The 288,358-nt window shown below is 42.0% G+C and overlaps 1 protein-coding gene across 2 annotated transcripts; it reads left to right on the top strand.

The window, feature by feature from the left end:
• The first annotated feature begins 97,497 nt into the window (after positions 1 to 97,497).
• EPHA4 (EPH receptor A4) lies at positions 97,498 to 259,878 on the top strand. Of its 2 annotated transcripts, none has more exons than XM_081861522.1 (18): positions 97,498 to 97,652; positions 101,148 to 101,215; positions 107,042 to 107,705; positions 165,211 to 165,366; positions 188,305 to 188,643; positions 218,183 to 218,307; positions 219,483 to 219,642; positions 223,438 to 223,549; positions 230,004 to 230,062; positions 231,095 to 231,208; positions 232,097 to 232,282; positions 239,259 to 239,320; positions 240,815 to 241,024; positions 245,206 to 245,355; positions 248,987 to 249,180; positions 253,842 to 253,997; positions 254,317 to 255,201; positions 259,376 to 259,878. In XM_081861522.1, the coding sequence occupies exons 1-17, from the start codon at positions 97,559 to 97,561 to the stop codon at positions 254,429 to 254,431; spliced, it is 2,964 nt and encodes a 987-aa protein (XP_081717648.1). In that variant the 5' UTR covers positions 97,498 to 97,558; the 3' UTR covers positions 254,432 to 255,201; positions 259,376 to 259,878. The 2 variants fall into 2 exon arrangements, with proteins under 2 accessions (XP_081717648.1, XP_081717649.1); XM_081861523.1 differs by having other exon boundaries at positions 253,842 to 254,028.
• Positions 259,879 to 288,358: the final 28,480 nt, after the last annotated feature.

Below are 288,358 nucleotides of genomic sequence, written 5' to 3'. Positions count from 1 at the left end.
CACAAGTTCAGGTAAGTCACTTTTGCAATTAGACCCAAGGTTCTGATAGCACAGTTGATAAAGGTCAGCACGACAAAGAAAACAAAAACTGGCTGCTGCTGACTGAGGTGATCATAAGAGCAGTCCCTGTGTGGATTTCCCTGTGTCTCATCTTGTCCCACAAAACTGACAAACCGTGACCTCTTCTTCCATCTGTGAGCCAAGCCAGGAGTGCAAGAGCAAATATAGAATCTTTCTGTGTTAAGCTCTGCCACAACGACTATGGAATTTTCCCCACCAGCATCCCAGGAAACCTCAGCCGTAGCATCTTATAAAAAGGTTTCAAGACCTTTCTAGTTGGGTTGGCTTTGAGGTGTTTGGGGCTAAGCCAAGAGGTGGAGTATGTGTTTTTCTATTATACTCTAAAGGAAAGGGTTACAGCTCAGTGGCAAAGCGTCTGCTTTTGATGCAGAAGGTCTCAGGTTCAATCCTTGGCATCAGGAAGGAAGGACCACACCTAAGAACTTTTAACTGGATAAGCCATGAATTCAATATAGAATCTTCTGCCTGCACAGCATCTGCAGTACTACTGAATGATGGTCTTTTTCATGCTGAGGAGCTGAAGTTGACACACAGATTGTGTAGGACCTATGTAAAGGTAAAGGTAAAGGGACCCCTGACCATTAGGTCCAGTCGTGACCGACTCTGGGGTTGCGGCACTCATCTCACTTTATTGGCCAAGGGAGCAGGCATACAGCTTCCGGGTCATGTGGCCAGCATGACTAAGCCACTTCTGGCAAACCAGAGCAGTGCATGGAAACGCCGTTTACCTTCCCGCTGGAGCAGTCCCTATTTATCTACTTGCACTTTGATGTGCTTTTGAACTGCTAGGTTGGCAGGTGCAGGATCATCCAAAAGATATACCTCCTCTGGGATTTTGATCCAGATCTTCCACATCCACGTATAAAACTCTAAGCACCAGACCCTCGTGGCTCATGACATACATAATATTGGACACTAGAAAGCCAGCATATTAAATGGATGATGTTACCTCACTGCTGAGATGTCCACAGGAATCCTGGAGAGGTTTTGCAACCATATGTCCAATTCCTACAAGTTTAGCAATATCCACTAAACTCACACCTCACCACAGCACAATGGTTGCTTGAATCACAGCTAAGCAGAATCATAACAGTCCTTTTGTCACTCTTATCCATGTTTTAAGGTAACATTATTCTCATGCCAATTTAAATTAGCCCCCAATGTATATACTGTTATGATGCATGATGTGTTAAAGCAATAATAGACTAGTAAGAAAGAATAATAATTATAAAACAATTTTAATAACTGCAAAATACACTTCATGGCAAGAATTGCTGGCTAAAAATGCAGTTGAACAAAATTTAAGAAGAGATACCAGGAGGGGAAAATATCAGCTGCCATTAAGAAACCAGAAATTAGCATACTGCATATTGTAAAATCTTGGGTGAGCACTGTTTAAAAGGCTTAGTTTCTGAGTGCGCACATAATCTTCATGAGGATTGCCTAATAACAGTAACCAAGATTGTGATCTTAATTACACCTGTATTTATCCATTGTAACACCATTACCTGCAGTGGATTCATTTTCTAATTAGCATATTCATATCATAATCCATTTTACTGAAGAAGTTAATTATATCTCATAGAGGGGCAAAAAGTAATATTCTAGAACTTATCCATCGCAGTAAGAATGGTGGAAGGGCTGGATTAACCAAAAGTCAAAAGTGAGTCAGTGTAAACTATGGATAAGCTTGGATTCCCTAGTATCGTATAATTAGAGGAGCTGCTAGCCTACCTTGTTCCCCATGCGAAAATTGTTTAAATGTCCAGGTAGGTGCTTTATCATAACAAAGAGGACAGGTTGGCCATATTCCAAGGAATGGGGAAATTTAAAATTCTGGAGGTTTGCACAGTTTAAGTAACAAAGATACCCATGCACACTACATCCTTTAAGGGTTTATGGGATGCCTGCCTGCGTTATACAGGTGACTTTTTGTGAACAAATGAGTAAAGGAAAGAGAGTGAGAATGGAAGCTGAGTCTGCAAAGTGCGGAACAGAACACAACTCTGCATAAGACTATCTAATAAAGCTTCAAAAAATGCCAGGTATTTTTTGTGTGTTTCTTTTTAAAGAATGAGAAGTAGGCTTCCTTAAGGAGCCACCAGACAGTTGCTGGTCAATGTCTAAACTTCTCCCTGATACCTGTATAACTAACAGCAATGCAATCCTTATGATGGTTAGCAGGACTAGAGACTGGATCTTCCATAAACTTGTTACCTATTTTCCACAACTTTCCCTGATTCTATAGACTTCTCCCATGGGAACTTATAAAAAACATGTTCTGACCTCACACATTCTTTCTCCTCATGCCTTTACATTGGACACTTCCAAGTGACCTTTCTGTCATATATTTTGTGAATGATCTGAGATGTTATGGACAATGTTGATATAGGCAGATTCTGCAATGCTGTATGTTAACGCTTACGCTCCAGGCACCAGAGCATGGCAAGAAGATTAAATGTTTCAGAAGCCCTGCCACAGAAGTGTTTCCAATCCATCAATATGGGGTTCAAAAGGGGGGAAAGAAGATATTAGTCAAAACGTTCTCTGTTTGTTTGTCTCAGATATCTCTAAATCTTATATTGCCTCAGGCTGAGCCTCTGGGAGCAATTCATTTTTATTTTTGCCTGCTTTCTCACTGGGTGCTGAGATTTTGTTTCCATTAATATCAGTCTTGCAGAGACAAAGTTCATAGTAGATTGTAGTCCAGATTATATTTTTATATATGAGAGGTAACAGATATGGTGTGTATGTCTTCATAATATATTTTACCCAAGCATAATCTTACTATGTGATATTTTCCACCCCCTCCTATGATATTCTTTAGAAAGAGACCATTGCTCACCACCAGTATCTCAATATATTTTGCATTTGCCCCTAGACCACAGATAGTCTCCTCTACTATACCTGCAAACAGTGCTTTTTTCTGGGGACAAATAGGGGTACTCATACCCCTAAACATTTCGTGAATCTTTGTACTTTTGTCCATTTACTGTATTTATTTTTCCCAATTTGAACTATAAAAAGGTTATTTTCTTGAGTCAAAATGAGAGTACCCCTAAAATTTTTTTAGGAAAAAAAGCACTGCCTGCAAATATCATCCACTTCTTTTAAAAGGAAAAAAGATATAATCCTTTTTTAAAACAAATCCAATAATGAGTGGAGAGGAAATGAAGCCTTGTTTTTTTCTGAAGCAGACTTAGCCTCTGAAGTGCTTTGGAGTGAGGCAGGCTGTTTCTAGCAAAACTGGGGGTCTGAACTGAATCTTGTAGTCAATGCACACTCCTAGTTATTAAGGCTGCAGTGTTGACCAAACTGATACAGTAAAACTGTTTTTGATTGACAGAAAAGGTGCCTCTGTAGCTAGTTTTAACACAAGTACTTGTAAAACTACTGTGTACAAGATATTTATCCAAGATATTTATCCTCTCACTATCCAGTATTAAAGAACCTATTGCTTTTGCTTCTGAACTATTGTTTTTGCACACATTAAAATTTATGCAAATTAAATCACCACATTTTTTGCTCTATAGGACACACTTTTTACCCTTCAAAAATGAAGGGGAAAATGTGTGTGCGTCCTATGGAGCGAATGCAGGCTTTCGCTGAAGCCTGGAGAGCGAGAGGGGTCAGTTCGCACCGACCCCTCTTGCTCTCCAGGCTTCAGGAAGCTATCCGCAAGCCTTCGGAGCCCGGCAGGAGTTCCCCCACCCCCAGCCCGGCAAGCTCCGGGAGCAATGGTGAGGTTGAACGCAACCTCGCCGTCACTCCCGGACCCATTCTGGGGTCTGGGGTCTGGGGAAGCTCGGGCTTCTGCCAAAGCCGTGCACAGCCTCTGGGGGCTGGGGGGGAATAATTTTTTTTCTTTATTTCCCCACAAAAAAAACTTGGTGCGCCCTATGGTCCGGTGCCCCCTATAGAGCGAAAAATACGGTAATTATTCACAGCCCGAATAATTTCGGAAATCAAGCCCATATCAGGAGAAACTGGCAACTCTCCCAGGCACCCGGCTCAATCTCCTGTTGACCTCCCTGGCTGCATTCCCCAGGAAGATCCAGGCTAGGTCGCAATTGGCGATCCTTCTCAGCGTGAGAAGAACACCCCCCTTCTTTCCTGCCCCCCCTGGCAGGGGAAAGAGATAGACAGAAACGTATTTACATGCCTTTATTTCTGTCTTTGCAGCATTACAAAAAAACATGACTGCTCTCTTCAAGCTCCAGCAGTCTAGAGACAAACACTTCCTGCACTTCCTGGACAGGAACAAACGGAAAAGCTCATATTACACTCTGAGCTAATTCCGGTGCTTCGCACTGTGAATTGACTGTCCCTCTGTTTCCCACGGACAGTCCCAACATTCCCATCATGTTTTGCTTTCAAGCTAGCAGTTTGCAGCTGCATTGCTTCTATATCGTAACGGGGGGGGGGGGGATAATTTTTTTTCTTTATTTCCCCACAAAAAAACTTGGTGTGCCCTATGGTCCGGTGCCCCCTATAGAGCAAAAAATACGGTAATTATTCACAGCCCAAATAATTTTTATTTCCTAAAGCTGAATGTTTTCATTTTTAAAGTTTCTTTTACTTATTTAACATGCTTTTTGTCATGACGCAACAAACTCAAGACAGCTGACAACAAGTCAGTCATTATTATGATTTTTAGCAAGTGCCCAGACACCTCCCATTCCAAGATATATTTTCTCAAAAAAGTAAGTTTTGGATATTGTGTCAAAGGTTTGCTCAACAAAATTGGAAAAGTCACAAAAATCTATACATCTACGAAGAGGTGAAATAAGTAATGCTGGCTGAACTTTGAAATTTAAGTGGTCTCTGTCAATGCTGTACTTTCAAAGTGTGCTTTTTGAAGTTCTTGCCCATGAAAAATAAAGTTCTAGGGCTTCATCACGGTGAAATGATCCATTTGTAAAGTTCACCTATGTTGCCTATTTCTTTGAATTCTATACATGCCCATCAAAGAAACAATTGTGAGAAAGGTCATATGAGCATTAAAAGAGAAATCAGAACACAATATACAAGACTTTGTCAACCAATTATCGTTTGCCTTTGTTCTTTATGAGACAGGAACTGCAAGTGTAACTATTAGAAAATTTCATTTTGTCTTGGTACAAATGAGGAATATTACTTTCTGTTCAGCTTCAGCACCAGACAGATGGTAGGTAGAATAACTGAAGAATTTGATATTAACAAATGACAATACAAACTAAGTTAAGCAATGACTTTCACATTTCCCAAATATTATGATACTATTTTCATTTCAAAAACGTATCAATGTGCATTTTAAAAAGCACATCTGAGAGAAAATGCAGTTATAAATGCATATATTGAAAGAATATAGTTAGAAATGAGTATATTGGGAGAAAACAGTTTAAAAATATGCTTTTAAAATCCAAATTTATTGAAACTTCTTCATTTTTTAAATGCAGATTAATGCAGAAACTGGAGTAGAACAGACTTGTGAATGGACACATAAGAAAGCAAAATGGGCTAGACATAGATTGATTCACTCATCTCTGTTCCAGGAGAATTTCCATTCATTTCAGTGGAAATAGCACAAGAGAACCTCATAGATCTGAGGATCGTAAACTGGTAGAAATGTGGACTGCCAGTGAAAGCTTTTGGATGGAGAGATAAATAACATGTTGCTCCTTACCTGATGAGCAGTGTTTTCATTCAAACCTGCAGTTCCCCAAAATGATTCTGATTTTTCATTAAGAGCCTAATATACCGTAGCTTATATAGATGTGATTTGGCAAGTGTTGCAAAATTCATTAGCCAATTAAAAAAAAAAAGCAATGAAGCATAAGGGATATTAGATAGCATAATAATGAGCAAACTGCTACCTTTTCACACCGTAATTAAGCATTTGTTGTTATTACTGCCTGTTTCCAAAAATGGGTGTTTTGCTCTTGAAACCTAATGAGCACCAGCTGGGGCAGCGCTGCCGCATGCATAAATAAATGTATGTTTAACCTTTGTGCTGTGGTGGTTGCCCAGATTATTTTGCCTTGGGGGCATTCTGCTGAATGGCAGAATCCTGCCAAGTGTGTGGTGCTATGTTATCGTCAAGTCCCTTGCCATTCATTTAATTCTGCCCCATTTGTCATTGTAGTACAAGGATGTCTCAGCAAACAACATCTGGAAAGTGACTCGAGAAGTTCCTTGTTAATCATTTATTGGTTCTAGCAGAAGAGCTTTTAGTAAACAGGGCCTTATGTCAAATGTCTGGCAATATTTTGGGTGCACCAAGAAGATCTAAGGGATATTTTCAGCACTGAATCCTTTCATAGACTTCAGTCTAGAAAATGATTAACTTTAGAAGCAGAGAGGCAAGTCCAGCTTTTTGGATTGGCAAAAGCTCATGGCAGCCTCTTCACAACAAGTGTTTGCATGTTTTATCTTGGGAATCAATAATATAATAGGTAAAGTGTTTGACCAGACTCCCTGAGAGCAATCATTTCAATCAACTACCTCTGTCTTGGTAGGGAGGTGCATTTGTGCGTTTGCATTCAAGTGTTAAAGGACACATGGGAATGGATTGGGAAATCTGAATCACATTTAACCAAAGCACTTATTTAGTGCTGAAAATTTTCAGCTTTCCTTCTCTCCACTTGTAATTTTATCTGCCCCCCCCAAAAAAAATATTGGTGTTGGTTAGCATCTTCAGTCTGTCCAAACCTGACTATATTGAATCACAGTGATTTTGATAAGAGTTTGCTTAACTTTTTGCCTTCTTGGGTTTGATTGGGTTGCACCCCACATTTTCAATTCTCTCGTAAAATGCTGCATTAATACTGTTTTCCACTCCTTATTTCATATATCTGTGTAATACTCCATGAAAAAGGAAAGGGAATTCGCATTCCTATTTACCAGTGGAGATGAAGGCTATGAGACAAGTGCAGATGTTCACACATGCAGATGTTAGATTACAGGTTGAAAACCATGTTAACTCACTCAAAAGGTCATATCTGAACCACTTGAGGTAAACTGATGGTGCCTTGAGTGATCACCCAAGGGCCCATTCACACCTTTCCCATCTTTGTATACTGACCACTGTTCACCCTTGGTGAAATAAGGTGAAAATTGGGTGTACAGTCATAGCTGGTGTTGTGTTTGCTTCACGTTGCCTCCTTTTAGGTTACAAGTGCAGCAAACCCAGAAATGTTTACTTCTGGGTTTGCTGCATGCGCACGCGCAGAAAAGATCTGCGCACTTCACGCATGTGCAGTAGCGGTGCTCTACTTATGCAGTTTTCAGGGTGCGAACAGCACCCCGAAACGGATCACGTTTGTAAGTAGAGGTACCACTGTACATGCATATCTCAATGCACAATCATCTGAAATACCTAATTTCCCTCCATTTCTATTTCTAGGTAAAAAGAAGAAGAAGAAGAAGAGTTTGGATTTGATATCCCGCCTTTCACTCCCTTTAAGGAGTCTCAAAGCGGCTAACATTCTCCTTTCCCTTCCTCCCCCACAACAAACACTCTGTGGGGTGAGTGGGGCTGAGAGACTTGAGATAAGCGTGACTGGCCCAAGGTCACCCAGCAGCTGCATGGGGAGGAGCGGAGACTCGAACCCGGTTCCCCAGATTACGAGTCCACTGCTCTTAACCACTACACCACACTGGCTCTCCGGCAGGAGATCACACCTAGGAATTTACATGCACCAAATGTACATGTTATGACATTTGTGCAGTGCCCTGGTAGTGATATGGAACATGTGATCTCCTACCTTAGGTATTACGCACCTTCATCAAAGGCAGATCTAGGATAGTTTGAGAGGTACGGGGGCACTGTAGCAGGCACTGCAATTATGACATCCAGTGAAAGGTGAGAGGCAGGGGCACTGGATTTTGACACTGCACAGGGCACAGCTGCAATTTGAGACACCAAGGCCCACCACTGCCTGTGTGAATAGATGTGAATCAGTCACGTCTGTGGTGAGATTTTCTTTTAAAAATGCCATTTATTTTTGTTTTTATAAACAATAAAAACAACAAAAATTCCAAAATATAGGAGGATGCATATTACTAATAGATAAATTTATATATATATGAAAAAGACAGACCAATGACATGGAGGTGGCATGGCATGAGATTCGTTTTCAGGATAAGGAACAAAACCATACAATTTCACCTGAAAAGTATCCGCTTTAGCCAATCCCCAAGAGAACCACATTTGGATTTTACATTGGTGGATGCCGGGTCTGAAACACCAAGTGTATATTTGACAGTTTTCATTGCTTCACAGGTGCTAGACGTACAGCTCTGCCCAAAGAGATGATTAAATCTTGGTGTAGTAAATATTATAGAAAATCCAGAAAGATAGGATGAAAACATGCTATATTAGATCAAGGAGCAACTGGTTGGCTGATCATGTTCTGTTCTGAAGAAAGCAAGATTCTAAATACACCAAAGCAACAGAAGCTTCACATATGAGTACAGTGGTACCTCAGGTTAAGAACTTAATTTGTTCTGGAGGTCCGTTCTTAACCTGAAACTGTTCTTAACCTGAGGTACCACTTTAGCTAATGGGGCCTCCCGCTGCCACCATACCACTGCTGCGCAATTTCTGTTCTTATCCTGAAGCAAAGTTCTTAACTCGAGGTACTATTTCTGGGTTAGCGGAGTCTGTAACCTGAAGCGTAGGTAACCCGAGGTACCACTGTATCACTACTTCCTCAAAAAAAAGAGGCATGTCTTAGTTGGTATAAGATGCTATGGCACAGACAGCGTTATAAAAGTAAACTTCTTTGATCTTTCCTGAAACTGTTCTCAGTTTATGTTTATTCCATATTGCAGACCAGTGAACTTTTAGTTCCTCCATGCTATTGTTGGGACGCAACACCTTGAGATTTATAGGAACTGGAGAGTGTTGAAGATTCAAATTTTCTTATGTGGCTGCATAAGATTTTTTGACAAGGATTTTTTTAAAAGCTGTGTATAACACAAATGGTTGATTAGTTCACTTTTTTCCTTCTGTACTATTCTAACTGATTGAGGTCATGGGTGTATTTTAGTTGAGCTGAGATGGAGACCACCTCAGTTTCTCCATTAAATATTCCCACCAGCCATGAGATTGGCCTTGCATTTTCCCACAATGACAGCAGAACTCTTAGGCCAATTGTGTAATTTTGCAAAAGCAAAAACTATGGGGTGACTTGGTGAACAAGAGTTCGCTGCAGGATCTTGCCCTGCATATACACTACTTGAAAGCACCCATTCCTGTTTTTGCACCATGCTCCTACACTTTTAATTGTGAAGGAACCTTAATACTCACCATAAACACAGTAATGTTGAAGCTGAACTTTTGAACTCACCATGTTTAAAACTGCCTTGCTAATAGGCAGAGTGAGATTTCATATTCTATCCAACTGCTTTTCACTCACTGTATGAAGCAGTCGGAGTGTTAGAATTCAGCTCCTAAAAGACAAATGACTACATTTTTTTAAAAAAAACCAAACAAACAAAATACCCAGCTGGAAATGAAATGAAAAAGAAATCATAGAAGCCTGTGGCAGGTCAATATGCCTTTATGGAAAATCTGTGCCTCTCTAGACCCTAAACTAGTAGTGTTTCGGCAGAACCTGACTGTGTCGAGATTATATTGTAGAATATATTCATTTATTCAAAAGCCTGCTTAATGTGGATCCTGACATCTTGGATGGTAGCTTGAATCACTGTTTCTTGCTAGAATAAGCTGTAAGATAATATGGAATTCATCTCTCTCACCTTTTTCAGAAGCAGAAAGCACAAATGATAGTTTAGGGCTTATTAGTTGGATGACTTTGATGCTACAGCATTAACACACCTGGGAATCATTTCATTATGTAGGTAGCTGTGTGAATACAAGACTCCATATACATTTGGCAGTAATTAGCTGGGCAACTTTGATGCTACACTACCACCCTATATAGGAATCACTAAATATAACATTGAACAGTAATTGCAGTCTTGCAGTTCAAAGCAGTCCTACAGTTGCAATACTCCCCAGAGATTGCGGTGTTCTGCTGTGTATTTTGGTATAAGGCAGCGACCAGTTTTCCTGGGGAGATCCTAAGGCAGCGAATCCCTCTTCACTGCCACATTTGCTCTGCAAAGTGGCAAAATAGGCAGTATGATTTAATCTGTAGGTGGACTGTACCACTTCTTTTTCCAGATGGGGAATCAAATGCTTGGATGGTTCTCCTACTTGAAAAAAAATGCATATAAATTTAGCATAGTAGAAGGACCTAGTCTACCCTTCTGATTGACTTACTTGTTTTGAATATGAAGAGAGGTTTGTTTTTAATATGAAGGGGAACAGACAAACAATGCCCACCCTGCAGTCTGAAGTGGGACAGTCCAGCAAGGTAGCTGAACAAATCTGGACTAGAAATAAGGGATGAGGATAGGGAAGAGATACTATTTTTTTCTTTTTTCCAGTCTCCCATTTAACTGCACCATATCTGCAGAGAACATGCAGAGAAACTGTGGCAGCTTTCCCAGCCTATTGGAGATTGTTGTGGAATTTCAGGATTTCGTTTCCTCCAGTGACCTTTCTGTTGAACATATATCCTGATTTGCTTGCACAGAGGTCACTTCCACTCCATGTATTTAAAGGACATGGTTTCCCCCAAAGAATCCTGGGAATTGTATTTTAAGGGTGCTGAGAATTGTTGCTCTGTGGGCTTTGGGGGAAGCTAGGATTCTTTGGGTAAAGCCATGACTGTTGAAGTGGCATAAATACTGGGGGTGAATTTAACATCTAAGAATGTGAATCTGTTTAAAGATAATTATGAGAAATGCTGGGCTGAAGTGAAGAAAGATTTCGATATATGGTCAAGATTGAGACTTTCCTTGTTAGGCCGAATTGCTGTAATTAAGATGAATGTATTGCCGAGATTGTTGTTTTTGTTCCAGACATTGCAAATTTTAGATAAGATGGACTGTTTCAAGAAGTGGCAGAAAGATATATCTAAATTTGTCTGGCAGGGCAAAAAACCCAGAATTAAATTTAAGATTTTGACTGATGCAAAGGATAGAGGGGGCTTTGCCCTGCCGGACTTAAAACTTTATTATGAAGCAGCAGCTTTTTGCTGGCTGAAACCATGGCTACTTCTTGAGAATACAGACATTCTGGACCTGGAAGGTTATGATAATAGTTTTGGTTGGCATGCATATTTATGGTATGACAAGGTAAAGGTACATAGAAATTTTAAAAATCATATTATTAGGAAGGCATTGTATAATGTATGGAATAGATATAAAGATTTGTTTGAAAGTAAAACCCCCAGGTGGCTGTCACCAATGGAAGCTAAGGCGGTAAAAAGATTGAACATGGATACAGACTGGCCAAAATATTGTGAAATTATAGAATATGATGGTGAAAAGCTGAAACTACAGAGTTTTGAGAAATTGAAACCTAAAGTCCGAGATTGGTTACATTACTACCAGATTAATGAAACTTTTAAGCAGGACAGAAAACTAGGATTTCAGAAGGAGAGGTCAAAGTTAGAAACAGAATTGCTAGAACCCAATACTAAGAATTTGTCTAGAATGTATAATCTGCTGCTAAAATGGAACACACAAGATGAAACGGTTAAATCAGCCATGATTAAGTGGGCACAAGATATTGGACATGATATTATGTTTGCTGACTGGGAGCAGTTATGGACCACAGGTATCAAATTTACGGCATGTAGTGCCCTGAAAGAGAACATAATGAAAATGATCTATAGGTGGTACATGACCCCAGTCAAGCTTGCAAAGATATATCATTTGCCCAATAACAATTGCTGGAAGTGTAATGAATGTGAAGGAACTTTTTATCACCTTTGGTGGACCTGCCCAAAGATTAAGGCCTACTGGGAAATGATCTATAATGAAATTAAGAAAATCCTTAAGTGGACATTTGTAAAGAAACCGGAGGCTTTTCTCTTGGGCATGGTCGGCCAATTGGTACCAAAGAAAGATAGGACCTTTTTTATGTACGCAACAACAGCAGCAAGAATCCTTTTGGCGAAGTATTGGAAGACTAAAGAACTACCTACTCTGGAAGAATGGCAGACCAAGGTGACTGAATTTATGGGACTGGCAGAGATGACCGGCAGAATCCGTGACCAGAGGAAAGAGACAGTGGAGGAGGACTGGAAAAAATTTAAAATCTATCTTAAAAATTGTTGTAAAATTTCGGAATGTTAAGATGTCAGGGGATTGGACACTAAGAATTACAGCTATAAATCGAAATTTATAAAGCAGAAACTCTTTTTAAAGAGAATTAAATATAAAAATGGGATGAAGAATTGCTAAAAATTTTGAAATTTGGATGCAGTGAAGGGGAGGTTTGGGGAAGTCGCATTATGTTTGTTCTGTTTTTTGTTTATGTTGTAAAATCAATAAAAATTATTATTAAAATAAAAAAAAAAAAAAAATGAAGTGGCATAAATATACAGTTGTACCTTGGTTGTTGAACTTAATCCATTCCAGGAGTCCATTCGACTCCCGAAATGGTTCAGAAGCCAAGGTACGGTTTCTGATTGACTGCAGGAGCTTCCTGCACTCAATCACAAGCCGCGGAAGCTGCGTTGGACATTCAGCTTCCGAAAAAACATTCGCAAACCAGAACAACTCACTTCTGGGTTTGCGGCGTTCGGGAGCCAAAACGTCCGAGTACCAAGGCGTTCAACAACCAAGGTACGACTGTAATTTAAATGTGGATGTGACCAAAGCTTATGTGGAGGTTAGTTTACATCTATATGGAGCATTCATCTTGATATGCTTGTGGGGCATTAGCATGTCTTCCCATTAATCATTCATTCATTCCTCACTTTTCAAAGCATTTTATCATCACTTCTGAAACCAGGAATAGTTTGCTTCTTTTTTAAAGTGGATTTGTTGCCCTAGTGGATTTGTTGCCTATACGGACCTTTGTTGGCAAGGTGATGTCTCTACTTTTTAAGATGCTGTCTAGGTTTGCCATCGCCTTTCTTCCAAGAAGCAGGCGTCTTTTAATTTCGTGGCTGCTGTCACCATCTGCACTGATCATGGAGCCCAAGAAAGTAAAATCTCTCACTGCCTCCATTTCTTCACCTTCTATTTGCCAGGAGGTGATGGGACCAGTGGCCATGATCTTCATTTTTTTGATGTTGAGCTTCAAACCATATTTTGCGCTCTCCTCTTTCACCCTCAATAAAAGGTTCTTTAATTCCTCCTCACTTTCTGCCATCAAGGTTGTGTCATCTGCATATCTGAGGTTGTTGATATTTCTTCCGGCAAGCTTAATTCCGGCTTGGGATTCATCCAGCCCAGCCTTTCGCATGATGAATTCTGCATATAAGTTAAATAAGCAGGGAGACAATATACAGCCTTGTCATACTCCTTTCCCAATTTTGAACCAATCAGTTGTTCCATATCCAGTTCTAACTGTAGCTTCTTGTCCCACATAAATATTTCTCAGGAAACAGATGAGGTGATAAGGTACTCCCATTTCTTTAAGAACTTGCCATAGTTTGTTGCGGTCAACACAGTCAAAAGCTTTTGCATAGTCAATGAAGCAGAAGTAGATGTCTTTCTGGAACTCTCTAGCTTTCTCCATAATCCAGCACATGTTTGCAATTTGGTCTCTGGTTCCTCTGCCTCTTCTAAATCCAGCTTGCACTTCTGGGAGTTCTCGGTCCACATACTGCTTGAGCCTTCCTTGTAGAATTTTAAGCATAACCTTGCTAGTGTGTGAAATGAGTGCAATTGTGTGGTAGTTGGATCATTCTTTGGCGCTGCCCTTCTTTTGGCTTGGGATGTAGACTGATCTTCTCCAATCCTCTGGCCACTGCTGAGTTTTCCAAACTTGCTGGCATATTGAGTGTAGCACCTTAACAGCATCATCTTTTTAAATTTTAAATAGTTCAGCTGGAATACCATCACTTCCACTGGCCTTGTTATTTGCAGTGCTATCTAAGGCCTATTTGACTTCACTCTCCAGGATGTCTGGCTCAAGGTCAGCAACCACACTACCTGGGGTGTAGGAGCCATCCATATCTTTCTGGTATAATTCCTCTGTGCATTCTTGCCACCTCTTCTTGATGTCTTCTGCTTCTGTTAGGTCCTTACCACTTTTGTCCTTTATTATGGTAATCTTTGTATGAAATGTTCCTTTCATATCTCCAATTTTCTTGAACAGATCTCTGGTTCTTCCCATTCTGTTATTTTCCTCTATTTCTCTGCATTGCTCATTTAAGAAGGCCTTCTTGTCTCTCCTTGCTATTTTTTGGAAATCTGCATTCAATTTCCTGTATCTTTCCCTATCTCCCTCGCATTTTGCTTGCCTTCTCTTCCCCGCTGTTTGTAAGGCCTCGTTGGACAGCCACTTTGCTTTCTTGCATTTCCTTTTCAGTGGGATGGTTTTCGTTGCTGCCTCCTGTATAATGTTGCGAGCCTCCACCCATAGTTCTTCAGGCACTCTGTCCACCAAATCTAAATCCTTAAACCTGTCCCTCACTGTTGTATTTGCAGGCTTTTCTACACAGCGGAAGGATGAGCAGTACGTGCCACATACTTTACTTTACTTTATTTACACTTCAATGCTGAGAGATTACAAACATGCATCTTGCCTCTGTGAGAGCAGAGAGGCAACCCCTCTCTCCTCGGAAACACCAAGAGAACTGTGAAAAACAGGAAACCAGTGTACGTCACATCCAGTCTCCCATTCCCGTGGGAAACCCAACAGCTACTCTGACTGTGGAATGTAAACAATGCCTTGTGACTAGCATTTCGCTGCACAGTGAAGAAAGCAGAAACCAACATCCTCCCCCTTTCTGTGAACATCACTGGGCAGCGTGTTCGTACAATATCAGTACAAACCCAACTTCTGCACATAGGTACAGTGTTGATCCCTTGATACAATCTTGGACAATACATCAGCAGGAATTTCATTACCTGGCATATAGGACACCGTTACGAGTCCCTTCTGAATACATTCCCTAGCATGTTGCAACTTCAATTGCAAGTGCTTCGTGCTTTGCTTACAACCTTCAGAATTCAGCAAAGCCAAACATGCTTTGTTGTCCTGGTAAACCTGGATTGGACATTTGACAGGAATTTTCATGTCTTTGCACAATTGTAACAACCATTCACAATCCTTAAGTGAATAAGACAGTGCATTCAGTTCAGCTTCACAAGTACTTAAGCTAACTGTTGTTTGCTTCTTGCATGACCAATCAAATAGACCCTGATTGTACATGTAGCAAACTCCAGACGTACTTTTCCTGTCTGTAGTGTCACTTCCAAAACTTGCATCTGCGAATATCTCAAGACCACCAGACTTCTGATTATTAAATCTCAGTCTGTAATGCATAGTGCCTTTCAAATACCGTGCTATGCGTTTCAGAGCTTTCCAATCCTTAACACTCACTTCCACTGTGTATTCATAAGGGATTTGGTTTATTGTATCTTACCGGCCCAGTGGTTTTTCCTACTTTCTTCAGTTTAAGCTTGAATTTTGCTATAAGAAGCTGATGATCTGAGCCACAGTCAGCTCCAGGTCTTGTTTTTGCTGACTGTATAGAGCTTCTCCATCTTTGGCTGCAGAGAATATAATCAATCTGATTTCGATGCTGCCCATCTGGTGATGTCCATGTGTAGAGTCATCTCTTGTGTTGTTGGAAAAACATGTTTGTGATGACCAGCTTGTTCAGCTTGTTTTCAAGTTTATCTAATGCAGAAACATGTTATATGGACTATATCCAATTGCTACTCATGGAATGGAGCATGTGATTTTTGCTGACCCCTACCTCTTTCCCTCAGAAGACTCCTGCACTCCCCAAAGCTATTCTGTAGATTTGGGAGAATCCTTTGAGAGGTGCCATAGAGTCCAGCAGGTGAAAGGCAGATTTTGCAAAAACGATCCCCTTCCATTTTGGAAAGCCTCCTCCAATTCTCCAATTTCCTCTCATTTCTCCTTGTTACCCAGCCACTCTCTCCAAGACATCTCCATGAGTCACTGGAAGTCCACTCGATATGTAAACCAATATATTTGAGAATTCAGAATAAAAGACTGGCAATTACAGTGAATGCAGACGTTCAGAATGTAGTTTATTTGTATTTTAGTCAAACGTATAATACATGGTGCTAAAGAGTTTGGTAGTCAATATCATAACTGAAGAGGGGAAAGAGAGAAGGGAGAGAATGAGACTGAATCTCCCTTCCACAGGCAAGTGCTGTCTTCCCTTGGGGGTTTGACTAGGCTCTTCGGAAACTGCACTTTGGTGCCTAATATTCTGATGATGATTTCCACTAATAAGACAGAGGGGAAAGAGCACTGTAAGTGCTGATTCAGAACTGTTTGAGCCCCATTTCCCTCTAATACACAATTAGTGCAATTAGGGATCTATTCTGCCTGCACTTACGTTTTACTCATCTCAAATTTTCACGTAATTAGAAAGAAAAATAGAGCTGTGGGACTGTCTCTCACCTACATTATGCAAAGTCATTTTCTTCTCCTTTTAGTAATTAAGTGCACAATTTAAAGACAATGCCAAGTGTTCAGAGCAAGTTCCATTTGAATGAACTGAAATTCCTGGAAAGACTTGGGTGCAGAGATTCAATAACCATAAACTAAAACCAAGTAGCTCAAAAATAATAGCATGAATAACTTATATATTTGAATAATGCTTGCCCTTGTCAAAAAGAAAAGCTGAATAAGACATGCCTGGCATCTTTGTTTCATCAGATTTTTCTATAAGATGGAGGCAGATGGGTGCAAACACTTGCTCCAGAGCCAAGCCTACTGCATAGGAGTGTCCAATTCCATTTGTCCAAGCTTGGAATTGGCCCTGGCTGGGAGAGGGGTGTCTGCTAATTTTCTGAGAAAGTCCCACACTAACAGCAAGGGTTGATTATTGCCAATTCTGGTTCTCTAAGTATCTCGTTTTTCCCCAATCTTAAATTCATTTCTTAACACTTGCACAGTGATTTTCAATTTTCAAATTCTCATGAAAATTCATCAGCATTTTGATGTGAATTTTTCCTAATGAATACTTTTTGGTATGCAGTTTTGACTAATTCCTGCAAGCAATTTTCCCTAATTTAATGTGTTTTTACTAAAACAAAATTTTTGATGTACATCTCCCCTAAATATATGAATTTTGTACATATTGTGTGGTTAGAAAACTGTACTGCAAAACTCAGAGAAGTGTGAATTTCAAAGGATGACTGTGCTTCATTTAACATATGGATTGGATAAGTGTAGTTTCTTATTTAAATGCAAAAAAAGGGAATTTCTCCTCCATCCCTACACCCCTTGCTTGTGCAATTAGTCCATTTAAATACTACCCCAGTTGTGTAGGAGCTGCTTTCAGAAAGGTGGCTCCCACATGCCTAGGGTTATGTTTTAAGGTCCCCATTTGAACAAGATAAATACATTATTTAATCCCTAGAATGCTTTAATACTAGCCTTCATTTCCAAATTCAAACTCCCCCCACTTTAGAAGTGCTTCTGATAATCACATCAAGCTGTGAAAGAGACTATATTCCCATTTCTCTGACAAAATGCAGGGTTGAGACACAGAGATTTCCACCCCACTTCCAAGGCCATCAACTGAGACCAAGGTGGAATTATGCTTTTAACAAAAGGCTTCCTATGCTAATCCAACCAGTTGGTCACTCCTCTGATGCTGTTGAGCCATTTTATGTATATTTGTAATTTTATTTAATCCTTAAGAATGTATCTAAAGCAGAGTGGGGTGTAGCTTTGATTCATTTATGAAGATATTAGACTTGAAGTGTTTGGCATGTTTTTATTATTATTCACTAGTTAATAGGTTTCTTGCTTTCTCTTACTCTTGCATTAGTTGTTTTCTGTTCACTGGACATCAGAAGGAAAATGAGTTGTTGTTTAGTCGTTTAGTCATGTCTGACTCTTCGTGACCCCATGGACCAGAGCACACCAGGCACTCCTGTCTTCCACTGCCTCCTGCAGTTTAGTCAAACTCATGTTTGTATCTTCGAGAACACTGTCCAACCATCTCGTCCTCTGTTGTCCCCTTCTCTTTGCATCAGGGTCTTTTCCAGGGAGTCTTCTCATGAGGTGGCCAAAGTATTGGAGCCTCAGCTTCAGGATCAGTCCTTCCAGTGAGCACTCAGGGCTGATTTCCTTCAGAATGGATTGGTTTGATCTTCTTGCAGTCCATGGGACTCTCAAGAGTCTCCTCCAGCACCATAATTCAAAAGCATCAAAGACAACAGGAAATGATGCATTGTTTCAATTACTGGCCTAGTTTACACCTGTAGCTAATTAGTCTGGTGATAAACCTGCAGGGAAGAACAGCTTGATGAGAGATGCTGCTACAAAGCTTTGCGGTTAGATGAGCTTCAGTCTCTGGTTTTGCAGGCACCATGGTACACTTCAAAACAAATAAAATACATTGTCCCGGTGATCCAGGCTACTTTACCCTAGATCTTTAGAACACAAGAGACATTAGCCACTCACATCTGTGAGAATTGTGGAAGAGGAAACTGAGCCACTTGTATATGGGACGAGCTTCACTTGTCAACTAGGCCATTATCAGATGTTCATATACCTTGGAGAACCAGCAGATGGAAATCATCACACCTCACATCTCTAGAGCAGCAGTGCACAGTACAAATCACTGAAAAGCCACTTTTATGATTTAACTAAATTAAGAGGCCATACTGTGGGGGGGGGACCTCCTTTTTCGGCTACAATTTTAACTGGGTAGTGTTTAACTCAGTCTCTGCCCTTTCCACCCCTCCTTTTGTGTTTCCACCTCATAGAAATATCTCCTTTCTCTGCATCTCTCTGAGCGCTTGACGCACCACAGGTCTGTACCCTCATCAGCCCATTTCTACCAGTGATCTCTATGCACCTTGTAGCACTCTCCTTTTGAAACATCAGCGTTCTGCCTTGGCTCTTTTTCTGCTAGTACATTTTTCTTCATTTCTCCCATGCCTCCCTCTCAAATACGCTCTGTACACACACACAGCTCCAGAGCCAACACAGTAGGGTAGCTCACCAGCAACTGCTCACCCATCCTACTTCTCATCTTCTGCTTATATGTCATTTACAGCAAGGAGTTTTCACTGCCTTCTACTTGGAAGTCCTGGAGTGTGCATTCGTAAGGACGGTTCAGTTTGTAATGCAAAGGTTAATTCTGTCAATGTCAAAGTCCAGAAGGAGCCCAAAGGAGAATGGGTGTGCCCATGAAGCAGGGTGAGGCAACCACCTCGGGTGGTGGGTCAGGACCCCCTGGGAGGGGAACCAGATCCACCTGCTGCTGCCTCTGCTCTTGCCTCCCCCTCCACTACCATCTCCTCCTCCTCCTCCTCTCATTCTAATGCTGATCTTCACTTTCCCCTTTCATTCTGAAGCTGATATTCACTCTCCCCTTAAATTCCAGTTCTGATCTTCATTAACCCCCCCCTTTAATTCTGATCCTTTGTCTCTCCCCCCCCTTCTCATCTGGCAGGGAGGATTCCATTCTATGGTTCACTTCAGGTGCCAAAATGTCTTGGGCTGACCCTGGCAGAGTGATCCTCAGTGAGGTAGCACATGCTGTGATTGGCTGTGTACAGTAGTTCTACTTTTAGTTGCATGTTTTAGTTGGCTGTCTCTGTTATGTACAAGGTCTCAGCTAAGAAAAACAAAATCCATCTGCTCCATTCTCCTCAAATTGTGCACCACGCTGAAATTGATTGATTGACTGATTGATTGATTGCATCCATATACTTCCTTTCTGCCAAGGCACTCAGGTCTGTTCACAATTTCAAAATACTAATACAAATAAATGATATAAAATAATCAAGGCTGAGCACAGAGTTCTCTCCGCACCTTGTTAATTCCTGGGGGTGGGGAACCTTAGATAACATCTCTGTGTGTGCTTCTAAACAATTAGCTTTCCATTTTAAGAGGTTGTCAGTGTGACTTCATCAAACAGAGTGTGTGTAGCAGTGGTGGGACCAGCAATGTCTATTGACTGGTATGTCCTTCATAACATTTTCAAGATGGTAGTCCAGTTTAAAGCTGTTTCAGAGAGCCTTTGACAACATTTCTTGGATGTTTATGAAGAAAAATTTGGAAGGGATGGGAGTCGGGCGGGGGTTTGAAAATGGAATAGAAGCAATTTACTCAGAGCAAAAAGCTAAATTGATTGTTAACAATGTGGTGACAGAGGAGTTCAAAATAGAAAAAGGGACACGACAGGGGTGCCCCCTATCCCCCCTATTGTTTATTTCAGTCCTGGAGGTGCTATTGAACATGATTAGAAAGGACCGGTCTGTACAAGGAATTGAGGTCGGAGTGAAACAATATAAACTGAAAGCTTTTGCAGATGACTTGGTATTAACATTACAGGAGCCAGTCTCTAGCACTAAAAGAGTGTTAGAATTAATTTCTGATTTTGGTCGGGTGGCGGGATTTAAGCTGAACAAGCAAAAAACTAAGGTTCTAGCAAAAAATTTGACAACTACAGAAACAGATGAGTTCCTGAAAGAAACAGAATTAAATGTGGTTAAAAAAGTAAAATACCTAGGGGTGTATCTGACCTCCAAAAATTTGAATTTGTTTAAAGATAATTATGAGAAATGTTGGTCAGAAATCAAAAGAGATTTGGAAATATGGTCAAGATTGAAACTTTCCTTGTTGGGCCGAATAGCAGCTATAAAGATGAATGTATTGCTGAAAATGCTATTTCTGTTCCAGGCCCTACAGATCGTGGACAAAGTGGAATGTTTTGGAAAGTGGCAGAAGGATATTTCCAAGTTTGTTTGGCAGGGCAAAAAGCCCCGAATAAAGTTTAAAATACTAAATGATGCGAAAGAAAGGGGGGGATTTGCCCTGCCAGACTTGAGGTTATATTATGAATCTGCAGCCTTCTGCTGGTTGAAAGATTGGATTTTATTAGAAAACACTGATGTCCTAGATCTGGAGGGGTTTGATAATGCTTTTGGGTGGCATGCATATTTGTGGTATGACAAGGTTAAAGTTCACAAATTGTTTAAAAACCATATTGTCAGAAGAGCAATTTTGATGGTCTGGACAAAATATAAGGACTTATTGGAGAGTAAGACTCCGAGGTGGCTCTCACCGGTGGAGGCCAAGGCACGTAAGAGACTTAACATGGAAGCCTACTGGCCTAAATATTGGGAAATAATTGAAAAAATTGGAGACAATTGGAGGCTGCTGAGCTTGGAAAAATTGAAAAACAAGGTGCGAGATTGGTTGCATTATGCTCAAATTCAAGAGGTTTTTAAAGTGGATAAAAAGGTTGGATTCCAGGTGGAAAAATCGAAACTAGAGACAGAACTGTTAGAGCCAAAAAATAAAGTACTTTCGAGAATGTATAATTTGCTGCTTAAATGGAATACACAGGACGAGACAGTCAAATCCGCCATGATAAAATGGGCACAGGACTTGGGGCACAACATTATGTTTGAAGACTGGGAAAGGTTATGGAACACCGGAATGAAATTTACGGCATGTAGTGCCTTGAAGGAAAATATTATGAAAATGATATACCGGTGGTACATGACCCCAGTTAAACTTGCTAAGATATATCACCTGTCTGATAACAAATGTTGGAAATGTAAAGAGGCGGAAGGGACATTCTTTCACCTCTGGTGGACTTGCCCGAAAGTGAAGGCCTTTTGGGAGATGATTCATAATGAACTAAAAAAGGTACTTAGATTTACCTTACCTAAGAAACCGGAGGCCTTTCTTCTGGGCATTGTGGACCAGAGAGTACTTAAGAAAGATAGAACTTTTTTTATGTATGCTACCACAGCAGCAAGGATCCTGATTGCTAAGCATTGGAAGACACAAGATTTACCCACGCTGGAGGAATGGCAGACGCAGTTGATGGACTATATGGAACTGGCTGAAATGACTGGCAGAATCCGAGACTTGGGAGAAGAAACAATCGAGGAGGACTGGGAAAAATTTAAAGACTATTTGAAAAAACATTACAAGTTGTATGAATGTTAAAAAATGCACTTTTTAGAAATTCTTGCTTCAGCATCGGTAAATTAATGAAATGGAAATTAAGGTACAAGAAGTCAAAGGTGGAATAATGAAATAACTTTATTATGTTTAAGTTAAAACATATAAGATTTGGGTTACAATAGTTTTGAAATTAGGCAACATGATAAAATGAAAGATACAATAAGCTTGGAAATAAGTTAACAAATTGCTGATATTTTGTATTACAGAGAATGCAGGGTTTGGAGGATGTGGGGAAGTCCAATAGATGTGTTGGAAAAAAGGATTATGGAAATTTGTAATTTCTCTACTGTATTTTTCTATCTATGTCTTTATTTCTTTTTTCTGTATTTCATAAACTTAATAAAAATATTATTAAAAAAAATAAATAAAGCTGTTTCAGAGAAAATCCCATTTAATTCAATGAGATTTATTTGAGAGTATATATTCATAGGATTGGGCTGAATGTCAGCTTCTGCTGCGGTCTTTTGAGCATAACATTACCAAAATCAAATGTAAGAGTTTTGTTCCTCATACTGAATCGCTCCCTACTACCCTGATTTCTCTTAGATTTCTCTTGTTTGAACTGATTGAAAGGGGCCAGTGCTTGCATTGATGGTGCTGGATCAGGCTGTCACTAGAGTTGTACACTGGCTCACCAGCCCTCCTCCTGAAAACCATCTGAAACTAATCAGATTCCATTAGCCTGCAGGAGTGAATCATTTAAGTCTGCAGTCAGAGACTCTGGTCATTTTGAAGGGACTAGGGAACAGAACAAGGTTGCAATCTAAGGTAGGATTTGGTTTGGTTCTGCAGCTGAGAGAAACGTGTCCTGACTTTGCAAAGCAGATGATGGCTCTGTGAATGTGAACTTGCTTAAAATTGGCTAAGTAGTGAAATACTTCTCAAATTGTAAATTGGGTCGGAGAGGAAAATCCTGCCCACCTTGTGGGTTTTTGGTGTTGTTGGGTTTTTTTTAAAAAAGATGCTTGTTCATAACAGTTTTGACAAGAATTGAGAATTAACAAACAATTGCAACTGTGAAATGTTCAATTGTCTCACACAACCAATCACTGTTGTCTAATGAATATCAAATTAACGTCAACTGTGGTAAATCACAAAGGTGTTCTGTGACCTATTCACATGCATTTCAAAGCTACACTGACTTCCATCCACCAAAGCCAGTCTAAGGTCCAAATAGAGACTTCCATCCTCCTCTTTTTCAGCTGGTTGAACCCAAGTGGTGATCATATCTCAATATCCCCAGCAACTGGTATTAAGAGGCACACTGCCTCCGATACTAGAGGTAATAAAACTGCAAGCTTGCTGCAGTCCATTTTTCATTCTTATCACCCTGAACAATTTGGTGTCATCAGTGGCCACCTGTCTGTTCACCTCTAACTTTAGAGGTGGTCTCCAATGAAGTACTTCCACCAGTTCAAAGATTTCTGCTTGCACAGTGGATCTTTCCCCTCCCTTTCCTCACCTTGTGTGTGCTTTGCACCTTCCCGAAATCTGCTCTGAAAGGGTTGTGGGATGCCCCAGTACAGATTTAGGCATACAGTGGTACCTCGGGTTACATACGCTTCAGGTTACATACGCTTCAAGTTACAGACTCCGCTAACCCAGAACTATTACCTCGGGTTAAGAACTTTGCTTCAGGATGAGAACAGAAATTGTGCAGCGGCGGTGCAGCAGCAGCTAGAGGCCCCATTAGCTAAAGTGGTGCTTCAGGTTAAGAACAGTTTCAGGTTAAGAACAGATCTGCAGAATGAATTAAGTTCTTAACCCGAGATACCACTGTACTCAGGGAGTGAAGAAAGAAGGGAAATTATGTTGCACAGCCAGATTATGTTGCACAGCGCTAGGAGAACTACTTTGCTGAATACTTCCTCAGATCATTTATGAACCAGCTGAATAAAGTAAATATGTAAATATCCCCCTATTGTGGCATTTATTCAGTTGCACAGTTCATGATGCACAGCATTCCTAACTTCCGATCTGCAGAAAACAGCTTTTGAAAAACACGAATCTGAGCTTGTGTGCCCAACACAGTTCCAAGCAATCCAGCATTCACAGCAACCAAAACAAGGAGAAACTATGCAATGTAATATATGCACAAGGCCTTTAAGAAGTCAAATGGCATGGCTTTTGCCCTCTTTGCTGTAGCCTTATAGCCTAAGCTAGTCTGAAGGAGGTGACAGCTTGTAAGTTGATTTCTCTATTACTTCCTGGCAAGTGCTCCAGGTGCAATAGTAGTGGAGTTCTGAGAAGAAATCACCAGCAATGTGCCACTGCCAGCATCAGCCACATGTCAGAGCAAATGCAAGATCATCATCTGACTTGTGCTTTAACCAGTGTAGGCAGGTAGTAAAGGTGTGAAATTGAAAAAAGGCATGGACGTCTCCTACCTTATTCCTCCCAGACAGGTTTCATGTTCTTACTTAGAGCTTAGGCCCCCACAAGGGAGTGTTCTAACCTTTATTACTTTCTCTATAATGAGATTTCTTACATGTGTGGCAAAGTCACATTCCGTATCTCAGAGGGAGGCCTCTTCTGCAACAATCAGCGGGGCAAGCAGGCGGGGGGAGCTGTAGTGCTTACTGTTTTGTATCTCGCAGCATCCTTTAACATACTTCAAATTCCCTGTGCAAAAACTGGGTTTTCCAAATGCCATGAAGCCAAATTGCTCCCTAGCAGCATTCTCTGATGCGCAGCTTTGGTCATGGGTGAGAAACCTGTGGCCCTCCAAATGTTGCTGATCAGAAATAAAGGTAAACTCAGAATTCTGGTCCATGATCATGGGAGCTGTTGTCTAACTGTTTCCGGGCTACAGCTTCCCCATATCATGTCATGTGGAGGAACAGGGAAATTAAGATTCTTTCTGTATCTGTATAGAGTGGTACCTCTGGAAGTGAATGGGATCTGTTCTGGAGCCCCGTTCATATCCAGAAGCGAACGCAACCCACGTCTGCGTGTCTGTGCGTGCGCGGGTTGCGATTTGCGATTCGCCGCTTCTGTGCATGCATGTGACGTCATTTTGACCGTCTGCGCATGTGTGAGCAGCGAAACCCGGAAGTAACGCGCTCCGTTACTTCCAGGTCGCTGCAGCGCGCAACCCAAAAATACTTAACCCGAAGCTACTTCAACCTGAGGTATGGCTGTACAATGATTCATCATTATATTCTATTGCAATTATTTGCAATAACCTCAGGATTTATTAGATATATATTTTTTGCATGTGGTACAAGTCTTTTGGATTGTTTGCCATTTTTAATTTTTTTAAAAAAATATTTGTGTGCCACTTAAATCCCGTTCGAGAAAATATCTAAAGGGTTGTCACATGGAGGCTGGAGCAAGCTTGTTTTCTCCTGCTCCAGAGGGTAGGACTCGAACCAATGGCTTCAAGTTACAAGAAAGGAGATTCCGGCTAATCACTGGGAATAAATATCTGATGGTAAAGCATGTTCTCACTAAAAGGAGAGCACGTGTTGCGGATGGGGCCAGGCAAAGCACCCTGTAGTTGCCAGGCAGGATAGATTGAAGGGGCCTGGCTTGGATTGGTGGTTGGTGTTGCTGGGGTAAATTTGATGCTGCCAATTTGGGGGTGGGAACAGAGGTTATTTAAACAAGGTTCACAGCAAGCTGCTTTCTCTTTCGCTGTGGGCACCGGATCACCCGCCCTCCCTCCCTTGTTTGGGCTTGTGCTTTGACCTTGCTATGCCTGTCATGGGGTCGTCTGCCTTGGTGCGGGGGCCTGGTAGGAATTTTTCCATTTGGCTGATTAGTGTGTGCAATTTGGTTTTTGCCTACTGCGTAGCAAATCGTCACAACTTGTAAGGTTGGCGGTTAGGCATTGGTTTAAATTGGTTGGTGGAGGGGTATGGATTGGCTGGGCCTGCCCCTCCAATGGTGCTGCTGCACAGGAATTCCGTTAAAGGAATTCAGGGGCTTACCATCCTTTCGTCCAAACCCCTGGAATCGGGTTTGGGCCGCGTAAGCCTCTGGGAGCATGCAGGGAGAAGCTGAGGGTCTGTGCCGCAGCTCCAGTTATCCCTGATCTTGTTCCTCCACACTGGCTTTCGCTGGAATCCGGGAGTCAGTGCTATCCCCCAAGGCGGGGGGGGGGGGAACAGATAGTCATAACCAATGCCTAAGCAACCACTCACAATTTGTATGTTTAATAAAGTTGTGGCCAAAATTATGCCAAAAACCTTAAACAAAAATTTATGAGTGATGTGTGAGTTATTGGGGTAGGGGTGTTTTGGGGGACCTCAGCACGCAAAAGCTGTTCGACAGCGGAACGATCTCCCTTGGGAGTTTTAAAGCAGAGGTTGGTTGCCCATCTGTCATGTATGATCTAGTTGAGATTCCCACATAACAGGGGCTGGAGTAGATGACCCTCAGGGTCCCTTCCAGCTGTAAAACTCTATGATTCTATGATTTTATGTATATATCAGTATTGCTAAGACCAACATCAAGAGCAGATTCAAGAAATAAAAAATAGAATTCTAATAACATAATGATATTCCAGCCCACATCCATCACACACACTCTCTCTGTCACAACTTGCAGACCTAGGAAACAACCTAAAAACACACTAAGAGGGCCTCTAATTGATATCTCAGTGTGCAGACAAGATGGCAAGGCTGTAGTTAGAGCCCAAATCTTTGGGGTTTTAAAGGCTTAAACCAGCACTTTAAATTGGCTCCAGAAACACTGCAGATTATTTTAACACAGTACCGACAGCTTTGCATACCCACATTTCTGTAGACATTTGGAGGTGAATATCTCCCATATACCATAGATTTAAAGTAAAGGTAAAGGGACCCCTTTAGGTCCAGTTGTGGCCGACTCTGGGGTTGCGGCGTTCATCTTGCTTTATTGGCCGACGGAGCCGGAGTACAGCTTCTGGGTCATGTGGCCAGCATGACTAAGCCGCTTCTGGCAAACCAGAGCAGCGAACGGAAATGCCGTTTACTTTCCCGCCGGAGCGGTACCTATTTATCTACTTGCACTTTGACGTGCTTTCGAAATGCTAGGTTGGCAGGAGCAGGGACCGAGCAACGGGAGCTCACCCCGTCATGGGGATTCGAACTGCTGACCTTCTGATCGGCAAGTCCTAGGCTCTGTGGTTTAACCCACAGCGCCACCCGCGTCCCTACCATAGATTTACTTGGAGGCAAATATAGACACATATCCCCACCGGCATGCCTTGGAAAGAACCTGCTTAGCACCTTCAGTTAATGGCACTGAATATTGCTGGTAATACACCCATCACAAAAACAGTTTGGAGATGCATTTGTGTATCTCTTTTAACAATAAAAGATCCTTCATGGTTTGTTAAAAATGTATTCTTTACTTGAAAGAGAGCACCAGTTGTCTCCCCCTCCCCCTGTTTTTTGTGAGCAGATACTGAATAAAGAGCCATTCGAGTGATTGTATTTTCTGGAACTCGCCTGCAATAGAAGATGATTGTAGATAGTTGTGGGGCGGCTGGGGGGGGGTGTTGTTTGGTTTTATGTTTGGTTTAAAATATGAACTACCAACAACTGTCACTCTGAAGAATTAGACCCGCTAGAGTATTTTGTTACATTTCAAGGAAAAAGAAGAGAGAGCGAGAGAGAGCGAGAGAGAGCGCAAAGCTGTTATACTATTAAGCAAGATCAGTGGGGCTGCTGTTCCTATACTCATTATTCAAACCTCTCTTTAGTTCAATTATACACCTCTACAGCTAAGGAAGATAGATGAAGGTCATTTGGGAGTCGTAAACCACAAAGCATTGAATGCAGAGCTATGTTCTTAAACTGATTTACACCTTGTTTTACAGCATGGAGCTTCGATTGAAATGCAGGGGCAGTGATTGAAAAGCTCTCCTCCCGTTCTTGGTCTGGGAGCCTCTCACTATAATTATTACCTCAATGAAATGCAGAAGGACAGTGAACACTTCTTTCATCATTGGGGTGGTGATAAAATAAAATCCTCCAAATGCAAGCTAACCACTTCCCTTCCCAACCCTCCTTCCCCTCCCCCTCCCCCCCTCCATGAAGGTATCTTTATAACTTGGCCAGGAAACTGCTGTGGAGGCCCAACAGGATTATATAGTTGAAATATGCTTTTCGTGCAAGTGTTATTATGCCAGTCTGGGAGAAAACATATCACCGAAAGAAGCAATTTGCTTTTACCAGGAGAGACAAAGAACCACCATTTTGTACTCATTTGCCTCCCATATATCTCACAGTGTGAGGAAGGCAATGCATATTGAGAAAACGTTAATTAACAGAGGAAATGCACATTAAAATAAAATTCTCCCCGGCCATTGTCAGATGATTGCTGGCTCTATTCAAATGAAACATTGGAAAAAATCATTTCTTCAGTACTCCCTGTTTTAACAGCTGTAGCTACAGACAATCCAGTGCATTAATTTCATCACGTTCAAAAAGGCTGTAGCATTCAAACACCTGAATATCAGCATATATCTGCCTTCCACAATTGTTAAGCTTCAGAGATTTCTATTTTCCTCCATTCAAACTTTTATTCACTACTGAGCCCCTAACCCGAAGGACACCATATACAGTTGTACCTCAGGTTACAGACACTTCAGGTTACAGACTCCGCTAACCCAGAAATAGTACCTCGGGTTAAGAACTTTGCTTTAGGATGAGAACAGAAATCGTGCTCCAGCGGTACAGTGGCAGTGGGAGGCCCCATTAGCTAAAGTGGTACCTCAGGTTAAGAACAGTTTCAGGTTCAGAACGGGCCTCCAGAACAAACACTGTACAGTGTTACGTTGGGTTTTTTTACATAATCTGTTCTGGAAGACTGCTTAAGTTCTGAAATGTTTGAAAACCAAGGCGCAAAGGGTGGTCTACAAATTTAATTGAGAAAATTGAGAAACACTCAGCGGAAGCCGTTCAACTTCTGAGGCATGTTTGAAAACGGAAGCATTTACTTCTGTGTTTTCGGCGTTCGAAAACCGAAACGTTTGTCAACGGAGACGTTCGAAAACCGAAGTACCACTGTATATATATATATAGGAAACAATGTGTGGGGAATGGGAGTGTTAAGACAGTGCTGTCTCCTTACAATGTATTACCAGTGGTCCAGTTCTATGAACTGAGAGAGCACCTCAGATCATGTTCCTGCTCCATTGCGAAAGGACAAGTCATGTTCACTGACATGAGAACCCTTCTAGCTTAGCAACTACTCTCAGGCCAATGGTAGGACAGCAATCTCTCTTCCCTCCCCCATTATATATAACTATTCCTTCTATTTGGATTATATTTGTGCAGCCTATTTATCATTATATCCTATTTATCATTACTTACAATAAAACAACAGATATAATTAGAACTTTAACATATTAAAATACCTGAGCAAGCAACAACTTTCTTTTGCAAGATGGCAGTGTAGGCGCCAGGTGAGACTTTAGGGAGAGCTGTCTATATAAGGTAAACATGTGTCATAGTTTGCAGGCATTTATTTGAGGGGTGGCGCTGTGGGTTAAACCACAGAGCCTAGGACTTGCCGATCAGAAGGTCGGCGGTTTGAATCCCCATGACGGGGTGAGCTCCAGTTGCTCGGTCCCTGCTCCTGCCAACCTAGCAGTTCGAAAGCACGTCAAAGTGCAAGTAGATAAATAGGTACCACTCCGGCAGGAAGGTAAATGGTGTTTCCGAGTGCTGCTCTGGTTCGCCAGAAGCAGCTTAGTCATGCTGGCCACATGACCCGGAAGCTGTACACCGGCTCCCTCGGCCAATAAAGCGAGATGAGCGCCGCAACCCCAGAGTTGGTCATGACTGGACCTAATGGTCAGGGGTCCCTTTACCTTTTTACAGATGACAGTCCTCTGTTGGAAGGCATTGTCGGAAGAGCTGTCTGGCCTGGTTTAATACTATAAAGCCCTAAGGAGGGATTGTAGGAACTAGAACTGAGGTAGCAGACAGCAGGTCACCTGGTCACGGTCTTCCCACGATGCTGAGATGCATTGAATTGCTATTGAAACCATAGTGACTATTCCTAAATCTGCACATGTGCCTGTCAATCACCACATGCAAATTTGGTGCAAAACTGTGTCCGTACCAGGTGTCCTGTGGCAGGTGAAGAAATACCTGTCTGTCAAAAACAGGGATGGCATGGTGATCAGCTGATTGGCAGTGCCTGCAAAGCCCTGTGCCTTCAGTTGATAAGCAGGTCACCTGATGTCACTGTGACATCACGTGATTGATTGATTGATTGATTGATTGGTGGGTGGCCTGTCAGAGTGGAAAATACAGATGGACCAATAGTTAGTAAAAGGCAGCTTCACAGTTGGGGAAACGTCTGATTAGATGGCAGACATCAGGCAGTGCACAGAACAGGAAGTCGGCACCAAAAAACCCACATACAAATCAAGAACCTTATTGTTGCTTGGGCAACATTTCAGTCTTATAGCCCTTCCTATATAGGTTATCCCAATGACTAACACAGGTAGTTATGGCCAATCCAGAGACTTGGAATATTTGGCTGCTTGAGAAGATGCATCAATTTACAATTCTATGACTTACCACACAAAGCAGGTGCAGATGTAACTGAAGGCTCCTACCGTAGTTGTAGTCATGACTGCTCCTGACATCTTCACCCTTTTCTACTAGCGGCGAAACTAGGCTTTCTTTCACCCAGGTAAAAGTTCGGCACTTCCCCATGTGTGCTTGCACACACACACACTTCGACACATTTGTTCTTAAAGGGCATGGAAAGTAGGCAATATGCTATTTGAATACAACTTTTTTAAAAAATAATATTTTTAGGGTAGGATATGGAGCGCTGGAGACAAGTTTATGGAAGCAAGGGGGCAGTGGCCTGGAAAGAAAAGGGGAACCTGTTGTTAGAATTCCTGATCTATGATTGCAGTCATGGGATTTCTGTCTTTCATATGATGGTATATGTTTTGACTCCACAGAGTGGGAAGTGACAAAGACAGGATGTTTGTGTTACTGTGTTCCGTGAAGTGGGACTGTTGTCCTTTGTTCTTTTTCTCTTTGGTGTCTGATGCTAGAGAGAGAGAGAGCCATTTTGCAGTGCTCCGTGTGTGTTTATATGTAAATAAAGTAGATTAGCCAAAATGCTGAGTTGCTGAGGTCTGTTACGCAACTGTGCAAACTCTGCGGATCCCTAAGTGTGCCGGTGTCGGTTGGCATCGGTCGCTGTGATTTTCGGGGCATAGCTGTCAACGTTTCCCTTTTTTAAAGGGAAATTCCCTTATTCCGAATAGGATTCCTCGTAAGAAAAGGGAAAAGTTGACAGCTATAGTTCAGGGTGAAGAAAATTTATGAAGCTCCTAATGAAAGACCAGGAGGGGGAGAACATGCCAGTCAGGCATGTGTCTCTACTAGGGTCCTACTCGTGTGTAGGCTGAACTCCTGACACCCCTGGCTTAGGGCAGCAGCAGAAAGGAAAGAGGCATCTCTCTCACACACAGCTTGACTGCCCATATCCCACTTCCAAAGCCCATTGATTCCTTTGCCGCAAGACAATGGAGTCTGGAGTGATCCCCAATGTAAGCAGGGTAGAGAGGGCCCTCACGCAGATTGGAGATTGAGACACCAATGTTGCAAGGAGCAGAATGCATTGAGAAACCTCTCGGCAGGGTCACCAGCTTGTGCATCTCATTGGGGGTGGGGTGGGCAGGAGCACCCAAACTGGGATGCTCTGAGCGCCTTAGGACTACAGCAGTGCTGCTTGGTCTTTGTTTCAAAGGGTGAAAGATGAACTGAACAAGATTCCAAGAGAGGAAGGGAATGGGGAGTGGGAGTGGGACACACACACACACACACACAGTGACACACACACACACACACACACACACACACACAGTGTCCTCCACACCAACCTGCAAGTCCGAAAGCTGCTGTGTATTGCTTTGCTCTATCCAAAGGGTTGAGATGGTGTTTCCCTACTGGAGTTGAGTGAGCTCCCTGTTTTGGCTTTGGGGGTGAAGGAGAGTCCCAGGGCAGCAGGGGAGGGTGCTTGCCTGGGAAAGAGAGGAGGGAGTGGGTGAAAAGCCTAGACCAGTGGTGGCCAAACTTGGCCCTCCAGCTGTTTTGGGACTACAACTCCCATCATTCCTGGCTAACAGGACCAGTGGTCAGGGATGATGAGAATTGTAGTCCCCAAACAGCTGGAGTGCCAAGTTTGGCCATCACTGGCCTAGACAGTAAAATGGCTGGTGGGCTGAGAGTGTTAGTGGCACCCTCTGCAGACTTTACCCCAGGCAAAATTCCCAGCTAAATGTCCTTCATTTCGTCACTGAAGCTGGGTGTAGCAAGCAGGCGAGTTGAACAGGGGAGGACACAGTATTTTGCTGTGTCTTCTTAGGATGTTCCACATTATCTTTTGAGAACATTGGCATTATTCTTTTATAAAGTACTCTTAATGTGCAAGTCTTTTACAGTCTTCGGCTTCCTAAGCTTCACAACAGCCTTGTGAGACAGATGCTTGGTAAAGAATAAAATTAAGCAAAAAACATAGGCATAAAAATGAACTGTTTTTAATTCCCTTCAGAGATGCTGCTTAGTAGAATCCTGTGCCTGCTTCTGCCTGATGTTATTTTGAAATATGTTCCAAGGGCACCCATGACATTCTCTTCCCAAAGGAACAGAGAAATTTGGTTTGTGCTAGTTGGCAATTTACATTTAAGAGGGAAATAATAAAAAAAGATCCACTTGAATTATAAACCAAAAGCTATATTCCTGGCTTGCTTCTCTGCTCCTTTTAAATCATTGTCTTAGAACATCCCCTGCCAGAAGTACAGTTTTTATTATATAATACTTTAGAATGTGTTTAACGCCAAAGCCTTTCTGGTAATGTCTTCTTTCTTCAAATACAAGGCTAGTAATTTTATTTTTATTATTTTATTTTTTTAAAAAAATATCCAGACTGTGAAAATATTTTATTTAAAGATGCATAAAATCAGCATGTTGGAAATAAGCTCTTTTTTAATAAAATGTGTGCATTTTTCACTTTGCTAACGTGAGAGGAAGAGAAGAGAAGCCATGATTGTCAAAAAAAATCCATTCAGATGGGTTAAATCTACCTGTGGAACACAGAGAGACTTGGTTCAGATTCTTATTGGGCAGCAGCTGAATTCCATGGACCAATCCTTCTCCGCCACAAGCCTAAGGTGTAATACCTGATGCAGCTGCCCAGCAAGGAGGCAGAGGACCAATTCAGACCATTCTTCCTGATTACGTGAACCGCCTGCATATAAAAAGAGGCCTGCCCATTGGATTCCCGTGTCACAAGTATGTGACATGAATGAATCTGTCAATTTTGCTTTCTTTTACTTTCTCAGTTTTGCATTCCGAAGGGCTGTTCTGCACATTTCTGCACCTATTCAAGGTTGTTGTTTTTTGAACCCGCAAGCATTTTGTGCAGGGGTGTCTCCACAAAGATGAGGGAATTTTCACCAGGCAATCACAAGCATCCTGAGGGCAACGCTTATCATGGGGACAGTAAAAACAGTCCACTCTTTCAGCAGTGCCAACACCTGTGTGGAATGGTTTCATGCAGCTTCCATAAGATGCCCAAAACACATCAAAAAGCACATCAAAAACACATCAAAAAGTTTTGTCGATTCTTCAATGAAGAATACATTGCTACTGAGGTACAATGTCAACCCTGCTAAGATTGGAATAAAAGAAGCCCTTCTGCAAAGGTGGCTTTCTGGCTGTTGCAAATTTCCCCCTGGCTTATTCTCTAACCCCCCAAATTATTATTATTTTTTCATTTGTGGCTGTCAATCTGTGATCTACTCCCCCTCTGACAGCTCTGTCACCACCTTCCTGTGTCTTTGATTCTTTCCCCATCAAATTCTGGGTAAGTCATTTACATTTCTCATAAAGAGTTTTCTCTGAAGGCTGGATAATTGACATCTTTTGTATTTCATTTGCAATAGGCTTTTTATAGGTGATGATTAACATAACCTAAAAATGATTTTATATATATATGTGTGTGTGTGTGTGTGTGTGTGTGAATAAAACAGGTTCAAAACTGGTTCAACAGTTCTCTCTGATCAGTATTTGATTGCCTTTTTGGGGGGATGCTGTGGGGGAGCAATGATATGTATCATTTAAAAAAGTTTTCATGGACTAAGATTTACTGCCATTAATATCACATTCAGTTTTGCTGAATTTTAGCCTGAAAGGCTTACAGAGCTACCAGTAACATAAAACTATTATGAGCACTAGTGAATCTTGTCACAAACACCTCCTTGGAAACAGGGACTTAATTTTAACAGGAGATGGAATGGCAGCTTCTGGCAAAAACAGTGAAATACTTCTCTCCCCCCCCCCCTCCTGCTGCCCCTTTTCTCACAGCACAATACATTTCATGGCACACAACACAGCTTTCAGGTACATTGTTAATTTTTGTTTCCCATCTCATAGAAAAGAAAACAGAGTTATGGCCTAAAAAGTGTTATTGTTCTGGCCACTGCAGCCGTCAAGACTGTGCTAATCTTTGAGAAGACTAGGCATGGATAATACCTACACAATGAGTTGACCTGAGTCCTTCCTAACTTGGAAGGGATTAGCTCCCGGCAATCAAAAAGTGGTAAAAGTATCTATCAGGCCATAACAGAGGAAGGGCTTGTCCACACTGGAGTTTACATGTGTTTGCCAGTGTTTGTGTTCCATTTAATTTGCTTTCATCCCCATGACGTTACCCACAAACAACAGCTTTCTCCCTGTAAATTTCATAAAAGCCTTTAAAAAAATATATCTCACAAGCAGCTTCCAATCTTTCAGTCTGAGATGCAAAGGTAGCTTTGAGCACCACATTCATATATCCTGATTTCAGAATGCTGTCTGAGAAGCCTGCTCCTGTCTCCACATATTACAGTATAAAGACAAGCACCTCATGCCTATTTAACCCTCATCAACAGAAACTGAAAAACCAACATGGGCAATTTGAGATGACAAGGACAAAGGCACCATTTTCTTGACAAGGTATTGCTTTGATTTTTCTTTATCGTGATCGAACACACCAACACACTATTATCCCTTCCTGGAGCCTACTTGTAATCAATAGGATTGAAAAAACCATTTTTGATATTTTTGTTTATAAGGATTAGTGGCTTGATCTTCATCTTTGAACTCCAAGGAGCTTGAGTATCCACCCTAGTATCCTTGGCTCTTCTGTGGTAGCTATTTGTTGAAGAAGAAGCAACCATAGAAGCTGACTTCTGTATGTCCTAGACAAAGTCCAGAAAAATCATTGGCTCCTGCTTCTGAGGCAACACAAATTGGGGTGAGTGGACCATTCTAGTGAGGGATTTACAACTCTTTCTTTTCCCAAAGACTTGATGGAGGTTTTCCAGGCCATTCTGAAGTAGTAAATTTCCACAGAGCATCATCTGGCCACTATAACCTATTTAAAAGATGGGCAAGGCCTGAACCTGAGGAGCTGGTGTCCCATTCTAGGAACTCTGATGGCTCCAGGAGCAGATGCCCTTGACTGCTGCTGTTACTAATGAGTCAGTCAGTGCTATTCCCTATTCATGGAGGTCCCATTGTTATTGTTGTTATTATATTTATTGATATCTCACCTTTCCCCCCTGACAGGGACTTAAGTTAGCTTACAGGTAAGCAGGTAAAAATATTGGGGTGGGGTGGGGTGGAATCATTAAAAAACAAATAAACATTAATATAATTCACACACACACCCCTAATAAAAATACAGATAATTACAGTGAAAACAGCACAGTTCCAATTTTAATGACATGGAGAAAAAAAGATGCAGAAATTATTGGCACTGTCAGATGTCCTTGAGAAGCTTGGTTTGGCTGGAACTCTGCATATGGCCTGTAACTGAGAGTCTATTGTGCCATTGCTCTGGGCAGTAAGTGTGGTGATATTGTGAAGGAAAGCAACAGTGGTTTACGCTAAATACCCTCCCATCAAGTGAAGCCATAGTGGTTCCCACAGCAGCAGCCTTAGTATTGTCCACCACATAAGTGGAAACTTATTGGTCTCCAGAACCTCTGTTGTATGTACCGTATTTTTCGCCCTATAGGACGCACTTTTTCCCCTCCAAAAATGAAGGGGAAATGTGTGTGTGTCCTATGGGGTGAATGCAGGCTTTTGCTGAAGCCTGGAGAGCGAGGGGGGTTGGTGCTCACCGACCCCTCTCGCTCTCCAGGTTCAGGAAGCTAGCCGCTAGCCGTGGGAGACGCAGCTCTCCCACGGCTAGCGGAGAGCTTGCCGGCACCCAGAAGCTTGGGGAGCGCTGAGCTCAGCACGCCCCAAGCTTCGGGCTTCGTGCAGCGCTCCGCTAGCCGTGGGAGAGCCGTGCGGCTCTCCCACGGCTAGCGGATAGCAGCCTGTTCTGGGGGCTGGGGTCGGGGGAAGCTCGGGCTTCCCCCAGTCCTGCACCTGGGGGGGAATAATTTTTTTTTCTTTATTCTCCCCCCCCCCAAAAAAAACCTAAGTGCATCCTATGGGCCAGTGAGTCCTATGGGGCGAAAAATACGGTAATACAATAATATATTTCACTTCAGCTCTTAATAAGCACTGGGGAAGAAATAAAGAGCACCCCCTCCAGTAAGCATCTTCCACTTGTAATTGGATTTAGTCTAAGGGCTTGTCCATACTTCTGCTTGCACTGCTGCTTTCCCCTGAGAAAACCCACTGTTTACTGTTGAATCGGAGCAAATAGCAATCGGGTTTTCTCCAGTTTAGCACTGGAGTGGGTTTTCCAGGGGGAAAGCTGTGAGGCAAAGGCAAGTCCACTCAGACCCATGCCAAGAAAGCATGGGATAAGCAGAAAACCTCTCAGTCTCCTTTCTAGGCATTCAATAAGCAAAAGTGTGGACATACCCTAAATTTACATTTCATGGGAGATGTCTCACCTTTCCCCACAAAGAACAAGTCAATCACCTGGCTGTGAATTCTGATTGGCTAGAGATCCCTTTGATTCCTTGACTACTATGCAGTGGAAAACTTGTATTAATATGACTAGCAATGAGTCAGTACTTGCATTAATTAAAATTCAATGTCCTGTCTGTCTGTCTGTATTATCATCAAAACAACCATCCTTTTGTGTTTGAGCTATGATACTAAACCTCTGATGCCTTGAGGGATATCTCCAGGAGGAGGAAAGGCTAAGGAGTAAACCCTAAAGCACCTTGTATGCCTCCTTTGGGCAACTCCTGCAGCCAAGCTGGTGCTAAAGCTATTATCCTGCTTTCCTGTGGACCATATCAGCAAGGCTGAGAGATAGGGTCTTGTCATCTGGGCAGCCCAGGACTTCCATACACACTGCCCAGGCATGTGCCCTGGGGATGTCACTTCGGTGCTGCTAACACAGTGGTTTGACTCCACCCCGTGATGTACACTCCATTGTCTCTCAACAGACAGACAGACACCAACACCAACAACGTTCCCCAAAAAGCTAACTTCTTTTAACTGAAGGTCTCTCAGTCCCCAGTTCCCTCCCTCCTGTTAGTATTGTGCTAGCTGGACTACCCCATATCACTCTCTGGAACCCTGTGAGATAGTATCCTAGTATCCGAGCAAATTTAGAGCTTTCTGGCAATTTGAAGCTGGGTTCCTCAATAGACTATGCTATCTTTCACCCTGCTAGTTCTTTGTTAACTCTTCCCTTAATTTTCTTCAGCATGCAAGGAGAACTTGAGGTCCTCAACTTTGGTGTAGCCTTGCTACAGGGTACATTTCACCTCCTTTGAATTGTATAAGTAAAGGAATGCTGAAGTGAAGCTGCATTTGTCTTTCAGCCTAATGTAATCTTAAGCAAAGAGAGAGAGAAACAGCCCCCTCTGTCTCAAGTGGAGTTGCTATATTTAACAGTAGCTCTCAGCTTTGCTTATCAGGAACCCTCCAGAGGTTTTTGATCAGAGCTGAAGGATGGATTAGCCATTGTTGACTCCTACCCTAAGGACTGTGGCATTCAGCAAAGTGTTTGCATTGCTTGCTGTGGACCAAAGTGAAGTGATCCTTGTTCAGCAGTGCAGGAGACGCTGCAATTAACAAAGAACAAAACTCTTAGCCTCCTTTATGTAACTGTTGTGGAGCTGCCAGCAATAGTTGCTCTCAGTATCAGAGTCAGTCCAGGCTGATATTGGTAGGGCATACTAAGCAGGATAGAAAGATTTCAACACCAGTTGCTAATAAAGCAAGGGCTGATTGCTTTGACAGTCGCAAAACTACATTTTGAGTTTCTGCAATCATGAAAGTTTTTAGAGCAGAGATCCATGAGTGGAGATCCATGTCACAGATCCATGTCAGAGTGGCAGGAGGTCATGCCAAGAGTCAGCAAAGACCATCATTGGTCGAGCAAAGTCTTCTTGAGCAGAATCACTTTACTAGCCTTTCCTAGTAAGGACAGCCAAAGTCCAGCATGGACAAATGGATGGAATCACCCCAGTACTGGGACCCCTTCTCTGTCAACACTTGTGCTCAACACATCGGACAGTTGTGTATGGATGAGAGCCATATGCCCTTGTGTCTAGCTCCAGCAGCTCTTGATGCTTGGGTATTGTTCTGCTCTTCTGAGTAACCTTGCAATGTAACATGCTTATTAAAAAATAAAACAACTACACTGCAAGGGAGGAGTAGTCAATGTTGTTAGAGTCTAGCTTTCATCAGCCACAGTCAGCATGGCCAGCCATCAGTGATGATCCTGGGAGCTGTAGTTTGGCAACTTATGGAGAGCTCTGTGTTGGCAGCTTCTGCTGTAGGGCATGCCAGCTCACTCAATGGGCTTTCTTAACCTGGAAAAGGCAGGGAAAGCAAACAGGATTTTCTCATGCTACACCCCAATTCCTTGGGCATCTCATGAGACTTGTGAGACTGTTGATCCCCTTGCCTGCTGGGACCCTGGCAAATATCAGAACTTCCCACTCTGATCCAGCCCTGGAGAAGATTTTGTACGGTCAGCTTTCTTTCTATCACCAGATATGAAGCAGACAGATTGGGAATAAGCCGCAGGAAACAATATTTATTTGGCACAATTTGTAAAGCAATTGAGAATGAAGGGTGTATCTTAATGTAATGTATGACTGTTCATTCTTAGCTTTACTACATCAGTGCCTGTCTGTGAATCCCAAACTTTTTATAAACTCCTTGCGGCCCCTCCTTTCTTTTACCTTAAATTATTCATCTCCCCTCTTCCAAACATAGTTTCAGCAATACATCAGTTTCACTGCAAGTAAGCGATGCTGTGCCAAGTTCTAACTCCCCCTCCTAGGTTTGTTTATTTATTCACATTCTAAAATATGTCCATGTCATTTTTGCAAATGAATAAAGTGGCCTAAATCAAGCCCTATCAGACAATCAATAATTCTTTTTATTTGAATAAAAATCTCTGTCATAAACAACCACCCATCCAAATACCATGTTGTATTTTCTTTAATGCATGGGTGGAAAATCTCAGATCCGGGACCCAAATGCAGCCCTCCAGGCATCTCTAGCTGGCCCTCAAAACTGTCCCCAGGACACACACCCTCTTCCCAGGCAATGCCCCTCAAAGACTCTTTGCACATTGCTGGGTGGAATGTGTCCCAGAACTCTGACTGTGCCTTTTGCTTGCATGGATGAAGGACAGAGGGGTGTGTGTGTGTGTGTGTGTGTGTGTGTGTGTGTGTGTGGAAACTAGCCTAGTGTGCAAGGGTAAAGTTGACATTCATTTCTCTGTGTATTTTTGCCACTGGCTCTGCCTACCATTGACATGCGGCCCTCAGAAGATTGCCTGGAAGGGAATACAGCTCTTGGGTTACAAAAAGGCTATGCACTCTGCTCTAATCCAAGATTAGGTTGCATTTCAATTCATATACTGCTCTCCTGGTCCTCTGGAAAACAAGTGGTCAAGTCTACAAAAAAGGGAAATATGCCCTAGATATGTGTATCCAGTTCTTATTCTGATGCCTCAGTGTTTATTAGAGTTCCCACATGGGAAGCAAGCCAGCAAAAAGCTGACTTGCAAACAAGACTGCTGAACAATTGAGTGAAACTAAAGGCACCGTTTTGGTCGTCCAACAAGATTCCCTTCACAAATTCCCTTCCATGTGTTCATGAACATGTGGAGGGATAAAGGGGCCCCGCGCCTAATGTCATAATCCAGGTAGGTTCCAGGTCCAGAATTCCATATGTTTAGTGGAACCTAAGTACTCAGCTGAACATGCAGAGGTTGGGGAATGAAACCCACGTGGATGATGATGGGGATTGGACAAGCGGTTGTATCCTTGCTTCCCCTTTCATGTATTTGTCACTGTGCTGAGGGGAGTTTGTAAATGGTATTAAGAGCATGTATTTTGTTGTGGCAACAAACCACAGCACTTGGCTTAGTGTTCCATTTGAATTTGGGATTGTGATTTGTTTTGCTCCAGACAAACCACAAAGGTTTATTCCCGGCTTACCAATTGTGTTTTGCTTGAGTGAAATAAACCATGACCTCTGGTTTAGACATAATGCTAATTTTAGGATTGGGGCTTGTTGTTACCACTCACTAATGGGGAGAATCAAAGTGGGAACAATTTGTGCATTCAGGGTAGACTGCTAGTTCCTATCAGCCAAGAGGGGCAAAGGTCCAGGGCACAAGGGGTCGCTCTGACCAATCCAAGCACCTTGTCCACATCATCTAGCCTTACCAACAGAAGCTAATCCAACACAACAGGACTAGGCAGTGCTCTAGACACCCCTTGAGATTCATCTGCTATATTGAGTCCTTGGGTGAACCAGCTTTCAATTTCCTTACATCGACAACAGTTTTTTTTAATTGAGAAGCTGGATAGGTGAAGAAGCTGCTTTGACATCTTCAGTAAAGTTTCTCTTAATGTTCATTTGATACATTTTGTTTCTGTGTAGGTTTTTTTGTTTTTTTGTTCTGCATTGGCATTTGTCACCAACAGTAGTTTTCAGCTGAGCATATGGTTTCTCTCCTTTGGTTGATACATATAACCTTTATCTTTGTCAGGCTGACTGTCATCATGTGCCGCTTTGTTGACTTTGAAGGCCTCTCTGTAATTATTTTATGTTCTCCTGTGTATTTAGTATCAGGATGAAGTCATCAGCACACAGCAGATCATAAACAATTGGCTGGCAGACTTCTGTGGAGGTTTTCAGATTAGACTGTTTCCCAGAGGGCCAAAAAGAAAAAGAAAAAGATGCTTTGCTGTATCAACATCCTTTTTTTTTCAAAAAACAACAAGAAAACCCATAAAGGCCTGCAGCAGAAAAACAAAAAAAGCACAGTACACATTTGTACCTGCTATGTGGTCCCACTCATCCCATTAGAGGTGGGATATTAGTGGTAGGAGGCGACTGTCTATACCGAAACAGCTATTCATTCCATCACAAAATAATTGCAGAATGCTACCAAGTGTCTTTGAACAGCTTTTGCCATGTGCAGCAGTTGGCAGATATCAGGTCCACAAAGACTATAAAACGTTTTTGTCTGGTAGATAAAGAAAAGATAAAAGAACTAGTTCCATGCTCTGTGTCTTCCTTTCATTTGGTCCCAAATCAAAGAGTTTAGCCCTTTATACTCTACCACTAGTAGGAAGATGTAGAACTTCAGAGACATTATCTTCCTCCAGTTTCTCCATACACACCAAGGCACAATTTGACTTATTAATTAAGTGGGACAGCACAAAGCAGCTGTCTAGTGTTGAAATATTCCTTTTTAAAACCAGGAGGTTTACTCTTCTGCTGTCAAACTTCAGGCCTTCATGCAATGTGATATACTTTCCCAAATCATGCGCAGATAGATTCCATTCATCAGAATTGCTGGATGTTTATGTTCCTTGATACTGAGGTCCAGCCAACAGGGAATATTATTGTATAACTAAACAAAGAAACAATCTAGCAAAGGGATTGCCAATTCATTAAGAAAAACAAATGTCTGAAACTAGTCCTCGGTTATTTATTCTAATCCAACTCAGGTTTCAATTTGATTTCTTTGGAGAGAGATTAGATGCTGTGGACTATTAATGGGCAATCATTCTGACTTGTTGTGGGGAGACTAGACAATGCTGCATCAGGCATTATTCCACACTTCCCAGTGTGTTCTCCTGTTGCCTTCCTTATCACAAAAAATCTGATCTTTTGGGGAGTTGGTTTTGTTTTGCAAGAGCTCCAAATCAGCTTTAATTGAGTAGCCTGAATTTGCCAGGATGTGATTAAATCTCAGCTGACAATAGTGACAGTCTGGAAGCTAGTGATGGGTAAATGTCTCTTTGCTCACCTTGGCTGTCCTTCAGCTTTTGTGATCTTTTCTTGAAATCCCTCAACACCTTTCTTATAGGTTAGTCAGTTCTGATAGTCATCCCAAAAGTGGAAATGCATTATCAATAAAGAAGTATTATTGGTTTTGCATTTTGGTTAAAGAAAAAATATAGTTACATTAAAAGGAAAATTTCCTGGATGCTTATCTTCAGGTTTGGGGCAAGTATTCTTTGATGAGAGGACCCCTGCAGAGATTTAAAATCATAAATAGTGCAGCAAAGTAAAACATTGTAAGAAAGCCTTTTAAATGTTAGGCCTTTAAAATACCTACTTCTAAGTTTCTTCCACGTTCCTCTCTTCCCGTAGCATAGAAAGAGATCACATGTTTAGTAAGTTAAAATAATTTACTTACAAACTAATCAATGATCAGATTAATGTGCTTTTCCATACAGCAGTAAGAAAACACAGGCAATAAAACTTAGGTTGGTGGTGAATGTTTCTAAATTATTTTATAGAAACATAAAGATGACTTGCTTAAGCCACACCGTGTGAGCTGGGAGCATCCAGCTTAGACCTCCTTAGTGGTAGGGTTCACATAGTGGAATGGGGAGAACAAAGCATTGATAACCCTTCCTCCCAAGGTAAGCAGGAGTGACCTAGCTAAGCCTGGCAGGACAGCTTACTCTATGTTCTTAACCCCTTCATGTATTAATTAGACTTAAGCTTGTTGTTTATACAAGGCTGGTTATCCCTCAGAGTGTAGCTTGAATAGTATTTGAATAGCTATATGATGTGTCATGAGTACTACATTTCATGTTCTTAAAGCTGGAAATTAAGTATGGATTCAATATATTTCAATCCCACCCTCCACCCTTATATCTGTTGTTTCCTTTTACAAAAATTCCCTTACGGTTTTCAAATTTCTGAAAACATTAGATCTTTATTCACAACTGAATCTGTGAATTATTTAAGTGGGGATAATACTGTGTCTGCAATCCCATGCATATCTGCTCAGAAGTCAGTTCTACAAAGTTCATTGGCACTTACTCTCAGGGAAATGGGTATACAATTGCAGCCTGAAGTACTGTGGTTGAGCCATAAGCTTCCGTTAAAACCCAGCAGTGTCCGTCGGGCCGCAGGATGGACCTCTGCTCACACAATAGGACTTTCCATTCCTTTCCTCCCTCTTTTCACCTTCAAAGTCTGTTATGAAAGGTTGGAAGATTTGAGGATGGCTTGAGGGGAAGATGCGGGCATGTCTTGTTGCACACTTGAAACTCTGCTCACACAAAGCAGAATGTCGCTGTATGTCTGCTATATTTGATTTGGTTTGGAGATTTTACACATGTACATTAATGAATAACTGCAAAAATCGAGTATATATGAATACTTCCATCACCTGTCCTTGCATAAATATGCACATATAAATTTACTTCCAGCCTGATTACAAGGGAAGAAATAGTGGATCAGAGGAGCTGAGAATACACATATATTATATTGCATATTAGAACCTTTTTACTGTTGTACTTTAGGCACTGGTTCAGTACTTGAAAAGACTGTGAGCAGTTAACAAGGAAAAAAACTATTTCCAAGTGAGAATTTTCTATGCAGTAGCCATAAACAGGGCATTTCATATGTGACATATACATGACGGTTTGACTTAAGCCTTAAACCCAAACTGAGTTTGAACTGTGCAGCTATTGGGAGGCTGTCTGAAGTTATGAAAGGTAATGAAATGAAATGGCTACGCCTTTAAAAAGAGGGGTGGGGAGGTTAGCCCAGGCTGCTGCAGATGCTTAAGAAATTGTCATACTTTATGTACACTGTTAAAAGGGTAAATAAAGATATAGCAAATGTTGTGAAAGTTATCAGCTTGCTGGCAAAAAGCTGGAAGTTGGTGGAATAATGTTAGGTTATGTATTTCTTTCTTACATAATGGTATAGCCACACATTTTGATTCAAGTCTAGTCTGCATAAGATTAAAATCATTTAGGTTAATACAAGACGGCCAGCCTCTTATATTTTCATCCCAGAGCCAATAAGAGAGAGAGAGTACTTACTTGAATCTCCAATAATTTGGAGCTTGAGTGTGATTTAGTCTGACAGTAAAAACAGATAAAACGTATCATTTAGTGTTTTCATGATTTGTTACATAGTCTGGAAGATAAATGACTAATTTCGAAAGAAGATGAAAATGTACTGGTTCATTTACTATTATGTGCCCTTTTACTTTAAAAACTCAAATAATCACACATAAATATCCATTGGTTTCAAGTGGCTGTGTACTGCAAACAGAATTTAAGGAGTCAGAATATGTTTATGCTTTAATGGGACAATCCTAACATAAACCAAAGAGAAACCAAGGCAAAATGTAGCAAGACTTTACATGGAACTGTGGCTGGGCGGGGGGGAGGAGAGAGAAAAAGGATGGTAGATCTAAATGATCAAGCAGCAAAAGCTTAGAATTAGGTCTGTGGGCAGACCACTGATATTTTCTGAAACGATATACCAATTTGCACTTCCCCAAAATTTGCATTGCAGTTCTCCAGCTAAGTAATAAACACAGGTGCATCTACTAGGGTAAAATGTGCGTTTAAATGCATAAATTGCTGGAAATGATGTACAAAAATGCATTATACTTGGGAAACTGTACTGTAAAACCATGCATATTTGGCAAACACAATACAGAAATGTGATTATTGGGAGAAAATGCTGATTAATTTTCATGAGGACTTTTTAAAACAACCACCACCACTACAAACTGATGTGGAAATGTGAGGAACTGGATTTATGTTAGTAGATACTTGTTGGAATCCTGTTATTTTAATTTTTTGATAGCCCCTTTTGGGGGGAGGAACCGCAGAAGTTTACCGGAACTGCGTCCAAGCGTCAAGCAATTGTTGATCTATGAGAGGATTCTTTGCATGTGGAGGTCCCCAAGCCACCCCAAATAACTCACACATCACACTGAAATTTTGTTTAAGGTTTTTGGCATAATTTTGGCCACAACTTTGTTAAAATACAAAAGATGTGAGTGGTTGCTTAGGCATTGGTTGCGACTATCTGCCCCCAGTGGGGACAGACTGACATTTCGCAAGGTTGTGAAAGTCAGAAAAGGGGAATACATTTTGGGATAGCGACGGAGCAGGGAACCTGCCCTCAGCCCTCCCCAAATGCAACCAGGGGCTCTTGCGTGGCCCTAGCCCCTTGACAGGGTTCAGACAAAAGCAATGGTGAGCCCCTGTATTCCTTTAACGGAATACCGTTAATCCATGCCCCTCAACAACCAAAGAAAAAACCAATGCCTAACTGCAACCTTATAAGTTGTGGCGATTTGCTACGCAGTAGGCAAAAACCAATCAGCCAATCAGCCAAATGGACATAATTCCTACCGGGCCCCTGCCCCAAGAGCAGACAACCCCATGACAGGCATAGCAAGGTCAATGCGAACAACCCTAAATATAGGGAGGGGGCGGGCAATCTGATGCACGGAGCAAAAAGAGGAAGCTCTACGCTTTGTGCAGGGAGTTTTAATGTTTCTGGCTGTCAATCACAATATGGCAGCATTAACTTCTTCCCGACCACAAGGGAAGCCCAATCACAACAGTGGCCAACGATCAATTAGCCCGCCCCATGATTTTGGAGTGTCTTGTCGGCCCCCACCGCAACACGTGCTCTCCATGAAGGAGAACACGCTTTGTCTATCAAATTTGAAATACATGGATGTTCAACAAGAAAAAGACGGCTTTTGCTATTTTTATGGTTGCTTGGTTCTAACTGGAATAATTGCCCTAGTGATAGTGTCTTTGGTACCCGGATGGGGCAGCAACAAGATCAGGACTAGATGAGTGTACAGCAACACTGCTGCCACCAGTCAGTAGCTCCGTTTGGTGCACCAACATGCCCTGGTCTGAGACTTGTCCAGGTAAACAGCAGCAACACTAGTATAGGGAGAATGGCTCTGCCACTCTCCCCCAACACCTGTATTGCTACTAACCATCTATTGCAAGATGAATTCCTCTAACACAGGTGAGTCACTTAAATGCCCAGCTAAGTTAGTTTCCTTGTGACCCCAAAGCTGTGCCAGGGTGCAGAGAGAGGGCAAGCTTTCTCCTAAAGAGCCCAGGATATGCCACAGTCATTATGAAGTTTCTCCATGAATCATGTAGGCAAACATAATGTGCGGATGATGGTTAAAAGGTGACAGTTGATGAAAAGCGCTGGAGAAGCATATATTAATGTTTTTCTCCATTCTCTCTCCCACAGGTTCTGCTGTCTGATCTAGTAAATGCTGCTAACTCGGTTTAGAGTTTCTGTTGATGTAAAGTAATTTTGCCACTGGAAGAGGTCTAATTTAGATGCAGACTAATTTAATTTGTTCTGTTTGGACATGCTGTGTAATGTGCTGGAAAACAAATCTTGAAACAGCTTTTCCTTGCACTGCCTTGGCACTCACAGAAGTGAAGTTGTCACGCTTTTGGGGAACCAATCATCATATCTGTATGGAGGAATTATATGCAATCCTGTACAGGTCTACTCAGAAGTAAGTCTCGATGTGTTTAATAGGACTCACTCCCAGAAAAATGAGTATAAAACTGCAGCCTTGAAAGTACACACGCACACACTGGTTTTCTTTAGCGGCTATTTAAATCAGGTTAGCTTTTGATGTCAAATGGGAAGACAGGGTTTCTTTTGGTTCTCTAATCAAATACCCAGTAGAATTGGTTTTAAGTTACCAGCAACTGTCCTAAGAGATTCCATGCTTCTGACTCAGAAATAAATTCTAATTGTTTTGCCTTAGCAGCAGTTTATTGATTCAGAAAATAATATCTTACACTTTCAGAAAGTTGGGCTTATTATAAAGTATATTTATTTGCTGCATTAGAAACATCATAGTTGCAAAATTACGAGCTGTCAAATGTTAAAAACCAAATAGCCATCCAAATCTGATTAGTATATTTCAACAATCTAAATAGGCATGGGCTATAAATGATATTTGATTACTTCTCTGCTTCCATTTTAATTGAATGATTCGTGCTTGATTTTTAAAGTGAAACCATTCAATTATTCAGGTAAGGAAGCCTTTGAATGAGTGAAAGCTTCATACACAAAGACGTGTTTCAAATAGGATGCTGGTTAAATAAAGAAAATTCACTGCAGTTGAGCCAAAAATGGTTCCTACACAGGCTATGAGAGGGGGGCACTGTGACATAGAGCAGAAATGAGCAAAAGGTAGATTGGAAGATACTGTGTATATCTTTGGGTGATTTGCAAGGGTTCGTGACTCCCAATTGCTTAAAAATAGCAATGGCAATATGACTTTCCCACCAGAATTAGGCTGCTGAAATGAAGAACGCTAACCAGGAGTGGACTTTTGGGTGAAAGGACTGTGAGACTAGGTCACTTCTGAAACAAGGGCGGGAATCTTTAGGCTCAGAATGTGCTAAGTGGCACCTTGTTCTTTGATTCTAATGCTCTGTCTTTTGAACCTAACTCTGGTTGGTTCTAGTAAAAAACAAAATAGATTTAACAAGTCTGCTCAGTGGCAATCAAACTGCAATAACTGGCAACAAGGAGTTACAATTTTACCCACAATGTCTTCCTTAGAACAATGTTATGACATGATGCAGTCATTCCAAAGTTTCTTAGAATTGGGGGTGGAGAAGGAACCCATTTTAAATGGTTTTATAGCCAGAATTTGGCTATTATAAAGCTTTGCCTACAGTCAACCACCTCTTGTAAAAAGTGCATATTTTTTTATCCAAGCTGCTAGTGAATTGTCTTTAAAAAAAAAAAAAATCACACAACCTAATTATATGCAAAATAATACACATATTATGCATGTAATACATATATTTCTGAAGTATATTGGTACATACTGTATGTATTTTACACAGTATTATTGTATCTGTTTTTTGCACTGATTGGGAAATATTAATATAATTAGTATAATGTTAGAATCATAGAATCGTAGAGTTGGAAGGGACCAAGAGGGTCATCTAGTCTAACCCCCTGCGATGCCGGAATCTTTTTGCTCAACATGTTGCTCGAATCCATGACTCTGAGATTAAGAGCCTTGTGCTAATGCAGTGTTATGGCAGGAGAAGATGGCAAGGGTGGTGGGAAGATTTAAGAGCAAAGAAACAGTTAAACATTTCAGTGTCATATAATATAGTACAGTTCCATTTTTCTCAGAATATAGATAGATATTCAAGGGCATTGATATTCCTCTGCAGTTCTCCACAACATATTGTTGTGAACAGGGATTTTCAATGTTGAGAAATATGAAAGATCAGAAAAGGGAAAGCTTTCCTTGTGTTGATGATTTGAGAGTTTGTTTGTCTCATATTAGATCTAATATAAATGAGATTACCCACAAAATCAAGCTCGCACCCCTCACTCAGTTTGTATACATACTTAAGGTACTGTACATATGGTATAGCTCAGTTGGTAGAGCATGCATCTAATAATGTATCTAATGTGCAAGAATTGCATTTTTTGTAAAACCAAGGAGAGAGGGGGGACATCTATACAGATAAGTCTGAGATTGAAATTTTCAGGAAGGTCCTTCCCTATTTAGAAGACTATCAGCCCAAGCTGGCTAAAGAGCTTAGTGGATCATATGGTCAGGCCACAACTTAAAGTGTTTAAATGAGTGCATCATTTTAAACAAGGAATGAGTTTACAGTGGTACCTCAGGTTACATACGCTTCAGGTTACATACGCTTCAGGTTACATACGCTTCAGGTTACAGACTCCGCTAACCCAGAAATAGTGCTTCAGGTTAAGAACTTTGCTTCAGGATGAGAACAGAAATCGGGCTCCGGCGGCTCAGCAACAGCAGGAGGCCCCATTAGCTAAAGTGGTGCTTCAGGTTAAGAACAGTTTCAGGTTAAGTACGGACCTCCAGAACGAATTAAGTACTTAACCTGAGGTACCACTGTATTTGAGAACATGGAGAAATCCTGTAGGCAGTACATATTTTCAGGGATCTTTCATATCCCATTCATGCTGTTGTTCCAGAATCTCAATACAGGTACTGCTGACAGAACAGCAATCGTGGCGTCATTTGAGGCTGCAACCCTAAACATGCACACTAGAAAATAATCCCCATCAGACATATGGGACTCACTTCAGAGTAAGCATACATAGGACTGCATTATTCGTATGTTGCTTTCTCCATGATGTAGTTCTATGGATACTGACTTGAATCCTAAGATAGGTGAATGGAAGGAAATTTATAGACAAAAAGTTCCCCACCTACTCCTTCCACCAGCCACCACTTGTGTTTCCGTACATCCCCTGTACAGAGGAGACCTGCGGCATGCATCCAATGCATGCTAAGCAGAGTGCCGCAAGAAGCGAGGCTGTGTAGGTATGTGGCATCATGGATTTTCTTTATTTGCAGCAAATCAAAACAACAAAACATGGCTAGTGTGAACAGCGTCTCACACATGCGTCTTCTCTGTCCGAGAGCAGAGAACAAAGAGCAAAAACCAAAAGCACACAGAGCGGAAGTTCTCTAGTCCTGAGTTCCGTTCCCACACTTACAGCGTTATGGAATGTAAACAGAGGATCACATGATCCTGCGATGAGAGAATGAACTACTGACACTGTGCACCCCTAAAAGCCTCACTGGAAGGTGGAGGGGGCCCTCCTGAACAATGTGGGATGGGATAATCCAGAATACAGCAGCTAGACTGGTGACTGGAAGTGGCTGCCGAGACCATCTAACACCGGTCCCGAAAGACCTACATTGGCTCCCAGTACGTTTCCGAGCACAATTGAAAGTGTTGGTGCTGACCATTAAAGCCCTAAATGGCCCCGGCCCAGTATACCTGAAGGAAAGTCTTCACCCCCATCATTCAGCCCGGACGCTGAGGTCCAGCGCTGAGGGCCTTCTGGCAATTCCCTCCTTGCGACAGGTGAAGCTACAGGGAACCAGGCAGAGGGCCTTCTCGGTAGTGGCGCCCGCCCTGTGGAATGCCCTCCCATCAGATATCAAGGAAATAAGCAACTATCTGGCTTTTAGAAGACATCTGAAGGCGTACCTGTTTAGGGAAATTTTCAATGTTTGATGTTTTATCATGTTTTTAATATTCTGTTGGGAAACCCAGCAAGATGAGCGGGGTAATAATAATAATAATAATAATAATAATAATAATAATAATAATAATATCAAGGACCTCAACACTGGAAATGCAGCTTTGGGTGGAGGAAGGATGAAGGAAGGCTGAGTAAAACTATTCAAAGGCATACTTAGTTTGAATATGTCCCACTAAGCACAGTGGAAGCCAGTGTGGGGATAGGGGTAAGAGTCCTGGACTGAGAGCAAGGAAGCCTAAGTACAAACCCCGACTCAGCCATGAAGCTCACCTTGGGCCAGTCACTCTTTCAGCCTTACCTCCCCCACAGGATACACCACCTTGGGTTCCTTGGAGCAAAATATACTACAAATAACAATAATTGCTTCCAAGTAAATATGCATATGATTTCACTTTCATAAGTGTATCGAAGAACCTATGTTGTCCTTAATTTCCACGAAGGGAAGACCTTTTCTTTCCTTTTACCAAAATGTGGGAGAGAGGGTAGGGAAATTTATGATGACTCAAAAGTATATTTTTGCGGTATCTCTAGAGAAGAAGGGAGACCCTTCTTCATTACACCTCTGAATATGGAGTAAGTTCTGGACAATCTAGCTCAGTAATCAAGGCAAAGTTATTAAAATCAAAACAAAACAAAACAAAACCACCCCTACATCTCCCCAGCCATCTCTTCCAGTTTCCACTTAGCTGCACACTCCAAAGCCATTTCTTTTGGCTCAGGAGCAAGGCTATTCTAATTGAAGCCCTCCCCAGTTATTGATATCTAAAATCTACATTAAATGATCATTACAAAGAGGAAAAGCTTTTATTGAGTCAGTCATTTAATAGGTAATAAAGTTATGACACTAATTGGTGCCATTATACTCAGTATAAACAGTATCAAAGCAATGTCAAGTAAATAAAGCAATCCCAGCTGCCAAGAAATTCTGATTTTTAAGTGGCACATGCACTCGAATCAAATTACACTGAGAACTTTTTAATATAACATAAATAATCTTCAAAGGCTTTTGGATTTACTAGCAGGGGTTTAAGTTTAGCTCTCCTTTCTTGTCAACAGGGGCTGGTGTGCTGCAAGAGCGGGAATTAAAACGAGGCTATTCTGAAAGGGGTGTCAGTAAAGTGTCCACAACTGAAGTATTTATGCTACCGAGAGCTGAGCCTAAGTGTACATTCAAGGACACAGTTTGGCACAATAGATCGTTAATTGAAATATAAAGCACTTCAGCTGCAAAAGTAGGTGCGACAGAGCCAAAGGCAAGGAAGCCAAGGGAAATGAAAAGAGGGCGTCTGGCAAGCACTCGAAAAATGGAGCCAAATGCTGAGAGGCACAGTGTCATAAGCTGAAGAACAAACTGAAATCAGCTCCATTCCCACTAGTTGAGAGCAACTGTAATAGCCAGGGAAATGGAAGAGGATGTCACTGATGTTAAGAGCTTGTTCATGGCTCAGGAAGTGGCATGATGCTCCAGATCAAATGCTAAGGGCTGGTCTGGATGTAACAACCCTGGGGAGACAAAGGAGGAGTGTACAGGCCTGATCCTCAGTCAACTGTGGTTTGTTAGGATAACAACAAGCACCAGGTCAGCGCACTTCTCCTTCCCTTGTCCATCTCCTCTTGCATGCTAACCTGTTTACTCAGGCCTTTGATGGATACCAATTCCCAGATTGGGATAAAGTGAACAAAATGGGCCATGTGAGCGGAATGGATAGCAAAGAGCTCTCTAATGTGTATTATGTAGTATCTTCTAGATTGTGAACTGGTTCCCATTGTAAAATTCATCTGGAGGGCCGAGTTTGCCTATGCCTGAGCTAAAGAAATTCACACCAGCCCATTGATAATAGCAACAGAGAGAATACTGCCAGCGTGATAATGTTTTAAATAATCATTTTTCAATTTGTTTCTAGGATTGGTGTTTGAGCTGATGTACAAAGGCAAAACGAAGAGGTAAGACAACCTGTTCTGAATTCTTCTTTCGACTTATTATGCTCCCTGGTGGATCTTGGCATCCGTCTCTTTTTCATACCTATGTAAATCATGACGGAGACATTTATTCAGGTCAGTCATACAGTTGTTGAACATAATTAGTTTTTGTCTCTGCATTGACAACAGGCAAAGTATTACGCAGAGAATACATAAACTCAATAAACATTTTTTTTTAAAAAAAAATGCACAAATGGATGCAGCAATATAGTTGAGACGGATTCAGAATTAGAATGGTGCACAGGCTTTTTGTGAATCAGCAAATGTCATGCTCTTGCTAAAAATAGGTAATAGCAACGTCTGGATGTTTTCTGGGGCTGGCTTCCATAAGGTAATCTATTGTCACTTGAAATATTGGGATAAGATTAAATTTTGGATTGGGGGTGCATTTCCTTGGGGAATTGTCTGCATTCAAATCTGCATTCAATGAACTTGTGGAGATGAGGGTGAGATCGTGCTAGATTTTGTAAACCCTGTTCTCCACGTGTTGTGCAAACAACACTCCATGTAATGGCATGTGTGTAGGCTTTCCTACCAGCCTTTATTTAACATATCTGCAAGCTGCTATTCTACTTTTCTTTTCAGGGCATCATCTATTTGTTATCATTTTATGCTTTCTCCAAAGAGCTCACTGAAGCATTCATTGTTGCTGCCTGTGAAGTAGAAGAGGTTGAGATACTTTGACCAGCATGAAATCACCTGGTAAGCTTTGTAGAGGAGTAAGAATTTGAACCTAGGTCTCCCCGAGTCTACTCTGTCACTTCAGTCACTGAATCACAATGCCTGTTCTGCAACATTCACTGCAGTATGACCTGGATTTGAGTACTGCATATATTCTCGCTTTGGATTACTAACCCTGTGACATGTCTGCAAATGGATGGCCTGGTTTTTGGATCCCTTGAAGGATCACACACATGTATCAGAAACCTTTGCAATGGATGCCACACATTCTTTATTCTGCAACCCCATTGCCAGTGGAATACTTATAGCTGTGAACCACTGTGAGACAGCCATAAGCCTAATGAACTCCTGGTGAACTTTTGCAAGGTGTAACAAAGGGATTCAGCAGTGTGGTTCCAGTTAATGGCAACATAAGCTGCAGAGCAAATCCTCCCTTCAACTACCTTGAACATTTCTCTTGAAAGGGGCCTTTGCATTAATACAAAAGTGTATAAAGGATACCTGCATTCAACCACAGGAATGCCTGAGCTGAACAAAATCATGCTGCTCCATTATGAGTGAGCGCTGACCCTGCATGCTGTGGAGTGGGCCACCTGAACCTGAACTGAAGCATCTTTGGGATGGATGGGGGAAATTGTTTGAACTTGACATTAAGGGTATGATATGCGCAAGACTGGCAGTACAACCTGTTCTATAAAGAAATGAGGTGTTAAGTGTTCAGAGGTGCAGAATGGATTGAAACATTTGCATTTTTCTCCCCTCCATGAAAAACTCCACAAAAATAAAGCTAACGGAGCAAATTGGGTTCACTTTCAAAGTGGCACCAGTCCATACGTTCTTCTGCTTGTGTTTGTATGAGGTCTATGTGGAAAGGAAGAGAATCAATGAAACATTATTCCCTGTAGTGTTTTTAATTACCAAAACTAGTTAGAACCAGGCTTTGACCATTCCAGGGCCCACCTATGGGCACATCTGCAAGCTGGAGAAACTATTGTGAGCAGTACCACACAAACACCACAACCAAGCACACACTGCAACACAGAGCACTGGAACACAGGAAACTGAGACAGACTATTGGTGAATCTAGCTCAGGATTGTCTGCACTGAATAGCATCTGCCCTAACTGGTCCCCCACCTTGCAGGGGAGGATAGTCACTGTAAGTCCAATTGAACATTGCATAACTGCATTTGAAACACACCACTGTTTCAACTTGCCCTTTGTGGGAAGGTACAAAATGTGGAAAGATGTAACTGTACAGACAAGAGATAGAATTGCCTAGATGAATTAGACCAGCAATTCCATCTGCTCTTGCATACCGTTCCCAACATTGGCTCATAGCAAGATACCTCTGACTCTCAACAGCAGGGCATACACAATACACAATATATCAATGAACAAATGAATTAATGGATATATGAGTGCTCCTTGTGTACAGCTGAATAAATTTAACAGGCTTTCCATGTGTGCATTGCTTAGAAGGATGGATCTGTTTGCATTCAAAATTTGACGCACGCAGAAAGAAACCCTGTGGGACAATGTTGCTTCCAAAGCAGCCCTAAGATTACTGGGATCATAAATGACTCTAGACAGATGAAATATATTAGGACTTTTAAAACCCCCAACGTTTATATCCCACCTGTTTTTCAGAAGACATTTAAGGATGCAACAATAAAAAAACAGCAAACATTAAGAAGATAATTCAATCAAATCATAAATCAAACTATTAGCATAAAATAAAAAAAAATACAATCACAATTACAAAACAGCCACCAGAATTAAAGCATCCCAATTTTTCTTTTTTAAAAGAACAATGATAGTGGAGAGATTGTTAGTGCTTCTCTCTGTTAATTGAAGGCCTTTCTATTTGGGAATTGCTGACTTCAAACTTAAGTTCCCTGTTAGCATACCTAGGCTCCAAAGGCAATGAATTCATTCTCTGGTAACAGATTTCATATTTCATGAATCCACAATGAATGAATGCATTGTGGCGCAGGCATCCATCCAGCCTGGTTTGTGTGTGTGAATATTTACTTGAGCCAGTGGAACAAAGTAAGTGAGGTGGCTAATTTATTATGAGCCATATGGTAAAGAGATTACTATGGATTGATAGACAGCCTTATTTAGAATTCTTCTGCTAACTCTGAACAATGTTCATTTATTGGTATTAGACATTCCCAGAGTGCTTTTGGCATAAGCCTGACACACTCCAATAACAGATATTTAATCCAAGTTTATTGCCAAAGACACATCTCTGCAGGACTCGCAGACTGTCCGCTTGTTTCCTGCGCTGTCACATGGCAGAAATCTGAATGCCTTTGGGCAGGTGTCCAGGGAAAACATTATATGTGTGTTAGAGTTATAAACATAATGCATTGCATCTAGCCAAAATTGTTGTAGTTAGCTACCACTGAAATCAATGGGACTTCAGACATGACTGACTTGTTTCTTCCATTTTAATGGGATCAAAGTTCGGTGAATGTAGTCTGGATCCAAGACATTATAATTACGTAAATTATGTATTATAATTATTATATTTTTCCTCCTCTCTCCCAATTAATTTCCTTTGGTGTCATGTCTTTTACATCATAAACCCGCCTTATCACTGGCATTGGTAAGCAGCTCTGGGAACTTTTTCAGTTGAAGAGCAAGATAAAAATTGTGATACCTGAAATGTTATCCATAAAGGTACTATGTAATTACTAATGGTGGAGGGCTCTCTCTTGTTGGATGTTTTGCAGAAGAGCCTGGATAGCCATTCATTGGTGATGCTCTTGGCTTGGGTTGCCTGCATCAAGCAGGGGGCTGGACTCAGTGGTCCACATTCGGTGTTGTGATGCAGATGCAGCAAGGGCTCATTGCCAAAGCACAAGAACAATAAGAGCACTGGAGTTGTGGGTGCTACTAAAAAGGGAGACTTAGACTGAGCATAAAGAATATGCAAACCTGAATCCAAGCAAGATGATGGGAGACAGGTGTATCACCAATGCTAGTAACAGGATGCTATGGTGTTTACTTAGCTCACATTCCCAGTTCAAGGATACACTCAGCCGGGCAAAAGCACTCAAGGAGAGCATGGTGCTAGGGCAGAGGGGAAGCCCCGGAACATAAGCACAGGGAAAGTTGTAGCAAGGGGAGAGGAGTGCATCCCCCTGATCCATCCCAATTTGAGCGGGACATCCCGGAATTAAAGAAGCCAACCCAGCTTCTGATTGGATCCTGGAATGTCCTATTTTTTGGTCCAATGCTCTGGTATGAGTCAGTTGCTTTATGCCAGAGCACTGGACCAAAAACTGAGCTTTCCGATATTGATCAGATGGATGGTGGAGGATATGGGAATGTAGGATCTGTGGAAAGCCCCAAGGACTGAATAGAGAGTCCTAGAGGGTCAGATTTCACCCATTTTCATGCTCTTCCTCCTTAACTTTGTACCCCCCTTTTCCTACTATAAACCAGAAAAGTTCAGTAAATATGTCACAAAGAATTAAAAACCCTTCATTCATTTAATAGAGCCCTCTTCTAATAAGAATGACAGAGCACAGCTAATCAAATATTTTAGGGCCTGCTGGAGAGACCATATTTGTTCATTTTGTCCGTCTGGCTCATTTTTTATATTCTCTCTGCTGTAGCCATTCTTTTTTCCTTTATTTCCGCATTATTCATCATGGGGACAAATCCATTTAGTGCTCATTGCTGAGATGGATAGGAGATTGCTTTGTGGCATTTACTACTGCAATACCATTTAAGTGATTTTGAAGGTACTCTTCTTTGAGGGGGAATGCAGAAATTAATAAAAAAATATTAAAATGAGACTGTAATAAAATCAAGAATCTTAAAGTGTGAACTCAACACCCCTTCCACCAAAAATTAATGGCTGTGGAGTTGATGTGCAGTCACTAGCCTCCATTGGCAGAGAGGAGCACAGCTGGGAGGGAGAACCTTGTTGTAGTGGATATGCCAACATCACCCAGCTGGATGGAGGGTAGGGATATAAGAAGTCATCGTTTTCTGTTCCTTCCTGAATTGGCTCATGCTGCACAGTTTCTGTTTCTCTGTAGTTCATCTTCTGCCAAAACCTGCATTATTCCTCCTGCTGTCCACTGTGGCAAACTTACATAACTTGCATAATTTACAAAGTTAATCACATACGTTATAGTGTTGTTGTGTTACCCCACTCCATTCAATTCAGTTCAAAGGAAACAATGCAAATTGGGGGTGGGGGTATAATTAATTACATACTGTTTAAAGACTGAAAACAATGGCAGCAACAAAGATCACATTCACTGGATTGAGTTCAGCTCTGGACAGGAGATGAATAAGCAAACATCTGCAATTTCCACTCCTGTTACCACTGTTGCCCGAATTCTCTGACATCCCTACTGGGGAGCTACCAGTGGTTCTCCCCTGCTGGGTAGAAGCCTACAGAAATCCTTGAAATGGAGCATTATGGAGTGAAATGAGGTGCCAGCCACTTCAGATCTCCACAACCCCTCCAAGGGTCCCAGTCATCAGGTCCCTCAGCTTAGCCAGCCTGCATATGAGGAGGGCCCCACCATTCTCACATTGCAGCAGGTGTGAGCAAGGAGGGTGGCGGGGCACAAACATACCTCATTCCATAATAATATCCATAATATGATATCCATAATACAATCAGGCTGAACATAAACGTTCTAACTTTTGCGATTTTTAGCAAATTATGCAACTGTGTGTACCAGGAGTGAGGAGCCTCAGGACCAGTTGAGGCCCTTGAGGCATTTCTATTTGACCCTCATTACTTGTCAGGCCTCAGGAATTCTATTCCTCCCCCGTTGGTAGCCAGAAGCCCAGAAAACAAGGTGGGATCCTTTTTAATGGTTTTATTCATTCACAATAGTGAGAGACAAAAGAATGCAGTCTCCAACTGAACTCCTCCTCCCTTCTTCCTAGCCCCTTATGGTGGCCACCCATGGCCAGCTGTCTCTGGGTCCTTTGTTCTTGCACTCTTAACGAAATCTAGTTCTGGGAGAAGCGGGGTCAGAAATACTCTCCAGTGACAACGTGTCAGCTGGCTGCTCTGCCTCTTCTAACACTTCCCAAATCTTCTGTTTACCTGTCTTTGAGCTGTGACCTTCTTCAAACCCTTGCTGTAAATCAAAGCTGCATTCCTCTTCTCCTGCAACATTAGGAGAACGGGGGGGGGGGGGGAGAGAAATCTCCACCATTCCTCCTCCATCTCGTCCCCTTCAGTCCAATCCCTGACATTACTATTCCCAGGTGATATCCCATGTTTTGCTCCTTCCCGGAGTTCTTTTGCAAGGATGGAATGTGTTCTTGAACTGTAACGCCACTTGTTTGCTTGGATGGAGGTTGGGGAGATTGGGGGGGGGGGTGTAATTAGGTAGACACCTCTGACTTTTGTAGCAGGAATGTATCCTAGAGAGAGAAGAATCTTATCCATTGCCCCACCCGCTTTTGTCTCTGACCCCACCCTCACGCAGAAAAAACGTTTCCCAGACCTGATGTAAACCATACGTTTAGCTCTTCCTACCTTTAAATGAGAACCGGGATTTTATATCTATCTAAATATCTATTCATCTCTCAATAGCTTTATTATTATGCTTTATAGAGTATATGTTACCATTTTGGGCGGGGTGGGGGGACTTCAAGAAGACTTTGAAAAGATAATTAGGCCTTCAAAAATTGTGAAGTGTAATCAAAGTGCATTTCTTTGGGCTTGGATTTCAGGGGTAGCCTATTGGCATCACATTGCATGCTTAAGAGTCACTCTCCTAATTTAGCTATTAAGACAATCATTAAGTTGATTGCTACATATTGACTGATGTACTCAGTTCTCTGATTGTACTACAGGAGGGAAACATTTACCCACAAAAACGAATAATTTCTGCTGACACCTTGCCTAATATTCCTCCCCCTCCCACTTTGAAAATGTTTTGACTTTCAAAGTAAATTCTCACCCTCGTATTTGAAGGTGTAAAGTCTGCTCTGGCTGTTATGGTGGTGTGTGGCCATAGATGGAGCAAGAGTACAAGATACCACTGAGTACAAGTTAATGGCCATATGGGAAACATTGACCCTTTGTTTCGTGTACCAAAACCCAAATGCCTATCCAACGCCATCACATCAGATGCCAAAATAAAATTCAAGTACAAGGAGGAGAAAGGACTAGGATCTTCTTGCTTCACCGGAAGTATAACAATTCAAATGAGCCTGCCCTGAATACACTAAGGTACCCTGGCACCTATTTTTGGGAAAGGATTCAGCCTTAGAACATAGAAAACAGGAACAACATCAACAATAATAGCAACAGCAGAAAACATGTGCCAGAAGATGTGCAGAATTCCTCTGCAAACATAGCTAGTTTGGCAAATGGAATTTACAGAAATGTTTTAAGAGAATATGACCTGGTCTCCTTTTATGTTTCAGCCCTAACAACCATTTAGAAATTAAACAATGATTTTTGTGCTTTTATGCAAAGGCCATATCTCACTGGTCAAGCATCTGCTTTTGCAGGCAGAAGGTTGCAGTTTCAATACCCGGTACCATATCCCAGGGATGGGAATGTCCTTTTTCTGAAACCCAAGAGAGCCTCTGCCTGTCAGTGTAGACCAGTGGTTTCAGACTCTCCCCACTTGCCTCCCCACTAGCAACAGACTTGATTTCCACTTTAACTGTTGAGTAAGGTTGATTTGACAACCCCCTTTTTTTCTGATGCAGATCTTGATTTCCATCCTCTCTTGTTCCTGATGTAGATCTTCACCCCTTCTTCCCTGGTGCCAAAATATCTTGGCCTGGCTTTGTCTGGAGCTATCAATCTATAGGCAGCTGAATGGTCATATGAGGCAACAAACTTGTTTCTAGACCATACACTTCAGACTGCAGGTGGGGAAATCACATGATATTAAAACTTTCCCTCCCCATAAAATCCTAGATTAGGGAGTTCAAACTAAGCCTTTTCCCTATATTTATCAAGAACAGAGATTCCTCCTGAAATGGGGTGTGGAAACATTATTATACAAGTGGTATAATCCAGGAACAGTATTGCCATACACTGCTCTTTATATGAACTAGGTCCGAATCCTGACTTTTATGGCTTCCTGCGACTTTGTCTGATAACTTTGTAACAAGACAAGGCATTTTTGCAACAAACTAAGCCTAAATATGGTTCAACAGAAATTTGGTTGTACTTGGGTAGTGTCCATGTTGCCAGTAGAGGGTGCCATTGGCACAAAGCTCATGAACCGTTTTTGAATATCCCTTGTGATTCCCTTTCAGGTTGTAGCTGGCAAGGGTGCTGTGAAATCTAACTAACTGGACCAAAATATCTAGTTGACAGAGCTGGGTATGTTTAGCCTGGAAAAGAGGAGACCTCATGAGAGGAAATATGATCGTTGCTGTTGTTGTTTAGTCATGTCTGACTCTTTGTGACCCCATGGACCAGAGCACGCCAGGCACTTCTGTCTTCCACTGTCTCCTGCAGTTAGGTCAAACTCATGCTGGTAGCTTCAAGAACACTGTCCAACCATCTCGTCCTCTGTCGTCCCCTTCTCCTTGTGCCCTCCATCTTTCCCAACATGTCTTTTCCAGGGAATCTTCTCTTCTCATGAGGTGGCCAAAGTACTGGAACCTCAGCTTCAGGATCTGTCCTTCCAGTGAGCACTCAGGACTGATTTCCTTAAGAATGGATAGGTTTGATCTTCTTGCAGTCCAATGGACTCTCAAGAGTCTCATCCAGCACCATAATTCAAAAGCATCAATTCTTTGGCGATCAGCCTTCTTTATGGTCTAGCTCTCACTTCCATACATCACTACTGGGAAAACCATACCTTTAACTATATGGACCTTTGTCGGCAAGGTGATGATAGTCATCTCCAAATATCTAAAGGATTTTTGTCATATGGAAGATGGAGCAAGCTTGTTTTCTCCTGCTCCAGAGGTTAGGACCTGGACCAATGGCTTCCAGATACAAGAAAGGAGATTCTGACTAAACATCAAAAAGAACTGTTTGACGGTGGACTGGACTCCCCCTGGAGGTAATGGACTCTCCTTCCTTGGAGGTTTTTAAGTTTGGATAGCCATCTGTCATGGATACTTTAGCTGAGATTCCTGCATTGCAAGGGGTTGGATAAGATGACCATTGGGGTGCCTTCCAATTCTATGATTCTAGAAAAACATCACTTCCAATTTCATAAATGGAAATAGTTACATTGCTCTATAACTTCACACAGTGCATAATTAAACTTTGGAACTCTTTCCCACAAGAGGCAGTAATGGCCGTCAACTTGCATGGCTTTAAGGGAGGACTCAACAAATTCATAGAGGATAATGCTATCCAAGGCTACTTGCCTTCATGTCCGTGCTTTGCATCCACTGTCAGAGGCAGTAATGCTCCTGAAAACCAGTTGCTGGAAACCAGGGACGGGGGAGAGGGTTTTTGTGCTCAGATCCTGCTTGCAGGTTTCCTACAGGGATCTGATGGGCTGCTGGGAGAACAATACACTAGACTAGATGGCCGTGGGTCTGATCCAGAAGGCTCTTCTTCTTACTGTATGTTCCGATATCCTTATTTCAGAATTTCAAAGCCTAATTTAGATTAGCAAAATTGTCAACAGCAGTTTCCAAATAATACTGATGACCTTCCATCGCCCTGCATTGGTACAGATGTCATTAACAGGCAATCCTGAGCTTAGGGAAACAGAATAGGCCATACACGTTGAGTTCACACATCCATGTTCTTTAATAGGCTGCACACCAATTGCAGCAGCAAACTAACAATCTCACGAATGCCTGCGCAAAGACACAACATTTAACCTGGCATTGACATGTCAACCATGTTGGAACTTCCAGGAGCAGGATACTTTCAGGGGGATAAGTGTGGTACTATCACCAAGAAGGCTGCATCCTTGTATATAGGATGGTCTCCAGGTAAGTTAGACTCAGAGCACAGCCGGTGAAATCAAGGTATCTAAGTTAATCATGCCCATTATTTTCATTAGTCTACTCTGAGTAGGACTAACATTGGATACCACCTTTAACTGATCTTATGGCCTGTTCTTATCTGGTCTGTATTATTTAATTAATTGTTCTAAATTGTTTTAAGTAAGTTTGTAATCCACCTTCAAGTCAACTGATGAAGGATGGGTTTAAAAGGACCTAAATTAATGAATATTTATTGGTATATGGCATAAAACGGGTACAGTTGGAGAAAAGGGAAAGCACCTTGTCCATTAGTTTATCCACATTGCTACACTTCCATCCATATTGTACAACTGGCGTGGCTTTGGATTTGCTACATAAATAGCCTACAGGGTCGTAATATTATGGAACCTTTGATTGGGTTTCACAATGACGAATTAGCATCTGCCAGTGAAGAAAGTGACTCTTCTTTCTTTTCTATGTCACATGCTGCCTTCGTTTTGCTTCTCCTGAAACTTTCTTCTAATAATGTGAAGGAAGCTGTATAATGTTGGACGCTTCTGCTTAAACAACAGAATTGGATCAATCGCATCTTTCCAAATTAGCACACCGGAATATGAAAGAGAACAATTCCCATTTTCATAAGGCAGCATTGAATGCCGGACAAAGAATAACCTTCAAATTGAGAAAACAGTTACATTTCCTTGATGCCTCACTTTCTTATTAGGTCACATTTGGACTAATCATTCAAAACTAATTATTCCTATAATATCCTTTTCTGTCTTTTTTTGCATGTGACAGTAGGCCACTTTGCCAGTAATTTCACAAAACTACCTTCTCTTCCTTTAAGGGCATACACCCAGCTACTAATGTAAAAGAGAGAGAGAATGAACGAGCCCGGGAGAAGGAAAGGGAGGCGGTGGAGGGGCCATCGCTACTGAATGTCTGAAATGGGTAATTACGCTCTGCTAAGCACATCGCTACAGTCCAGCTGGCACAATTAAAGAAATAGCTGATCAGTTCCAGTTATTGATTCTGCTAACATGTTTGTTCACGGTTGCTTCTAGTCTAATTAGGTTGGTGTGGGTTGTTGTTTTTCTTGCCATTACTTTCTCGGTCTGAGCATACCTTTTTAGCCACATCTATTTACAGGCATCAGGCAGCAATACATGACTACCATATTTTCCTATTACAAAGCTTACACAATTTCTACTTCTGTTCTACAGAGAGGCTGGTAGCTCCGCTTGCTCTGTAAATGTGCGCGTGCATGCATGTGTTGCTATATAGGGAGCACCACCTTCTCAAAGGAAACTTTCCAATCCGTAAAAGTCACGCTTGGTACCTCATTACGATGATGCACCATGAGGCAAATGAAGTACATGTACAAGCTGATGTGCCCTCATGCATTTGGAAGAGAGGAACATCTGTCTGGAGACAGTATTAACATGATATAAAATCCACATCTGCATATATTACTTCAGAAGTGTACAGGTTTCATTACAGAAAGAACAAACATCCCATTGCTCCTGAATGTGTTTTAAATAATTTTCTTGGAAGCTGTAAATATAAGAACTGACAAGACACTGTAGTTTGTGACAAACTCCTGGCTCCACTCTTAGCCATTTTTTAATATATATATATATAAAATAGATTCATAGTGAGAAGAATCCCCAGAGATATGGATAAAACTGTTGGTTAGTGTATTTTCCTTCACTCAGACATCCTAAGCAGATGGATTGGTTCAGTTCCTCCTGCCGCCCACCCCTTTGAACCTTAAAAGAAGCACCACCAACCGAATGCAGAGGCAACTGTGCATTTGGTCACTTCACATTTTCAATTACGTGAGTGAGCGGCTCCCCCTGGTCCATCCCTGCATTCAGTGCAAAAGCAGGTGGGAGGAGTAGGGGCGAAAAGGCACAGTCCAAAGTGTCAGGAGATAGATGGGTTGTGTGAGCACAATGAGCTGGCAACAGGGTTTTCGACACACAGCAGTGCTGCAAAGGGGAAGAACTGGCTGGAAGGAAGAGGTGAGAGATGGAAGGAGACGTTGCAGAATTCGTAACATTTTTGAACCGTCGCCATCATTTATGCTTTAACAAAGCACCTGAAACATATAGGGCACTGTGCATGAATGAAATCACAAACTTCACATCCAATCTGTTCTATTATTGTGCTACTGATTGATCGGGTGGCCTATGCACATCATGATGAAATCTTGGTAATATTTCCTTTCGTTTATGGCTATACCATGCTCATGTTCCAAAGGATATTGTGCGGAGATCTAATCCATGGTAGAAACTTTGAAATGGCTGGGCTGTTGTGTGATAAGTTCAATTTCCATGTGGAAAGCTCATTTCTGTGAATTTACCAAGTGTTTCCAAATGATGAGCTGACCACCGTTCTTTTTGTTCATGAAAGCACTTCTTGGGTTCTGGTCATGATGGTTGCATACTACCTCAGATGCCTCTCAGGACTTGGTGTTATCCAGCAGGGTTCTTGTGTTCATATTATTTCTGTTTTCATGCTCAGCTCCATCAAAGGCCAGTGCTGAAGCATGACCAGTTATCAAGGTTAGTGCCTGTGGTGGTGGTGTGGCTCTGCTGTTGAAAGGGAAGACATTCCCTTCTGCTGCACATTTTGAGATCACCACATAGCTCTTCAAATAAGTGCCTCAGAAATGAAAACCTGCTGCTTAGCTTTTCTTGTTTTGTTTCAGCTTAACAAATGGAGAATTTTGTATTTGCATGCATTTAAATACAGTGGCATATGCAAATGGACAGCAGATGGATATATTTTAGAGTCAGCTGACCGATCATTCAGAAGAACACTGGAGAATACTTATTATCCTAGCATAAAAAGAGTGCAAATTGACCAGCTTCCACTATTTGCCATAAAGCTACATGCATCTGTATTCAAAGTGCTGAAGCCATGCCACTTCCTATTCAAAGCCTGTGGCCTCCATTGTTGCAACACAGCTAGTCTTGAAAGGACAATTCTGCTTTGCAAAACTGTATTTTCCCTGAAGATTTCTGTAAACAAAACCTTCCGGTCATGGTGGGGGGAAAGCTACCCAACAGAGTTTAATGATGAAGAGGGAAATGCACATGGTACCCAAATTTCATCTTTGTTGGAAGTGGAAGAAATAAAAGCTCTAAAATATGGGAACAGATGCTTGTGCAAAATGGAGGGCTTGCTTTTGTGGTGCAACAGAACGGTATACCAATAAAGCTTTCTTGGCCTGTTATACTTGTGTTCAATGGCTATGACAGCTGTCAAGGAGCGGAGGGACTCTTGGCTATGCCTTGAACATTTTAATCACTTCAGCAGGCACATAGAATAAAATGTGTGTGTCTTAAATGCTGTCGTCTTCATACAACTCTTACACACCGAAGCATTCAAAAGACGAAGGAGCCTTTAATTGTTGCACCCTCTTACTCACATCTGTAAATGGTGGGGGTGGGTGGGTAAGGGAAGGAGGTACACTCTTACTTCTTTTAAAGGCTGAGAGAACAGAGAGCTGTCTGCCACAAAACTCTCAAGCTACAGATAATGAACCATATTTCCCCATTCCCTCCTTCCTAGATCGTCAACTGACAGATTTTAATATTCATTAATTCTACTCTTAACAGTGCATCTTGAGATGCTGGGGACTTTTGCAACCCTGTGGAACTAATTTTCACTTTAAAAAATTGTATCACTGCTAATTTTATGTTAAGAAAACTTTAAAAACTCTTGGCAACATGACTGGAAGAATGTAAAAGTGACAGAAAGAATTGAAATTTTAAAAACATTTCTGTAGAGAAGAAAGAAAGAAGGGGGTAATTATAGCTCTCACGCCATCATATCCAACCTGGAATTAAGATACTGTTCTTCAATATGTGACACGTTCATACAATAAATGGTGATGATGGTGTTCTCTTAGATTTGATTTCCCCCACTTATGGGCAATTTCTGTTGGTTAGAAACTGATGAAAGTTTTACATGTGCACCGTTAGGCTTTCAGCAGATTTCACCCCTCCTTGCAGAGACCAGCTGGTTGCTTAGTTCACATTTTATTGTTGTTGTTTTTTTTAAAAAAACTTTAGCCTCCAGATTTTCTGTATACTGAAAATCCAGGTTGGTCTAGAGCTCTCTTATAACCCACCCCTCCTGCATTTGGGTTTGTCTGTTTTTGTCATGGATTGAATAACCAGAAAAAGAAGGTGTTACTGTGGTCCTCCAGTTGTTCTTGAACTCTCCAACTCTCATCAACTCAGCCTGGCCAATCTTCAGGGACAAAAGGAGGTACAGACTAACACAATCTGGAAGGCCACAGTTTCCCCATTCCTGAGCAAGGAGTTGCTGGCACACAAAACAAATCCAAACCAATTGATTCTGATCTATTTACATGCACTACTCTATGGATTGGAGCTGACTGTAAATATAATGAAGATGGCACATTAATCCATCCGTAGGATTGGTCAGTAAAACTAGGTGAGCCTTGGAACTTCCACTTTCACACTGTGGCCGAATAGAACATGAAAAAAGCTGGCAGTGCTTTTTCTGATCTCAAAGCAAGTGGGAAAGTCAGATGCAGCTCATACTTTTCTTTGGAACCAAATTATTTTGTTGGAGGGGCCCACCATGAACTTTGAAAACTTCAATATTGTATTTAAGTACCCATATATTCTTGTTCTTAATTAGAGAAGAATTGTGCCATTCATTTTGCTATCCTTTACGGCAATGATTTCTGATTTTTTTTTTATTTATTGAAGGGAGTGTATCTTGAATCAGCATACACTGGTAGCAATTTGGCAAGTTACTCCCAAAGCTTGCTAATGGAACCCTACACTGGAGAATTACTGAATTATGAGAGTGTAATAAAATGTTGCCTACCTTACAACAACAATCCCAGTTGTCACATAAACTTGGCTCCACCATTTCACACTTCTCGAGTACTAATTCAGCAAATCATTTATGCCCTGGCTTAAATCTTGGGGACTTTTAAAATTAGTTGCAGTGTTCTGTTGGATTTGATATAGAAGCCCAGGGCTTGATATAGAAGCCCAGGGCTTCTACTTGACAAGATGCAGTATATCTGATGGGCCACTATAAGTCAAGCGCCAGTCCTACCATTAGGCAGAGTGAGTTGACTGCCTCAGGTGACAGATTCTGGGGGGCAAGGAGTGATGATGAGGTGCTGAATCAGTATGTTGTGCAACCCAAGTTTGCCTGCTACCCTCAAGTGCAGTGCAGGGCCTTGTCCCACCATCAGTCTTGAAGGAATATTCAACTGCTCGTTTCTACACATAGGGGTGACATCTTGTCCTTTGTTTGAGGTAGCAAAATATATGGGGTTCCCATGGCCCAAGAAAATCTTCAAATCTTGAAACGTCCTTAACTAGTGTGAAAGACTGTGACCTTGTGGTGATTGTTCCTGGCTGAGTCTCTCTCTCTCTCTCTCTGGGTTTCTTCAAGTTATTTGTGTCAATAATTAGGAAAAATATATATTACATAACAAGACAGTCAAGCTAAATTATAGACAGCTCTTTCCAATCATGCAGCTGGAGCTCTGTGCTGATTTGCACAGCTCTCTCCCCCACCCAACCACTTTGATGTTGCCATAGAGACCGCTTTTTTGTAATGCACACTGGTGAGTCCCATGTGTCTCTTTTTCCAGTGAAATCTGCTGTCACTGTGATGGTTCCAATAATGTGCGCTTCCCCCCACCCTGCCACCTTCACCCTCTAATATGCCCTCAGGAGCGCATACTCCCTTCAGCTGCCTAACTGGGTTTTTGACATCCGCATATGATGCTCTGTTGCTCCCCTAACCAAGAAGACAAGCCTTTTGCTTCCCTTGGAGATCACCCAGATGCCCCCTAATCGGAAAAAAAGACAGAAAGCGCACTGTTTGTTGTTGCTCTATATGCAACAAGATTGTACAGCATTGCCATTTCACCTTTGTGTTTCCTTTTAACAGATGAAGGCTCAATGGCTTTCAAATGAAATGTCAGCCTTTCTCCCTCCCTCCCCCCACCGTTGTTTTTTTTAAGAAAACAAAAGAAGAAACAAGATCAAAGTCGCAAATGGAACAAAATATGCACAAGAGATCTTCTTCAAGATCAAAGGCATGTTCATAATTACTATGAATAAGTGGTGCAGCCTTCACCCAGAACTAAATGTTCTGTGGGCAGGGACAATTCTACAAATAAAAAATAGAGGTTTTGTTATGTATTCAGTGGTCTGTGTTTGCCTGAGCTTGAGTCTGGGCTAAGGATTCTGAGCCCCTGTGTTCTGATTCGATACATGATACCCAATCACAGAACATTTCAGGATTTGGGCCTCTGCCATTGGCCCTTAAACTCTGAGTTATGATTCGCAGCTTAGAAGTTTAGACAGCCAATCATATTGGGAGTGGAAGTGGCCCAGGCCCTCAGAAACTTATATAAGCAGTAATAATAATAATAATAATAATAATAATAATAATAATAATAATAATATCTTTATTGTCATTGCTTCCTCTCGGGGACAACAAAATTACTTGGCTGCTCCATCCACCCAGGTAGGGCACTCCACTCAAAATCATAACAACTATAAAAACACTAATTAAAACAATACAGTATAATACAGCTTTGCCCCCGTTGTCCAGTTCTGTTAGTTCAATAAAGGTTCTTGCTGTTATCACTGTGCGTTGCCTCTTGGGAACCCACCTACAATTCAGTATGTAAAAAAATAGTGCTGAGTGAAGAATGGTATGGACATTTATATTCCACTTTTCTCTGATGCAACCAAGTTCATGATACAGAAGGTCCATATTCTTACTTACCAGTAAAATACCTATCAGTTTTATGGGTGGGATAACTGTGGAAGCATGCCTGGTTAAAAGATCTAGGGAAGGTGGTATGTAACTTGTAGGATTCCAGTCACTGAGGGCAAAGCCACTTTTATTGGTGGCACACACCTTTTCACTTCATCCCAATGTTTTTCTCAAGCATGGTGCTTCTTCACCTCCCCCCATAGGAATGTATTAAAGACAGTAAACGATCAGAGAACAAGATCTTCTTTTGCCACTTTTAAGCATCAACAATCAAGTATGTTCCTGTTGGGCTGTGCATGGCCCTCGGCCTAATTTCAAGTGGCCCTCAGCTTAATTCCAGGCAGGTGGCAGGGAGGTAAAAACAGGAGGGAGGTGGGTGCAGTGAGAGGACAAGGGAGCAGGCAGACAGAGAAAAGGGCATTTTTGGCCCACTTCTAACCCTGGCCTCTGCTGCCACCTCTGACCTGCATGTAGTGCCCAGGGATGCAGTCAATGGAAAAAGAAAGGTAAATAGGAAATTAAGGGTATTTTGGGAACAGGCATTAGAGACAGATAGCACAACCTGTGATGGAAAGGAGTGGTGTGACTTTAAGGACCCCTTCTGTTTAGGAGGTTAGGTGCAATCAGGAAGCTGGGCTCGAAGCCATAGTGAGAAATTAGCTAATGGAGAGAGAACCTGTTGTACATAAAAACTGTTTCTTGTTCAGCTTCTCTGACCTGCTCATTGTTAAACAGAGAGCATTACAACCACAATGAGGACCATGCGTGAGACTGCTGTCATCTTCGTGTTGAATACCTCCCTCCTCCCTCTCTCATAACACACAGTAATGGAATCCTGCATTGAGACATCACCATGTGATGTGTTTTCCCCACCCCAGCAGAAGCCAGTACAGTGGTACCTTGGTTTATGAACTTAATCCGTTCCGGAAGTCCGTTCTTAAACCAAAGCATTCTTAAACTAAAGCGTGCTTTCCCATAGCGGTGGGGGACTCAATTTACAAATGGAACACACTCAACAGGATGCGGAACATGTTCTGCTTCCAAGGCAAAGTTCACAAACCAAAACACCTACTTCCAGGTTTGCAGCGTTCTTAATCCAAGTTGTTCATAAACTAGGCTGTTCTTAACCCAAGGTACCACTGTAATGGGAGTGGGCAAAAAAAAAAAGTGCAACATGTGCCTCCATTACTATGCGGGGTTCAAACACACTCCCCTTCCCACGTGTTAATGAATGCTTGATTGGGAGTGGGATTGTGCCTAGAGGCCATGCCCCCAGACACTGGCACATATGTAGGCTACACATTCAGCATTAATGTGGAAGGGGCCCTATAGATGTGTGCATGTGCCCGTCACACATCTGCTGAATGTGCAGGTGTGGCAGGTGCCAGAATGCAGGGACTGTGGTTAGTGGGTGCGACCCCACTTCCCCTCTCCCCAAAGAAATGTAATCAGGGAAAGAAAGGAGAAGAAAGCTGACACAGGATTCTCAATCTTGGCAACTCTGACATGGTCACTGTCACTTTGAGTTCAAACTCAGACTCCCGTGCAAATCTCAAGGGTTCCATAGAGGTGGGAAAAAATAAAATAAAATACTAGTGAGTCGTGCAACAGGAGGTTTATGTTTTTCTTTCTTTTCAACCATGGAAGGAAAAAACATATACGCCAACCCATATATATCTGAAGGCGGTCCAAGGACAGTTTTTGTTTTCTTTTGACCTACTTACATAAAATACTCGAGCAAGAATTCTTCCGTTGTTTGGGAAGAAATTTGCCAAGCTCTCTCATAATCACTCAACAGACAGAACTGGTCCCTGGGCAATTGATAGACAGCTCACATCCCCAGTAATCCTACACTGGGGGTAGAAATGGGGCAACCACACAAGATAAATAAGCAGTAATGGAAATTAGAATGATTTAAATCTTACGAGATATATGGAATGGAACCCAGTTTTCATGGAAGGGAGGGGGAGTTCCATCAGCTGCTACCACTCTACCATCCCAGACAGTAATTGTGTGAATCTGTTGCAGCAAACACAGCAAAAAAAAACATTGTTGCACCTTAAAGGATAACTAAAATATTATTTGTTGCTATTTATTTATCATCCATACCATGAGATGGTTGGACAGTGTTGTCGAAGCTACCAGCATGAGTTTGACCAAACTTTGGGAGGTAGTGGAAGACAGGAGTGCCTGGCATGCTCTGGTCCATGGAGTCACAAAGAGTTGGACACGACTAAATTACTAAACAACAACAATAACAACATTTAACATCCTAGACATACACAGTAAGTCAGAGGTGAAGGTGGTCCTTCTAGTCAGGGTTGGACAAAAGACTTGCAGTAACAATCCTTTCCTCCTTCCCTTCACAAAGAAAGCTGCAGGGAGCACAAAGGGCACTTGGCATCAAGTGACAGAGTTGTAGCCAGCAGTACCCCCAAGCTACATACCTGGCTCTTTCAGAGTGAGTGCCCCCCTGTCCAGAAGAGGTAACTTGCTTATCACCTGGACATAGAAACCACCTATGTAAAAAGCCTTCATCTTCCTAGAATTCAAACACAGCCCATTAGCCCTCATCCAACCCACCACTGCATTCAGACACCAGTTCAAAGCTTGCACAGCCACTCCTGACAAACTGAGCTGTGTGTTGTTAGCATACTGATGACACCTTCCTATAGGACGCTTAATTACCACTCCCTAACAATGCCATGCAGATATTACTGGTGAGAGGATAGCACCTCACAGAACCCCATCACGTAAGTTCCTAGGGGCTGAGAAGCACTCACCCTGGTGAGTTCTACTTTCTGAACACAGCCCTGATTACAATGAGCAGGGCAAGGCTCAGATCTTATGCTCCCTTGTCATCCACAACAGAAGGTGGACTTTGTGTGGTTGGGCTTTGCAAGGTCCATGATAGACCTAGCTGCTCACTGTTTAAACTGCATGGGCCTCAGCCTGTGCACTAACTAATCTGGGACCAGATTCATCTGCTTCCTGTAGCTGCAGCAATGCAAATGCATTCACATGGAAATAAAATTAAAACTGCATGTTTGGTTTTTTTTAAAAAAAAAACCTTTGGCAGCTGCTGATTGATATAACCTTGCCAGTGCTTGATGCCATGCTTGAGTTTGTTTGTTTTTTAAAATCAGGGAATCCAATTTGACCTATAATGACCTACATACATCTTTTTATATATGGAATAAAACATTTGGTAAGAGAGGTTATTGGATGATCGCTAGCAACACAAAGCAATTGGAAAAGAAGTGGACCTGCAGACCTATTCCTAGAAAGTTGAGCCTATGTTTATGAACTAGATGAATATAGTTTGTGTACTTCCTATAGCCATGGTTCCATTAAAGATCTAAAAGTACATGGAAGGGTAGTATGGAAGGGCTCCCCCCGGACAAAGCAAAAGAGAAAAAGTATAAATTAAGTAAAGCAGGAAAGCCCTGAAGGTGATGCTATCTCTTCATCTCCTCTAAAAAAAACCCCTCATGATAAATTGTACTCCCCCCATCTCCATATTGCTGACATATGACTAGCACACATTATTTTTGTGAACATCCTGAAGGCATCCTAAAGGTTTATGTGATGTGGAAGATCCTGCCAACTATCTTGACTCTGGATTTGAGACAGTATCGCAGAAAAGGTCAACAATGTACTTTTTCTGATGTAGAATTACCACATGAGTCTCAAGAGAGGTACAACAGATACAATCAATCTGCTTCAGCAAATTTTCTGGAGGTGCGGAGCTTCATTCTGAGGATGTGTGGTTTTTTTTTTCTTTCATAAATTATGGTGGCAAAATATGCCAGTAAGCTGCTTGAATACTTAAGTTTAACCTTTCATTTAATAACTATACTTAACCTTTGTGTGGTATGAGTTATGACAATGGCAAGTTGAAGCCTGATGTCCATAACACATCTATCTCTTGCAGATTGCAAGCAGAAATAACTTGGCATGCAGACAGACAGTGTAAGGCCAGATTATGTTGCTATGCAAAAAAAAAGAGGTGTCTGAATGACACCTTGATGCTTTAGCCATTATTAAGAATTTCTACTGAAATTGCTAGAATATACAAAAATGTGTTTAGGTCTGTGATGAAAATCAGAATCAAACCAAGTGTCCCCATGCTGTTATTCTATAGTCGCTCACACAACTTAGCTGAATGAAATGTCTTTTTATCTCTTTTGGGATCGTTTTTAGCCCTGGCTGAATAGTATTAGTGGAACCCATGGAAATTCTGAAAGGGACACAGTGGCAGAGGTTAAAGTGCCCAAAGCCAGATTTTCAAGCCTTAATTGGATGCTAGTAGCTCAACCATCGGAAAGAATGGTGGAGTCCTCTGTGGGCTCCAGACAATAGAGATGTGTGGGTTGATGCCATCTGCAGCCCAGAGTTGGGGAACAAAAAGATGTTTGAGGAAAGGAGAATTTCTCAAAGATATGATAGAATGGGAATAATCTGAAAGTCATCCATCACACCGCTGACATAAATCACAACGCACAACAGCCCACGGCCTCGATGTCAGACGTCGCCCGCAGTGTGTCAGTCTCGCTGGCATCAACACTTTGTGCCTTCTGCCACTGTTTTTGTGTAGGCCATTAATTTCATTGGATGAAGTTACCCGAGAATGCCACAGTTATCGTCACTCGCTAATGTGGGCTTTATGATTGCGCACCCTAACGTACACTCATGGCGCATTCATCCTTTGACACAGGCGGACAATAGATTTTGAGCCGGGCGCTGAATTTGCCAGATGTTGCTCTATCTCATAATCAGGTTAGTGCTATTCCACCGTGGGGGTGAAGCCAGCTGGCCAAGAGTACAAAAACGCCTCAGAGCCCCTCAGATGGTCATCTGGTCTGCAGATGACCTTCTTTTTTAGCCTAAAGCATTTAGGTCCCAAATACGTGTCCAGCTTCTTGACTCTAAACCAAATCTTCTGGACAAAAATAAAATTAAATGTCAAATAATCTGCTGGCAAACCTTAAACGAACAAGCCAAAAGCCACACCATTATTAATCAGGAAGAAACAGTCAAGAAAAAAGCATATATTCTTGGCTCAACTTCAGAAATCTACAGGGATTTCCCCCACTATGTGAGCCTTAAAATTAAGGAAGGTAGATTATGAGCCAACACAAGTATGCAGAAAGTTTATATTCAATTGTCAAATGTGGCATGAAGTATTTAGTGAAACCTTAATTAAATAGGAAAGAAAGAATTAAAACCGATTAAGAAGTTTTATTTTTCATCTAAGGTGAAGCCGTGAAAGGTTTTTTTTAATCACCGAATTATCAAATTAACTCTTGATTTTTATATCAGTTTGAGATCATTCTTAAATGGAGACCTTTGTGTTTTGAGAGGAGAATCAGGCTACCATAAGCCAATCCTCTAACAAGACAAAAGTGGAGAGGTATGAGAACAGCTGCAGCATTAATGTAACAAGAGCTTATTCTGAGTTGAAGCGATGCTTCAATGTAACAGTTATCTATAGACAGTTTGAATGACAAGCCTCCCAATCTTAACAATAAAATAACTATATGCAAATTGCTGCTTCTGCATTATTCTTTAGCTTGTCAAACCATCAAAAATTGACTAGGCAAGAGTTGCTGGTGTACAGAGTGAGTGTTGGACAGTGCTAACCGATATGTCTACTTAGGAGTAAGTTTCATTGAGTTCACTGGTGCTGCTCTCAGGTAAACGGGTCAAGTCTTGGCTACCTAATCTTGTCTGATCTTAACTAGCACTATCTCTTAGCTAGCATTTGCTTCCCACTTCTAGTCGTGTAACTGAAGACATCTTTATGAGAATTCCTGGTCCAAGGCTTTATCACAGCAGTATTAATTAGAAGTATTGCTCAGGTTCCTATTCCCCTGCCATTTACCTATGTAGACTGAAGATATCATTTCAGGTTTCTGAGAGTGAGGAACAAGGAGATTTTAGTGAGAAAACAGTAACGTTCACAGCAAAGTTCAGCTTTCAGGGTTCATGTCTTAAAAAAATATATATCCTGTTTTCCAAAACCCCAGCCAAAAACTTTTAGCAACTTTCCATGTCACATTCTCACCAGCAGTGATCAATTCTGGATCATTTTCTTCATTACACATGACATGTTCAGAGACAGAGATTCTTTGCATAGGAGGTGAAGTTTGAGATCTTGCTAAGTGCCATATTCCCTTATGAAGAAAGTCGAAACACATCTAGAATAACCTACAAAATCATGAGGAACCTGTGGCCCTCCAGTTGTTGTTGGACTACATCTCCCATCATCCTGGCCATTGGCCGTGATAGCTGGGGCTGAGCCCAACAGCATCTGGGGGGGAGACAGGTTCCCCACTCCTTACTGATAAGTGCACTTTATCAACCTTGTCTCCTGTTCCTTTCTTGGGTTTATCAGTTATTTTTCCCCTTTCCCTGCTTGCTTGCTTTGAGCTGTGCCAAACATCTCTCCTCAATCTGGCCCCACACATAGAAGGATGTGATTGCACACTAACCACACACCCACCCCTCAGTGACTGGTGTACTGGTCCTGCAGTCCAACTTGCAGAGATCAAAATCAAAGGATTACCAGACATCACTTTGTTATTTTGACCTATGCACAATGGATTGTACACATACAGCTTGCCCATATGTTGATTCCTTTTCTTCACCTGGATAGGTGGGCATTGTTGAAATGGCACAGGAACACTGGTTGGATGTGGGAGGAGAATAGCACACATTTTCTTTCTTTCATGTGATCTAGGCTGGATGCAGACTTAGTGCCTTCTCCACCCCAGTGTGGTCATTTATGTAACTGTGGCCTAGCTCTGATCTTTGAGCATAAAAAAATTTAAATATAGAAAAGGTTACCTTAGACCTAAATATCATTAAAAAACCAGACTATGCAGCCCAGCATGGGTCATCGAAGACATGCATTTGCATAACATGGTTTCATCTCAGCACCTGATGAGTTTTGCAAAATTGTGTGAGCATCAAAAAATATGGGTTGCATTCACATAGCTGCTCGTTGCATTTCCCCAATGTTTTTCATAGAATCATAGAATCATAGAGTTGGAAGAGACCACAAGGGCCATCGAGTCCAACCCCCTGCCAAGCAGGAAACACCATCAGAGTACTCCTGACATATGGTTGTCAAGCCTCTGCTTAAAGACCTCCAAAGAAGGAGACTCCACCACACTCCTTGGCAGCAAATTCCACTGTCGAACAGCTCTTACTGTCAGGAAGTTCTTCCTAATGTTTAGGTGGAATCTTTTTTCTTGTAGTTTGGATCCATTGCTCCGTGTCCGCTTCTCTGGAGCAGCAGAAAACAACCTTTCTCCCTCCTCTATGTGACATCCTTTTATATATTTGAACATGGCTATCATATCACCCCTTAACCTCCTCTTCTCCAGGCTAAACATGCCCAGCTCCCTTAGCCGTTCCTCATAAGGCATCGTTTCCAGGCCTTTGACCATTTTGGTTGCCCTGGTTCTAACTGTTAATTTCTGCATTACATTTGAGCTTTCACATGATGTAAAAGAAATCTAGCAGAATCTAGTGGAAAATTAGCTATGTTATTTGCTTTCCGGGGGGGGGGGGATCTACCGTATTGGTCTGAATATAAGCCTCACTTTTTCCCCAAATCCAGACCGTGAAAAGTTAAAGTGTGGCTTATATTCGCTGCCTTACAGTATGCAGGCAGGAGCATGGGGCAAACAGCGCCAGGAGCATGGCAAAGCGGTGCCCGCCCTGTGTGTAGTCCCCCGCCCTCTCCCCCAAGGCTGGGAAGGGAGAGAGTGAGATAAGGGAAAGGCCGTCAGCAACGCAGCGCGAAACACCCCCCCCCCCAGTATATAGTCAGGAGCAACGAAGAATGGAGCAGCTTATATTCGGGTATTTTTTTATTTTTTTCTTTCCCCCCTCCATTTTTAAAGGTGTGGCTTATATTTGGGTGCAGCTTATATTCGGGCCAATACGGTATATGCAACTCTAATCACCAATAAAGTTGCGGAAATAACTTTTATAGGAGGGGGAATATTGTTTTCCCTTTGTCTTATTACATATTTTTTGTTCTGTTTTTTAAATTTTTATGTTGTGAACTGCCTGTGATCTTCAGATGAAGGGAAGTAGAATGAATGAATGAATGAATGAATGAATGAATGAATGAATGAATTTGGGTCCATATCCCAGCATACAATTATTTCCTACTATTTCCATCAGTGAATCATAAGGTAACTGATGCACACTTGTGCAGAAAAGGTGGTGGCGTAGAGACATTATCCAATGATATTTGTTGTTGTGTCCACTGGTGTTGATTGAATTTAGTGTGAGATGCTGGTATATTGGTCGAAAAGCCACAGTTCAATAACACAACAGGTACTGCAGTGTGAAAGGAATGACAGAGAATGTTAGATGTGCCAGTATTATAATGAGGAAAACTAGCACAATATTCCCCACGTCTGAATGCGCCTGGTGTTCAGAGTGAAATGAAGTTATATGAAAGCTGTACCTGTAGTGCCTGATAGGTGATTATGCTTTCAAAGATGCTGTTTTCATAAAATAATGAACAGGCCTGTGTGAATCAGCTCTTAGTCAGTCCAGCTTGGTGGGCAGTCATGATTTTGGCACTAAAAGTATTACTTTGCAAGACTAAACTACAGGCTTTTCTAATAGAAAGGCAAGAGCTGATTAACCAATTAAAATATATCCATCTGCCAGCTCAGTAGCTGACTTGTTATTCAAAACATACTGCACTAAGAAAAAAGTTGTTTTATTTATGAAGACCTTCTGACACTGAAAGGAATATATTCATAAACACGTACAAAATAAATGTGGATGCAGATGGAAATGAGCATGCAGATTAACCGAAAGGAAGACTTTTTTTTAATGGACTTCAGAGAGGGAAACAAGTTTTATCTTGGTTTCCAGGCATTTGAAACTCACTCCTAAAACAACTGGTTAGATTTTTAACAACTGGTTAGACATGTTGTGGCTTTCGTTGCTCAATAATGTTTTATTATCATTTCATGAGAGGCATAACACACACTTTTTAAAGATATTTTGTGCTGCATGCGGTGGAATATCGCCTGCCTTACGAGCCAAAAGTGGGCAGTATTGGCGGTGGTTATTTATTGCTATTGTAATTAAGATATCTTACCCATCCTTCACCATGTCCCTATTTTCATCAGCGACATGTCAGAAGGTATGTCATGAGATCTTGGGGCATGTTGCGACAATTTAAAAGATGGCTCTTGGTTTCTACTTACCGTATTTCCAAGCTTAGAAGAACCTTGAAGGAGGGGGGAAATACTGAACCAAGATGTGCCCATCTTACCTATCACAACGTCTGTCTTGTATCTTCTTCCCCTTCTTTTAGGAATGGGAGATAAATTGATTATGTTTACATTTTAATCCGAACCTACCAGCTATGCAAGAAAATGTGCGCAAAGTTTCACGCGGCCTCACTCCCCCCCCCCCCCGCAGATGTGTCTATCCATAGATAAAAGCTACTATATACTTCACCATATCAGCTGGATATCTTATTGCCTGAAGTTTTTGTGCCTGCAGCTCATTAAATTAGCATTCTCCTCTACCAACAGCATTAAGATTCTGGGGTGGGGCTGACTGATATTTAATCAGGGACCTGAACGTTTCTTCGGTGACCCCACAATCTTTCCAGCAACTAATGCATGTTACCTTTTCAGATTATGGCTTCATGCAACTTTTTTAAAAGGCTATGGGTCCATTCCCCAAACTTTCTGTCTCGTCTACAAACACGTTGATCCACAGCATATACAAGTATGCAATGCTTATATGAAAAGCTTTTGGGGATCTTTTCTGGATCCCTTTTTGATTATAGTAAAAATCCTCAGGCTGTATGTAAATGCGGAAGAAATCATATTTTTTTTACTTTGAATGATGACATATTCACTCTCCATCTGCATGGTTACAAAAGGGTTCGCTTTTAATAATGGGATAGCCTTTCTTGGATAAAACAGCTTAATCGGTGTAATAAAAAAAGGGAGAGTGCCTTAATTAGGATTTATGCTCTCTTCATAGTGACAGAAATCTTCAGTGCTCCACAGGGAGCCTTGGACGGGGTGTGGTTTGATTTGCGCTATCACTGCATAAATTGTTTCCAAGTCAATTTCTGTCTCCAAACACATAGGATAAACACAAATTAAAGCTCGGCGGCTCACACATCTGTCATTCCAGGTTTTAAATGAGTTTGCCAGGAAGGTAATTCACGGAAAGGTTGCTTCATCATAGACACTATCACTATTAGATAGCGCAGGAAGAGTTTTGGATTGTTTAACTGCAGCCTTACTGTTCTGCTGTTTTAATTACTATTCTGTTGTTTTAATGATTTTAAGAGTAAACATAAAAAAACCATAGGGAATGCCCCCACTGGATCAGATGAAGGCCTCATCTAGACCAGAATCCTGTTCTCACAATGACCAACCAGATGCCTATGAACAGCCGATAACCAGGACATGAGCTCAACAGCATTTGCCAGCTAGTGGTCCCCAGTGGCTGGTACTGAGAAGCACAGGCCCATTGCTACATAGCTATCAAGGTGAGTAGCCATCAAATTGTAAGGAGTTCAGCCTACACTCGAGTAGGACCCTGGCAGAGACACATGCCCGACTGGCATGTTGTCTCCCTCCTGGTCGATTGTTTGGGAGCTTCATAAGCTTTCTTCAGCCCGAACATCACAGCAACCGATGCCAACAGACATCGGCACACTTAGGGATCTCCAGAGTTTGCGCAGTTGTGTAACACACCTCAGCAACTCAGCATTTTGGCTAATCTACTTTATTTACCTATAAACACACACGGAGCACTGTAACATGGCTCCCTCTCTCTCTAGTATCAGACAGCAAAGAGAAAAGAACAAAGGACAATAGTCCCACTTCACGGAACACAGTAACACAAACATCCTGTCTCCGTCACTTCCCACTCTGTGGAGTCAAAACATATACCGTCATGTGATAGACAAAAATCCCATGACTGCAATCATGGAGCAGGAATTCTAACACAAATTCCACTGTTTATCTACACTGTGTGAAGAAGTCTTTCCTATTGCCTGTTCTGGATCTCCCAACATTGGATGACCCCAGGAAAAAAGAGAGAGAAATGTCCATCTAGCCATGTTCTCCACACCAGGCATAATAAAGGCTTCAAAAGCAGCAACCCCTATCACTGTTAAAGATGGACAAGATAATTGGAATCTATGATCCTGTTTCAGAAATGAATTTATTGCAGTTACTCAGATCCAGGGATCTTCAGGGCAGTGGAAATATACAATCTGCTTCTGTACTGAGAGGAGATGGAAATTGTTGAAGAGGCAGTACTGATCAATAGCTAGGTGAATTGGTACAGGGAGAAAGGGGGAGGAAGCATCGAAAGCGTGACTACCATGTAACTGGGAGGGCAGAGTGCATGACAGTGGGAAATTCCCCTCCTCCACAACTAGCTTGGGCTCAGGCTGCAGCAGATATTCATGTGGGAACCTGTTTCTGTATGCACATCAGTGCTCCTGGATTGCGGCCACTTGCTGTGAGCCAGCCAGGTATTTTTCATCAGCAGCTTTGGTACGGCTTCCATAGTTTAAAATGGAAAGAATCTGCACACAGTTTCCTGAACTGTAGCTACGGCATGTAAGGGCAGGTTTGCCCACCAGGCAACAAACTCCCAAAGTGCCTATTTCCAATAACATGTTCAAAAGGAGCAGCCACAAAGTGGCTTTTTGGAAGTGTTTCCACAGTGCAGCCAGCTTGGTCCGCCTATTGCAGTCAAAACAACAGAGGATCTTGCGGCATCTGAAAGATGAATTTCTCATGGCATAAGAATGCCATCATTGGCACCGCAAGACTCTTTCAGAATTGTTGCTCTTTTCTCCTGGAGCTGGTACCTATACAGCACAATTCTATACATTTTGAATCAGAAAGAAGTGAGCTTCTCCTTGGTATATATGTTTATGTATAAGGCTGTGGCCTTAAGATTTTTTGAGCAGTGACGCACAAACCTTCTGAAGGAGTGGCTACTTAGCTTGGGGTACTTCTGAATCCTTTGCTGTCACTTGAGGCTCAGGTAGCCTTGGTGGTGCACAGTGTCTTCCATCAGCTTCGGCGGGTGGCCCAGCTACACCCCTATCTGGACAGGCCACCTCTGTCAAAGGCCACCTCTCCCCATGTGATCATCACCCTGTGATCATCATCTGAGACCCTTCTTTGTATGCCTGCTCCATGAGAGGTCTGGAGGGTGGCAACATGAGAAGGGGCCTTTTCTGTGGTGGCTCCCTGTTTGTGGAATGCTCTCTCTCCCCAGGGAGGTTCACCTGGCACTTTCACTACATATCTTTAGGTGCCAGTGGAGAACAGTTCCCTTCTCCCAGGCCTTGGAATGATTAAACAATCTATGGCCTTTTAAACCTAGGGACAGTTATTGTTTTGTTTGTTTGTGATTATGTTATGTATTTATTTCACTGCAAACCACCCTGTAATCCTCAGATGAAAGATGGCGTATAAATTTAATCTAATCATAATCATCACCATACTCACCCTCAGGGCTTTTTTTCAGACAGAACTCGCCGGAACTCAATTCCAGCACCTCTCAGGTGAGCACCATTGCCGTTATAAGAGAACACACAGCACTGTGTATTTGTCAGGGCCTGGACTGAGGAGGAATGGTGGGAGCCCCCCTCCCCCACCCTGCACCTTCCCGGGAAGAGAACGGTGTAGATTTAGAACAGTGGTTTGCTGAAGGGCACAGTTCAGAGGCTGACGAGGGGGAAAGCTGGGATATATTGGGGGAGCAGCAGGAAGGAGAAGTATTGAGGGAGAGACAGTTCAGTGTCTCCTGAAAGCATTTCTGATCCTCCCTCTCCCAAAACCAGGCGGGCTGTGCAAGTAGCAAAACAGAAATCTCAGAGGCAGAAAGCACTGACCAGCCAGTGCAGGGGTGACGTAGATTAGGAGGGACTGAAGTGGTGGGACTTTACTTGGAGCAATGCCATCATTATAGAGACAGCGTTCCTTTGTCTCTCTCTGTGAATACTGAATAAATTACGTTGCAAGAACTCTCAGTTATCTGCCTCTTGACTGCCAACTGGGGTGGGATCGTAATTCCCTGAAGCCTTGCTAGAGCCTTGACAGTATTTGGGGTCTACGGAGCACAATAAAGCTGTGTGTGTGCTTTGGCAGGTCAATAAGAGAACAAGGGAGGTGTTCATGGTGAGTTTTTCTAGAAAAATAGCACTGCTTATCCTAATGATTATGATCCACTTCAGGTGAATTTGTACACTTGACGGGATTGAAACTTGGAGCCATAGGTAAAGTAAATATGAATTGAAAGCTGTCCCAGGTCCTATTGATATTTGCAGGGGTTACTTCTAGGTAACTTTCAGGGTTCAAAGCAATGTGAGATATGCCTTAAGTGCTTTTACCTGTGCATACGAAAGCACACACACAGTAGATTTTTTAAATATATTTTTCATTTGAACAGCCAACCCTCATGTCACATCCCAAACTTCTTTTGAAAGAGCAACTTCATTAAAAAGCAGTTACTGTATGGAGGAAACAAAAATCTCAGAAACAAAAATCTGCAGCCCCATCAGAGAGATTAATCTATTTATGCCATCTCCTAGATAATGCATCTTGGATCAGTTTATAAATCCGATTTATTCTTATGACAAAATATTACTTTCTCATTTTAATGAGCACAGACAGTTGATGTGCTCATTGTTCTTAAGTTTATTTCTCCTCTAGGCCTGAACGAATCTAAAACTTGCTGGAAATGGATTTGGAATGACTGTGAACGAATGATATCTCGATTTTAATTTTTGGACTATGGTTGATATACATCTGTTAATACATTGTCTGCATTCACACAGGCCCTGAGTGAAGATGGCCCTGCTCGCCGTCTCCCCCAGGCCATTTGAAAAGCCCAGCCTAAGATACCATTTAAGGCTGGGACATTTCCTCCAGAGGCAGCATTAGGTGGTAGACATCCAGCAGTTGGCCAACATCAAACAGGCTTTGCCCCTTTGGCTGGATGGTGAGGAGATAGGAAGGCTATTTTAACTGCTTGAGAAAAGTTGGTGAGAATATGTTTATATTTATTTAGTGAGACGAAGGCTATCCCCTGGAAATACACAATTTTTCTCTAAGGGGATATGTGTTTTAGAAGATTTTGGTTGGTTACATTTTTTTTTAAAAAATGTGTATCTACTGCCCTGGGTTTGGGGAGGAAATGTGGAATATAATTTCAATGCATAAATAAGTTCAATTAATATAAATCACTCTCCTCTCTTTTCTGTCTTTCCTCCATTTTCAGCATCCCTGTTTGTTCTGCCAGCCCATCCACAATTGGTGTTGCTGCTGAATGCTGGATTGATCCCAGGTAAGACCACCATAATCCATAACTTGATCATGGATGAGGAGGCTTATATCTCTGAAACCTGAGTAGATGAGCTGGGCAAAGTTGGTTTTTCTCAGCTGTGTCCACCTGGGTACTCAAACTGCAACAGCTTGTTCTTTGAAGCTGGTGTTGCTGTGATATGTAAGAATTCTGTGTCCCTTAACAGATAGCCTCCATGTTAGGCTATTTTATTGCACTATGAGCAAGGCTGCCTCTAAGCTAGGGGTGGGGAACATCCAACTGTGGGGTTTATTAGGTCTGCCAGGTCTTATTGGATGGTCCACAAGGTCATTTCAATCAAGCCATGCCTGCCTGCCTGACATATGATATATGCCATACATCTACTCTATTTCCAACTTAAGAATGGAAAGCAAAATACCAGTGGAAAACAAAAGAGGTTTAAAGACACTCTGAAGGCAAATCTTTAAAAAATGTAGGAAAAGCATTGAAAACTGGAAAACACTGGTCTGCAAGCACTCCAATTGGAGAACAGCCTTTGCCAAAGGTGTCATGGGCTTTGAAGAAGCACAAACTCAGGACGAAAGGGAGAAGCGAGCTAAGAGGATGGCACGTTTGGCAAACCTTCACCGTGATCAACTCCCTCCCAGAAACCTATGTCCCCACTGTGGAAGGACGTGCATATCCAGAATTGGCCTCCACAGTCACTTATGGACTCACTGTTAAAACCGTGTTCATGGAAGCCAATCTTACTTGGCTATGAGTGATCGCCAAAGAAGAAGAAGACATCTGGCATTATCTTGAAAGGACCTTCAGGAGACCTCTGTTATTGTGATGTCAGGTGACTGAGATTCCATTCCCCATCCTTGCTTTAAACAATGGGAACTGTTGTTAGGGGAGGCGATTGCTGCTAGATCACAAACAGGGATGGGACATTATGATCCTACTATGCCTGTGCTACTAAGCAAACTGCCGTGGCTTCAAGTCCCTTTTTATTTCCCTGAGCTTTTAAGAAGCCACTTCAGTTCTGCTGACGACAGTTTTGCTTTTCGCTTATTTTGCTTATTATACTTTTTGAACTTCCATTTTAATTGTGCTTTTTGGGAGGAAGCTGCCCTTGAAATGGAACTGAAGGGCGGTATAAAAAAAATACTTAATTAAATAAAGGGTAACAATCTGCATGCAAATTGCACATTATTTCCTACATAGAGGACGTGATGTCTAGATGGGAGTTTTGTAAGCTGTGAAATGTCCCACGGTGATGTCAGCTTCAGACAATCGAGTTTCTCAGCTTCTTTGAACCCAGGCTTCCAGTTTTTGCCGTCCTGTAAAGGATTTCATGATCACAAGCACCAATCAAGTTTGAGGTCCCAGATGTACCCAGATTATTGCGTAGAAGCTGACAATGTAGGCTTGTAGCAATATGTTATGCTGGGTAGTCTTAAAACAGGGCTCACCAAGCTTTGGGGACCTCTGCGCACATTTGTAAACTGGAGAAACTGTCGTGAGCACCACATACACATCCTAATCAATCTTATTGGCTGAAGCAGAATGTCTCTTTCAAACCTAGTATCAGTGGGGTGACAGGGGCAGAGGACACAAGGTTGCCACACTGGTGACTCCTGTCTTAAAACATCCCCCACAATGCAAACTGATAAAATAGCCATATAGTTCTGTAGAATCAGCTGTTAGAAGCCCCACCGTATTTTTTTTAAATAGCAGCAAATACAGTAATAGGAAGGCAGTGGAGGATTTACCCTGCCATTTTCCAGTGGTTGGAAAACGTTTTGGGATGATGTGGGAATCGAAAAAGGAAACACTGATTTAGTTAGGCTTGAGGCAGATAACTACTGATGTGTTGCTTGAGAAAATTGGACTTATTTTTGAATTGCAGGGAATGTTATCTAAACCTGCATAATCCATCCTGAAAAGTGAAAGTGGGGAGGGGTAGCTCCACCAAACCATGCAAATTGGACCTTGCTTGGTTGACTAAATACATTTGAGAGAAGATTGAAAGGCTCAATCAAGAGGTATAGGCATTCCACACATGCCCAAAATGATCCATATGCCTGGAAGAACTTTTGGATGTGTATGTGAATCACGGTCATTTATATTGTGTGCTTGTTCACATGAGCAGTGGCTTTAGCACCAACGTACATAGGCAACCTTAAAGATTCACATATTTCATCCTTAAAGATTCGTTTTCCCCACAAAGTTCAATGTGTCTAACAAGAACAACACAACAGATAGCCGAATGCTTGAGGCTTGACAGGGTGTTATGAAAATTCTTCATACCATCAAACCTTCATGTGGTGAACATGAAGCTCAGGGTCCCTTCCAACTCTATGATCATACTTCATGTTGCAATACACGCTCTTATCTTGCTAAATATCATGCTGCTCTACTGGATACGGGACCATTTCTGAACACAATTGAAAATGCTGGTTTTAACCTCATAAAGCCCGAAAATGGTTTTAAGGTGAGGGCACCTAAAAGACTCCCTGCTCCTGCCTGAAGTGCCCTGGCCATTGAGATCACTCCTGGAGACCTCACTCCACGTAACTCCAGCAAGTGAAGGGGAGACGGGGCCTTTTCAGTTGTAGCACCGAGGTTAAGGAGCTCCCTTCGTGAAGAGGTTATCCTGATCCTGTATTTATTTTTATTTATTTTTGGGTGCCAGGGGGAAACTTTGCCCAGGCCTTTTAATGTAAATTTGGTGTTTATTAAATTTTTAAAACCATCCAGAACTTGGATGTTGTGTTGCTTTTTATTGTGGTTATGTGGTCTACTTTTACATTTCATTGATTATTTTCAATGGATGTTATCGGATTTAACTAAACTTGCTTTTGGTCTTGTATAACTTTGTGGGCTGAAGAGCAGGATAAAAATATCTGAAACAAACAAGATGTTCCTCCTTTTCACACAGTGCTGTCTTTTACCAGTGTTCAGCTTGCAAGTTTTTTTTTCTTATTCCAGAATCAAATATATCAGAAAAACTGCTGTCTTCAGATATATTTTTGGGTGGCATACTTTTCTTTTTAAAGCACATCATACGACTCTCATACGGCACCATTTATATGTTGTGTGACATTTATGAGTTTCTTTGTTTTAATATTAAACTAGTTGTATCCAACCCATTTTTCACCCAAAATCAGGGTGGCTTTCAACATTTGTATTCTATTAAGTTGATTTATTCAGTTGATTCCTGATTAAATAAATAAATAAATAAAATCTGTACTGCTTGGCTGTCATCTTCCCTAAGTGTCCAAGTAAAAAGCTTAGAATTATATTTTGTAATCAGTAAGGAAACTACAACAACAAGCAAGGGAAGAGAAGCTTGCTGCTGCACAGCACAATCTATGCATGTTTTACTCAGAAGTAAATCTCACTTTGTTCAATGGCATAATTTCCCAAGAGAGCATAGATTTGCAGACGTAGGCTCGATCCCAAACGCCTGGGAGTATGCCACTTTGAACTCAATAGGACTTCTGATTAGACATGGTTAGGATCAGGGGTCAGCAGGGGGCCGGTCCACTGTCCCTCAGACCTTGTGGGGGGCTGGACTATATTTTGGAGAAAAAAATGAACAAATTTCTATGCCCCACAAATAACTCAGAGATGCATTTTAAATAAAAGGACACATTCTACTCATCCCGCTCCGTCCGCGGGCTGGATTGAGAAGGCAATTGGTCCGCATCCGGCCCCCAGGCCTTAGGTTGCCTACCCATGGTTAGGATTGTGCTGTAAGTCTGCACCAAGTAAAGAAAGCCTAGCAGAGTGAGAGCCCGTCTTTTAGACAATAAAATACGTTTATTCCATGCTACTTTTCTTGATTGAGGGGCTTTACAGGAGCATGAGACATCCAAGGGTGATTTTATACCCTCTGCTCAAAAAATGCCAAATGGCCATTTGGGGCCAGAGGTGTGTGGGAGTTTCACAAGAGGACTTGTGTTTTCATGGGAAAACAGTTTCTGAAGGAGCCGAATGCAACCCTTCCACCCACCCACCCACCCACTCTTTCCGTCTATGGGGCTGAATACTAAAGGAAAAGCCTGTGTTTGCTTCTGCCCCTCATCTAAATGGAGCACAGGGTTCCTGGAGGCCAGAGAACACACAATGGCTCTTACAGAGGCTGTTGTTAAACTGACAGCAAAAGGCTTCAGGGAAGATGGACAAATGTATAGGTAGACCTGGGAAAATAGAGGTTTGAAATGGTTATATAAAAATGGACCAGGACACTGACTTGCATCTCTGAGCTGAGCCCGACCAACATGCCTATCCTAACCTTTTCCTGGAAAACAACAAACCAAATCCATCGGAGTGTAAAAAATGAATTTTCAGCATTAGAATCAGGCTCTGCAAGTAATATTGACCTCAATGGAACAAGTAAAGTGGCTCATAAAAGATCACAAACTGCAATCCTGCTTGAAGCTAAGCTGGAGAATTGCACTGAAAACTAGCAGTTTGGCAGTCCCGGGTGAGGGGAATGATCCAGCGAAGGCATTTTGCAGTCCATTGATTTCAGTGGTTCAGTAAGGCCCATTCTCAGATGGTTCTCATGGAAACCAAAGGTCCTTAACTTTGGTTTGATCGTGCCCTTTATTTATTACAAACGAACAAAATTCTATCAGTGTAAGGTTATTAAAAATTTCATGTGTGTAGTCTGATGAAATTTGCCAGATGGGATGAAAATTATTTCCAGAAATCCTCAAATATGGTTATTTGTATATAGTCTAGATTTCTAGGCTTAGAAACCATTTTTTCATTGTTGCCTTGTATAAAGGCACTGCTATATATATATATATATATATATATATATATATATATATGGACACGGGTGGCGCTGTGGGTTAAACCACAGAGCCTAGGACTTGCTAAAATCAGAAGGTCGGCGGTTCGAATCCCCGCAATGGGGCGAGCTTCCGTTGCTCAGTCCCTGCTCCTGCCAACCTAGCACTTGGAAAGCATGTCAAAGTGCAAGTAGATAAATAGGTACCTCTCCAGCAGGAAGGTAAACGGCATTTCTGTGCACTGCTCTGGTTCGCCAGAAGCGGCTTAGTCATGCTGGCCACACTACCCGGAACTGTACGCCAGCTCCCTCAGCCAATAAAGCGAGATGAGCACCGCAACCCCAGCATCAGTCACGACTGGACCTAATAATCAGGGGTCCCTTTACCTTTACCTTAATATCTATATTTAAAACAGTCCACGAAAGACCTCCATTCTTCTATAAAAAGTTCATGATTTTGATCTCTTAATTTCGCTGTCAGCTTTGCCATTTCTGCAGAGCCCATTACTTTCAAAAGCCACTCCTCCTTTGTTGAAACCTTCTCTTTCCAATTCTTGCATATAATGTTCTAGCTGCTGTTGTCACGGACAGAAATACTGTAGTTTGGTCATCAGCTTTGGAACATCCGTTCCTATTATATCGATAAGAAAAGCTTCTGGTCCTTTGGGAATAGCCCATTCATTGTTAAATTTATGCAGGCTACTTTTTTTGGAAAGCAATTAATAAATGAAATAAACCAATAATAAATAGAGATGACCAACCTTTTGACACGGTGGTGTGAGTTATCGCGATCTGTCCTCCAAGTAAGTTTAAGTGTGTGTGTGTGTGTGTGTGTGTGTGTGTGTTGGTGAAATGGCTTTCAAGGGCTTTGGATGAGCTTATTAAAACATGAGACTAATTTGGCCATTTCAGCAGTGTAAACTTGCTAATGTTTTAAATGTGATTTCTTCTGGAAAGAACTGAATCCTTTCCAACAAGGAGCTGCACAATAATAGAACTAGGCAGGTTGAAAGCAGGCCATGTTGTTCTTTTCATGAGCAATAAAACAGAAAAAAAACTGCGACAGAACAGCAAAGAACAAATGCTATGTCAAATTGCTTTGGAGTGGCTCTGGTGTAAACAAAATCAGAATATTAGGCTTATTACAAAATGCAGGTATTGTAATGCATGGATCAGGCCAAAGGCCCACCAGGTCCTGTATCCTGCTCTCAGAGAGGCCAACCCGATGCCTATGGGAAGCCCACAAGCACAATCTGAGCGCAACAGCACTCTCTCCTCTTGCGACTCCCAGCAACTGACATTCAGAGGCATACAGCCCCCAAAAGTGGAGATGGAAAATAAATCTAATGGGAGAACCCCTGTAAAATGTTATGTTCGGTGGATAAGTTGCAGATACAGTGGCACCTCGGTTTACGAACTTATTCCGTTCTGGAAGTTCGTTCTTAAACCGAAACCATTCTTAAACTGAGGCATGCTTTCCCTAATGAGGCCTCCCGCCGCCAGTGCCCTTCCACCGTTCAGATTCCATTATTAGACCGAGGTAAAGTTTGCAAACCGGGACACTACTTCCGGTTTAATAATAATAATAATAATAATAATAATAATAATAATAATAATAATTTATTTATACCCCACGCATCTGACTGGTTCTCCCCAGCCACACTGGGTGGCTTCCACCCAAATATCCACCCAAATATCAAAAACAATACAGCGTCAGACATTAAAACCTTCCCTAAACAGGGCCGCCTTCAGTTGTCTTTTAAAAGTGAAATAGTTGTTTATTGCCTTGACATCTGCTTGGAGGGTGTTCCAAGGGAAGGCGCCACTGCCGAGAAGGCCCTCTGCCTGGTTCCCTGTAACATCACTTCTCGCAGCGAGGGAACCGCCAGAAGGCCCTCAGTGCTGGATCTCAGTGTTTTGTAGAGTTCTTAAACCAAATAGTTCATTCTTAAACCAGGCATGTCCAAAGTCCATTCTGGGGGCCTAATCTGGCCCCTGTGGCAGTTTATTCCCTGGAGTAAAAAAAAAATCCCCAAACCAGCTCAACAATTGTAGAAAAAGCTCAACAACTTTGGGGTAAAATCCTAAAAAACAACAACTTTGGTTGGCCCTCACGCATGTTCACTTCATCAAATCTGGCCCTCTTTGAAAAAAGTTTGGGCACCCCTGTTTAAACCGAGGTACCACTGTATTGGAGCCACAAGTAGGATCTGTAATAAAGCATGGCGGTGTGGAGTGCTCTTGCTCAGGGTTTCCATTAGTCGTGACCTGTTCCAGGACGCTCCATTCCATCTCCCCATTAACACTTAGCATTCCATGCCAACTGAGCATCGTCAGCCCTCATCAGGCTCTCTCTCTCTCCCCACCCCCCTCCAAAGGTGCTTTTGTTCTTCTGAAAACCATTAGATTTGCTCAAGCTTACCAACGACTCCATCTTGTGCATGGGTGGTGCCGTCTTGGTTTGGCTATATAAGGATTAACATGCAGAGTTTGCTGTCAGACAGGATTTAATTCTGAAATCATTTACATAGCTTCCTCACTTTGCCCTGTATTTATTTCCCTTGTGGAGGTTTGCATGTTTCTTGTTTTCTGTTAAAAGCAGGGCTATATCTTCCCTCTCTTTTCAGGTGTACAACTTTTCTTGGAAAGTTTCCAGTGAGTGAGAATGGATTTGGTGGGATACAGGAAATTATAAAACAGAACTACTGGGCTTCTTTAATCAAGAGTTGCGAGTATTTTCACATAAATAGACAAAAATCAATCCTCTCTCCCCCCACAGTGCCTAATTTAAGCCAACAAATCTTGCAGATACTTAAGCACAGGAAGTAAAGTATGTAACCATTACTTTTTATTTGGATGAACCATTTTTTAAGGTTCTTTTAATCTAAACTGCCACTTATCTTCTCTTACAAAAATGCAGAGACACACTAGCTATCATTACAGAGTTATCTTTAAGTGAGCGATTGTGGGTGTTCTGTAAGCAGAAAACCTGTGAAGATCAAGCAAAGCACAGCTCAGATCCCAGTAATAACAACACAGAACTGAAATGGAGTCCAACAAGATAAGCTGCGTAATTAATTTTTTTAAAAAGTCTTTTGAATAAACTGCATAATCAATAACAACACTTAAGACAAATTAATTGACAGTCCATGCTTGGTTTTTACCTTAAAAAAAATGAAACCAACACAGTGGGGACACATTTTGTATTCTCATTTTGTATTTTTCTGTTGTGAACTGCCCTGGGATCTTCGGATGAAGGGCAGTATACAAATTTAATTAATAAGAAATAAGAATAATAATTTAGCTTGCCCCCCTTTAACACCCTTTCCCTTAAACAACAATCTGGTTCAGAACCAACATTAAATTTTATTGTCCATGGCAGGCTGTTCTAGAATTATTTAATACAGCTCCCAGGAGATTTAAGAACAGCATCTTGTTGTTGTTGTTTAGTCATTTAGTCGTGTCCGACTCTTCATGACCCCATGGACCAGAGCAGGCCAGGCACTCCTGTCTTCCACTGCCTCCTGGTCAAACTCATGCTGGTAGCTTCGAGAACACTGTCCAACCATCTCGTCCTCTGTCGTCCCCTTCTCCTTGTGCCCTCCATCTTTCCCAACATCAGGGTCTTTTCCAGGGAGTCTTCTCTTCTCATGAGGTGGCCAAAGTATTGGAGTCTCAGCTTCAGGATCTGTCCTTCCAGTGAGCACTCAGGGCTGATTTCCTTCAGAATGGAGAGGTTTGATCTTCTTGCAGTCCATGGGACTCTCAAGAGTCTCCTCCAGCACCATAATTCAAAAGCATCAATTCTTCGGCAATCAGCCTTCTTTATGGTCCAGCTCTCACTTCCATACATCACTACTGGGAAAACCATGGCTTTAACTATACGGACCTTTGTTGGCTTCTAGCAAAGTCTAATAGTGAAAGGGACATAGGCACTGTTCAGGTGGAAGGAGAAGTCAGGGTGGTGCATATGAGTTCCAGGTTTGTTCATGTAATGCTAACCCATAGTTTAATGCTAAACCAAAGATTGGGGGTAGGAAAACTTATTCAGCTCAAGCACCAAATTCAATTCTGGGCAACCTTCCAGGAGGCACATACAGTACTAATGGTAGACAGGCCAGAGGCAAAACTGTTTGGAGTAACAAATATAGGCTAGTTTACACACACACACACACACACACACACACGGGCAAGAGGCATTATCAGAGTTCAAAGACATGCATGTGTTTTTAGCTTTCACTCTGTTTTAGTTAGCTACTTTTTTGTAAGTCACACCCAGCTACTTTTTATCTGAAAAAGTTACTAATAAGTGCAACAAATAATAAATCAACAGTCATACCGAGTCGTGCTTACCAAAATGTGTGTGTTAGGCATATATTATTGAAAATAACATATAAATGCATTATGTTAGGGAAAGTCACGCACAAAATGTGTATATGGGGAGAAAATTGCACTAAAATATTTGTGGGTTTTCAGGAGGGCTTCAAGATATAAATTGCAACCTGACGTGGTGGAAATGTGGGGTTTATCGCTGGAGAAATGAGGAACTGAAATTGGCAGACTCTTCCTACTCTAGTGTAAGCATACAAGGGGCATGCACAGGTGTCTTTTCCTGTAAGAATGAGAGATTTCATTCAGGTTATTGTGTTTTCTGAGCTGTGGCACACTACGGATTTCTGAGTTCTGCCTTTAAAAAGAGTGAGGATGCCTCAGGCCTTGAGGGTGATATTACACACTGATGTTCAAGGACCTAAATTTTTTTTCCAGGCCCAGCCATAATCAAAGGAGCTGCTGCATCTGTTCTTCCTCTAGAGAGTATTTTACAGACTTTGCAGGTTATTTGTTGGCTGCAGGGCCTTCATAATAATGGTAACAGCATCAACAACAAAATCCCCCACAGCACATCTAATTGAGGCATGCACACTTGAAGGCAGACGCTGCTGAAAGGATATGCTGAATATTCAGGGTGATGTCCCTTTAAAATAAGGAACGTCTTCCCTGCACTGTGGATGAGCAGAGGTAAGGGGAGGGGGGGCACAGGGCTGAGAAAATAATGATTTCATTTGCATACTTGCAGAAAAGCGAAGGCCCAAGATGTCCATTGATCAAGCCTCGTGTTCAGAAGCTACCTCGCTTCTTTGTTTTACATTTGTTTCATCCGAGCAATTTTGAGTAGAAGGGGAAAGCCAGCAAGGAGCTTTAGAGCTGTTTGGAAAATACCCGCCATTTGGTGCAATCATGTGCATTCCAAAAGGATGTAGTAAAAGGCCTCTTGGAGCCAAGGAATAAAATTAAGCTGAATCAAGGATGCTTTCAGAGAACATCTAGAGAGAATGGCTTAGACGCTAAGAGCAATAGTGGGTGGGTGGGTGGAAGGAACACACTCCAAAATTCTTCACTCCTCCCCCATTTAATAGGAAGCGTTGCGGTTTCAGTTGTAGGCTTATGATCTTTTAAAATTATGGAATCCAATTATTTTAAAATAATGAAGAGAACAGAACAGAAGGAAAAAGTTGAGTCAATATGTTTGTTAGGTTGCTAGGCTTGATCTATCGCAAGGTCAATAGTGCAGAGGCAATGCTAAAAAGCCATATATTTTCTCCAGCATGAAAATCATCATCAGAATCATCAAAATTAATTGGAACACCATTTAGTTACAGAATGTTCCCAGGGCTAACAGTTCCAATGCTCTGGCTCACGACTCAGAACATGGAAGGTAGAGTAGTCAAGCAATGAAAAACATGGCAAGGTTTCCTCTTAATCAAACCTAGTGTTGCCTTTAAAAACGAAGCACAAAATCACACCTGAAGATTTCAATCTGATCCTTGAAATGATTACTTTCTCAAGTTAATCACAGAAGAAAGGCTGTCCTTACTGATAACACAACTTCCCCTAACCCAGTTTTGCAAATAGAGTGGTACCTCGGGTTACATATGCTTCAGGTTACATACGCTTCAGGTTACAAACTGCGCTAACCCAGAAATAGTACCTTGGGTTAAGAACTTTGCTTCAGGATGAGAACAGAAATCGTGCTCCGGCGGTGCGGCGGCAGCAGGAGGCCCCATTAGCTAAATTGGTGTTTCAGGTTAAGAACAGTTTCAGGTTAAGAATGGACCTCTGGAACGAATTAAGTACTTAACCCGAGGTGCCACTGTATTTATGCAGGAAGCGCTCCTTCCTGCCTCCTGCACACTAAGGCCATCTTGCAGTGGCATTACACCAAAGGGGGAAGAGGTACTTTTGCAAGTAAGTCAGGGGCTCTCCTGCTAGTCCAGTGCCACAATCAGGAGAAGAAAGTAGCACTGTCTCTTAGCTTAGTCCTCCAGCAGGGCATCTCAGAATGCCACCTCTTTATCTTCAAGGATCATTTCCTTGATGAAAGATGGAAATACTGCAGTCGGCAGCAGTGTTCGTGCAGAACTTGTTTAAAATGCCCATGCTGCCAGTGCCGTTTTAAATGGCTTAAAAATGCCTCTCTCTTTTGCGATTTTGCCATAAAAGCTCCAAAAATAGAGTCAAACTGAGGAAGCAAACCCTATGCCTCAGTGGCAGCTGTGTCCCTTGGGCCACAATGGCAACAGTGTCACTGGATCTAATAACGTCAATTACATTGTCAAGGGCTCGTTGGCCTGCCTGCCCCTACCATCTCATATGTGCTTTTCCTTTGCAGCCCGGCCTTTGTCAGCTGACACAAGCCATATGGATCTGTCCCTAGGTAATACAATATATTGGACTTCTTTTTTTTCCCAAAAAGAAAAATGGGAATGCTCTCCACCTCTGATCCTAAGCCTGCACCTCTTAAACATTAAGCAACAAACTAAATAAAGAGCATTTGGAGGCGGAGATGTCAGCCTTCAGAAATCTGAAAAGAGCTTCTTGGGCAGGCATCCCCAAACTTGGCCCTCCAACTGTTTCGGGACTACAGTTCCCATCATCCCTGACCACTGGTCCTGTTAGCTAGGGATGGTGGGAGCTGTGGTCCCAAAACAGCTGGAGGGCCAAGTTTGGGGAAACTGTTTCCAGAGAAGGAACTGGTGCTGGTGGGAGAGAGAGAGAGAGAGAGAGAGAGAGAGAGAGAGAGAGAGAGAGACTGAGTTTTCCATCAGGGGTAGCTAGATTCACGTGCTGCTGATGCATTTGATTCTGCCTGGTCAGAACACACCTGGAATCCTGTATCCAATCATGGGAACCAGAATTTAAGAAAGATATTGACAAGCTAGAATGTGTGCAGAAGAGGGCAACTACCATGATCAAGGGTCTGGAAACCAAGTCTTATGAGGAATGGTTGAGGGAGTGGGGTATGTTTAGCCTGGAAAAAAGGAGACTGAGAGGAGATATGATCACCATCTTCAAATAACTTAAGAGCTGTCGCAAAGCAAACTTGTTTTCTCCTCTTCTAGAGGGTAGGACTTGAACCAGCGACAAGAAAGAAGATTCCGACTAAACACCAGGAAGTACTTTCTGACAGTAAGAGCTGTTTGACTGTGGAGCTGTCTCCCTCGGGAGGTGGTGGACTCTCCTTCCTTGGAGGTTTTAAGCAGAGGTTGGATGGCCATCTGTCATGGATGCTTTAGCTGAGACTCCTGCATTGCAGGGGGTTGGACTAAATGACCTTTGGGGTCCCTTCCAACTCTACAATTCTATGGTTCTGAAGGCTCCTAGGGCTGGAGGGTGTGGCAAGGCAGGTAGAAAAAAAGTCATTGCCTACTGGCCAAAACAGAGTCTCCCTCTCCTCACATTCCTGGGTGGAGCCCCTCATCACCACACTGAAACCTGAAATCCGCCTCTGCAGCCATGCGACCCTCTCCAATAGGTGGGGGGCAGGGGCTGGCAGAGAAAGGGGGAGGCGGCAACTTTCCCTTTTTAGCTTCAGGTGGAGAAAGGGAACCGGTCAGCCCTGACAGAACTCCTTGCTTGAATCTTAAATCTCTTGCAGTGCTGCTGAAGATCTCAAAAAGAAGCTGTTTGCGAAGTCATATTATATTGATGCTGCCTTTTGGTTCTAGTTGGGCGGCGGGGGAGCAAAGACTTTGATGCAAACACTTTTTAAAAAAATCTACCTTGTCACATTGACGTCTTTGTCTGCATCCTCTTCACTAACCGGCAACCCACGAGGGGGCGCTGTTGGTTTATGTTGGAAGCTCTTCCTCGCTGGAGTGAATGGGGAGCGCAGGAATCCACCCCCAACCTGTTCTCTGTGTGGGTCGCAGCCCTTTTCCGCTCAGGGGAGGGGGGAAAGAAAAGAGAAACCCACCCACACCAGTTCATGGGTTCTTTTGCCTGCTTCTTTCTCCCCTCGTGGACTTTTCCTTGCGATCACTCCCTGCGTATGTTTAAATGTATGCAAGATGCCAGGGAGGGAGGGAGGGGGCGGGTGACAACCCGCTTCATCCGTCGCCTGCAGTTAAGCGAGAGCGGGTGGTGATCCACTCGGAGAAATCCTCTCCAAAGAGATCTATCTATGCCTGGATATTGTGGGTTTGCCAAGAAACGGGCACCACACGCCATGCACAATTTCCTGCGCCTCGCTTCCTATTGTCTTTCCTGTTTATCAAAAAAGTTTTCAGACGCCTCCCGTGCCGTCAGTTTCTCTGGATCACCGGGATCGGCAGCGCAGTGTCGGCGTGTGACCCTTTCGTTTACTGTACTTGCACAAAACCGGCTTGGCCGAGAAGCTGATTAAAAACAGTCTGCCCGTCAATGGAGAGACTGGGGTGGCGGAAAAATACAGTAACTTGGCTGCTCAGTCAGTGCTCTCGGTTTGGAAAGGTGGCCGGCAGCTTATTGCAACAATAACGCGCGCGCACACACACACACACAGACACACCGGACAGAAAACCCCTCTCCCCCTTCCCTTGCACCCAACCGTTACCCCCCCCCCCCCGGGAAGATCTTTCATCCAGAGATTTTTCTGCCCGGAAAAAAAAGGATCGCGATCTAAACCCGGGTTTAGCTGGCGAGGAAACGGCGCGCGCCAGGCAGGCAGGTACCCCGCGCGCAAAATCATTTCGCGCCGTATGGGTCACCTCATCCTAGATATTATCTATCTAAATATAATTCAGATAGTCAAGTTGTTTGTTGTTACTGTTATTCTTAGTCTCCTTTTAAAGGGAACTGTGTAGAGGGGAGTGCAGTTGTTTCATCAAAGATTTTAAAAAAGAAAAGGAGCCGCTTTGCTAATCGCTTCTTTCCAGAGGAATCCGATCCAAAACCTCGCTTGTTTGCTCTCCAAAAAAAGAGCCCCGGGAAACTCGGGCGTTTGTGTGTGTGAAGTAATGAACACGGAGCAGCGTTTCCCTGCGCGGCTCGGAGGGATTCTTCAGCAGGACGGCGGGGATGGCGATGCCTGCGGTCGGGGAAAGGCGAGCCTGGAAGAGAGAGGATCCGTCGCCGCTCAGACACTTTCGCCCAGTTGGACCAGGAGGCGACGGGCGGGAAGGAGGCGCGGCTTGGGACGGGGCGGGGCGGCGAGGGGGACGGGGCGGGGCTTTCTTCCCGAGCAGCGCCTCCGACAGGCGGGCGGGCTTGATGGACGGCTGTACGTCACGGTCCCTCCCCCGCCCCCTTGGCAATGTCTACAGCCTGCTGCACTCCCAATTTAAGCATTTATTCCACTGGGATAGAGGAGACCGGAGCAGCGCTGGCACCAAAAAACCATGGCTGGGATTGTATATTTCTTCACCGTCTTGCCGCTTCTCTTTGGGATTTGCGAGGGGGTTACCGGCTCTCGGGTATATCCAGCCAACGAAGGTGAGTGGGAAAATAAAATTTTAAAAAGCGACGGGGGTTGGTAGTGGTTGGTACCCCGGGCCGATCCGAGGCTCCATCCATCTCCTCTTTATCTCCGGGGTTTGGGGTGCTTCCCCCCGAACACCGTCTTCCAGCGGTAGGGACCGTGAGCGGCCGGCAGCGCGCGCGCTTTGCAGGACGCGCTTGTGGGCAACTTGTGCTGCCAGGAGAAAGTTCGACCCAGGCGCCTGCCTTCCGGACGGACCGATGGACGACCTCCCGGCTGGGCTCCCTCCCTCCGTGCCAAGCGAGGCTGGACAGCCGAAGGGGAAGCGTCGCCAGGGTGCTTCTCCACCTACCCACCCGTCCTGCTTCCTTTTGCCGGAGCTTCGCCCCACAACCAGACTCCCCACGTCCGCCGGCACCATCGCGTCGCCCCCTGGACGGCGAGAGGTGGAAGTTTGGAGCGGCGGCGGGGCGGGCTGGGGCCGCCTCGGATCCTCGCCTTGCTGGGGAGCTGCGTTTGCCGCAGACGCGACGTCCCGGCGCGCGCGGCGCAAAAGCGCGTGGGAGCTTGACCTGGATTTTCCGAGATGCCTGGAGCCGACCTGCTCGCAAGTCACGCCGCGGGACCCGCCGCCACGCCAGGGAAAAGGCCCTTTTTATTTTGCGGACGGGGCCAGATCCTTCCCTTTTTGCACCCGTGTAAAATCTAGGTTAGAGCCCTAAAGTTCAAAGCAACCCTCGCTCCCTGCTCCGTCCGCGCGCCCTCTTGCACCTCCTGGCTTTCTGCATTCCGCGGAGGGTGTACGAACTGGGCATTGTTGTTGTTGTTATTAGTCTTCGTCTTGGAAAGATGATGAGGAAGGAAGGAAGCCTAAAGATCTTGGTGTTCATAAGACTGATGTTACGTAACCCGGGACACGCGCGCGCTTACACACACACACACACACACACACACGCAGTTTCCTGGAGTACCTGTCTGGCTTTGCATACATCCAGGTGGCCTGCACGTTCCTAAACCAGCTTGACAAGAAGGGGTGTGTTTGTCTGCGCTGCTCCCTGTTTGTGTGTGTGTGTGTGTGTGTGTGTGAGAGAGAGAGAGAGAGAGAGAGAGAGAGAGAGAGATGCCCGTGTGTGTCCATCTGCTCGCGATTTGGCTCCTGCAACTCCTAGGGCAAACCTGGCCATGGTATAATGTCAGAGGCCTGGAAATCACCTGGTACAGAAGAACACAGATGCAGGCAATGTGCAGTTTAAACTTGAAACCGAGAGGCAAAGCATTTTGCAGATGGATTTGCCTGTGCCTGAGATATCCCTACACTCTTGCATTTTTTTAAAAAATGCAATGCTCTGCCCCCCCCCCTTCTCCCTTGTTTTTCATCATTTTCTTTGCCATCAGCAACTCAGCCACACTGTCTTCCCACTTTCCTCTTTTCCTGGTCTTGTTTTCCATTCATTCCAAGGGATGGAAAAGCCTTGTCCTCTCTGGTGCAGGAGCGCTGGACCAATCTGAGAAGGCTTTGTCTCTCTCTGTGTCTCTCTTAAAATAGTTTTTGGTTGGTTCTTCTTGATCTTCCAAAGGGAGAAGAGGCAACGTGTGCAGAAATTGCAAATGATCACCATTGGCTTAAAAACAACAACAAACTAAATAAATATAACCATTCCAGTCAGAAAGGATGTTGCATTTGTTTGTTGTAGTTTGAAACCCTTATTTATGATTTATTTAGAACTTGTGGTTTTTGTAGTCTGGCTATGGGAAAGGCTGGCGGGGGGGGGGGGAGAGGAACTGAGGGGCTGAGATTTCATTGAATGTCTCAGCGTCTTTAAGTTAAATCTGTACCAGGGGAGCCATTTTTCATGTCCCCACCTCTTACTCCATCTTTAACAAGAGGCTTAGGAGGTACAAAGAATGCAGTGGTGGGCCTTAGTACACACTTAGGTTCTCTCCCCCCCCCTTTTTTTTTGTTTCCTACAGAATTAATACCCCCTCCCTCCTAACTCAATGCATCCAATTTCTTACTCCTAGAAATATTACCCTGGAAGGTGGATTAAAAGGAAAATACACCTGTTTTTTTCTTGCAAGTGTCATTAAACACCCAGAAGGTGGTAACAAAACATATTGGGTTCAGTGTTTATGGTGGCAGTGATACACCAATTTGGATTACACTATATGTCAAGGTGTGTGCTCCACCTGCTTCAGAAATTCACCGACATACCCCTAAGAGATGTGCAATTCATGAAACAGAAGCGACGGACGGTGTAAACGAGGACATTTATTGCAAGACAAATGAAATTACTTTCATGATACTTATTATTGGAATGTCTACATGTTACATACCTCATTTCCCACCCCAGGTATATATAAGCCTGTCCTTTCCTTTCACTCTTCCTCAGCTTTGCAAATCCTTAGCTCTTTGTGAGCAATAAAGTCCCCTGAAGACAGTGATACTTTCTTCACAAGACTGTTCTGCATGGCTAAAACCAGTGGCACATCTACATGGGAATAAACCCCATGGAACACAGTGGGGCTTTGGATTCAGTGCAGATAGGATTGTGCTGCATATAAATGAGAGGGCTAAATAGAAGCATTGCTTATCAGTAGTAAGATTTTTTTATTTTTACTTGATTTCTTTAAGTGTTTAACCGCCAGGCCGTTGGCCTTGTAACACCTTTTGTACAGTTGTGGGGCATAGTTCAGAGAATGAGCTGTGAGTATGGAGGTTCTCAATTCATAGAATTGTAAAGAAACCCAAGGGCCATCTGTTTCAACCTTCTGCAGTGCAGGAATATTTTTGCTCAGTGTGGGGCTCGAACCCACGACCTTGAGATTAATCAACTGAGCTATCAGTCAAGAGGTGACTCTAGGATAGGGTCAGTGGGCTTCCCTCCAGAAGTTGTTGGATTCCCACTTCCTTCAGCCCCAGCCAGTATGCCAATAGTCATGGCCATACCACATGGGATACCTTTGCACTAGGAAGGCACTATGGCAGTAGGTGCAGAATGGGAATACTAAATCTGTCTTGCCCTGTAGGAGTGTTGTAAAGGTTACCGTGATGTGTGTATCACATTCACCACTGTGGAAATTCAGTGATCCATAAAAGAGTTAGTTGCATTTAATTAACAAATTAACCATACATAACTGAAGCCTCATTAACTTCCACCATGAGATCTAGGCAGTAAGTCTAAACACAGTGGTGCTTACTCCCGAGTATGTGAGTATGCATGATTATGAAGCATTTGGGCAGGGATCTGACTAAGGGGCTCATTTCTGATTAATGTAACTTTTTTACTGGATCACAGCCACAAAGTTTGAATAAATATTGATCTCTGATTGAAAGTAGTCCATGACCACTGGCGTGACTGGTTAAAAAAGAAAGTGTTGATATAAATCTTGTCTGAGTGAGGATCTTTCTTTTCACATGTGGAAATAGTCAGGTAATTTTTTTCTAAAAACTTCACCTGAGTTTCAGTAAGGGTAACTTGTCATTTATGTTTGTTTCCCCCTTTTTGCAGTTACCTTATTGGATTCCAGATCTGTTCAGGGTGAACTTGGGTGGATAGCAAGCCCGTTGGAAGGAGGGGTAAGTTCTGCATCCCTATCTGATCATCTAGGTAAAATGGAATGATTAGTACGTTTCTGGTGAATCCTAATGGCTCGATTATTGTTGATTGTGGGGAGAAGGTCACATTTCTTCCGTAGCCTGTGATGTGAATTACACTTTGTTGGAGAAACCTTATACTCCCAATGCATAGCTCTGTCAAGAAGGAAACCATAGAGAGTGGAAAGAGAATTTCAGAATCTGATCAAAGAACAGATATTTACAACCCAACCCTAAGAATATTTATCCCAAAGTATAGTTCAGTGAGGTTTATTTCCTTGCAAGGCATCTATGCAGGCTCACTCGGGTGCAAGTATCTGAGGGTTCAGTGAGGCTTACTCCAGGGTAAGTTTGCATAGGATTGTGGCCTTCGATACAATAAATGTCTACACGTGCTTCTTCCAAAGAAGTGGAGTTACATTGAGAGCAGGGATGGGGAACCTGTGGCCGTCCAGATGTTGCTGGGCTCTAAATCCCATCAGGCTCAGCCAGCATGGATGATGGCAAATGGATTTTGTTGTCCAACACCTTCTGGAGGGCTCCATTGTTCCCAAGCCCTGATTTAGGGTGACCACTATCCAGTTCCCAGATGGCAGGATTTGTGTCAGCTTAGGACAATTCCAAAGGTGTAATGCTACCTTAATAGATTAGATATTCTAGTCCACAAGGTTTCTTTCCTTCGTTTAAAAAAAAAAAAAAATCAAAACCTTTGCTTTTGGGGGGACAGCAGTGCAGTGTATAAAGCAAAGCAGAGCAAGAGCTGCTTCTTAATCCATTGCTGAATGGTGAATGTTTAACACATTTGCAGATCTGGACTCAGGGAGAGAACGGAATCTCGGCTTAGTCAGGACTCTGTGCAGACGTTCACTCTTAATTTAGCAAAGGATTTGTAGACAAATACCATGCAGTCAGTTAGTCTGCTGAAGAACTGCTGAGTAGACCCTGATTCTTACCGTAGGTACTGTGTCCCCAGCATGCCATGGGATCAGGAATTTTTATTAATTACTGGGGGTGGGGAGAGTTGCAGATAGAAACCGCCACCTTATTTTCACTGCCACATATGCAGGGTGAATATTAAGAGCAATTTCGGGGGGGGGGGGGGAGAGAAACAATGCACATGGTATTTCCATTCAAATATGCTCAAATCCCTTTAAAATTAAATGGAAACCTCTTCTTGCTGCGCTTAGAGGCAAACAATTGATGCCTAACTAAGTCCAAATAATTAAAAAAAGCACTAAAGTTTGGAAAGATTGCCAGTTATATAATAAATAGGAAGGCAAATTCCTTCAATGGGCTAATGAAATATACTGTAGTTGGACGTCCGTCGGTCCTGTAATTAAAAAGAAGAAGAAAGGTGGTGGGCGGGGAGGATGGTGACAAATGGAAGGAATGCGAGGCTGTTTATGTAGCGATGCATTATGCATAAGCTCTGAATTAGCCCTATCATGGGAAAATGGAGTATTGTCCTGCTCCCATTGTTGCTCTGCCCGAACTTGACTGCAGTCAGGTTTTGCTCTGCCTGTGCACACTGTTCTGTCCCTGGAACCATTCCCTGCCTGCCTCCCCCAGCCCTAGAAAAGGGGAATGATTGACAGGCCTCTGGCGGTGCAGACAGCACACATGCACTGTTGATTGCCGGCAATTGCCCTCATCTTTGACAGTGGGGAAAGGTACAGCTTTATCTGGGTGAGAGTCAGGCATCTCAGTTAATCCTATACCCTGGAAAGGTCAATGAATTAGTCTTTCTTTCTATGCACCCATGGGGCATCCCTTCTGTAGATTCAAATATCGCCATTTTGAAGAAGTCAGCAATTGTGATTGATTGGCAGAGGATGTCCCTATATTAATTTTCAAGGTGTTTGTGAATGTATGTATCTGTGACTTACGTTCGTAACAAAAGAAGTCTGAGGAGAAACGTAAAGAGGACTAGTTTCAATAAATCCATGTCTCTATGTGCTGCCTTTTCACGTTGGCAGCGGGGAAAAATCAAGAGGGCTTAGTCTTGTCTTCAAGTCCGTCTGCAGGAGTGCCTTGAAAGTGCTTTCGTATAGCTGCATATGCTGCAGATTTGTTTCAAAGCGCTGGGGAAAGTAACACTTCTCCCTCCCTCTGCCTTCGAGAACACCCAAAGGTATAGAGCCTTCACAGATCAGCACGGCCTTCATTTTATACTGTGTATAAGCTCACTGTACGTTGCAAAGCCCTTGGCTCCACCCTCTTTTTATGGATCCAGAACAGGTCATTCCTGAAGTGTGAAGTATTTTATGTGTTAATATGAGACGTTGGAGATAAAAATAGGCCACTTTACCAGTGAATAGCGCTATTACTAAATCTATAGTAGCCCTAGAGGAATGAATGTGTTACATTATAAATTTAATTAATGATTTACCTTTAAAATTCACAGTTGAAAGGAAATCCTGGGTCTGGAATGCTTTTACTGTGGGATTATTAAACCATGGGAAGAGTTGGTTTAGAAAGCTGAAATGAAAAAAAAAAGAGAGGAAGTGTTTGTTTTTGACAACACATTTAACGTTTCAAATTTATAACGGTTGAAAATGTTGGGGGGGGGGCATTTATAGTATTGGGCCATTTGCCTCAAATATATTGAGGCAAATGTCTATAAATAAACAAACACCTCTTGTCAAACAAAAACCAAAAGGGAGAAAGTCAGAAGGGTTTTTGCAGCAAGGAGCTACTGAATGCAGCCATGTTCCTTTCATAGACTTCAATAGGCTTTGGAGCCAAACTTCTTTTGTGCAAAGAGGCAAAAAGGAAATCCCATGGACAATTCTTATTTCCCTCTCCTCTTCCTTCCCTCGCCCCTGCACAGACTATAGGCTGATAATGTGGAAAGTGGTAGATCATAAAGGGCAGGACTGTAACACAATGCTCATTTCATGGCAGTTGTAAATTAGAGAACTCTATTGCTTACATCATGTTAGCATTTTACACTGATAAATGGCTTTCCAATTTTCCCCTGGTTATTGATTTATTCCCCTCTTTCCTTTTTTTTAAGGGGGGTGTGTGTGTGTGGATTTGCAAGCATCTTCTCTAGGCAATAACTCTGATACGATCCTTTTGACTCTGGTGACGGCCAGAGATCTATAAGCTGACCTGGTTATCAAACTAGATTCTTTTTAACCTAAACAGGACCGGAATGGTTACAAACCTCAATGGAAATGTACAGGATGCATTAGAGTTGTAGGCTGGGTCCTACAGTGTCCATTTAGCAGAGCATGTTTAATACTTGATTGCCAGGAAGTTGGATTCTAACTGTTTCATTTTCCCCCCACCCTCCGCTCCCTGCATGCTTCATTGTATAAGCTGGAACCTTAGAATTTAGCTATTATTTTGCATAAATAAAAAAAAAGGTCCTTCCCACCCTTTGAACCTTAATTCAGCAGAACGGTGCTCCTTTCTCAAAAAGAAGAGACAGAAAAGGCCTCAGCAGTAGCTTTCTTTTCTGTATCATGTGATTAACATAATCTCATTTAACAATGTTCAAAGCTCTTATTGACCACTTCCACTCTCCTTTTCTTTTATGATATGTTCATCACACTCCTGCCGGAATGCAGCTTGATAATACAGAATCTAATTCATTCTTAATCAAAGTTTCATTTTTCTGTGGGGTGGTTATTATCATGTTTGGCATTCTATTTTTTTTTTTAATCCAGTCAAGAATTTAAGAAGAAAGCTCATCTTTCAGTTAGGCAATGCAGGTTTATGAGGCATGGTCTGTTGTGTAAAATTGTGTTGTCCTGAGGTGCCTTAAGCCAGAATGCTTGAAATGGAACCAGCGGGTGCAAGCCAGAAAAAAATATAGGTATGCTTGCATTTCATTGTGATTGTTCCAAGGTGCTTGCTATAGAGATAGAGAAGCAAGTGGTGCTGTGGTCAAAACCACTGAGCCTCTTGGGCTTGCTAATTGGAAGGTCAGTGGTTGGAATCTGTGTGACGGAGTGAGAGCCCGTTGCTCCATCCCAGCTCCTGCCAACCTAGCAGTTCGAAAGCACACCAGTGTAAGTAGATAAATAGGTACCGCTTTGGCAGGAAGGTTAACAGCATTTCCATGCGCTCTGACACTCATCATGGTGTCCTGTTGCGCCAGAAGTGGTTTAGTCATGCTGGTCACATGACCTGAAAAGCTTTCTGCGGACAAACACTGGCTCCCTTGGCCTGTAGGGATGAGCACCGCACCACATAGTTGCCTTTGACTAGACTTACCCAGCGGTCCTTTACCGTTTTACGTTTACCTTAGAATAGAAATAGTAAAGGTAAAGGGGCTCCTGACCATTAGGTCCAGTCACGGACAACTCTGGGGTTGTGGCACTCATCTCGCTTTATTGGCCAAGGGAGCCGGCGTACAGCTTCCGGGTCATGTGGCCAGCATGACTAAGCCGCTTCTGGCGAACCAGAGCAGCGCACTGAAACGCCGTTTACCTTCCCGCTGGAGCGGTACCTATTTATCTACTTGCACTTTGATGTCATATATACACACAAATATATTTTATGGACTGAGAACTTCAGATAGCTCAGCTTTTGCCAATCTGGTGTCCTGCAGATGGTTTGGATTGCAACTTCCATCAGCCCCACCAGCATGGCTATGCTGACTGCGCCTGATTGGGGTTGTAGTCCAGAATTACTGCAGGGGACCAAGCATGTGAAGGTTGAGTTAGTCTGTGCAAAGGACGTAATAGGTATTTGCTGATGACTGAAGGCGGTTGAATAGGGCTGGGGCTGGGCATTATGAGTCGTTCTGGAAAGTGAGAGAGGATCAGTAAGCGGTTGCAGTGTAATAGCTGGGAGTGCTAGTTAATGGAATTGTGGATTCTCCTCTGCCATAAGATCACTAGGTGGCTTAGGCAAGCTGCTATTCTCTCAGCCAGAAGCCAGGGTCTCTCCCTTCTACATCTGTAACATAATGATTCTGCTCTGTATTTCAGGGGTTGCTGTAAGGATGACTGAGAGAGGAGGAACAGGGAAAACTGCTTTGTACCAAGTTAGACTATTGGTAGTTCTGTGTTGTCTACACGGACTTGCAGTGGCTCTTCAGGGATTTAGGGAGGGGTCTTTTCCTAGCCCTACCTAGAGATGCCAGAAATTGAGCCTGGGGACCTGAATGCAGAGGTGTTTTGCCACAGAGCTGCGGCCTTTCTTTACTTTCCATATATGTGCTGTTATTTTATCATAGTCACCAGATAGTATTGCAATATCCTTCATAGATACTGAGCTGATCTCGTTCTTGTTTCCTGTTCTGCCACTCATGTTGCATGCAACCCTGGGCAAGTTTCTTATGGTGCAACCCCATTCTTAATTCCTCAGAAGTAAGACATATTTGGGCTTGTTCCCAGGTAAATATGTATAGGGTTGCCACCTTATATCTTTGTATCTTGCTTTAAAAAAATAAATCAAATTTACATGCAGAGTAGAATACCTGTTAAGGTTGCACAGTGTTTGGTTTTTATAAGACTCCCAGCTACGAGGGTCCATTCAGATAATGGCATATTAAGGTTGATTACAAGCTAGCATATATCCGTTTTTCTTTCGAAAATATCACTTTCCTGAGGTCTTCAATTAGGCTGCTATTAAAACCTGATTTCCTTTTTAGTACAGTATATGGCTTTATTTTTGCTCATGTGTTTGAAAAGCACCCTGTATGTTCTGATTTTTTTAATGGCTTCCGGTATAAAGAGAAATAAAGGAAGCCAATTGGGAGAGAGAGGAATTAATTTATCTGGCGGTAGCAAGGTTTGATTATGCTTTTCACACTCTTCCTGTCTCACGTTTGTCCCTTTTGGTTCTTCACAGTGGGAGGAAGTGAGTATTATGGATGAGAAAAACACTCCAATCCGCACTTATCAAGTCTGCAACGTGATGGAGTCCAGTCAGAACAACTGGTTACGAACTGATTGGATTCCCCGCGAAGGGGCTCAGAGGGTTTATATTGAAATCAAGTTCACACTCAGAGACTGCAACAGCTTGCCAGGTGTCATGGGGACTTGCAAAGAGACTTTTAACCTCTACTACTACGAGTCGAGCAACGATAAGGAGCGCTTTATTCGCGAGAGCCAGTTTGCTAAGATTGACACCATCGCGGCCGACGAGAGCTTCACTCAGGTGGACATTGGAGACAGGATCATGAAGCTCAACACAGAGATCCGCGACGTGGGGCCCCTGAGCAAGAAGGGATTTTATCTGGCTTTCCAGGATGTCGGCGCTTGCATTGCCTTAGTGTCTGTCCGCGTTTTCTACAAGAAGTGCCCGCTGACAGTCCGTAACCTGGCCCAGTTTCCGGACACGATCACCGGGGCAGACACGTCCTCTCTGGTGGAAGTTCGCGGCTCTTGTGTGAACAATTCCGAAGAGAAGGATGTGCCAAAGATGTACTGCGGGGCAGATGGTGAATGGCTGGTACCCATTGGCAACTGCCTGTGCAATGCTGGGTATGAAGAGCACAATGGAGAATGCCAAGGTAGGGCCCCCCTGCATTGTGCAGTTCATTAGGGGCTGGTGTTCATAATTGAATCAGAGATGAGAATCGGTGGAAGGCTGCCCGTAATTAGCAGTCCCTGTGGGATGCAATGGGATGAAGGGGTCTAATGAGGAAGTCCAGTAGTTCCAGGTGGCAGGGCTAAGGAGTGCATAATACTGACAGAACAAATGGCACCACCGTAATCGGCAGAAGGCACGGCACATTTGCTATCAGAGGGTAGATTAGAACTGGCTTGCATCTCCCCATTCACATTTGAATGAGGATGGAAGCCATGTTATCTGAGCCAGTTCTGTTTAAAGGGGCAGAATCAGTTTCTCTTCCTTCCTTTTTTGGAAAGGTGAGATTGCTATTCCGGCTAAAACAAAAGGCACAGCAGCAACAAGCTGTCTCCTCCTTCATGGCAGAAGACAGAAGTTTTTCAGGGGCCCTAAGGAATGACTCTTTAGTGTCTCATTTGATAACTTTTCACGAAATAATCCTTGAATACGTGAGATGGCTGCTTTTGTGAAATATTTTTATTTCTCAGAAAGTCTCCATTGTTTCCTTTACAAAGGAGCATGCTAGGAGACTCTAAGAAATGCAAGAAGTCATCTGTTTGCCCCCCCCTTTCCCCCTTCTCTGCAGAATTAAGGATTAAGGTTCTTATAAAAGGCAGCTTATCTTAAAGAAAAGAAAAGGGAGGGGAGATTTAAATCGCCTTTGTGGGTGCCTGTGATTTTTAGTTATACATTATCATGATTTTATAAATAGGTTATTACTGATTATGAACTTGATTGCCCCCCTTAGTCGCATGTTCAGGATCAGTCTCTAACGGCTCTTTTTGCCAAATGAATGCCTCTTTGTATATGTTGCTAAACGGATGAGACCCAGCGATGTCAAGGCTGATTCATTTTAATTGCATTTTGTTAAGGGTAATGATTTTTTTTAAAAAAAATGTGTGAGTGCAATATATGTGGTATAGGAAAAAGCAAAACATAACACTGATTTCTGTAAAATAGGTGTAAAATGGCATTTTCCTCCCGCAAAGCATTTCATACCGAGATGGTTTTATATGATCATTTATGGGCAATGTGAAGTTCATTATTATGCATTGAAATTAAGAGTTGGCAGGAACGCAGCTCTGAGCACAAACATTTTCCTTTGCTATCATACTTCCATCAGATATGTTCATGTCAGTGGGGGGGGGGGAAGCAGGGGTAGGGGGGTGGGAGAGATGAGCATATCTTATCAGCAACACAATTATGAAAGGTTGGAGTGAGAATTGAAAAATGAATTGCATGATGACAAGGCACATGTCTTGAGTAAATTATTCTGTCTCTTGGAGTGGGCAGGAACTTGGAAACCTTTGCATGTCAAGAACAAACAAATTTGTTACCAACATGCAGGTGTCATGCTGAGTAGATTTTTGGGGGAGGGAGGGAGATGTGTTAGCATTGGAAGAGATTTCTTAAAATTATTGCTGTTTTTCCTAGTTTGTAAGCAATGCTTCTTTTATTTTATTTTTGCATGGTTTAGCTGGTGGGAGAGCAGGTGGACCAAATTAGAAAGTTGTGCTTTGCAAAGAGATTACTCCTCATTCTGCTAAAGTGGGTGTTAGGGGCAGTATTGGCTAACCCTGATTGATGCCAAATTAAAACACTCCTTAGTCAATGACCCACACATTATTATCTAATCACATGACAGCCAGAGTGTTGTGTGGGAGAAATCACTTGTGATCTTTTGGGGCAGGAACTTCAGGAGGCCCCCACATTTTTTAAAAAAGCAGTAGGTGGTTGAAAGTGACATTGACACAGAAAATACTTGGTAACTCTCTGTTCGGCTCTACTGGACTTACGGAAACTGATTATTCACACCTTAAGTTAATGACCAATCCTGATGAGATCATGTATAAAAGGAACAAAGAAACCTTTTGTCTTTTGTATCTCCTGTGTTTTAAAACCCTCCCATTAAACGTTCCATTGGAAGAAAATACAATCCAGCAAGCAGTCTTAAATTGTTAGCCATTTCATCAGTTGTTGATTGTATTTTCCTTGCAAAAAAACACACATTTCTTCCAGTTCCAAGACAAATGTTTTTCTCATTGTTCCCTAAGCCCACAGGCTTTGCTATGAATCACTTGTTAATGGCCATGTTTACTAGGAATCCAAACTATTAGTGTACAGGTGAATCAGATGACTTTGGATTTGGATGCTCTTGCAGAGGCTGAGTTTGGTTATTTGGTGTTTGGTAATCACTATTCTTGCCCTTTAATATTTTTGTGTGAAAATAAACACCATCTAGAGAGCCCAAAGCATTGTTATAGAACTGGGCAGCCAGCTATAGAGAAGAAAGAAAACCATCTCAAGTCCACAAAAGCTTATAAAAAGAGTAAGCTTGGAGTGCTGTGAACAGGTTCCAGACCGATTTTCCAACAGCACGGCTGTGGCAGGACAAATGTAGGAGTAGGTCACAGGTCATTCACTTCCTCATCCATCTTCCTCCCGTGATCCTGAGGTCAGAGTTAAGATTGATTAAGATCTTAAAAGCTTGACAAAGGCTTGGTGGGCAAAAATGGGCAGGCTGGCTGATGGGTGTGTGTGTGTGTGTGTGTGTGTGTGTGTGTGTGTGAAGGCAGAGGGTGCCCCTTTTGTTTTGAGATCTAACATTGCTCATCTGCTGGAGTCTTCAGAACTTTGGGGACCAAAAGGTATTTCCTACTGGCTTTCTTTCATCCAGCAGTGTATGTTAATTGAGGTTTTTTTAAAAGAAAGAAAGAATGAGAAAAATAAAAGAAGACATGTCGAGGCTACCAGGTGATGCCTGGGTAGCACCCCAAAGCAGCCACAAGTTCATTTAGTGTCTGGATCTTGAATAACATTTTCTGAAATGGAAACCTAGTTCTCTCCCCCCATTCCTATTCAGTTGTCTCTTCTAAGTAAGAAGAACGTGTTATTGGGGTTAACAGAAGCTTGAACTTGCTGAGTGGTTTCAGCGAAGGAGAGTTATTCTATGGGGACTTGGCAGTAGTCAAAAAAAGAGAGCAGGGAATCAGGGAAGAAGCAGGATTCCAAGATCAATAAACAAAACAAAACCCAATAATCTATTTTTTACGAGTTCTCCACTACGTCTGTCTTTAAAATTAGCAATCTATCGTTGTGAGAATATTGCTCGTGTTTGTTGAAAGTTGCACCTGTAATTTTAAATATAAGTAAAGGAAATGTACACTTGATTTCCTCAAGCTTATTTAGCAACCAATGTTGTGTTTCAAAAAGAGAATAAGAACTGCATGGGAAATATTATTAATGAAACATGAAATTACCTTATATTCGAGGCATATCTCAAAAGCTAAGGTAATTACTGCTTTAAAGGGAAAAAATGTAGCTGTTGGCTGATGTTCTTTTGCTAAAAGATGCCATTGGTGATTAAAATTGTTTTGTTACACATTAGCTCAATGTGGTTTTGATTTTTGTTATGTAATTTCCTTATCAAAGCAAGTAGATGTAATATATGGAAAAAGCAGAGAAGATGCTAAATCAAGCAAGTAATAGAATTGCAGCTCTCTGTAATTGTTCTGATGCAGTGAAACCTGTAAGTTAAATTTTATGTATCCTATTTAAGGTCACTGCACCATAAAATCTAGATATTTTAATTACATTTTGCATAAACACCCCAAGATTTCAGCATTTTTGTTGTATGTATATTCTCTTTTAGGAAACTTACAAAGCCAATTGGCAGAACATCCCACAAAGTTTAAGATACGTTTTTGAAATCGTCTTCTTTTTGCCATGTTTGGGATTTCCCTTCTTTCCCTTCTGCCTTTGGTAACAGGATCCTTAAGCAGGAATAATTTAGATGCCATAAAATAAATACACGTATAAGAACTTTTTGTTGCACTAGGGGAGTAAAGTTTGCCTGTTGTTCCTAAACAGGAATTCAACCTTTTCTTTTCCCTATAGAACATATCTTTAAAATGTTAATGCCTGTTCTGTAGACAAATAGCATATACATAAAGCAATTCTAAACCCCAGTTCTGCTTCTTCCTCTTATTGAAATCAACATGCTCATGAGTAACTTTGCGTATCAGCTTTTGGATGTATCCAGGATATCAAAACGATCTGTAACATTTGACTTGTAAACTGGTTGCTTGAAAATAAGGGAGTGCATCTTTGTGAGGGTATGTATGTGTGAGCATGTGTGTCTGTGTGCGTAAAAGATCAAACTTATTTTTTAAAAAATGGGGGAAGTTTTTGTTTTTTTTTTAATTATTTGGAGACAAATTTGTGGCAGGTGTTTGCTGTTGGGTTGTTGTTTTTCCTTCACTGAAATGTTTTGTAGTCCTTCTTTTTCTAAATGTGAATCGTAGCAAACTCCGGGCTAAGGTTTCTGAATAGTATAGTATTCAGTCTTTCCAGTTACAGTGCACGAAATCTTGTACGTTCTTTCTAAGTTGTAGTATTGGCCATAGAAATACAGCCTGGCTTTTCCATGGGCTATTTGTCTGTGTTTGGTCCACTGATCTTAGATCTTTATTGGTGCTTTGACGGGACTTGATAAAGGAAGACTTCAGCCATCCCTTATGTCTTTTGAATCGCTTTTTCTCTCACTCCTCCCTACATTGCCCTAAACTTGTGGATCAAACTCTGCTCTCATTTCATCTGATTCTGCTTACTTCTTTTGATATACTTTGTTGGAGCAGGTGAGGTCACATAGTTTCATGAGCTGGAAATAATTAACACTTCCATGACTAAATGGTCACTTTATGAATATTCAGGTTCTGCTTCACTCTCCCTGGGAAGCAAACATGTTGGTTTCGTTCCCATTGCTCCCAGTGGAGAGGGATGAGGTTTCCCCTGTGAATGAGGATTGTCAGCTGTCTGGCCAGTTTGCCTTTTGCATGCAGCAGATTCCTCATTTGCATATTTTGTATACATCCTCATGCAAAGTAGCCCACCCATTTCCCAATTTCACAAAGGAGATAAGCGCTTCCTTTGGAAAGTCCAGAGGAGAAGCTCCTTCTATTTATGCAGATCCTAAAGTCTTGGGTTTCATGCAAATGCATTTGATCGAAGCTCTTTGTTTAAGAGATAGGGAGTGCATATTTGCCCACCATTCCTCTTTGTGGCCTAGTCTTTCCACACAAAAACCCACACAGGCCTTGAGGCCCTCTCGACCTTATGGGAAATGCTGACTACTGAGGCAATACAAAACTGTTAGACGGAGAATTCACACTTTAGGTGTGAACTTCATCAGTGTTTCCAAAGTTTTGTGAATAAAGGGACACTGAGTGCAAGTCCACTTGGGTAAAGTGGTGTTGTGTTAAGCCTTGCTAAAAGGCAAATCAAACCTGATGGGTAAAGAATTGAAAATGGCAACTTTATGAAAATAATATTAGTTTGATCAACTTAACTGAAGTTACTCTTGTTTACAAAAAAAAAAATCTTAAAAGAGATGTAGCCCTTTGTAATGCATTACATATACTGTACAAAACAAAACAAATTCCTTCCAGTAGCACCTTAAAGACCAACTAAGTCAGTTCTTGGTATGAGCTTTCGTGTGCATGCACACTTCTTCAGAAGCTCATACCAAGAACTGACTTAGTTGGTCTTTAAGGTGCTACTGGAAGGAATTTGTTTTGTTTTGACTATGGCAGACCAACACGGCTACCTATCTGTAAATATACTGTACAGTTATTTTCTTTTTAAAAATATGATATTCTGGGCGTATCTATCTGGGCCCCACCTGCATTATACATTGAAAACAGTATCATAACACTTTTAGCAGTCATGTCTCCCCCTCCCTCCAAAAAAATTTCCCCTAGGAATGATAGTTTCTTAATGGTGCTATTTTTCTCTGGGAATTATAGCTCTGGTAGGTGAACAGGGGTCTCAGATGGTCAGCACCCTTAACAAACTACATTTCCCAGCATTCGGGGGGGGGGGTGGCTCAGTTGGTTAGAGCATGGTGCTGATAACTCTTAAGGTTGAAAGTTTCATCTCCATATGGAACCGCTGCATATTCCTGCATGGCTGGGGGTTGGGCTAGATGATTCTCAGAGTCCCTTCCAGCTGTGATTCTAGGATTCTAAGACCTGACTGTTTGAAGTGGTATGATACTGCTTTGAAATTTATAGTGCAGATGGGCCCTCAGAAGTGAATCTCTCAGAGTTCAATAGAACTTGCACCTAGCAAAATGTGTAGGATTGCAGCACAAGAGGTTTCCCTAACACCTCTCCCCTCCTTTAATGCATTCACTTAAGACGACCATTTGCCGATGTACCTCAAAGCCACCGACGCCACAGCCCTTGACCCACATGACACCAGCTAGCCTGTGGCAGCCTACATGTAACTTGTAACTTTATTAAATGGTGCCAAAACACAGATATGCTTGGGACAGTTTGGTTGAAAGGTTTATCGATCTGAACTATGGCATCTGAAGCATGTACACACTTCATTTACAAAAGAAACCCCCTCAAGTATGGATTGTTTTCATTTTGTCTCTTGCAAATCAATGGTATGAAATCAGAACCAAAATCCATGCTAGATCTATTTTCTCTAAAAAAATAACAGGAAAAGGGCATATATTTTGCTCCCTGTGAATATGCACACAAAGCTTTTTGATGCACAATTAGCGTTTAACTCAAAGTTAATTTCACAGAGCAGTAAACTGCAGAGTGTTAGGCCATGTGGTGTAATTAAGCAGAGGTTTAAAACAACAAGGAAACGTGCAGAAGCTTCGATTCAGGCCTGAGCGGCGTTGAAGGAAGTGAGACCATTTGCTTCTCAGTATAATTGGAAGGGCTATTAGGATTAAATAATACCAAGAGGCACCTTTTGTCTGGCTTTTGGTTTAACCTCTCAGGAAAAGTAGTTTCCATCTAAAGAATTTGTGTGCTGCTGTTGTTGTTCTAAAGTTATGAAATTGAGCACTTCCTCTAAGCTTTCTAGATCTTTTGTGGCCCAACAAGAAGAAAACCCAGGTAGGGGGTCCAGGTACGGGCTGTTTAAATGGCCCCAGAGCAGACCTGATGGAAACCTCCCTGCACCCTCCATGGCCAATCTAGGGAGCAGGCTTGGATCCAGCTCCTGATAGGTATTGTGGGCTTATCCCCTGCCGCCTACCCAGGTCAGACTATGACCTTGAGCTCTCTCATTGGGGGCCCTATGGGGTGCCTCCACTGCCCTGCACCACTGCTGCACTGAGAGGGTGAGCGGACTTGGTTTAATCTCTCAGGAAAAGTAGTTTCCATCTAAAGAATGTCCTGCTGTTGTTGTTCTAAAGTTATAAAACTGAACACTTCTTCTAAGTTTTCAAGATGGTCTGTGCACCTCTTCCTAATTGAAAAATGTCATTGGATGCAGTCATATAGGTCCTGATTCACACACCAGATATCCTTCAACTCCAAGTTCCCATCAGCCCCAATCAGCATTGCCAATGGCCAGGGATGATGGGAGTCGGAGTCCAGCAACATCTGGATGGTCAAAGGTTCCCCAGCCTTGCATGTAGCATTTTATATTGAAATACGGGACAATCCTTTATTATGCAGAACAGGTGGCATTCCTAAGCACATTGATATAAATAAGAATGGATAGTGATAATGTCTGAGAGCTGCATACAAGTTCTGGGAATGAGAAAACTCCTTTTTTCTGATTGTATCCTAATGATCCTTGGCTTCAGTTGGGCCCTGCTTTGAATATATGCTCCCTCCCAAAGTCATAGATGCTAATCCGAAAGTAAATGACACATCCTCCTTATAGTTATGACCTTAGTGCTATAAATGATTCAGAACCTGACATTCCTGCCTGTCACCTGGTGTTCCTGTCAATTTATCTGTAAGTTTCCGGGCCTCAGGATTTTGTGGGTTTTGGCCACATCATTCCAGGGGACCCAGTGCAGCAACTGCCACTCCCTGCTAATGGAGGTTGGGTTCAGGCTTTGAGAAAAACAAATGCAAGATGCTGTGGTTTCCTTAGCTGCTTTTGGAAGTGGCCTTTGGGTGCAGGAGTCTGAGTGGGATCTGATTTCAAAAATGGGTTTGCCAGGCAATGGCTGGAGGTGTGTTATGCATGTGTTAATTGGGGAAATAATGCATGCAATTTGGCACTGAGTGGCAGGCTTGAGTAGCAGATAGTGTCTGAGGTTCTGTCTACAGGTTATTGATGGCCTCCAATGAAAATGGGGGCAAACGGATATCTAACATGCATGTGATTACCTCTCCTGTCTGCTTTGGTTGTCATAGGGGCCTTTGATGCCGTTTCAGAGTAGCATTACGGAAAGAATGTTAACAAGGTACACCTTTCCTCAATCGTAGTACTTGCAGTAGTAAGGAAACCACCTTGAACCTTGTGCTGTATTGATTTTGACAGCTCTGCTTTGGAGTCCCCTTTCCTCTAGGAACTAAATTGGTACCAGCACTTGCCGAGCATGAGCGTAGAATTCTTAGACAATTAAAACAACAGCAGCATTGTGAGTATTTTTATCACCTTTGTCAGCTGAGCAAAAGGACAGATTTCATTTGCTCCCATCCCTATGCATGAGCATATTCAAGGAGTGTTCATTTGCTCAGGAGTGGTGGCAAGGGGCAGAGAGCTTGATATCTCAAACATTGTAATAGAATGCCAGACTTGGAAATGGGAGGTAGTGGCTCAGTTTACTGGAAAGCACATTATTCCAGTCTCAGTTCCCATCTCTAAAATGTGATCGGCAAATTTTACATGGACATTAAAAGTGCTCTATTGGTGAGCAAAGGTCAGATCACCTGGTGAGATGAAGGAGGTTTGTGGAAAATGGAGGGAATGAGACATTTCTGTGCTCAGGTTTAGGTCCAGACTAATGATCTTCATTCAAACTGCTTTTAAGCAAAGCCAGGCTCATCAAAATCTGTTCCAGTATCCTTAATAAGCTATGGACTGCCAGCTGCTTAAAATCCTTAAAGCATCATTTGAAACAATTCCATTGATAAGGCTAACTTCTCTTATTGGCAGGGATACTTTACTCAGCAGTTGTACAAACCCATGGTACAGTGTCTTAATTATCCAGATAATCCTGTTTGCTTGTATTTTTTTTAAACTATGAAGTGCTAGGTAATTATTCAATTCTTAATAGAAGTCAAATGGCAATGTAAACAATAATTAGGATGTTAGACAGACTAATGCGCTTCAAAGCAAATTGGATTTTTTTTTTCATACTGTTCAGCATGAAGTCCCATAAAGCTAACAATTTAGTGGCAAGGAAACAAGTTCCATTTTGTTCATATTTTATGGTGTTATCTCTTCATGCCTTGTTTGAGAGAATAACAGTTTGTCCCAATGAAGCTGCCTGCTCCAGAGCCAAATGTCACTTTAACAATCGGCTCCCTGCAGTTTGCTATTTGGCTACGCTCTCCCATGGCTCCAGATTGGTTCTTTGTCTGCTTCAGTTCCAGCAGGTCAGAGGTTAAACAGAATACTGATTTCCTCCCACAATATTGACGGCAGGTAAATATGGCCAGGACTGGTGCTTGATTAACATGCAGCCCATGTTGGAGAGATTTGTCCCCCGGTCTCTCTTTTAGGCAGAAGATGTGCTTACTTTCAGATTAACATTTCCCTCCTTGGCTGTTCTTTTCTTCCGAATTAGATGACTTTGAAAGCAGCTCCATTTCCCTTTGATGCATTCCCCCTAAGCCTTAAGCGGAGAGCCTTCGAAAATTCGGGATGCGTTTGAAGAAGTCAAGGTTTTCTTTTTCGAGAAATGGAGATCTGGATTAAAACTGTTGGGCTTCCCGCTTCTAGCCGCGAGAGGGTCTAGCAATCTAGATCCCTAACTTCTCTGAATTTTACCTCATGGGGGGAAAAAACACCCTTTGTGCAAATGACCCAAACAACAAGTGCAAAGCAATTACAGTTCTCAGTAATTTTCTCTCTCTTGTCAACTTAGCAGTTATCGAGCATTTCTCTCTCCCTCTCTCTCTTCATAAATAGTTCCCGAGACAGTTAATTAAATCTTGTCTTTGTCTCCATTACTTGCATTGTATTCAGCCACGACTCAAGGGCAGCTCTCACTGGTAACAAAGACAGGAGGAAAGGACGCTGCTTCTTTCCCCGATATTTTAATCATGGGGTTGTCACACAATAATGCTCTTGGGTGGAGGGTTTTGTTTAGTGGGCACTTCGTGTTCTCACCAGCATTTGAGTGACTTGAACAATTGTCTCTCTCTGTCCGCCATCAAGACTTCTTAAGAAAGGGTGCTAGTGTTCCTCTGCAGTGAGGCCAGTAATGAATTACAGCTGTTTTAATTACACCTACTTTAATTGTTTTCCCAAGAAGAGCAGGTGTCTTAGGAAACAACAGCAACACAGAATGAGCGAAATCCATTCAAAGGGTTAGATCTTCCTGTGTGTATATGGGTTGGTTTCAAGGAATGCAACCATATATTTTTGTTAGCTTCCATTTTTATTTTTATTTTAAAATTCAGCTCTTGAGGCTTCTCACCAGGTCAGAACCACAGAAAAATTACTAATTCATTAGTCTTGCTTTCCATATCAGACCACAGATTAGTTAATTTTGTTTTCCTTAAAAGTCTATTTAACTTTGGGTTTATTTTTTCTCCCTCCCTCCCATCCACCCTGTCTTCACCTACCAGTGCTTGGGGCAAGTAATAAAAGTTTAAAGCAGCTGGTGGGGTGGAAGAATATTTTGCAGGGGAATCCCAATCCCACAACTGCTTAAATTTGACTGAGGAATGCAAATCAAACAGCAAAGCCCTTCTGGAAGGTACACACCAACAGTGTACTTTGATGAACTTGGTACTTGTAGTGTAGTTATTTGTTTTTTCCCTTTCAAGGGTTTTCTGTAGCTGAAAAAAGACATTCCCACTTGGGAAACAATTTCCTTTTGAAGTGCCCAGCCTGTCAATGATTGAAACCACCACAAGGCAAATTAGCATGTTAAAAGAACTAGATCAATACATTTCTCTCCTCTTCACTCCCCACTTCCTATATCTCTTCTTGGCGTGTGAGAATTTTGAGTACCTTCAAGAGTTATCACTCTCAGCAGAGGAGCCAGTTGGTTTTTGAGTGTAACAAGTGGTGTGGGTAACAGGAGATGTACCTTGGTCAAACTCTGGCCGCTTGATCCACTTCCCAGACTCAAGTACAGTCTTTTGAAAATGGATTCAAGGAAAATTGACAGCTTTGGGAAGCACAGTCAGTTCATGTAATTATGGAGTGGATTAGAAAGTAAGTGTAGGGAGAAATAGGAGATCAATACAAGGGCACAAGTTGACTGAACTCATCCTTAGATGTTGGAGTACTCAATTTTGTAACATTTAGCATGAGTATGTAGAAGATTTCTTTGGGCTTATCCAATAGGCACGTAAACACACACACACACACACACACACACACACACACACACACAAACATGAGGCAACAGCCCTACTGTTTTATAAAAAGTGCAGAGACCACAGACTTGATAGATAAATTAACAGCAGTGCTGTGAACTGTTAGAAGCAGTCTCCTAGTTGAGAACAGCAGGAGTTTGCTAATTGTTTTAAACAATGTGTGCTTTGTCGCAAAGGGATTGTTTTTGTTTTAAAGGAAGATGGAAAAACTGCAGACACATGCCACAGATGCTGGCCACTTGGCTGGGTTTCGACAAGGCTAGGAAGGTCAACTGCCACCCTCAGAGACCAAGGGCGGTGAATAAATTTAATTAATAAATGGACACATTCAACCCTACAGAATTAACTGTTGCTGAACCCATGGGAAATGTGATGCTTTTCACATGTGCTCTTCTTTAAGAAGAGCTTGGTGGTGCTCAAAGGCTTACAACTGTTCTCACTGACAAAATTTTCTCCCTGCTGAAAGTATTATTGTGTATTTCATGCCTCCCATTCTCTGTGATTAATATGGCGCAAAATTATGCCACTCAGTGACAGAGAGAGGTTTGATCCACCTCGCTAAAAGAGTTTTGACCTTGACTGCTCCTTTGGCTGTAGGCAGTACATTTAAACTTTCTGCTTTTACATTCCCATCTGTCAAGCATGGCTGACATTAACCTTACAGAAGTGTTTTAAGAATTAGGGAGTGTTTGCAAAGATGCCTTGAGGATGAATAGGGCTATATATTCCCCAGTTGGCCGGTACCTTTTCCCTGCAACTGTGCTGGTGTTCTAATTAGGGAATTATTTTGACTGATGATTTTTTTCTGGATGCACTTTACCTGATGTTATAACGGGAAATGTTTTCCTTGGAAATATATTCCTGCTTGTCTTATTTCTGGCACTGCAGTTAGTAAACGCAATTTCTTGGAAGCAAAGGTATGTCTAGCCGGCTCTAATTTATGAGATCAGATACAGTCATTGGAAGGGGGGGGGGGAGAATGTATTTCACATTCCTGGGCACTAAAGGGAAAAAATAGAAGCCAAATTCAAATTAAGTTCCAGTTGTGCAGGGGTGAGAATACCTGTCAAAATTCTTAGGCACCAGCATCAACCTGAACAATGATGTGCCTGGGATTTTTTTCTCTCCCTGTCATAGATTGGAAATATTATTTCAGCACTTGATACCCGCAGTCTAAAGGAGGAATGACCAGCCTCTTGCCTGCGGGTCCCGTCTGACCCTCCAGCTGCTTCCAGCTCCTCTCCACAAAAACCTGTACCTTGCACTTCAGACTCTAGATGTGAGATGGGGAAACTGCAGCCTTCCAGGTGTTATTGGACAACAACTCCCATCCTGTCTTACCATTAGTCATGCTGTCCGAGGCCAATGGCAGTTGGATTCAACATTTGTAGGGCTACATGTTCCCCATCCCTACTCTAGTTACTTCAATTGCTGCTGGCATCTTGCTGGTCTTATGGCAGCTGCATCTCTAGATGAGCATGAGGGGTCCCCCAAATGCACAGATACCATGCATAGGTGCATGTACATGTTTAGCAGAACTGGGTGGTGAATTCCCTCCTGCCATCTCTTACTGCAGTTTTGGAAATCAGTTTTGAATGGTTCACCATGTGAATCGTTCCTCCTCCCTATCATCCCGGCATGCTCAACTCGGATTTTTGTATGCCAGCTAAAACATTCAAGCTGTGATGTTTGTAGGATAGTGCCAAAAGCTTCCTATGTGCTTGCAGACTGTAAGGTTTGGGGTATATTTCTTCTTGGTAGCACACAACCATTGCCCTTTCACTGCTCTTCATATAAAGCTTTTGCAAGTCTTCGTCCCTTTCCTTTCAAGTCCATCTTGCTCCAATCTTAAAGTGCAGAAGTGGGGTGTGTGGTGAGAGTATAGGGTTCCCACAACCACCTTTGGCCACACCCTGTGATGGCTGGTGCCCATTGTGGTTGGTAGGCTGGAAAGCAGGGAGCCCAACAGTAGGTATGGACGACGGACCCAACAACTGACAGAACCAGCTAGTTCTGGTTCTGCCCCATCTTCTTCCTTGCTGAACTCTACAAGTGGCAAGACGAGGGGGAGCCTGACAGGCAGTACCACTCCTTGGAGTGGTTGTAAGTAAGAAGACATGGAGGTGGCTGAGAACATGCTGAGGTTGGTGGGGCAGTGCCCCATTTGCCCTAATGGACCAGTTTCCATTGGCCACACTCTCAGTTGTTCAGCCTCTGGAGGGTTAAATACGGCTGAAAGGGGCCACACCAATTTCAGTAATGTTTATGTACAGCTCACCAGGTGGGGTGGAGCTAAAGTGCTAGCTTTCCAGCAAGTGGACAGTATTGCTTATTGGGAGATGGGCATCTGGAGGTTGGCACTATGCAAATGCACCAGCAGATGTGCAGGATTGGTTCCTCTGGTTCCTGTGCACTGGCATGCCCACCACTGCTTTTCTCTCCCTCCCAGTACGCAACAGTGACCCACCTGCTGTCAGGCTAGCATAGTGGACTCTGTCCCACACAGAGAGTCCCTAGTGGTGGTTTGACTGAGACGCCTGGCTATGTTCTGGTTTTTGTCTGCTGTTTTATTTTTAATTGTTTTCTGTCATTTCACTTATTAGGAACTGCAAATAGCTAAATTTGTTCATGTGCAAACAGTGCTTTGAAGTTTCCCCTTCCAAATTCAAACACATTTCTGTCAATTTGTGTCCTTTCTTTCTCGGTCCTGGCTGACCCTGTGAAGACAAAATGATTATGCAATTAATAAAGGGAGAGTCCTTGTGTTGCTGTGTTGTTGAGTAATGACTACTTCACTGCCTCTGCTGTGCAGCTTAGAAAATTCAGTAGAATAGGTGGTGCTCACTACGCCAAGTATTTTTAAGGGGCATGGTACAAAACGGCATGCAATTTTCTCTCTCAGCATTTATTAATTTAACCTTGCAAGGATTGAAGTCAACGCCAGTCCTCACACTCATCTGTGCCACTTTCATGATGCCAGATTGCACTGGGAGTAAGAAATCTGGTCCTTTGCATTGGATGAGGAGGTGAAAAAATGACTCAGAAGGTGACTAGGTACGGTGACCGGTTTTGTAATAAAACTGTATCTGGAAAAGCCAGGCGAAAGAAAGACGGAGGGTAAAATTATATTTACCAGCAAATACTAGCACATACTGGAAAATTCCCTGAACAATTTCCCATGACATTCTTGATGTCCATACACTTGGAGGAATATCTGCAGTCTACTGCTAATCAATTTCATACTGGAAAGGTAGAAGTTACCAGATGATAAATGACTCTTGCAAAGGAAACACTTAGAAAATTAAGTTTTGTGGCTCACGTTCAATGTAAAGACATCTTTCTTTTTAACCCCCCACCCCCAAATAACTAGAACCTTGATTTAGAATTGATTTTGCCTTTTTACAAAAACCCCCTAAGTACACTGTAAGTACACATAGCATGATTTTCCTCAGGTGTTATGAAATATTTACCATGTTAAGGAGTGTGCCTGTACTTATTAATCCACTGTATTATAATCATTAACGTATATTCTGAAAACCCCATTAGGTGAGATATCTCTTCCCTTCCCAGAGCTCATCTGGGGTATGCCACACACCCAATTCCTGCAGTTTATAAGGAAATCTGATTGGTTGGCTTTGTACTTCTCTCTCAGGACCTGTGGACTATATTCCAGGATCCTTTGGATCTGTGTTCTGCTGCAGATTCTAAATTGTGCGCCAACTGGATGCGTGTAATAACAAACATGATTCAGTATCTTATGCACATGGATGGGTGGCAAAATGAAGATGAATGCTGGAGTGGCGGAGCTAAGGAAAGCAGAGCCATCTCCTTTTCTGAGATTTCTGTTCCTTTTGTCTTCTCTCCCTCGACTGTCATCCAGCAACAACCACTCCATCAGGCAGGCGGTAGCAAAAAGAAGGAATGAAGTAAGGCCTCTCCATGGGCTTTGCTTTGGAGACCAGCTCCTTCTCTTTCCATACCAGAGGGTCTTTAAGAACCGGGAGGCTTGAGCATAGGTAGGCAAACTAAGGCCCGGGGGCCGGATCCGGCCCAATCGCCTTCTAAATCTGGCCCGCAGATGGTCCAGGAATCAGCGTGTTTTTACATGAGTAGAATGTGCCCTTTTATTTAAAATGCATCTCTGGGTTATTGGGGGGGGGGGCTTCCTGGTCTTTTTACATGAGTAGAATGTGTCCTTTTATTTAAAATGCATCTCTGGGTTATTTGTGGGGCATAGGAATTCGTTCATTTCCCCCCCCTCCAAAAAAAATATAATCCGGCCCCCCACAAGGTCTGAGGGACAGTGGACCGGCCCCCTGCTGAAAAAGTTTGCTGATCCCTGGGCTTGAGTTTGCTTTTCTTTTTCCTCTCTTCCCCCTCCCAATCTCTTTTGCTTTTGTTTCGTCCCTCCCCCCTGCCCGATTATAAGCTTAAGAGCAGAGACTGTCTTATTATTAATCTTGGTAAGCCACTCTGGGAGCCTTTTTCAACTGAAGGCAAAACCTGTGTTTAAATGCTTTCTGCCATCTGAACAGATCTGTGTAATAGCTAGATATAGATGGATGGATGCCATCAGGTGCCTCAAGGAAGGTGTCTGAAAACAACAGCTGCATTAATGTGAATCCTTTTCTAACCAGTCACAACCACACAAGGAACAGGATTTCAGCATATCCTCCCAACATATTTATCCTATTTGTTTTGCTATTGCATCTTATCCTTTAAAACACTAGGCAGAATCAATCCCCCCCCCCCCCCGGTATCTGTTTCTTTTGGCCTCACATAGTCTCTAGCCATGTTTGGATTATCATATCTTAGTTTATAAAATAAATACACAGAAGCCTTTTGCTTCTGTCTGTTGCCGATCTACTCCTCCCTTTGCCATGAACTGCTATTAAATCAGGAGGTCTCTAATTGCAGTCCTTCAATGGCTGCGCTCGTTTCTCTCTGGTCGGGGACAGAGGGTGGCGCTCGGGGGGGAATTGTCATCGCGCCACTCCTTGGTGTGTGGAGTGCCTCAGGGTGCGATTCTCTCCCCGATGCTTTTTAACATCTTTATGCGCCCCCTCGCCCAGCTTGTCCGGAGTTTTGGGCTGGGTTGCCATCAGTATGCCGATGACACCCAACTCTATCTGTTGATGGATGGCCATCCTGACTCGGCCCCCGATACACTGGCGAGATGCCTGGAAGCTGTGGCTGAATGGTTACGTGGGAGCCGGTTGAAGTTAAATCCTTCGAAGACAGAGGTCCTCTGGCTGGGGCGGGATGATATGGGATTGAGGGGGCAACTCCCATCTCTTGCGGGGGTGCAATTAGTGCCAGCACCGTCCGTTAAGAGTTTGGGTGTAATCTTCGATACCTCCCTCTCTATGGAGGCGCAGATTACAGCTATAACAAAGGCGGCATTTTTTCATCTCCGCCAAGCTAAGCAGTTGGCCCCTTATCTCTCTCGCCCTGACCTAGCCACTGTGATCCATGCGACGGTCACCTCCAGACTGGATTATTGTAACTCGCTCTACGTGGGGCTGCCCTTAAGACTGACCCAGAAACTCCAGCGGGTGCAGAATGCCGCGGCGAGACTCCTTATGGGGTCTTCGCTGCGAGATCACATTCAACCGGTACTATACCAGCTGCACTGGCTCCCGGTGGAGTACAGGATCAGGTTTAAGGTGCTGGTTTTAACCTTTAAAGCCCTATACGGCCTAGGACCCTCGTACCTACGGGACCGCCTCTCCTGGTATGCCCCTCAGAGAAACCTACGGTCTGCAAATAATAACATCCTCAAGGTCCCAGGCCTCAGAGAGGTTAGGCTGGCCTCAACTAGAGCCAGGGCCTTCTCGGCTGCGGCTCCAATCTGGTGGAACGCTCTGTCACAAGAGACTAGGGCCCTGCGGGACCTGACATCCTTCCGCAGGGCCTGCAAGACAGAGTTGTTCCACCAGGCCTTTGGTCAGGGCGCAGCCTGACTCCCTCCTCTGGCAACCTGCTTAGAATCTTGCTTAATTAGTTGCCATTAATTTGATTTTAATTGATTTTTATAATGTAATATTTTTAGAATGTGTGAATATCTGATGGTTTGATTGTTTGATTGTTGTTAGCCGCCCTGAGCCCGGCTTCGGCTGGGGAGGGCGGGATATAAATAAAATTTATTATTATTATTATTATTAATTAGCCAGTTTCCCTTTTCATTTGAACCAGGAAAAGCAGCTTACTCACTTCAGAACAGGCCCAAATATTAAACCATGGCTTGAAGCTTGTTTAGTATCTCAACTTATTCCAAAGTTGGCAACGATAGTTTTTTTGTTTGGATGAAGGAAAGAGCTATATCTGTGTGCACACCATGTCTTTAAAGCACATTTGAATCACATTCTTTCCCTCAAAGAATTCTGGTTACTGTAGTTTACTCCTCACAGAGTTACAATTCATGGCAGACCTTAGCAAACTACAGCGCCCATAATTTTTTGAGAGAAAGATTCTGTTTAGAATGTGCTTTAAAGGTATAGTGCGCACATACCCAGTGTTTAATTCGAGACTTTGTGGTTTAAACGTGGCTTTTGTAAAGGCTGTGTGTTCAGGCAAAAGGCTTGAGATATGGTTGGCTGAAGTAGCTTTCTCTCTTGGCTGTTTGGCAGTGGACAATGTCAACTACAGTAGTAAGAAATGATGGATTGGAATATTGCAACCACTGTGCGGTGTCTACTGAAAACTGCTTCTCCAAGGCACCATTCATTGTGGAACTTGTAAGATTCTGAAAAGTTATTTCCAGAAACCTGACTTATGGTCCAACTGAGTAGAGATTTGGGCCTAGTTCATAAATTCATGTGTGTTGCCTAGTGACTCCAACATCAAAGTGATTATGGTGTGTGTGTGTGTGTGTGTGTGTGTGTGTGTGAATGAATGGCCACAACAGCCTGAACACACCAGATAAAACTTCCCTGTGACTTCCCTGTTACACAATAGTTTTTGGTGGAGTCAATTTATATATTTGGTTGCCAGGCATCAAATTCTGAATGATCAAAATATATTCATATTTATTTATTTGCAAGCATTTAGCATCTGCTTAATATATTTTTTTAAAATAAATCACTAAGTGATGTACAGCTTAAAAAGCAACAGTGTCACAAAAACAGAAATGCAACCTCAAAACACCAAACTGTGTTATAAAAGAATATAAAAACAGAGTCTGATCTTATGAGACAGGCAAAAAGATACATCTTTACAACGCCCCTGGAGCAAGTGAGGGACTAATTTGTATGTTTGAACCAAATCTACGTATGATGTGGATTTCAGGTGTTCTAGCCCATGTGCAGATTGCTGCTATGTGAAACTGATTTTCAGGTGTCTCCATGTTAGGACATATGAACTGACCTTCAACACACCCAGCAACCCTTCTCCTTTTCCTTTTGTCCTTGTTGTGTAATGTGGGTCAAGGGGGGGGGAGATATGCCCACCACCATGCATTGTTCAGTTAACAATTTAGTACACGTTGGAAAGAAAGCATTTCCCATTTTGCTGTGGTTTGTTTTAACTAACAGACCTCCGCACTATTGGTGAACCTAGATCATAATTAAAAGTCAAGAGCAAACAACTATATATCTCAGGGTATAAGAGCCCTATAGATTATTCCCCCCCCCCCCGCACCTGAGCTGGTAGGTGGCTGTGAAATACTAAAACTGTTTATGAGTTTAGAGCCATACATGGTGCATGCATCATTTTTGAATTATTGTATCATTACCTGAGCAGTGGAAAATGAGAAATCAAGCACCTTGCTGTGATATATGGGGAGTTTTTATGTCTTTGAAATGGAGAGAGGGAAGGAAAAAAGTACTCTGTACATACAGCCTATATTTTGCTCTTTGGTGGCTCCTTTTTAACAGCAGAGAAATCAACCAGGAAAAGCATTCAGTAGCTGAATGATTGATTTTTATGTCAAATAATTCTCGCTACGGTTACCTACTAAATTTAAACCAATTAATGATTCATCCTGAGATTAGCAAACTTGGTGTACCATTGCCACCTTGTACTAAAAAAACCCCGGAATTGGGTCATCTAAATGCAATTATTATTATTATTTGTTATTTTCCTTTCTGAATCAGTTCCTGTAAGGCATCCTGAAGTGATTTACAGTAGTTGTGGGATTTTATGCCATTTTTTAGCATATTTTAGTTTGAAGGCATTTCCAAACCGGGTACATCGTCTACAAGAGTGCTTTTCTATCAAATGCCAATGAAACTAGGTTAAATAAGATCACAACACTGTTGTTGGGTTTGTTTGTTTTTACATTAGTGTTAGATGTGTTGTTTTGTAGCAAATTGGTACAACTGGTAGCAAATTTCTGCCACCGACTCTCCTCGGGTGCATCCTGGCAGCTGTCTTGAAAATACAAAAAGAAAAAAAGAAAAAACACTTCAAATCAACCACACACACACACACACACGAACCAGAGGAGAGGAAGTAAAAGGCGAACCCACGAAAACCAGTCTTTCTGTGAGGAGGGGGGAGTTAGGCAGTTGTTGCCCCCCTTTTTATCTAGTTACCTATCTGTTCTCAGAATTGTTTCTTCATCATTTACACATCAAAGTTTGAAAGACCAACACTAAGCCATACAGCATAGCCCCCTTTAATAGAGGGCTTTGTTCTGAGAGCTGCACATGGAACAGTCTCCCATCCAACCGGAAAGATATAGTGCTTCCTTAAAGCTTGAAGGGAGAACAGGGACTAGCTTGGTTGCTTGGGGTTAATTTTTGCACACCACAGGTGACCAGGCAAGTGGCTAATTATAAGCCGGAAATCAACCATAAGTTGCACTTTTTTGTGTTATGAAAGGCATTAATGGCTTTATGAGGGCTGTAAAACGGTTGATATCAGTAATGTTTTCTGGCTAGCCTCATTTCTGCAAGCTGGATCCCCAAGGGCCCGCAGGATTAAATATTATTGTAATCAGGCTGAATTCCAGCAGAGGTGAGATAGAAACTAAGAGGTTTAGAGAAGGAAGAAAAATATATTTGCATGTATAAAGTAACAATGGCGACGGAGAATTCCCGTGGTGGAGAAATGCTGAAGGAATTTTCAAATACTGTACCGTGAATTACAAAGGGAATGGTGCTTTTACCTGCAGTACTGATAATACCCTTGATCATGTGATCATAAATGCTTTTGTTTTTTTAAAAAATAATAATTCTTGTTGCCTTTAATATTACAGAAAAGATGTGGAGGCAATTCCTTGGCTGTTATGTTAGGGGACAGGAAATTATTTAAGAGTCCAATCCTGTACATGTCTACTCAGAAGCATGTTCCCACTGAGTTCAGTAGGGGTTACTCCCAGTTAACTTGCCATTGCTCAGTGTTGGAGAATCTGCTTTGCAGGCAGAAGTTTGACTTCCAGGTATCTCCAGGCAGGGCTGGACGCTGTCCCTTGTCTGAAATCTTGGGGAGATGCTGCCAGTCAGTGTTGACAATACTGCGCTAGGTGGGCCAGTGGTCTGCCTCACTATAAGGCAGCTTCCTGTGTTCCCAGTTACTTGGGAATAAGCCTTACTGGATCCACTTCTGAGTAGACATACACAGGATTGCATTGCAGGTGACTTCTTAACATGCATGGGAAATTCAATCAACACACACGCAGTTCCTGAATGGACACAGGATTCACCAACCTTCAGTGCTTTGGCATAGTAGCTGTGCAGGTGAAACAGCCATACAAGCAAGTTTGCAAACAGATGACCAGGAACCCCTTGATAATATTTAGAGAGGTTACCTGGTGGCCTTTTCACCAGCAACTAGAGTATATGATATGAAGGCACCGCCTTGGTGAAGCTAAGTTGGCCTGAGTTTGGTCAGTGTCTGGGTGGGTGGCTGCCTCGGAACACTGCCTTGGGTTCCAAGGTGAAAGGAAGGTGGGATATAAATGCAGGGAAATAAACAAAAAGAAACCATGTGATATTCCTGACATTAGTAACTCTGTAGCTGCATGTGTCCTGTGGACAGCCACCTTTTCGTTACGGTTTTCACCTGTCCATTGCAAATGAGCTCAGAAGTGTGACCCCTGATGGTTTTCATCTGGCTGAACTGGCTTAACAAGAGGCCTTATGTGTATTTTAATGAACTGAATAGAATGAAAGATTATGAGGCATGGGGGCATGGAGAGATTATGAATTTAACAGTGCTTGGTTTATTTTATTGGTTGCTATTTTGTTAATGTTGTTAATATTGCTTCATAGATTATAATGCTGTATGGATTCGGTAGTCATATAATACGACTTTCGCTGTAATTGTGATGTTTAGCTTATTTATTTTTTGTTGCTGCTTGGTTAAGTGTTTTATCAGTTATAAGTGTTAGATTGATGATTTGCTAATTGTTTTATATGCATCATGCTGTATTTGTTCTGTTCTACCATGTTATTGGCGGGACGCGAATGGTGCTGTGGGTTAAACCACAGAGCCTAGGGCTTGCTGATCAGAAGGTCGGCGGTTCGAATCCCCGCAATGGGGTGAGCTCCCGTTGCTCAGTCCCTGCTCCTGCCAACCTAGCAGTTCGAAAGCACGTCAAAGTGCAAGTAGATAAATAGGTACCACTCCAGTGGGAAGGTAAATGGCGTTTCCATGTTTTGCTCTGGTTCGCCAGAAGTAGCTTAGTCATGCTGGCCACATGACCTGGAAGCTGTACTCCAGCTCCCTCGGCCAATAAAGCGAGATGAGCGCTGCAACCCCAGAGTCGGCCACGACTAGACCTAATGGTCAGGGGTCCCTTTACCTTTACCTTTACCTTTACCATGTTATTGTTATTTATTGTTATTTCCTGTAAGCCACATTTGGGATTAATTTGAATGAAGTGCAGCATAGAAATGCAATAAATCGAAACCCAAGCAATCCTAAACATTTGCAGGTTACCTACCTGTAACCTTCCACAGGCACTGAGAGCATTGTCTCCTATATCAGGAAAGAGAGCAAGAATGCACAAAGAGCTCATGATGTGCTATGCTCTGCTTTGTGTAGGTCTTTCCAGAAGCTGCAGATCAGCTGATGAGCAGTGCCTGCAAAGCCCATTTTGGTTGAGCCAGGTTGCTACCTGCCCCACTTAATTGGGCTGGCAAGCTGGAAGCTTCCAACCCATATCCTGGAGGCATCTAACTGGGCACTGTTGGGAACAGGGTGCTGGGGCAGGTGGACCTTTTGGTGTCATCTGCAAGGTTCTTCTTACATTCCAAGGCAATGACTTCTTATGCCAGACGAGCAAAAGATTTTTATAGCTGAGATAATCTCCATTACCTGAATTGCACCGTGTGATGATTATTATTTGGATCTGTTTTTCAGTCACTTGGAGCATGTCAGCCCTGCTTTTGTTTACAAATGTGGGGACTGAAAATGGGTGTTGTTTTAAAAGGTGAATATTGAAGTTTAATTATCCTCCAGAAAACTGAGTCTTCAGAGGCAAATAAAAGGCTAGAATAACCGGAAGTCTTGCCTTAGTAGCATCATTTTAAGTCCTAATGTTTTGCAAAATCATCCGTGTTGCTTGCAGTTGAAATACAGTAGCATTCTGCTAGAGTCCTCAAAAGAGGATTCAGTTTCAAAAATAGTGACATACGTATGTTCTTACGCACAAACAAAATGCACACCCACATGTTGAATGAAATATTTAGCAGTGAACATTTCTCCACTTATTCAGTAATTCAAAACGAAAGGTTTCCTGTAATAGTAGGCTGCTTATGTTAAATAAAACTGCAATCAGCTGAATTGACTACATATAAAGGACTACATCAAACGTGCCAAAATATGTTTTGATAAATGTGTAGAAGGCCAATTGATTTTTTTTTTTAAAGAAAAAAAACCTTGCCCATCTTAACGCACATTTTCTGAAGGAAGCTGGCATTTGTCACTGACTTGTTATACTGGTGGAGATGTCATAAATTTAAACACGTTAATTGAACCTGAATTCACCATGGGTTTATTTACTAGATCAAAGCGCAAGTTCAACATACCACACTCGTTGCCTTTGCCAGCATAAACTCTTTGAGTTGAGTGAAGTGCCAAGGAAATATTAATCACTTGAGTTATGAGAGCTTCTAGCCGGTTAGCTTCTTATTTGCAGCATAAGCTGGAAAGTCTCCTTTAGTTTGGAACAAATCCTTCTAATGGAATTATTAGGTGTATAATGTTCTTACAATTGATAGAGGATATCCTAGGGTTTGCAGTGGGGATTCGATAGAGAACAACTTTTAGCCCTCTTGCATTGTAGAGAAGAGGTGTATTTGGAGAAACTCTAGAAGTCTTTATTATAAAATGCTTTTAATGATAGTTGGACTTTTTATACAAGAGATATATTTTTTTGCATTCTGAATGCCGTTAAGCACATAGGGTGAAATTGAACTTTGTGTGAGACTTTCCCCCCACCCCAGCCCTCCCAATCCATTTCAGATCCCCTCCAGAGCAGATCTGGGGAACTGCAGGGTGAGGGGAAGAAAGGGGGAAGTCCCACTGCACATGTGGAAGTCTGTTCTGCCTGTGGTCTGGCCAAGTTGGGTAGAACCTGCCATAGGAAGATGCAGGTTAGATACAATAACAAACGATATTACACTGAAAATGCCAGTGAGAGGGATAATGTTAGGTATGGTTTTACAAGGAAAGATGGAGATTTGATAACTTGCGGTGCACACCTGGAACAGGGCAGATTAGTTTTTGATCCCCTTGGTGTGTTGTTATACCGGTCTAGCATTTTGGCCATGGTTTCTCCAAAGCTATCTCCTACTTGGTAGGACCAACTACTTGATCTGCTCAGGTGAGCAGTTTATGGGACTGCATCACAGCACCTAACATTTGGAACTGCTGTGTAATTCCCAAGATGTTGCAGCACAAAAGCAACTACAGTGGTACCTCGGGTTAAGAACTTAATTCGTTCTGGAGGTCCGTTCTTAACCTGAAACTGTTCTTAACCTGAGGCACCACTTTAGCTAATGGGGCCTTCCACTGCTACTGCACCGCCACCGCACGATTTCTGTTCTCCTCCTGAAGCAAAGTTCTTAACCTGAGGTACTATTTCTGGGTTAGCGGAGTCTGTAACCTGAAGCGTCTGTAACCTGAAGCGTCTGTAACCTGAGGTACCAATGTATTAGAAAATTCTTCCAGCTCTCTTAGTGCCTTTTGGACAAAGGAGTTGCGACACACACTTGAAGCTCCTCACCTCACAAGAGCTCCTTCATGTATGGTAGAGTTATAGTGAATGTGCAAGCTTGCATGTTGAAAGAACTGGGTGTGCGAATCAGAGTACATGCACAGGTTTGCTCACATGTGTTTGGTACGGAAGCTGCGCTTGGTAAATTCTAGGTGCAGCTACCAGGCATGCAGACAGGCTCCTGTCTGTCTACAAATGTTGGCATAATGCTTATTTTCAGCTTCAGCAGGGCAAGTGGAACACGCCTATACCATTTAGAAGTGCTTATCATGGCTCTTACTGTCATAATATGGGCAATCTCCATTCCCTCACAAGTGGCAACATCCACTGCAAGGGACGTAAGGACTTGCAACAAAGGTAGTTCCGCCACTTGGAATGTGTGGCAATCAACTTGTTCTGGAGAGGGGAAATTGTAGAGATGGAAAGGAATACAAGGAACATCCAGTCCAAACCCCTGCATGCAGGAATCTTTTTTGCCCAATGTGGAGCTCGAACCCACAACTCTGAGATTAACAGTCTTTTGCTCTACCAACTGAGCTATCCCAATTATGGTCTAGGTTGCAGGTGTTCTAGAATCCATCACTGCCAAAGGAAGCACCACAGCTAGCATGGCTAATAGTTAGGAATGATGGGAGTTGTAATCTTTGTGGGGAAGCCCAGGTTCACCCCACTCCTGCCTTAGCTCTTAATCTCCTTTCTTACCTTATATTTCAGATCTTGCTTTTGTTTTATTTTTTGTCCCCTTATTTGTCCCTCAATTATTAAAAAGCCAAAGCCTGCTAGATCAGACCAAAGCCTGTCTTGCATCCTGTTACCCATGGTTGCCAGCTAAAATCAAGTCCATGCAATACATTTAAAGCACTCTTGGATAATCCTGGGAACTGTAGTTTAAAAAGGGGGGGTTGTTTTTGTTTTAACTATTTATTTGTGTTTTTACCTTGTATGTTATTCTGTGAACCACCCTGAGATTGTTAGTGCGAGTTGCTCCAGGACGTCATTGTTTGTGGGGAAGTGAGCCATATTTCTAAGTTGCATACGCCCTAAAGCAAACTGAATCTTGAGGTGGCATTCTGAAATGACTGCAGCTGGACAATGAACAAGGGTACCTAGCAATCATATGCACAGTGCAATTCTATGCATGCAAATTCAGAAGTTAGGCTCACTGGGGCTGACTCCTAAACGTGCACCCATAGGATTGCAGCCGCAGTGTTGGCAGCCACAGTATTCCTCATTATAGGACTAAAAGACAAAACTGGATAGGTTAGTGAATGATTTTTATTGATTAGCCACCAGTTGCTTAAGTGTGTGTATGTGTATTCTACCAGATTTGTAGAAGGCTAATGTGTGTTTTAATCTGTTTGTTAGTTTATAATTGTTTTAAGTTAATTTTTACTCTGGTTTCACCTCAGATCATATAAAAAGTTAATTTTCGAATGTTTTAAATAGTTTTAAACTGTTTTTACTGATCATCTCATTGTTCTGTTATTTTTTTATAAATATATTTGAGGTTTGTTTGTTTTTTCAGTAAAGTGGTAACAAATAAACAAATACTAGCCATTATGAGGGGTTTTGTGTGTGTATATATGTATATATATAAAAAATAAAATTTATATATGGCTTGATTGTAAAAAAACAACCCTCAAAGCTGAAGAAACAGCATTCATATTAGGGATCAAAAAATTAACACCATTTCAAAGGGGTGGGGTGGATTATCTTGACTAACTCTTGCTCTGACATCCCACCTTTAACTCATGTAGAAATCGATGGGGAGTGGACGATACTCACCTCTCCACAGGCTTAATTATCTGATAGCATGAAACTCTTAATTGGATTAATAAAAATGCAATTGTTCTCCCCCATGAAATGTTTTGTATCCAAGCCAGAGTTGAAGCTGAATGTTATTTTTGGATTTGCAAATAACAAAAACAAAACCCTCCATAAAACAAAACATATTTAGACCTTAAAGCAATTTGCATCCCAAATTAATATTCAGTTTCGTTGCTGAGCAAAGTCTGATGCTGGGTGAAACCTTTGTGACAAGGGGAAGAATAGCTGCTTTATTCCCATAAGAGAAGACAGGCTGTGCTGGTGATTGATATTGACAAAGTATCTAGTTAATTTCTCTAACGTGTGCCTACCTAGAAGGTTAAAAGCTGATCTCAAACTGCTCCTGGCATTTGGTGCATGGAATGGATTGTTAAATCTCAATCCATCAGTTTGTTTCATCTTTCAAGAGGGCCATTCAAATCACACTGTGACAACTGAAAGGTATTTGAAATTCACCTCTCAAACACACTCGGAATTGTTTTCTTCACTCTGTGAAACCCTTCTTCCTTGAAAGAACACACATAGCTTGAGTTTGTGAAGAATCAATCAGTGATTTGCATTTCAAAAGACCTATGAGGTATTTCCCAGTTAATATACTCTGCAATTTCCCAAGTTCACTAATACCTCCTATTTGTAGACCAAAGGCTTTATTCATAAGCAAATGATGAAAACACAATTTTATTAAAACACAATCTTGTCTCATTAAAAACTGTTATAATTTTAATGCAATGAATTGTCATTTATTTCTTTACTGCAGCTCTTATAACAGAGTGTTTTTTTATTCAAAATCAGGATGGCAAATTAGTATTTTAAATAAGTTGTACTTGTGTGGATTATGAATAATACACAGTGTTTAAGCAATGACGCTACATATCAAGGAAATATCCATAGGTTGCCATGTATAAACTTGTTCTCCAATTTGCATACATTATTCTATATAATTTTGTTCAGGGATGACCAGCTGCTGATATTTGTGGCTGATTTTACATGCTAAGCCAATTTTCTGTGTCCCAGTAGAGCTACCACATGTTATTAAAGGTGTGGTATTTTTCCTTAGTTTTATTTGAAAATGGTTTTATAAATGGTGCCAGATTTGCCATGACTGGGTTTGGATAGTCAGGGCACAATGCAGGATGAGGAGGATATATTGGAGGCAGGGGGACATTGCTGAATGGTGAAAACCTGGGTTGGAGGAGTTTTGCCCCAACTCCAGCCACTTCAGAAGGAGGATCAGGGATGTTGAATTCCACCTTGACCTTCCTGCAGAGCACAGAGACTCAAGGGAGGGTTATGGGATGCCAAGGTGGGAGGTAGGCCTGGAGGTGGCTATGTCTAAACAGGAATTCTGTACAGGGTGGTGCAGTCCTGTCTCCTAGAACCAAGCACCACTTCCACAGTTGGGAGCAGGCCCACCAACCTCAGAGGAGTGCACATTTGCAATCCTGACATTCCCGCAGGGTGAGTGTCCCGTGAGTGAGTGCATCACACCTTGCCTTTAAAAGCTTGGTGGTGGTGGTGGTGAACCTATTGAGACATCTTGGTTGCTTCCATCCAGTTCCGAACTTCCTGCTGCCTTCTTCAACTCCTGAATTATGTCTCCTGAACTCTGTGTCTGCTGCTGAGTCTGTACTGTTACTTGCCTGACTATAGATCTCCTTCTTACGTCCATCTAAGAGCCCCTGTCTGCGGGTATTGGGTGAGAGCAGGACAAGATTGGGGTTAGATCTGTTAAAATATTTTGATGCAGATGGGAGTCCAGTTTTTATTTACCTTTGCAATCTGCAGATTACTACTGAATACTCAAAAGCTGCATGATACAATTGATTTCATCAAGGTCAGAACTGCATGCACAAGCAAACTGGAAATAATGTCAATCTTGCAAAAGAATCTCAATACATTGGCGTTTTGGGCAATTTACATGTTTAAATTTATTTATTTTTTAATGTAAGAGATTTTGCAAGCGTTCATTTTATGAACAGCAAGAACCCCAGCCTAAGCATCTTCTTCAGGAGATATACAATTATTGAGACCAGCCTTATGTGATTTATTCAGGGATTGAAACCTTGATTATTTTTGGTTTTATATTTGCTTCAGTGCAAATTTTGTAGTGGAAAGTATTTCACTGCACAAATATTTGTTGTTGTTTAGTCGTTTAGTCGTGTCCGACTCTTCGTGACCCCATGGACAAGAGCACGCCAGGCACTTCTGTCTTCCACTGCCTCCCACAGTTTGGTCAGACTCATGTTTGTAGCTTCGAAGACACTATCCAACCATCTCGTCCTCTGTCGTCCCCTTCTCCTTGTGCCCTCCATCTTTCCCAACATCAGGGTCTTTTCCAGGGAGTCTTCTCTTCTCATGAGGTGGCCAAAGTATTGGAGCCTCAGCTTCACGATCTGTCCTTCCAGTGAGCACTCAGGGCTGATTTCCTTAAGAATGGATCTGTTTGTTCTTCTTGCAGTCCATGGGACTCTCAAGAGTCTCCTCCAGCACCATAATTCAAAAGAATCAATTCTTCGGCGATCTGCCTTCTTTATGGTCCAGCTCTCACTTCCATACATCACTACTGGGAAAACCATAGCTTTTACTATACGGACCTTTGTTGGCAAGGTGATGTCTCTACTTTTTAAGATGCTATCTAGGTCACCTAATATTACCTAAGGGTTATTATGTTCTGGAGATTGGGTTGTAGGTGGCCGTTGCTTCTAGGTGAAAGGAGAAGGGAGCTTGCATTCAGCCTCCTCTCTACCCTTAATAGGGTATTTAACTGGACAAAAATCTGTTTGGCGTTTCACAGCTGGTAGGCACTGCCTTGTTGTTTGACTGTGTAACCTTTGTGTGCAGGTTGGAGGGTGGAGAAACTTAACCACAAAGGCCACACAAACACTCCTTGCCATGCATGGGTCCCAGTCCAGCAGGGAATACGCAGGGAATATGGATGTCCCTTTGCACAGGTTCTAGGAAGTTAACAGTGTCTATTTCAGCAAATGCAACAAAGAGAACCATACACCTTCAACAGTAACAAACATATCTATTATAGCATAAACTTTCTGGGATGAAATGAGCTTTATTCCATGAAATTTTATGCCGTATTAAATGAATGCTGCTCTTTAAAGACTCTCTGCCGTTGTTTACTCCAGGTGAATCATTCTTGCAGGATCTGGGCAAAGTTGAGAATAATCACTTTGTTTTATATTGCAGATGGGTAATGGATGCCTGCTTTGGTTTTGGAAATAGTTGCTGGGCTTTGTTTTTGTTTTTTGTTTTTCGTTGTTATTTTTACTCACTGGTAAATATCGTCGGCATACGTTTCGGTGCCGCAAAATTGTTGAAACAGCAGTGGGTGATATTGGAGAATTGATTGTTGTGCTTTTGTGGCTTCAAATAAACAGGTCGTATATTTTACTCCTAAAAAAAATCACAAGTTGGAAAACCCCGCTTGGAAGACCTCTGAACAATGAGCAACATTTATATAGGAATGAGCAGACATTTCAGCTGCTGTGAAAATTATAGCTAGCCATAGCAAACATTTCAAAGTGGGGCCTGGATTCATCCGTCGAAATACATCCAGAACATCATATTTTCTGCTTGTGGTGCCATAGATTATGTACAGAGCTGTGTGTTTTTAAAACCTTCTGCGGACACCGAAGCAATGCTGCCTGCAAGCCATTTGTTGTGGGGTTTTCCACACACAGCCATTCATTGGCCTTTCTCTGCTTGAGGAGTTTCATTCAGCCTTCTTTATCAGGCTTAGTGACAGCCCTTCTCCTCAATCTCATGTTCACCTTCGCTTTCTAAAAGATGCAGCAGCAAATCAGATTGCATTAATGGAAAATGCCCTGGCCTAGAAAAACAGCTTTTTACTACTGACAGAATGGGCTGATGGAGTGAAAGCTGGGTCGGATATGCTGTTTTTCCACTGTGAAAAGTGGCACATTTTCAAGGCTTGCTGCCAAGGCCCCGTAATGGGATTTCAGTGTCCCTCTTTTGTTCATTGTGAGTTGCTGTTTACTATCACGGGTGTTAATATTAACTATTTCAGCAGAACAATGCAATGATATAGAGAGCTCCATTCTCCCCGTAGCTTGATTCCACAGACCAGTAAAAAAATATTAAGATGCCTTCCTGAACATTTTCTAGGCAAAAAGAAGACAAACCAAAGGCATTAAGAGTTTATAGAGAAATTGCCCTAGTCCTGTAAGCTGAGAGGAAGGGAAGCTGCTTCTCCTGGTCATTTATTTGTTCCATCCTATTGCACCGTCCAATCTTGGGGCATCTCTTTAATGAGATCTGATTCATACTGATTCCCACAAGCTTTATTATTTATAACCTTCTCTGGCTGTAATGTTTCGTTTTGATGTCTATTTCTTTTAGTTAACACTAACATCTGACCTCCCCCCCCCCACCTTTTCCCAAGGCACCACCTCCTGTCCTAACCCACGCAGGCAAAAATTCACAAGCACTTCATCATTTCTCATAGCTAAAGCATCCGGACACACCTTTCTAATTGCCATTTTATATCCGACTGTCAGTGCCTCTGGCGGTGACAGATCTTGCATGTCCACAAATTCTGCTGCAAAACTTATTGTTCTTTTTTTTTTAAACGAATACATTGCGAATGGAATTTGTCCATGGGTATCCCTTACTTGATTTCTCAGCTCACTTTGTAAATATCCTAGAGCATTCCACACCTCCCCCCCCCCAAGAAGTTGTTTAATGAGTACTCTAAAAGCTGCTTCAGCTTCACAGGTATGCAGTGCTAGAAAACACTGACCTTGAATCCTAGGCTGCTTTGAATTGCAAATGTCATTGGCTCAGAGAATGTGCAGTTCAAGGGTGGGAGCTAAATTCTAAAGCAGGGTTTAACTCCTTGGCTGCCTTGTTCCACATTTGAACACACAGCAAAATTGTTAGCTATCCACGTAGCTATTCAAGTGCATGGAGGCTGATCCTTAATAGTAGCAGTTCTTGGAAGTACTTCAATATTTCAGAGTAGTTGATCTGCTGGGTTTGTGTGTGTGCACTCAGCCTTTTGTAATGTGTGGCAGGTGGAAGAATTCACCATCTCGGCTCCCTTATCAGAATTCTGATAGTGATTCCAACATGTCAAAAAGGGGGGGGGGGACTGGTGTGTTTGGGGTGGGGGAGGGGGTCTTATTTTGCCTATCCAGAATTGAATTGCACTAAATCACAAGCTGCACCACAAGCCCGTTTTTAGGGGTGGGGGGCTATTTTTGTGTGTTGTAAAGAAGTGCAACCAAGCTGCTCTTATGCATGAATGCCCTTCTTTGTTCTCTCTCTCTTTCTCTCTCTGGGTTTACGGCAATTGGAAGCATAAAAAAGGGGGGGGTATTTCATTAAGAGCTTGAATCTGGTTATCAAAGTGAGAACACTCAAGTATTACACTCCATTGAAGCTCTAAAGCAAACATCCAGGTAATCATGCATTGTGGAGAATAGAGCCCATGCAGGAGAGTGATGTCATTAAATATTTGCACAGTCAAGCCCCACTTTGCATTGACAAAAGGTGTTTATGCTGCCACTGCCGTATGCGATGTGCTGTGCCGAGCAGCATGTGAGCAAAATCCGATGGAAGCATCAAAATATAAAATACAGTCCAAAGTATCTGCTGTGATTTTCCCACCGAGCGGCCAACCTGCCAGACTCGCAGCTCCAGCCGGCACTGTGCAAATGTACTGAACCACTAGTGGTTGCTGTTTGGCTGCAAATTCGCAGGGGAGAAATGTGTAGAGAATAAACTTGACACATCAGACATGCCATAACTAATTCATTGCAGTCATTACTTCACCTCACACTACTTTTACCCTTTTGCTGGGTGTGTGTATTTTAATGTTACTGTTTAACAGAAGATGGTTTCTGTCTATGCACATCAAATGCCATTTTAACATACAGGACAAACTATTCTCTTTTATTAACTTAGTTACCTATGAAACAAACGCTAAATAAACATCAGGTTACAAGTTGTGCCCAAATATTTCAGGCATGCTTACCTGACCACGAAAGGAATATATTAAGAGTATTTAAAAACATCAATCAAAAGTGGCAAGCCCTACTCCTAAGCAGCAAGACACCTCAAAGTTTATCTTTCAACCATTTAAATTGTTCCAGAATGGTTTTGTTAAAGGCTATGAATTAATTTTGAATAAGTGCTTTGAGGTTTGCAATGATGCAGGATCTATAAAAATCAGAAAAGTAATAAAAATATTATTTATAACTGTACCAACATCTCATGGAAGCATATTTACATCCCCCACCACCACTAGAGTGGATCCCCCACAGATGCAATGAATTTATTGTCTGCCTTTCACACTAGTCACATTTACCTGGGAAGAGGCCCCATTGAACTCAGTGTGACTTACTTCTGTGTAGACATGCACAGAATTATACTGTATGGTTGGCAGACCCACTGAAAACAATGTACTTAACTCCATCGCTTTTAAATGGGACTGCTCTTAAGTCTAACTAACATTGGATATCATACTAAACCTGTGTTTTAAGTTCATTTGTGATCTACTAATTTAGACGAGTAGGAAAACATTGATGCATAAAAGAAAAACAAAAAGAGGAAAGATGCTGGAATAAGTCTGTTGGATTCCTCACTGTACTGAGCCATACATTTGTCATTGGTAAGTCTCTAACATTATAGGAAGTATTCACAAATTAGACACCCGAGGCTCCCCCAGCCCTGTATTCCTTGTTAATGTAAAATGTCCATTGATGAAAACTCAGCTTTGCTTGTGGTGTCAAGTTGCAGATGATGAAAGGTTGAGCAGACTGATTTTGTTAGTCTGTATTCTTCTAGCACAAAAGAAGAAAGCTTCGATCTATGGTGCATTGAAAGGCTCATTGTGAAATGCCCAGCTCACACATTTTCTTCAGGCTACACTTGTGTGTGTGGATGTCTGTGATTTTGCTTTTGACACTAAGGTAAATTATTAGCTTTTTCCAGGGACCCTCGATGGATAAAGAATATTTGGGGATTGTAAAAAACAGGGCTGTTTGGTTTTTCTTTTTTACTAGAGGTTGCAGTAACACAGAAACCTGCCATGTAATTGGGTAAGAAGTGAGTGTCAATCAAGACACATTGCAGATATGAGCATAACTCACATTTCCCCCTTTCCTACTAAACATAGAATGGGAAAGTTGCTGACACGTTGATCACACCCATGCACAAAGCCATGTCCTAAAATGAACCTTAAAGCAGTAACTGCAGATGAGACAGCGTAATCCTTGAGTTGCACTGTCAATGGCCAAACAGATGTCTACGCAATGACCACAAGCAGGACCTGACTGCAACAGAGGTCTTTCCTGCTTGTGATTCCCAATAACTGCTCTTCAGAGACATACAGCAGAGGTAGAACATAGCCACCATCACTAGTGGCCATTGATAGTCCTATCCTTGATGAATTTCTCTAATCATCTTTTAACGCAACTCATGTTGGTGGCTGTCACTACATCTTGTGTTCTGAATCTTCCAACATTCAGCTTCATTGGATGATCCCGAGTTCTTGGATTATGGGAGAGCATTTCCTCCTGCTGAAGCCCCATATTCCTAGGATCATTTACGGACAATAATCAGCAATGCTCAATAATTGCTTGTTGTTGTTCTTTAGTCATGTCTGACTCTTCATGACCCCATGGACCAGAGCACGCCAGGCACTCCTGTCTTCCACTGCCTCTCGCAGTTTGGTCAAACTCATGCTGGTAGCTTCGAGAACACTGTCCAACTATCCCGTCCTCTGTTGTCCCCTTCTCCTTGTGCCCTCCATCTTTCCCAACATCAGAGTCTTTTCCAGGGAGTCTTCTCTTCTCATGAGGAGGCCAAAGTATTGGAGCCTCAGCTTCAGGATCTGTCCTTCCAGTGAGCAGTCAGGGCTGATTTCCTTAAGAATGGAGAGGTTTGATTTTCTTGCAGTCCATGGGACTCTCAAAAGTCTCCTCCAGCACCATAATTCAAAAGCATGAATTCTTCGGCGATCAGCCTTCTTTATGGTCCAGCTCTCACTTCCATATATCACTACTGGGAAAACCATAGCTTTAACTATACGGACCTTTGTTGGCAAGGTGATGTCTCTGCTTTTTAAGATGCTGTCTAGGTTTGTCATTGCTTTTCTCCCAAGAAGCAGGCGTCTTTTAATTTCGTGACTGCTGTCACCAAATAATTGCAACACACATTAAAATATGGCAGCAGTTCATCCGTACTTCTCCCCTCCCAAGAAAACACCCCAATGCAGAGAGAATGCCTAAACCAGCTCCAGGGTTATGATGATGATGATGGGAAATTCCACTCCAATTGCAAAGATATCCATTAAGCTAGTTGCAGTGTTCTGTCTTCTGCTTTCCTGTTGTTTATGATACACGAGGATGACTGGAAATTAGTTTGGTGGCAGTGTCTTCCAGTCACAAAAGCCACCTGGAATGTAGAAGTGCTTTGCATGAAATTCAGCATGGGCTGTGCAGGAGTCACGAGGTAAACCCAGATAGCTGGACTTTGCCTGTGGTCTTTTGGGCAGAATTGCCTGGTTACAGGTAGATTGCTCCTTGTGAATTTGACATCAGTGGGAAAATGAATTCTGCAGGCTGCTCTCCGGCGCACAAAAGACTAATTTATTTATTTTGCTGGTATGAGGTTACCCTGTCACTGATACACTAAAGCTTCACTGTACTAAGCCATTTCAAGCACCATTGGGATGTCACCGAGAGCATTCCGTTAATCATTGCAGTAAAATTAAACCTTAATACCTTTTATTGAAACGAGATAAAAGTAATGACATAGGAACTGTAAGCTGATAGCTTTAATCTTATCATTAAGATACTGGGCCAAAACTGGAGGCGATAAGGGCGGCAAAATAGTGTAAGGGCCTCTGAGCATTTTAAACAGCAGTTGCACTTTGAAAGATACTTCTGTAAAAACAGTGTCCCATGTGTTTCTGCTACTAATTTTCATATCAGCTGCACTCTGTAAACAAAAAAGTCCTGAGCTTGTTGACTGATATCCTTGTGGAGATTAGGAATGCAGTTTGGATATTTCTCCCCGTCCGTGAGCACCATGAGAACTTGGGGATGTCATGAGACATGGAAAAAGATGTGGGGGGGGGGGGACACAGTCCTAACAGCAGTTTTGTTACATTACCAATGTATTTTAAAGTGTTGCCCAGTCATGATAACTATATTTATGTCTTATGGCCAAAGCAGAGAAGCAAGATAAAGGTTTTTGAGAGTATATTCTACTCTATCAAAATTCTAGGCTGGATTTGTGTATCGAAAATAGATTTCCCAGTCTAGGTTGCACAGAGAAGCTTAGCATGGCTACTCTTGGAGCACCAAGGACCTTATACTCTGTTTACAATATTTATATTACTACTTTTCAGCTACAAAATAGAAGACTTGATGTACTCAAGCTTTGAAGTATGGGAGACAGGCATCTTATAGGTTGTGAACTACGTTGCCACAAACTTCCAGAATGGACTTGGGGCCCACTGGATGTAGCAGGCCTGGTGTCTAATACAGAATCTAGAAGCCATGGTTCCAGACTAGATTATTATTGGACACCATCTTTATCTCTAAACTTTAGTCAATTGACAGTTATGGCCCATGAGACCATGGGGAAAGTGTTTCCATATGCAATCTACAGAACTAGGAGCCACACCGTTCGCTCAGAACAGCTGCATTGCTATAACTAGAGATTCATATTACAAGGCACTATTAAAAATAAAATGGTATATTTTGAATAATATACCAGGAATAATATAGGTCTCTAGTAGGCCAGAAAACCGAGTGGGGATGATGATGATGATGATGATGTGTGTAGCTAGCTAGCAGCTAGCTAGCTAAACTAAACTAATTATCTGATCATAGTTCACCCATATCTTCTCTGCTTTGGCCTTAAGACATAAATATTGTTAACGTGACTGGAAAACACTTTAAAATACATTGGTAATGTAATAAAATTGCTGTTGGGACTGTGTGTCCCCCAACATCTTTTTCCATGTCTCATGACATAGTTTTTGTTGTTGTTGTTTGTTTTATTCACAATAGTGTTTCACGCTCCCACACTCATTGGGAACGGAGCTTGAGAAGCATATTTAGTGAACATATTTAGTGTGACTTGCAAGATTTTTTATCTCACATGAGATAACTGCCTCAACACTTTGCTCTATGTAATGATCTCAAAGTGTATTCCATTAAATTGTTGGCATCGAATTGGCTTAGCAGTATTGTATAGCCAGTTGGTTGGCAATGGAGCAAACAAACTGGTGCATGGAACATAAATCCGTATGTGGTCAACTCCCCTTTTTTTAATCTTCTGGTGGAGCAGTGGTGAGACATCCGATAGCAGGTTTGTAGCACCATTTGGGATAGTTCAGATTTCGGTTAAAGCTAGCTTGCACCAGCAGATAACACTTCTTTTCTCTGTGTTATCCTATACTCTGGAAATATTCTATGGTGGGGGGAGGAACCTTTTTGAGCCAGAGCTGAATGGTCACATTTTCTTGTGGGCAACCTTCTGTGGTCAGTGCTGAGTATAGTCAGAGGCATGGTCAGGGGCAGAAGTGGGTGGACAAAGGGATGTGACTCTGATTTCTGTATTTAGTAGGCTACATCCCAACTGCGTAAAAACCAGGAGCAGGGGTGATGAGGGATGGCCTGCTGCGAGTTTCAAGTCTCCAGGGCCCGACAGAGAGACTTGGAGGGCCATGTTTGGTTGTCTGTGTAATCACATGGAATTACTTTAGTGCGAACTATTTTTTAAAAAATAATTGTTATTAACCGGCCAATCAAATCAAATCAAACCAAACCGCATCACATAAATTCCGAATTACAAAGCCAAATTTTGAATTTTGTTGAGGGAACCCATATTTCAAGATCCGAAGGGGGATTCTGATCATCTTCTTGCCACTGCGTTAATGTCCAAATCAGTCCAAAGTTCATAATTCTATTCAGTCTTATCTTGCTGTTTCCACATCACATCCCGTTCATATAATTTCTCTTTTTTCTTTCTGATCTCTTCTGATAGTCTCCTTAAGCCGATAAGCACCAATAATAATCCTGTGTGAATTTTTCCGTTCTTCCAATCCTCAAATCGAGATGGTTTCCATATATCATCGCCTTCATAGATAACAGTGCTCTTTCCATCATGAATTACAGAACTGTCATTCTTAAGTCCCACTGAGGAGTTTCACCCACAATATAAAAACAGCTCTATTTCTCTATTTCTCCTCTCAGACTTAAGTCCTCCGACAGAACTTCCCAATATGGCGACGGAATTTTTAATTGTGTCATTCCAAAGCCCTTATACATTCCACGCTCTTCTTAAAACATGCTTTGGTTCGAAAGTTTATCTCCACACAGCCTTAAATCCACAGCTTAAGTCCTTAAAATGACATTTCTGACTTATGAGGGGGGGGGGATTCTTGTTTAATCACATAAAGGAAAGAAAGGAAAGTTTTTTCCCCTCCCCCATCAGTCCCTTTGCCATACCGAGTCTTGGCGTATCTTCTCATGATTTATACTTGTTCCTCCGACTCGTCTTGTTTTATCAGAGATCTCTTCCGTTAGCAGTCTTTACTCCCCCTTCTTCCTTGAAATATGTGCATTCGCTTCATCCAAATTGTTTCTTTTGAAGTTCTTGCAGCTAGTGGCGCGGATCAGAGACGGCATCCAGGAGCGCCGAAATCCCACAGGAGGGCATTGTGCCTAGTGCCCCCATCCCCACAAATTTGGGGGTGGTATAGGGCACAGCAGGCAAGGGCAGTCCCCCACCACAATCCTGGGGGGTAGGGAGGCTATTTACTCCCATCACAGCCTCCAATTTACCTCGTGTGGGTCGGAGAGATGTTATTGTCAGCCATCTTCTGATGCGCCCCTAGTGGTCACTTTAGTGCGAACTAGATGCTCACATGAGCCATTTCTATGATGGGGGTTTCCTTTTTCCAAGATGCCAGGATCACAGAAATGGCTATGGGTGTCTTCATGTATGGTTGCTTCAGAGTGAAGGGTACTCCAAGCGTTTGCGCTTGGGCGGTGCTGTTGTGCTCAGGTCTGAAGAAGAAGAAGAAGAAGTTGTTCATTCACTTATTGTAATCACAACAGTTCACGTAATGGGGATGATAATGATTGGAGGAGGTGGATAATTTTACCCTGTGCTTTTAATGGTTCAAGTAACCACACTGTTACTATGTTAAACCCAATTTTACTATCTGGTAGAACACATCCTTTGTATGCTGAAAGGTTCCAGGTTTCAGTTGGCACCTCCAGGTATGACTGGAAAAGTTGTCTGCCTAAAACTGCCAATCAGTCAGTAGACATTACAGACATTACAGTGGTACAGTGGTAACCCTGAGGGTTACAATCACCTCAGGTTACAAACACTTGGGGTTACAAACTCCGCTAACCCGGAAGTAGTACCTCGGGTTAAGAACTTTGCCCCAGGATGAGAACAGAAGTCGTGCAATGGCAGCAGCGGTAGGCCCCTTTAGCTAAAGTGGTACCTCAGGTTAAGAACGGTTTCAGGTTAAGAACGCATCTCCGGAACGAATTAAGTTCATAACCAGAGGTACCACTGTATTGAACTAGGTGGGCCAATGTTCTGACTTAGTACTCTGTTTGCTCTGCAGTAGATTCTCAATTTTGATATGGACTGTAGCTCACTGGTAGAGCATATGCTAAGCATGAAGTCCCAGATTCATGTGCTGTCACCTCCAGGGAGGACTCAGAAAGATCCCCGTTTGCTGTTTGGAGAGCTGATAGGGATAGACCACTGGCCTGACTTGGAATAAGCCCCACACTACCGTCTCTGTTACTTCTTTGGATCCTCAGATTTTCAAGTGGCCTCAGAAGGGTGGTAATGCTGGGCTTAATTGCACAATCAGAGATTTACAGATGATTATTTGCCAGTTAATTACAGGTCCCACATAATAAGCTTAAAGTGGCCACAACATGGCTTCGGGTTATCCGTATCTACCCTGTATTCTGAATATAGGAAACTGAAGTGTGTGAAAAATATGGTACATATTGAAAACATGGATAGGTCATTGATGCAAACTTGATTTTCTTTCTTTTTACATTCTCAACAAGTTTACATTCTCAACAAGAAGACACAAAGCAGGGACCATGGGATATTTTGCCAAGTGGTGTTTCAGCTTTGACCCAATGCTCCAGTGTGGAACTTTTGCTCCCCCACCCCACCCCCGATGTTGCTGGCCTGCAAATCCCATTGGTCTCGACTATTGCCCATGCTCTATGGGTTTGGCAAGAAATGTGGATCAACAACATATGGAGGACCAAAGGTTCTCCACCTCTGCTCTAGTGCAAATTGGTTCTATTCTCCATGGGAACAATGGGGCGGTGGATGATATCTCCTCTGTGCTGCTTCCCTATAGCTTCTTATTTAGGTGGCAGTTATCCTTTTAAAGCAATTGCATGCATTACTTTCTTTTATCTGTCCTGAATTTTCCACCGACTTACATGGAAAAGTTACCATCACTCAACAAAGTGGCTGTTGTTGTAGAAAATACTATACCTACCCAGAATTGCTGTGTTTGTTTCGGGAAGAACAGGAAAAAAGGCTGCTGGCTCTCTTCTTATCTACTGGCATAAAAGTGTATTATTCTCTAAAATGTCTGCAATTGTAATGTGGTATTAATGTTGGTGAATCCAAAATATCAAAGGGTAAAGATGACGGATGCAACTCATCAAACGAATGGCCCTCTCTGAAATGTCATGGGTAATCAAGTATGGAGCTGTTAATGGATATGATTTGCATGCTAGTATTTTGATTGATGTACAGCTTAGACAGGGATTGATAGTTTTTATGGGGATCATTATGCAATGCTTTCGGAGGTGTATCTATGAATTGTCTCAACTTAATATTCATGGTGGCTATGATACTGCTCATTTGGAAGTCAGACTGATCCTAAGCTCCTCACATCGAAGCAACCTCCACTGGGACTTCCAGTAACATGTTTAAGATCACTCTGATAGGTTTTCCTTAGTCATTATTACAATTTTGAACTGCTGCTCCTGCTAAAGCTAAAAAGGAGAACAAGTTGGACCAGTTCACTGTTTTCAGTGTCTTTTATTAAGGTTTGCTGGGGACTCTCGTAAGCTCGAGTACCAAAAATCAAGCATGCAATTAATTTCTGCAATTAATTTATGATGTATGCATGATTTGCCACCAAGCAGGAGAATGTTCTTCCTTCTGAATCCCTGTGTCACCACAGCCCAACAACTTTCTATTGCAGTGCTCGCCATTCTGATACCCTCCAAACATTATCGGACTATAACTCCCACCTGCTCTTTGACCATACTAGCTTGGGCTGATGGGAATTGGAAGTCCAACAAGATCTGGTGGCATCTCCAGTCTCTTGGAGATGGTGACCTCTTGCTCCAAGATAAGAGTAGGAACAGGAAGATCCTTTTATGGTCAGAAGTACAGGAAGGAATACCCTTTTATGGTTAGGAATACCAGAGCAGGAACATATGTGATGTCAACCTGCGTACATAGGCTGATGTGGTTGGATTCCTGGGGAAGGAGGGAGAGGGTGCCTGGAGGATATATATACTGCATGAAATTTCTCATTTCTTTGGACTTGCTGTGGACTGACCACGCAAGTACCTTCTGCTATCCGGAGAGCAGAATAAACTCTTTCTCTGAACCAACCCTCGGTGTCATTTGACTTCCTTCCTCCCGTCCGAGAGCAACGCTCACCCAACCAATTGGTAAAGTCCAATAAGGTTACATTTCCACCTACCTCTTATATCACCACAATAGCCCATTTCAGATGTCAAATATATGCAAGGGATGTCTCCCCATCCCACAATTCCTAGTGTTACCAGAACCCTTCCTAGTCCCAGTATAGCACATCTTTCTTGAGGCAAGGCCTGATGTTTCTTGCCCTCTCTTATCTCTGCTTTTCTTCAGGCTCTAAAGGCCTGCTGGCCATTTGAAACCAAGAACAAAAGCAACAGCAGAAGCACATGTGGAACTTTGTGCATTTCTCTGGCAAGAGACAGCATCCAGAAAGATAGGGACAGGAAAAAGTGGCTGAGATGAGATAGGATCTAGACAAGTTGCTTGACGTAGGTAAGGGAGCAGCCATGTAAAGTTGTTATCACTACTGCAGAAGCGCTCTGTTATGACAAAAAATACAGTGGTACCTCTGGTTGTGAACGGGATCCGTTCCGGAGATCTGTTCGCAACATGAAAGGAACGCAACCTGCAGTGGCGTGTTGCAATGGGAGGAATGTCCCATTGTTTGAGGGATGCATGATATCTGATGATAGTTTCTTGCTTCATAAGAAGACAAGAGCCTGCGGGACCAGGCCAATGGCCCATCTAGACCAGCATCTTGTTATCACATTGGCTACTCACATATATGCCTATGGGAAACCCTCATGGCAGACCTCTGAGCATTAGAGCTCTCTCCCTTCCTGTGGTTTCCAGCAACTGGTATTCAGAAGCATTACTGGCACCGACCATGGAGGCAAAGCTTAGCCACTGTGGCTGGTAGACATGGATGGTGTTATCCTTCATGAATTTGTGCAATCCTTTTTTAAAAGTATCCAATTTGGTGGCCATCACTGCCTCCTGTGGGAGAAAGTTCCATACTTTAACTCTGCGCTGCTTCCCAGTAGCCCCTTATTCAGGTAGCGATTTCTGTGCACTATCACAGCCTTCAGCTAACTTTGGGAGTTTAATTGCCCTTTTGCTGATCTGTTAATGTTTTAAGAGATGAGTGATAATCCTAGAAGACTGGAGGATCCTTACAGATGCAGATCTCTGCTTCCTCTCCCCCCACAGTGGTTAAAGGAACTTGTAAGCAGGCCTCCTGACAATGGGATTAGGGGTTGTTAATGTGAGGATTCAGGCAATTAGTGAGCTTTAAGAGGAGGAGATTGTAAAGGCTTCCCTAGTAGGCTAGCTTGTAATCCCCGCTGATTCTGATGTTATAGGAAAAGACCAATGTTTTTTCTGCACATAAAGCAACCTGCTGCTGGACTCTCTTTGTATGTCTATGCTCCCCACCATGAATTTATCCAGGCTGAAATTGGGAATAGTTCATGCATGCATGTTTTTCATTTGCGTTTTGCACATTGGCTGCTCAATGTGTAAGGACACTGGAGAGTCAGAGGGACCAGCTACATGTTATGTGCAAGTGGAAGCATCAGAGCTCAAGTGGAGTTTTTAGGAATGGTGTAACTGAGAATAGCAATGCAAGGAGGGTGAAGATATTTAATCTTTACACTGACTGTGTTTCCAATCTGCAGGTGCAATAAAAGATCCTAAAACTGGCAATTAACAGCAGCAAATTAAGCAGCGGCATAAATGCATTAAGAACATAACTAAATAAAACAGGACAAACCTAGTCTGGCACCTGAAAGATAATCATGATGGTGCCAGGTGAGTCTTCATTTCCAGAGTTAGGTCTCACCACAAAGGATCTTTCCCTGGTAGACAGCCACCCACATAACCTTTAAAGCAGTGTTTTGCAAACAGTGGACTGGGACCATCAGTGGACCATAGGCCACTTTCAGGTGGCCATCAGTGTCACAGCCTGCCCAGTGTGTCCTCACCTGCCTTCCATGTACCATGTACCATACCATGTACCGTAACCTATAGTTCGTAGTAACACCTTGCATGTTGAGTAAAGGAGTCCAGGAGTGTGGGAGGAAGGGGGAGTAGGGAAGGAAAGTCTCCCCTGAGAGGAAAGGGCCAAAGGAAGAAGGAAATTAGAAAGTGAGATAAAAGTTTAGTACTTAATAATGATAATAGCAATAGTGAGAATGGAATGAAAGGGATAAGAGATGAGAAATGTTATGGGAAGAAAAAGTGAATGTAAAAGCAGTGGGGAGGAGGAGGGATGAAAGGAACTGTCAGTTGAGGTTTGGATGGGGAATAAGGCAGAAGTTGCGTGTGAAAGGAGAATGGGAGAAGAAATTATGGTTGGTGGGGGGAAAACTTTGAGAGGCATGTGGGGCTAAAATAATTTTTATGTATGACTCTTCAATTTAGAGGCTCTGCATCAGCAAATCCTGCTGGAAGCACTGTGGCAAAGAAAGTTGCAGTTTCCAAAGATGGATCAGATATCATTATGAAGTCTTTGTCGGCTGATTATGTCAGACTCAGACTCCATTTGCTGCCATTTTGTGACTGGTTCTGCTTCTGCACTACCATTTTGTAAATGATGGGCCTCACTAATATTTAGCTGTCCCAAGTTGGCTCTAAGGGTTGGAGTTGGAGAGCTCTTGCTCTAAAGGCATAAGAATCAGGGCATCAGAAAAGGAGGTCAATTTACAGACAGGTTTGTATGGGAAAAGATAGTTTTTAGGAAATCTTACTTCGAAACCGTTTAGGGTTAAGCATCCTCTCCCAGGCTGCTTCTGCATGGGAAAAACCTCCTTCCTAAGCTGCTTTTCTTTTCTTTTTGTATAATAATAATAGATTGGGTATGTAGCACACATTTTTGTATGATGTAAGAAGATGAAAGAGACTCACCTGAGTTTTCTAAATGTGTGATGGACTATTCACATGTGCACATCATCACTTGATGTTTGAGTCATCAAAGATAAACATGCCTGTATGATCTAGGCATTCATTTTTCCACGTGAAAAGGAGAGCTTCACTGATCTAGGTTTTAAAAGTGCCAATTTAACAATGTCATCGCGGATTGCCCTTACTTGCTTCAATAAAGAGAGAAATGACTCGCTGAGTTTTTCCTTAAAAATGGCTAGCTCCCTGAAATTTACTAGCTGACTCATTTCCTGAATCTTAACATCTTTCAGTAGAAGCAATTAAATTTCCCAACTCAGATGAAGCCTATAATAAGCATAGCAGCAGCTTGAGCAGTTTGAAATGGGAAAGCTAGTTCAGATATTATTGTTCGCTCAGCACCACTTGCTGCTGACACCAGTATTAAATGTTACTCAATTGGCAGGGGAAGGGGGAATTCAAGTGCAAGTTGGAGCAATCTTTGCAATGTCAATGGCCCTGAAGTGGGTACCAAGAATACCTAGTAATACCCTCCAGCACTGTGAAATTGTGAAGCATTTCTGCCATGTACCACAAGCTCTTTTCATTTGCTGTGAAGCATTTTGGTGGGCGTTAAAAAAATAAAATATCCTTTTCTAGGTTTGGGGATTTAAAACAAACTTGATTTCAACCATATATTTATAACTATAAAGGCTAACATTTTATAGCTTCCTCTTTAGATCTATAGTGCTAGTGTATGAATGTTCAGAATGATGCATGTGAACAGCTATTCAAGTGTAAGGTCACCAAACATCACATTACTACTTAGTGCTTTGATACCAGGAAACAACAGGGCCTTTTTTTGCTAAAAGCTGTAGTAAGTGGTCATGTTTAACTTGGCATTGTCTACGTTGCTAGCGGTAATCCTAAAACGAATCCTGTTAAGTGCAGCTCATTAGATGTCCTTCTGCTGTTTTCTACATCTTTTCCCTTTAAAATTATGCGTTCCACAATTTACTGAACTGTTCATTAGAGACTGCTATTTAATACATAAGGCCACAGGGACGTGGGTGGTGTTGTGGTCTAAACCACTGAGCCTCTTGGGCTTGTCGATCAGAAGGTCGGTGGTTCAAATCCACACAATGGGGTGAACTCCCATTGCTCTGTCCCAGCTCCTGACAAGCTAGCAGTTCAAAAGCACGCAAGTGCAAATAGATAAATAGGTACCGCTTGGGAGGGAAGGTAAACGGCGTTTCCGTGCGCTCTGGTTTCCATCACGGTTTTCCATTGAACCAGAAGCGGTTTAGTCATGCTGGCCACATGACCCGGGAAGCTGTCTGTGGACAAACGCCGGCTCCCTCAGCCTGAAAGCGAGATGAGCACTGCAATCCCAGAGTTGCCTTTGACTGGACTTAACCATCCAGGGGTCCTTTACCTTTACCTTTTTACATAAGGATATACGTGGAAAGCCAAAAACCTGATGGCTGATAAATTTAATAACTTTTCTTGTTGTCACTGCACCACTGTCAAGTCCTAAATCTTTGTTTCCATTATTAGAAGAGGGTGTTATATATTTTCCTTTAATTGTATTTCCCAACTCTCCCCAATACATTAGGAACTCACAAGAAATTTAAATAGAAAGGGTTTCTCCCTCAGTCTACGTCAGAAGAAACCAGAGAGGAATTGTCATTCTTCCTTAACTTTCTAGTTGTTGTTTAGTCGTTTAGTCGTGTCCGACTCTTCGTGACCCCATGGACCAGAGCACGCCAGGCACTCCTGTCTTTCACTGCCTCCCGCAGTTTGGTTAGACTCATGTTTGTAGCTTCGAGAACACTGTCCAACTTTCTAGAGGTCTCAGTTATTTGTACCTCATATTACACTCTTAAGCTGCTGTGCTGGTTTCTTTAGAATGCTTGAATAGAACACAATGTGTTACTTGCTGGAGTTGAGCAGCAACCATTGGAGACGCTTCAAAAAAGACCTTGGGTTGTATCTAACAAAGTTGTCCCATTCGCGTAGTGTCCAAACTTTTTTCAAAGAGGGCCAGATTTGATGAAGTGAAGGACCTTGAGGGCTGACCAAAGAGCCAACCATAGTTGTTGACTATTTTTTAAGATTGAAGTTGTATGTTGAGCTTTTTTTTATTTTAGGATTTCACCCCAGGAAATAAACTGCCATAGGGGCTAGATTAAACTGACCGGCGGGCTGGATTAGGCCCCCAAAACAGACTTTGGACATCCCTGTAAGGACTTCTGCTTGTGAAGTACAACTTCCACACTTTCTCCTACCTCTGTGTCCTAAATTTGTTGTGGGTTTCCCCTTAGCCCTCTGGGGGGCATGAATTGAGGGCTCTAGTCTGGCCTTCATAATGTTTTCGCCATAGTGTATTTTGCAGAAGACACAGACTTACGAGCCATATATCAATAAATCAAGGTGGTGTGCAAATAGAATTACTTAAGAGTCATCCAGATGGCTGCATGCAAGTCTACAAATAGCACCCATTCAGATTTCTGCTGTTTTTCTGCGTGAAATATTAATTTGGCCCTTAAACACATCTTAGCCTTCCAAAGAAATTGGAGGGAGGGCAATGTGCACGAAGTGTTACTACTAGCCTAGGTTGGTTTCATGGGGGGTGGGGGTGGGGGACTACAACAAACACAGTTACTATTCAAACAAAAATAATTCCTACCTACCCTAGATAAGTGGACCACTGGCTGGCAAGGCTGAATCAAACTTCCTTAGAGCACCTGCAAATTAGAAAATAAGGATATATCTTTGGTTGCTCCTTTCCTCCCTTTTGTATAGTGATGTAGTATTAAAATTTGACTTTGCAAGACAGTGTTTAACTCACCAGTATGTGGATATGCAAAGAATACAGATATTATATTTAATTTCCAATATACGGTCCAGCTTCTAACTATAGGAGACAAGAAAGCTAACAGTGCCCAAGATCAAAGGGAGCTGTTTTTATTTAGCAATTTGGTCCATCACATTGAATTCTACAGCATGAATGTAAGAAGGGCTCTAGAGAAAGTTCATTTCCCCCCAGTCCTTCTGAATTCTAAGGATCTATATCACCCTTGAAGCCCTGCATGGAGTAATTAGATTGAACTAGGAAAATACTGCATTTTGTGTGTGTGCAAGAGAGATATTCATTCTATTTAAAACCTTCACATTTAACCTCCCCCCACAAGACAATTGTGCATATGATACTAATGGCCTGAAAATGAATTGTTTTCCAGATGTTGGGTAAAGGAAAAAACCTTTGAAATTTTTGTCTCATGGATACAGGGGTGACTCTCCTCCCTTTGACATTTGGGTCAAAAGATCCAAAAAAAGGGACAGCTTGTCGAAAAGTTATGATAAGCCTTTGGGACTCCAAACAGTTGCACAATTACTGAGGGGTCTCTTGGTGTGGGGTAAAGAGCTCATCAAGAGAGGCTATCGAAACAATTGAGTTCTATAATTAACACCCGGAAATCTGTTCAGAGATGGTAATAACAATAAAAAGAGAGCTAAGAAGAAGCTATCCGCTTGTGTGGCAGATGTGGTTTTGTTATAATTTGAGAAAAAGAATCTATTTAAAGGGGAGGGGGAGGGGAGGGGAGGGGAAGAGATGGAACGTCTATCTTTTTATTTCACTGAGTGCCACTAAAATATAAATTGCAGCTATTTTCCAAGGTAGCAGGTGCTCTCGATATTGTAAACCAGTGATCATCAGTCTAGAATGCATTCAGCAACACACTAGCAAGGCATTTTTTTTCTTTTGCATTTTTTAAAAAAGTAATGCTGTTGCTATTTTTGTTTGCAGACAATTGATAGGAAGTGGGTTACTTGAGCCTACCTCCTTAAAGAGTTTATTTTTCCTCTGTTACACATGTTGCCTTGTTACTGAAGCCTCTACATATTATGCTACTGTTCAAGAACAAAAGTAAACAGGCTTTGTATCCTTGGGGATCTAAAGTCCAGTTCGTAGGACAAATCCCTACTCAAAGTATACACATCAGTAGGTAGGCAGGTAGGTAGATTGTAATGAATACATTAAATACATTGTTGTTATTATTGTACTGTGTTTGTTAGTCACTTCCCTTACAGTCTAACTCAAAGCGACTTCCTTTAAAATCAATTTAAAACAATGATAAAAACTTTTTTTAAAAAAATAATTCATATATTTCTTTGTTAATTAAATTTGTATTCCGCCCTTCATCCGCAGATCTCAGGATCACAACCTTTAAATACAATATAAAAATACAAGATAAAAGCACAAATTACATTTTGTGAACTGCATTGTTATCTTGTGAACTGCCCTGAGATTTTCAGATGAAGAGCGGTATATAAATTTTATAAATATAATATGATAAACACAAGAACAACAACCAACCAACCACCCTCAGGCTACAAGTCCTGCCCCACTAAAACAGGCTGCAATGAAACAGGCCTTTAAAAAGAGTATTTCTTGGCACCTAAAACTGGATAAAGATGGCGCCAGGCATGCCTCTCTATACAGTGGTACCTCGGGTTAAGAACTTAATTTGTTCTGGAGGTCTGTTCTTAACCTGAAACTGTTCTTAACCTGAAGCACCACTTTAGCAAATGGGGCCTCCCACTGCCGCTGCACCGCTGGAGCATGATTTCAGTTCTCATCCTGAAGCAAAGTTCTTAACCTGAGGTAATATTTCTGGGTTAGCGGAGTCTGCAACCTGAAGCATATGTAACCTGAAGCATATGTAACCCAAGGTACCACTGTATATTACTGATTATTTGCCTCCAGTTGTTTCAAAAGGCACTGTGTTATATGGCATTTCAGTAGCATTGTATGGCATTAAATGTTATATGGCTTTTCTCTCTCAGCAGGCTTTAGTAGTAGTCCATGTATGCAATTGGGCTTGCCTAGCATGGCAAATACAGCATGCCTGCATTCATGAAGGACAGTATTGGAGACATACAGTTTTTGGATCATGCCGGATGACTGATATACAGTTGTTTGCCTACGTGGGCTTCCTTTCGCTGGCTCTTAGCTCCCTACACGGCAATGAGGAAAGCCCTGCTAATGCATAAAGCACAGGGGTTGTTGTTTTTTGCAATCATTTTCTCTGATTCAGAAACTGTTTTACAGGGACAGTAGTGGCTTTGAACTTGAACTGAATGCTGCCATAGCTCTATCTGGACATTGTTTTTATTTGCAAGAAGGTAACTATGTAAAGGACAGTGGGAGCCTTTTGGCAAGCCTTAATCCTGTCCCCCCAGTGCATCACCTTTCCTGTGTTTAAGGTTCTCCACACGTTGGGAGGAAATTTGTGAAGTGGGGATCCTCAGGTACTTTTGAAGGCCCCCCCTATATATCCCAGAACCTTGAATTTTCCAAGGCGCAAGGAGTCTTCACAAGTAGAGGACACCCCTTGCTTCGTAACTTCATCCTCCAAATGGGGAAGGGAGATGTAAAGAGTGGTCCACTGAGGAGGGCAAGGCTTGCCAGAGCACCCCAATTTCCTTCACTGGGTGACCTTGGGCCAGTCACCATCTCTTAGCCTAACGTATCTCACAGGGTTATTGTGACAATGAAATGGGGAGAAGGAGAACCAGATTCGCCACCTTGAGGTCCTTGGAAGACAAAGGTGGTATATAAATGTAATAACTAACCAACTTTGTGGATTGTCTTCATGCATGCAAGCAAACAGAACCTCTGAAGAGGGTTTAAATGTATAAAAGCTAGTTCCCAAAGTCCACCTTCTATATACATTGGTTGATATTGGTTGTTGTGCTGAAATGTTGACAGGAAAGCATGTTGTTGAATGGTTCCTGTGCGTACCTGTGACCCATGAGGTACTCTCTGCACACCATACCCACTTGCAAATTGCTATATTTGGAATGGTGCTACTTTGGTGAAATAATTGCAATTTATTTGGGGACAACTTAATCCCATAAGGAGCTATAATATAACAGAATGATGTGCACTTGTGACTTTATTTGAGATTACCTATATGAGAAATAAAATTAATGTGCTGGGGGGGGGCAGGGAGTCCATACAGGTGGCACAGTTTTGTTTCCCCCTGTTTCAGAGTGTTTACTGTCCAGATTGTAAAGACAGTAATGTATTAAATCGGGATGGGCAACCTCAGGTTTAGGGGTCAAATGCATCACTCCAGGCTCTCTGCCTGGCCCCCAGAACCCTCTCCAGACAACACTCCCTGCTTTACACCATCCTCGAGAATTTTTGCCTGGTTAGGGTGTGTATTGGACCACTGATAATAACTCTTCTTGCCTGGGTCAGAGACAGGGTATGCATATGTAGAAAGTAGCCAACTGTACAAAGGTAAACTTTATGCTCATTTCTCCACCCACATGTGGCCCCCAGAAGGCTGCCCGGAAAGGAATGCGGCCTTCGAGTTGGAAAAAGGTCCTCCGCCCCTGTATTAAATTATAACCTTGTCATGTCGGTGTGGGATCTGGATAAAAGAAAATGTCTCTCCTTGGCCTTGTTTCACTCTCTCTTTCTAATGGAAAGCACTAATTAAGGCAAAGCTAAGGGAATCGAATTCAAAGTTTGCACTGCTCATGTGACCTAATCTTTTTACAATGGCATCTTTTGCAAGCCGTGCAAGAATACATCTTTTGCGAGCCATTCACGCTCTGTCCTCTCCAGAAAATCCTCCCAAGAGAAAGGAAAGAATGAAGGATTGTCTTGAGTGTGCAATAAAGACTTTCAGGAAATGGGAATCTATGCGGCCTTGCTTGTTTTTCTACCAATTCATTAACATTCAGAAATACTGTATAATATCTTAAGTTTGTTTTGTTTTGAAAGGGCCTTGGTCAGTCATAATAGGTGTGTCAGCTGATTTTCCGTGCCAAAAAAAGAAAGAAAAAGAAACCCTTTACAGAGCTAGATTAGATTGTGACATAGAAGTCTATCAAGATGTAAAGAAATGTTGAACAAATGCAGTGGATTAGCAAATAGAGGAAGGTGCCAAGAGCTGGAATGTATTGAATCTGAACACAGCAAAATGAAGTAAACCGTGAATTCAGTTATGGGATTTTCTACAGCTAAAGCAAAATGGCTGTTTGCCTCAGACAGAGCTTTAGAGAGAGCTTCCTTGGGTCCTGAAAAATTAATGAACTGGGTTTAATGTAGTAGAAAGGAAAAGAATGTAATGCTTGGAAGGAAAGGGAAGGGGGGGAGGGAGAAAAGCAACTTTGGGGCTCAGTAAGCCTTTTTAAACCAATGCACATGGACTTAAAAATGGAGGAAAGAGCCCCAAATTGCCTGTAGGGGATGTGCTTCTTTGCTTAAATTGGTCTATAATGTGAACGGAAAGCTTGCATTGGCTAGAATATATATTCAGTATAAAAATGCTTTGTTTGTTTTTTAAATCCCACATTGGCCTCATTTAAACGTCACAGTAAAAACGCAATTAATGATTTGCCGTGTTCCCATTTTTCTAGACTGCTGCCCACCAGCACATGGAAGAAACAAACCATAATGCCTGTCTTCGCATTACGTCTGAACCAGGAATTGTGGTTTGTTCCACTCCACAAACCTTGACTACACATAATGGTTTGTTGGGAGCCAAAGAAACCATGGCTCCTGGTTCAGATGTAAGTAAGCTAACGATTGTAGCATGTGGAAGAGTGAAACAGAGTAGGAAGGTATTTGCTGTGGGTTACTGCGACTTACAGGCTGTGCCATTAACAACGTCCATATTGACATCATCCTCATATGACATAAAATAGTTTTGAGAGAAGCTCAAAAGTACCTTTTAGTGTGGTTGGGAAATGATCTCATTCCTGTATGCTTTTCTAATGGATCCTCTTTCTTAAGAGACGTTTGGCCACTGCAAGGGAGAAGGTTTTGCAGATATGGAGAGGAGTTAGTTAGTTGAGGAGCTCAGATTCCCTGGATTTCCCCTCCCTACTTCCTTTACTGCTTTCTGTCAGAACAGCTCAATTTGAGAATCAAGCTGCCTATAAGGAAATGCTAATACTACAAACCTCAAAAGCCACAATGCTCAAATCCAGAAAATTAATGGTTTTTCGTCTGGATATAGGAATGCTTGGACACACATACATGTCATTTGGGAGGTTATTTATTTATGTATATATAGCATTTTTTGGCTGCTATGCAAAAAGCACCAAAGCAGTATGCGGCATAAAATAATCAAAAAAATTAGTTCAGTTTGGTAAAATAATACATAAATAACAACAACAAATGATATGCATAATATAGTCAACAGTCTAAATAAAATAAAATTTGAGAAATACTGCAGCACAGTCTCCCTTTGCTCACCCCGAAGGATTCCCTGTATAAAAAGAAAAAAAATGGTCACCGGACGTGATTAGGTGAATTGCCTTCAGAAATTTGACAATGGAATGGATTGCCATCCACACTCACAGATTTTACTCTTAGCAATTGCCACAAGTAATAATGGCAATATGCTACTTCCAGGACCAGAGGCAGCTTGCCTCTGAATACCAGTTGCTGAGGAAAGGTCTATTGCCCTTACGTCCTGCTTGTTTGCTTGCTTGCTTATTTATTTTAATTACTGTATACCACCCTTTAACAAAATTCTCTGGTTAGCAACAACAAAAATCAATGAAACCATAACAATCAAACAAGCATAAGAAAAACCAGTCTAAAACAAAACCAATGGCAGTATAGAATTTAAATAAGACTTATCAGTAGCAGCAGAATAAAAACATGAAGGTATCTCAAAACTAAAGCACCTGGGAAAAGAAAAACTGACCAAAGAATATTATGCAGGTGGAAGGCAAGCCTCTCTTAGGAAGACATTCCACAACTGGAGAGTCACCAAAATAAGGTTGTCTTTCTAGTAGCCACTTGCTGGATGTCATTTGGTAGGGGCATCCTGAGAACAATTTATGAAAATGATCATAAAGTCCAGGTAGGTATATATGTGAGGAGGTGATCCTTCAAGTAAGTGCTGGATAGCTCAGTTGATTAGGGCATGGTGCTGATAATGCCTAGGTTGTAGGTTCGATCCCCCTAAGGGACAGCTGCATATTCCTCCATTGCAGGGTCCCTTCTAACTCTACGATTCTATGTCTAATTTCAACTTTGCCCCAAGCCATTTAAGATTTCATGCTGGAATTTTGAATTGCTCTCAGAAATGTGCTGGCTTAACGTGATCAAATCAGCCTGTCCCAGTTCCTAACCTTGGTGCGCCGTTTGGGCCAGCTGAAGCTTCCCTATCCTTCTCCTGTGGAGGAGAATTGGGATCCATGATGTGGGTTGTCTCTGTCCCTCTCACCACTGGCAGGAAGTTAAGTTCATGAGGAATACACCAGGGGGCAAGAGAACCCCCTTACTCCAGTTCTGTTTCCTGCCTTTGCCACTGGTAAGAAGTTTCTTGCCTGCTATAAGGCGGGAATGCTATCTTGTCAGGGATTTCCTCCCCTTTCATTTTCTTCCTTGGTCTTTGCTTCCTGGATCCTCTTTTCAGCTCCCTTCCACTGTCCGTACCAGGTTTTCCTGCTCTTCCTCCTTCCTTTCGGTTCCATTTTTCTTTGCCTGTGCAAGGGGGCCTGGAATTCCTTTAGCAGCAGCCCAGGCCAAGGAGGTTTTTGGGTGACCTGCCAAGGCTAGTCCAGTGGTTCCAGCGCTTTAGGAGGTTCTGATAAGCCAGGAAGTTGGATGAGGAATGGTTTGCCTGGCTAGAACAGGGCCTACCCACGGCCTCTACAGCCCCCTCGCCACAGACCCATCTGTGACGGGGGGTGGGCCTCAAGAAAGCACCCATGGTTCAAACCAGGTTGGGAGCCATCACGATGGCAGGGTGCCAGGGAGGAACTGATCTCTCCCCTTCCCTCTGGGTGCTCCTCATCTTGGGGCAGGGCTAGGAGGAGGCACGGGCCTCAGCATAAGTGGCTCTGGGTGCTGAGCAGGGGAGAAAGGGGCTCCGGCATAAGGGCTTCCAGGAGAGCCAAGCCTCCCCTTTCCCCCAGGGCAGGCAGCTCACAGGGTGCCTCAGGCTCTCACCCCGCTTCCTCAACATCCAGGCCTGCACCCACCCCCTTTGGATAGGGAAGAGGGTGAATTTCCCCCAAATGAGGATGAAGAGGGGAGCATTCTGCCCAGACTCTTTCTGAGCCCAGACGTCAAGCAGCTCTCGGAGAAGGCTGTGAAAACAGTGGATCTCTCTGAGCAGACCCAGTAAGCCAAGGATCAAACCCAGGCAATGCCTCCAATTCCTCAAGTGCAAGGCCTCCAAGAGCATTTTCCCTTTTCCAGGATAGTTTAAGGAGAGCATCTTGCAGGAATGGCAAGACGCCTGGGGCCACCAAGTCTACATGTTCCTTTATCAGGCGGTTATACCCATTTGATAAGTCTGGAGGGGATTTTCTTAGTGTTCCTCTTGTCAATGCTCCCATATGTTCCCTCTATGGCTTTCAGAGATGGACAGGATTACCCCAGGAACCCTGAGGACAAAAGGGCAGATTCTATGAAAACCCAGAAATTGCATGGTTTTGCAAGAATTTACCTGCCTAGGTAGAAACAAAATAGTGTACTTCTAGTGACTGTGGCATGTTAAAGACTAGTTTTCGCTGGCCTTTGACACCTAAGATGTGTGTTCTCAGGGCCCACCATATTCTTGTGATTGTAATCCTTTTAAACCGTTTTTAATTGTTATAACTTGCCCTGGGACCTGCTGGTGAATGGTGGGTAATGCATTTAATAATAATACTGTCCAGTTTATCTGATTAGTGGGCTTTAACACCTAAATCTTATGCCATAGAAATAAAATGGTTTGTGTTTAAGGTTTCATAAGACACTTTGATGTTTTTGCTGCAATGGACTAATATGGCTAGCCTATTTCACATTGAAGCTATATGCCTATGCAGGTTTCAAATGACTGGGAGATATACATTCAAACAGCCCAAAAGAATCCAGTAAGGCTAACTAAATTAATTAATTGATGACTACATTTGCATAATTGCATCTTTATGGTGAAAGTTCCATCACATTTGGGCTACTTATCAAAACATACTTTTCCAATGAATATTTACTGTTCAGGTTAGATATGGTTCCCATCACTGGTGGCATTATTTTCACAGGCATCACATGTGATGTAGTTAACACTCCTTTCAAATATAACTTGGTTTCTCAACTAACATTGAAGTTGTCTCAAAGTCCAGAACATTAGAATTGTTGTAATTGAATTCTCGTAATCCAGCTGTAGAACATGACTGAAAACACATGACAGCATATGTTACCTTGACATCTAGAACAATGCATTTGTAATGTTTATGTGTCCTGTGTATAGACAGAGAACTGACAGATGCACAGTGCGATAAGAAATGTTCAGCATACAGTGGTACCTTGGGTTACATACGCTTCAGGTTACAGACTCCACTAACCCAGAAATATAACCTCAGGTTAAGAACTTTGCTTCAGGATGAGAACAGATATCATGCAGCGGCGGCACGGCATCAGCAGGAGGCCCCATTAGCTAAAGTGGTGCTTCAGGTTAAGAACTGTTTCAGGTTAAGAACAGACCTCCAGAACGAATCAAGTTCTTAACCCGGGGTACCACTGTATTTGGCTTTTGCCAGCTTGTACTTCCCTGTTTTGCTGGGGACACCCAAGAATCAGAACCAGTCTGAAATAACTTATTGTATTAATTGTAGGTCTTCATGAGGATAAAATTGTCTGACAGGTTTATAATTGCAATCGAAGAGGATGTCATGGATAATTTTGCGAACTTCTGTGTGCATCCAACTTAAATTTGCAGTGAGAAGTGAACTATTTTTGCACTAAGCTCCTGCACTGGAAGCGGATTTTCAGGTCAGGATGGAAAATGGGTCAGTGTGATATACAATGAATCCAGTCCAACTTTGTTAGTATTTATCATCACCGTAAATTCCAAGAAGCTTCAAACTTTTCTTACCATTTTTCAGGATATCAGATCTTGTTTAATTAAAATTTTAAAAAATGTCACTGAAAAAAGAATTTCCAACTACGTCTGATCTATTAATCTGCCTCCTCCATAAGACCTTCAACCTAGGTTTTTCTTCATTGAAACAGTAATTTGTATCTTCTTAGCTGCTTATCCTTTGAGGAGGCTCATTCTTTTTACACAAACTGTCTTTGTTTGATGTGGCTGGCAGAATGATGGACCATACCCAATAGGTTTGCATTTGTGTTTGGGGACTAATTGTGTTTGATGTGGGGAGGCTGAGCTTGACCCCTTTGCTTCTCCTTGCCAATGTTGCGGGGTTTTTTTTTTTAGTTTAATCAAAGCCCCAAGGCCATTTGAAGCGTAGCCAGAAAGCACCTTGCAAGTTGAACCCTATCTAATTATGTGATGTGTGTAAACGCTGAAAGCATAAATCTTAGTCACCAGAGCTATGTGTTTTTATAAGATTCCCTGGTCCGGTGACAGCCGAAGCAAGCAAGGGCAAGATTGATCCCACAGTGATTTTTATGGACGCTGCACCACACTTCGTAAAGTTTTGACTTGTTAAGGAGATTCCATAAATGGCCTCAGTTAATAAGGGTGAAGTGACTTGCTCCTTTACAAACATGTTGCAGAAATCCGTGGCTGTTACAAGTACATCATAAAAGTGGGGGAAATTAAATCATATAAAAGAATGTGGAGTGAGTGGGAGAATAGCTGAAAGCAAATGCATGTTGGTTACTGGAGGCGTAGAAGCAAAGAGCAAGGGAACTCTAAAGGTAGACTGTGTGATAAAAATAAGAGACATGAAAGTGAGTCATGCTGTAAATATTGGCAGTAACCATCCTTTCTTTTGCTCTTTGTCCTTTATAAAGCTGCCTAGTTGACTTTCTCTGTTTCAACGTCTGGTGATGGTGTTTTTTTTTTATTTTTAGCCCTAGCCAAAATTTGTTAGAGGGACATGCTTGTGTGCCACTGTTCAAAAGATTTTCTTAATGATACTTAAGAGTATTTCTTTTTTAATCCCAATGATGTAAAAGTAGTCATCCATGTAAGCATCATATTTATGAAGGTGATGTCACTGAACACTTGCTGCACATGGGGCCTTGGCGTCAAAGAGTGCAGCCACTGGTATGCTCCGGCTCAGGGGCGGAGTGTTGATTTTGTCTCTTGGGGAGAGGAAAGCAAATTAATTGGCTTCTGCAGAAGGGAGAATTGCCTTTTCTGGGCATGCGAGAGTAAGAGGTTGACTGCCAATCACAGTAGGGTCTTATTCCGCTCCATCTCAAAAATTGGCAGTGTCACACCATCAGCTGCCTTTCTAAAACAGTCATGGAATTAAAACAACTGCACCCTGTTTACTGCAATGTGAGAGTGTCTGCAGGTGGGAAGCAAGGAAATGGGGTTTACAAAATAAACCCACGCAGGGAAGAAAATGAGACAGATTTTCCAACCAAGTTGCTACATGGACATGCTTATAGGTGCTCTTGTCAGCTCTACAGGCCTACTTGTTAATGGGGTCTCATCGGGATTAAAAATTGCCTTCCTTGCTTGGAGAGCGAGCAGTCAAGTGCTCCTTGGCTGGTTAATTTCTCTCCCGGTGCTAAGCAGACATCATTTTTCCTCTTTCAAAAGTGCCCCCATGTCTGAATGCTGAGTAAATGAGGTAGCAATTTATTATCAAGTCCTATACCAGTAACAGCTCTTCTTTTCTGTCCTCCCCCTTCTTTTCCCAAGCTTGCAAGATTGGATACTACAAGGCCCTCTCAACAGATGTTGCCTGTGCTAAGTGCCCGCCTCACAGTTTCTCCATTTTGGAAGGTTCCACCTCTTGCACCTGTGACCCGGGATTTTTCCGAGCAGAGAACGACGCTGCCTCCATGCCCTGCACACGTAAGTCAGACGCCTTTATTTATTAATTTTCCTCTCCTCCTTCTCTTGCTGCTCTTATAATTTATACATGAGACACTCCCCAGAGATGTACATCCTGCTATGAAAAATGTCTGGTTGGTGACAGGGACATTCAGTAACAATTCCCTTTTAAACAAGTCAACACAATATGTCATTACCGGGTCCTCTCTCCTGCTGCACAACAGAAAGCGAAGTTTGTGATTAAGTGACAGAATGTAGGTCAACGGCAAAAATAAGAGGGTCTAGTTCCATTTTGGGTTTTTTTGTGTTTGTGTTTTTGCATTGGTGTCTGCACCGTGGAAGTGCCTTAAGGCTGCACTGTGTACGCATAATGAGGGACAATCACAGCCTTGCATATGTGATGTGATCAGAAAACAGGAGGAAAGATGCTCTAAAAGAAAGAGGCATGTAAAGGAAGGTTTGTGGCAGTTCTGAATAGATGACTTTGGTCTTTTTCTATAACAACGCATGGAAAACCTTCATGGATCAGACCAAGGACCCATCTAGTCCAGCATTCTGCTCTTACAGTTGCTAACCAGATGTTCTCATGAAGCCTACAAGCAGGGCATGAGCCCAGTAGCCCTCTCCTGCTTGTGATCTCCAACAGCTGATATTCAGAGGCAAAACTGCTTTTGACACTGGAAATTATACATAGGGTTTGTGAATGGTAGCCATTGATACTTACCCCCTGCCCATGGTTGTTTTTTGGCATCGTGACTGGTCTTGCTAGATGCTTTGCTCACATATCATGTTAGGAATCAAAGTAATAGGAAGTGGCAAGGCATGATTTCAACACAAGATAGATCATTTGCAAAATCACCACTGGATGCTGTGATTTTCATCAGGATGCAACCACTGGGTAAAAAAAGGTTGTATTATTCAGTTGATAGGCTTTCTGGCCACGCTGAAATAAAAGTGAATGAAACTTAGGACTGCATGGTTCTCAATTTATTTCCTATTTCTGCTGCTATGTGCCCATTACCACAACATCCATCCATTGCTGTGGAGTTTCTATCATTGTTCATTGATATAGATCCCACAGGGTTTTCTTTTCACCAAAAGGGTTTGCTTGGCTGCTTCTGTGCAACACCTGCAAAACAGGATGGCATCCTCCTTTGTCTAGGGCCCTTTCCCACCTTCTTCAGGGCCACCTACAATCAGCTTTGCTCAGACACTGCACTGGTGGTAGTCAAGCCAAGAATAACACGTCTGTTGCATTGCACATGAATTCGTTACATCCATCTTTAAAATCTCAAGAAGTTTGAGAAACTCTGTGAGAGCACGCAATGGGCATTTTGCAAGTGAGCCTTTTCTCTACTGAGATTATATCTTAATTTCACCAGAAAGCTTGCAGTAGGAAGTGCCCAGAGGGTAAGGTGGCACGCTCAGCATGCTCATATCACAAAGGCCATGTTTTAATTGTCCTTGGGCCACTCTGCCTCAGGGCAAGGACATTTATAACACAGACATGGGGTCACCCAGTGAGTTTCCTGGCTGAGGAGGCAATTTGAACCTTGGTTTCCCTGGTTCTAGTCCACCACTTTAAAAAAGAAAGAAAAACAAATACACTGTTACTTTGCTTCATTTCTGTTTCAAATTCATTTTTTAAAAAAATGCAATTGTAGACAGACTCCTCTCTTTTAAATGAAAAGCCAAAGAGAACAGTACAGTGAATCATTCGCACTGATAGAATGATTCTAACCTCATGCAAGGTCTTAGTATTTGTTAGATTTTTAAAAGGTTAACTTCATGGTTTCAAAATAGCAATTAGCAAGTTTTACATTTGTAATTAGCAAAATAACAAACCTGTTGATTTTAAAGTTTCTCCCACCCACAAAAAAGAAAACAGAATATTTTTAAAGTACTGGACAAATATTTGACAATATCTGAGTTGTCAATTGACCAAATCTTTTTTGACTGGTCAAATGCCCAACTATAACTTAGTTCTTTTCATGTTCTGATTGGATGTGACAGTTTCAGTCTATATGGGACATGGGTGCATGGTGGTGAGCAAAGATTTTCTGTAGCTAGTTATCCGTTCATGCTGCCCTCTTTTGTAAAGAGAGTCTGCTGGTCGTCTTTGATTAGAATCTTGCTATGCCCGCTTCTTAGCTAATGGCTAAGAGAAGTAAAACAAAAGAGAATCAAATGAGTTCTGAATCCTATTATCCTAACTAATTTCTCATGTTGCTGAGATACAAAGGGGCCAGGCCACAATTTGGGGCTATATATTATCCCAGCAGCTGTCTCATGCCTGCCAATCTTTGTATAGTTTTTGTGCTCATAGCTGCTTACACGTTCAGTGTTAGCCAAATTCTTTACATTTTCAGCTACGGATAAAAAGTCCATGGAATAATCTAAGGTAATAAGGCTTGTTTGGGAAACCTTTGGCGCTCTGGATGTTGTTGAACTTCAACTCCTGATATTCCTGTCTGTTGACCATGCTTGCTGGGGCTGATGGGAGTTTTAGTTTAGCAACATCTGGAGAGCCGAAGTCTACTCACACCTGTACCAAGGCATCCACCCACCTCCTCAGATCTCTTTACCAACACTGGCTGTGCTTTCAACCCTTATATCTGCTGACAGGAAGGTTCTTATTCTGGTCCCCCTTCAGAGTTGCTTTCAGATCCTCATCCAGCAGTAGAAACAAAGCGACTCCTGAAGCAGACAGCAAATTTTCTGGTTCTCCATTATGCTCTCAAAGACTCACTACTGAAGACTCTCAAAGCTGCTCTTCAGTAGCTGACTGATCTTTAAGCTGGAAACGCTTGTACTCCGAATGCAAAGTGCTGAACTTGCTCAAAATTCTTTCTCTGTCCCTCCCTCTAGCAGGGTGGAGGATGATTTGGTCACCTTCCCAAAACCTGAGAGGTTTTATGTGCCAAAATTCGGATTGAGCTTCCTAGTGATCAAATAACATTTACTGTTATTTTGTTTTAAGTTCCTGGCCACCTAACTGCCCATTCACAGTGATCAAGTTGGCCAGAGCCTGGAGTGCATGTTGGCTAAACATGCCAAGAACTAGTCTGTATTTACTTGTCTTACCACAATCTAACACAGATACCTCTAAACCCACCGAAATGTGGTTAGACACTGAAGGAATTTCAGGGATTGAAAGCCAGAGAAAGGATAAACCGGCTGAATGAAGCTTTAGTGAGTTATGGCTTGGCCATATATGGGGTCTTATGAAAGAGTCAGCTGAACCAAAGATAACAAATATTTTGAAAATAATTAACCCAAAAGTTCAATATCTCTGAAGTCTTAAGGGAATGTTCTGTGGTTTTGGTCTCTCTTGTTAAGGAAGGGAATAATTGCTGAATATTTTTATTTTGAAATGATAGGAAGACAGTCTTGTCAGATTTTCTAGCAGCTAGTTAGGGAGTCTGTTTTGTTCAAGAAGGCAAGGCAGAAATTTTGGAAGAGCACCAGCAAAAGAGAACAAGTCATGGATGAGCAAAGAATAGCACTGATTCTAAGTGGTTCTAAATTCTGAATTATTCTAAATGGTTGTGATCCATGGATTGTGTGTGATTAGATCTTGGTGGAAACATTTCTCATGGAGCCAGGATATAAGCTCTGTCCAGAGCGATATCTTCTTTCCAATCATTCTCTTTTGTTCTGACTTTCTCCCTTCAAATAGTTTTCAGATTATCTTCTTGGTTAGGAGCTGTGCCACTTAAAATGTAGACTGTGGTTCAGAGGTAAAACTGACTGCTGTTGTGGATGGCCTTAAATTCCATCCCTGACATTGAGCAAAAAGGATCAGGTTGTTTGTGATGAATCTGGTTTAAAGTGTATAGAGACACTGCTGAAGATATATTCCAAGTTTCTTGGATAAGGCTATGGCTATTTGGAGAAACCCTGTGATAATGAGGATGTGCTTATCGTGATGTTCGGGACTTTCTGTTCACCATAGTGCTGGTGAAGTATGCTAGCCCAGTGTGGTGTACAGAGGTAACAGAAGCCCTCAATTTAGGTCTGCAGTGAAGTGGAAATTATACGATAGAAACATTATAACAGTGTGTTTATGTGAAGCTCTTTTTTGTATATATTAATGATATAAAGAGGAAGAGCAGGTTAGTTTCTATACTGTTCAAAGATGTTATTCACTTGCAGAATACTCTCCTGTTGCTCAGATGGGGCACTGCTAAGAGTACCATATGCACCAGAGGTGTGCTTGGTATGTGCTGGAAACCAGGCTTCAGCCCTCTGGAATCAATTACCAGCTGAATTTAGAGAAGCACCGAGAGTTTTTATATTTAGGCAGCTTTGGAAGACATTTTTTGTTTACTTGAAGTGGGAGCCAGTCATTTTTTCGAATAATAATTGTACAGTTATGGAAATGGTTTCGTTGCTTTCAGTTTTCAGAGTTGGCATCCTCTTGTATCTTATTTCATTGCACACCACTTTTGTAACTTTTGGTTGTAAAGTGGTTTATAGATCTGCAATTAATATATGTGGTTATAAATTAACACTGGTCCATTAAATGAGTCATCATAATATAGTTAAACATTAGAATAATCAAGTCAAGCACATGAATGACTTCAAAATTAATAGACCACAACAATATTTTAAACAACTTCTATAGAAACATGGAATAAATATGAAAACTGAAAACCACAAGTGCAAGTGAAACCAAACTTTAGAGAAAGCAACCATTTTAAAAAAGAGAGAGAGATGTCATGAGGCAGGGGGAAAGAGCTCTATTTAAAGATCTGTTTTAGAGGAAGCATCTCAGTTTGCCTAACTTTTTTGACATGGGGAGATGGAGAAGAACACAAACAACAGAGGATCTTTCACACTTATCTCAGTTCTTCTTACCAGTTGGTTAAACCAGGTGATAAACCCAATTCCCTTGTGCTGACAGCTATAATAATCAAGCACCTTCTTTGTTCATTATGCTCTATTTAACCCCAGTAGTCTCATTCAGTCTTGCATTTAGTAATCGCTCAGTGTGACGGCCTTCTAATGAAGAAATAAAACATAGAATCTGAGACCCATTCTTCTAGCAAAAACATACACTCTGCTCCATTGGCTTGTAAAATCAGGTTTCTGTTCACTATTAGGCCAGGTTTAAAAAAAAAGGAAAAAAGAAGAAATGGGTAATTTAAAGGAAAACACCTGGAATGAACAGAAAATCACCCTCCCTCCAATTTTGTTGGGTGTTGGTAGGAGGAAGGTCTTATTGTTGCTAATTATTTATTTTAGTTGCTAAGACATTCACAAGACTCCACTTTTGTTCATCATTGTTCCTTGGGCAGCTGTTCCTTTAACTATTTTAATAGCTACATCTTTGGTTTTACATCTTAACTCTCCAGGCCAGGAAAGGTAGACTTAATAGCTTTCTGTTTTTCCTGAATCTCACACTGGAGGAAAAGGAAACGAGAAAGCTTTCCTCCCCCACCCTCCTTATACAATCCCCATGACAAATTATGAAAATTGCATGCTTAATTTTTATGCACTGGTTAGAAAATGCACTGCACACAGCCTATAAATTGTTAGCATACCCAACATCAAAAACTTGGCTCAAGAATATCAGGGTTTTGTTTTATTTTTGTAAAGTTACAATTTATGCTGCCAGTTGGATCACCAATATTGTTCTCTTTGAATCAGTTGCTCAGATGTTATGTTTATGGCTTATATTTCTATAAAGAGAAACCTTTGTGGAAGACAGATATTGGTATTTATTTATTTATAAAAGCATTTCCATACTGCCATCACGCAAAACATCAGGGTAGGATACAACAACATAAAAACATTTAAAAGAGATACAAAACAATCATTAAAATGTCTAGCTACTCAAGGGACATTTTAGATAGCAGCATAGATCTAGCAACATTTTAAAAAATCTTTAAAAGGCACCTGAAACACAAAAGTGAGTATTCCTGCCAAATCTCTGCTGGAAAAGTGTTCCACAGCATGGAATCGGAGATACAGTGGTGCCTCGCAAGACGAAATTAATCCGTTCCGTGAGGCTCTTCGTATAGCGGTTTTTTCGTCTTGCAAAGCAAGCCCATTGACAGCTTAGCGGATTAGCACTATTAGCGGTTTAGCGGCTTTTAGCGATCAGCTGTTAAGCAGCTTATCAGTGGATCAGCTGATAAGCGGCTTAGCGGCTTAGGAAAAGGGGGGGAGGGGAAAAAACCCGCAGCAACTCGCAAGACATTTTCGTCTTGCGAAGCAAGCCCATAGGGAAATTCGTTTTGCGAAGCGCCTCCAAAACAGAAAACCCTTTCGTCTAGCGGGTTTTCCATCTTGCGAGGCGTTTGTCTTGTGGGGCACCACTGTATCAAATGCCCAACTGCTAGTGGAGTCCAGTTGGGTATCTGTAACACCTGGAACACCCATCTGTAGCAAGTCGGAATATAAAGTGATTCTTTAGGTATTTTGGACCCAAGTTGTCCAGGGCTATAGCAACACAAGAATCTTGAACCTGGCCTGGTAGGTTATGGGTAGTCAGTGCAGATGATTTAGGAGATGTCTCACCTGCTGTTGTCCATATGCTCCAATCTGCAGTTGAACTGCTGCATTTTGTGCCAGCTGGAGTGTCTATATTATGCCCAAGGGCAGCCCCAAATAGAGCACATTGCAGCAATCTAGTCTTGAGGTTACCAGTGCATGAACTACGGTGGCCAAGATATCCTGATCCAGATGCAGCCATGACAAGTGTCACATAATACCTTCGCCACATCTATGAGAACTTGGTTGTTTAGTGCAGCCGCACTGACACTTTTGGAATGCCCTGCCTACTGATACCAGGGCTGGCGCTTTCACTGTATTCTTTTCGGCACCTGCTGAATGCATTCTTATTTAGACAAGCCTACCCAGATGTTGGCGCTGTGGGTTAAACCACAGAGCCTGGGACTTGCTGATCAGAAGGCTGGCGGTTCGAATCCCCGCAACGGGGTGAGCTCCCGTTGCTCGGTCCCTGCTCCTGTCAACCTAGCAATTCAAAAGCACATCAAAGTGCAAGTAGATAAATAGGTACCGCTCCGGCGGGAAGGTAAACGGCGTTTCTGTGCGCTGCTCTGGTTCGCTAGAAGCGGCTTAGTCATGCTGGCCACATGACCCGGAAGCTGTACACCGGCTTCCTCGACCAATAAAGCGAGATTAGCGCCGCAACCCTAGAGTCGGCCACGACTGGACTTAATGGTCAGCGGTCCCTTTACTTTTACCTTACCCAGATGTTTAGAAATTTTGTATGTGTTTAATTTGTTTTAGTCTATTCTAAAGTGGTTCTAACTTTCTGTATGTTTTGGCTGTAGATTTTTAAAGTGATAACCTTACCGCTTTATCTTTTTTGGTAAACTGCTTTGAGGGTTTTTCCTACCATCAAGGGGTATATGCATTTCATGAAATGAATAATAAGTCAAAGAGGAGTGGTCTGGGGTGGTGAATGTTAGCAGAGAAAGCTGCAAAGTGATGGAGGAAAGTACAGTGTCCTTGGCAAAGAGGTGGACTCTGTGCTTTGCTGAGATGGTTTTGGGGGGCACTGCTCCCCAGCAACCCACAGTGTGCAGTAAATGAATAAGGCTCGCTGAGCTCACCCACCCCATGGGTCAGTGCTTCTCAATGGGATTCCTCTTTCCCATGGCAGCTGCATGCCCTGCCTTGTGTGTAGATCGTAGGATGATGCCTTTTGACCTCAGGCTCATAGTTTCAGTGTCTGATCTGATCTGGTATCATCAGTGAAGACAGAAGCCTCTGTGCCAGACACAGTTGTCTTTCAGCATTCTGGATGTGCTGAGTAGCTGTCTGCCTGAGCCACACATTCTGAACTGCACACTTGCAGTGCATCAGCAGTATGCTAAGATATGGAGATAGCGCATCTGATTTATCCTAAACATAAGTACAAGTTATAATTTCATGTGATATAATTTCAGGTGCCTTGCTGTATTTTTTAAAATCAAAGTGCGGTTTATAAATATTTAAATAAATAAGTTATGGAAGAATTATCCCTCAGAGCAATGCAGTTATTATTTTGAACAACTGGGTGGCGGAAAGCAGAGAGAAAGAGAAACTAAGAGGGCTATATGACCAGGCCTGTTTATTCTTCAAGCCTAATAAACTTTGCAGGGTGTTAGAATCCAATGGCTATATGGACCATGCACATTGCCATGAATGTACAAATGTACAAATAATTAAAATGTACAAAATGAATAAAATTCAACATTGCCAAGCTATATGTACAAACTTCAAAATATTTCTTCCTCGGTCTAAAGAATATGCCTTTTCCGTTATCTTAGGAATTTTCCTGCTAGAAAGAACAGGTGCATTTTGTCACTTTTGTATCCATCTGCATCAGTTTCCTAAACAATATTTTTCATTACAATTTGAGTTACAGATAGGTAGCCGTGTTGGTCTGCCATAGTCAAAACAAAACAAATTCCTTCCAGTAGCACCTTAAAGACCAACTAAGTCAGTTCTTGGTATGAGCTTTCATGTGCATGCACACGTGTATCTGAAGAAGTGTGCATGCACACGAAAGCTCATACCAAGAACTGACTTAGTTGGTCTTTAAGGTGCTACTGGAAGGAATTTGTTTTGTTATTACAATTTGAGTTAAACTTAGAGACACTATTAGTTTATTAACTTTTTTGATTGGGTCAAAGTAATTAGCATTAGCTGTCCAGCTGAAAGTACAATACAAATCTGTCTCTCTGTAAATGACTTTGAATAATTTGGTCTCTCGGGCTAGCCAAACAAAAGAGTGATTGTTTGACATATGGTATAATATATATACAGTATATATGTATAACTAACACACCTGCATTCAAGATACTCTACAGAACTGAATGTAATAAGGACAGATTTTAAAAGCTGCAGAATAACAATCCGTTTTCTTATTTTCACTTCAGGTTTTTATCCTGAAATGAAAAAAAAAAGGTCTTGTTATAAATTGCGAGCATCACTTAGATTGTCTTTGCATTCGCCTTTTCTAATTAAATTTAGCCCTCTGCTGTATTTCCTCTAGAAAGTATATTGTTTTTAGATTACCATTTCAGTCCTATTACTCAAAAGTCCAGCTTCTAATGCTTTCTGACAGTTATCAACATAATGAAGCATAATGAAATGATGAGCAATCTACAGTGGAAACTCAACATGGATTCCACTAGTGCTGTGTGACTGCTGTAAAAAATATGAATGCAGATGAAGATTATGTTATCCTTACCTTGTTTCCAAGGTCAAGGGCTAGTTAGATAAAGGTCTGAATCTTTCCATTTTGCAAATACAGTACTACATTTCAAATAATGCAGTTGATTCTCAACAAAATGTGTTTAGATTTACATTTCCTAATCTCTGCGAGCGCTCCCATGAAAATGATTGTTTATACAAGAGAGGGGGGGAACCTCCCCCCCAAAAAAACCCCAGGTTGTTTTGGAGAATTAATTTTCCATAAATGTTTACATTTTTACATAAATAAACCTTCCTTGTTCTTACTTTTCATCATTCCTTCATTCTGTGTCCAGTTAGTTTCAATTGTCATCTGCTTAATTTCTGTATAATTTTGAGGTCACTGGTTGATGCATAAAAATAACATAAGGCCATAAGGATCCATTGGGAGTAAATTCTTTCACATCTTTTCTTGAGATTTCTCCAGCATGCACTAACTCCAAAACATGCAAAATAAAAATTTCCTTGATTTTTATCGGACATGTAATTAGCTATTAGGAGACAAAGCAAATTACGGGCAATGACATTGCTTAAATATGCCAGATAGAATGTTCCACTGAAATATCTCCCAATATTATTTCTACTCAGCTTTTGTCTGAAGTTGCTGTGAGTACAAGACTAATCTTTCCACCATTTTCTAAAAGCAGCTTCAAAAGAAAAGCTGAAAGAATTAGTCTGGCTTCACTTTTATAAGAATTTTATCTCGCAGCCAGGAGAAGCTTCACCTGCCTAATTTACTTACCAGAACTAGACTATAGTTGAATATATATTTTTTTCATCTGAAAGCTCATTTATTGTGTCTGCCTCTTATCAGGATTCAGCCTTCTTGCTTTAGCTTTTATTTCTTGAATAGGTATAATTCTGCGTCAGGAAGAATGTGCAAAAATCCTGTAGACCAAACTGTGGTCTGCTGATTGCCAGTGGTTCATGAGTTTCATTCAGGCAGTCCTAGGAATTGTCTGTGGAGACAGAAGATGACATATCTGTTAGATTAGCTAATCTTATTGATTTTCAATTATACTTTTATTGCTTCTTTTATTTCTTCTTCAAATTACAATGGCAAAATACAAGAAATAAAAGCAGCAACAAATATACAATTATAAATCATACACATCTAGCACCACACATTACAATTGTCATGGCAATTCCCCGAGAGGGTCCTGGGAATTTAAGTTTATTGGGAATTGGAGCTCTAGGAGAAGTCTCCAAATAATAATAATAATAATAATAATAATAATAATAATAATAATAATAATTTATTTATTTATTTATTTATATCCCGCTCATCTGGCTGGGCTTCCTCAGCCACTCTGGGCGGCTTCCAACAAAACATTAAAATACAGTAATCTATCAAACATTAAAAGCTTCCCTAAACAGGGCTGCCTTCAGATGTCTTCTAAAAGTCTGGTAGTTGTTGTTCTCTTTGACATCTGGTGGGAGGGCATTCCACAGGGCAGGTGCCACCACCGAGAAGGCCCTCTGCCTGGTTCCATGTAACTTGGCTTCTCACAGTGAGGGAACCACCAGAAGGCCCTCGGCGCTGAACCTCAGTGTCCAGGTAGAACGATGGGGGTGGAGACGCTCCTTCAGGTATACTGGACCAAGGCTGTTTATGGCTTTAAAGGTCAGCACCAACACTTTGAATTGCGCTTGGAAACGTACTGGGAGCCAATGTAGGTCTTTCAAGACCGGTGTTATGTGGTCTCGGCAGCCACTCCCAGTCACCTGTCTAGCTGCCGGATTCTGGATTAGTTGTAGTTTCCAGGTCACCTTCAAAGGTAGCCCCACATAGAGTGCATTGCAGTAGTCCAAGGGAGAGATAACCAGAGCATGCACCACAATGGTGAGACAGTCAGCGGGCAGGTAGGGTCTCAGCCTGCATACCAGATGGAGCTAGTAAACAGCTGCCCTCCCAGGCCGCGCACCTGATCCTTCAGGGGCACAGTTACCCCATTCAGGACCAGGGAGTCCCCCACACCTGCCCGCCTCCTGTCCCCCCAAAACAGTACTTCTGTCTTGTCAGGATTCAACCTCAATCTGTTAGCCACCATCCATCCTCCAACCGCCTCCAGACACTCACACAGGACCGCCTTCACTGGTTCTGATTTGAAAGAGAGGTAGAGCTGGGTATCATCAAACAAGTCTCATCACCTTAGCAAACTACAGTTCCCAGAGTTTTGGCGGAGGGCGTGATTGTTGAAGTGCCACAAGAGTGCTTTAAATGTTTCGCATGGATGTGACTTGCATCAGCAAATGCTGGAAACGATAACAGGAGAAAACATTTCATGTCCCAAGGCACCAAAATCAAAATATCTGGATGCAAATCCAGCACAAGTCTTAAAAGTGCACAAAATATATGAGCACTAACAATTTAGATTTGTAGGTGTCTGGAGGATGTAGACACCAAGGACCCCCCTTTCTCACACAATCCCTTCTGTTGTTTATTGTGACTGAAAGTTTGTGCTTACTCCAGAAAGCAAGGAAATTAGCAGGTGATTGATGTTTTCAAGAGGCTGCTGTTCCTCGTGGGCTGGGCTCTGCCCACTGTAAAACCACAGAGACTCCCATGATAAATGTTCCAGAATGGCCACGCTGCTATGAAGTAAGGGTCACCCTCGGTGGCAAAGTTTATGTAAACTAGCCTACAGCAATGAAGGAGCTCACCTCAGCTGCTGAAAGAAACCAATTAGAGACTGCCACATTTACAGCTGTCAGGGGAACTCTCTGACTTTCTTTCAGAGTCAAACTCACATAGATCCACAGTGTTTACTCTGCCGTTATAACCTGTCTTTCAGTGGCAGGGAGATTAACAGTGAAAATGCTTATCTGAAGGGCTTCACAGCTATCAACTCCAAAACATCATTGAAACGGTTATTGACAGCTCTGGAGTTGAACGTGTTGAACAAAGCCACAGGAGGAGGGATTCGAGATTCTCTCCCCAGCAGCACAAGTGGAAGATGGACTTGCCTACAGAAGGTTGACTGGTTCCTAGGGGAAGCCCAAGCTGAGGTGGAGAAATAAAGCACAAGGAAGATGAAATAAACAAATAAAGGGTGATGGGAAGAGGCGGACAGATGGGGGGATGGGAGAGAAAGGGGGAATAAAGAGAAATTAATAGGACAGTTTTGGAAAGCTATTTTTTGGGGGGGGTGCATATGCAGTTGCTGAATTTGTTCATAGGACAAAAAAGTTTTGTCAGCATTGGAAACCTCAAGAAAGGTAATTTTCAACAAGCTTGCTTGCTTTAATGATAAATTCACATTAAAGTTTCTGCTTTTTATTCAATTTGCCCCTTTTTGTTATTCAGTTTTATATTTTTAAAAAGTAATTGAATGAAAATAAAAGATAATGATATTTTAGTTATGCTAACTTTGGTTCTGTTGAGTTGGAGCCAAAGGTTGTGTGAGTGGAACGCTGTTCACACAAGGCTTTCTCCCACACTGCCCTCCCTGAAGCCCCCCTAAAGCCTCCTTGAAAAGACTGGAAGACCTTCCTTAACAGTGTAGACTGTTTGCAGGGAATGGAGAAACTGAGAATAGCCTAAAGTCTGTTGCTGTTGCTGTTGCTGTTGTTATTTTGTTTTAAAAAAGGAAACAGGAAAACACTTATGCAACTTTTATGGAGCCAACCCTTCTTCATTTCGTCATTTTTTTCTTGAAGCTTGGCTGCATCCTTTCACTTTATTCTACCCTTAGTTTTATTTCCTCAGTGACTTAGATTTACAGGAGTTTGTTTCTTTGCTGCAGTGCTATTTTCCAAGGTGTCCAAAGACCCTTCAGAGTTCCCTTTACCCTTGATCTTTTCTTTTACACTTTCTTGTTCTTCACTTGTGCTCAGTAGTGCAGTTATGTAAATTTAGACTCTGGGCTTTATGGCCTTATGGAGAGGGGTCCCCTCTTTAGATGTTTTCCTGCTCATACCAAATTATAATAAGCCAATCCTAATGCATTTAAGGATCTTTCTCACCATTCTGCTGAGTGGGACCCCAGACTTCTACTCTAACGGCACCACAGATTGTCCTTTCCATTTTGTTCTGTTTTAAATGTAGTATAAAACAAAATAGCAGAAAAATGTCCAGGGTGAAATTTACCTAAGTCATACTCAAAGTAAACCCACTAAAATTACTAACCGTCTGCTCAGAAGTAAGTAATGGGCCTAACTCCATCGAGTAGCATTTTACAGAATGTGTTCAGCTGTTAAAAGGAATTGATATCTGTTGATATACTCCCAAGTCCAGTAAATTGAATAGTTTCCATACCCTATGGAAGACTCAAGTGCTGATTTATCATCCAGTCAGTGTCATGGCACTGATGTAAATCTGATTCCTCGTAACAGTTCCCTGTTGGGCTACAATAAGTTTGCTGGCTGGTCTTCTCTGTTAGATCATCCTTATTATCAGGCAACAGTTCCTGTTTCCCCCCTTACAAGGCCTTATTCTGGAAAATTGCTTAGAGATGCCAGCACAAGTCTGAATGCAATCAACTTCTTTTAATATTGCCGAAGTTTAAGTTATTACCTCACAGGATATGAGTCATAAAGAAGGACAGTTCCCAGGACCCATTTAACGCCTAATGGCATTAGGATTTGCACTTCTGATAAAATGATAGATCAGACAGTGCACTTTCATTTTCTTCTCTTTTATGCTACATCTCAGGGGTATATTGCATTCTTTGCCAAGCAGAACTTTTACAGCTTTGGGGAACGCCATCACAATCTTTATCAAAGAAAAGTTACCAAAATCTGGAAACCATGCTCTTCGAATATCCCATCTGATTTTCCCTCCTTCCTACGTAGGCATTTTTTGGGGGGAGGGTGGGGTAATCCACACTGTAAAATAGGGAATAATTTCAAAAGTCAGCTCAAAAAATGGGTCAGCACCATTTTTTTCTGCTCACACAAATATGTATGAATATTACGTATTGGCTATACAGTGGTACCTCGGGTTACATACACTTCTGGTTACAAATGCTTCAGGTTACAGACTCTACTAACCCAGAAATAGTACCTCGGGTTAAGAACTTTGCTTCAGGATGAGAACAGAAATTGTGCGGCAGCAGCGGGAGGCCCCATTAACTAAAGTAGTACTTCAGGTTAAGAACAGTTTCAGGTTAAGAACAGACCTCCGGAACAAATTAAGTACATAACGAGAGGTACCACTGTATACTCCTGTATTTTCCTTCTGTGTTACTGTATTCACTGCAAAAAGATTTTTTTAAAAATCAATCATCATAATGCAAAAATACTCTCAAATTAAGAGCCTTGACTGAAGCTTTCTTCAGGACTGGAAACGATAATTTACTACTAGCCTTAGCAAACAGCATCTGTTCTACTCTATGCAGAATAGTAAAAGGGGAGCACAGGTGTGCCAGTGCAGACTGCAGCACTCACTTGATACAAGGTGACAGGAAAAAAAAGAGAGCAAAGCTTTTCTAGTCCCACCTTGCATCTCAATTTCCAGGGATGATCTCTTAAACCTCTGTTTTTGTGCTAAAATGCAGACTCTGGAATTGAATGAGCTGTGGAAATGTGTTCTAATTCTTCTAGTCCTTTCAAGTCATATTTGCAGTTACCGTATTTTTCGCACCAGACCATAAGACGCACCTAGTTTTTGGAGGAGGAAAACAAGAAAAAAATATTCTGAATCCCAGAAGCCAGAACAGCAAGAGGGATCGCTGCGCAGCGATCCCTCTTGCTGTTCTGGCTTCTGGGATAGCTGCACAGCCTGCATTCACTCCATAAGACGCACACACATTTCCCCTTACTTTTTAGGAGGAAAAAAGTGCATCTCATAGAGCAAAAAATAGGGTACTATTTATCTTATTTGAATACTTATGAACTACACTTTTTGAGGAAAAAAATACAACCAGGTGGCGTATACCATAGAAAAATCATAAAACAGTTTCTAGAGAAGACGTGCTGTTGGATATCATAATTCTAGTCTAGTGTAATTCAGGCTGCAATCCTATGTCGCAGGAGTAAGGTCAATTGAACTCAGGTGGATTTCTGAGCACATAAGCAAAAAGCATGTAGGTTGACTCAGTCTAGCACACGGGTGTCAAACACAAGGCCCGCGGGCCGAATCCGGCCCGCCAGACCTCGTCATGTGGCCCGCGGCATCAAGGGCGAGGAAGCGAGCTTCTCGTCCTTTTTACTGGTCCCGACCCAGATTTTAGGGTCCGCACTCTGGCGGAGGCTCTCTGCCTTTCTAAAAAGTGACCCACGCGAACAGCCTTCCCTGCCTGCTTGCAGTCAGGGCTCCAACCGACGCGCCCCATCGGTGCTGCCTACCGGCCGGTCCCACAACTTTCGCCTGCCTCGCGGGCCGGGCAAAGAGGCTTTCTGCTCGCTTGGTCCAGCCCGGGGCTCGCTGCGGAGGAGGTGGTCCCGCCAAGCCGAACTTGGAGCCGGCTGCCTCCGCCTCTCGGAGCCTCCCAGGCGCGGCTGCTCAAGGGGGCGGGTCGCGTGCGCGGCAACTTTTGGAGCCCAAGAGAGCCGCGGAGGCTGGCAACGAGGGCAGGGAGTGAGAGCCGTGCTTGGGACGCCGCTTGCTCACTCGCTCGGGCCGCAAGAAGAGGCCACTGCGGCGCTGCAGCAGGCGAGGAGATGGCCGGGGGTGCAGATGGAAGGGCCAGGGGCTGGCTGGGGGTCGCCCTGGTGGGTAAGTAGCGGGGCCAGCAGGTGGGGAAGGGAACGGCGGAGGCAAGTGGAGAGCGGGGACCCGGCGCAGGTCCTGCCGCAGGCAGCGCCCCCGCTGGGCTGGGAGAGGCGAAGCTGCTGCTGGTTCAGCTGTGCAGAGTGGGGTGGAGGGAGCCAGGCGGGCGGGTGGTGTGCCACACCTCAAAGCAGGGGCGCCTCCCACCCTGAAGAGGACTGCGCCGGCATCTGGGCGGCTGGAGCAAAGTGGGAGCCTGCCAGCAACTTGGCTGCGGGAGCCTGGCTACGAAACACCGCCCCCCTCCCCACGCCAACACATCGGCTTTCTCCGGGCCGGAGGACTTGGCGGATAGCCCCCTCCCCGGGAGCAACTGCAGCAGCTCGGGGCCCCAGCAGGACATCCTGGCCACCCGTGCCCGCAGTGCCGCTGGGGCTCCCTTGCAAGGAAGAAACTGCTGCTGTCCAAACTGCAGCTCCATATCCTCCGACTTCTGAGTGCGGCGGCAGGGCGGGGGGAGGCAACATTTGCTTCTGCTCTGCTCTGTTGGGACAGGCTCCTTTCTCCTCCCCATTGGAGCTCCAGTCTGCCTGGAAGCCCATCTCGTCATCTTTTTAAAAAATCATTATTATTTCTTCTTCTATTCTTGTTTAAAATCATACTGGAATAGGTATATTAAATAGTGTATAGGTTCAAGACAACACACACCAGTGCCTAAGGAAAAATAACTTTGATAAAGTCCTACAGATACAACTGGCCCTTTGAGGGTGACCAAACTGCTGATGCGGCCCCCGATGAATTTGAGTTTGACACCCCTGGACTAGCATGTTCTGCAATCCAATGTAACTACTGCCTATTGAAACATAGTAAATAACAAAATACATAGGGAATATGTAATAAAACAACAATGACTAAGAGAACAGAATAAAACACAGTGGTACCTCAAGTTACAAGTGCCTCAGGTTACAAACGCTTCAGGTTACAAACTCCGCTAACCTGGAAGACTTACCTTGAGTTGAGAACTTTGCCCCAGGATGAGAACGGAAAGCGTGTGCCGGCGGCGCAGCAGCAGCAAGAGGTCCCATTAGCGAAAGCACGCCTTTAGTTAAGAACAGTTTCAGGTTAAGAACGGACCTCTGGAATGAATTAAGTTCGTAACTAGAGGTACCACTGTAATCTCATCAGGTTAAAAGACCTAGGCCTTGTGTTGTATCAACGTGGGTGCCAGGCAACCCTGCCTGGAGAAAGAATACCAGAAAAAGGATACTGCAGCTGAGGAGGTCCAGCAACTCAATCACCACCAGCCTCACTATAGATAAGGGTGAGCAACCAGAATAACGCTTCTAAAGATAATTTCAGTGAAGGGCAGGTGGGTGTGTCTTTTGGTATCTTTGCAGAAAAATGCTCATGGTGAGCTATGTATTCACCTGCATATGGAAAACAGTAACTAGTGAATCTGGTCAAATTTGTAGAAAGCTTTACATTAGGATAGTGTCTGATCACACTCAGGGACATTTTCACTAGGCTGATGGTTAATGCGAATGCAGCCTGTATAGACCCCAAAGATAGTCTTAGTCACAGGAAAAACTCAGATTGTAAATACTGCATGTTCATTGATTGTTTCTAAAGTTGTTTTGATTTGTTTTGCTTTTAAGGGATGATGTATGTCAACAGAGATTTATGTTAGAGAAGGGGCAGGGTGGCTTGGCATTCCGGTTCTAACTGTTTCCTGATTATAGGTTGTCTAAAACTAGGAGATGGGTGACAGTATGGGAAATTGGATATATTCTTTCCCAGGTAGATCCATTTCCTTCTAGAGCGGTAGCACCCTTTAGCAAAACACCATATTTCTTTCCTGCTGTTCTTCATAGAGAGAGAAAATACAAAGCTGTAGTCCATAGTTTTAGTGCTTTAAGGAGTGGCTGCGTCAACAGTATTGCAAAATATTCCAAAAAAAATGGGCTGACCTTGCAATTTCCTTTTATTTGAGTGCCATTATACATTCCCATAGCATCTTAAAAAGCAGAGACATCACCTTGCCAACAAAGGTCCGTATAGTTAAAGCCATGGTTTTCTCAGTAGTGATGTATGGGAGTGAGAGCTGGACCATAAAGAAGGCTGATCGCCGAAGAATTGATGCTTTTGAATTATGGTGCTGGAGGAGACTCTTGAGAGTCCCATGGACTGCAAGAAGATCAAGCACATCCATTCTTAAGGAGATTAGCCCTGACTGCTCACTGGAAGGACAGATCCTGAAGCTGAGGCTCCAATACTTTGGCCACCTCATGAGAAGAGAAGACTCCCTGGAAAAGACCCTGATGTTGGGAAAGATGGAGGGCACAAGGAGAAGGGGACGACAGAGGACAAGATGGTTGGACAGTGTTCTTGAAGCTACAAACATGAGCCTGACCAAACTGCGGGAGGCGGTAGAAGACCAGAGTGCCTGGTGTGCTCTGGTCCATGGGGTCACGAAGAGTCAGACACGACTAAACGACTAAACAACAACAACATACATTCCCATGCAAGTTGGGTTGAAGGAATGTACCATCCATTTGGAGCTAAAGTCAAACCATGCAACAATTGTCTGTACTGTTGCATCCTGCTTTTTTTCTTTTTTTTAATATACAGATATAAGAAACTTTAACAGCCTGAATCTAAATGAATTGTGTAAAAAAAAAAAAATCACAATTAACTTCACATCTGCACTAATAGGATCTGAACTGGGGCTGCCTGATGCAAAAAAACAACAACTCAGCTTTGAAGGGTGTGTGGGCTGGAACACAACATTTTCATTCTCAGTGATTTGGCCTTCTGTGAAACCACAGAATCCTTGTGTGATACCAAACCTTCTGCAGCCTTTGTTCTCTCTGAGCCTGGCTGTATTCCTAGTTATTTCTGTCTTCACTTTGGGATATGCGCAGAGCTTCAGTAAATCTACAGTTCACTGCTTGAGGAAAGGCGGGTGCTTCCAGCAGAATGCCTTCAATTCACCTGTGCAAAAAGTGCTCTCTGTAGGTCCTTGTCTGTTAGGGTGAGGGTTTTGCCTTGTGGGATTTTCTGTTGTAACAGCCGTCATGTAAGAAACAAAGGAAAACAAGACACCTATTAAATCGAAAAATTCTGCCGTTCCTGCCCTCTTCAACCTGCCAGCATTCCAGGAGCTCCATTAGTGACTGACTGTGCTCTTCAAAGACTAGATACTGCCTTTCCCTTTGCTTTAACATCAGCCCACCACTTGGCAACTCCCCTGCACCTTCCTTTTCATGCTGGAGCTGATGCAACCTTCAAGCATCTGCTTCCCTTGTTTTCTGCTTGATTGCTTCTCCGTTTAGACACCACCGTGCTCTGCCCTACATACTAATTACCGACTTTTGCTCCCGAGGAGCTTGATTCATTGTGGCACATTTTCCCACGTAGCATTGGGCATAGCCCCGTCAAAAGCATCTTAATGGACTTGAGAGATGTTCTTCTGTTAACCCTGAAGTTGCCATAGGCCAGGAAGCAGCCCCTCCTCTCAGATTTTGAGAGACAGGGTCCATTCAGCATAGATAAATATCTCATTTACCAAGACTCTGCCTTTTAATTCCTTTAGTGTTTCTGTGCCGATTTCTTTCCACTCCCAACCTAGATACTTAAATTGTGGCAACATATATGTCTAACGTGGACGCGGCTGGCGCTGTGGGTAAAACCTCAGCACCTAGGACTTGCCGATCGTCAGGTCGGCGGTTCGAATCCCCGCAGCAGGGTGCGCTCCCGTCGTTCGGTCCCAGCACCTGCTAACCTAGCAGTTCGAAAGCACCCCCGGGTGCAAGTAGATAAATAGGGACCGCTTACTAGCGGGAAGGTAAACGGCGTTTCCATGTGCTGCGCTGGCTCGCCAGATGCAGCTTGTCACGCTGGCCACGTGACCCGGAAGTGTCTTCGGACAGCGCTGGCCCCTGGCCTCTTAAGTGAGATGGGCGCACAACCCCAGAGTCGGACACTACTGGCCAGTACGGGCAGGGGTACCTTTACCTTTACTTTATATGCCTAACAAGTATAAGACTATGATAATTTGCAGAGCATGTTTTGTAAAAGGAGAAGAAGAAGAAGAAGAGCCAGTGTGTTGTAGTGTTTACTGTGTTGTACTAGGACTTGAGAGAGCAGTGTTCAAATGTCTACTTGGCCATGAGTCTCATTAGGGAACTCAGCTTAGTTTAACTCACAGGGTTGTTATGAGGGTAAAATGAGGAGGGGCAGAAGCATGTACGCTACCGTGATCTCCTTGAAGGAAGAAAAGGATAGGAACATAATCACAAGATACATGTTTTGTGTAGATTCCCCACCTCAGTATCCCTCCCACATTTACACACATACAAAAACTAACTCCTCATGAACTCTCTCTCACACAGGCACACACAGACACCATTGAGGCACTATTCCTCACATGTATACCATTCACCTCTGTGTGTGCGCGCGCACACGGCTGTTAATTTAGGGCTGCCATACATCAAGTGGCTCAACAAATTTGCCACCCCAGCTAAACAACTTTGCCATAATATGCTAAACAAAGTTTGTGTCTGGATTTTCACTTTTTGAAACATGGCAACCCTAGTTAATTTCTCTATTTACTTGCACGCATATTCTTACCCGCAAGACCACTCACCCCTTCCACCCCATTCACATCACCCTTACCCCTTAATGCAGGGGTCAGCAAACTTTTTCAGCAGAGGGCCGGTCCACTGTCCCTCAGACCTTGTGAGGGGCCAGACTATATTTTGAAAAAAAATAATAATGAATGAAGTCCTGTCCCCCACAAATAACCCAGAGATGCATTTCAAATAAAAGCACACATTCTACACATGTAAAAACACCAGGCAGGCCCCACAAATAACCCAGAGATGCATTTTAAATAAAAGGACACATTCTACTCGTGTAAAAACATTCTGATTCCCGGACTGTCCGTGGGCCGGATTGAGAAGGTGATTGGGCCGGATCCGGTCCCTGGGCCTTAGTTTGCCTACCCATGCCTTAATGCATACTACACATCCTCCATCACACACACACACATCATTCACTCTCTCCTATGCATAATATTCTTGTTGATTCTCACTAACGAATCAGAGCTCGTATAGGAAAACCATGCAAGCTCCTCCCATGACAGTATCCTAAAGGCTGGGTGAATAGCTCAAGCAGCTAATTCCATAGCTCCAGTAGGTTAGAACTTAGAAACATGTAAACATATTGTAAAATCTGCTCTGTCTGTTGCAACAGATGCTTATGCTGCCACTGCTACAGTACTAGATACCACAGAAGCCATATAGACATTACCTAAAATGTTTTGATACTGTCACATTTTGTTTTATTTATCTAAGAAATGTATACCTTGCTTTTCACTCTGTGCCACAAATTGGCTTATTGGAAAGAGGGAGGAGTTTAGAATCACACAGAAACAAATGTTCCATCAGTGCAAATTTGTTTTGCTTCCATGTTGCTTTATGGGTTTTCCTGACCACCCACAAAAGCTGATGGGGGCTACAGGGGGAGAAGATGAAGTAAGCCCTTTTGCATTAGCAAGAGGCTTTGTGCTGGCTTCCACTAGGAAAACTAATTAGTTGAGTCTAGCCCACAATATACAAAATTTAAAACATATGCTAAAACTTCATAAAGTAAGAAAACATATGAATATATTAAAACCATTTTAATCTAGTGCCTGAAACTTAAGAGGGGTGCCTGCCTAGTTTCTAGCGGGACGGAGTTCCATAGAGTTGGACCTACTATGCTAAAGGTACAACTCATTTTATCAACACCCTTGAACCTGCCCAAATACCCTGTCTGCTGATGGGAAGATTGTGAGTGTGCTTTGGACTTTGGTGCTCACTTTTGTTCCCCTCTGCAGGAAAAAAATGGGCAGGTACAATGTTTATTTGAAGTAGGGTTTCCCTGAACTTATGAGACAGAACACACTAGATGTGCTTCCATTACTTTCACCCTGCCATGCGGGTTAAGTGTGTGTGAGTCTGATCTCCCTCAGGGTGAAATTGATAGCTTTTATGTTGTGAACCATATGTCCCCTGAGAACTAGGGGAGTAGGGCGGTATACAAAATTAATAGATAAAATAAATATAAATAGCTGAACAGACCCTCTAATATTTCCTGTTCACAGAGTGCTTTCTAAGCTCTGCATGTTGTGACATGATTCAACATGAACTCATTTCTTCCTCCAGTTTACTGGGTTGTTTTATGCATTTAGACAAGCAGGGTTAATGTTTCTTGCTGATGTTAAATCACACCAAATTTACCCAGAAACAGTGTGGAAGCTGCTGGATGTTGTGGAAGAGGTGGACACACTTAAAGGGAAGGGTGGGGTGGAGGGCAGAGGGATTAACAAAGTTGCACAGGGATATTTTTGTGAAGCTCAGCTAATCGTTAAAACATCCTGGGAAAAGGGGGTTTAGGAAGATGGGCAAAGACCAGGATAAAAGAGCCGTGGAAGATTTTATTCATGCACCTGTTCGTAGTATTAAGAGAGATCATGGTGATGCTTTTGGCTTTCATCTAGCCATATGTGCGTATCGAAGTTTGCTGCCATGCACACATTTTCTGAGGTTAAAAGGCACCTTCCATGACTTAGGCTGGAATAATCTATTTAGAGGAATTTGGGGGAAGACCACAAGATCTCATTCTCTCCACCTTCCACCCCCCAACAAAAAGACGAATGCTTTGTCCGTGTTCTGGCTGTTACTACTGCACAGCATGTGGATGAGTCTTTTTAGCTCAGGCAAATAAGCATACACAACAGCCATTTGTTGACACAGTTTGCTATCTAGCCATGAACATGCACATGGAAATCCTGCTTCCCTATGTGCATGGCCTTAGCTCTGTGGGACTGTGTGTGTACTTTTATAGCATTTTAGTACTTTTACCCCCCCCCAAAAAAAAAACTACATATGAAATGGAACAGTTGCAGAATCCACTAACTGCCAGGCATGTTTGTTTCAGCAGATCTCATCAGGGCAGATACACCCCTAGAGAGGGTTTCCTTCCATCCTTTGACCTGGAAATGTATTTTTTTTTTAAAAGCAAATTTAAAAATTGTGCTTTTTGTCTTGCAGGCCCTCCATCTGCCCCCCAGAACCTGATTTCCAATGTCAACGAGACATCCGTCAACTTGGAATGGAGCCCTCCTCAGAACAAAGGTGGCCGCGAGGATGTTTCCTATAATGTGGTATGCAAGAGATGTGGAGCCAATGATCTGAACCGCTGCCGGTCCTGTGGGAGTGGTGTACACTTCAGCCCTCAGCAGAATAGCTTGAAAACCACCAAGGTTTCTATTACTGACCTTTTGGCACACACAAACTACACCTTTGAAATCTGGGCGGTGAACGGAGTATCCAAGCAGAATCCTAGTTCGGACCAAGCTGTATCTGTCACTGTGACTACAAACCAAGCAGGTAAAATCCGACACTTTCCCTCCCTTGCTCTCCATTCTCCATCTCATTTGAAAATGGTACTGTACGAGCTTATCAGTTGATGCTGAATAGAGGACACCAGCGAAATATGAAATGCTTATGCAGCTATTGCTTTTGCATGGTACTTTTTGCGGTTGCTTTATTAGGATGAAGTTATGCTTTAAGGAGATGTTGCTGAAATTCACAGTTGTTGTGCCCTCTTTGGCCTATACTTGACTGCATGTGCTAATCTGAAAGAACATCAGGACTCATTGCACATAGGAAACGCTACCTTTTTATAAGTGCGTCATATTCTTCCTTGGGCAGGAGTCTTAACGCTTGAGTCAGAGGGCTGTTCAGCCGTGAGCCTGTTTTTTCTCAGTGCCAGATGGAAGAGAAGTAAAATAGCAACCAGGGAATAAAGAATACAGATAGATCAGCCTTGGCACTTCCCCAAGATCTAGAATTTTAATTTTGTTTGGCATTTAACCTGAGCTTCTGAAACAGTATAGGAAACATCTAACTGAAATGTTTCAGTCGTGGTACCAAGCAGAATTGTTGTTTTAATTCAGAGAAGCCAACGCACCGGGGGGCGGGGGATAAAATTCTAAACATCTGGAAAGCGACACTACATATTGGAGCTTATATGCTAATGCTAAAAGACTCTGACCCAAGATGGTGAGCTAGAGTGCTTAGTCTTAGAGGAGAGTTCAGATATAATGGGCACAATGGAAACCTGGTGGAATGGAGAGAACTAGGGGGACATGGTTTTCTCTGAATGCAAACTCTTTAGAAAGTCAGGCAAGGGCGTATTGGAAGTAGTGTCACTGTTAATCAAAGGCACCATTGATTCCAACAAGCCAGAAATCCCCAAAAAGGAGAGACTGCTTCACATCATCACTGTAGATGGTGTTATCAGGCCCCAAGGATTAGTATTGAGGGTATTCTATTGTCCCCCTGAACAAAATGCTTAGGTGATCTTAAAGTGGAGAATTAAATCAATGAAGCATCCCAAAGAGAAAGTGCTGTAGTAATGATCAAATTCAATTATTTTCACATAGTCTAGCTATATGCATGTCCTAGTCATGGCAAAGAAATTTTTGAGATACTGGGCTCTAGAACAATTGGTCATGGAGCCAACCAGAGGGGCAGTGACCCTAGACTCAGTCATAAGTGGTGCCCAAAGCTTGCTGCAAGATGTAAATATTGTTGAACCACTTGGGAATACTGACCATAGAGCTGTCGAATCTTATTCAGAGTTGATACATTGAAATGAATGCATCTAAGTTAGTTCATCTTTTTAATTGGGTCGTTCTGAGTAAAATTCAGTTGAATACCACCCCGTGTATTTCCAGGTTGTCAATTGCCATGGAAATCCACCACAGTCACGTTTGACTTCAAAAGAGGGAAAATGAGAGGATTGGTAAAAAGGAGCGAGAAAGAGAAAGTGAAGTGGGCAAAATCCCTCTGGAATGCTTGGAGGTTGTTCAAAACTACAATAACAGAAACTCAGCTAGAATTTATACTACAGATTCCTGTCAAAGCCAGTATGCCTCTAAATACCAGTTGCTGGGAATGAGATGTAGGGAAAGTGTGATTGCACTCATGTCCCATAGGCATCTGGTTGGCCACTGTGAGAGCAGATGGACTAGATGGGAATTTTGACTGATCCAACATGGCTCTTCTTATGTGCCCTAAATAATAATACACTTTGAATAATTAATTTTGAAATCATTTTGCAAATCTTGCTAGCTTGCTGCCATATATTTAATTAATTTGTACTTTGCCTTTGTAATGGGGAGATGAACTCTGTTTGTGTGTTGTTGTGTGGTTTATTTCCTCTTCAGAGTTTGATGCACTTCTGAGAATTTTGCAGGGAAATAATTCTCAAGAATAAAATTGGCTGTAGAAACGTTTTAGGGAATACCAATGCCACATGAGTTCTAGGGTTTGAGCTGTCTCCTTGAGCTGTCATTGAAATTAAATGAAACCAACAAGACTTGGCATCTCATAGCAATGTTTGATAACAGAATCTGGCTGATATTTAAAATTTGCATTCTTTCTATTGTACATGCAGTGTTTTTGTAAACATTTGGATTGATTTCCTTTAATCACCATGCAGTGGTGTTGGCGGGTACAGGTGAAGATCAGAGCAATGCTATGCCTACCCAAGTTAGCATGTGGATCAGAATGTGGCAATCCTAGTTCATTTTGAGAAGCTGTTGTCTCCAACACAAAGGGTAAAGTCCTAAGCAGAGTGTTAAATAGCAGACCTGATCTTTTATAGGTCAGTGTCTATAAAATTGGGCATGTCTAAAAGCCTTACATTTGTTTTAATGAAATACATTCCACCCCTTCCCTATCAGGCGTGGCCATGTAATTTAAGGGCGTATGTGTCTCTGCAGTGGGATCTGAGTAAAACTTTCTCCTTTGACCATATTTCTTCTCTAAGAAATATATTGTCGTATCCAACAGTAGCTGCTCTAGTAGAAAGTCTTCTACTGACTCAAGTATTGCATGATTTTTTTGATCTCTCTTACCCACTGAAGCTCCCTCTGTGCCCCTTCAAAAGCTACTCTTGCAGGTTACAGAACCTGCAGAAATACTATGGGATATAATGTAGAGGGCTGCAGTGAAGATTGTATTGTCATGTCTTGCACAAGAATAAGCGCTTTTCTGCTAGTGCAGAGCCACCATTAGTTACAAAACTATAGTTTATTGATATTCCGTGTTCCTCCTGCTCCTAATATGGAAAAGTACTACTATATTCAAAATTAATAAGAAATCACAGCCTTATGGCTCATCTTCATAAAGCCATATCTTCACAGTCTTCGATTCAGCTCACCTTGGCCAACATAATTTATTTAGGGTAGTGGAGACTGTCCATCCTGTGTTAGCCTTCCTCTAATCACTGTTTGCCAGTTCAATGAGGATGCATGTGGCTTAGAAAGATGGATAGTGATAGAACATAACGTTTTGCATGCAGACATTCTCCAGTTCAGCTGCCGGTGTCTCCAGATAACAGGATCACGTAGAAGGTGATATGAAAGGCCGCCAGCTGGGACCCTGCAGAACCACTGCTGGGCCAAAGCAGAGTCAGTGGTAGACTAGAGGGACAAATAGTCTCACCTAGTATTATTCACTCACTTTATATAAAAGAAAAAGCCTTAAAGGTAGCTATGGGGCCTATACTATTGCTGATGGTGACCAAGATGTCTTCATTACTAGAATCTACCATCCAATCTGGCAGCCAAAATCTATCATAGTTCCTCCCATAAATATCCTGCACTAATTTTTCCACTTTGGTGCTATCCCTGGGGGATGCCATTTTGACAGCCTCTTCAAAGGTGGAGCAGCCAGTGAGAAGGCAGCAGAGCAAAAAAGGGTCCTCCTCTGAGGCTGGTTCCTGTCACTTGTTTAGACTTGTCTTTGGCATATACAGCCAAAATGCTGACTCCAGAACCAATGTTCACTAAAAGAAGAGGCATGTGTTTAAGGCACCTGCCTGTTTTCCTATACAGTATTGCATATCATACCCCTGCATGTGAGAGAAAGACATATAAGGAGGCAGAAAATAATGTCAAAAGTATCTTCACAGAACTTGTAAAGCTGAAAAGAATCTCATTCGGACACCTGCATTAAATCAACAGCCTTCATTTATTTGCTTGAGTACTTGGCAGCACATTTATTGAAAATAGATACAGTACAATAGTAGGAGAGACCATATAATTATGAGTCATGAGTGTGTTTTTCATTATTTTCTATACAACTTTTATCAACTCAGTTGGAGCATTGTAAGTAGGTTGCTGAGCTGCACTTTAGTTTATTCACTTACATTTTGTTTGTTATTTTTATTTGCAATGGGTTTTTGTAAGTCTCAGACAATGCAAGGGAATGTTTAAATGAAAATATGCAAATAAAACTTTGGTTACCAACATGAATATATGAAGACGATATTATTCTATAGTAAGATTTGTGTCTGAGCTTATAGATAGTATCTCAATATGACTTTATCCAGATATGATATGCCTTTTAAAAATATGTTGCATTATATGTTGAAAATGTTAAGGTGGCTTGTAGTTGTCTCAGCTTTATAGGATCTTATAATATGATTAAGAAACAATACTATGTAGATTTTAACAGATATGATTAAGGAACAGTACTATGATAATCAGTATATATTAACTTTGTAGTCCTGTACATGTCTGTTCAGATGTAAGCCCCAAAGAGTTCAGTGGGAATCACTGCTACATTAATGTCTGTAGGACTACAACATAAGAATGTAGTTGAAATTGAATTCATCAGTGCTTCCACTGTGAAAATAGGGGCTTATTGTTGGTAACTGTGTTACAAGTAGATATATTACCTACTAAAATCAGTAGTCTCTGTCAGCTGAAATAGACCACATACCTTTCTAACCAGTTTCAATAAATCATAGGTGCATGATCCCGCTAAAAATAAGCTTCTTTCACTCATTTGAGTTGGAGAGTAAAGCACATATTTGTTCTATATATCACTGGCCTTGTTGAAGTGGGTGGAATTTATAAAGTCTTCATTTTGGATAGATTGAGTCCACTATTGTTAAAAGAAATGCTCTAGAAAAAAACTAAGTTAGAAAGTAGGAAGTACCGTATATGTTAAAAGGCTAAATTCAGTGAGAAAACTTACCAGCTGATGATACTACATTGTTTGGCGTGGTTACAACAAAATGGGACTGAGAGAGGCTTCTAAAGGATCTCTCCAATGACTGGCAAAATTGCAAATGCAATTAAATGTAAGTTGGGGGGGGGCAAAAACATAATAATCTAATTTCACATACTGTAAGCGCTTATAGGATCTGAACATTCTGGTTACATAAACTCAAAAAGGTTGTTATAGAGCTGGAGAAGAGCAATCACAATAATCTAGGGACTGGCACATTGTATGTACTCTTATGTTGTACATCTTTTGGGTTCAATCTTGAGCACACCATTCAGTTTAAACCTTCCTGTGTTATATTTTATGTAGGTTCACAGTGAAGTAAGGACAATGTTTCTGTTCTGAAACAAAAAGTATTTACATGGGAATAAAGCTACATGGGAAGGAAAAACAAAGCAGAGTGACGATTAAAAATAGAAATCTCTATCTTCCATCTTTCCATGTGGCTTCATTTTGTGTTACTCAGAGGACACACTGCTCTGTTCTGATTTTGGAAAGCTTTTTTCCCCAAAAAAGTTGTTTTCTTTAGCAAATGAGACTGCATGGCAATTTGTTAGCCTGTTAGGTTACCTTCAGCTTAATGTTCTGTTAAGTCAGTCATCACAGTGAAATGGGTAGAGGAAATGCCAATTAAGGTAGGGATGCCCTGTTAATAAATATTCAGGCTTTTCTCTCACTGCACTTGGCTGTGGATATTTTAAAATTGCTGCTGTAGTCAGCGAGGGATCTTTTGTATGACGATATCCAGCTCTGGCTAATGCTTACACACACTCCCTTCTTTTTCAGCGTATCTAGCTGTCTGTTCGCCTGTCACAAAGCTCCTTCGTTTCAGAATGAGACCTGCAACATACTCTCCCAATATTACACACACACACACACACACACACACACACACAATCTCTCCAGATTGTTAATCACCGTCATTCTGTACTGCTTGCCTCCAACATTCTGGACCTGTCAGATATGGTCTAGAATGTCAAACCAGTAGATCAGAATGAACACATTCTTCTGCTAGCTAAATACTGTTTTGAGTTTCATTGCAGTTAGCACCAAGCTAAACTTCCGCAAGCAGCGGGCAGGGTAGATTTTCAAGGATGTCATGGAGAAAGAGAAGTGGATTCACACTTTGATTTTCCTAATTGAGGCACAATGGTTGAGGCGAAAGTGGGGCAGTGGGCTGAGTATCAATGTTTTACTGTTTTACTGGGTGCTTACTTCCGGGTAACTCACAAACACTAGAAGATTTTCTAGAAAAATAAACAACTTCTTGTTTGGTATTTTGGTGTAGTGCTTTGGAAGCCCCTGCTTGCTTTCAGATGCTGATTAGAATTCTGTGTGCATTGTGCCACATAGCACAGAAAATGCACATAAAGCGCTTTTCTATGTTCTGCCAGCCCGATTTAGACTGTGCAATAGCGTATGTGTATCAAATGAGGATCCATTGCTATACCATGCCCTGTGTCACTTTGTGCTGCTCACGCTGACAATGATGGAAGTTGCACGGGCAGATCAAAAGCATCAGATGGCCCTTAGTTTGATTCCAAGTGTTATAGCTGAGGCTGCCAAGGCTAGTAAAGTGAAGGGCCTTTCTGTTCGGCTGCCATCTTGCTCTCTGTATTTCTAATTAGCCCATAACGCATGCACACTTGAAATGAAATGCAGTTGGACAATTATTTTAAGTAGCTGCAAAAACACATTTACAGTTTCATGCAAAAATAAAGTTAATTGACTCTCGCATTCATCATCTTCTCCAGTTTGTCAAGAGAGGCAGCTGAGCACATGCCAACTATAGCAGAAGTTTCCTCCCCTGGACCTCTGTCATCCAAATACCTAGTTATCCAAATTCACCGTGTGATTTCCCTTATCCTAAGCACCCCACCTGACAATGTCACCTTCTGTTATCTTTACATTTTGGAGGTTTCATTCACTGGTTTTGAAAATGAGGCTTAACTGCATTTTAACACACACACACACACACACACACACACACACACACACACACACAAATAATTTGTCCCTTTCCCTTCTTTTCACAAGAGAGAAGAAAGTATTTTTATTTACCTCATTTATAGTTTGGAGAGCTATTCCCACCATCTCCCTAACGTATGCTTGTTTGACTTTGCGTTGATGAGTGAGTGTTTGGTTTACTGTGTGTGAGGAAATCAGTGAAAGGAAACTAACTCAGACTAATGAGTATTATGTTTAGTTCTCAAAGTAGTAAGGGCCAAGGTCATTCTTATTTCTGGTGGGATTGAGATCTAAAGGCTAGACCCAGGTCCTGTGGGATTTCTGTATCCTGTACTCACAAGCTTCCACCTACTGGCTAGCAGTTATGCTGCTTTGATTAGACTGCAGATGTTGTACAGTGCCCTGGTCCAAGAGGAGCAAATTCCCAGTCGCCTGGCAATGAAGATTTTAGAGCATTGACAGAGACTCTTGAATGAGATGTTTTGTCCAAATTGAAGAGCCACAGAAAAGTGTGAGAAGCTGTATTTTTAAGGGTCCCTCATAATTTGAGCTCCGTGGTGGTGGTGGGGGGGGGACCGTATTATGTGTCTTTTGCAGTGGCAGAATATAAGATCAAGTGGAAGTAGACTTTTCTCATGACTGTGTTACCCCATCCTGGAAATTTTGGCCTTGTGTATTTAAGAATGAACTCTTTTCGGACTCCATATATCATGCTAGAATCAGGGGACTTTGCCCTCATCTACTTGGCAGTGTTGTGCCAGCCAGCTCTTCCCCATCCAGCCCACCCAATGCTGTGAGCAAACAGGGAGGCAATTTGCTAGGCTTTACGGAGCCATGTGGTTCCTTGGGATGCCCCCAAAGCAGCAGGGTGACCTTCAGCCTTGTTGCCATCGGCCATGCTGGCTGGGGTTATGGGAGCAAATAAGATCTGAAGTGTGCCAAAATAGCTGCCCCTGTTTCATACAATGAAGTGAATAGTGGAATTAATTCTAATACAAAAATAATGGCAGTATGTGTTTGTGTTTGATATACAGTATTGAGGTTCATTGCTTCTGGATCATTTACGAAGTAAGAAAGTATTCCTTTCATCTGCAATATGAACTCCTAAAACTTTGTTTTGAAGGATTGTCACAATACAAGCCCATAATTCTATGAATGAAGAATAGGTTTCAAAAATAGCTTCTTTATGTACGTTATTCAGTTTCTATTCCACACCTTCTAAAATGCTTAAGGAAAGTAACAATACTCTTTTTAATCAGTAATTTAAGAAGTTTCAAAATGATATCTAGCAATAAATAATGTTAGAAAAGAAAGAAAGTAGAGCTAAAATTACAACAAAAAGTTTTGAAAACATAATCTCTTTAGGTGGTACAAAACTAGAAAGAAAACTGAAAGGAAAAGGATTTTTTAATAATTAAATCTCATTCCACTTGTTACTGTCTTAGGCCTCAGGAAGGAATGAAAATCCAGTTTTGTTTTCAGTCAGATAAAAATCAATATAAAGAACAAAAAGAGAAAAAAGATTTGAGAAGGAGAAGATGAGATATATGTTTTTGCATCTCAGCTAGGCAACTAGCAACATATTTTGGGGATTGACGAACAAACAAATTTTGCTGAAGAATGCCCCCCCCCCCGCCTTTCAGCTATTGATTACATTTATACCACATCATACTTGCACAAAAGCAGCCCTTGTGATTTAAAAGCATTTATATAAAGCTTAGAATTTCAAAAATCTCTAACCCTTACTGTTGAACCTCAGATCAAACTAGAAAATTTTAAAGCCTTTCCAGGAAGTATTCAGGTTCATACATTACTAGAGCAAGAGGGGAAAGGTGTTTTGTAATTGTGAGGGAGCCACCAAAAATATCTGTCTGGTGTTCAAAATTCACACAGAGAGGATTCGGACAGAAAGGTGCTTTTGTTTGAACTTTGAGGCTGCAGTTGAACAAAGGACAGAAGGTGTGCAGGCATAGAATCATAGAATCATAGAGTTGGAAGAGACCACAAGGGCCATCGAGTCCAACCCCCTGCCAAGCAGGAAACACCATCAGAGCACTCCTGACACATGGTTGTCAAGCCTCTGCTTAAAGACCTCTAAAGAAGGAGACTCCACCACACTCCTTGGCAGCAAATTCCACTGTCGAACAGCTCTTACTGTCAGGAAGTTCTTCCTAATGCTTAGGTGGAATCTTCTTTCTTGTAGTTTGGATCCATTGCTCCGTGTCCGCTTCTCTGGAGCAGCAGAAAACAACCTTTCTCCCTCCTCTATGTGACATCCTTTTATATATTTGAACATGGCTATTATATCACCCCTTAACCTCCTCTTCTCCAGGCTAAACATGCCCAGCTCCCTTAGCCGTTCTTCATAAGGCATCGTTTCCAGGCCTTTGACCATTTTGGTTGCCCTCCTCTGGACACGTTCTAGTTTGTCAGTGTCCTTCTTGAACTGTGGTGCCCAGAACTGGACACAGTACTCCAGGTGAGGTCTGACCAGAGCAGAATACAGTGGCACTATTACTTCCCTTGATCTAGATGCTATACTCCTATTGATGCAGCCCAGAATTGCATTGGCTTTTTTAGCTGCCGCGTCACACTGTTGGCTCATGTCAAGTTTGTGTTCAACCAAGACTCCTAGATCCTTTTCACATGTACTGCTCTCAAGCCAGGTGTCACCCATCTTGTATTTGTGCCTCTCATTTTTTTTGCCCAAGTGCAATACTTTACATTTCTCCCTGTTAAAATTCATCTTGTTTGTTTTGGCCCAGTTCTCTAATCTGTCAAGGTCGTTTTGAAGTGTGATCCTGTCCCAGTTTGGTGTCATCTGCAAATTTGATCAGGATGCCCTTGAGTCCATCATCCAAGTCGTTGATAAAGATGTTGAATAAGACCGGGCCCAAGACAGAACCCTGTGGCATCCCACTAGTCACTCTTCATGTTTCAGTCCAGCATGGCGTCCTCCTTCCTGTGATTAGCATCTTGACCCCTCAAATGTACAGAAAGCAGCCTGGTATTTGGCTGAAGGAGAACTTTGCACAGGAAGGTTGATTGTTCGGCACCTTGGTCAACCAAGATAATAAGAGCTGTCAGCAGGAGACAAGCCTGAGATGTATGGCACAGATACTTGACACAGCAGGGCTGCTTTAGCCTTTCTGCGTGCCCCAAAAAGAGGATGTTTCTACAATGGGAGACAATTGAGAATGTGAAATTCAAAGCTAGTAAGGGAGGCAGTTCATAGCTGGTTAAATATTTGGAAGATGTAATGTGGCCAGGAGTGTAAGGATATGTGTGTCTTGAAACTTGTTTTTCATAAATGTCAGCCCTTCTTTATTTATTTGGTTAAAAATAAATAAATAATGCATGTTTTAAACAGTTTAAAATTGTGGACAGACTGTGTGTGTGTGTGTGTGTGTGTGTGTGTGTGTGTGTATATATATATATATATTTGCTTTCGTAGATTTTCACGGGTACAGGAATGCAGGTTTTGGTGTCCTCGGGTGTCTTCCCGTGTAAAAGTTGGGGTGTCTAGGCGACGTTTCGACGAGGTCTCACTCGTCATCTTCAGGCTGGTGCTTTCGGCTTCTTGTTACTGGAACAGAGCAGGATCTCAGTGTTTGAGTTCCTATAAATACTGTAGAGGGGGTGTGGTGTATAGCCTCCAATGTTCTGGGCAGAGAGGAAGTTCCCAGGCTAGTGTGCCTTTTCTTCTTTTGTTCCTTAATTACTTGAGAGATATCTTGAGTGATTTCTTGAGTGATATCCTGAGTACCACTTAGGTGGGTCATTAGGTGTGGATTAGTTGTTAAAGTCTTTGTGTCTTGACCTCTTGAACTTTGTGAAGAGTTTTCCTGAGAAGATGGCTGTACTGTACTTAGTTGTGCTCTGGCTTGGCTTCGTGTATAGGGGCGAGCTGTGGTTTTGTGGCTTGTGTCAGCCAGATCTGTGTAGGGATTGCAGGGGGGTGCAGCATCCGGAGGTGCCACCATGGATTGGCTACTGGATGGTGTCTGTAATTCATCTGTGGAGAGGGTCTGGGTTTGGGTCTGGTGTGGTTGATTGGTGTTGGCGTTCTGTGTGCCTCTGGATCTGGTGTCAGTTTTTGTGGGGAGGGCTAATTTCCAGATGTCTGGCAAGCGGGATGTGTCGTCACGCTTGTTCATGTTGTGAGGGTGTTTCTCTATCTCGATGGCTTCCATGATTATTCTCTTGTGGTGATGTTCCGTGTTAAAGAGCAATTTGGAATCTGCAAAATTAATTAATGAATACCAGCAAAACAGGATTACGAAGCTAATCCAAAAGGAAACACCCCCCAAAAACCAAGACACAGAAGAAAACAATGGCATGGCCCTCCTTCCTTATATCAAGGGCACTACAGATAAAATTAGCAAAATCCTCCATAAACACAATATCAAAACAGCCTTTTGCACCAACCAAAAAATAGCCAATATCCTCAGAAACCCCAAGGATAAAATCCAGTTGGAAAACCAAGGGATCTATGAAATACCCTGCAAAGTCTGCCCAGCCACGTACATTGGACAAACAAACAGACGAATAAATGCACGTATCGCAGAACACAAGAATGCCGTCAAAAAAGAAGAAAAAACTTCCTCTCTTTTCCAACACATGAAAGAAACAGGACACGAAATTAATTTTGCAGATTCCAAATTGCTCTTTAACACGGAACATCACCACAAGAGAATAATCATGGAAGCCATCGAGATAGAGAAACACCCTCACAACATGAACAAGCGTGACGACACATCCCGCTTGCCAGACATCTGGAAATTAGCCCTCCCCACAAAAACTGACACCAGATCCAGAGGCACACAGAACGCCAACACCAATCAACCACACCAGACCCAAACCCAGACCCTCTCCACAGATGAATTACAGACACCATCCAGTAGCCAATCCATGGTGGCACCTCCGGATGCTGCACCCCCCTGCAATCCCTACACAGATCTGGCTGACACAAGCCACAAAACCACAGCTCGCCCCTATACACGAAGCCAAGCCAGAGCACAACTAAGTACAGTACAGCCATCTTCTCAGGAAAACTCTTCACAAAGTTCAAGAGGTCAAGACACAAAGACTTTAACAACTAATCCACACCTAATGACCCACCTAAGTGGTACTCAGGATATCACTCAAGAAATCACTCAAGATATCTCTCAAGTAATTAAGGAACAAAAGAAGAAAAGGCACACTAGCCTGGGAACTTCCTCTCTGCCCAGAACATTGGAGGCTATACACCACACCCCCTCTACAGTATTTATAGGAACTCAAACACTGAGATCCTGCTCTGTTCCAGTAACAAGAAGCCGAAAGCACCAGCCTGAAGATGACGAGTGAGACCTCGTCGAAACGTCGCCTAGACACCCCAACTTTTACACGGGAAGACACCCGAGGACACCAAAACCTGCATATATATATATATATATATATATATAAAAAATCATCCCGTCTTTGTTCTTTTGATGGTTTAATGATTCATCGTATACTGTACAAAGAGTTTTCAAAAGGAAAACAAATTTTAAAAAAGTGGGGAAACCACAGGACTTAGAAGTCTAAATGTGGCAGGAGAACCAGAGAGTAGAAAAAATAATCATCTCATTGAATTGTTTCTGAGATGCTACTGAAATGAATGGTTAGCTAAAAGATGCCTTTCATTTGTCCGTCATGTGTGCTTGGGAAGAAAACTCCCAAGGATCTCAAAGATAAACAGCTCTGATCAATTGAGAATTCCTGCCCAAGGTCCTTTAATTATGACCCTAAAAAAGGGTATGCTGTGGTAGGAAATATCTTCTCTATGCTGCCTTTTCCCCTTTGGCACCCAGCCTTGTTCATGTGCATTAGACGTGCTAATAAGACTGTGCATACATGCAGCCAACTCGAAACAAAACAAAGAGGGAAATCTACCATTGGGAGGGGTTAGATTTATTATTTTAAAGCGATTACATTTTTTACACAGAGAAATAATACAAACAACAACTGCCTGCTTCTTAGCAAAACAGCTGTACCACCCATTTCCATGAATTTGTATTCAACAAGAGGGTAAGACTCCGTCGGCAAGGCACAGAAAAGGCTTCGGCAACCCTTAGTAAATCACCAGCTTCAGGGTTCATTGAACAACTTAGGAGAAAGTAGTCTACTCTGTATTGATAAGAGGTGATTACGATGTTTAAGTACACACTTTGTCACATTTTGAGTGAGATCTGACTGTTTTCTCAGGGAAATGAAATTCACTGTCACTCCATAGCAAAGTGGCTTCTGTTATTTTACACGGGTGAGTAGCACAAATTCTTACTTTTTCCTCCTTTCCTAGTTGGGACAGGATAGATGCATTAATAGTTTCAACATCATGTAGTCAGTGTAGCATTTCCTCCCAGCTATGAATGTAGGAAGAAGCAAGAATTTGTGCTTCTTACCCATGTAAAATACCGTATTTTTTGCTCTATAAGACTCACATTTTCCCTCCTAAAAAGTAAGGGGAAATGTGTGTGCATCTTATGGAGTGAATGCAGGCTGCGCAGCTATCCCAGAAGCCAGAACAGCAAGAGGGATTGCTGCTTTCACTGCGCAGCGATCCCTCTTGCTGTTCTGGCTTCTGAGATTCAGAATATATTTTTTCTTGTTTTCCTCCTCCAAAAGCTAGGTGCGTCCTGTGGTCTGGTGCATCTTATAGAGCGAAAAATACAGTACTTTACTACCGAGTGACAATCAATTTCATTTCCCACAGAAAATGGTCAGTTCTCTTTCAAAATGTGACCAAAAGTGTACAGAAAACAACTCTCTGTTGTTGCTGTGTCCCTGCCTGTTTTATATTTCCACCTCAGGGCAACATTTCAGCGAGCTCAGTAGGGCCTGATCCATAATAGCCATGGGAAGTGTAAGTGAAGGCCAGGCTGCTCCGTAATTTCTGTTCCAGTCCAGATGAGTTTCCTAGCTGCAATTGCACCTCTTCCTTCACAGCTCCCACATGTTCAGGGGGCTTTCCCCCCCTCCCTAGCCATCGCCTCCAAACTGAGTAAAATTAATTGTTATCTCCTAAGAGGAGCCAGAAAGACACCAGAGTCCAGTCTGCAGTTGAGCAACAATAAAAGGATTCAGAGAACTTTATCAAAGCTTCTATTAACCCCCTGCTGGTGTCCTCAAACAGGATTTTTCCTCCAAGAATGAGAGCACAAAAGCTGGGCTACACAACTGCCCCTGTGTGTCCATTCAGAGGTTTTAAATCCGCCGAGTTACTAATTAAAATGCCATGCAGTGTAGCACAAATAAACATAGCCTGCTTCTAAGTCCCTGCATTGCTCCACTGACTCATGATTCAAGAAGCAGAGTAGGAAGCTGACCTGATTATATCCATGGATGAGAACGCTAGCCCAGCCTCGCTCTCCCATATTGAATTGTTAAGCTTTAGCTGTGGAGGGAAGCAGAAAAGGACTGTCAGATACATTCATACGTAAGGCGATGAAGGGGACCAACAAGCTCTTTGTTTAGAAACTGTCCCTCATGGGGAGGCCGGTCCTTGCGGTGCCCTTCTGGTAGAAGCCTTATTGAACCGAACACAGTTGTCGCTGGCCGTGTATCTGGAGAATCGGGAGCGTTGTCTGTTTGCACAAGTTTGCATTGGCTCACGGAGAGCTGTAGCGCGTGCCTACCGCAGTCTGCAATCAAAGTGGTGACATTTTGAGGGATGTCACAATGCTGAGCTTTCTAGCAGACGTGACTCTTTTCACCGAGATATGTCACAGGAGATTTAGATCTGTGTGAACTGGTGTGTAGAGAGTTTGGCTGGGGTGTTTTATTTTTGTTTTGTTTTCGTGTGCGTGTGTGTCTTTCTCTCCCCTCTCCTTTCTTTCTTTTCTTTTTTCAGTACGAGAAAGCTCTGGTGGGGTTTCCCCCTGCCCAAACAAATCATGCAAATGTATGGTTGCTATCTGCGTGCACTCAGAAGATTTCGTGCAGTCTGTTTAGATTAATGTAATCTTCCTTCATTACTAAATTCAAGCACTGGCATTCACGGCCTTTGATTTAGTAGCCTTCTTGGTCATTGGAGCACTTGGTTGCAGAGCTCTTGTAAAGGGGAGAGGGAAAAAATATCTTAATCACTATCAGACATTTATAGTGTTTTTATGCCTCTCTCTTGAATACATTCCAAAGAGGGAAAATAGCAAACCAGGCCATATGTACATAGTTTATGCCTTTTGGCCATTATTAGTTCAGAACACTCCATATGGGAAAAGGTCCTGTGCAAAACACACAGTGCTTTGTTTTTTGTCCTTAAAGCCCTTCACTTGGATGTAATTATGTTCCATCATTGGATATTGTTATAAGAATGATTTCAGAGGGGAGAGGAATGGACAAAGCAGAATTAAATACACTTGGTTATTTTATATTACATTATATTGGTTTTATTCTTTATAGAGAGGAAAATCATTTCTGTTTTCACAGCATCCTGTTGGTTACATCTCTCTCATACCTCTATGAGAAGAGATGGCAAGGACACAAATGCATTTCAGTCTTTGTGAAAATTTACTACGCAACGTGGAATGTTTTCAGAGACAGTGTAGGTTGCATCCAATGTTAGTTGCACTAAGAGCAGATCATGAAGTCCATAAGTTATAAAGAAAGTTATAAAGTTAACAAAGCATGCTTTTTGTATTATCTATTCAGTTTATCAAGTTATATATATATATGACATTTGCTTAACATGGCAATGAAAGTCAGTCAACAAAAGACATAATGTCTGTGGATGCATTTTTTATTTTTATTGGTCAACTTTGATGAAAAGAAATGCAAGTTTCTGGTCCTCATTGTTACTGAGATACTGAATTGCTTTCAGAGTATGAAAAACAATTCTCTCTTTAAATCTTTTATTGATTGATAGACATTTTTCTTCCTAAACACAATGCCTTTTTAGTCACACAGATGCAGAAATCAGTTGGAACCTGAAAGTCTGCATTAGTTGAACTTGAGATGGCCCTCCTGCTGATATAATTTGGGCTACCAGCATCTAACTTGATGAAGCTTGAATGGTGGCAGCAACTATTGAACATCGGCTGCTATATGGAAATCTTTCTTTGCTGAGCCTTAATAAGTGTGGACTTACCTCAATTAACAGATTATTTACTTTTTAGAAACAACAATTCTAAAGTGACAGTCCCAGTGAGAAAAGTATGTCATGCCCCAGATTGGTTAGAAATCTGGAGAAAGCTGATTTCTGTTGAAAACAATGGAACTTAAGTTTGCTTTTCCATTCATTTCAATGGGGCTTGGGTGTAACTAATTTTCTCTGGGTTACACCCATTGTGTGGATTAATGCTGTTCCACTGCAAACGATAATTGCCTCTTTGCAATTGTCCACAGTCCCTTGCATTTATCCTCTATGGTCCTCTGGCCTAAATGAGTTTCCCATCCGTAGCTCAGCGCTGAAAACGGATAGCTACATCTCAATTTTCTTGTGCGTCAAGATGCCGTATGCAAACCTGAATCCGTTTTTGTGTTCTGAATTGCCTCTCCTCTAATCTCTCAAGAAATCAGGGGTAAGGGAGTTGGGGAAAACCTTTGTCGGACAGCAGGGCTGACGAATTACCTTTAGAATTTCATAGTTGCTCTGCAGGGCATAGCTTCAGCAGCACACTGCCATCCTTCTCTCTCCTTGTGCTGCCACTGCTATGTTGAAAGTTTGAAAGGCTGCAATTATGCAAACAGTGAGGAAGGAAGGACCAAAAGAAGTCCTCTGAAGGTTGGAATGGGCACAAAGAGATATGGCTTCAATGGCAAATGGAAGACATGTGATTTTCTCTTCAAAAAGAAAGTGTTTGTTAAGAGTGATGAGTAGCAAAGCCGTAAACTGCGAGACTCCGCAGGGTAGGCATTGTCTGGCATGTTTTGAGTCAAATACAGTCTGATCTTTACCCACTGCTGTAAATTGCTCACTTAGTCTACTTGCTTTCACATGTCACCAGCTTCCTTTAGGCATTAAGAGGATAAAATTTGCGGACGTGTCTGTTTCAATATGGAATGATACAGCCCTTGTAAATCAAGAGAGCTGTAAGAGGGGCATAAACATGTAGTTGGTGCATTTTATTGGAAGGGGAGAGAAAGCTCTTTTAAAGGCTTCAGCACTTGGAAAGCATTTTATTGACTGAGATGAGCTTTTTAAAAATAAAAATCAAGCCTTCCTTTCCCCTCTATTCTATTTCGTCCTTCAATCCCTTGCATCATAGGAACATTCTTTCTGAGCATCTCAGTTTCAAGAACCTGAAGATACTTCTTTCTCTCTGAGAGCCATTGCAGAATCTGGCCAACAAGCCCCAAAAGCCAGTAGTTAATCCACATAGTCTCTTTTACACCATCGGAGCTGGTGTCGACACATGGCACTCTTGGACAGCTGTGCTGCCTTAGATGATTAGTTCTGCAGAACTGCCATTTTAATGCCCCACAAAGCACTGACATAATCTTTCTTTGAGGCATTGTGGGAAATTAAAATGAAGGCTGCAAGCCTCTAGAGTGGTACCTCGGGCTACATACACTTCAGGTTACATATGCTTCAGGTTACAGACTCCGCTAACCCAGAAATATTACCTCGGGTTAAGAACTTTGCTTCAGGATGAAAACAGAAATTGTGCTGTGGTGGCGTGGCAGCAGCGGGAGGCCCCATTAGTTAAAGTGGTGCTTCAGGTTAAGAACAGTTTCAGGTTAAGAACGGACCTCCAGAACGAATTAAGTACGTAACCAGAGGTACCACTGTACTGCCATCAGGTAAGCTCAAGGGTATAGGAAGGGGTCCACTGCAGAGCACTTTCTTGGACAGGGGCTCAAATCTACAGCTGACCCTGAATACCACCATGCTGAAATTGTGCAGCATGAGCCCCTTGGGAGGCTTGTGCGTAGTGGGGATACAGCATCCTCGCAAATCCTTTCCTCTTCTGCTTTGTTTTAATTTACATTTGGTTTTGCACTCATTTGCAGTTGAAGCTGCCAGTAACTTTTAAAGCGATCAGAATGTCTCTGGAACTGAATTTGGGCTTTGAAATGGATGCTGTAGAAGTAAAAGTGGTTCTTATGATGTTTTGGAGATTTATCTCTGCTTGAATATTATTATCATTATTTTATATAGCATCATCAACATACCACTGTGGTTTATGGTGAACATCTCCCTGCCCCAGTCCACATTCTGATACAGGGTCCTATTACAGGTCTATGGGCAGTTACGGACAAGATGGTGTTCAAGAAAGCACAAGGCTTTTGGTGGTGTCATGGAACACAGTGCACCCACTTTGAAATGAAGTGGACTTGAGCACACATGTACGGGATTCATCTGTGAGGGCATAAAGATAGATGGGATAAAGAAGGGAATAAGTTGTTTCAGCTGGAGTTGGGGCTGGATGGAAGACAGTGTAGGAGCTTAGACCATCTGTAGCCCTCTAGATATTGTTGGCCTACAATGCACCCCTAACCATTGACTTTGCTGGCTGCGACAGTAGTAAAAATAGCTTTCTCCTCCTTGATCAAAGCAAGAACATTTTGATAAGAGGATTTTTTGAACAAAGGCAAAATGATTGAGTTGTGACAAGGGAAGTCTACAGGGACAGCTGCGAAAAAGCATAAAGCATGAAACAAAAACTATACAGTGAGAGATGCCAGAGCTTGATTGTTTTTCTGAGGGAACTCAGAGGAAGAGGAAAATTTTCCCAATAATACATCTGAACAATTTTTTCCTGATTATATATCTACTGACCATTTGCTCTGGAGGAAGCTGCCTTCAATTCTTTTAGCAGAGGTGTGTCACTTTAATTGTAAGTAATGGCTGCTTTGCCCTTACCCAGAACTAATTTAGAATATATCAGTCTTGTTATTGTTAAAAGAGAGACAGAGAAAATTAGACTAAAATAAAACACTCGAAAATTGGCTCTCCAAAGTATCATAATAGATAAACATACTGTTCTCTTATAAGATAGAAAACACAAAACCTGTGGTTTATTTATTTATTCAATTTATTAAACACATCTTTTACCTTGTACCTCAGCCAACAAGGCTCCCAAAGTGGTTTTCATGATTAGAACAATAAAATATTATTAAGACCAGCCTTTGTGAACCTGGTGCCTTCCAGATATTTTGGACTACAATTCTCATCAGCCCCACAGCATTGGGTCCATCTAGTTTAGTTCTGCACTGTCTATGCCAGGGTTTCCCAAACTTGAGTCTCCAGCTGGTTTTGGACTAGAATTCCCATCATCCCTGACCACTAGTCCTGCTAGTTAAGGATGATGGGAGTTGTAGTCTGACAACAGCTGGAGACGCAACTATGGGAAACCCTGGTCTACACTGACAGGCAGTTGCTTTCCAGAAACCATTCTGCATCACGTGCTGAAAATCAGCCTGGAGCAATCTGATTGCTGTGTTGAATTGACAATCAAACCAGAACCCTTTCCTGATCCTCATTATAATCAGCCCTGAGAAAATGAAATTCAAAAGAGCTCTAAAAATCATGGTGGAAATTATTTTACAATAACATTGACCCTTACCCCACAACAGGAATCCCAAATCTTGCTGGCAGCTTTCTCTTCTCGTGTATTGCCATTTAGAATATCAAACAATGCAACCCCCCCCCCCCATTCAAAACACAGAGTTGGAATCAAAAGGTGAGTAAATGCTGGGTGAACCAAACTAAATGTGGAACTTGTAATTTAAGCTGCTGCTGACACCCTAAAGTAGGACTTTAATTTTGTGCTTGCACATTTCAAGGCTCAAAGACCCTTCTCCAGTTTCTGACTCTGCTTTCAACTGACCTCCTTTTATTTTTACAACTAGGCAGTGCACAGAATGAAGTTCTCTCCCCTCATCTGTGCTTCACATGGTTTATAATTTGCTGCCACAGAAAGTACAGGTTTCAGATGAAGGAGAATGGACTCTATCCAATTACAGAGCCATTTACAGGTAAAAAGTTGTGGGTGGTAAACTGAAAGAGGCTTGAGCAACATTGCCTCCCACTCCCCTTCCGACCTTTCGCTCTTTATGGCAGTCCCTCAAGTGAAGAACAGGTTTGCAGTTCATTAGCTGGCCAGAATGGCATAGATTCGTTCGCAGCCCCCACCTTTGTATAAGAGTTTTCAGGGTGAACAAAAGTATCCATAGCTTTCAGTCATAACAAAGAGCACTCACATTAACACCATCAAAACATTACATGGCACAACAGAAAAGGCTAACTTTATGCATTCTAGGAACCACATTGCTGAAATTTATATTTAATCAAATTACCAACCATACACACACCAGCTTTCTTTTCACACCTTGTATTTTTGTGGCGTTTATTCCAATGTCAGTTTCGTTTATCCAAGCTTAGAGGTGGGCTTCAGTGACTCCCTATAATTCATTTTACTTATTTCTAGGGAATTATCATTAGTTATGATTTAGAAATGGCAGCAGATGAATGGGGACCATGTGCTAGCTATGTAAATAGCTTACCTCCTTACTACTAAAAGCACTTGTAACAATAAGGGGAATCAAAACCTTACATTACTACTTACCCATTTCTCCAGACACCTTAACAGCTATAAACGGGTGGTAATGTGGGGGAATTTTCATGGTGTGGTACCCAACATTAGTCATAAGAGTACACTCACTAAAATACATAGACCAGGCCTTTTATTTCAGTGGGTCTGTTCTGAGTGTATCTAACCTCAGTTTTTACCCGTTGTCCACATACTGTAGAGCAGGGATGGGGGAAACCTCAGGCTCGGGGGCTCAAATGCAGCCCATCCAGACACTCTGTCTCTGGCCCTCAGGACTCTCTCCAAACCACACATCCTCTTAAACCACTGCTTTGCAGTGCCTGCCATATGGCCTTGAACTCATTGCATAAAGCCTTTTGCTTGCCTGCATGGGGCATAGAGAGTGGTGTGTGTAGAAACTAGTTTACTGTACAAAGATAACATTCATATGTATTGTTCCTCCTCCTTTTCCCTTGCCTCCACCGCTGGATAGTTGCCCAGAAGACAATGTGGGCATCAGGATGAAGCAAGTTTCTTAGTCCCACTGTTGAAGTACCAAACAGTAACCTTCTAAGAGTTCACAGCATGGCTTTAATTCATCCGAATCTGTTCTTGCAACATTTCCCTCTTGACATAGGCAACCAGCAAATAAAATGCATTCGGTTGAATGGGGTCATCCATTCATGTCTTTCTTTCTCCTCTACATTTCTTTCTTTACCACTGTTGGATTCACCTTAAGGACCATTATGTATGCCATATAAATGCTAGCTGTTCTTATCAACATTGCTTCTTTCTGTCAGTTCTTAACCTGCCAATGTATTGGCTGTGGAAAAGCAAGGACTTCTCACTCTTTTCTTTGGGTTTTCTACCATGCTCTTCCACAGTTACGATTTAATGAGAGTGCATCAGAAAGGAGTGAAAATTTTTGAGAGAACTGTCCTGGAGACTTATATAATTCAGAATTTAATCACCTAGAACAGTGAAGGAACTAGGGCATGATTCAATCCCACCCACTGCCCACTCCCTGCCTAAGCAAAGCCTTATATTTTGGTCCAAGAGAATGTCTCATCTTTGTATACAATGGATTGGCAGTCGCTCCAGCTGTGAGAGATGCAGTTTAATGGTCTGCAGAGCTAATAAAATTTAAAATCCAGCAATCATTCTCTTTAACTGTAAATTGGAGGCGTGGATCTGCTACAGTTATCTTCTGTGTTTAATGGAGGTAGAATAAAATACTGCTGGCAAATCTGGATGGCTTGAAAGCGATGCTGGCCTTAAAGCAAAAGCTGTATTGTGCATGGTTAGAGAAATAGCACCTTCTGATGTTTGCCCATAAGTCAAAGAGGTAAGTTTTTAAAATAGTATTTGGGTTGCTGTTGATGTGCTGGACCTGCCGCTAATCATATTAGTCTGTTCCACATGTAGGATCACTATACTACATTACATCCAAATCTGAAACTTAGCAGTCCTAGTCTTTCCTTAAAAGGGAACAGCCCACACTCTTATTACAACATTGTGTAGTGTGTTTTCAACACTTTGGCTAGATTCACATGGCAGTTTATTCCATTTCCTTGATGTTTCCTTAACTGCTGATTTCAGCATTATATTTGAGCTTTCATGTGACGTAAAAGCGACTGATGAAATATAGCACATTCTTAGCATTTATTTCTGTCCTTTTTTAGTCCAGAAAAAATCCATTTGCAGCCCCTTTAATCTGGAAAATCACAGGAGTAAAGTGGATAAATTTAGGGCGCTATACTGTCAATACAAGGACACGGGTGGCGCTGTGGGTTCAACCACAGAGCCTAGGGCTTGCTGATCAGAAGTTTGGTAGTTCGAATCCCCACGACGGGGTGAGCTCCCATTGCTCGGTCCCTGCTCCTGCCAACCTAGCAGTTCAAAAGCATGAAGTGCAAGTAGATAAATAGGTACCGCTCCAGCGGGAAGGTAACTGTGTTTCAGTGTGCTGCTCTTGTTCTCCAGAAGCGGCTTAGTCATGCTGGCCGCATGAACCGGAAGCTGTATGCTGGCTCCCTCAGCTAATAAAGTGAGATGAGCGCTGCAACCCCAGAGTCGTCCGCGACTGGGCCTAATGGTCAGGGGTCCCTTTACCCTTTACCTTTACTGTCAATACAGGTTTTTCCTGCCATTTTCAGAAGCACCTATACACAGAAAGGGTAGCGGAGTAGCAAAGTTGTCCAATGGCATTCATTCTTGTGTCGTGCCACACCTACTGGTGTGAATCGAATTCAGCTCAACATGCCACTATATAGAATGTCCAGCAGTGTGAAAAGAACATGAGAAAATGGAGGAACAGAAGTACTAGCATTACACTCAGGCAAACTACCGCAATATTCCCCATGTCTGAATGCACCCTGTGTTTGGCAGCTTAGCAAACCACTACAGAAAGTATGTCTAAATGAAGTAGGGTGGGTAATGCCTTCTTCATCTATATGCAACACTTGTGGCTTTGATATGAAATGCATGGTGCACCTTAGAACACGGACAGATGGCAATTTATGTAGTTCTCAGCAAAGCACTGACACAACTTGTGCTGGGATTCTTCTACTGTACTTTTGCCTCTTAAAAAGCTCAGATGTCCATGGCTGCTTCCCATTCCAGTTTCTGAAGTTCTTTCTCCTTATCCTAAGGTTATTTATTATCCCATGCCTTTCAAATTAGTATAGGCCGCACAATTTATCAAAGCTGGCGTTCTATTTATGGTGGATCAAGTTCTGCTCTTTGTTACAACTGCATGGGGCCCAGCAGTCTCCCAGCATCCCAGGTTAGAGAGCCACTGGCTAATTCCAAATTGAACAAATTGCTTATAGCATTTCTTCAAATGTTTTGCAGTGCTAACTCCAACCACCCGTGTTATGTTAATCACTGTCATTCAAGCGTTTGGGAATGTTTCTTTTCTTTTGCTTCTTCTTTTTTTTTGTAAGTGGCTGAAACATTCAGACAGATTTTTATAAATTACCTTCTTACTGAAAGACTTGTTTTCCTGTTTGTTTAAAACTGGCATTCATACATACAGGAAACATACACATTGCTTCCTGCCATGTTTCTGTTGGCAAGTATTAAGTTATCTTTGTCAGGACGTGCCAACAGGCTTTCTTAGCAAGCAAGCAGAAATAAAACAAGTAGTCCTCAGACTAAACAGATGCCTCGCTTGAGTGGTACTGCAGGCCCCCCGCCTCATCAAGAGCTTCCTTCCTAAACAAAACAAGGAGGGTTTGCCAATCTCTGCTTCGTAACTTTGTAGTGGTCAAATAAAATCTATGGGCATGATCCAGTCATAGTTAAAGCTCTTAGACTATGCACACTTAACATGGAAAAAGTTCCATTGGACACAGTGCAGCTTAACTTTGGAATAAGTATGCCTTGAACTGGGCTGCACGTCTCATTGATTTCCGTGAAAGAAATTTACACATGTGTTCTCACATGTGTGTCCTACTCTCTCACTGAGATCAAGGGAACAAACCTGGATATTGCAGCTGTCAGAGTTCCAGATTTTAAAGTTGCTTCATGTTGGCATGATGATCTGAATTTTGTCTTTCAAGAAATGATTTTGGAGGCAGAGGAGCAGAATGATAAAGATTTTGTCATTATACTTTTACAGAGTAAGGTAGTGTTTAAACTTTAAAACCACTATAGTCCTCAACTGTAGCTTGCATTTTAAACTCACTTAGTTATAAGAAATGTCTGTACAGAGCAGCAGCACTGGGGGATGTGATACAGTGGTACCTCTAGATGTGAACGGGATCCATTCCGGAGCCCTGTCCACATCTAGAAGCAAGCGTAACCAGGGACGGCAAGTCTGCGCATGCAGGTGTCGCTTTTTGCGCTTCTGCGCATGCGCGTGGCGTAATTTTGAGCATCTGTGCATGCGCAAGCGCCAAAACCCAGAAGTAATGTGTTCCATTACTTCCGGATTGCCGCAGAGCACAACTCGAACACGCTCATCCTGAAGCACATTCAACCCGAGGTATGACTGTATTTAATTGCTTCCTATGCTCTTGTGTTTCACTGTAGCTCTGCAACTGGCCATACTGTCTTTTCACATGGCCAGTGCACACCCAGTTTGCTGTGTGACTATGCCCATACCTGAAAATGAGGAACATACCCTTAATAAACTTGGAAGTCATAAGAGTGTTGCTGAATGCAAAAGCTCCAGCACCAAGCTGACTTGCAAATATTATTTTTAAATAGTTCTTTTCTCAACTGAGAAAGGAGTATTTATCCTAGTTTAGTGTATCAGCTTTCTTTAAAGTAATTAATAATGAAGCAGGCTTTTAGCATCCCTCAAACAAGGTAAAACTCTTAATCACAGTAGTATCATTACTGCTTTCAAGCATTTAATTTTGATCCTTGACAACATGTTGAAGCCATCAAGCATGGTTATGTTCCCCTTAAGGATGAAAGAATATTTGAAGAAACTGAATTAATTTGATGTGAAATATATATATCTGCAGTGATCCACTTTTAGTTGTGCACAGAGATTACTGTGTAGTGCTATCCAGATCTTCAGGATTCTCATTTTCATTGGTTTCCTGCAGACCAAAGACTTTTCTTCTTGATTTCTTCTTGTTACTTTCTTCTAATCTGAGTCAGTCATGAAATAGTGTCACCTGAACTCTACCATATTTATCAAGTGCCAAAGGCCTGCTGCAATAACTCAGCATTTGCTAGCCTAAGGAAATTGCTTTATTATGCTGTTTGGGCAAAGTTTTGTTCCAAGTATGCTGTCCTCTTCTTTGTTTGTAGGCCACAAGCACAGAACAGCAGTAATAAAACTACTGGTAGGTGTTTAATGGTAGAGTACTGAGGAAGTAGATAAAAGAAAATTGCTCCATTCACAACAGTAGGGAGCAAGTCTTTCTGAGTGAGGAGGGGCAAGATAGTGAACTACTGAGTTTGGGCCTGCATAAAGTTACACAGTCATTTACTCAGGGACAGTTTCCTCCTTATTCCACTCCCAGAGCATACCAAATTCACCAAGAAACATGTTATCTGCATGAATGAACATACAATGGATAACATACCATCTGTGGAATAAATATATAAGATGCATATCCCCGATAATAAGTATATAAGATGCATATTCCTGGTTGGCAACTAGCTTTCTTGAATGCACACTTTAGAAAAAAAGAATTGAGGGGCACGTATCTGAATTCTTGGGTTATAGCACAAAAAGCATGGAAGGGAATATAGTTTTCACTTGCCTTTAATCCAAGGCCGCCAAGGTTTGTACAACAACCCCATGAGGTAGATAAGTTGAGACACAGTGACTGGCCCCAGGTCATCTGATGAGCTTTGTTCATGCATGGAGATTTAAACATTTGTCTAAACACTCTAACAACTATCCTACACTGATTGTGTACACAACAGCTGCTTTATATTGATGCAACAATTAGGGGACTTTTAGTTAGCATCTATTTTGTTAAGTTTTAGGTGCTGACTAAAAACAGCAAGTTCTGCTTCTGTTGAGAAGGATGCTTAGAAGAGTGGTGCCCTAGCTGTCACTCCACCCTTTTCTATCAGTATTTTTAACACAGGTATGAAACTTTGGGTCATAGATTTCAGCAGATCACTTCAGCGTCTGTTGTGCTGTGATACTTTCTGTTTCCAAATATGTGTGACTGGAAAAAATGAAAAGAAGACACCTCCCTCCCCCCACTTCAAGAAAGAACATCCTCTTAAAGATAGATCGAATCAGAGCTGTTGAAAAATTATTTATGAAAGACATATTGAGCTGCTCTTGAAGACTCACTCATTAACTAAGATATTTGGCTATCTGGTTGGAATGTCACTAATCTGCTTTTACTGTAGACGATGGTGGTGACTTATCCTCATTTCCTTCCTTGACTTTTGATGCCACTGCAGAGGGGGGAGAGAAAAGAAAAGAATAACTTATCCTTGAAAAAAGTCTCCTTTGACTTAAAGGTTTTACACAGATATCAAGCCAGGACAGTTGCTTCTGACTGTATTGGGTACCTTCTATAAATAACTTGATAGCACCCCTTTGAACGAAACCTCCCTGTTTCTGTTATTCCGTATATCTTCATGCACATGAGACTCTGGGTGAGGAACAAACAGACAGATGGGTAGACGTGTTGAGGGAGGCAAGAGCAGAGCTCCAGAGTCATTTCTAACAGAGATGCCAAACTGTCAAGCAGTAGATCAAGAAACAGTCTTCCTGACAGACGCAATTCAACCCAGAGAGTTCCTTTGTGACTATATGTGTGGTGCCTGCTGCTTCGTTTTTCTCCCATCAGACCTGTCTGATATGGTCAAGTAGTTTTGAAGCTTTCATGTCCGGTTTTCTTTTTGCTGTTGCTGTTTCATGTGACATTTATCTATTCAGTTATTTAAAACAATTCTCAATGAGGTCCTTTTAAACATATTAAAATGTTCAATGATAGCTATATTTTCCGCCATAAGACGTGGCTGTTTCTTTGGGGGGTTTTTTTCCTGTATGGGATGGAATTATGATTTCACTCTGAAAGGTCTCCATAGATCTTCACCCTGCATTTGTTGTTGGTTCCTGTTGTTTTGAAACACCTGCATATTTCTAGGGTTTTAGGGACAAAGGAGGGAATATATTCAGTTTTGGAAGCTGCCTAATCTCTGTCTCTACAGAACAGCTTTTTGCAGATAAGATTTTTTAAAAAATTTCCCTGAATGCCCCCTTTTCTTCCCCAGAGACCCCCATCATTTGTACTGGTGCTTGTCAGTTGTGGCAGGACTTGATAACAGCTGGCTAGAGATGTGACCACACAGTAACAGAACAGCAAAGAGTGGGCAGCCTGGATCGTAAATCTTCAGGAAGCCCATTCCTCCAACAGAACTACGAATCTGTTACTGTCATTGTCAAAGGGGAAAGGCATTGTCCCCTGGCCTGTTAAACATCTCAAGTCCGGGCACCAATGATGCTGTACGGTAAACAACCAGGAACATCTATTGAGATGTTTCTCATTTATCCCATTGTTTGTTTTATCTTAGCTCTCCGTATTGCATTCAAAAATGTAATTCTAAAGAAGCGTGGACTTTCATCCATTTTATAGTACTAGCTGAATTGTCAAAAAAGCCTATTGACCTTTTTTATTTTTTGCTTTCCAGTGAAATCAAACTTTACTCAAATCAAGCTCTCTCTAGTTATTGGCTGTGTTGCATGCCCAGTGCCCATGGAGCTTCCTTCCCCTCATTCTCACTTGCACCTCTTTAGGTAGCTAGCAATGACAAATGCATGCTTATGTGGACAATTCCTTTTGTTTAGATTGCTGGCAGCTTATTGCATGACTCAGTTTGATACCTATCTGATCTTGTGGACTAGGAAAAACTATTTGTTTACTTAGCTAATAACAAATAAAAGCAAAAGGTTGTACAGTGGTACCTCGCAAGACGAAATTAATTCGTTCCGCGAGTCTCTTCGTCTTGCGGTTTTTTCATCTTGCGAAGCACGGCTATTAGCGGATTAGCGCTATTAGTGGTTTAGCGGCTTAGAAAAAGGGGGGGAAAGGAAAAAAAACTCGCAAGACGTCGCCCGGCGTTTCGTCTTGCGAAGCAAGCCCATAGGGAAATTTGTCTTGCGAAGCACCTCAAAAGACGGAAAACTCTTTCGTCTAGCGAGTTTTTCGTCTTGCGAGGCATTCGTCTTGCGGGTCACCACTGTATCTAACTAAGTTCTACACGGCGTAGACCCATTTAAATGAATGAATCTAAGTTAGTCATGCTCCTTAACTTCAATGAGTCTGCGCTGAGCAGGGTTATTAGCATTGGAATCAACCCAAAGTTGTATGTTCATCAGTAAGCCTAGCGAAGGGTCAAGTGTGAAAACAATAAAGATGAGAGAACATTCATAGGAGACCAGAAGGTCATACAGTCAAATCCTAAAAGCAAGAATGGAGAAAATCTGCTAGAGTTTCTAGCCTATTCTGTGATCATTTACATTCAAATTCACAATTCTACATTGTGAGTCTTCTTTGAAAGTTTTCATGTGTCCTAGTGAAGCAAGAGCGGCATAGTTTATTAGTCAGATATCTGCTTTCAGTCTCTGAAGTTTAATTAAGGCTGAGGGGAGGGGAATCTGTGATTTTGAGCTGTTTCTAGTCAGAGTAGACAGTACTGTACTTGGCTAGAAGGTCCCATGGCTTGACTTGGTATAAAGCAGCTTTAGATGTTCAAAGAAAAGTCCTGTGTTAGGCCACAGAGCTTGCTCTTTAACCTCCAGGAATCAGTAGTATATAGGCTCTAGCTCAGTTGGTTAGAGTATGGTGCTGATAATGCCAAGGTTGCAAGCTTAATCTCCATCTAGGACAGCTGCATATTCCTACATTGCATCATTGCTAGATGATGCTCAGGGTCCCTTCCAACTATATTATAAATAAATTATATATTATGGAAATGCCCTCTCACCAACCACCTGAACTCATTGAATGGCGGCTACCTGAGAAGGACCTCATTGGAAGACTGTAACACACAGGAAGGTTAAAATGGGAGGACAAAGTCCTCTGGGCCTTGTTCTACTCCCAACATCATGTAAAGTTTTGCAGGGCCCAGAGGATACCTTTCTCCCATACCTTTCCAGGTATTATAGGTTCCCATTGAGGTCCTTTTCAAGAGTTTCCTCAGTCGCAACTCCTGCTTGCTTCATGCCACCTTTTCAAATTGCCTGAAAGTGACAGGAAGGTTCATGGAGAGGGAGGGGAATAGGAGGGCTTGCAGTGTGTGTGTGTGTGTGTGTGTGTGTGTACGCGCGAGTGAGTGAGTGAGCGATTAAATTGATCAATTTAGATTGGCCCAGGTTCTAGATGGCGCCCGAGTCCAATCCTAAATTAATCTGGGAGAACTAATCCAATAAATTAGGTGGCCAGTCCTTCTTCTTTGGACTCTACCTCACTAATGATTGTTGCTTAATTTTTATGTAGCGTGGTAGCTTAAACTTTATTGTATGTAGCCAGAGATGCTTTTTGCTGGTTTCAGTGTGGTACAAATGTACCATCAGACCTGATGAATGAATGCATGCTACTGATTTCATCAAAGAATATTTCACTACTGCGCCTTGCCAGGGTAGCTTGAAAGACCTCATCAGGGGTCCGAGTCCTAAAAGAATGAAAGGTGGGCACAGAGCCATCAGACCAATGTGATGGGAAAGGAGGAGGCTCCTCACAGGCCCACAGGCTATATAGTACAATTTACTGCATGGAGAGTGTTGTAATAGTTTTCCCGTGGAGCCAACATGCCTAAGGCTAGGCCTGTGTTGAGTTGCTTTGGTGAGTGTGTCCAAGGGATCTTACATTGCATTTGTGCAAAAGCCCTACACTTAGGGCTCTTCTGGGATCCATTGTATAACATTTCCCTCCTTTCTCTCTTGGCAGCTCCATCTCAAATTGCTTTGATCCAAGCTAAAGAAATAACGAGGCACAGTGTGGCACTGGCTTGGCTGGAACCTGACAGGCCGAATGGAGTCATCTTGGAATATGAAGTCAAATATTATGAAAAGGTATTAATTCATCCTGGAGAGATGACTTTTTCTTCCATTATGTTGGATGCCAGGGCCAAATAGGTTTAGCTTTGTCATTGTGTAAATGGTCATTATCAGCAACAAGTTTGTTTGCCTATAAAATCATATCCAGTTTGACATTTCATACATTTTAGCAGTTGTACTGAATAACATATTGCACTCCCTCCCCCCTTTGCTCTGTAGTACTGGTGTCATTTTGTATTTTCTCTCACCGTAGGAACTATCTGATTCCAGTGGGGCTATTTATAATGAGAATCAATAGAGCAGAGAAGTAGTGCAACATTAGCCTTACAACAGAGACAGATGTGTAATAATGAAGTATATAGCACAGTAATAATAATGAGCTCTGTATGAGCTGATAGCTTTTGCCCAGAATGATGGTGGCGGTTTGATAGATTTTAATAGAAAATAAAGGAAAGGAAATTACTTTCTTCACCTCCTTCAAGTTATATGGAGACATTTCTACAAATAATTTGTTCCTCCCCCAGTTCAGATCTATGGAAAGAGCTATTTCCTCTCAAGGTTCTCTGCAAAATGAACAATTACTTTCTCTCTCTCTCTCTCCCTCTCCCCCACCCCCTTCACCTTATTTGCTTTTCTAATAATGCCCAAAATGAGTTGTAGATTTTTATTGGAACAAGATTATAGCATTTTTTCCTGACACATTTTCCAAACAGAAAAAAACCAGAATCCACTTTTAAGGAGAGGGGAGCAAAGGAGGAAGGGGAGAGAAGAGTGCTTGGCAGGCATTTCTCACAGTTCTAAACTGGAAGAGGTGGAAGAGAAAGAATTGAGCATGGACAATAAAGTTCTATTTGTTCATCAGAAGGATTGTGATTACAATCTCAGATGTTTTCCAAAAACATATTCACTTGCCTTTTAAAAAAAAGCAAAGCAAAGCAGTGATTAACTGACTATCAGTTAATCACTCCTCGATCACTCCTTTGACTTCAGCCAAAGAAGAATGATAAAATGTACAAGTCTGCCAATCTCCCATATCACTGAAGATAACAAAAAAATAAAGTTTCCAGTGCTCCTTTGAAAATTCTATCCCTGTTAGTAACATCCTTATCACAGATTAGGCAACAGGTAAAGTTCCAGAGTTCACAGAGCACTGTTTATTTCCTCTTCTTTCTGTCTTTTTCCCTTGGTAGGACCAAAATGAACGCAGCTATCGCATTGTGAAAACGGCTACCAGAAACACTGATATCAAGGGCCTGAATCCGTTGACTTCATACGTCTTCCATGTGAGAGCAAGGACAGCAGCTGGCTATGGAGACTTCAGTGGACCCTTTGAGTTCACAACCAACACTGGTAGGTAATAATAACACATCTCTCACTGGTATAATCCTGGGCATCCTTTCTCCTCCTGTCACCATTTTGAAACAGCACTGCATTTAACTTAATTGAATACAAATGAATGGGTTTCTTGTTGGTTCAAAATCTCTTTGAAGTGCTTGGCCTTGATCAGGCGTCTGAATGTGCCAGATCACAGACTTTTCTTTCCATGGCTTCTTCTCAGATTGGAAATGGAGGAAATTTTCCCCCAAAAGAAATGCAAAAGAATCCTGTGTTTGTAACTTTTTCTTGGAAAGTATGGACTAAATACAATCATCGTCATCATTGCAAATACTATGACAGGGATCAAGCAGGTCCTGTTAAGCAGCAAAATCCTCACAACATCCTTAGACTCTAATAGATCAAAATTTTCCTTTCCCAGTCTCTTCCATTAATACCTAGAAAATGCAGGATATCCTGTCTCCCTTCTGCAAGTCTCCCCACTTCTGCAAGCAGCTGCCAGTCAAGTGATGTCCGGCTCCCCAACGTAGATGCCTCATTCAGACCCTTGGATTGATTATTACCAAAGGCTTTATTCCAAAATTCAGGTTACAGGTATACAGGTCAGGCGTTCAAAACAGTGCTGTAAGATACAATGTCTCAACCATTGACTCTCCCTTTGAAGTGGAGTAGGCACAGTCATTCTAGTGGATGTCTTGCCAAGGAACAGAGCTGGGCACTCCTGCAGGTAGACCGAGTCTGTTTGCACCTGCGTAGTACATCCCTGAAGATGGAGTCAGGGCCACTTTCCGACCTAGGCTCACATGCCTTCCCTGGGATGGGAAATGCTTTGCTAGCTGAAGGCAGGGTGGAGACTGGACTGTATGGTTTCCCATCTTCAACAGGTGGGACATCTGATGCCGCTGGGGCAGGGCTTTCTCCCAACACACCACTCACCCCCACCACCATATCCAGATCAACACACTCGTGAGCACAACTTGCCCCTGTACTTTCTTCTCATTCCACCTCCCTCTCTGACCAGCCCTGCCAAAAAGTCTCCACAGGGCTCATGACAAGGGATGTGCAGTGTGGTGAGATCATGTCACTAGACGTTTACAGGAGAGAAGGTCGCAGGAGAAACCTTTTCTGTGGCAATCATGCATTCCCCCTAGCTGTAGAGCGTATCCATTTTGATTCTGCACTTGTGAACAGTACAGCAAGTGTTCATTCATCTATATTTGGAAGTGTTGTGTTCATTTGGATTGTGTTCATGCATCTATATTTTGAAGTGTTCAAGAACCAGGACTTTGAAACGCATGTTCATAGGATCCAGAGAGTGAATGCAGAAAATCACATTGTGGATGAAATAAAGCAGTTACGTAAATCCGCCCACAGCAAACATGGTATTTGCTAGCATTTGCATATCCTGGGTGTTTGATGCAAGCTGTTTTCAACATTTTAATGAGGAAGTCTTAATAAGGAACGATAGAACAATACATTGTGTATTACTCTGCAGCAAGATCCCCCATTGATTCATGGGGGGGGGGATTTAATGGCTTGGCTTCCTTTAATGCTAACATGAGTTCTATGCATAAATCTGCACATTTCAAGTGGCAAAGAATAAATTCCTTATAATAATTATTAGTTCTCTCAAGATAAGCATGTTATATATGGATATGTGCTAGGGAGGAACATTGTGTGCTCCCCTTATACTTTTATTACAAATGACCACAAGTGGCTACCCCACCTTTAGTTCCTCAGTTTGAGCCTGGCACAGCAGAGAAAGGGGGGCTTAACTGTCTGCAAGGGCTGACCAGTCCTTCCTCTTTGCCAATCACCCTCATGCCAGTTCACTTGGGGTGGGAAATATTGGAGGCAGGCATCAGTGGAAACTTTTCTCCTCAGGCTTCCTCTAGCAGAAAAGTCCAAAAAGAGGCTTTTTCTTTGCCCTCCCTGCATACCCACCCTTCCTATCTGTGCTTGATCCCATCAATTCTCATTTAATTCTTGTCATTCTTACATTTTGACCTTGCTATGGGTTTGGGCTGTCTGCTGATGGAATCCATTTTATCTCGCTCCCATATTATTTTGGTCCTTTGTCATGACGATCATCTGTTTTGCTTCTGCTTAGAACTAGTGGTTAGCTCTTCAGTTGAAGCCACAAAACTATAGTGTTGGTCAGGGACCATAGTAAGCAGGGTGATTTCCTAGAAACCCTCTTCATTATGAGCTTAAGTGATTCAATATTGTGGGCAGCCAATCTCTACAACAGGACAGTCCAGTACGTGGCTGGCCTGTGGATCTCATGTGGCCCTTAAGGCCTTTTTCGGTGCTCCCCAATCAATAAAAATAACTGAGGTTCTGCCCCCCTCAACAATAGGCCTGCCCCCCAACAAAAATCCTGTCTACACCCATGATCCCAGCTCTCATGCTGCCTTCCCAAAGTCAGGCAGGTGAGGTGTTGGGCTTTGGGAAGGAGGCATGAGGGCTCTTGATAGGGTCCTCCCAGCTCCTTTCCAAAGCCTAGTTAGCATTTTCCGAACTTGGGGAATAAGGTTGGAGGGCTCTAGGATCCTGTCAGAGCCTCGGGCCGCCTTCCCAAAGACCTGAGCCTCACTTCTCTGGCTTTGGGAAGACAGCATGAGGGCTGAGTGAGGGTCAAATTTTGGCTTAGCTCTTGCCCCCCACATGCAAAAAGGCAGTGTGAGGCCTGTGGGTTCCGTGTTGAAGTACTCTGGTGGCCTACTTTGTATGAAAAGTTGGACCACCCTGCTCTATAAGGATTATTTTCTGCAGGATGAATCCAAGTTGTCCATAGCCACAAGACATTCCATCCTGCCTGAGCTATTCAGCAGTTGTGCTGATCAGTGCATAGCTCAGTGGTAGAGCACATGTTCTCCTTCCAAAAGTCTGCATGTTCGATTACTAGCTCTCCACTTAAATGATCCCAGTGAACAGGGATGAGAAAGACCTCAGCCTGAGACTGGCTATCAGGGAAGGCAATATTGTGCTGGATAGACCAATAACGCCAGCTGATATGGTGGCTTTGTGCATTCACTTATTTCCTGCTCTAGATGACACTCTTGGCAATCAGACTGCCAATAACAACTGCCAATCACATATTTTACCATCAAATACAAAAGTTCTCATTTGATAAAACTGTGGCTTGCACTACACCTAACTGGTGGTCTCATTCTTCAGTCCCTTGGTCTCCCCACTTTGGAAGTAAAATGTACAGCTATTTGTACATTCTGTCTGCATTCAACAGACGTAAAAAGCATGATGGCTTCTTGAGATAACAGGCGGCAAAGGATATTTAATTTCCATTGCACAGAGAAACGTTAATCAGTTCAGGTTGTGCCTATTGGTGTTAACATCCCTCAGGCAGTGCACATGAAAACGGGCCATGCTCTAGCCCGCTTTAAGACAGTCAAAAACATCTTGTTCTGTTTGAGTCTGCCTCTTGCTCATAGTCAAGGAATGAGCATCTGGTCCATTTTAAATCAAATAAAATGGGAAGCAGCTCAGTGGGCGCTAAATCAGCCATTATACTCTCAGGGTAGACATGAAGGGGAGAAAGAGGGGAGTCCTTATTCTCAATGAGTTTCCCCCAAAAACCATTATTGAGCATAATGCCTTTTGCTAATTAAGGCCCTCCTGGAAAATTATGGCAAATGAATAGCTAATGAAAAGGCCCAAGAGTGGCTTTGAGTGGTGCATTGAACTGCGTCTGTCTGCCCATCAGCTGCAGAACCAAGCACTCTTCCCTGTGTTGTTCCTGCCTGTAACATAACTACAGAATGTTAACAGATATCTTTTTTCTCTTTCTAGTCCCGTCTCCCATCATTGGCGAAGGTACCAACCCGACAGTCCTTCTGGTCTCCGTGGCTGGCAGTGTTGTCCTTGTGGTCATTCTCATTGCTGCCTTTGTCATCAGCAGGAGGTAAGAACTTAAGCTCCCCTTCTTTCCCCCCTTCTCTTTCATGAGGCAGCTTTTTGTCTCTCCCCCAAACAAAGATAAATTCTTTGATTAGCATCATAAACAGTGCATTTGCATCACAAGCCCTCTCCTGTGTTGCTTTGATCTTCTCAACATCGCTACCACAGCAGCATGCAGTGTAATGGTAATAGTTCTGAAGTTATTTGCCCTTCAAATGCAAAACCAATCCTAGGGATAGGCTGGTGGTGGTGGGAGGTTTTAAGATGCAAGCCAACAACATGAGATCTAAAGAGAGACTGTAATTTGATGTAGGGTTTTAATGAATGCATCATTCTGGGCTGACAGCATTTTATAGGAGAAGTGCCAGGGCAATGGGGAATGGGGGTGGAGAGACGGAACAACCCCCTGCATCTGAGCTTATACAGAGAGAGAAAAGATGCCGCCTTGATTTTCTGATGGCTTCTGCATTTGGCCACATCAGTAGTTGTTGCCTCTGCAGAACAAAAAGGAAGGTGCACTTAAACACTAAATTCCACAATTTTGTATGCCAGGCAGGTTAGACAACGCTTTTTTTCCATCACCAGGCTCCCAAAGACAGGAAAGCAATTATTTCAGCTTCTAGAAGTGTAAATACATTTATGGGTTTGGCTTTTTTAAAAAACAGTCTGCTCAGTAGTATTTTCCTGGACTAGCCTGAGGTGGGGATAGGAAGGCAGAATAAAGAAAAGGAAGTTATTAAGACCACATAGTCCCTGGAATAAAAGGTTAAATAAAGAGAATATTGCTTTTCCATCCCCAAATGCTTACAATTAGCATTTTGGGGGGGGGGGAGAAGGTGATTAAGATGATGGGGAAGTAGTTCTCTTTCTTTTCCCAATCAAGAAAAGCATCAAAAATGGATGGGAGGGGATCTCCTCACAAATGTCCTACAAGATAGGCTAGTAACAGAGTTCAGGTTCAGAATCAGTGTCCCTCTGAATATCAGTTGCTTGGACTTAAACCATGGGAAAGGGGTATCTTCTTCACGGCCTCTTTCTGCACTTCCCAGAAGCACCTGGCTGACAACTACTGAAAATACGACAGTGGACTAGATGAATATTTGGTCTGATCCAGCAGGGCTGTTTTTATGTTCTTGTACTCTATAAATAAGATCAGGTTCCTTTTGTTTCACTTTCTTACTGCAAATTGTTTTCTCCTTTAAAAAAAAAGAAAAGCACACACTGTTAAATCCATGGGGTTATAATATCTGATAAGTAGTCGTTCGCCGTAATGGATTTCAGTGGGTGGTTCGCCTGGTTCACCAGCCTCCACGCTGACAGGAGGGAAAGTACATATGAAAATGTATTGCAGAGAGATAGGTTTATTAAAAGCCATTGCTACAGAAAATAGCATCACTGAGCCTGATGACTTGAAACCCCCTCTGCTTTTATTGATCACTTTATTATTTAAGGCAGGATTGATAGTGAGGTGCATTGGATTTCTAATTACGAGTTGCCACCTTGGAGGATTCTGCCTGCCGAGTCTGGCTGAGATTATTCCTTTACCAGCTTCCCCATTTTTATTTTTTTTATAAAATGCCACTTCCCTAGGCTGATAAACAGTGCCTGGTGATTGGTCCTCAATGGATCACTTTTTAGAAAATGAAACGTCAACCCCTTGCCCTCCTATTGATTCTCTTTAGTAGTGGCCATAAAGCTGTCAAAGGAAAGGCTGTTGGGAGCCAGGTAGCTGACAGACTTGCTGGAGGAGCTGATGTGTTTGCCGCCAACACTTATTTCACCCTCAAGCCGCCTCCTTAGTTATCTCTTCCTTGGAAGGGTTCCAATAGGGTGGAAACAAATAAAGAGGTGTCCATACTATTAAGAATGGGAGCTTGGCCCAGCCCCTTCTGGGGGAAGGATAAATGGGGAGTGGGCTCAAAGATGTAGCTCTTCTGACATGCAAAACACCAAGAGCTGTACAGATCTTGTGCAGTAAATGAAACGCTCAAAGAAAGTCCCATAGTTCCCCTTGCCGGATGCTCAGTGATTTCTACATTCTTCACAGTCTGTATTACTTAATGAACAGCATCATTAAGTAATGCAAGCTAAGCAAGTCTCTCTGTGAGGGACATCCAAGTTTCTTTTCTGGATACCAAAATTTACTTACTAGGTTTGTTTGTAAACTTAAAACCCAGTTTTTAAGCTAGAAGTGCTGCCACGACCTAGGAAGAAAATAAGGCACCGCCACATGGGGTATGTTCAGGTGAACTGTGAGTGGTATGGATGCAAACTCCGCCCCCAGCACCACTGGACATTTTGTGCAAAGATTGGAAGATGGGTCCTACATAGCCGGGGGCGTTGGTGCAAGCCTTGCATTTAACACTTCATATGTTCAGGCAAATGCTTCACCATGCCTTTAAAGGTAGAGGTAAAGGACCCCTGACAGTTAAGTCCTGTCGTGAACGACTCTGGGGTTTTGGCGCTCATCTCGCTTTACTGGCCGAGGGAGCCAACATTTGTCCGCAGACAGTTTTTCCGGGTCATGTGGCCAGCATGACTAAGCCGCTTCTGGTGAAACCAGAGCAGAACATGGAAACGCTGTTTACCTTGCTGCCGGAGCAGTACCTATTTGCACTTTGACATGCTTTCGAACTGCTAGGTTGGCAGCAGCTGGGACCGAGCAACGGGAGCTCACCACGTTGCGGGGATTCGAACCATCAACCTTCCGATTGGCAAGCCCAAGAGGCTCAGTGGTTTAGACCACAGTGCCACCCGCATCCCTCGCCATGACTTTAGCATGAAGCAAATGTGAACTGAGAAAAAAGAGTATTAAATCTTTTAGTGCTGGCTGAAATCAGCAAAGGATGGATAGCAGCTTGAATGTTTCACAGCAGCTTTCATCAAGCATAGCTATTTCAAACAGCAATTTTGTGCGTTTTCAGAGGTTAGGAGTTGGAATGCCTGGCTTTGGCTACCTCATACAGTTGTTTGATGGGGTCTGAGCTTCCTCCCTGAGCCCCACCCCTGAGGTTTTTTTCTGGTTCTGCTACCCCCTACTCAATCTTGTGGCTGTGGATGATTTCTCCCACTCTCCCCAAATGGTGATCCTAAATGTCCTGGTGATCCTAAATGACCTGACATCCCCCCCCCCCCAGTCCAAACTGTTTCTGGCTTCCAATTAATATTTTGAAGTTAATGGTTAAATTGCCATGGCTGTGATTTTGTTAAAACTTGATGTCAATTGACTTGTCAGGGGCGTGTTCCCTGAAAGACTGCCTCCCAAGGTGTAAAAGCAAAGATGGTAGAATTTGGCCTTGCACAGGGAGTCATCTTGGAAACAAACTCTTGATACTCACCTACTGATTGGTCACCCAGTGATCTCTAGAAAACTTGATGCTGGTTCATTCTCTGAGCAAACCATTTGCATCTATTATGCTGCTGCAGTGTTTTAAAGTATATTTTTATCGGTTTCTAAAACTGCGGTACATTTCTCCTTCAGTGCTGATTTTAGAACGGAAGGGCGGGATTGAAACATTTTCTGTAAATAATAAATAAAAGTGAAAGGATTCCAGAGCAACACATTGAGAGCCCTGAAAATTAGTGCCGCAGGGTGTTTTGTAAAAGAAGAATTAGAAGGCAGAATGGGTCTTGTTAGGTTTTGGATCTTAGAATTCTTTATTATATCACAAGCTTGGTAAAGCCAGAGATCTCAAATGAAACAGCCAGAGCTCCACCAAGGCCCCTGTAGGGATGATGCCCCTGGCATGCCACCTTGTCATATCCTTCTGTTTGGGAACACACTATTCAGGAATCTTTGAGCTGCCTTTATGTTCTCCACATTGGCCTGTCAAAGGCTGGAGTTGCCAACTCTGGTGCATTGGCTTGACTGGGAGAGAAGCTTGTGGGGCTCCTGCTGTTTTGCTACAATACCTGCTAATACCCCTTGGCTCCCACTTTGTCATTTGCGGTGCATGCCTGTCAGGCTGAGGACCCGCCTCTTTTTTATCTGGAAGTCCCACCTGTAGGCTTTGCCTGCTTCTCTGACCCCTGCAGTTTTTCCACAGTGCCTGCTTTCCCTTCCTGATCCCTGCCTCCCATTTAATCACTGTCACCCAAATCCCTGTAATTACGGGGCTGAGCTCTGCGACAAAGGTTTCTTTCTGTCATTCAGGTGAGCTGTCTGTGAATGTCAGTTTGTGTCCAGCATTCCTCAGGGCCTCCTGAGAACTTCCCATGCCCTCCCAGTGACTCAGTAATGAGCAGATGGGGGGGGGGGGGGGAGAGGAAAGTATCTTTTCAAGACAAAAGGCCCCAGCAGTTTCCCGCCCTGAGCAAAAGCTCAACAGGTGACAAAGGTAGAGCTGAAGTGAATAGGAGGTTGGGAAGCCTTTATTTAGAAGCTAATAAGCTGTAATTAAAGACTGAAAAGTATTCATTGTGCTTCCTTCTAGCTTCCCTCTTGGGGGGGGGGGAGGGGAGAGGGAGTTTTTCCGCAGTGGTGCTCTTTTAGACCAAAGAAAGATAACTAGGATTTTAAAAGTTACTGGGGGCTTCCTCCCTGCCCATCCATAACATAATTATTCCTTGGGGGTTTGGTGTAAAATTCAGTGTGTTGTGTGCCAGTTGCAATATAATAATCTATTCAGCTCATTCTGAATAGATTATTATATTGCCACTGGCACATCAAATCAATGGGGATACTTTAGAGTGAGCAGGCCTTCACGTTTGCTTCTTACAGAAATGTCTATATCGCCCTTCAGAATGCATTTCTAGTGTGTTTGTTCTGGGATGTCTTTGTCGGTATAATGTGCACCATGAAGTGCTTGTGTAACAGTTGGGCATACAGTGGTACCTTGGGTTATATACGCTTCAGTTTACAGACTCCGCTAATGCAGAAATAGTGCTTCAGGTTAAGAACTTAGCTTCAGGATGAGGACAGAAATTGTGCTCCGGCAGCACAGAAGCAGCAGGAGGCCCCATTAGCTAAAGTGGTGCTTCAGGTTAAGAACAGTTTCAGGTTAAGTACGGACCTCCGCAACAAATTAAGTACTTAACCTGAGGTACCACTGTATATGCACTCCTTCGCTCATGTAGGAGCATTACATTGCAATCCTGCATGCACCTACCTGAAAGTAAGCCCTATTGAGCTCAATGAGATTTGGTTTTGGGTAGATAAGTCTAGGATTGCACTGCATGGGGGCTGCTCTTACAACTAATAAGCAATGATAGGCGTTAAATTCTTCTATCTTTTAGAGGCAGTGGATCAAATTGCATATTGATTTCTACCGCATCCTCTGCCCAGTATACTCTAATTTTTATACTTAGAAAAGACAACAGTTATATGCAGTCACAATTAAAATTGCTTAATTGCCTTCATAAGAAGGATGAGTAGTGATCACATGTGGTCAGGCTTGTTTCTTTTTTTGTTGGCATATATACGCAACAGTGCCCAAAATGTTTCCTGTGACACCCATGAAAGTTCTGATGTCGGCAGTATTAAAGAAAAGCCGTAGGTTCCCATAGGAAAAACAAAAACAGCAGCAGTAGACTCACTTGGGGGAAACATTGAATTATAATTGCTAAATAGTACTTGTGCTTTCGGAATTTTCCTGTTCTGACCCTGAGATCCTGAGAAGCTAGAGAGATGCAGGGACCAGCTGAACTTTGTAAATGTTCTTTACCATGTGAAAATCTTTCCTTTACCAAAGCACTTCTTTTATTAGATTCCCTTAGATCTTTGTTTATCAAAGGGCTTTAAAAAAACGACAGCAGCTAAGGTTGCAAATATGAGCCTTTCATGTGTCATTATATGTATAGTCTTAATATTAATCTGTAGGATTAATGTTCACACGTGTAGAATTAAAATAGTTTTATCAGGTATATGTTGCTGTTCACATTGAAATATGAGCTAGAATCTACTTGAGAATCTGTTGATTACACGTATGCTGCATTTTTCTATATTTCATTTCCTTGTGACCTGTGTGTATATCCCACTGTGTGTATATGTACCTGCAGTTCAGGATAATGCTTCTGGAATGGACTATGAAAGTTTGTGACATAATAAATAGTTCCAGATTTAAGGTGCCAGAAGACTTCTTACTATTTTTACATACAAATCTCGTCATTAACACACACTTTTCAATTGTTTGCTCACATCGAAATTATTTAACCTTTTCAAAACTGGCCACAGATGATGATGATGAAGAAGATTTACATTTTGAAGCAAGATGCGCATACAAAAATCCCTTTTCCTCAAATGCAAGGATCTTTTCTTTGATGGCAACAATTAATGCAATATAAGCAATCTGACAACTCTTGTAATGCAGGTGGGGCTGCGTTAAGTCATCAACTACAGTAGCACAGAGAACTTGTTTTGGCAGGCACAGTGATTCAGGTCTTGGCAGGCCCAGAAGACACTTGAGTTCACCACTAAGTAAGATATTTATTTTGATTTTCTCTTTCTTTCATTCCAACAGACGGAGCAAGTATAGTAAGGCCAAGCAAGAAGCAGATGAGGAGAAACATTTGAATCAAGGTAAAAAACATTGTTGCTTGGTTTTCCGATCTGGTTCAGAAAGCATGTCCTGTGTGTGTTCTGAAGCTTAGAAAATAAGATATGACATTTCCTTAGATGTGACTTTGCAGCTTGCTTTCTCCAAAGCTGAGAATTTGTGTCCCGGGTCACAAGCTGCATTGGTTATGTGGTTTCGTAGTTGGTAGCCTTTTCCAAAGGGTAGACTCACATCTCACACAAGCAGCCCCTTGTAAAAGCAGCGCTTAATTGTATGTGATCAACGTAGTGCCTAAACATACCTAACGAGCAGAAAAGAGCCTCTTTACTTGAGGAATATTCAGTGGGTTGGGAGACATGATGTCATACTTTCACATTACTTGCTTTTTTATAGTGTTGCAGGATTTATTTGGAGACTGGATAATATGGAGTGGGCTTGATCTCAATGGGACTTATTCCTGAGTAGATGTGTTTAGGATTGTGCTGTCAATTGAAGTTACAGTTTGAGGTTCAGTGTAGGGAACTGAAACAGATTGAAAAGTTCTGGTTCAAATATAGATCTGGGGCATGAACAGCTATGTAGCTCTACCAATATGCTGCTAGTTTGTTTTTCATGCTGTCACCAAAAAGCTGTATTGCTGCTCAAAATATACTTGCTCAGAAACCCAGTTGCTTGCTGGTTTACCATTGCTGTGTTGCTATTCACACAATTTACAATCCAATCCAAAACCCACTTATCTAAGAGTATGTTGTTAATGTGTAAAAGCTTCCTCCGTTGTACAAAATGATCAGCACTTTGCCCTTTTATCCTAAATTTATTTATTTTTGTGGTAGGCTGGTCTTTAATGTAGTTCAGGTACCAGATCAATTCATTCCCAGGGCAATTTGAATGTATAAAGAAGACACATCTCTGCATATTAAAGCACATGACTGAATTTTTGTGGGTGTGTATTTCTTTTGTCACCCAGCCTTTTGACTGTCCACTGCGAATATAAACTAATGATCCTTCATTCGTACATGGATTACATAACTAGACAAGGCATCTTTGTGTTGCAGGTGTTAGAACGTATGTTGATCCCTTTACATATGAGGACCCCAACCAAGCTGTGCGAGAATTTGCCAAAGAAATTGATGCTTCCTGCATAAAGATTGAAAAAGTCATTGGTGTCGGTAAGCTCAAGTCATGACCATGTTAGACACTACAGTCATACCTCGGGTTAAAGTAGCTTCGGGTTTCATGTTTTTAGGTTGCGCTCCCTGGTGACCCAGAAGTAATGGAACGCGTTACTTCCGGGTTTCACCGCTCGCGCATGTGCAGGTGCTCAAAATGACGTCATGCGCATGCGCAGATGCAGTGAATCGCGGCATGCGCAGATGTGGGTTGCATTTTCTTCAGGATGCGAATGGGGCTCTGGAACAGGTCCCGTTCACATCCAGAAGTACCACTGTAATAGATTCATAATGATGGAAGGTTTACTGTGGTTTTAATTTCCTGGAAATTGTTTCATTTCATTCTTTATTTGGCAGTTTTCTATCTCACCTTTCTACATTTTCAATCTTCAAGATAGCTTACAAAGACATTTAAATAAAGTTGTTTACCTTCTCAGCAAGGTAAACACTCTTCAGTGAATTAATTTAGTTGAATAAAACAACTGTTTTGCTGTTGTTCACCAAAGTCATATTATATTCCCCCTCACAAAAAGACTAAAATAAGTAAGCCAAGCAAAAAGAAAATCCCAAAGGAGATTGGAAAGTGTATTACACATACGAATAACCAAAACTGAAGAAAAAAATTCCTTCCAGTAGCACCTTAAAGACCAACTGAGTTAGTTCTAGGTATGAGCTTTCGTGTGCATGCACACTTCTTCAGATACACACACTGAAGGTTAGCAAACATTCACAGAATCTTCTACATTCAAACTGAAGGTTAGCAAACATTCACAGAATCTTCTAGAATCTCTATGGCATCAATTAAAACATCATGGAGTTAAAATCACACAGTGACTTAGTTGCCATCAGGTCTTTCATGGTTGTCCTTTGGGTCTCCCTTCTCTGCAGGTGAATTTGGTGAAGTTTGCAGTGGCCGTTTGAAGGTGCCGGGAAAGAGGGAGATCTGTGTTGCTATCAAGACACTGAAAGCTGGATACACAGACAAACAAAGAAGGGACTTCTTGAGTGAGGCCAGTATCATGGGACAATTTGACCATCCCAACATCATCCACTTGGAAGGGGTGGTTACGAAATGTAAGTAGGCCACAACCTGTTGCCAAATGTGTGATCATGTCTTTGACCAGGACAGTTTGGAAGTCACTATGAAATTAAATCAGCACAGAGCTTTTGCCATTCCTGCTTTGAAATGACAGATGGAACAGATCCACCGATAGCTAATAGGAGGAAATCAGTGTAGCACTTGTCATTAATCTTGTTGTCAGCTATAAATGGTTTTATGGTTGCAGCCGATACCCTATCTTTGAGCAAGTTGTGCATAGTTTTACAAGGAAATGTAATACTACACAGTTTTAAGGGGTAAGGAGGAATGTGATAGAAGGATGCTTTGGTTTGAAGTGAGTTTTTTTCCACCTCTTTTTATTGGTATGCCAGGTGGGTACTTCTGAAAGTCATCTCTTTTTTTTAGGATTGCAGTGACTTTCAGTCGGATGAAGGGAAAGCAGATGGTAATCAATGCACCTAAAATATTTCATAAGAGACCAAGCACAATAAACCTGCGAGCTTTTATGCTTTAAGTCTTTAGGCACAGATGTAGGGAGCAGGCCTTTCAAAAGAAAATAACCCTGTCCTTAGCAAGAGGCATGTTTGTGTGCTCTTTCTGATTTTCGTCTTTGGTGCCATTGCTTCTATTTCAAGCAACACCTGGTCAAGAATATATCCCCCTCCTCTCTTCTCTCCCTTTTAAAGACGATTAGCAGTCACTGTACCAATGAACGCCAGTCTAAGCCAGAAGAGAGCAAAACCCCACAGTCGTGATTTTCAAGCCAGAACTGAAATGCACCTGTGAAGCTTGTAGACCCAAGTAAAAGTATGCTGGAGAGGCCCTCACTGTTTGAGGTGGCTCTGATCCAGATAGATCACTGAATATAGCTTCAAAACATGGCCAGTATTCTTTTCTTTTTTAAAAAAGAAAGTATCTGTTTATATTTCAGGTCCTATTTTTCTTAGGATTGCAGTCGCTGGTTGTAGGGCAGAACTTTTGTCCGTTTATTGTTGTTTTTAATTGTCTTTGCTTGAGCAAAATATTGGGGAACTCACACGCACGCAAAACTTGTAGCGTATCCCAGCTATATCTGGGCTTTGTGAAAATGTAGCTCTGTGCTATTGGTACTGTGAGCAAGCAGCATGCCTTTCAGGAGCCGGAGACAGGAGTAGGTTAGTGGTAAAATACCCGGGGTTAGCGAAGTTAACTCTTTATTCAAAGAAACCAAAACAATGCAGGCCTAGTGATCCCAGCAACTCTTCCCAGTAGGTCATGCCCCAATGAGGCAGTCGCGAGAACTGAATAATAATAATAATAATAATAATAATAATAATAATAATAATAATAATTTATCATTTATACCCCACCCATCTGGCTGGGCTTCCCCAGCCACTCTGGGCGGCTTCCAAAAAAATATTAAAATAATGTAATACATCAAACATTAAAAGCTTCCCTAAACAGGGCTGCCTTCAGATGTCTTCTAAAAGTCTGGTAGTTGTTGTTCTCTTTGATATCTGGTGGGAGGGCGTTCCACAGGGAGGGCGCCACTACTGAGAAGGCCCTCTGCCTGGTTCCCTGTAACTTGGTTTCTCACAGTGAGGGAACCGCCAGAAGGCCCTCGGAGCTGGACCTCAGTGTCCGGGTAGAACGATGGGGGTGGAGACGCTCCTTCAGATATACTGGACCGAGGCCTTTTAGGGCTTTAAAGGTCAGCACCAACACTTTGAATTTTGCTCAGAAACGTACTGGGAGCCAATGTAGGTGTTTCAAGACCGGTTTTATATGGTCTCGGCGTCCGCTCCCAGTCACCAGTCTGGCTGCCGCGTTCTGGATTAGTTGTAGTTTCCGGGTCACCTTCAAAGGTAGTCCCACATAGAGCGCATTGCAGTAGTACAAGCGGGAGTAGTCCCCGCCTTCCCACTGCTCTCTAAGGCTCCTCCCATGTTCCTTCCTTAGCAGCCTAAGGCTTTGTCTTATTGTCTCTCATTTGTCCACCCCCTTCATTTTCCTGCATGTTCTGGGAGACCAGGCATGGAAGGAAGCTTCTCGCATCAGGAGAAGGAGACTCCCTGGATTCTTCTGCAGCCTGCTTCATCTCTGCTTCTTGCCCCCTCTCCACTCTAGCCTCTGCTTCTGGGCTGTCTTTTGCCAACAGCTCACTAAACACTATTACCTCCTCAGCTTCCAATGCCTCCCCCCACCCCAGTCTGCTCCCTCTTTTCCCTCTGACCACTCGTTGTCATCCCACTACCAATCCCCTGGATCTGAACCTTCTTCCCTTGGAGGCCACCTTGTTCCTCCCATCACTCTTCTGCCTCCAGCTAGTCCATGACAGCACCTCCCTTGATTCTGCCAGTATTGAGAATCTGGTATGCTCAAAAATTACTGCAGAAGAACAAACACCTTAGCTCTGTCAGCTTGTGTTGCCTCAGGAATCACAAATTAAACATATCAGTCTCAAAGTGCCAGTGAACTGCCTGCAGCATGGAACTAATAGCAATGGGTTTTCATTGTTTCTTAAGATTTTTTTTTTCCTTTCTAAGGAAATCCTGGTATGAGTCTGGGATGTGTGAACCTCCCTTTCCTCACTGAGAAAGTAATGCATTATCTGGAAGGCACTGAGTTCATTCCAGCACAGTGGGTTGGATTCCAAGAGTTGTGAACAGTGTTCTGGCCATGAAATATTTTCCCAGTCACTCCTTGCTGCCGTCCCAAAATCCAATGCTGAGGGGGTGAGAGGAATCATGTGGTTTGGGGACATGGCAGGCTGTCAGTGGAGGGAGCTGTTGACAGAAATTTCATCAAATTTTCTTGGAAACCATGGAACCATAGAATTTTAGAGTTGGAAGAGACCCTAAAAATCATCTAGTTCAATCCCCAGCAATGCAGGAATATGCACCTGTCCCATACGGGGATCAAACCTGCAACCTTGGTGTTATCAGCAACACCATGCTCTATCCAGCTGAGCTATTCACATGTGCAAATAAAGGCAGCATAGCCCATTTAGCTACTTCAACCAGTATAGCCTGGATGAACGGGCCAAGGAGTTGTGACTCTGCTTTTAAAAATGGGATCTTCAACTTCATTGAGGAACCTAAGCCCTTTAAATGAAATGCTTTAATTTGTACAAATATATACATTTCAGATATTGATTAAATTGTTAAAGCCTGATAATTAATTGGTTAAAATCATGGTAATGAATTGATAGCATAGGTTTTTACGAACTATATTCTTCAAGTTGTGACCAGGGCTTGTTTCTTTAATTGCTGGAAACACACATACTTAGAATTGTGTGTTTGTTTTGTTTGGTTGGTTGGTTGGTTAACTGGCTATTTTATTTGGATATTAAGTAGAGCATTATACTACATCAAACCAAAATGTGCTTAAAAGCATAGATGTTACAGGTATATTTCCTTCAAAAAGAGGTTTCTTTTTAGGCCACCATGTGTTTGCTACAGATATTGATTTTCATACCACCTTGGTAAAACAGAGAATCAACAAGGGAATCTTTGTATTGAAATCCCACTGAGGCTTTTAATGCCCCCCCCCCCAAGCTGGTACAGCTGTAACAGTTATAAATGAGTGCATACTATTTGCATAATGTACTTGTCACTGCATTAAAATGATTTTAAATTCCCAGCAGAAGGTGGGAGACCAAACCAAGTGTCTTCTATTGCCAGGCTCCCTGTAGTTCATGCTTTTGCTACAAACCATCGTAGACACCTCCAAGCCATCACCATTTGGCAAACAGAGTTTCTTAAGTAGACATTTATCTCAATTTTCCTCTGTATGTTTACGGAGCCTTGGTGAAAAATGGGTGCATTTAAAGTTTCTGAAATTGCAACACAAGATCGATTGTTGGGGCAGATGTGTGGGTGCGTGTTTGTGTGTGTGAGAGAGAGAGAGATGAGGAAAGAGACTAGTATGAACGCACTATTAGTGGCAAGTCAAGTGCTATTAATAATCAACTTCATGATGACAAGCTACCCCAATTAAACTCCCAGGAGAAAAGTCTATGGCTACATTTGTTCATATTGTATGGTTACTTTTGCAGTCACAAGACGATGGTACCGAAATCAAACAGGTCCGCCACTGAATCCAATACATCATACTTTAAATAAGAAAGTTGTTTAGTGCTTTCCAAGGCGTGCAATCAAATTCCATCAAACAGTGGATCCCTCCAATTACTCAGTTCCACACAGGGTCTACCATATGCTGGCTGCAAAATCACAGTCCAAGAGGGATAAGACAGTGCTTTGACTCCATGTAGACCTCTTTGTCACCCCTTCAACACTGCATTGCCTAGGTTCAATAACTAATGGAGTTGTGCATTAATATATTCAAATGAAGAGTGTCTCTTATTTCTTTAAATTGACAAAGTACCTTTTGATTGCAGAAGGTTAATTAAAACCTATTTAGATGTATTTGTTCTGTCAAGTGACTCTAAGTCACAGTTGCAAAGTGTAAATGACATGGGGAAATATGCAGATTGGATCTAAGTGGGTTCCTTACTCACTGATGAATATTGCGAGGGGTGAACGTTCCTATATCAAGAGGATGATTTTCCTCAGCCTTTGGCTTTAAGTATTTTTATTCCCGGCCAGAATTTCTAAGCTCATATTGATACAGCTGCCCTGGATTTTTGTGCATGTGCACAGGGGGGGGGAAACAACTTTGACTCATGCAAATAAGATAGTTAGGGCTGCAGATGCCTGATTTCCATTTCACTTTAACGTAAAGACTGGCTTGCATACGTAAACGTGGAATAAGATGAGGGACATGAATGTTTTGGCACTAGTTGAAGTAGCAAGGGAATCATGAACATACAGGTTCTGTGGAGAGGCTGGCCTCAGGCCAGCTGTCCCTAAATAAAAATGGAAAAGTGAAAGAGGTACAGGCTATTAATATGCCTTAGCATACTGTTTTCTAATCAGAAAAAGTTATTTCTGAAATAGGAGCTCCTAGTAGAATTGCAAGTAGAGGTAACCTGCTGAGTGAAAAATGTGCTAATGTAGATACAATTATAGGAGCTACTCCGTGTGAAAAAATTTCACAGACCCACAATTTTCCTAAGCAAACGTTTGAGCAGATTGATTTTTTTTCTTGTTCTGTTAAAATATGTTTTCTTTTACTCCAGATCTTTCCACACACAAACACATTCTGTTTACCCAAATAAGAGTATACGTGAAAGCCTCACCTCCTGATCCATTCATGGCATATTATAAAACAAAATTTAGAATGGAAGAGGTTTAGAAAAATTAGCTACTCTCTCCCATGAGTTCCTGTGCCTGGCTAACAAGCCCTATCTTAGTCTTTGAGAATTGTGGATCTTAGGCAATCATTAGGAATGCTCACACATTTGAACTTGAAAGAAGCAATTCCCTTTGAGGACAGTCAGTTACGTGAAATGGGTTAGTTTATAAGTAATGTAACACTAAACTATGGAATGGGCCTCAGCTAGGCCTTGGGCTAACAGCTCCTCCTTCCCGCTTCTCTTTCCAGAAGAAGGACTTTGCTGGCATATGTTTTTTATTTCAAGGAATCCTGGCAGGCTGTTTCATACCACTGTGGTTTAAAACAAACCCTAGCCAGTTTTTAAATAAGTCAGATTCAACCATGAATCATAAAGCTGGCTTATTAAACCAGCCCAAGTTTGTTTTAAACTATCATCTCTGTTTTGTTTCTAACAAGTAGCCAGGATTCTTGGACACTGAAAGCAAATGCTAATGAAGTCCTTATCCTCACTGCGCAGGAAAATGAGTGAGAGTGTATAAGTCCAAGACTTCACTTGAGTTCATTCTAGCTCATGCATGTAGCACTAAACCATGGTTTAGGGTTATGTGCAAACCAACCCATTATGTCTGCAAGGTATTTTCAGGACAATGTGATGCTATGCCAATAGCTGCTGTTATTAAACATATTAATAGATTATATTTAATCATCATGGATTTAGGCAGCAGGGTATCTGGGAAAGAGGCATAACTACTGCTCCAACAGTGGAAAGAAAGGTCTACAGGCAGGATGACACCTGTACCACCAGTAACTTATTGACATGCCCAAGGAAAGTTCACCGTAGATGTGCCACCATCTATACCCTGCCGGTGGTGGGGACAAAGTGGGGCATTCTGGGTCTAGCGAATTCAAAGCCCCCCCTTTCCCCTGACATAGCCCTCCCAAATTTCCCAGCACTATGCCAGCCCTTCAGCTGGTGTAGTTTTCTCTACCTTTGAAGTCAATGAGAAGCAACATGATAAAACTCTGCTCCTACCACCCGCCCTCACCTCAGCAAGCTGGCAGGATGTAATGGTTACTCCATCACAGAATCTCTTCCTCATCCCATGATAGGATCACTCTAGAATAACATATCTGTGTGCAACCCAGCGTTACTTTACAGTTCTCCATTTTTGTTAAAGTGTACGTTGTCTGCAACATAGTTCATTGACTAATTTGACCCTGCCTCCGTCAGTACGGAGGAAATGGGTAAAGCATGTTTTTACATGGCAAAATAAATGCTACGGATTAAGTAAATAGAAGGGAAATTACTGTTTATGCCACACCTGAATCTGCGCTTACAGCTGACAGTCCACATCCTTCAAACCATAACTTTGATTTCTCTCAGCCAAATGCCTACGGACATACAAATTCCCTAGCAAACGATGCAATTATCTTTACATTACTCCAAGTGCAAATAGGCCTATTTGGGTCTATTACTGCATCACCATTTCTTCTTTAGAGAGCAATTATGGATTCTTAAATTCTCTGGAGACCGTGGTGTGTACCGTAGTTAAAGACCTTGTCAATGAGTCAGCTAAAGTGTTAATTTTCTGGCTGGAACTCTTGAACACGTCAGCCTTGCATTATTTCTTTTCTGGCTCACTCCAGCTGAGGAAGAAGCTTGGAACTTTGGAGTTACATTATTGTGATTTTTTATTTTTTATTTTTAAAGCTTTCTTCCTCCCCTAATTGTCTGCATCTATGAATTGTGTTTTTTCCCTCCCAAATTTCTAGGCAAACCAGTCATGATCATAACTGAGTACATGGAGAATGGTTCTTTGGATGCCTTCCTCAGGGTAGGTGCCTGTAATAGAATAAACCCAAATATTTTTATTATGATATCCTTATCATTAAAGATGAGACAGAATTATGCTTGTAAGATGCTTACGAGTGTGCTTTTCTGCAGGGAGGGGTAGGAGGGCAGGCTGCATAGAGGTGAAGTATAAAATAGTAAGCTCTAAATAATCCATGTTTAATCAGAAGCAGGTTTGATTAAAATGCTCATTAAAAAGTCTCACGGTGCGGTGGGCTAATTAAAACTGGAACATTCCACACATCCCAGGAAGCTAGTACAATAGCCACCGGACTGTGCTTTGCTGGTGAATTATAGGGCTAGTTGGCAAGGAATGCAGTAATGTGATGGTACAGTTCTTAAAAAGATGTGACCGCGGTTCTTAAACTGTGTGGCAGGCCCCCTTTGACAAATGGGATACTGAGAGGGACGTGAAACAAAATCTTTGGGGAGACACAGGCTCCTCAGGTAGGTTCCTCCCTTACAACCTGCTTGAATTCTCACTATTGGCGAACCCTCACAAATCCACGTTTTGCGGAGGTTGCTGGACACTTAATCACCTTACTCCTAAGAACATGAGAAGAGCCTGCTGGATCAGGCCAGTAGCCCGTAGTCCAGCATCCTGTTCTTACAATGACCAACCAATGGGGAGCCAGCAAGCAGGATCCTAGCACTCTCTTCTCCTGTGGTTTCCAGCATCTGGTATTCAGAATCATTGCTGCCTCCAACTGTGGCAGCAGAGCACAGCCATCAATAGCCCTTTCTTCCCTGAATTTGTCTGACCATCTTTTAAACCCATCCAAATTGTTGGCCATCACTGCCTCCTGTTGGAACAAGTTCCATAGTGTGGTTTGGCAGAATAATAATAATAATAATAATAATAATAATAATAATAATAATAATAATTTATTATTTGTACCCCGCCCATCTGGCTGGGTTTCCCCAGCCACTCTGGGCAGCTTCCAACAAAGATGAAAGATACACTAAAATGTCACATATTAAAAACTTCCCTGAACAGGGCTGCCTTCAGATGTCTTCTGAATGTCAGGTAGATTTTTATCGCTTTGACATCTGATGGGAGGGCGTTCCACAGGGAGGGCGCTACTACCGAGAAGGCCCTCTGCCTGGTTCCCTGTAACTTGGCCTCTCGCAGTGAGGGAACCGCCAGAAGGCCCTCGGAGCTGGACCTTAGTGTCCGGGCAGAACGATGGGGAAGGAGAACGATGGTGGAGGAGAATAATGATTAGAAAGAGCTGTTACTTTGTTTCTGTGGTTTAATGCTAGTTTGATCATACTATCCCAAGCCACCAAACTTTGCATCCATGATACAACCAACTCCGAACACGTGGAGATTGTTGGTTCTGGGTTCAGCAGGTATCTGGAGGGTGGAAGGCTTAAAATGTTTAAGGAACCCTGAGATAAAGACCAAGTGGGATATATTATTTGGCAGTTTTCACTGCAAATGTTACACAGTTTCTTACTTATTTATTTATTACAGAAGAACGATGGCAGATTTACCGTAATCCAGCTGGTAGGAATGCTTCGAGGCATTGGCTCTGGGATGAAGTATTTGTCTGACATGAGCTACGTACATCGGGATCTGGCTGCTCGAAACATACTAGTGAACAGCAACTTGGTCTGTAAAGTTTCTGACTTTGGCATGTCACGTGTTCTGGAAGATGACCCCGAAGCAGCCTACACTACCAGGGTAAGGCACGAAATATTTCAAGCCGTTCTTAGCTATATCACTCATTTTCACATCACTATTTAATGTACATGCAAAAGACATTTGTAATCTCAACAGCCCCGAAGTTGTATAGCCTACATATACTTGAGACAGCTGATGTGTGACTCCTCCATTCATGTCCCTTTAAACTTAGGTAAAAAATAGTCCTGTGCTTCTGACATTCCAATGAGCCAGTGTAGTGTAGTGGTTAAGGGTGATGGATTCGTAATCTGGTGAACCGGGTTCGCATCCCTGCTCCTCCACATGGAGCTGCTGGGTGACCTTGGGCTAGTCACACTTCTCTGAAGTCTCTCAGCCTCACTCACCTCACAGAGTGTTTGTTGTGGGGGAGGAAGGGAAAGGAGATTGTTAGCCGCTTTGAGACACCTTGGGGTAGTGATAAAGCGGGATATCAAATCCAAACTCTTCTTCTTGGATCAGTCAGGGACATCAGGGTTCCTTGCACGTTCCTTGCATCCATAACTTCTGGGACATTGATACAGATGCTGTGATACAGATCTGGCCTTTTTTGAATATGGATAATAGAATCATAGAGTTGAAAGGGACTCCAAGGATTATCTAGCTGTCCCATCCAGGGATCAAACCTGCAACCTTGGCATTATCAGCACCATGCTCTAAATAGCTGAGCTATCAAAGCTGATATGGTCACCATGATCCTAATCCCCATGTGCTCATAAAGCTTCATCACTATCCATACAAGCACCTCCAGGGTAGTTCTCTCACACGAGTAAACTCCCCTCTGGAGAGGAAGTTAAAAGGTCTTGATTGGTTTATTGGTTTGCAGGAACCAGCCACACTGGAGAAAGCCTGCATGCAAGGTCTGCCTGTCATACAGAAACATACAGGCTCTGGTTACATTAGTGTCAGAATTTCAGCCATTGAGTTTTAAGTTCTTTCTGCTTTTGCAAAGATTTGAGTATGCCAATACGGTGGAGGACATGCATTGCATGCCAAAGCTCTCAGGTTGTATCCCTGGAATCTCCAGTTACATCTGGTAGAGAGGGCTTTGTTAGAAAACCTGGAGGGACACTGCTGGTTACTGTAGGAAGTACCAAGTTACATGAATCACTATTGATCCTGGTGAGTGCATGTAGGTATCTACATATAGACAGACAGATAAAGAGATGTGTGTGTGTGTGTGTGTGTGTGTGTGTGCACGTATATGTACATGCATACCTAACATTGCTAATAACACATACCTTGTGGCATTTTTTGTCATTACTAAGGACAAACACATTGCCATTTATTACAAAAACAAGGGGAGCTTATGAAAGTCACATGGGTTTGTGTGCCAGTGACATCAGTGGCATGATCCCGCATATGGATGTATTTATGTCTGATGCCTAAAGATGTAGAACATTAAGATTTTATATGCATTGTTTTACTGACTTTGCTAGATGGGTTTTAGTCATCAGCATGTAAAGTCTAATGAGGCAAATACTGCAGCTTGTAAAGCAATATCCTGATGATCACAAACATCCTTGGAAGTTTATACACATCAGGATAAAAGGAGGTACAAGGTTTATAATGTAGATTTGTAATTTTTGTTAGATGTTTTGCCTTTAAATGCCTGCAATTCTCCATCTGTTCTCCCAAGTGCTGAGATTGTTAGGAAACCCAGTTTGTGCTGTTTAATTCTCACATTTCCCCTGTAATGAACATGCAGTTCATTAAATTTGGGGGGTGGGGGTGCAATTTGCCTTGTGAGTGTTTAATGCTGCCCAGCCCTGCAATTTCCCACTAACAAGGGCAGTGGGGTTTTGAGCCAAGACAGATTTCGAGAGAGCTGTGTTCAAACAGAAGGGCAGGAGGCAAAGCATTGAAAAGCCTCCCTTTCAATTTGGTGAGTGCAAATATAGTAAAGTGTTTTCCCTTCCAACAGAACTACAACAAATATCTATAATTTGCATCACAGTACATTGTCTTGTTTTGGTATCACTATTCAGGACAATTTGGATGAGTTCCATGGTTGAGTAACCAGAAGGAATCTCAAATTATAATTGTTCTTTATAAAAAAACAACCACCCATTAATACTATTGAAAGCCGAGTCAATCATAAGGGTTCTGTTGGTTAAATGGACTTTTATTCATTGCTATATTAAATGAAAAAAGCTGTAACTTGGCCACCATTCAGAGGCACTGAAAACCATGAGTGCAAGAAATCTACGTGTGTTCTCAAAATTTCCTGCAGCAGCTATCATCACCAATGTGTTAGGCTGTTTTTCAGCCACCCCCATTTTGATGGTTCTCATCCAAAGCCTGTTTATTGTGCTGCCTCTGGGACTGGTAGGAATGCTCCCACGAGATCTCATGGGGCAATCCAACTTCCTGCAAGATCTCATGAGAGCATCCCCACCGTACCCACATGTAGTTAAATTTGTGCAAATTAAATGTGTGTAAGATGTGGACATACTGTATAAAACAATAGCACTGTATCTTAAGACAGATCCCATTGTTTACATCCTTTCAATCTTTGGGAACCACCATTTACACTTTATATCTCCCTTGTTCTTTAGACAGTTACTGATTTATAAGAAAAAAATTTACTCAGGACCTTTTGATAAGGGTGTTTGTTTATTAAAAAGAAAAAAAAGATTAAAGTTCATTTGATTAGCCCTATGCACAAATCTGTTGACACTCTCAAATCATTCTAAAAGGTTGCCGTGCCATGACAGTTCCTCCTCAAGTGTTGTTCAGTAAGACTAGGTCTTCTAATATATAAATTCAGAGTTCTACGTTGTTGAAGGGACAAGTCCTGTATGGCATCATGAAATCACCCCAAGGGTAACAAACTAGTTATCAGACATGTTTGGGGGGTTTTGTGTGATAGTGGCATGTGGGGAATGAATGCAAATTTTGCAAGCTTTCATGGGAGCACCATATTGATGCCATAGAAGGCATATATTGGAGAACAGGTGGGTGGTGGAGAGAGAGAAAAAGGCAGGAATATGAGATCATTAGCTATGATAGAAATCATGAAAGCATACTGGGGGTGGGGTGGGAAATGATCTGCAGCAATAAACTACAAAATCATTGGGTTTTTTAATGACTTTCTGCAAATGGAACTGCAGAAAACCTGAAACTCAATTAAGAACACCTTGTTCATTAGCATAAACAAAAGGAGAAATCTTTTTTCTTTCTTTCAAGAGAAGCTAAATCAAATAATGAGGATGGTATTACTTTTAAGCCATTACTAAATTACTAATGATATGATTAGACATGCTTCACAACAGCAGCTCCCAAATGTTTTACTTAGGAGCAAACAGTGTATGTGCTCAAAAAGCACTTGAGGATATATGACTTTGGACAATTTGTTCACCAGTTATGGACAGATTCCAGAGTTCTCTGATAAGTGTGGGCTGCAGCTGAAGACATATATGTTGAAGAACTGGACAAACAAGCCTGGCAGTAGCAACAGACATGCAAGATCACATTAGCAAAGCTCTTGCATTCATAGCAAGTATCTAAATATTAAGTATGCAGTTATAATCCTGTGACCGATACTTTGTGAACTCCTAGCTGCATTAATCCTAGCCTTAAGAAGTGGAATACTTACGTGCTGGTAATAATATTCCAGTTTCCTGGTTCCCATACCTGTGACAAAAAGCCAATGGATGACGTTTCCTTCTTTGTTAGAAACGGCATTGGACCAATTTTGTGTGTGTGGTTCGTACAATTAAAAAATAAATAAATCTGTGCCAGGATAACCTAAATTCTGAATTTAAAAAGCAGATTTCCACAACCTGTATAAATTATGCAGATTAATGCACAATCTTGCTTCCCCCTCATAATATAGTCTGCTCTGCTTGTCGTGGGAAAAGGCAAAGACCTGCGAAGCCCAAACAACTTAAAATTCTATTCAGCATTTTCTACACCACATGTTTTCAAGACCATTGGTTCAGCCATAAAGACTAGAAACTTGATTTTTTATTTATTTTAAAGATACTGATATTTGGAGGAGCTATGTCCAGAGAAAATATTCATTTTCTCTGTAGGCTGAATAGACGTGTAATTTTAGTGATTTTTCTTTTCAATCTTCTCATGAACATCACCCCATTGCTTTGATAAATGATGATGTATAACGTTGACATAAACCTAAAGTGCTTGCTTTTATATAAATGCCTTTGTTGATTTATTTGCAGGGTGGGAAGATTCCCATCAGGTGGACTGCGCCAGAAGCAATTGCCTATCGTAAATTTACATCAGCTAGTGACGTCTGGAGTTATGGAATTGTAATGTGGGAAGTGATGTCCTATGGAGAGAGGCCTTATTGGGATATGTCCAATCAAGATGTAAGTGATCTTCACCTTCATCTAAATACTGCCAATGTTAGACCTAGGTATCTGATATCAGTAACTGCATTCCTGTACACGTGTACTCTGAAATACATTTCAATAGGCATGGGATTGCTGCTGAAAATGTCGTTTGGGGGCTGTGTTTGTTTGATGCTTCCCCAGGCAGTTGGGGACTGAGTCTGAATGGCTCAAAATGCGGCTGGGGTTATCATGTGCTTATCCAATGGAATAAACACGTTGCTAAAGACAGCAATAAAACAGCAGAATTATTACAGGTCGCTGATGGTTTTCTCAAGAACTGATGGCTTGAGCTCCCTAGCCTGGGTATTTCTTCCTCATAGTTCAACTGCCCACTGCTTCTGGGAGCAACATTTGTAAGGTCTTAGTAAAAAATTCAAGGAAATAGGAGGTGGGTTCCTCTTAATGCAGTGCTGCAATAATGCTACCAGACCCAATAGGACTCTGGATAAATTCAGATGACCTTTTAGCACACTATAGTTTCCCATAATATGCATGTAATCAGCTGATGCACTAGCAGTCTCTGTCTTCCTGCAAAGCAGTAAGTATTCTTTTGCCATCAACTGAATTAAAATGTATGGTAAAATAAGTTGTCTTTCTACCCTCCTTGTCAGAATTGTTGCTCCAAAGACAGGATTGTGATGTTCTGAATTAATATGAGACAAAGTCCTATGTGATTAGCCCATCTTTCATGGTTGCATAATTCGCACACAGCCCCCAGTCATTATGACAATGCATCATTTAGGAGCAACTCCCACCCAGCTTGGGGACTGCCTCTGAGGAACACCATTGTGGAGGTGGATAGAATCTACTATTTGCATGCATCACTTCTTTTTTTAAGTCATACCTCTCCATAAGTCGTGTGTGTGTGTGTGTGTGTGTGTACATTTGCCTGTACTTTTGCTTCATGCCATGTGAAAGCATTGAAATGAGTTAAAACTCTTGCAAATGGAACCTCAGAAAAGGAAAGCATTTATCCATTTGCAAAGCATTTCAGGTATTCTAGTGTGGAAAGAAAATTGTTAATATTGATTCTGTACCACAATTTCCCACTTGAGGATCCGTTAAGAATACATCAGTAAAACTGGTTTTCCAATTAAGGGTGAATATTTCAAACCCTAGTGTGGGTTTACATTCATATTTTTGAACTAATAATGCTAATCTAAGACTGCACAAAGAATTTCATTGGGAACATGTGATATTATTATTATTGTGCAAAATGTTTAAGCAATAACAACAATAGAAGATATGTCCTTGGGGGACATTAAAAAGCAGCTTTAGTAAATGACCCCTTGTAAATTATGCAACTCTCTTTAACTGTACCATCTGGATTCCTTCAGTTCATTCCAAGAGCGAGTTAATAAAATTCCTGCTATTGTAGAATAGTCCTGAAGAAAAAGATGAAGAAGAATCTAATATATAGCAGAACATTTTAGAAAAGGACGACAGTCCGGTGAAAATGAGATATAACCTTTACCAGGAGGATTTATAAGCAGATTAACATTTCTTCCGTCCTCGATCTGGAGATATGAAACACTGAACACTTTAGTTCAAGGCAGGAAGCTGCATAATACTCACCCACCTTCTTTTGTATAACTGAAAAGTTTCCAGCATTGTTTACATGTGGATGGCATTGAAGCTGAAAAGAGATTTCCTTTTAATTTCCTTCAGATGTGGAATATATTTCAGGAGGGCCCACAGCTCGGCGGCCAAGTACATGGTTTGCATGTGTAAGATCTCAGACTCAATTGCTCGCCTCTCCAGTTAAAGATGAGATGGGGAGAACACAGCCCTCCAGAAGTTACAGCATTCCCATCAGCCCCAAACAGAATGGTCACTGTGATGGGAGTTGGCGTCTAATAGCACCAAGAGGGCTCTAAGTCCCCCATCCCTGAGTTAAAGGATCGCAAGCAGAAGATCTGGAGTAGAGCTGACACTTTTCAGAGTAGGCAAGCTTTAGCTCAGAATAAACAAAAAGGCACTACACAGTTAGCATGAAAACAAAGCTTCAGATGTTCTCCGGAAACATTATGAGCTTTTAGTAACAAAATGGAATTCGGAGCAATGTTGAATTAGGTTTGCTGATGCTTTTTATGCCCTCTTGCCCATGAGAGAGCAAGAAGAATGCCCACATTAATTGGGCCAGTGATGTAGCTATGACGCCTTCTGCTAGTGGAGGCAAATGGGAAGCTATGCAGCTCACGTCACACAGATTGTCACGTAGATAAAGAAATACTGCACAGTGGCGGTGAGGAGGAATCTTTCTCCTTGCAATTAGAATGCAAATAAGGCTTGGAAAGTTATTAATTTTGTGGTTCTGAATAGGGCAGGGTTGGTAGCCTTGGAGACGACACTCTTCTCTGTTTGCCTTAATGCCTAGTGGCAATGGAAGTAGGAGTCCACGTTGCCTGCCTTTGTGCCTTACCCCGACACTTGTGAAACCAGTTGTATGGTTGTGCAAATCAATGTGTGTGGCCAATTAATCTTGCTTCTCTCTGTAAAGACTACCAACAAGAGTGCCCATTAGTGCCAACTGTGACGGGGTGAAGGGTTGCGAACTGGGTAGACCGGGCTGTGAGGAACTGGATCTTGATTATGCATGAGCTTATTCTACATAGGTTTGCCAAACAGGCAGTATGTGATAATGAGCCATATGTATGGAAGGGTTTATGGTGTCCTTTATACAGACAAGTTTTGGATCCCGTTGGATACTGTTTATAATTACACACTTTCAAGTGACACAGTAGGCCAGTTTGCATCTGGCCTTTGTGGGTGCAGAACAGCCCAAGGCAATTTCCCTCTAACATTGCATGGGAGACAGACAGATTTAGGGAAGGGAAAACAGGACCAGGTGTTCCTGGAAGTGGAGTGGAGCTGAGGGAAACAGTAATACCGTCCGGTCGGTATCTAGGACATATGGGAATTGTTGACAACTTCAAGAAATCTCATTTTGGTTCTACTTCCAAAATGATCGGCTGTCAGTAAAGCAACAAAAGTGTTAATGTGTGATGTGCTCATCTACCTGCCTGTATATTTAGTCATTTAGTCTGTAATACTAAACCTTGGGAACAAGCTCCATTAAATTCAATGTAACTTATAACGTAATCCTAATCATGTCTACTCAGAAGAAAGTCCTACTGAATACAGTAGGGCCTACTCCCAGGTAAGCGGGGTTGGGGTTATACCCTTTCTACTGAGTAGACATGTTAGAGGATTGCTCCATTGAATTCATTTCCTCCCCTAGTTTCTAATTTGGAAGGCATTTGCTATGACTTATTATAAGACAGGAGTTTTAGAAATAAAATCTAAAGCAAATAACAGTCATTTTTCTTCAGTCTCAAGTTTAAAATGTAATACATTTAAAATGCCTCTGCTCTCCATTATTTTAATAATGCAAACTCTTAATTACAGTTTTCTGAAAAAGCAAACAATAAATATTGGGAAGTCCAAAAATAACTGAAGCTTTTATACAAACACGTATTTACTGTTATTAAATGTGCACTTCTTTAAAATGCCAAACTTATTGAAGGTTACCCCATTTTATAAGTATTAAATACATTGTTTTATTTAGCTCACCTAAAATGCTGCCTTTCATTTGTTTGTTTGTTAGGTTATCAAAGCCATCGAGGAAGGGTATCGACTGCCGCCCCCGATGGACTGCCCCATTGCTCTCCATCAGTTGATGTTGGACTGCTGGCAGAAGGAACGCAGTGACAGGCCTAAATTTGGACAGATTGTCAACATGCTAGACAAACTCATCCGCAACCCCAACAGCTTAAAGAGGACAGGCTCCGAAAACTCCAGGTCAGCTGTGCTTTCTTAATGGTGATGGATGAGGGAATATACCGGTGGCGACAGGCAGCTGTAACTCACCTCAACTTCTTTGCTGAAACTGAAGTCTACTTCATAACGCTGGCCAGATTCTTTACACTTCCCACCCCCACCCCCACCCCCGCTTCTGGTTTTTCTTTTCTAAGATTGCAGTGGAAAGACTGTTGCCCGTTTGGGTTACACTAGCATTCCATTGGTCCACTGTATACGGGAAAGATCCTTGTGGGATTTTGAAAGTACAGTCTCTTTTTTCTTCTCTTGTCTTTTTTCCTTCTTTATATTGCTGAGCTTTGAGCCTGAACATTGTTATAATGTAAGGTTTAGGTAACTCTGAAAGTGCCTGGAAGATTAACTTCTTTTCTAATTGGAAAGGGAATACGATACAAAATATGGAACCTTTAAAAAGTTTTATTTATCCTCCTCAAGTCATTGACCACAACAGAAATGTAAGGCTTTAATGTTCAAGGCCTGTGTGTTGTTCTAATTTGAATAAATTAAGGAAAACATAGGGTTTTTAATTAAGAAACAATTTGAAAACAAGGGGCAGAGGTTAATAATCCTCATCCCCAAATAAACTTTACAAGTAAGAACAGCAGTGGTGACTCTGTCATTGCCTGCTCAGGAGTGAAGGCCAAACATAAAAGCTGGTCTTATTTGGGAGTGAGTCCTATTAAATTCAGTGTAATTTATTTCTGGGTAAACGTGCATGGGATATCACATTGTGTGAATCATTTGGGGTTGTTGCCTATGTAAGAAAGAAGTAGCTAATATGGGGTTGGATCCTAAGAACCACTTGTGGAATAAAGTTGGTAGTAGGAACACCTCTTGCTCTCTGTAGCTCCCAAAAATCTTCTCAGAAGATGCCTCTGCCCAATCACAGCCCCACCTCATTCAAGAGAGGCCACTAGTTCTCAGGCTCCTGTACATGGAAGAGAGGGCTATTACTGACTGCAAGTCACAATGGCTATGTAGTACCTTCATTGTCTGAGGCAGCATAAATATCAGTTGCTGGTATTCACAAGAAGGCCAAGTGCTTTTGGGTCCTGTTTCTTTGAGAACAGGATGCTGGAATAGATGGACCTTTTGTATCATCCAGCTGGTCTCTTGCCTTCCTAAGATAGGGAAATTAGAGTCTTTTGTGGGTCAACATTTCTAGATCCCTCACAATTTCTTTTGCCAGTATTGGTGGTGAGGCTACCTATAACAGGGTGATTGTTTTTAGACTGGCATGCCAGTCCTCACAGTACAGGTAAGGCAGGCCTCATTCGGTTGAGATGAACAGGAATAGAAGCATGGATTCTCATGCTTGCGAGCTCTTTATTTCTTAGCAGTTATTTGTCTGCTTAAAGAAGGGGGAAATTTCCCTCAAGTGCATAATCAATCATGTGTCTCCAGGAACAAGTTGTCATAGCTGGCCAGAGGCGAGATATGAAACAAGAAGGAAATATTCTAAAAATGACACAGATCTTTCACTGAGGGGAAACAACTATTGCATTTCTCTCAAATGAGACTTCTCTTACAAGTGCAGGTGTCATCAGAGGCCAGACCGTACTAGATTCAGCTGCTGACAGTCTGGTATCAAGGAAAAAAAAAGTGGTTTTTCATGTTTAAATGAGTATGCCTCTCAGTGACCATTGCTTACCATTTACATTACCAAAGACAGGTTATTAGCCCTCTGAGGCCACTATCCTCCTGTTTTCTCCAGATTGCTCTAATTGCATCTGGAGCCTGGGAAGTGTATCCCTCTGTCTGTGTTAAATTATTTAAGAGAGAGTGTGTCACATAATACCAACTGTTTAATCTCCTTCAGTTGTATTTGATCTTGGTCTGCTGATAAGCATAGATCTCTGACAACCATTAGCTACTACTGCAGTGTAGAATCTGATATTCGTAGCTGATTTTCACAAAGTGTCGAAAGTACTTTTTTACACGGGGACGAATGCAGAGCAAAAGATGTCTGTTTGCACTTTCATGTGAATCTGTACAGCGAAAGCTACCAAATGCGTGCTCTTTTGTGACTGCCTATTGCTCACCTCTTTGATGCATGCTAAATATATCATCTGCAGAAAGAGGTGTGGTGGCTGTTAAGAATGAAAAATAGCATTCAATCAAGATGAGAGCAATCTTGGACAATAACTTATATACAATGCCTTTAATACACCCAGTCTTTGATCTTATTGAAATAAATTAAAACAGCTTTTTTAAAAATATATATATATATATAAAAATCACCATCGTAATAATCTTGAGATTTGAGTAAGGTGCTATGGCCTATTCAAAACCAGTGCTGTGTGCAAAGGGTGTAAAAAACAAAAACAAAAAACTGTATTAATAGATGTGTTGATGGTGTTAAGATCCTGCAGATAATCTGATCTGGAACACGAACACACATTCCACAAAACAAAGATCAAAGACGCCATTATTCTGTGCCAGGCACACATGCCATTCAGAAACTGATTGATTAAAGTGGATTAACTCCCTGCCATCCCAGCTTTCAGTGTGCCAGGTTGAAGCCTTCCTTAAGTTCTCAGCTTCCAAACTATACGAGAGCACATAGTTCCTCTAGTGACGTTTCAGTTCTGTTGAATTAAGATCTTATTTTTCATGGTAGACAAGAAGTACATGGGGAGAGGCTGGTTCTGTCACAGTAGATTGTTTCCCATTTAAGACCTCATTTACTTTTCAAAGTGTTATGGATGAAACAGGCTTCTGTATCCTGCGTTGCATTCTTGGGGGATCAAACTGGTGCAGTCAGTTCTGCTGGTATAATAAATTCTAGGGAAAGGTTGGGTAGGCATCTTCTGGAAATGCTTAATTAAATGGTATCCTGCATTGATGAACAAGTTTACACCAGACTGCCAGTGCAGTCAGTTTCATTTCGGGTCTCTGCGCACCACAGATTAATGTGGCAACAGGCACTTCTGACCTAATTCCATTTTTTAATTATTCATCCTAAGCCGAAGGCTTTTGCACATAGACAGAATTTCCCTGCAAATCATGGGTTCTGACTGTCCCCAGTGGATAACATAGCACTTAGCATGTGTCTGGAGCCTTTTACTGATAGATCAGCTAGTTTTCTGGCAGCAGTCGTAGTAGCACGTTGTTCATCAATGATGAGAGGTGTTGCTTCTGGACATTTGCAGCTGTGTGCTTGAAACCCCAGTTCATATCTTAAGATCTCCACATGAATGCACCCTTGAATGCAATGTATCATGGGGAGAAAAATGATGAGAGCGTTAATTGGCCTTGAGGACATCCCATTATGGTGTCTCTGCATACAGGCTTGGCCACAGGGTGTATGATGACATTGTAGTGGCATTGCAGCTGCATTACAGTATCACAAATGTTTAAAAAATGAGATGTGTGACACTTTACAGATTGTTCTCCAAAGGGACTGAAACTTACCCTCATCAGACAGAACTTTAGTAACTGTCTTTGTTAACAGCTTGGTACTAGTTGACTTGAAGGATTGTCCTTCTCCATGTATTGTCCACTCAACCACTTTGCTGTGTGGTATCCATTTGGCACTTGAAATCAATCAGTCTTTTAGCTTGGCAGCACCTACACTTTGGAACTCATTGCCTCTTGACATCAGGTTCCTTTGCTGTACTCTTTTCAGGACTTGCTTAAAACAAAATAAAAAAATTCAGATACCATCTGAAGAAGTGCATGCACACGAAAGCTCATACCAAGAACTAACTTAGTTGGTCTTTAAGGTGCTACTGGAAGGAATTTTTTTATTTTGTTTTGACTATGGCAGACCAACACGGCTACCTATCTGTTGCCTAAAACAGTTTAGCTCCCAGAGCCTGTCCAATTGTGTAGAAATTGACACATTTTAATCTGTTTTCATGCTAGCTGTTGATTTTAATGATATTTAGGTTCTTTTTTAAAAAAAAATGCCTGTGTTTAACTTTTATTTTCCATTACAGTTCAAATGTGTAGGGCTGTGTTCTTGTTTTTTTGAAAACCACTTAGAGGTTCTATCTACAATCAAATGGTACATACATTTTGTTAAAGAAATAAAATAAACAGTGGCTCAACTTTCTACGATCTAGCAGAAAAGCAGTGCATTGTGGAAAACCTTTTTTTTAAAAGGACATCACTTAGGATTAGCTATATAGAAACAAATATGTTTGCAATGCTCCCCACAATATTTTCACCTACATTTTCATATCTGTCTCTGTGTATACATATTGAAGTTACACATTGTGACCGTGTAAATATAGTCCTTAAGTGTTTTGGAACGTTTTGCCATATATATTTGTGTAGGAAACTATTGCATATTTGCTTATTCACAGTATTTATACTCTGCTGTTCAGGTAGAGCTCACAAAGTAGTTTGCAGAAGATTATTATAACTATAATCACTGATGGGGAAAAAAAAATTACAATAGACAACTTGTTTATGTAGAAAAAGCTGTTATTGCTTCTTCTCACTCCCCTCAGGGCAAGATGGTTCTGCAGAAGCCCCTGTGGTAGTAGTTGGAGGCGCTTGTTTCTTACAAATCTCTAGGATTATATGCCTCTCTTATCTGTTACTGAGCACTGATTAGGCAATATAAAGTCTAGCTGGATTTTTGTTCTTGTTGCTGTGACATCTTTTTAATCATGTTCTTCTGTTGTTGTTCCTAGACCTAATACAGCTCTGTTGGATCCAAGTTCTCCTGAATTCTCAGCCGTAGTTTCTGTTGGCGATTGGCTCCAAGCTATTAAGATGGAGCGATACAAGGATAACTTCACAGCTGCCAGCTACACTACCCTAGAGGCTGTGGTGCATATGAACCAGGAGTAAGTACTCAGCGGTATAACAAAAAAACTGGTAAATCTGGATATTTAATCGGCTTTTTTTGCTTTGCACTGCATATCATTGCATCCATTACAATATTAGAATGCCTTCAGTCTACAATGTGTGCCGTTCCAAAATGCCCTTCAGCTGCTTTAATCAAGCATTAGTATACATTCACCTTGCTTTGCCTTCTTTTCTCCTTTTTTGTGTATGTGCCTGTCTCGATATATTTTAATGGATTTTACTTAATATATTTTACTGGATCCACTTCTGACAAAAGGTTTTCACCCTTCGCCTTCTTTCTTTTTTTGCTTCATGCAGCGACCTGGCAAGAATTGGAATTACCGCCATTGCACACCAGAATAAGATTCTGAGCAGTGTGCAGGCAATGAGGACCCAAATGCAACAGATGCACGGAAGAATGGTTCCCGTTTGAGCCAGTACTGAATGAACTCAAAACTCTTGAAATTAGTTTACCTCATCCATGCACTTTAATTGAAGAACTGCACTTTTTTTACTTCTCCTCGCCATTTGAAATAATAATAATAATAATGATAATAATAATAATTAAAAAAAAAAAAGATTTGCAGCGTCGATTGATATATAAAGTTTGCCGGGAGTGTTGCGGGGAGGGGAACTACAGAAATGACAGCCTGTCATTTGTGAACAGGCCTGGAACAAATTTATTTCTTGGAATATACTTCTGTGTTGATCGACATTATGTAATATACATGTATCTATATAACATCACATACAAGTTCTGATGCTGTGTTTGCTGCCAGATACTGTGCTTAAAGGAAGGAAGGTACTGTTGTTCCCTCAACAGCCACTGGGATTACAATCATTGTGTTTGGTCTGTGGGGTAAACCACAGTTATTCACCTTTTAGTGGAATGAAGAATCTTCTGTACCAAGACATGTTGGCATATTCTGGGCATCAACGGTACCTTGCAGAAACCTTGAGGGAAAATATCCTATGGGCTGATCAGTGCCTCTCAATCGAAGATTTGCCCACTTCCAAGATGAGACGGAGAGCAATCTTTATGGATTACTGGATTATTATTTTTTTGAGGCTGGAGAGTTTCTTGAGGCTTATACCGATCATCATTTTTGAACTCGCATAAGTCAGCCATTCTTGACTGTGGATCTTCCAGACTTGCATCCTTTTGCCCTTCTAAGAGACAATTGATTGTGCAACATTGAAAAGGTCAGTGGGACTATGGTTTCCCCTTTGTGATAATGGTGGCTTCATTTCCTTATCAGTAATAATAGAGAATGCACTGATGGGATGTAGCTAGTAAAATATCCTTTCCCCCCTTTTTAATTTAGTAAGACAATTATTCTAGATGTTTGTTTTCTACACATTGTGGAGGGCATAAGATTTCATTAGTTGACTCCATCAACCAACACTAGAATGTATGAAATCTCTGCATTGGAAATCACTTTTGTAGGTCTGTGTAGGATGAACTTTACACAACATTTTGTGGTGTGCAGATTACATGGTTCAATTCTGCATGCATTGGGCTCTACACACATAGGTACCTATTTCATTATGACTCATATAGACCATGGCACATAAAGAAAAAATGTTGACATGGGGGGAAACCACCAAAGGCCTAGGAAAAATCTGTATTAGTTTGCTACACAAGAAGCTTGACAGGAACTACACCCCCACCCTAAATTAATATGCTTATTTTATAAGCCAGTCCCACTAGCTACCTGTTCGTTATGTGAAAATTCACTTATCTGAACGTAAAGCTTTATGCCCAGACATCGCTATACACTTCATAGATTCAGATTTCTGAATAGCTGGAGTTTGGCCACTTTTTTACTTCCTTGCTTTGTTCTGCTTTGCTGAGGAAGTCATTTTCAGGCAGAAACCATGCAGGGCGGGAAGGCAGGTGCAATTTTTGGACGAATCCGTGAGCTGGAGAGATTGGACAAATAAGTTTTCCCCTTTGTCTTTCTTCTGCTGGTAGGCTGCAACCTTTTCAGGAAGAAATTATGGAGGAGTGGGGGGAGAGATTGGACAAATCCCTGATTAGAAATGTTCCCATAGAAAAAAATAATGGAAATTGTGGACTTGCTATGCGAACATTCACCTAATGAACGATTTCCAAGGAACACATCCAAGGGGCCTGCATGTATTTATCCTTCTTAACATCACTGAGAGTTGGAAAAGTGCTGTATGCTCCAGGCTCACTTGCCAAGCTGTTTACATCAATCAGACTTTTTAAAAAAAAAATTAAAAAATTAAAATCCTGCTCTCTGCACTGTATGTTCCTTGTCTATTTAGAACAAATATTAGATCAGCACAAGGAGTGCTGATGAAAGGGAAAATGTTTAATTTACAGCTGTACCCACTTTTTACTTTGATCTGTCATTCAAAAGTGGTGCACAACCCGACTTCATCCGTGTTTATCTGGAAAACGCTCTCAGTTCAATGAGGCTCACTCCCAAAGAAGAGATTACAGCCTCAGATCCAGATCTTGGTTCATTTTGCAACCAGAAAAGTGTGCAGGAATGAAAGAGAATCAAACCTATTGATGATTTGGTGTAGAGAATATGAGTGTCATAAGGTGAGGCCACCTGCTAGAAGTATTTCAGCTGAGCTTGTTATTTTGAGGATGGCAACATCACCTATTAGGTTTTCAGCTTTGATTTCCCCCTCTCTCTAGTTCTATCTACTCGTGACAGCAGCTTCAGCACAAAAAGAGAGTGACACTCAGGTTTGATTTGTTAGAAATCACTGCACTTATTTGGAAGCCAGGAGCACTGAGTGAATTGAACGAGTCAAACTTGCCATATTCCCAGCGTTACTCTTGTCATTTTTTGTCACTTGCAACAACAACTTACCAATTTTAACCACAAGCTTCCCCTATGAACTTGATTCTGAAAGCAAATGGTTGTGAACATGGGATGCTAAATTTGGATCCTGTCAAAAACTGTGACAGCTTAGTAAAACCTCTTAGCAGAATTACCCATAAAAGCTTTTCATGTTGAAGACTATGGAGATGTGTGTTCCTGAAAGGTGACTTAAACAGTCATATTTTAACACATTTGCTGGTGAATGTTAGTCTTTGAGTTTTCCTGAAAATATTAAAGTCTTCCTCAGCCAAATAAGAATGGAAGTCCATCTCCCCCACTTCCTAAAACTTTTTCCAAAAAGCAGCTGGTGTGTGGGTATGTATGTTTGCATAAACATTCAGAATAGAGTTAGACTTGGGGAGATGGGCTTTTATAACACCCCCCCCCATGCTGTTAACCCCACTTAAAATGGTTTCCTCCAAGTTTCTACGTTTTTTTTTAACCCTAAAAGGACAAATAGCAACTTCATTGAAAGGGAGGAGAATGTTTTTACTGGGGAAAAAGGCATGGCGTTAAAATTTCATCTCCACCCATTCCAAATTATTTGATTCTCCAGGTTTCCGCCCTCAAATTTAAAGAGATCTTATCAGACCTTGTTTAATTTTGTTTTGAAATGCAGAGAAATTTTGGGCCTCTCTTCCCAACCTGCGGTGATGTAAGCTATATACATGTAGTCAAGTATACAGACATACTTGTTTTGAACATACTTGGCTGAACTAGGATACAGCCAAAGAATGATTACCATGGACAATGGACTAAACCATGATTTAGCACTATGTTTAAAAATCAGAATGGACCTGAGTAAAGCCTCAGTCACCCTCTCACATACAAACCCCTCTCCAAATCTTATGTGGCTGGGAGAAGGAATTTGCCAGTATGTATTTTCCCTTTCAAAGAATCCTGGCTTAGTGTTACACAGAAATCAGAAATTGTGGCTTAGCACAAATTCTAGACCAGGCTTCCTCAACCTCGGCCCTCCAGATGTTTTTGGCCTACAACTCCCATGATCCCGAGTTAGCAGGACCAGTGGTCAGGAATGATGGGAATTGTAGTCTCAAAACACCTGGATGGCCGAGGTTGAAGAAGCCTGGTCTAGACAAACAATTCACCTTTGGCTTTGTGAAGCTGGCTTATATCAAATTCACCAGAGCTTGTTTTAAACCACTGTCTCTGATTCATATCAAATCCAAAGAGAGGATTCTTTGAAATTAAACTAAACAAAGCCCTTCTCCAAACCATGCAAGAGACAGAGAGTGCTCCAAGGCTCCAGTGAGGCATGTTATAGGTGTATGGAACCTATTTCACCCAATGGGTCAGATATTTATCTCCTCCAACCTGCTTTGGCAGGTGGGTAGAACCACCCACCTGTCAATCATCTGGTGTCAAAATGATCCTGCCCATGTGTTGAAATTGACCTATGGGGATGAGGGGAGATATTGACCAAGCAGGACTGAACTTTCTGCCCAGCGGCTGATGAGGAGGGAGTTCAATTCTGCTGTGTTTGGCTACACAGCTGAGTTCCACATGGGGAACGCACTGGTGCAGCTGATCATCGCAGAAAGCAGGATTGAACTCCCCATCCTCCACAGGCCAAGTCTTGACAGGAGTGCAGTCCTTCTTTCTGCAAGGTTCAGCTCTGCGAGCAAACAAATAAAGTGTCAAATATTCAAAACAGGAGATAATGTCACTAATCTGTTGGCCCCTCTAGCACAGAAATATTGGGCAATTCTAGGAAAACAGCAGCAGGTTCACACATCCCTCCCCAGACTTGTAGGGTAGAGTAAACTCTCCTGTCTCCCCCACGCTGATTTGTGAACCTCAACCATAAAAGGAACTTTATCAACACAAGATGCTGCCTTAAACAGTATCTATCTAGCCTAGGATTATCTGGTACTGGCAGTGGCTTTCCAGGTCTTCAAGCGAGATTCCTTTGTGTAATCAGGAGATTTCAGAGTATTGAATCAGGGACCTTATGAATGCAAAGCAATCATATACTGCCCTACAGTAATGGCTATAATAATTCAAGCAGCAAGATGCTAGGCTGAAAAAGGCATTCCAATCCTCATCCTAGCATTGGCTGCTCAAAAGAGCAGGTCTTCCCATTTGGTGACCCATTTGAACAAATGTGGACCCTGTGGTTATAATCTGAGGCCCTTCTTTTCCATGAGAGGTCTAGAGAGAAGCAACATGAAAACAGGCCTTTTCTGTGTTGGCTCCCCATTTGCGGAATGCTCTCCCCAGGATGGCTCGCCTGGCGCCTTCACTGCAATTTTTTAGGCACCAGGTGAAAACATTTCTGTATAACCAGACCTTTACTGATTAACACTTTATGGCCTTCAAAATGTGTTTGTGGGAGGAGAGTTATTAGTTTGTTTTCGTTTTCATTTTATTATGTATTTTGGCTTCTTTCTTTGTATGTTTATGTTGTGAACCGCCCTGTGATCTTCAGATGAAGGGTGATATACAAATGTAAAATAATAATAATAGTTTGATGGTTGTCTTTTTTTAAATAGGGAAAATGGATCCTGCTTTCTTGGACTCAGCCCTTCCTGGTGCCCATGTTGGCCTTGGAGGATAACAGGCCAGAGACAAAAGCCTTCCAGTGTCCCGGTTTACTCAGCACTGAAGATGGACTACATAAGCAGCATTGCTCCCTGAAGAGTGTCTCTTTGGCTTTCTTCTTTTTTTCTATTTTTTCTTTTCCTTTTTTTGTTGTCAGCAACAAAACTGAAAGATGAAATGGCCCAGATGCGGCTCTTTCATTGCCACTTGAGGAATGTACTGTATCAAAGCCCTACAGACTTCTCTTTCCTCGCTCCATTTATTTAATTTTTGTGTAAGTGCGTGTTCTCTCTTCTTTTTTTCTCCTGCATGTCACTGCTGCATCGGTATGAGTGCAAGTAGCAGAGCTCTACATGTCATAATGATGGACGCCAGGGTTAGGTGCCGTAGCACAGAGCCCAGTTCACAAAAGCTGAGACTGCGTGGGACAGTGAAGTGATCCTTTACAGGGGGGGGGGAGTGTGCCATTGCGATAATATCGATATTTTTTAATAGAATGGAAAATAACTTATTATCTCTTCCGGGAATGTGTGAGTGTACGTATGGCCTTGGGTGTGTGGGTGTGTGCTTCTGTGTTGCCTGTTGCCCAGGGCCACCTGTGAACATGCAGATAGCATCTCAGAGAACTTGGCGGTTGTTGCTGAGCTGTTGAGTTTCCAGGCCAGTAGGTGAGCTATGCAACGGTGGCGAGAAAACACACTCCTGAATGTTACAGTCCTGTATCTATTCATGTATTATGTAGCTGCCACACTAACCTTAACAAATAGTTATTCAGCCTAGAGCAGGGGCGCCTTCACTCGAGTTGTGGAGTGATCCATTGTGAGTTCCATAACTGTGATAAAGAATTCGATCGATGACCATTAGTCTTGTCGAGGCCTGTTCATTATCGAAGCAGCAGTACCTTAAGGGGGAAAGTAGGTGGAGATGAAGTCTTCATCCATCAGCGGGTTGTTTTGAACTGAACTATTAAATAGCCTTTTTTTTCTCCCCCGCCCTGGAAAAAAAAAAGCTTTGAGAGACTTGATGAACACAAACAGAAATATGCAATCCTTATCCATTCACAGAAGTAAATTATTCAGTGTGCCACCTGCAAGGAGTTTGGGGCCCATGAATGATTGTTGAGCAAACTGTTTTATTTTCGCCCAAGTTAAAGAATACAAAAGGTTTTGAAGGTTTAAGCAAGGGATTTGCAAAAAAAAATACACCCTCTTTCATGTTCCTCTCGTAGGTAAATTGCAATACAGTTTGCAATAAGTGGTAATGACCTACCAGTCCTATCTAGTAAAGTTTACAGAGTCTGGAGAGTTCACTGTTAATTTTCTGAAGACTGTTCTTGGAGGCGAGCTGAATGCAGGAGTCTGGGGAATGGACTGCCATTCCACATTTTGAGCTCAGCAGTTGATGTGCTCGACCTGCTTTCTGGTCACAGAAGACTCTTCCCTACTGAGATACAGTGCAGCACATCAAGCTGAAACAGGACAGTCAAACCTACATGCCTGGCGGGGGGAAATCAAGGAAAAGAATGTGTAAATATTGCATTTAAAATGCTTGGCATTGAATGAGGCCCTAAAACAGTTTCTCTGGAGTTTATTCTTCATCCTTGCCTCCCTCCCCCCTGTTTCTTCCTTTCCCATTTATGAGGTTATTTTTTTGGTCTGATGAACACAAAATTGAAGATCAGTATTTCTCGGTTTGTGTAGTTGTGCTGATGGCAGGACACAGCACTGTCAAGGAGCCGGGGGGCATAAAGCCGGGGGGCTGCAAACCCAGCATTCTCGGATTGCAGTCAAGTGTACTAAACTGAGCTTGGATGGGTAGAAAGACACAACACACTAACAACCTAACAACAACCAGAAATTGATAAGAGAACTGGCCTCCATTTCTTCCTGGTTAAAGATGAGGCATCAACAGGACTCCAAAACAGCAAACCTCCATACATTAGAAAATTGTTCTGCTCACAACCCCACCAGTTGATGTTTGTCCAGGTTTCTTGCTGTATTAACTTTGTGATGGATCTATGTATTAAATATATATATATGTATAAAACAAAAAGAAGAAGAAGCTGGTTCTTGCCAGTGAACAGGACTTCAAAGCAGTATTTTTCTTTTACGTGACATTTTCATAACCAGAAAGAAAGCATCCTGAATACTAATTAGACAGATTTAAAAGAGAGAGAGAGTGCATTTATTTTTTGGTATCACTACAAGTATGTTGGAATATGCAAGGACTGTGGTTTAAAAAAATTAGAATGTATGAGGCATATGATAATTTAGTCCATTCTGGGGAAGAAGAAAAAAAAAATCTTAACAATGCATTGCTTGGTTCGCAGATTTGAATGAAATCTTGGTTAGAAATATAGATTTTCTATTTTGTTTTAATTTGTAATTTTTCCCTCGCCATCAATCTTAGGTACACATAACTTATGTCATTTATTTATGGTCTTTTATACCTAGTTTGTAAAATTGTAAAATAGCAAGCTAAATGCAAAAGTTTGCATTTGAAAATAATAAAGTAGTTGCTGTACAAATCTCAAATGTGATTCCTGTTATTAAATATAACTAGCCTTCCCTGCTACTTTCAGGTCTATACTGCACAAAATCAAACTATACTATTTTACTGAATGAGTAGAAGAGTCACAGCATTATCTTCATTCGCACAATATGATTCAGACCATATCACTACAAAAATGGTTCTTGCGTATAGAAAGGTAGCATGTCAAGAAGTCTAAGTCAGAATTCTCAGTCTTGGTATCTGGTTTACTGTGTGTAAATATTTATTTGATATAGAGAAGGATTCAAGCATGTTGCTTCTTCCCATTTCAGCTTGGAGTTTACCACCTTGTCTCCATTGGGTGAATTAGCCCATGGACCACTGAAAATAATGGAAAAGGTAAAGTACCACTGAGACTTAAGGCTCCTCTACACTCACCTTTTGCCCTGCATTTTCTAGGAACAAATCCATGCTTTAAAGCATTGTGTCCAAATGCTTCCCCTCCTGGTGCTTTCCCCATGAAAAGCCATTAAAGGTAAAGGGACCCCTGACCATTAGGTCCAGTCGTGGCTGACTCTGGGGTTACGGTGCTCATCTCGCTTTATTGGCTGAGGGAGCCAGCGTACAGCTTCCGGGTCATGTGGTCAGCATGACTAAGCCGCTTCTGGCAAACCAGAGCAGCGCACGAAAACGCCGTTTACCTTCCCGCCGGAGCATTACCTATTTATCTACTTGCACTTTGACGTGCTTTCGCACTGCTAGGTTGGCAGGAGCAGGGACCAAGCAATGGGAGCTCACCCCGTCACGGGGATTCGAACCGCCGACCTTCTGATCAGCAAGTCCTAGGCTCTGTGGTTTAACCCTCAGCGCCACTCACGTCCCTCAGCGCCACCCATGTCCCATTATTTAATGCTTAATTGCAGCCAACAACAATTTGGGTTTTCCACAGATGGCTGTTTGCTGGATATTTGCCAAATGCCCAACTAGTCCAGCATCCCATTCTCACAGTAGTCAAATGGGGTGCCTATGGAAAGCCCACAAACAGAATCTACATGCAACATCACTCTCCTCACTTGTGATTCCCAGCAACTAGCATTCAGAGATATGCAGCCCTCAACACTGGAGGTAGAACACTGTCATCATGCATAAGGACATGGTTGAAGGTACCAGACTGTGAGAAAAGGAAGGATGTGTCTGCAGTCTCTCAAAACAGTGGTCACATTTTTCCCTTGGCCACTCTCCAACTTCCCCAGGCAGGATGAAAGAACAAGGGCATAAATATTAATCCTATCATACAGATCCTTATCATAAATGGAAGAACATCTAATCCAATACAATCAGTTTTTAGTTATGCAACTCAGTTCGCTGTTGAATGGCATTTCAATTTCAGGTCCATAAAAGATTTTATCGAACAGAGTACTTGGAACTGAACAAAGCTGTTAAAAAATAATAATAATAATAATAAATAACCTAAGGAACATGCTTAGAAGTGAACAGGTACTAATCTCATTTAAGATGTGTGCCTGGTTCTCTGCAATTTACATTCCTGAATGGTTTTGTTCTTGCTGTTTAGATTTGACATAAATCAGAAGTGCACACCCAACTATGCACTGAGAGGAAAGACACAAATGAAGGAACACATCTGGAATAGTTGGAACACCTGTCACCTAATTCAGCAACTTTCAAAAGTTCACCTCCCCAGGACCTCCACAAGCAAATTGATTAACAAGGAATAGCAACCATACCCTCTTTACAGTCACTAGCAGAACAGGAATCTTACCTGTTTACCTAAGTATGCATTGAAAAGCTGACAAATATGCAAAATTTCACCATTGGTCACCTGAATGTAATTACAATATTGCACATTAGAGCATATTAAGAGGTACCTGAAGTTTGTTATGAAACTCGAAAATCCACCACAGTCAAGGATCATAGATCAATTAATTGATCCTCCCCTTGTGCAGCCAAGATTACAAGCAGATGGCAGTACCTATTGCTACCCCAACACTGAGCTAGACATATCAGCGGAATAAATGTCTCACTGGGTTCCTGCTTTACCTTAACAAGGAAGGACTCTCAGAAGATCAAAAGCATTATCAAAATGTTGGTAGTAGCTCCATCTTCCACAAGCACCACGAGTCAATCAAACTACTGAAATTATATTAAATGGAGAGGAAACATGAACTTGCTGGCTGTCTCATAAAATGAAGGAGTGGAGCCACTGAAGCGTTTGCTTCACAAGCAACTGAGTGAGATTTTTAAGGACTTAAGTCCTTAAAAAGTGGCATTCTGAGGACATGGCAAGGCCAGGACGGGGCTGGGGGACCGATTCTCTCTGCCTAGCTGAGTCACGCAGACTGGCAAAAAGATTATTGTAAACTGACCTCAATTTCAAAGCCCTGTTTTCCCTCTGACAACTGCTTCATCTGGCAGTAGCCTTGCTCCAGAATGGGGTTTGGATGTGGCATGACTTTACACCAATTTAACTTATACCAGCTTCATTTACGTCAGCTTCTTGTGTCCTAAACCCCTCAGGAAAGAACGGTAGAGCAGGACCTGGTCTGGAGAATAAAGGCACTGTCAGGGTATATATTTTTGCTTTCTCGTCAAGAAATTTGTTTTGAGATCAGAAGGCAGGCCTTAAGGGGGTCGAGGTGAAGGGCTTTGTTAGCAGTGCTTGACCCTCCTCCTTCACATCTGGGCCTGCTCTTATGCCCATGAGAAGAAGTTCCTTCCATTGATGTATTTTGGTAGTGTAAACACTTTATTGATGTATTTTGGTAGCATAAACAGAGTAGTACGACTGTAACAGAAATCCAAACGCATGTGCCCCTGGTTATACTACGGCTTGCTGCATGCAGTTTTGAGGTCTGTGTAGCCTAGTGAAAGATGCGGGGAAGCATGCCTTATCTTGAGATCTCAGACCATTCTGCTCATGTCAGAGAAGCTAAATGAATTTTGACAATTACAAAAAATGCCCGGTATACTCTAAATCAACAATGTGATTGAGTTCCAGCTACACTTGGGGCCTCAGCCTCAGTTATTTTACCCTTTCCCATTTAAGGAAGTGCCCTTGGGCCATTTACTGATTCTCGATTGAATGGGTAATAGACCTCTGACATATCTTATTTCTAGCTGCAGTCCTGAACATAATTCTTTGTTTACAGCCGCCGCCAAGAGACTTCTATGAATATGTAAATGTTTCTCTTAAAAAAAGTGGAAACCTAAGGCATTTCAGTTCTAATCATCCTTAGTAAAGCAGAGATGGAAAAGTAGCTGCAATGAAGACAAGTCAATGATTTGCTTGAGTATGTGTATGGAATAGGCAGAGCTCTAATATTACATAAATACACCAATATTCATTACACAATTATATCCCACTTAATCGGTTTATGGATTATTCGTCTATAACCAAAGCAGTGTGCTTTTTGTAGGCATTCGCTTGTTGTTCAAGAGCATGTTCCATAAAACATACTATAAAATCACTCGAGGTCCATTGCAGGCAAGGGGCTTTTATTACCATTCTGTGTATTAAGTCTAGAAGCAAGACTTTAGACTCCAGTGAAAATGGTTCTTTTCTCACTTAACCTGTGTATGATTTAGAACGAAATCAATTGGAACTGTGTGCCCTAACTGCACACAGGATTACAACCTTGAGTGTTTCTGATCCTCAAGTGTTAGGAGTGAACAACCATCAGTACCTCCAGGTAGGACTTGGGAGTAACACACTCATCCAGGATTTCAGAAAAGGTCCTATCCCAGCCATACACAACGATGCCAGGAACTGAACCAGGGACCTTTCAAATGCAAAGCAGAGACTCTACTACTGAGCTACGGCACTTTACCACTTCACTGGCATTGGGATAACATCCTCCACAGCACCTGAGGGCAGGCTATGTAGCACACATATGGCCTACTCCATGCCCCTCAGCATTGGCCATCTGAGGCAGCTGCTTCACTCTACCTCATGGTGGGGCTGGCCCTATATAAAAGTGTATTATTTTAACAGAGAGATTTCTGGGTATAGGGCAGTATATAAATTCAATAAATAATAACAATGACAATAGAAATAATAATATTTGCATATACACTGGTATATAGGTGAGGCTGCAACTAAAAACTAACAAGCTAAAGCATGTATCTTGCAATAAACCTATTTGCATATGAAAACCTTTAAATGGAAGCACATTCTGATTTCTTACTTAGCATTTATGAAAACTGTATTGTAATTATTTCTGCACAGATTTCTCAACACGGTATGGCAAATAACCATGTAGCCATTAAGTATATTTTCATCTTATCAGAACAATAATGTCTGTTTCAAAGTCTGTCTTGTTTCTTTTATTTTTTAACCTTGAAATCTAGTTATTAAAATGTTTATTTAGAGGCCACTCTGTAGAGTGGCAACATCAATGTTGAGCATCTCCAGCTCATGTGCAATTATGGCCATTTTCCATGAGTCGTTGACCTGAAACAAGTCAGTGGGCAAGCCAGGACACATGGTCCTGATGTTCCAGATTGATTGGCACAAGGGAGGTTCTTTCTTTTCTTTTTTGCCTGGGGCAGAAGTCCAGCCTGCTTGTTGAGTGATAATCTGAGCTCCAAACACCAATTGAAGAAGTAATAATTTAGGGTTAGACACAGTGGGTTGTATCCCACTTAAGCCTTATCCAGAGCAGACCCACTGAAATTGACAGACCTTAGTTAGTCATGTCCATTCATTTCAACTGGATGTATAGCCAATACTAGTCTTACTCAGAGTAGGCTCGCCAACATTAATGGACATGGTCAGCTAAGGCCCACCAGCCTTAATGGGTCTATTCTTAGCAAGACTAGTATTGGGTATAACCCATTGGGCCTACTTTAAATATGATAAATGCTGGCTATCTGAATGGGAGTCAACTCAGATAGAACTGACAGAGAATGAGGGCCAAAAGGGAGGCAACTTAATGCCTTTTTAGTTTTTGGTAGAAATTGGGGAAATTGAGGTCTTCAGCTGTTTTTTAACTACAGCTCCCATCATCCCTAGCTAGAAAGACCAATGGTCAGGGATGATGGGAACTGTAGTCCAAAAACAGCTGGAGACCCAAGGTTGGGAAATACTGGTGTAGACAGTACTGAGGTAGGCAGATCAATGGTCTGATTCAGTAAAAGGCAGTTTCTTGTGTTTCTTATGCTCCCACATTGCTCCCAAAGGATTCTACCCTTTAATTTCTTAGCAGTGAATTTGAACTACTGTACTAAGTTCATTAGGGACGCGGGTGGCGCTGTGGGTTAAACCACAGAGCCTAGGACTTGCTGATCGAAATGTCGGCGGTTCGAATCCCCGCAGCGGGGTGAGCTCCCGTCATTCGGTCCCAGCTCCTGCCCACCTAGCAGTTCGAAAGCACCCTTAAGTGCAAGTAGATAAATAGGTACCGCTTTATAGCGGGAAGGTAAACGGCGTTTCCGTGTGCTGCGCTGGTGCTGGCTCACCAGAGCAGCTTCGTCATGCTGGCCAAGTGACCCGGAAGTGTCTTCAGACGGCGACGGCTCACGGCCTCTTGAGCGAGATGAGCGCGCAACCCTAGAGTCGGTCACGACTGGCCCTGATGGGCAGGGGTACCTTTACCTTTACCTTTTACTAAGTTCATTGCACAGAAGCACTGACTTTTGACAAGCATGATGTGCATTTTGATCTTGAGTTTGAAATTATGTTTTGTCTTGGTCTATTAAAAAAAAATGACAACTTTTTCTTTTCTTTTTTAAGTTAATATCTCCCACCATGAGAAGTCAAAGGGTACTGGGACTCTTCCACTATACATTTTGTATGTGGTTTTCACTGTGCACACATATCATAAAATCGTACGTCTATGGCTATATCAATATCAAAAAAGAAACGGGTGGGTTTTTTTTGAAAAAGAACATAGGACTGTCTTTGTTCATATCAGGCTTGCTTTCAAGTTCTTTTTTTATGGCTGCAGATGGATTCCCTTTGGACAACTGGTCTAGGGTTTCAGCATTTTATCCATGGAGACCAAAGTGTCACTTCTGTTAGAGTGCTCCTCAGTGGTTGCTGCAGAGACTGGGCACCAATGTTTCATTCATCAACTCCTGATCTCCATTATATGAGCAGCAGGAGGAGAGGAGGAGGGGCAGTACGATGGGGAAGAAATGAATTTCAGGCTGGGAGGAAACCAGGTGTACGCACAACCCAAGAGTGTTCCCAATTATCCAACTATCAAAACACACAGCAGACGGTTTGGCTATGCATCGGAAGGCAAGGTGAAGGGTATAGGCAGAATACAAAGACTTCTGTTAATCATCCACTGTTGTTTTTTAAAAGTCCATGGCGGTAGCCTGCTTCCCCCTGCCCTCACGGCACAATTTCATCAACAAGAACATGGCAAGGAAGGATAAATATTTTTTTTGCTGGTAATACTTAGAAATATTTTGCACTGAGTCAAGTGACTAGATGGTAATGATCAAATTTCTTAATATCAGGCAACAACTCCATATTGCTTATCAAATATTTATTTTAATGCCACATCTCCTTACAAGGTTTAAGAACGTTGTGACAATCTTCATCCAACTCCAGATTGAGGAAAACTACATTTACGTCCTACAAATGGGTTAGTGTGTATGCACTAAGAATGAGGAAGCTGATGGGCAGCAACATCTCCAGCATTCAGGAGTAGATGTACTATGAAACATTTAATGAAGCTTAAGCTTCAGGGCCCCTAATCTTAGAAGGGCCCCATTAGTCCACATTGCTTTTAATATAAGAATAAGAATAAGAATAATGATAATAATAATAATTTATTATTGATACCCCGCCCATCTGGCTGAGTTTCCCCAGCCACTCTGGGCTGCTCCCATCAAGTGTTTAAAACAGTACAGCATTAAATATTAAAAACTTCCCGGAACAGGGCTGCCTTAAGATGTCTTCTGAATGTCAGGTAGTTGTTTATCTCTTTGACATCTGAAGGGAGGCATTCCACAGGGCGGGCGCCACTACCGAGAAGGCCTGGTTCCCTGTAGCCTCATTTCTCGCAATGAGGGAACCGCCAGAAGGCCCTCGGCACTGGATCTCAGTGTCCGGGCTGAACGATGGGGGTGGAGACGCTCCTTCAGCATATATATTTTAAAAGTGCATCATGCATATATATAATATTTCCCTAATTCCCTCACCATAGAATCATAGAATAGTTTGAAGGAACCACAAGTAACATCTAGTCCAACCTCCTGCAATGCAGGAATATCCGCCCCACGTGGGTCTCGAACTCATGACTCCAAGAGTCCCATGCTCTACCAACTGAACTCAAACTCGAAAACTATAAGGCATAGGAATTTTTTGTTCACAGAAGTGACTTGGACATGTGAGATAATCCAATACAGCCATTTTAATCAAAATCGTAAGATGTAGGAGCTATTTTAAAAATAAATAATTGGTGATTTGCCGTGGAAGAAACCCACTGAAGAAGCTAACAGTGGTTATCCAGACCTCGTTGTAAAGGGGGCCCCATATCAGTTCAAGCTTCAGGGTCCTCAAAATGTAGATGCGCTATTGCCAGTACTTGTTGCAGTTTGATAGGCAGGCAAGTGAGGTTGATGGAGTGTCCCCTTCACCCCCAACGGTCCAGCCTCAGTAAGCAAAGCATTCTGTGTTCATGTGTGGCTGAGAGTCCTTCAACTTCCATCAGCTGATCTTTGCAATAGACTGCACTGTTTTATGGTCCTCATAAGGCTTTCATTTGAAGCGGCTGATCGATTTCAGAAGGTGACCAATGTTATACCATATCATATCTTAGGTGCTTTTATAAATAATCAATTAGGATGACTGAACCTGTGGACAAATTGCTGCTGTTGTTGAAATTTGTCAGTGCCCGTTCGCATTTTTGCCAGGATTGCCATTTTGCATGCATGTCCTGTCAAAAATTTGGAAGATGCCAGCAAAGAAAGAGGGTGCAGTAGATAGGAGCAGTGGTGGAACTTCATGCTCTGGCACTGGAGGGTGGAGAGCAGGTGGGGATGGGGCTGGCACATGTCCCAGGGCGTGGTGGGTGTTCTGGGGGCATGGCACACCGCCTGTGGGGGTGTGGCGCCCAGCGCGGGCGGGGGAGGGCAGCCACGATTGCACCCCACCGGGATCATGCTGCCGGGGGCAGTGTGCTCCCCCCACACTCCTCTTCCTCTGCCACTGGATAGGAGGCCTCTTACTTTCCTTTGCAAACAACACCGATAACTTAGTTGAAAGAAACACTGAATCAGCTAAACGTGAGCAATTCCAACTATCAAAACTCAAATCAAGTTCCTTCTAAAGGTATTTATAGTAATGCTGGGATTAAATCTAAGGCTTTCTGATTTATGGAGTCCTCTTAATGATGGGCTAGGACTTTAGCCGCAGTAAATCAGGGTTGATTTAGACACCTTGGAGAAACTGTTAATCGATTTCTAACAAGATCTAGTATTATTGTAATAATTTGTCCAAGTTTTCCCCTTTCACAAGTGATCCTGCCCTGTGCTGTTTCCTTCTGATTCCCTGTTTCTACCCTGCTGATTATGACCCATGCATTAAAAACTGCAACTGTCTGAAGCTTTAAACCAGTTCCATATTGAAAAACAATAACGTCAACTACTCATATTTGTAGCTGCTCAAGGAACATATGTTTTACCAATGCCTGCTTTTTACAATCCTTCTCTTTAAAAAATTAATCTCCTGATCTCCAATACGGAAGGATTGCAGCCTCCTGCCTCCCCACTCCCTGCCCGACAAATCAAATGAAACAACACTATGGATTGCTGGCGCAAACATATAGACGCATGGGAGGAAATGTGTGATGTAGTTTAAACATCCGTTCTTCGTTTTTGCTCATATCTAGAGGCTTCATCACAAAAATGGTTCATGCTATGGACCCTCTAATAAGCAACAGATTTTTTTCCATTCTTACGAATTTCTGAGAAGAGGTAATTAGGTAATACAGATAATATGTTGCCTCCATCTAATTGGTTAGAGAGGAGAAAAAGCTGAATATTACTAATTTGGGACTGCATTCTCTTTGTTGACAAAGACGAGGAAAAGCCTTAAAGTGAATCCCACTGGATCCTGTTTAATTGTCACTTGGAATTAGCTCTAAAACATCCTGTGCAAACCTCTTCTTAAGCTCTCTCTTGGTCTTATAAGTTTGTATTCCTGTGTTTGTCTAGTTCACACAAACAGCAGTTAAAGGAGGCAAACTGTTCCTAGAATCTGTCTCTTCAGACTATGGGTAAGGGATTATATGACTCCATCCATATAGAAATTCACGTTGTATTTGTATCAGTGTATTTTCTAAGAATTCTGATCTGTTGCTGAATTGTTCTGTCCTTTATCCAGGTTCCAAGCTGCTCTGCATAAAATGAAGTTCTGCATTGTCCTAGTCACTATAACAGGGAGTTTAAAAAAAAGGTATAACCTTTTCCCATTTGGGCCAAAGTGGCTGAAATTTTAAGACAGGAGCCATTCCACAGTAGCCCAAGTCTGCTAAACTGCAGGCAAACATGTCTAGGGGCTTTTAGTGGGGATTCAGTTTTATCCATAATCCCTCATGAGGGAGAGAAGAATGAAGGATCTGCCTCTTTCTGACTTTAAAATAACTAAAAAATGACTGAGTTATGAGTGGAGGGTTGGTTGAACTTTTTTTCTGTTTTACTTAGCAGCTTCAAACTGGATTTCCCATTGCTTTTTTCTGTCCTCCAGTAGGCATTGCTGACCATACAAGATGAGGCTATGTAGAATGCTGCCTGTAAAATTCTGAAAAGCTCTGGTTGATTTGCTGGTTTGTTAAAACAGAGCAGCTTAGATTTTTAAAGAACTTAAATGCAGCTCCCAACTTTTTAAAACAAAAAATCATCCACTGATGTGCTTTAAGAAGTTGCAGTACCAACCTCCCCACCTCCTTGCCCCTCCGACTCTCCCTCCCTGTAAGCAGTAGTGACCCATTGGTTGGGAGGTCAGGTAAGTACCATGGCAATGCCAACTGTGACAGGCTTCTGAGTGTCTTTTCTTTCATTCTGCAAATCACATCCCCAGTGGTCTTCACTATGCAGCCTTCCCAGAAGCAAGCACTTCCTGAAATTTCATTGGTGTCCCAGCCGGGTTTCTCTCTTCCTTCCTGGGGTGCATTAATAAGAAGAGGGCAGACTTCAGACTTGTTGAATCAATGCTTTCTTTGTTGTTTTGATGGCAACCTAGAGATCCAACAACCACAGCCTGGTGCAAACAACAAAGACCTTTGAGCCCCCAGTTTTGTTTCCAGTACTGAACTGAGCTCACAGTCCTTCCTCAGAAAAATCTACTCTAAGTTCCTAGCTTCCATTCCCCATTTCAATAGTAAAATGGAGCCATTTTGTGGGAGCCAGAAATCCTTGTTGATCTGCTTCAAATCTCTCAGACAAATACCAGTAGATCATAACCAGCCCATTCTTGTGTAAATAGAATGGTGAATAACGTATTCCAGCCTTGTTGTCCCTTAATCCCAAATTCTACTTCACAAGCTGTGGATTTCCTATATTGAAATGACTGTAATATAAGAAAACAACAACAAGAAACCACATCCACATGTGGCAATTGTCGTGATGCAAATTTTTTCCCCAATGTAGGAAATTGTGCAAGCATTAATACACACAATTACGATTGGAAAATGTGAGGTTGTAACCAGTTTTTCTTTTTTAGAAAGATTCAATGATGTTGCTAAAGGAGCAAAAGCCATCCATTTGTAGCAAAGAGTTTCAAATCTACCCATTAGGTCTTAAGCTATTTATATGCTGTGTGATTGTGAAACTGGTTAGATATTGTATTATCTTCATTAGTATAAGAGCATATTTGAGGAAAGCGGTGAGCAGAAAAACTCTGCAAGTGTGAAAATGTTCTGTCCATTCTGGAGATTTTTCCAACTTTATACCAAATAAAGCAGGATGCTGGTCACATGTCAAAAAGCAGTCCTCCTAAATGATCTACAAACATGGAATTGCTTTCACCTGGACATTCATCAAAATCTGAGCCCCAGCATTTTCTAAAAGCATTCTTCTAGAATGGCTTTTGATGACTAAGGCCAATCAAGTATGGCAGCATGAGGAACCTTCAAATGTGGTTGGACTGTCATCATCCCATGCTGACTTGGGCTACTGGGAGTTGGGAGCCCAACATTTGGGATGTCACACCTGAAACAGGAGGAGATTTTGCATTTATTATGAATTGTTGCTTTAATTGGTTTCATGTTTTAGTTTCGTCTGAGACTTTGGGCCTTACAGACTTTACCATTTATAGTGGTATAAGTTACTCTTGGTTCTGACATTTTATAATAAATAAAATATAATAAATCTGTAGCTCATTGTTGCATCTTTGGTCACATGTCAGTCTCTCCTGCACATTTTGACTCCTCCTCCAGAGTACTCTCTTGGCTTTCTTTGCTATACAACACACACACACAAACATATTAAGTGGTCTAAAATAAGTAAATAAACAAATGTTGTTGTTATTAGAGAGTGAGTGTGGGGCTTTCCTTTCCACACTAGTGGTGGGTTGTGCCCAAACTGAGAAAAATTATGTGCCCTTGTGTCCCTAGTAAATTTCGGAGTTATAAGCATAAGTACACTTTTGAGGCTTTTTGTTTTGTCTTGTATTTAGTGCCCTGTATTCCAGAATTCAAATATTGCACGAGTGCAGGAGATTAGAAGAGGAAGTATGTGTCTGCCAGAGCTATAGCAAACCTGGTTATTGTGTTGAAATGTTGTCTGCAGCTAATGATTGTTGTCATGGGCAGGACTTTGACTCAGTACCACTGTCTGTATCTGCCACATCTCTGCTGACAGCTCACTCCAGTCAGAGTGAATTTGTGCAGAACAGATGTCTTCCAAACCATGCTCCACCAACCCTTCCACATAGAAACTGGGGCCAAAGCTTATACACATAGCACAGAAATAAATACATTGAGGCCTACATTCCGGGTCTCTCACAAAGGTCAGGGTTTTTATGTTTTGTTTTTAGTTTAAGAAAAATCTTTTTTTTTTGTAAATTATTCCAGAATATTAGCAGATAGGAGCAGATAGCCACTGCTGCTACAGCAACAAACAAATATCAAGCCAGTGGCCCTGTGCTAGTCCAGCATCATGGTCTCACAAAGGCCAGCCAGGGATCCCTCAAGCAGCATCTGAGACAAACAGCATTTTCCCCTCCTGTGATTTCCAGCAACTAATATTCAGAAGACTCCAACAGTTGAAGGGAGAACATCACCTCAGGATTAGTAGCCATTGATAGTCTTATCCTCCATGAATTTGTCTAATCCTCTTTTAAAGCCATCCAATTTGGCAATAAGAATAACAATACAATGCAGACTAACTCATCCTCAGTTGCAAGATAAAATACTATGTGGGGTATGCATAATGAGCATTAATCATCAATACCCATTCATTCTGTGCACTCATTTCTTACGCTTAATGAATCTCTCTCATATGTGTATTCAACAGCTAAATTCTCCATAAGACAGCCTATGGACAAATTCCATGACTTGCCATAATGTCCTCTCTTTTCTCTTTTATATTGTCTTTCAATTTAAACAGTGTTCTGTTTCTGATTTGTTTTTTTTTTAAATAAAAAAAAATCTGTGTTTGAATCTCCTTTGCATGCTATAGTTTTGTTTGAATGTCTCTCATTATAGCAAACATGAACCAATCAAGGCCTATAAACAGCACTGGAGCTATAAGTATATAATTTCATTACTTCAGGATGTGTAAAGATGGAAAAATCCTAGCCTGGTGGCAATTCATTGATATTTTGTTTGTTTTTCAAGAAAGAATGGAAGACATTAGTGTATCTCAGACAATGGAGCTAGAACGCTGAAAGAGTTGAATATATGACACAAAACAGGACAAATCACTGTGGCCTTGCCTTGTCGGGTCACCATTTCATTTGAGCAATTGTCTTTGGCTATTGATTCATTCACTCCAGGTCAAGCAACAAATGACAAACTTTGGAACATTAGCAATCACTCATACAATGCATTTAGATTGCGGAAAACGAAAAGAAAAGCTGTTTCAAATCCAAATATTCTAGTATAATATATTGGAGGATCCGCTTTTCTGTGTGTACCTAGATAATGAGATTGCCCAATGCTGAGCTGGATTCACACAACTGTGTTTCTCACAGCAAAGTGACAATTTTTGCCACCACTTCACAGCGCAGATCTCCTTTGAAGGTGTTCTTAAGAGTGAGTTTGCAATACGCCTGACTGCTGCATTATTTTCTCAAGCACATATTGAACCCACTCACAATATTATCGGTATCACATGGATATCTACCATAGACAACTGCAAAATGTTAAAACATAGAGGGGAAAATAAGGATGTACTCCCTTATCTTGGTTTTTTCTGTTCTTTTATGTATGGATATAGCTGCCCTATATTGAGTCAGACCATTGGGTTATCCAGTGCTTTTAAAAAAATGTTTAGGGGTACTCTCATTTTTCTATTCATATTGAAATACTGCCCCTCAATGAGGTCAAACTTAGATTCACAAGATGTTTAGGGGTATGCAGTGCCAGATTTACATATAAGCTAAACAAGCTATAGTTTGGGGCCCCACTCTCTTGGGGGGCCCAAAAAAAATTAAAGGGGGAAAAACTGGACGTATATTTCCAAAATATAAGATAAAAAACAAATAAAATAAAACCTACATACAGCAACAGTGTTTTGTGTTGTGTAGGCTCCTGTGATGTAAGTAATGGGCCCTGTCTGCTAGCCTGCTACCTAAGGACAAAGGACATCTGGACATATAAAGGGCCCCATTACCTTCAGTAGCTTAGGGCCTCATCAAACCTAAATCTGGCCCTGGGGGTATGCGTACTCCTGCTCCCCCCCAGAAAAAAAGCACTGGGGCTATCAAGCTCAGTATTGGCCACACTGGATGGCAACTGCATTCCTATTAGACAAGGGTCTTTCCCAGACATACCTGGAGATGCAGGGAAGTGAACCAGGGACATTCAGCATGTATACCACTGAACCACAGCCCTTTTATTCCAACATTTCAAACTTGAAGCCAAAAGGTTATGACTGCCTGTTTTAAGGATGTTCACATTCACTGTCAGAGGCAGTACGCCTCGGAATATGAGATACCATAAATCATAACTGGGGAGGCTGCAGTTGCAGTCAGATCCCGCTTGCAAGTTTTCCACAGGCATCTGGTGGACCTCCATGAGAACAGGATGCTGAACTAAATGGGCCTTTGGCCTGATCCAGCCATAGGGCTCTTCTTTTTTCTTCGGCTTCAGTTAGTGAGCACCAAGAATTCATAATTTAGAGATGTTCCTTGATTTAGACTGGTGCTGAAATCTTTCTTAAAGCTTAAATTCACACAGCACTGTTCAAACAGAGTAACGCCTAAGATTGCAGTATAAACTGTTGACTGACTTTGCACTGATTTATACCAGTCCTGAGTTCATGATCATGTATCTCACATGACTATCGCAAGCAGAAACCTGAACTTTGGAGTCAGAGATAAGCAATTCTCACTCTCTCTCTCCTCACCCCGCTGCTTGCTGAATAACTCAGACACACTGGGATTTTTAAATTTAGTTTTGTGTCAGAGTAGCAGAACAAGTGACTGCAAATCAGAATCTAAGGATGGGAAGAGAACTTCACTAGGGGATTTGTGACATTACCCCTGCATAGCAGCTTTTAGCAGACTGCATACATATGAACGGACAATGGCTTCAGTCACTTGCAGAGATTTCCGGCAGCTTCTGCACATGGGGAACCCCACATGCACCGTGCAAATTGGTCCAGTTATCTGTCTTTGGTAGCTACATACATACACACACACACACGCACGCACGCACACACACACAACTACCAAATCACAATTTGAAAGAACCACCTCAGCATCTGGTATTTAAATGCTTTCATGTTTATATTAAAGTAAACTTTAGATATAAGAGATATATAAGACTATCTCTTATGCTCTTTATTGTTCTTCGTATGCGATTTTTATGGTCTTTATTGCAATCCGGAGGGTGGCAACACGAGAACGGGCCTTCTCTGCAGTGGCTCCCCGTCTGTGGAATGCTCTCCCCAGGGATGTTCATCTGGAGCCTTCATTATACACCTTTAGGCGCCAGGCAAAAACATTCCTTTTTAACCAGGCCTTTAGTTGATCTTATTGATATCCAACACCCTTTTAGAATGTGGCTTTGGGGGGGGGGGCGTATTGTGTTACTGCTTTTGGTTTGATTTTATATGTTGTGGTCTTGTTGTTAACCACCCTGAGACCTGAGGTATAGTGTGGTGTATAAGTTGAATAAATATAATAATAATAATAATAATAATAATAATAATAATAATAATAATAATATTCACTTAATATGGAGTGCTGTTAATTCTTACTTTATCCAAAAGGCATTATTTGCCCCATGGCAATTATCACAGGAATGCAGGAAGTTGCCTTCTACTGAGTCAGATGGCTGGTTTACCCCTTCTGCCTTGTTTACAAAGACTGGTGTGCACCAATTGTCTATGGCTTCCAGGGGTTTCAGAAAGGAGTCTTTTCCAGCCCCACCTGGATATGCTAAGGATTGGACCTTCTGTATGCATTCATTCAACATTTTCAGCCTTTCTGTGCCAGGACATGTCAGCAGATAATTTGTTTGTGATTTGCTGTGGTAAATCACAGGCCAAAGAAGAGATTAATGATGCAAATTCCATATAAAATCCACATTGCCACATTATTACTGGGTCTGTTGACAGCCTAAACAAGACTTCCAGAAGAGACAAATGAGCCCATTCTGACTTAGATGCTATAGTGTCCTAATATGCAGGAATCATGGGATGGTGGCATGTGCTTATGAGAACGGGAAATGTTTTCCATTAATTTCATCTTCTTCTCATGTGAACAACCAGGAATTGTTCCAGTTGGCTCTGTAGCAATTACCTTTAGCAAAGAGGGAGGTAATGGAGACAGTATAGATTTTCATAAACAGCACAACAGTGACCTCAAAACCTTTTCCCCGCTTTCAATTAAAACACACTTAGGGAACTTTTCAAAAAGAAAAAGAAAAAAAGAAAAGTTTGTGTGATTTTTCCAAGTGTTTTTCATTTAAGTAATGACTGTTTGATGTTTGCTTCTTTGTAAATAAGGCAGCAAGAAGGGGGTCTTTGATTAGCTGAGATCCAAACACAGCAATCATGAAAGCCCCAAACAGAATGACAGATCAGGTTTGCATCAGTCTGGCAGGGAGAAAACCGGGCAGGGGAAAAAGAAGGAAAATCTCTCTCTCTCTCTCTCTCTCTCTCTCTCACACACACACACACACACAGAGAGAGAGAGAGAGAGAGAGAGAGAGCGCTTGAGAGAGCTTGAGAGAGCTTTTTCTACCCTTTCCTTAGATCCTCAGAATGAATCAACAGGTGGTGGTAACCAAGTTGCAGCATTCAAACTTGATGGAGAAGCAAAGGCAGCACTGCAGATCAGTATCCCATAAAGGTGGAAGATGGTCCTGATCTAAAAGTCCCCATATGTCTTGCATAATAGAAAAATGACTCTCATCCTTCTCATCTCCTTATGTGTGTTGCTGTATGTATTTGTTCAGGACTCACTGACTCCTGTGGTATCTTCCTGCCCTGCAGTCCACCATAAATAGAACATTAAATGTTCATCTTTGTTCATCATTTTCCCCATGGGCTTCCAGTTAGCACCTTATCAGTGCAAATGGTGAAGTCATTCATTGGTGTTTTTCATTGAAGGTGCATGGGAGACATGACGCTGCTTGTGTTCATGGCATAGAATCCTGTACATAAGCCTGGAATTTTACTTATCTTTTACTGCAAGACCCACTGATTGTTCAACCAGTCGGTACCAAAAAGATGCCCATTGCAAATGGACAATAATGATTAAATAACAAGTTGTTATTTAATGTTAATATTCTATGACATTCGTATTTTAAGATATCCAAATATTATGTTCACATTTAGCTGCCAAACCCTCTGTGACATCAGAGCAGATAAGGCAATAGCAGATGCAGGAGCCAAGAAATATAGCTGATTTTACACAATGAAAAAATCCCAAGTCAATTTCTGCCCCTTTAGCAGCAAATACTCTTAGTTATGCATTAGACACTAACTTTGCCACAAGTCTGCTTACTCCCTTCTGGGGTGCAGCAGTGTTGCAGGACAGCCAGAGCCTCCCTCCCGCCGATACCAGAGAGCTGGGATGCCGAATAGCTATGTTTCACTCAAAAAAATTGTTTCAGAATGCTGTTATAGCAGCACCTTCAGCTTTCATCCATTTCTGTCATTGTAAGTCCACTGTGATATGAGAGAATGATTTCTGCTAGCTGTCAGGTGACTGTCAAAGGCTGCAGGCTGTGAAAACATGTTTATTTACATAAGTGAAAATCAGGCTGCATTCGCATGATTGAAGAAACCCTTTTTTGGGGTATGAAACAGAATTTCATTCATTCTGAATAACTCCCTATAGAGGTTACCTCAAAGTCAAAACTAGTACATCTCCATTAAAAGGTTCAGAATGCTTCCCACCACCACCACCCTGAACTCATGATGTCAGAAAACAGGTTTATGAAATGGCAAGGGAAAAAGAGTTTTGCTTTCGAAGGGCAAAATGCTTGGACAACAGGCTTATCTGTTTGTGAAACTCTTGTCGGATGGTTCCCAAGCTACTTCACAGGGAAGGAAGCCCGTTTTCTGAAATCAGAAGGCATTTTCAAAATCCTTTGCTTGATAGTGGGGAAAACGCCATTGTCCTTTGAAAGGAACTTATGCAAAATTGTCCCTGGGGACTGTAAGACATAATCAACGAGAGCCATTCGAAAACAAGGCAACTAACGGCACTAACACACAGCTTAAGCTGCCAAAATGCCTGTGCTGAGGAGACCCCATTCAATGGCCAATTGTTGTTAGCTTTAATATGGACTAGCAAACAGTTGGAGTCAAGAGGCTGTCATGGCAGGCAGCTGGGTCTGTTGATATTTCTCACAGCCCTTCCACTTACCTGGCTCTGGGAGAAACAGATCGCCAAATGCTGAGGGGATTGTTGTTCCAGCTCAGGATGCCAATAAAGAGCCAGAGTCAATTTATTTCTGGCCAGCCAAAGGGAGTTAATTCTACCACCTCATGCTGTGTCTTTCTCCACACACCACATTGAGACACTCCACAAATCCCTGTGCTTCTCTGCACCCTTATCTGAATTGTAATGCAGTTATTAAACAAATTGCAAGTCTATTTTGTATCCTTCTTTAGTACTATTTTTTTTATTAAAAAAAACCATGAGCACAATATAAAGCTTTAATAAAACGGGATACTCCAAAACCCCTCTTAGTACTGAAAATATGACTACTTCAAAAGTCTTTACAAGGGCAGGATTTTAATGGCTGAATAATACGCTGGAACGGAGCAGTAATTTCTTCTTGAATGCTGGGATGAATTATTTATGCTTTGACAACATTATGTGTCTCCAAAGCAGCTTTTAGTTATTCGCCTATTCGAGGCTACAGCTGATCTTGCTGCCCGCTCTTGTAATTACATTAACCTCTTGACACAACATGACAAGCTTTTCCTGTGAACTGCGATCAATAGCCCATAACTGCTACCTATTTAAATCGGGCTATGGTTACACTTCAGATTATAATTAGTTCTTCCCCCTCCCCAACTGCCTCCCCTTCATTTTTGTGGACTCTGGGAAAATAATAATAATAACTGTTATCAAAGTTGCTTTCCCTCCCCCCACCCTCTCTTTCCCTCCTCTCTTGAAGCTGTTAATATAAAGCTTTGCAAAAACAGGAGAAAACAAGCAAGGTTTGCTAGGCATCAGTGCCAAATGCACAGCCCTCATATTAGACCACATCTGCATTTAAATGGAACTCGAGGCCTTGGCACAGAAACGCTTCCAGGAATCAATTACAGGAGCCCTGGCACAGGTGGGTGAGGCTGTGACCTGATACCATTGAAGTACACATGTATAATGGAATGGAATTCTGATTGTTTGTTTTCCTCCCTCTGTTTTCATGAAAATGTAGTCACAGCGTACTGTACTTCAGAAAAGGAGCAGGCACCAGCCTGAATGACTGAATAGCAAACCATGTTGCAGAAATCAATGAATACTATATGGTGTTTCCCTTCGCACATTTCTTTTCAAATTGCCTCCCTGCATATATACATACATTACCCTTGCTGTGACTGATTTTACTTTGAGTTGGTCCCCCAAAACCATATGGCAGCGCTCTAAAGCTCATGCTGCAGGGTTGGCAACCTCACATGGGAGTGAGATGCCCGTAATAATTTTCAAATCCAGCGATGCTGTGGAAATGCTGAATCTCTGTTTGAGATAAGTAATTGATTAGACTAGGCAAACAAAACAGTGCTCAGTCCTAACAAGATGGAAGTTGTGAGTGGGAGCCTTGTATGACCAGGAAAGCGGTGTTCAACCTCTTCTGGGAATAGTTGTGCCCCCTTTAGAGGATCAGGTGGACACTTGTGGGGGCACCAATTTATCCTGTACTATCTCCCTGTGTCTTTCACTGCTTCACCAGCTGTGAAACGTCTTGGGCAGAGATGGCTTGGCCAAAATGATTTTTGCTCTGGTAAGCTTCATATTAGATTCTTTGTGGTACTGCCTTTGAAGACTTCTTAGAAGCATCACCTTAGTTCAAAATATAGCTCCTAGACTGCTAACTGAGACCAACAACAGGCATCATATCTCACTAGTTCCTAAGCAAAGCAACTGAGTGCCTGTCCATTTTTAGCACAATTCAAGTTCTGGTAGTGGCTTTTAAAGCCCTAAATTGCTTGAGACATTGGTACTCAAAGGACCCTGCTCCCACATAAGCCTTTCTAAGTACTACATTCACCACCTGAGGCCCTCCTTTGATTTCCACCATCTTCTGAAGCTTGGGGTGTTGTGATGGTGACAGTAAAGGAAGTCTTTTCAGTTGTGGACGTGGCTTGAAGTTTCACATGGCACTCATGGTTCACATAGCACCAATTATGATGTCTTTTCAGTACCAGCACAGATCTTTTTATTTGCCCTGGTTTTTGAGCATGCCAGCTAGCTGACTAGATATAACCTGGTTGTTGTTGTTTTTTTTTTAAAAAAATATTCTTACTCATTTTGTTGTTTGTATTCTACTCCTATTCTCCATTTTACAGCGTTATTAATGATATTTAGTATCTTTTCTACAATTTTCTGAGCCAACCTGAATGCTTGCTATTTGAAAGGCAGCTTACAACATTTCAAATAAATCAAAGAGGAGGACATTATCTTGCCACCATTATCCAGGCAGTGAAGAACGTGGTTTCTGTGCTTCTGCTTGCCTGTAATCTTTGCTGTGACATGGCTGATGTAGTTACAGCTCTTGAAGTAGTTACAGCTACTATGAGATGAAATTTTACGTGGCCCATTACCCCAGTCTGATGTGGATTGAAATTTGTGTCTGGATACACATTGGCATCAATATGGTGGCTGTTGCTCATCATTGAACTAATCACCATCAGATGCAGTTTGGGATGATAATGTACGTAGTCATCTCTAGGTCCAACCCTGTGCTTATTTATCTTAGTATAAGCCCCACTGAAGGCATCTGAGTAAACAGATGTAAGATTATACTGCAAGTGCATCAAACTAGAGTTGGGTCAAGCTATATGTATTTACTTCTAAGACTATCTAAGTAGCCATTTCCCCCTCTTCTACTGAGAATCCAAGATATTTCCATTGCTATTCAAATAAATGAGACCATTTATCTCTCTGTTGCATTACATTACATTACATTATGTTAGTTACATGGGCAAAACATTAACAAGTAATAAGAAATTAAATTGGCGGCCTTATTAGTGATCTAGAGCTAATTATCTTTTCAGCGGCAACTGAAACAGCCTTCAGGATTCTTAATGTCTTGGAGGATTTCACAACTAGCTGCTCATTCGATATGTGAAAACAGAACTCTGCAAAAACCATCATGGAAAAGTTTACATTCCTTAGTCCATTAGGTCTGGTTGATGAGTTTTCATGCACCAGTCCACAGAAGAACAGCATTCGGATACCAAAAGTATGTGTACGTGTGTGCAGGTTTTGCAATCTCTACTGCTTATTTAAGTGGGCAAGTAAGATGTAAAATGAGGTTTAAATAACATGGAGCCTAATTAGGCAAAGTAAGATTTCCTGTTGTAATTTAGGTTATATGTCTCCAACCATTATTGCAGCTATCTTGCTGAAATCAGAGATACTACTCTGGAGTTAATGGTTTGAAAAAACAAAGTGGTAGGAATCAGGCAGCCTATCCTAAGCAAATGATAAAAATGTATTTCAAGGAAACCTAGTTCCATACTTGGCATGCTCTCTGTGTTTAGAAGATCACATCTTAAATAACTTTCAAAAAGGGTCTTAGGAACATAGGAGCTAAAGGAGAAATTTAGCATGCAACAGAATCAAACCCAAATCAGCTCAGTACAACAACTCTATGTGGCAACTGAGGGGGACAAGGGGGGCGGAGAGAAGAAAAGAAATAGTGCCAGACATAGTGGCTTGTGAATTTTCTATTTAGCCATTCTGAAGTCAATATGACAACATGTGAAAATGTTGCATAAGTACACAGAATTTTTGCTATATGTTTATGTGCTATGCATTAACTGCAATACGTAGGCATGGTATTGGACTTGGTTTCTGAAGTGAGCCTGTTCTAAAAGGCCTGTAACCAGCAGAGATGAGATGTAAAGAATTAGGGCAAAGTCCTTGCCAAATTTGAAAGACTCTCCGAAATGGTATTGTTAGAATTCCTGACCATCATTCCTTTGCTAAGCAAATTGCTGGTAAATAGCACAAAATGGTTGGCTGATGGGTCAAGATAGCTGGAAGATAGATGTGAATCCCTCTCTGCATTTGAATGAGCAGGGGAGGGGGCCGCAGCATTGTGTATGAGAAAAACAGCAATTCTGTGACTGGAAGAGAGAAGACGCTTCAGGAATTAGCCTCCATGCATCCAAGAAAGCATGGCAGTAAGGGGGAAGAGCTGTGTTTGTTGGTCATACCCACAGAATCACTGCCCCTTCAAACTCACCTCCAACTTTCCATCGATGGGCTTGAAGGTCTGAAGGGACAATTGTCAGCTCCAGGTAGTTTTTGAACATGTGGAAGCTATTTTCTGAACTCAGCTAGAGACAGGGGCAAAAAAGAGAGCTGTGAGTTGGCTGAAGGCTGAGAGCACCTTGGGAATACCCGACATCTCTCTGGAGACTTGCTGCAGCTGAGTGGCTCTGCTGCCTCTAAGAGTGCCTGTTTGTTTCTACATATACTCTACTTGTGCATATTTGTACATAGATCAAATATTCCAAAGACCTGAAATCTCCAGCGTTTTCTCATTCAATGGAAACAAAACTTGAGTAATGCAACCACTGCAACTTCTCCTCACCCAGGGAAGTGCAGAAATGGTGATGATTAGCAATCCTCATTTGTTTCAATGCTTACTTCTCATTTAGGATACCCGTAAAGTTTTGCTCTATTTTTAATGTATTTATGTGGCTTTCTTTTCAGAATGGATGGAACTCACAGAAATGCATGTTTTTTAAAAATGTGGCTTTCGTAATGTGTTAATCATCTAAAGTCTTCAAAATGACTACATCTTGGGGGTGGGGGGCTATGTCTGTTACCACGGAGTGGAGGTATCTTCAACAGACCTACAAGGAGATCACAAAACCTAATTTGCCAAATCACAATGAGTCTGTGAGCCTCGAAAGTTTTCTGACAAGAGTACCAATAGCACACTTAGAAATTATTACTGGGAGTAAATGTTGCATGAACCATAAAATGTGCAATGGCTACCAAAACTGGAATATTTAAGGACAATAATCAAGCATGAACTAATTAAAAGGGAAATAAATATTTGCTACAGGCAAAGAGAGCAAATGTTCCAGTGCTTTCCCCCCTCCTGATTATTTACATATTTGGGGAGCAACTTCCTCTTACAGATCAATGGCATTTAGTCTGCAATCCTAGCACCAGTTTTCTGTAAGCTTAAAACCGTCGCTGTAAAAAATATACAGAAAAAATAGGCATCTATATTTTCAGCAGCATTGGGAGTATTAATTCTACGATGTGGATGAATTTGTTTCTTTTTCTCCACCACCATGGGAAGCCTAGTTAGATGTTAAGGTGTGAGAGATCCATAATAGAGAATAAAAGGTAAAGGGACCCCTGACCATTAGGTCCAGTCATGGCCGACTCTGGGGTTGCAGCGCCTATCTCACTTTATTAGCCGAGGGAGCCGGCGTTCAGCTTCCATGTCATGTGGCCAGCATGACTAAGCTGCTTCTGGCCCACCAGAGCAGCACACGGAAATGCCGTTTACCTTCCCGCCGGAGCGGCACCTATTTATCTACTTACACTTTGACGTGCTTTCGAACTGCTAGGTTGGCAGGAGCTGGGACCGAGCAACGGGAGCTCACCCCGTCACGGGGATTCGAACTGCTGACCTTCTGATCATCAAGTCCTAGGTTCAGTGGTTTGACCCACAGCGCCACCCGTGTCCCTATAATAGAGAATAGTTGCTCCCTTTACCAAACTACAATTTTACAAGATGGCATCTAATGTCACATGAGAAGATATGTACTTGCACAACTGGACTTTCCCTTTCTCTTCCTTCACAGAGTCCCCAAATATACTCCAGAGGGTCACTTGTGGTCATGCAAAAAGCCTGTAGCAGACTGGAGAATGAAATTTCTTACGTCCTGTCCTCAGGGGGCATACAGTTAGTTACATTTTGTTATTATGGATTAAGTTATCCAGAATGACAACCAATTTATGCTCTCATTGAATTATGTGCACTCCAGTCAACACGTAAGATCAAGTTTTTGTTGATCTTTTCATTGCTGAGCCATTTAACAAAATATTACAACATCATCAGTACTCAGCTAGTTAAAGTGTTCCCTAGCGTATTCTATCATTCAACATTTATTTAATTGGCTATAACCTTTCTGTCTTCCAAAAGCAAATGTTTTAAAGATACTTTATCTGACTCAGGTTACCAATCATCTCAGTAATATAGAACCTGAAGTTAAATAGCATCTTGAATGTTTTATTTATAACTGATAGGCAAACGCAGTTTCATTCCATAATTATAAATAAAATGATCAACTGCTTGTCAGTGTTCAAATGACAGAAATCTGCTTTGAGAAATACACAACAAAGGCTTGACCCACCGACCTCCTAATAGCCACATGAGTTATTAGACCAGCTTCTTTACAAGGTTTTTGTATAAGAATTGAACTGAAAGAATTGGGAGAATGTTCTACATGCATTCCTGATTCTTGCTTTCAACCTGCTGGCACAATTTGGTCCTTTTTGAATTTGGCACATTTTTCTGCCCCCCCCCCCCAAGTCTGAGAACTGGTCACACAAAGCAATTAAAGAGGGGGACCTGCCCATGCAACTTTCCACCTGCCTAGCAGGGCTTCAGGGTGTTCCACGGGCCCCAGTTAGGATTGCTCTCTAAAATCTGAGATGTATCAATCAAAATAATAATTCTTCAACACGTTAGGTGTCGTGCAGATGGCATGTTGGCTCTAGAGCAGGTTAGTTGCATTTAAGTCCTACTGAAAATGAATGTGAAAAGTTAGTCGTGACTATCTTGAGTCCCATTGATTTCAATGAAATCTAACTGTGCCTGATTTGCTCTGGTTCCAACTTGGCATGTCTAGGAATGTCATCTTAATTATAGTCCTACAATTACTGCACTCATGCTAAAGTGATCAGAAAAAGTCAAAATGGCTAAATACCACCAAAAATGCAAAGTTCTGTTGCTGTTGTTTGAAATAATATATTGCAAGGGGGGCATTATGTCAAAATTATTATATTTATCATGTGTCAGATTCAAAATGTTGATTCATGATACCAAAACAAAATTATTGTAAGATGCAAAAAGGGTAAATGAAAAGTAGCTATTGCTATCATTCTTATGTCAATACTGTAAAGGGAAGTACAACTATATTGATATTCATTAACCTGTACCATTTATATGATGGTGGAGAGGGTACACAGTATGGCATGCTTGTTTTAAATTCTGTATTTGTTTTAATTTTTGTTTTTTGTTTGTTTGCTACATATCAATAAAAATCCTAACAGCAAATAAAGTAGCTATTATGATCTGAACTCAATTGATAATTTTATTGGGATCCATTTAAATAAGATATAAATATTTGTTTCCTCCTCCCTCCCCCAATCTCCTCATATGTCTATAAATCATTTAGCAATGATCATCTAAGAGCTGCATTAAAAATGATATCCTGAGTCCCCTTTGAGATTATCCTGTGTTAGTATTCTGTTGCAGCATATACTGCCCATAATGGACAGATGTGTTCTCCAGCCATATCCAGTAACCTTTTAAAACAAAATAATGGTAACAGGAGCACTATATACAACACTGTGCAGGGTGCAGCTAATGTGGTATGTGACCCTCTTTCCCAAGTTAAAAGCTACTTCAACTTCACAACAATATAGTTCTTGTTTTATAGTGCTATTTACTCCTCCCCCCCCTTTTGTAGGTGAACAACAAGATGTAAGATTGTTAAATAAATACCACCCTCACAATTCAAAGCTGTGGCTTTAGGCAGCTATAGAATTAACAGGCCTTTTCTCACTTTACTTGCTTCATAAAGCTGATGAAAAAATACGCTTTCAACTGAAAATATTCCGGTACTTTTTTTCATTCTCTTTGTTACAGGGAGAGCTTGGAGGATCTTCAGACTTCTTGACAGATGGTTGTCCAGACTTTGTTTAAACGTCTCCAATAGGCTATTCCACTGACCAACTGCTCTTGAAATTTGCAAGTGTCGCCTAATGTTTAGCCAAATTCTGCTTCTCTACAGTTTCTGCCCATTGGTTCCAGTCCTGATCTCTGGAGCAACAGAGAAGGATCTCGCTCCATCTTCTGCACGGCAGCCCTTTGGATATTTGAAGTGTGCTCTGCCATGTCTCCCTTTAACCCTTTGTTCTCTAGATGCAGTTGGAAGTGGGGCAGGACTGTTAAGCTAGCATCTTGGCAGGTGGGTCACCGTTTCTCATCGGGAAGAGAAGGGGCAATACAGCAGTAAAGGAGATGTGGTGCAAATAGCCAATGGAATTGATGCGGTGACCCTGCCAGAGCTCTTGCACCATGCTGATGTCCCCAGAGAGTCACTACATTCAGACATACATTTATTCTGTCTCCCTATCGTTTCCTTGTGTGTTTATTCCGCACTTTCTGCGATATTGCGCACTGCTGAGGAAATAATGTTAATTATTTCCAGCAAAAATTCATTTACAACCTCATTAACTCAGAAAATTGTGGGGAAATTTTACGTAGCAATTTCACACGGCAAAATTTGGGGCTGTATCCCAGCATACAGCCCTTTCCCACTGTTTCAAATTTAGTGTGACTTGGCATAGTGATAAAAAA

The sequence above is a fragment of the Podarcis erhardii genome (assembly GCF_964252035.2).
Source record: "Podarcis erhardii genome assembly, chromosome: 5".
Taxonomy (NCBI): Eukaryota; Metazoa; Chordata; class Lepidosauria; order Squamata; family Lacertidae; genus Podarcis; species Podarcis erhardii.
Note: the sequence above shows the minus strand (reverse complement) of the source record. Positions and strands in the feature narration are given on the sequence as shown.

Coding starts and splice junctions, on each gene's coding strand:
- EPHA4 (XM_081861522.1), top strand. CDS start 97,559: ATGGCTGGGATTGTATATTTCTTCACCGTCTTGCCGCTTCTCTTTGGG. Junction 101,216..107,041: donor CAAGCCCGTTGGAAGGAGGG/GTAAGTTCTGCA, acceptor GGTTCTTCACAG/TGGGAGGAAGTGAGTATTAT. Junction 188,644..218,182: donor TGTGACTACAAACCAAGCAG/GTAAAATCCGAC, acceptor CTCTCTTGGCAG/CTCCATCTCAAATTGCTTTG.